The 267,926-nt window shown below is 42.9% G+C and overlaps 2 protein-coding genes, 2 long non-coding RNA genes and 1 other non-coding gene across 9 annotated transcripts; 2 read left to right on the top strand and 3 right to left on the bottom strand.

Moving 5' to 3' along the window:
* Positions 1 to 6,794: 6,794 nt before the first annotated feature.
* Positions 6,795 to 31,655, top strand: FSD2 (fibronectin type III and SPRY domain containing 2). Its single transcript, XM_007066871.3, has 12 exons — positions 6,795 to 7,571; positions 7,661 to 7,756; positions 8,591 to 8,824; positions 10,368 to 10,390; positions 11,560 to 11,681; positions 14,580 to 14,735; positions 15,564 to 15,698; positions 16,901 to 17,054; positions 17,597 to 17,730; positions 20,150 to 20,282; positions 27,635 to 27,811; positions 31,159 to 31,655. Exons 1-12 carry the CDS (start codon positions 6,795 to 6,797, stop codon positions 31,409 to 31,411), a joined length of 2,394 nt encoding a protein of 797 aa, XP_007066933.2. The 3' UTR covers positions 31,412 to 31,655.
* Positions 31,656 to 32,981: 1,326 nt separating this feature from the next.
* On the bottom strand, positions 32,982 to 41,080 carry LOC114021103. Of its 4 annotated transcripts, XR_006284132.1 has the most exons (7): positions 40,884 to 41,080; positions 39,730 to 39,976; positions 38,582 to 39,078; positions 38,208 to 38,371; positions 36,203 to 36,265; positions 35,602 to 35,673; positions 32,982 to 34,465 (listed from the first exon to the last, which is right to left on the bottom strand). It is a non-coding gene; the product is annotated as an uncharacterized LOC114021103 (long non-coding RNA). The 4 variants fall into 4 exon arrangements; XR_005227229.2 differs by lacking the exons at positions 35,602 to 35,673; positions 36,203 to 36,265 and adding an exon at positions 37,458 to 37,505 and having other exon boundaries at positions 40,884 to 41,079; XR_006284131.1 differs by lacking the exon at positions 36,203 to 36,265 and having other exon boundaries at positions 40,884 to 41,079.
* Positions 37,243 to 37,373, bottom strand: LOC114021106. Its single transcript, XR_003565778.2, has one exon.
* A 9,739-nt stretch (positions 41,081 to 50,819) lies between the features above and the next one.
* On the top strand, positions 50,820 to 52,468 carry LOC122461898. The gene is made up of 3 exons (XR_006284146.1): positions 50,820 to 51,046; positions 51,304 to 51,402; positions 52,295 to 52,468. It is a non-coding gene; the product is annotated as an uncharacterized LOC122461898 (long non-coding RNA).
* A 3,248-nt stretch (positions 52,469 to 55,716) lies between these two features.
* On the bottom strand, positions 55,717 to 253,122 carry PDE8A (phosphodiesterase 8A). 2 transcript variants are annotated; one of them, XM_007066870.4, is made up of 22 exons: positions 251,359 to 253,122; positions 111,866 to 111,922; positions 107,199 to 107,389; positions 105,787 to 105,843; positions 102,399 to 102,456; positions 100,373 to 100,461; positions 100,040 to 100,118; positions 97,706 to 97,843; positions 91,097 to 91,185; positions 89,473 to 89,524; positions 89,332 to 89,374; positions 86,840 to 86,917; positions 85,580 to 85,650; positions 84,371 to 84,535; positions 79,852 to 79,900; positions 79,459 to 79,594; positions 73,589 to 73,787; positions 69,413 to 69,630; positions 68,289 to 68,421; positions 59,150 to 59,317; positions 58,169 to 58,298; positions 55,717 to 57,071 (listed from the first exon to the last, which is right to left on the bottom strand). In XM_007066870.4, the coding sequence occupies exons 1-22, from the start codon at positions 251,617 to 251,619 to the stop codon at positions 56,944 to 56,946; spliced, it is 2,589 nt and encodes an 862-aa protein (XP_007066932.1). In that variant the 5' UTR covers positions 251,620 to 253,122; the 3' UTR covers positions 55,717 to 56,943. The 2 variants fall into 2 exon arrangements, with proteins under 2 accessions (XP_007066932.1, XP_037766864.1); XM_037910936.2 differs by lacking the exons at positions 55,717 to 57,071; positions 58,169 to 58,298; positions 59,150 to 59,317 and adding an exon at positions 59,324 to 59,612 and having other exon boundaries at positions 251,359 to 253,118.
* Positions 253,123 to 267,926: the final 14,804 nt, after the last annotated feature.

Raw genomic sequence — 267,926 nt, 5'->3', positions numbered from 1 at the left:
TAAACTTTTATAAAGAAGCTAACAGATATTTAAACTTAATGAGGTCAGTGCATGCATGCATGAGTGTGTGTGTGAGAGAGAGAGAATATATGTTCCCTACATAAGGTATAAGAAATATTACTTACTCTTGACTCACTACCTTGTAAAACATGTCTAGGTTCACCGACAGACACCTCAGACACTTTTAATAATATCAGCAGAGTTCTCTATTTTTAAGGGAGCATTGCATAATTGTTTAAAGTACTTCAAGCCTGGGTACCCCACAAAATTTTTGGAGTCATTTTTTCAGTGTATGACATTCTTCCTGGTGACACTTGAGCAGTGTGCAGCTGAATGACAGCTGGGGCAGACCTATATTTGTCACTTTGCTCATAGCTGACATGTCATTTGAGAAACTGTCTAGAATTACTTTAATATGTCTTCCAGCTGCAGTCACAGGAAGCTGGCAGGGAATTACCTTCATGTGAATAAATTTTTGCTAGGAAAAATAGATGTGCTGTTTGGTTCATCTCGGTTATAAGAAGAATTTATGGATTCTTAAGATAAGAAGGCAAGTTTTTAGGTAGTAAGAGTTCATCTTTTCTTATAAGTTTTGTATTGTTGAACCTCAAGGACTTTAAACATACTGCACTGTAATTGTATCTATGTTTGTAAATTGAGCAAACCACATAATCCAGAAAGTTTTTTGGCAGGAGAGTTCCAGACACTTTTAATTATACTTGTTTTAATTTATGTAATTGAATTACAACATACTAGGCAAAATACTTGATATTTCGGTTTTGGATTTAGTAGCAGATAATTTATAGTTTGTAAAACAGAATGTTTGGTTGTTAAATTATGAAAAACCTTTGCAGGAGTTAGACTTCTTCTCAATATATTTCAAAACTATTGTCCTGTTTAATATTTTAATATTGCATGACTCCCAGGATATAAATGTGATTTATTTTATTGCCTGTGCCATATATAATGTGGTCTGCCTTTTATCAATATTTTTAGGTACCGTAAAATGTGTTAAGTCAAAATACAACTTTCATATCTTTAATGACTGTGTTTGTGTATAAAAGCAGAGGCTAGACTATGTTCTCAGTTACACCAACGTAACTCTGGAGAATGGAATATTTTCCACAAAAATTCTCACCAGTTCACCTCTAAAGTGATAGTAATATTTAATGTCTATTAAGCCAAGATCCCTGTGAACCAATCATCTTGCTGAAAATTGGCTGTTATTCCATGATACATGTTCTAAAAGGGAAAATTTAATCTCTACAAAAGCAGAGAAAAAAAGTCTTAATAAAAAATTGTTAGCCAATTAACTGCCAGGAAATCAATAAAATCTCAGAAAAAAATGTGAAGGGATAGGAGCTAATGGAAACTGTAAGAGCTTTAAATGGCAATTTGGAAACCTCCCAAAGGTTGTAGCTTCTAAAAGAACAGTACTTGTGGCACCTTAGAGACTAACAAATTTATTTGAGCATAAGCTTTCATGAGCTACAGCTCACTTCATCGGATGCATGCAGTGGAAAATACAGGAGGGGGATTTTATATACACAGAGAACATGAAACAATGGGTGTTACTATACACACTGTAATGAGAGTGATCAGGTAAGGTAAGCTATTACCAGCAGGAGAGAAAAAAACCTTTTGTAGTGATAACACTTCAATCTCTCTGGTCACTCGATTACAGACCTAAAAGTCGCAATTCTTCAACAAAAAAAAACTTCAAAAACAGACTCCAACGAGAGACTGCTGAATTGGAATTAATTTGCAAACTGGACACCATTAAATTAGGCTTGAATAAAGACTGGGAGTGGATGTGTCATTACACAAAGTAAAACTATTTCCCCATGTTTATTTCCCCGCGCCCACACTGTTCCTCACACGTTCTTGTCAACTGCTGGAAATAGCCCACCTTGATTATCACTACAAAAGGTTTTTTTTCTCTCCTGCTGGTAATAGCTCACCTTACCTGATCACCCATTGTTTCATGTTCTCTGTGTATATAAAATCTCCCCACTGTATTTTCCACAGTATGCATCTGATGAAGTGAGCTGTTGCTCACGAAAGCTTATGCTCAAATAAATTGGTTAGTCTCTAAGGTGCCACAAGTCCTCCTTTTCTTTTTGCGGATACAGACTAACACGGCTGCTACTCTGAAACCTGTCATTATGCAAGCTTCTAAAATGGCTTCAATAAGCTTGATGATGACTGACAGTTTTGATTCTTTCTGTGAGAGGAAGAAACCCACATTGTCATTTTAGGAGCCTTAAAATGCCTAATTGAGGTGTGACTAGATAGAGAATGTAACTGTGATATATGTTCATTAACATGCAATGGAAATGTTTGAACTAACACTTGAAGTATTTCTATGAGCTCTTTAACCATAGCAATAAACTGCTGGAGACAAAAACAAAAGTATTTATGCTCTCCATGGCCATGATCTTATTAGTGCTGATGAGCTGCATGGTGTTATAGTGAATTTTCAAACCTGACAGAGCACACCAAATGTTCTCTGAATATTAACATAAATTCTTATTATGATATTAATTCCAGGCTTGCTAGAAGACCAGGGGTGGGGACTGTTCAATAAAAGATGAGAGGACTTTTGCAAAACACAGTAGGAGTGTGTGAGGTGGAGTGCATTGCTTCAGTAAAACAGGATGCTTTTATGCCATGATGAACAACATGTACATTCCAGCTTCAGTAACTGGGTGTCTCCATGCCTCTACATGTCTATAGATACAGAAATAGTTAGATACATATGTAGGAATCTATACAAATGTATTTAGAAAATTATACTTAAATTACATTCAATTCCTCCAACCCCCCAAAAAACCCTATGTTAAAAGAACATTATGCAGTGGCTGAACTTTGTGACTTTGTCCTTACCCATAACTATTTTACATTTGGGGACAATGTATACCTTCAGATCAGCGGCACTGCTATGGGTACCCGCATGGCCCCACAGTATGCCAATATTTTTATGGCTGATTTAGAAAAACGCTTCCTCAGCTCTCGTCCCCTAACGCCCCTACTCTACTTGCGCTATATTGATGACATCTTCATCATCTGGACCCATGGAAAAGAAGCCCTTGAGGAATTCCGCCATGATTTCAACAATTTCCATCCCACCATCAACCTCAGCCTGGTCCAGTCCACACAAGAGATCCACTTCCTGGACACTACAGTGCTAATAAACAATGGTCACATAAACACCACCCTATACCGGAAACCTACTGACCGCTATTCCTACCTACATGCCTCCAGCTTTCACCCTGACCACACCACACGATCCATCGTCTACAGCCAAGCTCTGCGATACAATCACATTTGCTCCAACCCCTCAGACAGAGACAAACACCTACAAGATCTCTATCAAGCATTCTTACAACTACAATACCCACCTGCGGAAGTGAAGAAACAGATTATAGAGCCAGAAGAGTTCCCAGAAATCACCTACTACAGGACAGGCCTAACAAAGAAAGTAACAGAACGCCACTAGCCGTCACCTTCAGCCCCCAACTAAAACCCCTCCAACGCATTATTAAGGATCTACAACCTATCCTGAAGGATGACCCAACACTCTCACAAATCTTGGGAGACAGGCCAGTCCTTGCCTACAGACAGCCCCCCAACCTGAAGCAAATACTCACCAGCAACCACACACCACACAACAGAACCACTAACCCAGGAACCTATCCTTGCAACAAAGCCCGTTGCCAACTGTGCCCACATATCTATTCAGGGGACACCATCACAGGGCCTAATAACATCAGCCACACTATCAGAGGCTCGTTCACCTGCACATCCACCAATGTGATATATGCCATCATGTGCCAGCAATGCCCCTCTGCCATGTACATTGGTCAAACTGGGCAGTCTCTACGTAAAAGAATAAATGGACACAAATCAGATGTCAAGAATTATAACATTCATAAACCAGTTGGAGAACACTTCAACCTCTCTGGTCACACAATTACAGACATGAAGGTCGCTATCTTACAACAAAAAAACTTCAAATCCAGACTCCAGCGAGAAACTGCTGAATTGGAATTCATTTGCAAATTGGATACTATTAATTTAGGCTTAAATAGAGACTGGGAGTGGCTAAGTCATTATGCAAGGTAGCCTATTTCCCCTTGTTTTTTCCTACCCCCCCCCCCCACCCTCAGACGTTCTGGTTAAACTCGGATTTATGCTGGAAATGGCCCACCTTGATTATCATACACATTGTAAGGAGAGTGGTCAGTTTGGATGAGCTGTTACCAGCAGGAGAGTGAGTTTGTGTGTGTGTGTTGGGGGGGGGGGGGGGGGAAAACCTGGATTTGTGCTGGAAATGGCCCACCTTGATTATCATGCACATTGTAGGGAAAGTGGTCACTTTGGATGAGCTATTACCAGCAGGAGAGTGAGTTTGTGTGTGTATGGGGGTGGGGGGGTGAGAAAACCTGGATTTGTGCTGGAAATGGCCCACCTTGATTATCATGCACCCCCTGCAGCAAACAAGTGAGCAAGTGGTGGGTTGACCAGAGGCCAGGGTGGTGAAGAGAGACAGACTGTATGAAGAACCAGGAGGGGATCATGCACATTGTAGGGAGAGTGGTCACTTTGGATAAGATATTACCAGCAGGAGAGTGAGTTTGTGTGTGTGTGTTTTGGGGGGGGGGGTGAGAAAACCTGGATTTGTGCTGGAAATGGCCCACCTTGATTTTCGTACACATTGTAAGGAGAGTGGTCACTTTGGATAAGCTATTACCAGCAGGAGAGTGAGTTTGTGTGTGTGGTTTTTTGAAAAAAGGGGGGAGGGGGTGAGAAAACCTGGATTTGTGCTGGAAATGGCCCAACTTGATTATCATACACATTGTAAAGAGAGTGGTCACTTTGGATGGGCTATTACGAGCAGGAGAGTGAGTTGGGGCGGGGGGGGGGGGGGGCGCGGAGGGTGAGAAAACCTGGATTTGTGGATTTGTGCTGGAAATGGCCCAACTTGTTTATCATACACATTGTAAGGAGAGTGATCACTTTAGATAAGCTATTACCAGCAGGAGAGTTTCATGGTGTCTGTGTATATAATGTCTTCTGCAGTTTCCACAGTATGCATCCGATGAAGTGAGCTGTAGCTCACGAAAGCTCATGCTCAAATAAATTGGTTAGTCTCTAAGGTGCCACAAGTACTCCTTTTCTTTTTGTGAATACAGACTAACACGGCTGTTACTCTGAAACCTGTCATTATGCAGGTTGTAAAGTCAAGCACTGCAAAAATCAACCTCTGGGTGGGCCAGCACTAGAGGTGGGCGAGACACTCTTTGCTAGATATTTGCTGATAGCAGAGGGATGCTGAGACTCAGGAATCTTGGGTTCCATTCAAGGCTCTGGTGGGTAGTGTGCTCTGGTTGGCACGGACTCTTCTGCCCATTTCCTCCAAACACAACCTCCTTGTACGCAGTCTTCTTCAGTATGTCTCTGTCCCAGGCCTGTCTTTCCTCCACCCAGACAATTCCATTCCACAGGCTTCTCATCCCAGTTCTCCCCTCCTGGTTCTTCATACAGTCTGTCTCTCTTCACCACCCTGGCCTCTGGTCATCCCACCACTTGCTCACATTCTTTATCTGCACTGGCTCCCAGTTCCAAGATCAATCCCCAGGCTCCTTGTCCAATTTCAGTATGTCCCCTCTAGCTCTTTGTCCCAGTCTCTTTGCCCAGCCAGTCCCAGTTTTCCCATTGCACTCTGGCTCCTTATTAGGTCTGTCTTGCCTTCCCCTTCACTTCTTTCCCCTTTCCCCCATAAATTCTCAGTCCCAGTCTCCTCCAGGCACCTCATCTACCCCTCCCCATCCCACTCCCAACTACTGGCTCGTAGTCCCCCCGTGGCTTCCCTCCATGGCTCCCAGTCCAGTCTCCTTGCCCAGCCAATCCCAGTCTCTTTGTACAAATCTACTCCTTCCTTCATCCTCGCAGGTCCATCTTTTGTCCTCTCTGCATTTGATTCAGGCAGTTTTCTCCTTTGGGCTGCCTGGACCCAGCACAGGGGTCACCGAGAGCAAGGAGAGACAAGTTCCCTCCATGCACTCAGTTCAGGGGCATAGAGCTGGTGCGCTTCACAGCAGCCCACAGCTGCAATTGCAGGGAAATTCCTCTCAGCCCCAGGCTGGAGCATGCCCAGTGCAGATGGGCATTTAGTTGTTAAAATCTAAGAAGTCTACTGAGCATGTCTTACAGTTCTCTGCTTGACACGTTGGTTCATTAGCACAAACTGTGGAGTTACACTTTTAGCTCTGGAGGTCCCCCCGTTTAGTCCCTGGTATTGGCCCCACCTGGCAACTGACACGTTACCATTATCCAATATAATAACAGAAGGATGTGACAAAACTGCTTTTCAAGATGTTCGTATTGTGTCACTCCTGCATGTCACCTTGACTAGGCTGTTCTTCCCCCTGTTCTGCTGGAAACTCTGGTTGCCACTAGCCACTTCTGCAGAACATCTTTCTCCATTTTATCTTTCTGTCCCCATGCAAACAAGAGGCATTAGGTGTGTTTTGGATCAGCCATGGCAGATCCATTGAGAAAAGTGGAGCCCTGCTGGGAAATCCATCTACTAACTCTGGTATTTTCCAGGCAGGGCCTAGGTCCAGATCAACAGCAGTCCTAAACACAACCTCTTCTGTCTGTGCATTTTAAAGCAAACACCTGACTAATTCTTTTCTTTTTATTCTGAAGGACTAAAACACATTTCATCTGGTCATCTGGAAGGCCTTATTGGGGATACAGTACTACTGTCATTCAGCCCTGCCATTGCAATGGAGAATGAAATTGTTTTCAGTAGTGATACAGCAGCTTTAGATCCAGGCACTGATCCATCAGCGTCCATGATGTTTCCAGAATCTAATGAAAATGAGCCTGAAGGCTTAACGTTTTATCACATGGATCTCTATGAATCAAAGGGAAGATTAGAAATCTTTCCTGAAGAGCCAGCTGGAAGTGGAGATGGGGCTCTGGGCGAAACCAGCCAAGAGTCAACAGGGCCAGGGGAAGATTTTCGCAGTTCTGACCAAAGTGCATATGACTTGGAAAAGGAAGTTGATGAACTAACAAAACTATATGGACTTGATGAGGATAAAGAAATAGAGCAGGAGCTTCTTGGTGGGAATATAGCTACGGCTGGGATTTTAGAGAGCAAAGAGACACCAGCTCACAAGGAAGGCGTAGCAGCAGGATCATATGACTCCATATATAATGCACCAAAGAGCAGTTCACCAGTAAATGGCTCTCAGCATAAAAAACATATGGAAAGCACAGAGGAACAGAAATGTCTTGGCCACGATTCTGAAGATGAATCTCAAGACCTACACAATGGGAGAGCGTATGATGAGTTGCATAATCATGAACATTCCGAAGAAGAGCTTAGGAGGGATGGCTGGCAAGATGAGAAAAGTATTCAGCCAAACAGTGAAGAGGAAGCTGCTGATATTTATTGTGCTACCTGCAAGATTCCAATTAGAGCCTTTGACAAATTGTTTGGTGATCATAAGGACCATGAGGTGACCCAGCTTGCCAATGCAGTGGAAAGTGCAAAGGTAAGAATTATCCAAGTGATCTCTTCCATTATTCTGCATATCTGTTAAATAGTATTCAAGCCTATTAATAACGATGCTCGGTTTGGTAGGAGGAGATTCAGAAAAACATGTGTAAATTAGAAGAACAGGTTACTGAAATGGAAAACTTTGCCAGTCACTTGGAGGAAATTTTCATCACTGTAGAGGTAAGCAATTTGCTCTTTGGTTAACTCCACAATGTGGGACCAACTGAGTACACAGCTGCTTTGACAAGACTGCAGTGTTCACTTTTATACAGGAGGAGTAATTACAGCAATAGAGGCCATGGTTACCGAGCACAAAATGTAACATGATACAATGCACTGCAGTATCCTGGCTTATTCCAGCACATCCCAGGGTGCCTGGCCCCGACAGTGGAAAATCTGAGTGAAGGGAGGTTGCAGTAGCACAAGGTAGCTGAGGGTGGCTACAGCCAGGCAGCGCTGCCTAAACAGTAAAAAGCTGCTGGCAAGGAAGCCCAGATTTCCACTTAAATCTTCCCTCCCACTGGACCCCCCACTTCAGGAGGGTAAGGATACAAGCATTAGCTGCTCAGCTCCCCTAGAGTGAATGCATGAATCCCCAATGGGGTGCTACAGTTCCCCCCAGTGCAAATATATAGGTGGAAACACCTACTTATTATAACTGGAATGTGCACCTATTTGTGTTTCTAGTTTTTATTTTAGAGGCTAGTTTTATTATATTTTTTGTATTATTTTTATTATACTTTCCTATGTTTGTATTATATCTGGAATGAATGTCTAACATCCCCAGTGCATTGTCGGGGGTGAGGGAGTTTAATAAATAGCGGTTATAAAATATGGTCATTATTTATAATCTAATGATAATATTACAGTCTAGTAACTATTTACCTGTAACAAAATTGTCTCCATTGTAACAATCACTTTGATTTGACACCAGCAAGATTTTCCTTCTTACTGACCTCAGTGGGCTTTGGCTCGGGCTTTAGATGAATAAAATAAAACCCAAATGACTTCCAGGAGAATTTTGGGCGCCAAGAGCAGAACTTCGAGATGCATTACAATGAAGTGATGCAAACACTAACTCAGAGATATGAAGAAAAGGTAGAAGGCCTTGGGGAAGAGAAGAAACAGAAACTAGAAGCCTTGTATGGGCAACTGGTCAGTTGTGGAGAAAATCTTGACATCTGTAAGGAGCTGATGGAAACAATTCAGGAGCTGTACAAGGACAAGGAGAAAGCTGATTTTATAAAGGTAAAGTAATTAAACTGGCATGACCCCTTAAGGATGGTCTGTTTCCTCACAATTCTGCCTAGTCAAGAGTAGAAGGCTCCAGCACTAAGATCATGAGTGATTGAATTTCCATAGAACATTCAAAGCTGGTCATGCACTCTACTTGCCAGTTTTATGATGATGTGAGTGCTCCAGGTGCTTTGCACATGGTACTAACTTAATCATGATAAATTCAACATTACTAACATGCATCAGCAGAGGTTTGTCACTGGTAAACTCAATGATTCATGAGTATCATTCTGACTTGGGGAAAATACTGTTTGTTCTCCAGGTCTAACCACTTAGGAAACTTTTGAAGTGCTTAGCAGTGTTCATTGCCCCAAGCAGTCTTAGCTTTCTAGCTCTAGTTTGGGCTCACAGAGGCAGATTAATGCTTCAGTAGGATGTTGTTTCCCCTCACTCTGTTTTGCTCATTTTGCCAGGAAGTTCAAATATGCAGTTAAATAGGAGGCCCCAACTGCACACACTAGGGACTCCTGCGAAATGATTTATGAAACCTGCTGTTGAAGCAACTTAGAGAAATATTTTTCTTTGACAGGTGCTCCTCCTCTAACCATATATCACTTGAAGTCCAACCTCATGGATCTCTTCTATTTTGATCATTTTGATCTGGCTTATTGAGCGCTTTTCATGATCTGACATTCCCCTTTTCTGCTGCTTCATTGAGAACAGCCTGAAGCAGTTTTGCGTTGGCCCTAGTAACCATTTTTTCAGTCTCTTCTGAGGTCAGCATGCTCCCCTTATGTAGCGTGGAGGGGAGGAAATCGATGTTGATCACAAGCTCGTGCAGCCAGCAGGTTCAGGCATGCTGCTCAGATTGACATGAGCAGCACATGCTGTGACCTGGAACCTCCCTGGGCTGCATCTCTATATTATAGATAAGAGTGGCCACAGCCTGCCTCACTGAATTCAAATCAGGGTGGCCCTCAGACTCCTGGAAAATCACCAGCCTGCCCTCAGTTAGGCAAAGTTTGGGCAGCTTTGTCTTATATTAATGGGTGGTGCTCAGTCTCCATCAAATAAGTGTCCATCACAGGGAGTGGGGAGCATTGTTATTTCTATGGGAAAAGGAGACAGATCGTTCAACAAATGTATCTTCCCTTCATATCTGCAAAGAACGTCCAGATCTCTCCACAGATTTTCCCTTTCGCCTCCAAGATGCTGCTTGTTCCTGCTTGAGACAATCTGTGGGCATGATAGCAAGTCTTGATTTAGTAGAAGCTGGGTGTGTGGGGACGGAGGTTGGTTGGTGCTGATTTACATCCCATGCAATCCTACTGCAAACTAGCTCAGGATCTGGTCAGCTGAAAATAAGAGTAAGCCTGAACTTCATTCTTGGGATCAGAAGTGTTATGAGAAAACAAGCTCTATAGTTCTATGTGGCAGCATTTAGAACAAAATCAGTCAGACGAATCTGGTGTTGTATAGTCTGCATTTGGGTTAATAAGCTAAATTGGTCCTGCATCCGTGGAAGACTTTCTCTTTTTCTCTCTCTTTTTTATAGGCTGCAGTACCCGTGGTGGACAGGTAATATCAGTAGTATTTTGTTTTGCTTTTCACTCCTTCTCATCCAAAATAATCTTCTGAAAATGCTAATGTTGGGCATCCTGTATTCTTAAGTATTTACTGATTTTGTGACAACGCTCTATCTTTGAATGTTTCTGAATGTTACTAATGCACTGAATGTTACTGAAGCTCGGAGTTAGAGGTCTGCAAATCTTTCATCATTCTAGTTTAAACTGCTGCTGGAAAAGTCTCCAAAACAAGTTTAACAGCTTGAAACTGATTCTGAACTAATTTAATAAAGCACATCTATAAGAGACATAGCGTAACTAAATCAGTGTCACTTTGCTTTAGTGATAGAAAACTGATTGCAGTGACTGAAAAACAGGATTGCTCAAGTCTTACAGAAATGCTCTGGATACAAAATCTGCCTAAACTGGGCTCTCTACATACACAGATTAGTAACAAGCTTATTTATACATTAATAAGGAGGTTTAGTAAATGCAGCCAGGGTGCTCAAAACTGATAGCATGAAATATAGTAATGGTCAGAAAAGAGCCCTGGGATATGCCAAATCAATTGCAAAATGTATGTTTTAATTCATTTCAGTCCATCATAAAAACAAGTAGAAGAAAAAAGGGTCGCTTTCTTCTTTTTAACAATTGTATAGCACCTAGTCCAATGAGGCCCTGACCTGGCTACTGGAATATGAATAATAAGCAAGAATGCAGTTTTTGGAGGCAACAGCTCGCTTCCTTCAGAATTAGAGCTTTAGTGGAAAATGTTCTCTATCACCTACTTACTGGGACCACCCTATCTAGCATGCCAGCCAAACCAATGCAAGACCAAGAATGACAAGGGGATGGATTGTAAGAACTAGCTGCAGGATTTGGCCCAATTTGGATATAACGAAATGTGAGCACTAATCTTATGCAGGTTCGAGAATACATTTCTGAATACATGGTGTGAGCAAGTGACAAATGGAAGCCAAGGTATGTCTTGTGCAACCATCTAGACATTATTTAAGAAAGGACTTTGCTCTCTTTTAAGTGTGTCAGATAAGGCAGCTTCTTTATTGAATGGTAAAATAAAGAGCTCTCTCTTCTTGTTAACACTGATGTTGTAGCCTGAAGGATCTCTCAGAGAGGATGGTACTATCATCTTATAGGAATTAGACTCTTTTACACTTACAGGCTGAGAGAATTTTTAAAAAAAGATATGGATTTAGAGCTTTCAACACTGCCAGACTTTGAAGACACAGTCATAGATTTCTCTGATGTTCAGCAATTAATGGATTCCATTAATACCATCGCAGGTATGCATTCTATTTGATCCTTATTTCAATCCTATTTAAAACTCATTATCAATGTCATGTTGAATGGAAGCCTATTATTTACTCCTGGGGGAATTCTGCATCACTACGCATGGGCAGAATTCATGGCCCCCGCAGATTTCTTTGCTTGCCCGCAGAAGAATGGCTTCTGATGGGGAAGCAAAGGGAAGCCGCAAGAGCAGTCATGCGCCCATTCCCTGGCAGTGCAGACAGGTTGGTTTGGGCACCTAGAGCAGACACATAAATCACTACCTCGGTGCGGGGGGTAGGGCTGGGCAGTCGTGTGGGAGAGAGAGACACACACACTCTGTCCCTCTTACAGCATGCTCGGTGTGGAGGGGCAGGGCTTTGGGGTGTTTCTGACGAGGTATGTATGGGGCAGGCTCTGTTCTCTCAGGCAGAGGAGAATGTAGTAGCCTGTCTGCTTCGTGAATTGTTCCCATTGGTCTTAGTGAATTCCCTCAGGAGTATAAAACAGGTGTAAAAATTTCAAGGCTCCTTTACATTGTCAGACTGGTGTAAAGGAGCTTTATTGTAAAGGACAGTATAGCCTTATGCTGCTTTAGTGATTAGAACTGGTCTAAATTTTTGCACTGAAAAAAATGTGCTCCATGAACTGTTTTCTATTGACCTTTTTGGAGATGGTCAGTTGCCAGTATAAATTGTGAGTTTGATCCCCAGCCCTCACTTGCTCTTCAGTTGCCTATGATGTAACAGTGAGCATATGACTGTATATATTGGTTGACTAATAATTAGAACAGGGGTCTCAAATATGCGGCTCGCGGGGTTATTTTCTGCAGCCCGACAGCTCCCCGTTGCCCCTCCGCCCCCCCCCAGCATTTACCTAGAGCAGCTCTGGCCCAGTGCGCACCAGGGGCAGGGCAGGCTCCCCGCCCTGCCACTGCGCCGCTCTGGGAAGCGGCCAGGACCTGCGGAGGGGACACAAGGGTCTTTGTGTTGCCCTGGCCGCACCTCCAGATACCTCCCCCAAAGCTCCCATTGGCCGTGGTTCCCCGTTCCCAGCCAATGGGAGCTGCGGGGGGCGGTGCCTGGAGGCGCGGCCAGGGCAACACATAGACCCCTGTGCCCCCGCCCTCCGCAAGGTTCCAGCCACTTCCCGGAGTGGCGTGGGAGCAGGGTGGGCAGGCAGGGAGCCTGCCCTGCCCCAGTGTGCACCGGGCTGGACCCGCCCCCTGAACCCCTCCTGCAGCCGAACCCCCTGCCACACCCCTCCTGCACCCCGACCCCCTGCCGCACCCCACATGCCTCCTGCACCCGACCCCCTGCCCTGAGCCCCCTGCTACACCCCACACCCCTCCTGCACCCCAACCCCCTGCCCTGAGCCCCCTGCTGCACCCTGCCCCCCTCCTGCATCCCCTGAGAAGTGGGTTCAGAGTTTTCTCAGCCTTTCCTTGAAGTAGCAGTGGTGCTGACTCTGTAACAAACCTGTCTTTCCTTCTAGCTCATTGCACTAAATGGAGATTAATAAAAAAACAAAAAGCAAAAGTTTAAAACGGTCTGAACCACTTCTCTCAATTAATCAGATATCAGTTGCCTGCTCTCCTGATGTTACCCTGTAGTTCTCCAGTCATCCCTGGAGTTCACAAAGGAAAACAGGGTCCATAAGGTTTGACTTTCTAATGATTAAAAAAAAATCCCCTTTGAAAATAAGATCTTTCAGGCCTTCTTTATATACCATAAAGAGTCAGAAAAGGCATGGCCCTTTTTTTTTCTTTTTGCTGGTCACTTTTAAAAAGTTTTATTGAAATGTTTGTCATGTAACCTGTTTGCCCTTGAGCCTTATGCAAGCCAAGTGTTTGACATGTTCCCTCACATTTGTGCATTCAACATTACCTCCAGAGGCTCCTAAATACCGGAACTAAAAGCTTTATCTGTGCAGATCACTACAGACTTATCTGCTGCAGCATCCTTCATCCTGTTAGCTCTGCATCCTGTGTGGTATGAGACAGCTTCCAGTTTTCCCTCCCTTTTTCACTAAGAGTAAAATTCACCTATATGCACAGGCCCAGCGGCTCTCAGGCTAGTGCCTGAGACAACCAAGTTTAGGGAGCTGCCGTAGGCTGAGGTTTACGTTTTTGTTGATTTAAAGCAAATCCCAGGAAGTGGGCGAGTTTGGACCAAACACTAGGGGCCTGGTTCTCATTCCCACTAGTTTTACACACCGATTTTAATGGTGTTGTGCATGATGCACACCAATGTTAGCCCTGGTCTACATTGGGGGGGGAAATCGATCTAAGTAACGCAACTTCAGCTACGTGAATAATGTACTTAGACTGACGTACCGTGGTGTCTTCACCGCGGTGAGTCGACTGCTACCGCTCCCCCATCGACTCTGCCTGCGCCTCTCGTGGCAGTGGAGTACAGGAGTCGACGGGGGAGCGCTCGGGGGTCGATTTATCACGTCTAGACTAGACGCAATAAATCAATCCCCGCTGGATCGATTGCTGCCCGCCGATCTGGCGGGTAGTGTAGACATACCCTCTGTGAGGGTAGAATCAGGCCCAGTGTATGTAGACTCTAATCAGAGTCAGGGCTCTGTGTTAACATGGGGCTGGCTTATGCTGTGCAGGTGAGTGTGTGTGTGTGTAAACTGTAGCGCGCTCTAAGTGTTGCACTCTAACAGTTCCGTGTAGACCCTGCTGATGTGCTCTGAAATGTTCCCTCATCAATATAGTACTGTTTGAAATGGGACTATGTCAATGCACACTAGGTACCTTTTTGGTTTTTCTCTGTTAGTAACATACCATGCTTCCACGGACGGAAAGTACCCTCATGCCATTTAATGTTAAAGAGGGAAAGATCCTGTTCCTCTCATCACCGTTGTGTGTTCATAAACTGAAATATCTGTCTTCATTTCAGCTCCTTCTGCTCCGGTGATAAATCCCCAAGCTCTCAACTCAGCGACTGGCACCTCTGTGAGAGTATGCTGGGGCCTATTCTCAGATGACACTGTCGAATTCTACCAGCTATATTATAAACAAGTCAGTGACGACACACCTAGTGAGGAGCAAGCTGGTAAGATGGGACACATGTAGATTCCAGTTCAGAAAGCAACTGGCTTCTGAAACTATTTTCTACACCAGTCTCAAAAATGGTTTAAGTCAATACAGCTCTATCTGCTGCTGCTAGTGCTCCGGGGATGGGTAGCTGATCTAACTTGAGGTATTTTAGAGCACAGATCACCAGATTATCTATGTGTCAACTTAAAAACCCACAATCATTTTGCAGTTTAGCTCAATACCAACAATAAGCTGCAACTCTCCCCTCCTGCCCAGCCACGCCAGTTACAAAACTGCTTTAGCTAATACAGTTTGTAAGACCACTTGTTAAAAACTGTTCCAGAGCACTGTCAATTTTCCAGCATAGATGGAGGCCTGAGAGTGTTGAATAGGCCGTTTAGAAAGGAAAGACAAACCCATGTAAACTTTACAAGATCCAAATAACGAAAACAACATTCTTTGAATGGCCTCTGCACATTTCCACTGTTAGGATAAATTGACAGTGCATAGGACTGTGCACAGTCCACTCTGAAGAAGCTCCAGTGACCAGTGAGTGACCTTCATCTTTAGCCATTAATATTTGTTTTGTTTGGGTAGTATTAATACTACAGAAGATGATACTTCATTGCATTAATGTACCCATATATGATAGATGGATGAGGGCACCAACAACTGTACCATGACTGAGTTAGCAACGTGATCTCAGAGCTAGTCGAACGGACAAGACCGAAGGATGGTGTGACACTCAGCTCAGAGGCACAATAAAAAGCAATGTTTTCCAGCAGTCGGGGCGGTGGTTCAGAAGGATTATTATTGCATGAATACCTGGTGTTTTTCATTTCAGAGCTTATGCTAAAAGTGAAAGAAACATACTGCACAGTAACTAACCTGGTGCCAAATACACAATATGAATTTTGGGTCAGTGCTTTAAATACTGCCGGCGTCAGCCCAGTGAGTGAAAGAGCAGTTTACGTGACAGGTAAATGTACTTCATGACTATAATATGAGTAAGTGACTTTAGTATTGAAGTTAATGACAACTCTCTGGACTTTATAATAATAATAATACTTTATTCAAAAGGATGCTGCTGGCTTGGTGCCTTTAGTGCGGTGTAACTTTATTGGCTTCAGTGCCGTTACTCCTGATTTACACTAGAATAATAGAGAATGAGCATGAGGCCCATTATCCTCATTTTAGAGACGGAAAACTGAAGCTCAGAGGTTAAATGACTTATTCAAATACACAAAACAAGGTATTGGCTAAGCTGAGAATGGAACCCAGCTCTGCTGATTCCTACATCTAAGTAATGGACAATGCTACTCTCTCTTTACAGGTTTGTAAAATGTTTGCCATTTTGTCCGTCAAGTCGCACTTTGTAATTGCAGGGCAGTAAGGTAGATTTTGATTAGTGATTAGACAGAGCCACAACGTTCAGATCCAGATCTGAGCATCCCTAAATATTGGTATGTTCAGGTCCAGGGTTTTGGTTCAGCCCATAGTAGAGTGAGGCAGCCAGTCATAATAGCTGGATTTGGCTCCTAACTCCACCAAAATTCAGGAGTGCTCAGGTTTAATTTAAACATTTTTTAAAAAGTAAACGTGAGTGCAAGGAGCACTTTTGAATAGGCAACGCTGTCAGACTAGAGGCAATTTAAGTAGAGTCTGTGTAATGCCTCATAAAATCTGAAATGCATCAGAATCAAGCACAGTCCCTGGTTTGCTGTTCTGTTTCCTAACACATTGGCGTCTAACTCCCCAAGAGCAATTTAGAGCGAGAAGTCCTCTCTCCAGAAGATTTTCTAGGACCTTAGGATAGCTGGCTGATGCTCTGTTGTTTTAAATTAATAATCCATGCAGTGAAGATAAAGGACAATGGCAAGGATAAACCAACATGAAAAAGAACAGGAGTGCTGGACCAGTGAGCATTCACATTTCTTTCTGATCATTTGTTTCGTGGTTGCTATCATAACTTTAACAGGTCAAAGAACGCTTCTGACTAGCACCAGCATTTATCTACCTGAGAGTTTTCTGTACATTGGGGAGGTCATAAATGAGTTTCTTTTATCATTTAATATCAATTCTGTGGAAATTAAACAACAACCTAAGAGTGTTATTTACAAAGCATGTTTATAGAAAATCCCATAACAAAATGGCTTAGAATCTATTTTATCTACATTTTAGCTCCTTCACCTCCTATCATTAAAAGAAAAGAGAGCCGAAGCTGTGAAAATGCAGCACTGGTGTGCTGGGAATCTGGAAACATGAATCCTGTTGACTCCTACACAGTTGAATTGTCCAAACTAACAAATGGAGAGAATGGAGATATCATTACAGAGTGAGTCAGCCATCTATCACACAGTCTGGGGATATGAAACAATCCCTTGTCATATGGCATGCAGTATATTTCAAAGCACTTTTAGGTTGAAAAGATGAGACAATATACCCTGAAATATACGAGTGGATGATGCACAGCACAAGCGTTGGAGAATCATGCGCGTGTTCCCTGACTCGATAAATTCTACACCTATTAGTATTTTGGTGTGAACACATACAGAAAGCAAACTTAAAATTTGCTTTCCATAGAAGAGAGGAGTCACTTTCTGTGACGTTGGTAAACTTGATTGCACAAATGTCTATGCAAAGTGAATTTACAAGGGATTAGAATGTGGGTGAAGTGCAGTAATTTTAAAATCTGAATAAACAGGCATTTTCCCCTCCTATATTCACTTTGGTAGCAGCTACGCTGGAAAGAGTAAAATAAATGGTTCTAGGTTTAAAGAGAAGCTAACCATTTAATTGTATTGTTTGGAAAATAGCTTCAAAAGAATTTACCTTTATTTTGCATCTTATAATTTTCCATTTATTTATTTTCTACAGATCTATTGTTGGAATTCCTAATTGTGAAGCTCTAATTCAACTGGAGCCAGGACAAAGTTATATTATCTCTGTAAGAGCTGTAAACATGGGTGGTCCCAGTGAGAGAAGTGAGCCTGGCTCTATCCACACCACAGGTGCTGTGATAAATCTCTAATTAGCTTTAAGAGCCTGATCCAAAGCCCACTGAAATCAATGGAAAGATTGCCACTGATTTCAACAGGCTATGGATCAGACCCTAAATCTCTTGCGTCTAGTTACACTTCTGGTAATTCTTGTGAACTGAATTTCTTGTAATAGTAAACATAACATTTTAACTCTACATTTCAAAAAGATGTTTGTGGATTATATTTGTTGCTTTAAAATTACAGATGTTTCAAAATGCTGCTGAGAGACTAGATCAACCCAGTGACCATGGGTATTGCCCAACTATCCATGAACCTACACCATGTCAAATGTTGACATGCAGACAAACCAGGAGGGCTAGTTGGTAATTTTACTTCACGCCTAGAGTTACTGCCTCATAAAAATGGCACTTCTGGGAATTACGGAAGAATCAGTCAATCAGCACTTTTCATAATAGTTACGCAAATCCCTCCTGCACAGAATTTCTATTATTGGCCATGAGGATGATTATGTGGTCTGGTTCCCTTTACTCCACAATCGTAATCATGTTATTTTCAAGTGTGTGGCATTTCAACCTCTATAAATCAATCTAGGCTTGACGTCTGTTTGCGCTGCGTGTTTGCTTTCAGTAACACATACCAATAATTGCCATGCTGTTGCTTGTATTGTATATGCATTGAAGTAACTGCATTTTGATTATGCTGATTTCTCTTGGGATTAGTGCCAAGAGATTTATCTTCACAAAGTCTACATTATGCAAACTCCTGATATTACTGGAAACTGGAAACACAAAATTGGAATGCTAGCAATGTCATTAGCAGTGAAAATGGATTCCCAAGGTTATCATCAGAAAATGCTTTTGCTAGGGATGAAACAAACACTTTCATTATTACCCCTGCAACACATGTTGCTCTTCTCCAGCATGCCCTGGACACAAAGCATCCCTGCTGCACCAGTGCCAGGATTAGGGGCTGGCTCATGGGAGACAGGGACAAAGGTTGTTTTATGCTACTTATGCGCTTCCCCTTTGCTGGGCTGGCCAAAAGCTGCTTTGGCCCCTGATCAGGTTAGAGCGGCCTGAGGACTGCTCTAATTTACATCCAGTTGCCTATAAACTAGACATTGTCCTGGAGTCTCCAGGAATTAAAGATTAATCTTTAATTAAAGATTATGTCAAGTGATAAAAATTCCAGGAAAATGTCCAACCAAAATTGGCAACTCTACTATAAACTTTAGGTGCCATGATGGTAGTTAGGAGTAACTGGAGCTCAGCAGCCTTCACCATCCCTCCATACTCCCTAAAATATCCTGGCATACCCCTTGCCCTGAGTGTTCCTGCAGCCAGCTAAGCCTTCTCCGCAATTGCCAGTGAACCTCCTTCCCTCTCCCTCCCCCCGAGGTAGGAGGAGTTCCCCGGGAAGCACCTACCATTGCTGGATAGCCACTTCACACCAGTGGAACCAATGTACAGTAGCTGCACTGCAAAAATGAACTGGGCCCCATGTTTCTCTCTTTCTCTGCTGGTTATAACAGCATTAACATAAATACAAAAAAGCATCCTTTTGCTTCTGCTGGATGGGCAGCTTCAGATTTGCTCAGTTTTGTTAGTGTGTCATCTGTGCAGTGGCAGTGACCCAGCAGGTCTTACCTACTACCTACAGTAAGATTCTAATGCAAAAAGTTCTTGACCCTACTGTGAATTTCTGAGCCCTGTTTGGGCCTCTGTGTGCTGTTTGTGGATCTCCCCAGCAGGAGATTCTCCTTGCATAGGGGAATTCCTAGGTGGTCCAGTGCACCGTCTAGCTCCAGATTCCCAGAAATAGGACAGCAAATGCATTGTGCTCTGGTGATCCCCTGCTGGCACACTGACCCATTGGGGCCATACTCAGTGAGGACTAGTTTGGAGCAATCCTACATTAGGAGCCGAAAAGACCCCTGGATTGGGGAGTTTCAAATGGCTCCACTGCAGTTTCTGCAACCAGCACTTACAGGTAGCAGTTGAGGATTGAGGCCATACTGAGGTGAATAATTTAAACCTCTTTCCCAAGTCAATATTTTTAAAAAATACCTTTTGGATTATGATGGAGATGAGCCAAAACTGGAACTGCAAAACCCACTCCACTGTATTTCTGAGAGAGTGTAACATCTTAATACTCGGTTCTCAACCCAACTCTTGGCTTTTGGTCCTAGGCCAGATGAGGCCTGTTTTCGATATCAGGGTGGCTGTGGACAGAGGTGTGTTGATAAGCTTTTGGCCCGTAATGGAGGAAACTCACAAGATCAGCCTCTGACCCATTTCCAGTTCCCTAATTAACCCTAACCTGGATCCAGACACTGCTCTCTAGCCTGGTGCTAGTTTATGTATATGTTACTTAATGCAATTTCTAGGTGTTGAGACAAATAAATTACAACCATTCTGCTCTCTTGTAGGCACTTACTTTTATCTTAATGAGGACACTGCCCATCCTTTGCTGTCTGTTCTAGAAGATGGATTAACAATTGCTTGCAGTGAGATAGAAAACCTGGAATGTGATTTGCCCTTCCGTGATAACGGTTTTACAAGGTACATGTAGGAATTTAGCACTCACAGCAGATGTACTTTTTTCATAACTGGTTGTTTCTGTTTACTTGCAATCATTTTAAATTCTCTTCAAAGGGCTTACTGACTTGATATCCCTTTTTATGTTCAAATTAGGCACAGATTAACCTCTACCATGCCAAATGAAAGCCTCAGGGCTGCATGTTGCTCTTTTAGTGCTGTGTATATAATGTATAGTGGTCTCATTTTTCAAAAGTGCCAATAGATGCCTCCATTTTTGGGTTCCAAATGCAAGGCACCTTAGAGGGGCCAGATTTTTCAGTGCTGAGCACCTGCTCTTTGAAAATTAGGTCCCTTTATGGCATTTCAAATTGGGCCACCAAAATCACTAGTCACTTTGGAACGCGGTAAATAAGAGCCAGTGGTGAGTGAAACTTATCACACAACTGTTTTTCAAGCATAAAATGCAGATTCAGCAACACTGAAGCATCTAGTAAATTAATGTGGATTGCACAGAATTGTCACAGTAAATACAAATGAAACCATTTAGTTTAGATATTTTCAAAACAAAACACTGATTTTTTTCAGTTAGAAACAACTTTGAGTTTAAAATCTCCTTTAGTTATATTTAAAAAACAATAACAACGGTTACAAATGGTCAAAATTTTAAAAAATCTTTAACAAGATTTTGTCAAAACAAAATATTTCATTCAACCCGAAAGGCAATTTCTTCTGATTTTTTGATTTGCTGAACATTTCAAAAAATGTCATTATTGATTCAACATGAAATAAATGTTTGTTTTGATTTTATGGACTTGCCTGTGAACCACAAAATCTTTTATTTGCTCAGCGCTAATAACAAGCCCTCTGTTAGGGTCAGATCAACACTTGCATTGTAATCCCTTTGATTTCACCTACTTTGAAAAAATTCTCTGGAGGCTGAAACGACCCACGCTCATGCCGTGTCTACACTACAGCTTATGCTGGCATAATTTATGTCACTCAGGGCGTGAATAAACCACCCCCATGATGACATAAATTACACCAACATAAGCACTCGTGTGCACAGCACTAAGTCGGCAGGAGTACGCTCTCCCGTCAGCATTGGTACAGCTGTGCTACTGCAGCATTGTATGTGTAGACATGCCCTCAGTCTCAGCACAAAGGGGATTGCTTTAAACTCACTTCAGTGTTAGCTCTCCAGCACGCCCAGAATAGGGGAGACAGGTAGCGTAAAGCCACCTTTGCCTCTACACCATGCATGGGCTGAGCATAGCTTGGGAACTGAGACTCTGACCCTCAGACATTCCCAGAAAGCCCTGATTTTTGGACTTAGTCCCTTTTCAGAGCAGAACTCCTTTAAACGGCTTCCAGGCTCTGTTTCTCTGCCCCAGCCATTCAGAGGGACGTTGTTATTGAACTTCACATTTTTTTGCTTGCTGTTCATTTTGTAGCATCATTAGAATTTCCTCTGTGATTGCTTCAGCTTGTGTTATATAAATTATATCGTCCTTCTCATTGCATGACACTTGCGCACCGAGATTGATCTCTTGCCTTTGAAACTCATTTGCCTTTTAATCCTGCACAGAGCCCAAAGCCCAAAGATGAATGTCACAGAAACTGCTCAAAACCATACGCTCTTAATCCGGCAGCAGTGGGATTTGAAAATTAGCATAATTACTAGATTTTTTTTGAATACAGTGATCCAACATTTGGACACTTCATAGGCTTCAAGAGGTAGTGGGAGTTCCCTTCCTCCCTCCCCTATTACTAAACACTGCCAAAGTTGCCATGGCAATGCCACCTCTCACGTAATGGAACACAGGGATGTGTCTATGAGTCCTCATTCTTGCTTTTCATGGATAGTGATATTTGGGGCTGTTTTTATATGTTGCTATTGAAAGGAAAACACCTAACCTGCTTCTTACTAATGATTAACTATGGCTAAAATTTTCAAAAATGCCCAATTGACATAGGAGCCTAAATCTCATTTTCAACAGTGACTTAGGTACTAAGGCCCAGATCCTCACAGATATTCAGATGCATTAGGACCAGATTTTTAAAGGTATTAAGTTGCCTAAAGATACAGAGGTGCCCCTAGTAGAATTTTCAAAAGTGCAGAGGTGTCTAACTCCCACTGATTTCAACATCTTTAGGTGCCTAAATATATTTTAAAATCTGGTCCTTAGGAACCTAAGATTCATTGAAAATTTGTGCAATTTAGTAGTCTAAGGGCAAGATTTACAAAGGTATCTAGGCACCTACAGATGAAGATAGGTGCCCAGAGGGACTGACAAATGTGCTTAAGCAGATTAGGAATTTTCAGCTGGAGTTAGGGTTCAGAGTGGTAGCCGTGTTAGTCTGTATCAGCAAAAAACAAAGAGGAGTCCTTGTGGCACCTTAGAGACTAACAAATGTATTTGGGCATAAGCTTTCATGGGCTAAAACCCACTTCATCAGATGTATGGAGTGGAAAATACAGTAGCATGTATATATACACAGTACATGAAAAGATGGGAGTTGCCTTACCAAGTACAGGGTCAGTGCTAATGAGACAATTCAATTAATAGAAGAATACCACGGGAGGAAAAATCATTTTGTAGTGGTAATGAGGGTGGCCCATTTCAAACAGTTGACAAGAAGGTGTGAGTAGCAGTAGAGGGATGAGTCATTACAAAAATTAATTTCCCCATACTGTCCCACAAGGACTCCTCGTTTTTTTTTTCAATAGGAGTTAGGTGCCTGTCTCCCTTGGTTTCAGTCGAGTTGACCACCTAAATACATTTGAAGATCTGGGCCTAAGTACTTCTGAAAATGGGATTCAGGCTCCAATTGTTCCCCTCTTGCTTAAACTACAGCCCAAAATATCTATTTTTATTAATAATTCTGAGATTCGTTTTTAAAAACTGGAATCTAGAGGCATTCATTTAAATGACATTAGTCTTAGCATTTCAACTCGGCCCAATCAGGAGTCCGGAGTGCTAGGCCAAATCTGAAAGATGTGTCACTGGCCACTCTCAGAGGCAGGATATTAGACTATATGGATCACTGATCTGGTCCAGTATGGGAATTCCCATGTGCCTGTGCATATGTGAGGGCCCCCCCATCCTAGCACCCTCCTCCCATGTGCAGAACAGCAGTTAGCCCAGAGAATTTGGACCTCAGTGTTTTGATTTCGAGCCAAAAATTAGGCCTTTTTATATTTAAAAGAACCAACCCACCATTGCCCATGTGAAGCATGCATTTGGTACAGCCATACAGAGTCCATTTCCAGGAACTGTCAGGTAAATATCACAGAAGCAGTTTGGACACTGCATTAGTGCTGGGGGTGGAAGCACAAAACTTAGCCCTTTTATGGAAAATATCAGGTCTTTTTGCCAATAGATGAGTGTGTAACTAGATGGCACAATGGTAAAGGAACTAGGAGCTAGAAAAAAGAACAGGAGTACTTGTGGCACCTTAGCAACTAACAAATTTATTAGAGCATAAGCTTTTGTGGGCTACAGCCCACTTCACTGGATGCATAGAATGGAACATATAGTAAGAAGATTGTATATATATATATATATATATGTATATATATATACACACACACACACACACACACACACACACACACACACATACAGAGAACATGAAAAGGTGGAAGTAGCCATACCAACTGAAAGAGGCTAATTAAGATGAGCTATTATCAGGAGAAAAAAAAACTTTTGTAGTGATAATCAAGATGGCCCATTTAGACAGGAAGGTGTGAGGATACTTAACATGGGGAAATAGATTCAATATGTGTAATGACCCAGCCACTCCCAGTCTCTATTCAAACCCAAGTTAACGGTATCTAGTTTGCATATTAATTCAAGCTCAGCAGTTTCTCGTTGAAGTCTGTTTTTGAAGCTTTTCTGTTGCAAAATTGCCATCTTTAAGTCTGTTACTGAGTGACCAGAGAGGTTGAAGTGTTCTCCAACGGTTTTTGAATGTTATGATTCCTGATGTCAGATTTGTGTCCATTTATTCTTTTGCGTAGAGACTGTCCGGTTTGGCCAATGTACATGGCAGAGGGGCATTGCTGGCTCATAATGGCATATATCACATTGGTAGAGCCCCTGATGGCGTGGCTAATGTGATTAGGCCCTATGATGGTGTCACTTGAATAAATATGTGGACAGAGTTGGCATTGGGCTTTGTTGCAAGGATAGGTTCCTGGGTTAGTGTTTTTGTTGTATTGAGTTTTGTTGAGTATTTGCTTCAGGTTGGGGGGCTGTCTGTAAGCGAGGACTGGTCTGTCTCTCAAGATCTGTGAGAGTGAGGGATCATTTTTCAGGATAGGTTGTAGATCTTTGATGATTCGCTGGAGAGGTTTTAGTTGGGGGCTGAAGGTGACAGCTAGTGGCGTTCTGTTATTTTCTTTGTTGGGCCTGTCCTGTACTAGGTGACTTCTGGCTACTCTTCTGGCTCTGTCAATCTGTTTCTTCACTTCAGCAGGTGGGTATTGTAGTTGTAAGAATGCTTGATAGAGATCTTGTAAGTGTTTGTCTCTGTCTGACGGATTGGAGCATTTGTGGTTGTATCTTAGAGCTTGGCTGTAGACAATGGACCGTGTTGTGTCCTGGATGGAAGCTGGAGGCATGTAGGTAAATATAGCGGTCAGTAGGTTTTTGGTATAGGGTGGTATTTATGTGACCATCGCTTATTAGCACAGTAGTGTCCTGGAAATGGACTGCTTGTGTGGATTGGTCTAGGCTGAGGTTGATGGTGGGATGGAAATTGTTGAAATCATGGTGGAATTCCTCAAGGGCTTCTTTTCCATGGGTCCAGATGATGAAGATGTCATCAACATAGCACAAGTAGAGTAGAGGTGTTAGGGGACGAGAGCTAAGGAAGCATTGTTCTAAGTCAGCCATAAAAATGTTGGCATACTGTGGGACCATATGGGTACCCGTAGCAGTGCCGCTGACTTGAAGGTATATATTGTCTCCAAATGTGAAATAGTTGTGGGGGAGGACAAAGTCACAAAGGTGAGCCACCAGGTTTGCCGTGACTTTATCGGGGATACTGTTCCTGATAGCCTGTAGTCCAATTTTGTGTGGAATGTTGGTGTAGAGGGCTTCTATGTATCCGATGAAGTGGGCTGTAGCCCACGAAAGCTTATGCTCAAATAAATTTGTTAGTCTCTAAGGTGCCACAAGTACCCCTGTTCTTTTTGCGGATACAGACTAACACGGCTGCTACTCTGAAACCTGTCATTATGCTAGGAGCTAGAAGATTCTCTCCATTAAAGTCAATCTGATGATTCTGAATGGGAGTTCAGACATCATCCAAGGGGCTCTTTTATGCTGCACATAAATAGCTGGCACTCGCACATTAATAATTCTGAACTCTGAGACTGAGTTTTTGAAGCTGCTGTGAACTCTCTAAACCCTTTATTATGCTAGGATACTGCAAATGGCGCCTGTGCCAAAATCACTAATACAAATGCTGTAAGGAAATTATGCAGCAAACTTTTTTCTGAAAGTTTATGTAATCTGAAACCAAATAACGCATGTCCTAACCCTCTAAATCAGAGACGGGCTTGCCATGCTGGCTTCTCAACCTGAATTACCATGGTAATATGTTGTTCCCAGGTGCTTGCACATCTTTTTTGGCATGTCCTCCCCTTCTCCCCTCCCCCACCCCCAAACTCATACAAAATGCAGGAGCAAGAATACTTATCTGAAGTCAAATTTCAACAGTCTTTCTCTGGTCTTCAGGCATTTACTTGAGCTTCTAATGAACTAGAGAATTGCTTTAAGTGGTTGCTGCTTAGGTGTTGCATGGCCTAGGAATCTCTCTCACGGCTTATGCCCCTCTTCATTCATTAAGCTCCCAGCATGCTGGGATTTTAATCATGCCTAGAAGCAGCTGAGTTCTGTACTTTTGCCAGCTAAGCCCTTTACCTTTGTAATTTACTTCCATAAAATAAAAACCCAGCCTCCAAATCCGCAATTAAAACTTATTTGTGTGATTTATCACTAGCTCTGCTCTGTGACATTGACATGAAGTGGGCTACAGCATTGATCTTTCCAGGGGAAGACTGAATACAGTTGGCTAGCCCTTCAGGACTCACTGCCCTTGATTAAGTGTAGTTGAGAAGTTTAAGTAAAATACACATTGCTAAAGGCACTAAACAAATTAACGGGGCCTCGGTCTAGAGGCCCCATGGGCCAATGAGATATAAAGACAAGTTTAAGCAGGAACAAATTCATAGGCAGTTTTGACACCCATTCTGCTCTGCATACAAATATGGGGTTAGAGTCTGTGACTCTGACTCTCACTGAGTTTTATCCTATTCATTAAATAGCCCCATTACTTCTAGAGTGAGTGTGTGTGTGTGAGTGAGAGAGAGAACTGGAAGGTAACAGTAAAGCCCTGGCTGCATGGGAAGAAATACACATTTGTAGCTAAGGGTTAGCTTGGCCATGTCCCCTTTTCCCTGCTACACTGACAGCAAGGAGTGTATTGGAAGGGCCCCAATCTTGCTTCCAGACTACAAGCAGATCATGACTGCTCTGGGCCAGGTAAGCAGATGTCGGACTTGATTCTGCTGGCAGTGTGGCACAACGTGGCTGTGCCATACCAGAGGATTAGACCCTGGGTTTCTGTGGATTTTACCTTTACTACAATAACCAGCCTGTGGAATTTTTAGCTAAAAAACACACTGATGGAACTGTGGCTCTTATAAAGCCCGATCCTGCACCACTACAGTCAAAGGGAGCTTTGGTATTGACTTCAATGAGTGCAAGATCAAGACCCCACGAAAGCACATTTGTCTGGCTCGATGCTGCTTGCTGTATGCGCTCCAGGAAATGAATGCACAGTGAACAGAAACTGAAGCTTATTGCTAAAACAGTCTCTCACCCAAGCCTGATTTATCTGGCCTTTTAGCTATGGCATGTTAAACTCCATCATGTTCACTCTGGTAAAACAACGGTGTGTGCAACCTGTATCTTGGGTCTCTGGTTCTAGCAAATTACTATTTGGCCTACAACCAAAAAATATATGCTGCTGTTCTCTCTCTTCCTGTAAGATCTCGGCATACACTTTTATTGTATGCTATAAAACGCATAGACATACATCTAATGAAATGTTAAAGGTTTAATAGGATGAGTAAATACTTCCTTTGTATTCTCTGCGCCAGATCCTCAGCCGGTGTAAACTGGAATAGTTCCACTGACTTCAGGAGAGCTGTATCAGTTTATGCTCGCTGAGGAGCTAACCCACTCTGTTGACAAGTCAGCTGGATCCACTTTTATTTGTAAATGTTTAATATTTGTGCGGAAGAGTTAAGCATTTTAAATGGTATGCATATAAAACCACATGCTCTGATTTTCCTTCCCCAGATGTATCGCTATCCTGGGAAGCATGATACCATTCCAAGGGAAACATTACTGGGAGGTGAAAGTTGATGAAAATATGGAATACAGGGTTGGAGTGGCTTTTGAAAATACTCACAGACACGGATACCTGGGGGCAAACAGCTCCTCCTGGTGCATGAGGCATATTGTTACACCAGCAAGGTAAACACTCTAGGCTGCATCATTCCAGATCCTTCAGGAGCCACAGCAAAGAAAGTTGTATGTGGCATCCAGTGATGGGCAGATTAAAAGAAGCCTAAGCCAGCCCTTGAACAGTGTGGTTGTGAATTTCCATCTTTGGCTCTGTGAACCAGTAATGGAAAGATATTTTGGAAACATTATACAAAGGTCTTTTAAGCTGCTTAATGGTTCTAGTCATCAGCAGCCACCTCTCCACGAAGTGGGCCATCCCACATTTAAATCCAAACAAAACCTGTGTTGTAAAAGTTTGTCACAGACCCCCTTTTAGGTTATTCAAACCCCAACTGGAAACAGCCCAGGTGACAGATCCATTTAAACTGTAAATGATGCAGGTATTTGGCTAAACCCAGAAGTACAAAATTTATTTGATTCCTTTCCCCCGCCTCCCCTCCCGAGGCACTTAATGGACATAACTAGATGCAAGGTGTCTCTCCTGCTCCTCAGCTAAGCCTGCAGATCGGGACTCAGAGAGAACCCAGAGTGCTCCTGAGCACAAGGACCATCGCCTGGGTAGCACTTCCAGTGGTATAACATGGCCCCAAGGAGGCTGTGACAGCTGTAGTCTAGTGTCTCCTTTGGGCCACTCACCAAACTGCTGTAAGGTGATCCAGCCGCTAGCTCCCCATGTATTCAAAGCCTCTGGAGTCTCAGCAGAGCCCAGGCACTGTCCATTTCTTGAGGTCCCTAGGCATGCTCTCAGGGTGGAGATCCTCTATCTAGCATGTCCTCATGAGAGTTGCAACCATGGAATCCACCCCAGACACATCCTCACCCCATAGAGTAAACACAGAGTCTCCCAGAATCCACCTGAAGGTGTGAGCTTTCTGGTTTACCTCTTCTTCAAGGCAGCACATGACAGGCATAGCATATAATAAACAGACACTTTGCACAGGAATCTACGCACTTATGTTCCTTAATAGCATGAGAAACAGGCAGATCTATACAAAAATAATAAAATTTACGCACATTTCCCTGCCTCATTTTACTCACCAGTCCAGAGCATTCTTTGGGCTGGGGCCATCCAGGGTCCTTCTGTTGCAGTGCATGGCTTGGACTCCAAAACAATGAGCTTTCTGCCCCCAGCTTGCCTATTCCGACTGGCCAGTCTGTCCCCTTCCCCTCTCCTGCCCAAAACTTCCTCTGTGTCTCTCTCCGAGTCTTCCCCCAGCAAGTCCTTCTATCATCTCCTGCTTCGTGACCTCTCTCTCTCTCTCTGTGCTGCTTGGGGAATTTCAACTCTCTCTACTCCCCCACTCGCTTCAGACAAGGGGATGAAGCATCTGCCAGCTCCAGGCAACCTCCTTAGCAAATCCAGGGCCCCACGTTGCTTCATCCTGACTGGACAGTAGCTGTGTTCTAATGACCCATCGTTGCCTCAGGTCTGATGGACACGTGACACAACCCTGCCAGCCAGTGGTGGATACACAGCAACATTCATGATACAGCAGTTTTCACAACAACTTTGCCATAGCAACCAGAATTCATAAGTCATAAACAGGTTTCATAAATCATCCCCAAGACCCTTGCTTCCCGATGCGCAGGTGGGAGATGTAGCACACTGCATTGGTCTGCAACAAGCGTAAAGAGCACTCCCTGAGGCATTCCCCCTGCGTGCCTCGCCCAGGGCACCCCTGCTGAGGGAGTCCCCATGCTCACCACCATTCAATGGAACAAGAAGCTTGATTTGGACCCCAGCTAGGCGAGCGCCTCTCACACAGAAAGGGCTGCTGCTCGCTCTTAGGCCAGAACTACCAAATGTATTACCTCTTCTGCCCCTGCAAGGAGGCTAGTTTGATTTCCCTGCTAAATGTGGCTAAGACGTGCAGTTAGTGACTCTGGAGGAATCTCATGAATAAAGACTTTAGGGGGTGGGAAGATAAACTGACATGGGCAAGGCTCTTTCTGAGTCACTTCCAGGCCCTTCTTCTGGGAACACTTAGGGAAAGCAGGCTGCCTTCGAGAACAGGCTGGGAGGAGCGGGTGGTGAGAGAAGAAGCTGTCCCTTCTGAAATGCTGCATCACTTCACTGCTGCTACTGAAAAACAGTTCCCATTTCACTCCAAAGTGCTCCCACAGGAACAAAGGCTGCGTGTTCTCAATCTCGACAGTTAAAAGGCCTGTGTTTCTGGGTGCAGCGCTCTGCACTGGGGGTCTGGTATACAAGTGTCTGAGCAACTGTTAAAGGAAGTCTCCTTTATTTGAATGTGACTTAATGGAGGAGAAAAGGTCTGACTTCATTACAAACACCTGACTCAGTAAGCACTGAAATCAGAACACCGTTTGCTTGTGATTTTTAGTTGTATCTCAGGAGTCATGACTTAAAGAGATCATCATCTAGTAAATGAATATGCATAGCTAGAACTGAGTGGGTTTTCTCAGCAGCACCATTCTGGTTAAATTAGGAGTTCTTCTGGGACAAGTGGCCAGAGATGCAATTTAGAAAATACAGCTTTACAACCAGAGCTAGTTACTTTGGATGCCATCAACTCCTCCACTAAATTAGACAATCTTTGCTCAATGGGCGAAATTCCTCCATCTGCTAACAGGAGCGAGCAGTATCAGTACCCCCAAAGGAGCAGGGAACATAGTTCAGCATCATCTACGTCCCCGGAGCACCTTCTACAGGACTTGGGATCTGGGGATAATAGGGCTGGATCTAGAGGGGGTGGAGTAGCACAACAGTGGTTCTTTAGACCATGCTCCTTGCCAGAGCCTGCAGCTATCCAACTGCAGAGCTGAGCAGGGGATAAAGCTGCTCTAAGCAAGATTAACTTCCAGTGGATTCTACTGTGCAGCTGGAAGGAAAGGTAGCTGGTACAGCATAACTCCTGTATGGAGGGGGTGGCTTCTGAAGTTGTACAGATGCCTATTGCACCTCAGGTCAGCCGCTCATTTGAGGCCAGACCCCTGCACATTTAGTAGGGATAGGGGAAAAACATCAGAGGTCATAGCCCCCACCTTGATTTTTCCCAGATGGGGAGAATCTGGGCCTGTGTAAAGATTGTAAGATTGCAGCGGATAACTATATAGGTCTGCAATTTTAAAGAGACTGTTCATGCTGTGGGTTGGGTGAGACAGTCTGTACATTGTGGGTAGAGCAGGGCTGTACATACACTGTGTGCAAGGAGGGACGGTCCATACATTGTGGGGTGTGGCCGCCCACAGCTATCCTGTGGGCAGAATGGGATGGTGGTGCAGGGCTGTCTGTACATTATGGGTGAGGCAGGGCTGACACTGTGGGAAGCAGCTTCCCTCTACAAGGGGCAGGGTGCAGACAATTGTTCATTTCTTCCTATTTTAATTTGCAGGCACAAGTATGAATTTTTGCACAGTGGGACAACGCCAGACATTAGGATTACAATTCCCCCCAAGAGGATTGGCATCCTGCTGGACTACGACAACTGGAAACTGTCTTTTTTTAATCTGGATATTGCACAGCACCTTTATACATTCAACAGTCAATTCCAGCATTACGTGCACCCCTGTTTTGCTTTAGAAAAGCCTGGGTTCCTAAGGATACGTAATGGCATTGCGATGCCCACATCTATTACTCTTTTATGATCTATGGCTTGAGTGGCAGCTGCTGAGCATGGCACATCTGTGCGTAACAAACTGACAAAAGCCTTATATCACAATCACTTTCACCCTTTTATGTACATACTGTTTATGCTTCAGCGAATAATTAAAGGCCCAATACTGCATGCAAAACTCCTATGGAAGGCACCATCAGCTGAAGGCTTGCAGAATCAAGCCTGCAGACTGCGATATCTGTCCTATGTCATTCAGAGGCTTCATAAGCTCAGAAAGTTTCTCACCCACTGGAGGTGGACAGGCTTCTGCTAGCACACTAAAAATAGCAGTGTGGACACTGTGGCTTGGGCTGGAGCTCCTGCTCTCAGGTCTAGGTAGCAGGAATATTTCTAACTGAGCTGGGAGCTCAGTCCCACCTGTAGTGGAGACATACCCTTATAAGCTTGTGATTGTTCACAGAAAGAGAGGAAATAGCTCCAGGGATTGAGATCCTGGGAAATGGAAGTCTCTTCCTTTTAAAGGCACTGGTTTGAATCCAGCCCAAGCTAATAGTGACAAGCAGTTGGTCAATGGGAAGTTAGTCAGTAGGGTCAGCCCTGTTCTTAGTGGAGAGAAATTCAGATCACAAGAGCCATCACACTTAGCTCCATTGTCAGCAATCTCTAAACAGGCATGGAGATTTACCTTCCTTGACCTTTCTAGAGGTGATCGCATGAGCTGAGCTTTGACCCCCTACTCGTATAGATATACCCATGCTAACTCACTAAAACATAGCAGGATAGCTGGAGGAGCGCGGGCGGTGACTCAGGCTTGACACCCAAGTACACACCCACCCAGACACCCTAGGTATGTCATGAGGTGGCTAGCCTGAGGCACCATCCGTGTTACCCCCGCTACATCTATGCATGCACACCTACCAGCTAAAATGCAGAGGTACCCAGAGCGAGGATGGCAGTCTGCATTGCTTTTATGCACAAGGAACTCCAGTATCTTTTGACGATCGTTTCTTACACAAAAGCAAGTGATTTCTATTCTCGTTTATGTTTAACAAAGAGCTAGGAAAGAGCTGTACAAAGATGACCAGAAAAGCAAAGGGGTTAATCACCACACAGTTGTCAGATGAAGCCAAACATGCTCATAATTTACACAAATACCATAAAGCTAATCTTAAAGTCAAGTATTTTGCAGCTGCATGAAGTCTATGAAACAAGATAATCAAATATGTCTCACTCTCAAGTGAATCGGCAGCTTTTGCCTCTAAGTGAGGCCTTGTGAAATAATCAACCATGCATTATACGCTCAGTCATTAAACATTTTACAAAATGCCCATGCTTCTCATTCAGTTTTTCAGCAAAACTGCAGACTAGCACTTCATGGCACTATGCTGCCTGCAAATAAAAGCCGCAAGCATCATTTTTAGCATGCGCTACCTAGCCACACTCATCCTTAGATGCCAACTGTACTGCCACTCACAAATCTATTCATACTTACACACCTCACAACTGCAGCAAGGGGGAACAGAATCGAGGAGCTTGTCTTTGATGCTGTGCCCTTGGTGTGAGGGCTCCCCAACCCAGGTCTGAAATACTCTGACCCAACATTTGATTTCAGTTGCAATTTATTTGTTTGGACTTCACTTAGGAATAACATCAGGCCTTCCAGTACCTTAAAGTGTGCTTTCTATATTCCAGCTGTCAGACCTGGAGGGATTCCAGCTTTAGGTAGCTTCACAAGTGCATCAAAGCTATTTACATGAAATCAAGAATAATCAGCTGAGATGCAGTAATGCAGATTTATTTAGTATTCATATTACAAAATAATTGGTACAGCTTTACATACCAGAGAATGCTCCAAGAATGAAACAAGTCTGTAAAATACACATTCCATAGGAATAAACACACGCCTTGAAAAACCAGATACCAGCATTACAGGAGTAAGAGAAACAATTCAGATGGGTGCTGACAATTTAAGATGAAGGCAATGACTGCTGCTAGCTCCTTTCTGAAGATGTCTGGTAATACTAATCTATCAAGGCACAGTATCACCTTTTAGCGTTTATCCTAGCAACAACCCACAGATTCTAAGGTCAGAAGGGACCATTTGTGATCATCTGATTTCTTGTATAACACGGCTGGAGAATTTCACCTAGTAATTCTGGCATTAAGCCAAATAACTTTCGGTTGCCCAAGAGCACATATTTTAGAAAGACGTCCAGGTCCAGATTCTTAGCTGGTGCAAACTGTCTTAGTTCCACTGATGTCAGAGCTATGATTAATTTACACCAGCTGAGAATCTGTCCCTTAAATCTTGATTTAAAGACTTCAAGTGATGGGGTCTCCATCACATCCCTTGGAACGTTGTTCCAATAGCTAATTACCCTCACTTAAAAAAGTGCGTCATTTCCAGTTTGAATTTGTCCAGCTTCAACTTCCAGCCATTGGACCTTGTTATGCTCCTATCCGCCAAATTTAAGAGTCCTCTACAATCAGACATCTTCTCCCTTGTTGAAGGAAAAACTAATCAAAATCTGGAAGGAGAAAAACAAAACAAAAGACAACATACGAGACGTATTAAGATGACTGAGTAACCTCCTAAGGCGGCAGCATTAACCATGTCACTTAAGGCAGAAGGAGAAGCTTTCCCAAAATAGGCCTACTAAATGACTGCTGGCTTCCATCCAGACACAGGTGTTCTCCTTGTCCTAGGCTCGAATGATGCCACTCAGCACTAACAGTTTTACATCCTAAGGAGTCTTTCATCCAGATCTACTTTCCTGCACCATCCGTGTATTCTTTAGTCCACAGCAATCAAGAACCTGGCCCAGAACATATTCCAGCTGGTAAGCAGTCATCAGAGTCCATAGCACTTCCCTACCTCCCCAGGATTCATCTTTGTGAGGGGCTCAGATTGCTCTGGCAATGGGGGCCTGGGGAAGTACAGTACCTAGGCCATCGTGTTGCTTGCTTTATGACTCTGCAGGATGGAGCAAGCCTGCTGGTTTACTATTGAATTGGATGCTGAGCACAATAAGATTCTGTGCTATAGGGGATGGCACACGACTGGCAAAGACAGCCACAGAAACATCTAAAAAAGAACAAATACACAACAATTAGCTACCAGGTTACCAACAACAGAGGAGATGAACTTGCTGAGTTTTGCTTAATAAAAACGTCAGCGGGTGGCTGTAGCCCAAGCATCTTTCTCGGGAATCCAAAGCTTGTTGCTTGCTTAAATATTTATAAAGCAGAAGAAGAGGCAGAAGCAACCTGAGTTTTTTAAAACCAGCTGTCACTATGAGTAACCTTTAAACACATCCCTCTGTATTTAAGACACCATTTCCATTACAAGATCTATTGAGCTCAAGGAAGTTTCACCAGCCCAGAGTTTTTGCACATGTGCTCACTGCAGAAGAGACAGTTCAGTGCATCTTTACACAAGATAATGAGGGCCCGCCCCCCTACAGACTGAAACCTGCATTTGAAAATAATGGATGAGGTTCCTAATGGGTTTTTACTTGTTAACCATGGCAGTCCCACAGAAGACTAACAACACTGCCATTCAGGTTTATTTGATAGAAGAATGGTACTGTTAGAACATTTGCTTACGTATTGATTTAAGTGCCCGAACCATTCCTTTGGCCAGGAAGATTATCTGAATAAAGCAAAACCAATTCTCCCCTCTGGACTGGCTAATGAAAGTTTGGCTCACTGTCAGAGTAGCCAATGTAAAAGAACACCAGCAAATTTAAAACAAGCCGTGCTTCTCTCTGAAAATGGCTTGCTCACTTCTCTTACATCACCACCGAGGGCTAATATCTCCTGAGCTGTGTCGGTATTTTCTTTACAGCCTCAATTTACTTTGTGCATTTGACAGCACAAAACCAAATTCATCCTCACACAAGTGCAGCACTGAAGGAAGGTGGTTTGTGCCCTTCCTGTTTCGGAGATGGTGCAGTCCCCTGCATAGGCTAGGCTCAACCCCAAAGGCTACCCTAACTTGCATTCCCGGTAATATAGCAGGAAGGAATTGCCAGTGTGTACAACCACCCCAGCTCTTCCCACCTCTGACCTGCCCCAGATCCACCCCAGAATGTCCCTGGACTGGGAACTTCTTCCAGGGAAGCCCAGAGGCTCCTGTGCTGGTGCTGTTTACCAGGGGCAAGAGGTACAGCCCCTTTGGGCAAGCATAGCAGCTGCAAAAGACTGTAGGACAACACTGACCGTGGCCCTTTATGGCTAGGAAGTGTCACTGTATACTCAGTTAGCTTCCCCTTTTGGTTCATGAGGGGGTCTCTGCAGAGCAAGAGGGGAGGAAAAAACCCATTTTGATAAGCAGGAAAATGACAGTAAGGCCACAAACCCTGGCAGGAGGCTGAGAAACAGGGATAATACCCAAAGCTACTCCTTTATTCTTTAATTGACTAGATTACAAGCTTCCTGTAATTGCTAAAGAGCAGGCTGGATTCATTCTCGCTTTAAATGCAATAAATGCTCTGTTGAGCACATGACTCTCTCTGTGCTGGTGTTTGGGCTAAATTTGTGTTAGGATTTTAGAGAATGTCAAAATAATTTTTACTTTTTAGATTTCTCTTCACTGTTCTTCACAGGGATATTTTACTCTATTGCTCTAGAATGACAAGGATGTGATCAATAATATGGGATTAGGTTACTGAGAAAGCATATTTATAACCAACAGATGGAGGGGGATCTCTTTTCTAAAAATCTATCCCCTGAAGTGGCTCAATTTTTTTTTAATAGCACCTCCTCATCATTGTACTATTTGAGTACTTCACACACATTAACAAATTTACCCCCACACTACCCTCCATGGTAAGGTAAGACCAACACCATTTTGCAGATGGGAAAACCGAGATACACAGAGGTCCTAGGCACTACAATAATACAAATAATAATGATAAATAAGTTACCCAGGGTCATACAGGGAGTCTATGGCAGAGCAGGGGATTAACTCCAGATCTCATGAATCTCAGAATAGTGCCTTAACTGCAAGAGTCTCCTTCCTCCCTGATTGAGCACACTAAGGGTATGTCTTCACTACCCGTCTAGACACGATAAATCAACGCCCCCGAGCGCTCTCCCGTGGACTCCTGTACTCCAGCGCCGCGAGAGGCGCAGGCAGAGTCGACAGGGGAGCGGCTGCAGTCGACTCAGGGTGGTGGAGACACCACGGTAAGTCGATCTAAGTACGTTGACTTCAGCTACGTTATTCACATAGCTGAAGTTGCCTAACTTAGATCAACACCCCCCCCCGGGGTAGACCAGGGTTAAGGCGCTAGGTATTTTTGTTACCAATGGTACCAAATATTTAGTGCCAGTCAATCTACAGTAACTGTTGCTATTTCATCTGAATTGTCCACTGCTAATTCAAAGCACCAGTACACAGTGTCACCTGAGGGCATTAAATGATGCTGTTTTAAAAGACTGCATTTTGTGGACACGCAGCACGAATCTCAAGTCCAAGAGACAGTCACTAAGCAAGGGCTACTAAGGAAACAATTATAGCTTGCAACTGGTTAACAATCTTTTTTCCATCCCATTTCTGTCACCATCCAGTCAGACGAGGAGCCTGGATTAAAGGGCTCTAGAATGCTACAAGCAAACAAATCCAGGTTACACAACATGCAAAAGGCTAATAGTGTAAATTTAACAACGTGCAATGTGACAGGCTTAAAACACAATGCCACTGGTGAAAGGTAAATGAAATTTTAAAATTCCTTCTGTTTTAACAAGATAATTAGTTCTTACAGACACACACAAGGGCACTTTCTTTACAATACTTGATGTTTTACTTGGCAGCATCCCTTTAAATGCCATAAGAATTTCCAAAATAAAGTGAACAGTCACTGTTGGTAGCTTAAGTAGGTCCTGACTCCATCTCCGAGACAGGCCCTGTTCTTCTACCATTTGATTTAGGAGGATAGTATCAGTAGAGTGAACATGACTTCACTGGCTCTACTTTCTTAGTCCTCCCAGTGAACATCAGTAAGAAACTCCTCAGAGCAGATCCAGGAATTGAATCCAGCTCTCCTGCATCAGAGGCCAGCGCCATAACTCACTTGGCTTCCACACTCCCCTTGGGGGCTGCTGCTTAACCCTCCTTTTTTCTATAAAAGAATCAATAGGTTTGAAGCCCATAGGCATTTTTATACTCACTTGATCAATAATATTTACCACTGATAACCATATTACAGTATTATGCTTTGGAGAGAGATATTAAAACAGACATAAAATGTGCAGAAGGCACCACAGTAATGGAACAAACTCTTATTTAATATTCAGATTTAACCCATAGTCTGCATCCCACTAACAGCTGACCACATAAATTTCACTGAACTGGTTTCACGGTCATTGGAAAGGCCCTGTCTACACAGAAGTTTTTGCCCTCTTACAGTTGAATTAACACTAGCGTAGCTCCAGTGGTGCTAGAAGGAGCATATATAGGGCTCAGGTGTTTTCCCTACTGCAGCACCAACACATGCTGTAGGAGTTATAGCCATGGTTATGGTGGTGAAACCACCACTGGCCGGTTTTTACTAGTGCACTGCATTGCTACCACAAGTGCAGCTGGAATGGAGCTAGTCCTATAGCGTGAGAGTTTCACAAAAGCCTGTGTGGACACAAGCGTGAACTTAGTGTGAACTGTAACACCTGAGACGGTGCAGTGATGGCTGCATGGACACCAAGCCAGTCTGAGCTTCCCCTTGACATTGCTTTGGTCTTTATGAGTGCTTTTCTGGACCAATGCACCCCCAACAGCAAGAACCCAATAGACAACATGAAGAATAATTGGCTCCTGCCGCACTTACCTTTCCAATTTGAGAAAACAGTGAGGTCAGAGAAGCTTCTATACTAGCTGGCAAGGGGCCCAGTGCAGCCACTGTTGGAAGCAATGCAGAGACATTGAAGTGACAGAAGGGATTTCTCCAGTGTGTCTACAAGTCATGCGGGCAGATCGCATCAATTGATGCGCCTAGAATGAATGTATACCATACAGACAGACAGTTACAAATAAGAAGGTATTCTAAGTCTTACTATACAGCAAACTTAACAATCACACACAGCCTCTTTACCACACAAGAGGGTGCTAGAGACTGAGCAGCAGTCACCATCTGTCTCAAGATGAATGCAGTTTTATTGCTATTAAAAGGCCAAACCTTTAAGCAAAATTAATTTGACTTACAAAGCATGGTTCTTTTTCAAGCTCTTCTATGGTGGTAGACCGACTTGCAAAACTGCATTTATTTCTGTAGCTCATACAGGGATTAGTTTTGGTAGCAGAGAGCGATGGGTGGATAAGTTCAAAAGAGGCATATTCATCCCTGTGCTGGAAGGGACAGAATGAGATGGTTTGCACCACCCTTATTCTATAGCTGGGGGGCTGGTCCATCTCTCAGTCAAGCTCCTCCTTCAATGGTCCCTCTGTGACTTTGCAAGGTGCAGAACTGCTGAGGTGCAGGCCCCGTCCATGCCTCTTCCTTCCTCTAATCTGCCCATAATTCACTTCTGCCTGGGAAAAATGAAGAGAGCCCACAATTTTTACTGTGTTGCTGTGCGCCTGCCATTACTTTCCTGTGGACCCTCCCCAGGTGACAGAAGTTGCTCGGCAGAAGATTCAAGGCTGCTTCTCGTCATCACTATCTTTAAGGTCATTTTATTTCTGGCCAGTTTCAGTCATGCCTAAGGAAAACATACACATTTTATGTTGGTCTTTGATAGAAAGAAGAGTTTAAAAAAAAAAATCCTGACCAAGTTTATTTTTCCCTGTTCCAGGATAAGACAGTAATTACTGGGATGATCCTCTATGTGCCTTACTGCCCTATTAATTTTCTACTAAAATTAGCACAAAATGTTTCCTATGATCAGTTTATGCCCAGGTTGCTGAGACTACCACCATAATTAAACCCACTCCATGCCTGATAAATCCTACACGTTTTTGTTATGGATACGCCATCACCTGGAACAAGAGGTTACGCCACCTCTGCAGAGTTAAGACAGATGCTGTTGTGACATAAGGTAATATTTTCTGTGACTTAGGAGCATAAGTCTTATTGAAAGTCAGTGGGACTCAGGCTCCCAAGTGACATCTAAAAATACGAATTAGGCACCTAAGTCACTTAAGCACTTCTCAAAATTATACTCTTTGGCTGGAACACACAATTTCCTAAATATGCGCCTTTAATAGGACAAATAGAACTACATATTAGAATACAGATGCACCTATGCATGCTAGATAGCCATACACTGGCATTATCAGACTTGTGGTGAAGCAGAGCCCAGTCTTTTCATTGCTTATTTCAAAATCTAAAAAAAAAAAAAAAAACAACCCACACATTTCTGGACTTTCTGGTTGCGTGCATGACTTCATTCAAACCCTAACTCAAGACAGTGTCTGGCTGCAGATTACAAAGACTGACTCAAACAGGAACACTTATTCACGCTTTCACTCAACACTTTTCAGCTGAGCTTCCACGCTGGTCTCTCCAGGAGCCGCAGTCCAGGGGGCCTCCAGGATTGTGAGCTGCTATATCAGAGCGCCCACCTTCATACTACGTCTAGTGTCCACTGATGGTAAATTCTAGGGAAAAAAAACCCAGTGAAGACAAGGTCTGAGTGTCACTGTGAAACTAAGAGCATGGACAAAAAAAAAATTAAAAATAAGACAAGACCCCGTGAAAGCTACACACAGAACTACCACGATGCAGGTAGATTTCCCGTCTCCCTAGCAACTGTCTACACCTTCAAATTAACCGTTTCAAGGGCCCACATTAAGCAATACTGCCCTGACCTCTGCGAACACAACACAAGCTGGAACCATGCTACTGAACGGCGCGCGCGCAGCCACGGGAGGGCCAGGCTGCCCCAGCCCGCTCACAGGGCCGCCCCCCAAGGCGAGAAGGCTCTCTTACGCCAGGCCGAGCTGGAAGGGCCAGGCGGCTCCTCCAGCCAGCCGGCGGCCTCCGAGCTCCCCCAGCGAAGGGGCAGCTGCTCTCCAGCGGATAAAATACCAGCGACCTAACGCCCAGCACATGCGAGGCCAAAAATACCCCCTGCGCAGAGGTGGGGCCACGCTTTCGGCCCCCGTCGGTGTCGATCTCCGGGGCAGCCCCCCAGCCGGCCCCTCCCGTACCTCGATCCCGCCTGGCCTCGGGTCTGCGGGAGCCTGGGGCCCGAGGCCTCCCCTCGTGGGCAGGGGCAGAGGCGAGGCCTTTGTGCAGCTGCTCAGCCGCCCGCGGGGCTGCGCAGAGCGGGAGGCCCAGGACTTAGCTGCAGCGCGGCCTGGCACCCGGGGAGCGGGGGTCCGGAGCCACCGCCACGGGCCCTCCGCGGGGCTGCCCCGCTCGCGGGGGGGGGCTCCCGTGCCGGAGCGGAGACGCGCAGCCCCACGGATCCAGAGCGCGGCCGCGCCGGGCCGGAGCCCGTCCCTGCTGCCGCCGCCGGCGGCGGGTGAGACACGGGGGCGAGGAGGCCGCGGGGGCACTTACGGGGGCCGGCTCCGCTCGCTCCTGCACGCGCGGCCGGTTCCAAAGGCGCCGCGCGCTGCAGCGACTTCCGGCTTCCTGCCGCCGGGCCTCGCGCGCTCGCCCGGCCCTCGCGTAGCCGCCTGGCAGCCGCCCCCCTCCAGCAGCGGCGGAGCCCAGGCGGGAGCCGCACGCGGCCGCTCCCGGAAGGGGAGGGGGGATGCGACAGAGCCTTGACTCGGGGCGTGACCCATTCCCCACCCCTGCCTGCAACAGCCTGGTCCGCCAAGCCGCGACTGGCCCTCGGGAGAGGGGGGTGGGGAATGTCTTTTGTGAACCCCCCTCCCGCAGCAGCCTGTTGCCTGCCGGAGCGGTAGGGCCCGTGGGAATTTTGTCCCTAAAGCCCCCCAGGGCCGAGGCAGCGTGCGGGGCACTGTTTGGGTTGGCGCGTTAGCCGTGATCCCGGGTGTGGGGGAAGCTGTTTTTGTTTGTTTTAAACACAGTGGTGACTTTAAAAAGTGCAGCTTCTCGGGGTTGTGTTCGGGTTAGTTGTAAATCACTGTAAATGCCGACACCGCCGCCAAGATTTCTAAACTTGAGCGCCGCCGGAAATTTTTCAAAGGTGCTGACCACACACAGCTGTGATTAACTTCCAGGGGAACTGCATACGCAGCCCTTTGAAAAACGGGCCCTTGGTCTAGGTTCCTCAGGCCCGGATGCGACAAACCCCGAAAACACACGTTTAATTTTATGCAAGTGCAAAATAAACAGGCTAGAGGAGACTTCAATACGGATTGAGGGCACATTTTTCAACACGTACCTAGGGATTTAGGATGTTACAATTAGAGGGCACCCAGCTTGAACCACATGGGCCTTGTTAAGGACCCACCCTCTGCAAATCAGGATCTTTTGAGGTGTTTCAGGTTAGACACCCACCAGCACTAGTCACCTTTGAAAATGTTGGCCTAGGAGCCTAATTTTAGGTACCCAGGTTTGACATTTTTGCTTTAAATATATAGAGCTGGGTGGGAAGGGTGCTCAGATGGACAGCAGTAGATGGACCTGGGTAGCTAGATCGTTTTCATTCTCACCTTTGCTGCTGCGGTTTGTCTGGCCAGGTTGCAACACCAGGGCAAAGGTAGAACAAAAAGAAAAGGAGTACTTATGGCACCTTAGAGACTAACCAATTTATTTGAGCATAAGCTTTCGTGAGCTACAGATCACTTCACACGGCTGTTAGTCTGAAAGGTAGAACAGTTTACACTGAGCATTTGATTAAACTTAATACAGGAGCTTAGATTTTGTCAGAAGAGCCTACCTTTTTGGCAGCCACAATTTCCTTGTGTGATTCTTTTGGTGTTTTAGCCCTTTGTCTACAAACCTCACAGGGGCTTAACCGTAGTTAATGAGATCCTGTCGTGGGAAGGAACATTACAACTGCTGCTCACATGTATTTTCAGAGAAAGGCATCCGTACAGCCCCATACCTAAAGTAAAACATTCCCCAAGACAGGATAATTATACATTTCATGCCAATTCTCAATGGTGGCACCGTCACTGGCTTTCTGATAAGCATCTGCTTAGATCTCACTCCTTCCTCCTTTATCACATTCTGTGGGAGGCTGCCAGGGCCCACGTAACAAATTGCTACTGTTCAGACACCACAACCAGTAATTAGAAAAGTTGATTTACAGTGGAGCACAGCGGCAATCTCTGACTGCAAAGGAAGAGGCAGCTAAGTTTAGAATTTGAAGAAAGCCAAAGGGCAGTCACACAGACAGTTCTTCAAGGATAGTGCAGGTTCGAGCAGAGAGGGGACTATGAGTTAGACAAATCCAGACTCTTATTTCTGCACCTACTGGTAGAGTTTCTGATCTTTGTTTCCCTGGCAGGCCAAGCTTTTTGTTGCTTCAAAACCAGTAACTACAGCGTCCAAGACTGCTGACAGTTTCAGGTGGATTGGGTGCTAAAGACCATTTTGATTTTGTTTTTAAACTTTGGGTAACTTTTCTTTTTGTGAATACACCCACAAACCTTTCTTTTCAAGATACTTTTAGATCCCTAGAGAATAATTCCCTTATTATATTTACAGTATTTTGTCATAAAATTGCAGAGAGTCCCTTTAAATCTTTGATGCTGAACTGCAAGTAGATGGCAGCAATAAATCCATTCATATATTGTGCTGGTGCAGAGTCAGAAATATTTCATGATTTCCTATGTAGTAAAACTCTTGTTCAAATAAATATGTCCCATAAGCATTGTGCTTGTCTATTTATAGTCTGGATTTGTAAAACTTTCTTTTAGTGGGGGTCAGTAGCAGAGCTGCTCTTCCTAGTTCTCCTGTGCTGTTTTATTCTGCCACCAGCTCCACTACAAAGAGAAATTCATGAACACAGTAAGTTTCATTTTGAAATCTTCTGGGCAGTGCAGAGCCAACTGAAGCAAACAGTGAAAGGGAGGAGGGTGTAGTGCTTGGATAAATCTGAACAGACTGAGCCTTGTGGGTACGTCTTCACTAGCTGGCCCAGGTGGGAGTATGGGTTAGAACCCCAGTTCTGCTTTCATTTGGGCTAGAAACTTGCCCACCTTGGAATGAGGATGCAGGCTAAATCACTTGAGTGCTGATACTCCTTCAGTGTCTTCCCACAATTTCCTGTGTGCCCAGAGGACAAACAAGTGCTCCCACAGTTCACTGGAAAAGAATCAAAGGGCAGGTCAGCTTTTTGAAGCAGAAAAAACTGGGATATACCCAGTGGTGAGCTGGAGCCGGTTGTTAAATTTAGAAGCCCTTTTAGAACCTGTTGTCCTGCGAGGGACAACCAGTCTAAAAGGGCTTCTAAATTTAACAACCGGCCAAAAGTGACGCCTTAGGCACTACCTCCGTGGGTGCTCCGGGGCTGGAGCACTCACGGGGAGAATTTGGTGGGTGCAGAGCATCCACCGACAGCTCCGCGCCTGGCCCCAGCTCACCTCACCTCAGCTCTGCCTCTGCCTTCTCCCCTGAACGCACCACCCCGCTCTGCTTCTCGGCCCACGCTCCCTCCCCCCCCCCCCCCCCGGCTTCCTGCGAATCAGCTGTTTGTGCGGGAAGTCTGGGAGGGCTGAGAAGCAAGCGGCAGCTTCACACTCAGGCCCAGGGAGGTGGAGGCAGAGCAGAGGGGGGCGGGGGGGCACGAGGAGGGCTGTCTGCGCCGGAGCAGGTAACCCGGGGGGTGCGCCGGGGAACCGCTCCGTGCCCTAGCTCACCTCCGCCTCCCTGGGCCTGAGCACGAAGCCACCACTTGCTTCTCAGCCCTCGCAGACTTCCCGCCGAACAGCTGATTTGCGAGAAACCGGGGGGGCGGGGGGGACGCGTTCAGGGGAGGAGGCGGAGCAGAGGTGAGCTGGGGCCAGGCGCAGGGCGGGGAGCTGCCGGTGGGTGCTCTGTTTAAGCAAATTTTCCCTGTGGGTGCTCCAGCCCTGGAGCACCCACGGAGTCGGTGCCTAAGGCGCCACTTTTGATGTGATCGGTGGGGGGAGCGGCTGCTCCCCCGCCCCTAGGAGCCAGAGGGACCTGCCGGATGTTTCCTGGGAGCTACCCCAGGTAAGCACCGCTGGGACTCCCCACCTTGCCCCCCAACAGGTCCCTCAGGCTCTTAGGGGCAGGGCGTGGTGGGCACCCACTACGGTGGCCCATGAGACCCTCCTGCCTGGTTCTGGGGGCAGTAAGGAGACAGGGGTGGGGGTGGATGGGGCAGTGGTCCCAGGGGGCGGGCCACGACCCCCTCGTGGGGTGAAGAGGGAACCGGTTGTTAAGATTTTGGCAGCTCATCACTGGATATACCCCCTGAAGTCCTACTGACACACACAGGTGAGTGCAGCACCAGTGTGGACAGAGTAACTTCAGTGAGCTAGGCTCACTTAGGTTCTGTGCCGATTGCCCCAGTCCCTGGTATAAGCAAATTGCACCTGCAGAAAAGGAGAGTTGGCCATCAGCCTTCTGGAAAATCACTATTGCTCCAAATGCTGCTGAAACCTGATACAATAAACACTGTGCTTCCCACCCCACATGCTAGGCTATCAAAGAGCAAAGGCTCTTTCAAGCCTGTGCTAACTATTGACTGTTCTATTATTAACTTGCAGCAATTTGAGGGGGGTGTCAGGGGCTTTGACTGCTCTGATATTAAAGCTTTAAAGAAGAGAAAGAGGCCACAGTATTGACTGGTGATGACGCTGCTTGCAGATAAAATCTGTCTGTTTTTTCTGCAGACCCTCAATGTAACTTCAGTGGCCTGACTTCACTGAAGCTTAAGTCTGATTTATGAGCTACAGCTTTTTCCACTCTGATCCCTCAGAGCTTGAACTTTGTTCTTCAGCAACACCCCCTCATGAGCATGGGGGAAAAGGTCACATCTCTCCCATTCCCTTACATGGAAGTGCAGGGCCTACAATGATTTTTATGCCAATTCCACTAAGCCCCAATCTTCTGAGCATGCTCAGAGAGCTCACTCACATCAACACATGAGAAAGGGCTCTCAGATGCAGTCTAACTTCCTTACAGTCCATAAGTCTTAAAAGAAAACATGTTTCTGGCTCACGTCTACCAGAATTTTACAACCACCATTTTCTAGACCTAGCATCGTGATGGCTGCAACCTGCTCTCTTGCTCTGCAGGCATCTCCATATTAACCCTTGATTTGATACATATTCTTAAATATGCCCATCAGGCAAAAGGGGCACCCCCCCATAGAGATCAATCTATTTTATCTAGCAATAGATGTAGACTTTTTAGCTTTTTCCATGTGTGAAAAAGGCATCACACACCCGATTTCTGAGGCTGTTATGTCTCTTTGATTTGTTGCCTTCTTTATGATGCCAGTATGTCTTGAGTGAAACTGTGTAACTGACTTGGGATTCAGATCTTCCCAGTGCCTTTAATCCAGTGTCCAAGGCCAGTGTTTGGATCCCTAACATAATAGCCTTTTCGGTTATGGGTGAAATAATAGCTGTATTTCAAGCTCTGGTAGAAGGCTCTAACTGCTGTCACCTTTATTTGTAGCAAGAGCAAAGAGTTAAACTTGTATATACACATGTACTTTTATAGACAATTTTGGAGAAAAAAGATACCTTATTATTTATATACCATAGTACCTAGAAGCCCTAGTCATAAGCCCTGTTGCTGCCCCTTTGTTTTGTTTGTTGATATTAATTATTGCCACATAACATGCATTTTAAATGGCTCACCAAAGGTAACATGCATTAGACAGAACGGTTCCAGAAGATGGGGGCGGCAGATCGGGGAGCATTTAAACATTAACTGGATGGGAGCCAATAGAAAAATGAAAAGGTCAGATTGTGCATGGTAAAAGGCCTTAGGTGAGAAGAAGGAAGATTAATATTAATTGGAGGACTGGCTTAACCTTTGGACAGTCAAAAGCAAGCATTGCATGGGGGTAATAACAGCATGAAAAGTACATTCCTAGGTAGAAAGTTTCTGGTTCTGAGACAGTCTCTCGAACACTGTGGTCTACCCCTGTTTGGGGTACAAAAACTTGACAACTAGTTTATTGTGGAAAATAGTGTCTTGTTGATGTGAAACCATCTCAGAATTTCCATAGTCTCAGGGATATGTTATAACACACAGGTGATATGATCACAGCGCCCTTTTTGTATGATAAGAAGTGAGGAGCTAATTCTCAAATGAAAAGCAAACACAAAAACCAACCAACAAAATAAGGCACCTTTTGTAAAAGGACCTTATCTGCCATAGGAAAAGTTAGACCAATATTTCACAATTGGTGCAGCTCCACCAGCAATATCAGTGTTGGAAGTGCCAGAGTAGAAAGAGCACAGGTGTTTGTACCATTGTAACTCTGCAGGGTTAGACCAACAGCAGTAAATACACTTCTGGCCGGTCTATGCTTGGTCTCACACCATTGCTATCACCAGAGGAGCTGCACCAATGGTTAAAAAAGGTCCACTAGCTGCTAGTGTAGACATACCACAGAGGCAACTGACAGTCAAGTAAAGCTACACATATCCCAGGTACTTCGTCTTTGAAGGTGAAGCCATTGACTTAGAAAATCTGCATAATTTCAGCTAGACCAGGCTTCATAGTTCCTTTATGGCCTTTCTTCTCTAGAAAGTGTCCCACAGTTCTGAGACCAGGTATGTGCAAGACACACCTAATGAGTTCCCAATAGGACTGATTCGAGAAACACCAATTCTGAAATCTGGGAACACAAACCTTAAGACATAAAAGTTAACTGGAATGTATGGGATGGGTCTGAACTTTACTCAGCCTTGACATTTGCAGGCTCAGGACAGAGCTATGTAAATGTAGAGTCTGTGTGTCAGAGATCCGTCTTATGGCAGATTTACCCTAAGAAGCCAAAAAGATCGAAGAGATGGATCTGTTGGTAAGTAACAATGCCCATTGAATCAGATTCTGAGCTCAGCTAAAATCACTGTAAAAGTGGAAGCCATGTTAGTCTGTATCCGCAAAAAGAAAAGGAGGACTTGTGGCACCTTAGAGACTAACGAATTTATTTGAGCATAAGCTTTCGTGAGTGAAAGGTGCCACAGGTCCTCCTTTTCTTTTTGTAAAAGTGGAGTATCTATGTTAAAATCAGTGGAGTTAACCCCCAAGTGACTGAGCTCAGAATATGGTCTGATATAATTGGAAAGGTATTTTGCTTAGGGAAATTGGGGATTGTATGTGTACTTCTAAGGTTGATCTAACTTTTTCAACCCCTCAGCTAGGAACACGACAGCCTCTGGTTTCAGCAGGGGCAACACAAATATTACCTTGTTAAGATTTACTGAGCCAGCATTAAATATGTCACTGATGTTTAACTAACTAAACACAGTTAGACATATACTCTGATGATACTCTGATGTGGTTCAAAGAACATTTGCTATTAAACAGCTTATTTTAAAATACATACATGGTTTTTTTCCTTTCTGCCTGTGATGATAGAGTGGGGAGAGCTTTCTGAATTTGGCTTGTCAGATTTTTGTCATAACGCAGGACAGTACATTCACACTGGTACTGCCAGTGATTTTGTGGTGAGCAAAATTTCAATCTGTAGTGATATTTCACAGGAAACTTTCTATTCGGACACATGGATTTTTCTTTCTCTGAAAGTAACATCAAAAGCCAGTTCTTCTGATGTACTGTACTTCACAGAAATACTGTCTAGGTTGAGCTGCCTGCTTCTGTTCCTGATATCTGTACTCACAGGTACATTATTACAGTCTCATTTTCTCATAAATTTAAAGCCAGAAGGGAACACTATCATCTCCTGCATCACACAGGCCAGAGAATTTCACCAAATGAATCTTGCAGCATGTCCACATCTGCTGTTTGAGCTACAGCATAACTTAAACAACACAAAAAAAACAACAAAAACCCATTTGTAAACAGAATACTTAAAGGCACTCCCTCCTCAGTTAAGGTTCTCTCCATGCTAAATTTCAGCATTCAATCCCAGCTGTTTTAGCTATTGAACTGTTTAAACATAGTTACAAGAACTTTTTCATTACCAAAGCATTCCTGTCCCCCACCTTAAGGTCAAAAATGGTTAAAACATTTTTTCTCAATATTTCCCTCCAAAAAATCAACAAACAAAGGTAAATAGCTTGTTTGAAAACCTGGAAGGGATATAAAACCTCATGCTTCAGGGCATATACCAGACTCTTTTTGATGGGGTCAGGAAGAAATTTTCCCAAGGGTCAGGCTGATCCATAATTGTAAATTTTGGGCTTTCTTTCATCTCATTCTGAAATAGCTGGTGCTGCCCACTGCTGCAGATGGGATACAGGGCTAGATGGGCCCCTTATGGGTTTTGGGGTGGCAATTCTGATGCTTCCAAAATTCTTGTTGTAGATAATATTGGCTGCAGGAAGGACCGTTTGTTTGTCTGCAGCTTTTACCATAGCTTTGTAATGCTGTTGTGACAAACAATATGAAATTAATGGTCTTATAAAACTCTTCTCCCTCTTTCTTCATGAGGCAACATGGCTTGGTGAAGAGCACACTGTGCTGTCTCTGCCGTTAACTCACTGTGTGAATTCAGGCAAGACACTTCACTTCTCTGTTTCTCCATTTCCCCATCTGTAAAATGGGGATAACACTGCTTACCCACCTGAAGATTGCTATATAATTGCTAACGCTCAGAACAATCTGCAGAAGGCAGAGCCGTGTGTTTCTAGGCATATAATACTTTCCCAGCTGCAGTAGGAGACTGATATTACGAGTGCATTTTATGCTTTTACCAATAAGGAAAGCCAGTCTGACAGATTTTTATGGCTGAAGACACAATATGCCACCTTCTAGGAGCTAGAAAACTGTGTGAGGACTAGGATGACATCATTCCACTTGTACTCCAGGCTGAAACTTGGCATTCAGCGTATTGGACAAGTAGCAGGCTGAGCTGAGAACAGTTTATGTAATGAACGCCATTGAAAGATTTACATGAAATACCACTTTGGAATATTAAAGCGAGACCAGACCAAATTCTCACTTGAGTCATTACTAAGCTCCCTCTTTAGTTTCCAATGGAGGTGGCAAACTTTTTCATTTCTTGTCCTTAACTGTTCAATATCATTGCTGAGAGATGATGCAGTCCATTCCAGAAGAAATGTGTTTGATTGGTGGTCGAATTGATGCCTGTTAATTACTGTGGAATGAAAGCTGAATTATATTATTACTAGCAATAATAGTTACATTGAGCCTTCCCCTTATAAAGCTAGTGGGGAAGAGAGGAAATCAAACTACGACAGAATCAGACTTCAGCAAGTGTCCATGGTTCACAATATTTGTTAATATTCCCCATTATCCCCTCAATTACATTATCATAAAAGATCAGTATACACAACTCACTCAGATTTACCTCCATGAATGCCATACATGAGGATAGTTTAAAAGACTCTCCCACTCTCCACCCCAACATACACACGAACCAATGACAATAAACTGCTCATGAGTTGCCCTTCCCCCCCAGATTCCAGGTTTAGGGGTCCCACCCAGTACGTGGCATTTCTCCATCCTTACTATAGCTTGGACGTAAAAACCAAAAACCCAACACACTTGTGCCAGCCTATATAGTAACCGGCTTCCCCAGACACACAGCAGGGTGTGCCACATACTGGATAGCAGGATTCAGACCCAAGATAATCCCAGGGTATTTGAGCTTTGACTAGCTCCCATTGGAGTTAATGGGAGTCATTCCCCAGAGTTGAATCAGGTCATATAAGCAAAAATAGCAAGCAGAGAAGCTGAGGGAGAAATTTGTTCCTGAGGCACAGGTTGGAAAGTCAGAAGACCTGGGTTCTGTCTCTGGCTCCGCCTGAGTCACTCGGCCCACTCACTCAAAGGTATTTAGGTGCTATCTCCCACTGAAATCCACTTTCTGTATCCCAGATGCTCCATCTGTAAACTAGGGAAATAATACATATCTACCTGATAAGGATGCTGCCAGGCTAAATTCAGTAAGGTTTGCCAGCCGTTTTGAACGTCTCAGATGGAAGATGATAAAAAAGAGCAAAATATTCATATTAATTTGATGGAGATGCTTTGTACTTATAACATTCAGTACAGGTAGCTGCAGATACCAATCAGTGGAGTTACACCAGGGATGTGTTTGGCCCACAGCTTCAGCAAGACAAAACCATCTGAAACCCTCTGAAATCCTTTTTCCAACAGCATAGGCCACACAGAAGCGCAGCACTAACGTAAAAGCTTGTTTTCTGCCCCCAAACGTTGTCAGAATGAAATGCAATAGTTCCTGGGATCGTTTAACAGGAGCCCCTGGGATCGCCATACCTGGGAGGCATGATGTCACACATCAGCAAAGAGATTATTTGTTTTTCAGTTTGTCACTAGCTCTGAGACTTTGTTTCACGGTGCACCTCACAGAATGAATCAAACCCTCTGGCCCTCAAAAGAAGAGCATGACTGGCTGCAGATTCTCTTGCTGATTTCTTTCTCTGCCACCCCCCCCCCCCCCCAAATGCATTGGTGGATTAGTAGATAGAAGAAAATATAATAATTAACTTTTTCTTATAGAAGAGCAGCATCATTTTTGCTTGAATTCCTTCTTGCTCACGTTACGTCTCCCCGAACGTAGTAACACTGATGTCTATTAAGACAAGTAGAACATACACAGAAAGGCAATGGAGCAAAACCAGGCATCCATTCCATTTCAGGTGATTTTTATTTTATGCTCAGCCACTGAAAAATTGTTGCACGAAGGACTGTTTTGTCCATAATGAAGAGTTTGGTTGGACAGCTTCTGCCTTGTTTCTTTTGTTGTAAGAAACAAATTTACTTCTCACCATACTACATCTGTCTACTGATAAGTCTGAGATTTTCCTCTAGGCTGGCTCACTGATGGATCCAATATTTTTGCTACGTAAGATGGGAGATCATAATAGTTTCTCCTGTTCTGCCTTATTATCCTCAGGTATCTTAAGTGGCTCGTCGAAGTTAACACAGGCGTAAGCAGCCGTGTTGTAAGACTGGAAAGCTGCATCCTGCAAGCTGAGCAAATCATTTTTAAGGGGTGAGTTATTCACTGAATTTTTGTGATGCATCCTGTTTAAAAACATGAAACCCTGAAGATATAAAAAGAACCCTTCATTGTTCTGTCTACATTAACATTTAGTTGTGTTTATTAACGTGCTAAACCATGGATAAAAATTCAATGTAGACAGACTCTGCATTATTTAAACTTGCTCAGAGCAGGCCTGGCCACAGTTGGGAATAATTTCAAACAAGTTCTTGAATTTATTCCAATGTAGATACATGCCCGTGGCAGATAAAAACACCAACAGTCAGCTGGAACCTTGCCACACCAGCATCATTCCTGCCACCACTGGAGAAGCATCAGTGCAAGCATCAATGGCAAAGTACTCAGGAAAGAGAATGGTGGCGTCACAGCCTAAAAGGCGTCCAGAAGCCAGGGAGTTTGCAATGACGTTGTATAATCTGGGAAATCCACCAAAGAAAGGGGCAACTGGATGGCTCAGGAACTGGCATTGGGATGCAGAGCTTTTCACCTGTAGGTCACTGGTTCTAGACCAGTTGAGTGTGACTGGAAGTTATCACCCACTGGAGATTTCACATGGAGGACTTCCAACTGCATGTCAGCCTGGAGTCTCCCCAGCACAAAATCCCGTCTTTTTCTTCCAATAAGGAATAAGACACGGACATTTGTCAGAAAGCGCTTTACACAATGTATGTTTCAAACATCCCTCTGAGCCTCTACCTGCTTCCCCAGCAGCAAACACATGATGTAACTCTCAGAAGTCTTTTCTGTGAAAGTTTGTCCCTGGATGCAGAGGCTTATGGGACAGTAGGTTTGTCTTTGGTTTTCTGATAGGAACGTACTGTTTGTTTGCGTGGAACTGAAGTTAAAGTCGTCTGGATTTAATTGTTTTCTCCCTTTGTGAAAGGAGTTTGGCATTACGTGGCTTAAACTGCAGAACCAGAAAGAAATGGAGATAGTGGGAAAAGTGAAGCACTACAAGGAGATGCCAAAAAGACAGAGGCTGAGACTAGGAAGATGCTGATTTTACCCCAACTCTTTTAAAAATTAAAATAAAATTGGCCCCGTGGCCCCTTCTGAATCCAGGTTTTTTTATTAAACAAAAAAAACCAACAACACCTTCCTCCGTGCCCCTCCAGAGCTAACCAATCGCTATCTTCTGCCCTGCATTTACAAAACTGCAATAGAATCAGTTAGGATCATCTATTCTTTTCTAATACAACTAAGGGCCCCATCTCTGGTCTTGGGCTTTCCTGATCACTTAGCTGCAGATAAGGGAGAAAATCCCTGGGTGGAGGTTGAAGAGGGAAGGGGCAGAGAGCTGGCAGCAATGGGCTGAAAGATAGAAATAGTCTCAATTCATAGGCCCCGATTCTTGGGTCTGGCTGAGTTGTGCTTGCCACAAGTTCTGAAAGGAGGTGTGGGACGTGGCGGATAAATGCAGCTTTGTGCTATCTTTGCATCTCTTTGATCCTGGGGCTCCTGGCACAACTTTAGAGCAGCCTCAGGACAGCATTAAGTTTTGCTGAGCTTCATATGGCTCCAAGAGATCATTCCAGAAGCTGGGGATTGCTGGAGTGCAGTAGCACTCTAGCTGCATCCCCCTGCACTGAAGGGAGCTTTTGAAATCTGGTCTTTAGGACTGAGATGGCTGTCAGGCTAGGGAGGAAAGAGGAGTGGGTACTGCAGAAATAGAGAGAGAGAGAGAATCTTGGGGTTGACGGAGAGAAGGCGTGAACTGCCAGGCTGGCGAGGAAAGGAGACTATATTCAGTGGGTGCCTACTGGGGTGGGAAGATGTTTTAGGGGAGGGTCAGACACAGTGGTGGCTGTGGGTCACATTTAGCTGTAACCTACTCCTGGTGACAGTAAGTCTTAGATGGGAAAAGGCGGGAACAGACCTGCATTCAGTGGCTGCAAATTAGGTGATTGTGAAGGATTGTTTTATGTCAGATTAAATTATTGTACATCAGTATGGCTGTAAATCTGTCTGGTGCGGTAGGCTGGTTAGCATGGCTCCATGCACGATGGTAATGGTGTTAATGACTCAGTGTGAATTTCAGGGAATTAAATGTATTGATCAGATCATTTCAGTGATGATGCCTCATACATTTATAACAGGAAAGCAAATTAATCATTTTTACCAAACATTAATACAACTCAGTGCCTTAACTATGCTTATGAAGAAATACTGACCCTTAGATGTTAAGATGCTGTTGACCCAGGTGTTGTTCTTGTTATTACACTGCAATTACTCCCTCCACATCGTATGCTTTCCACTGCAGACGATCTGATGAAGCCATTATCAATCTTTTTGCTCATGTAGTCAGCATGAACCTTTTTGCTGAATCACCCACATGAGCCCCTATGTAATGGGAGGGCGGTGAACAAACCACAACAGAATCAAAAGAAACCTTTATATGAAAAAAAAAGACGCAATATTACCAGGAAAACAAGTCATCTGGCAGCTGAATGGCCGCCTTCTCTTCCAGGCGTTCTATGCAAAAGTAGATGATGAATGGGGTTGCAGATGTCTTGGTTCCTGACAAAAATAAGAGGCACAACTCCTGATCCCTCTGCAGGAAGCATCCCTGTCCCTTAAACTGGAATCATCAGCAAGTTTTACAAGGACCGGAATCACTCAACACTATTATTATTAGCATCTAGGAACCCCCGTCAAGATTCAGGGCCCTCCTGGTACTAGGCACTGTACAAGCATATAACAAAGAAGACAATCCCTGCACCAGACAGCTCACAATCTACACATGCAACGGGTGGAAACACACATAGGCAGGGGTAGGCTGGGAGGAAGACGTGACAATGATGCAGAGCTTAGCAGCAAAGCAGAAGTCACAGCTCTTCCCTGGCCTAGCCAGTGCCCAAGGGTAGTGACCTGTAGGCATCACAGCAAAGGCAGGTTTTAAGGTGGAATTTAACAAAGAACAAGGTGGAGGCGCTATGAATGTTGATGCGAGTTTTCCTCATGCATGTGGAATGGCACAGGAGAATGTGGGCCATCAAGGACAATGGCTCGATAAGTTAATATGTCTTAGGTAGGATGGAGCTAGCTGGCAAAGGGCCTTAAAGGCAAAGACCATGAACTTGTGTTTGATTTGATATCCCACCTCAAAAGCATATGTGAACAGGAGCCTTTCCCAACCTGTTCCAAAATAGAGTGCACCCACACTGTGGGCAGGGTCAAATCTCACCCCCTCCCTGGGCAGTGACTGTAGTAACTAAAACACAAAGTCACCGATAACATAACAAAATTCAGCTCAAACCCCTCCCTCTCAGGGCTGGCTGCTCCCAGGATGCCACCCTCAGGACTGCTCAGCCCACGCTCTCCAGCACCACTCCTGCCTCCATTACCTCGGGCAGGGTAGGAGCTGCCTGAGTCAGCAGAACCTGATTAACTCTCGCCTGCCAAATGAACACCTGCTAACGGAGTGTTCCAGGCCAATTCTACCCACCTGTTACCCTTCCTCACCTGAAATAGGCAACTACAGCATCTTAAACCAACCATCAACAGCAATAGCCAATTAGCAATATATCCTATATCCGGCATCAGGATCAAAAGGCACCCCGCCACCCTCGCCCGCAGACTGAACACGTGTACACCAAGCATTTCTGGTTTGGGCTACGTGCCCACTGCAGACTGTATTGATGTAAGTCACAGCCTCCGGTACCAAAGCTTGGCTGTCTGCCTGGGCATAAATTGCTGCAACTCCTGCTGTCTCCTTTCTCCATGGCATATTCAACACCTCACCCCTGCTTTCACAGATAATATCCACACTATTGCTCATAGCATCCCAACAGACAGCACCTCGTCACCTTCAGCCATTCGAAACAAACCCGAGCAGAATTGAACCTGGGTCTTCTATTGCCCAAGTGAGCACCCAGAAAAGGGGACGATCCGTCCTCTGCAGGGACAGAGCAACTGATGTGCACAACATGTGTTCTCAGAAAGCTGTGATGGGCACAGCTCAGTCACACAGTTCTCGATGGCAAATTCTGACTCTAGATGGCAAGCCAAAAACAAAACAAAAAACAAAACAAAACAACCCCCCCCCCAAACCCAGCAAGTGATACTTTTAAAAGAAATTGTTTAATTTCACATATCTATCTGATAGTGTGCAAATTAAAAAGAAAAGAAAGAAAGAACGAAAGAAAAAATATTTCAAATAAAATTGCTAGAACTTTGACACTTCTTAAAATATACATTTTATTATTTTCTGGTGTTTGCTGTGAATGTTTCATTCAAATGGTGAAGGTATACAACCTTTACAAACTTCTGGACTTAAAGTTTTGGGTTTTTTTTTCACTGCAGAGGAAAATATATTGGCTATAAAAGGTTGAAATTCATTAAATGTTTAGTTTTACCCCCCTCATCTATGCTGTGGAATGCTTTGTAGAAATACTGTATAAAATAAGGCAGACTTTTGATAGGGAATTTAATTAGAAAATTACAGGGAAGAAAAAAAATTAACATCCCAACTTATTATTATTATTATTATTATTATTTTTTTTTTTACCAAGAGTAGCAAGCTTGGGAAGATCTTGTGGTCACCAGTAGGGAGTGAGAGAGAACTGCTGGAGTTCTGGTGCTTATACAGTATGCATTTCTTGTTTATTTTACTACTCTCCAGTGAGACCTTTTAATAAAACTTATTTTAATTAACATAAAATCAGACAATATTTAAACATACACATCTATCCTTACAGTGCAATAAAAATGTGTCATTGTATAGTATTTTGTATTTGAATTATGAAAATAAAAGGTCTGTACATCAATTAAATGTATATTGATGAGTATGAATCATGTAAATTTGTAATGCATCTAAAGTTGGCTTTGGCTTTTAAGTATTTATAAATTCATAGAAAATATTGAACATCTAACAAAATAAATAAAACATATTTCAATAATAGATGCTAACGATCAACTTCAAAAATTCTTGTGTTATTTTTTACATTTGCTACTAAATTTCTTTAAGAGAACTCACTTTCAGTAGTGCTCAGAAGTGAATGATTGCACCTTCTGTGATGTGAAAAAATAGAGTACATCTATTTTTCATAGATCAAAAACTCCTTCATGAAGAGTTGCATTTTAAACGTCCGATTGGTATATGTAACTGTTCTTAAGTGCTTATAAAAAGCATGGAGCTTTCTCATAAAAGCTGTGAGTCACTATTAACAGATATTTCTCCTTCACTTGCAGATTTGAGGACTAAGCAAAATCTTCTATAGGACACCCCTTTTCATGAGGATATCTTCAAGCTTCACGTACTGGTATGAAGATAATGCAAAAATATGTTCACTAGTAGACCCTCTTCAGTACAGGTACTGCAGCAATCCAGTGTAATTCAGCTTGATAAGTTCATTTCATTTGAGTCCATACACGGCAGTTTGCAGGAGTCAGCTGCTGACCTCATGTTCTCTTGAATGCGAAAGGTCCACAAGCACATGGGTTAGCCTTACTGTAATACTGAAGGGATCAAAACTAATTTGAAATCACATGAACAAAAGTGAGCTTGAGTAAATATGCATCTGGACAGGTAAGTTACACTCTGTGGTCTAATTGCTCTTCAGGTGGTGGTCGAACGCTCCGTAGCTTTTTGTCATCTAGACCTTTCCAGTATTTAAAGTTATTGTCCAGATGCTGCATCAAATTTGGTAGGTCTGCAAATGCTAGGAAAGAAAAGACATAATGTAGTCAGCCAGCAGAACTGAAATGGTTCCATGATTCTACTTGCTTAAATATAATTTGAAATATGTGAGGAACTGTATTAAGTGGGATGGTTTAAATCTGTTACATTGATATTGAAATGGTTCTTGTCTTACAACTCTCATCATTACTTCTGCATCTTCCCAGGAGAGTTACAACAATACTATAAGTATATTTAGCAATTGTATTGCAATCAGGAAAGCACCAATTTTCTATCAAGGACATAGTTACTGTGACTGTAACTATTATGCTTAATAAAATTCCAGTTACGTGCACAGCTGATTTGCCATTTATGAGGCCTGATCTACGCTGGGGGAAAAGGGGGAATCGATCTAAGTTACGCAACTTCAGCTACATGAATAACGTAGCTGAAGTCGAAGTACTTAGATCTACTTACCACGGTGTCTTCACTGCGGTAAGTTGACTGCTGACGCTCCCCCGTTGACTCCACCTGCCCCTCTCGCTCCGGTGGGGTACTGGAGTCAACGGGAGAGCGCTCGGCGGTTGATTTATCGTGTCTTCACTAGTCGCGATAAATTGACCCCTGCTGGATGGATCGCTCTGGAGGTAAGTGTAGACATGCCCTGAGTGTGTCACAATTCTGACTACTTTTAATCACTGATGACAGCAATGGAGAAGAAATGGTTGATATACTGTAAGCAGTTCTCAAAAGGAATTCAACCTGTTTTTTCTATAGCATTTTCAAGCATTAGAAAATTGTTAAAAATAATTCAAAAAAATATGTGGGCCAGGTGAATATGCATAGTGTGGTAACAAAGTTAGCTCACTTAACATGCCCTGTTCCTTTATGGAAAGCAAGCTAACCATTTAATAACTGAGAAGAAACTAAATTTTGCCTGAAGTTCACCTATTAAATGAAGTCATAAGAATTATTCATAGCAATGTCAAAATACATGTTAGCATTAATTAAGCTATTGGGTTTACTTGAAATGTAGCAAATTTCCATATTTTTTTTCCATTGGAGTCACAATGCAGCAGTTTTATCTCATAGTACTCTCAAAGGCTTATGATACAAAATATATTGTAGAAGCTTGCTTACCATCCCAAGCATCAAACATATCTGTGATGAAGTAATCAATGAAGGATATTTGGGATTTGGGGATGCTACAAGTATTTCTGTCAAAAACAGGCATCACCACAGGTAAACTCTGTCTTTTTTCTTCATCAGTCTGCAAAGAAAAGATTTTGTGATTATTTGGCTGACACGTTATACCAGTGAACTCCCGCTAGCAGCAGACTGTTGGCCACCAACTAGTGCATGCAGCTGCTTAATAAAAGGAGTGGCATCGTATGAACAGACTCGATCTAACCACGTATATGTTTAGGAGCAACAGAACACTGAACAATGCCCCTATTGGCTCCCACAAAGTGACACATTTACCACCTTCCAGATCTATACACAAAGCTAGTTTTGTGGCACTCAAACTTTTTTTTAAAGCTATGACTGTTTTGGAGCCAAAGATGCTCCATAATTGCCAGTCTCCACCAGAAATGGAGTTTCAAACTTACCATAAGGCAGGAAAATATCTTACAAAACATTTCTTTTACTTCTGAGGAACACAGGCCTAAATTCTGTAATGACAGAAGACCAGACAATCCCCACCTCAGCCTCCTAAGGGCTTGCTCCAACATGACTTTATTCCTTGCTGTCTCCTTATGTGCTCCCTCACTAACACTTGTACTCTATCATAATATACATGAGAGAGAGCCCCGCATAAGGTCCTTTTCCTCCACAAGCCACGAATGGAGTGCATTTTTAGGCAAAACAAATTGCAAATTGAACAATCTAGAAACTTAATTTTTTTCAGATTATACTGCAGTGCAGTCAGCTTCCATATGTTCACAGATACGGGGCCCTGCGTTAATGTATATTGGTGAGCAACTAATATAAAATATAAACAAATTAATAGTGTAGCCTTAAGATCTTGTTTGGATATAAGTAGAGTCAGTTTACTGATTCCTCCCATCCTATCAAAAGAAGTGCTCAGGTAGAATTTCTAGCCTTCTCCAGCTATCTTACCTGTGCAAAGTACTCCTCAGAGATGCGACCAGCCCACTCAATGCACTGCTCTAGAGGTCTGCATGGATTGGAAATGTCAGCGCACTTTATCAACATACGTTTGATAAGTATGCGATTTTCAGGAGACGTGAGAACGTTTTTGACTGAATCTCCATCACCATTATTACTCTGCAACATTTCAAAATTAAAAACAACAAATCAGCATTTTCTGTAAACAGACATTAAAATATTTTCTACTTCGGGAATGTTTCCAGACCCAGTCCTGCATTCCTTTCATGCTTCACTGAAGACAGTTCCGGGTGCTCAAATGCATCAAATCAAGAGGAAGGATGGTTGTGTGGTTAAGGCACTGGACTGGGACTCTGGAGCTCTAGGTTCCATTCCTGGCGCTGTCACAGACCTAGTATGTGAGCTTGGGTAAGTCACTGAGTCTCTCTGTGGCTCCATTCCCATCTCAGGAGTGCTGTGAGGATAAATTCATTAATGTGCAGATAGTACAAAGGCCATGTAACTAAACAGACAGATGTATATAATTTTCCATTGCAGGATTAAGATGATAATTGAAAAAACCCCCACAAAAACACACAGAGTTACATGTTAGCAGTGGAGCAACCAACTGTTTAGGAAAAGGCGGGGATTAGATGCATGCCCGTTCAGTGCTAGCAGGTCTCATTATCATGAGTGCAAACTATGGTGACAGCAGTACTGAGCCCAGGGGCCAGCTCCCACTTCCCATCCCATGCACCTGGTTTTCCATCTTCCACCTCCCTCCAGTCAGCCCTCCAGTCCCTGGCTTGCTTGGCTAATAATGCAAATTATCTGCTTTTTGATTTCATCGCTATCAGATAAATTAATTAAGAAACGCTGCTTTTGATTAGCTTTTTCCTACCCTGCAGTTACGGCGAGAGTGGCTAAGGGACAGTTGCTTGGAATATGTGCACAGCCTGCACTATGTATGTTTCTGTCCTGTGGGACAGTTCACACAATTGACAGCTGCAAGACTGGTTCGGCCTTTTATGAGCTGGGGCTGAAGCTACCTTTACTGTGGAGCTCTGACTAAAATTGTTTCTAGGAGTAGGGTATCAAGGCTGAGATGCCTAAAAATCCACCTAAAAGAGCACAGCATAGCTTGAGCTGTTGCCTGGTGGTAAGTCTACACTGCAAAAAAAAATACTCGCAGCAGTGAATCTCAGAGCCCAGGTCAACTGACTTGGGCTGGCACTGCTGGGCTAAAAATAGCAGTGTAGACCTTCAGGCTTTGTCTGGAGCCCAAACGTCTACATTGCAATGTTTAGCCCGGTAACGCTAGCCCATGTCAGTTAACTCAGGTTCTGAGACTCACCGTTGTGGGTCTTTTTTATTTTTTGCCGTGTAGACGTACCCTTGGTTAGCTGCGGATAATGGATTAAAATGTCGTGCCATCAATAATAATAATAATATTTAGCTATCACTTCCCATGCATAAATCTCCAAGTGCTTCACAAAGGAAGGGACGTCACAGTATTTCCCATTGATAGCTGGGGAAATTAAGGCTCAGAAAGATGAAGTGACTTGCCCAAGGTGACACAGCAGGTCAGTAGCAGAACTGGGAATAGAACCCAGTTATCATAGGTCCTAGGCCAGAGTCAGATTCACTTGTCCATCATATCTCCCAAGAAACAAGCTTTTGTTCTGTTTCCCTAATTTTGTACCTTACCCTCATTTGATCTCCATTGATCTTTAAACACAAAGTGTGGCTGCTGCATATGGAGTAGTCACTTCAGCTGTTCCTTCACTGATCTAACTCTACTTTGGGCCCACTCCAACCCCTGCTGAAGTGAGTGGAAAAACTGCCATTGACTTCAGCTGGAGTTGGATGAGGCCCTTTGTGAGGAATGCAAATGTGAAGCATGGTAGCACATCTTCCTTCACATCCCTCTTTAATTCTCTCCTTTGCTGAGATGCCTACAAAATACTTGACAATGGCTAGGCTGCTAGTGTGCTAAGACGATAGCCTATCATGTTGACCAACATTGTTTCCTTCTACTTCTCTGTCTATCTGCATCCATCTGTTATATCTTACCTTATATTTTGATTGTAAGCTCTCTGGAGCAGGGACCATCTTTTTTTCTATGTTTGCACAGTGCCTAGCACAATGGGGTTCTGGTCCACTCCTGGGGCTTCTAGCATTATGGTAATCGTGACAATTAAACACTAATAATTCAGCCAGCTCCTACATCTATTTGTACAAGAGGTACCAACTAGGCAGAATTCCACACTCCATTGCACAAAAGTAAACACCATGTTGAGGTCAGCCAGGGTGAAATCTGAATTTCCCACTGTTCTGATCTTTTACTAGTGCACATTGTTAATTACAGGGAAGAAAGTTCTTCCTGCAGGGCCACACTGATAAACCACAACAAAACCAAATTAGACACTGGTGCTTTTAAAAAAATGTTAACTGCTGAAAATGATTAGAGATCATTCAGTAAATGACAGCAGAGATCAATAGGTACATCTCCAGGAGCTGAGAAAGGATTTTTGCTTCTATGATCTGGAACCTGTCCAAACCAAAGCTATGGTTCTACTCAGAGGATGCGGCTGTCTTGGGAATAGATTCTGCTAACAGAGCTCAGTTCCAGCGTCCTGCTGAGAGAACAGAGGTGTCTCTGCAGGCCAGATCTAGGCTTCCTGTCACAAGCTTAAGTGACATCATAAAGGGAAATAGGAGGATAAAGGATGCTGGAGCTGAGATGGATTTTGTCAGTTTATGACACAAAAGAAGACAGGGAGCAAACCTAACAAGTTCTCATCATGGCCCATTGAACAAACACATACCGAAAGGACTACAAAAGGGGAACTGTCCCATATGGAACAAACAGTTGGCAGCTCGCCAATAAACATTCCCTTGAGTCACAGCTGTGATCCAAAGCCAAGCTCAGAGAATCACGCTGCCATTGCTACCAAATACAGGACCAAACTCAAGGAAAGATCTGCTGGAGTGTAGTGTCATGCCAATAACAAGCCCTGCAAATGAGTGGTTTTACCCACTCAAACATCGCAAACGTTTTTACAGGAGTCTGCAGGATGGAGAAATGCACAGCTCGAATGAGGGAAACACTTTGATTTGATTATTTAAGTAAAACAGCTGATTAAGCCCTATTTTTCTCCAGAAAATGTGCATGCAGGTCAAACTGCTAGGAATGAGACCAGACCCTTTGGCACAGGTTTTGCCCCTGAAATCAATGGGGCTGCACAGGATGTAAGCCAGGGCAGCATTTAGACTTGGTTTGACTTCAGTCTAACCTGTATGTGTGTAGGGCTTGTCACTGCTGCCATTTGATCTCACAGAGGTGTGTGATATTGTAAGCCCCTTCCCCCTACCCAGACAACTTTCTTCCCGGCTCAGACTGTGACTGTCGCTGCAGAAGCGGTGAGTGAAGTGGAGCCCTAGCTCTGCCCTCCTTGCTGCTGGGCGAGGCTCACAGGAAGGAGTAAGCTGCTCCACGCAGAGGTGTGAAGTACTTTACTCCTCCTCAGAGCAAAGGAGCAGCAGCCTGGGAGGAATTGTTACTGTCGAGTCCGTTCGTACTCTGCTCTGCTCCCGGGACCGTGCAGCTGTGCGCTACACTTCCCTTTCTCAGAGCAGCTTGAAAGCCTCAGACTAGCCCTTAACCACATTACATTTCTGTTGCATTCGTGGATGCTAAGCTAATATAACACCTGGACGTTGTGTAGCCTAACAGATAAAGGGCCTGGCTTATATTTCACAGGTGTTTATTTAACATCCACTTGGGGGTTGTGTTATTATTTTAAAAATTCTTTATCTTTTTATTTGTAGTGTCAAAAGGATCCTATGTTCCAAGCACTACTTATAATTACCTTTATTATCCAAAAATACTCCGCAATGACCCAAAACATGTTGTTAACCCCTTTATTGGAGGAACAAAATAATATTCAGTATCTAGTCTGTGCTGTACAACAATTTGCAGAAGTGTGTTTTGCAGCTTGATGCTTCTTTTATCAAAAGTTTTGACTGTTTTGACTTCTGTAACTCTGCCAGAGGTTCTGGGTCTATTACAGGAGTGGATGGGCGAGTTTCTCTGGCCTGCAATGTGCAAGAACTAAGACTAGATGATCACGATGGTCCCTTCTGGCCATAAAGTCTATGAAAGTTATTTTTTCATGTTCATTAAATTCCTGGAATTGAATAGATTGGGTTTTAGCATAAAAATTCTCTATCGGTTTTACTGGCCATATATGTCTATTAAAGTATCTATCAGCATTTTCCAAATAAAACAATTAAAGAGACTTTGATTATTTCTTACCACAGTTCCTAAGTAAAATATAAGTTCTGATAAAAAACATTGTGCAAAACATAAATTACTAATTAAATTACAAAAAAGGCAAAATGGAAGAGAGACCGTTTGATAGTTTAAAGATATAATTTTAGCCTGGGCTGGTACTGCTGCCCATTATTAAGATTGCCTGACACTATCTATTATAAGACCCCGTGTTTTCAGTTGCTTGTAACTTTGCAAAACTTTAATCGTTTGGTCTGAAATATTTCCTAGCTGGTGTATAGTTCAGGCTGAAATGTTTTGGAAAATTCCAGCCATTTCTAAAAACAAGGTAAAGGAAAAAAATGTTGGTTTTGCCAGTATTCAAAAATTCTGGCAACCTTTTCTTTGAGAAGCTCTAGTGCCCCCATGCTTTGGAGCAGGGATTTGAAATTTGGCAAGAGGTGGCCTTTGAGTCAAGGATATGCCTTTGCCATCCCTGTGAAGATCCGCCCAAATTTGGCCAAGTTGTAAGCATTTGAAAAAAATCACAGTTCACACAAGCTCAGTAGAGACTTGCTAGAGCTTCACGCCTTAATTCCTCACAGACTCCGTCTACACTGATCTTGCTTCAGCCTAGGGCTGAGCAGGTCTTTCCTTGTAATTGAAGTTCCTGGCTGCTCTGGGCCATGCCAGGTCCAAGTCCAGAGCTGACAGCAGGGAGCCTGCCTCTCCCCTGCTATCAATGACACCCCCACTCTTCACCCCTGCTGGGCCGTGCAGAGGAGAAAGCTGCATGATTTAAATGCAGAGTGGACAAGAGCCAGATCTAGGATGGGGTAGGCAGGTTATGCTTGGACAAGATCCAGGGTGTTTGTGCTTGGGACTGCAGGTTGAGGGAGAGGGAAACTGGGACGGGGAGTTTATGGGGGAGACTGGGACCCGCTGAACAAGGCGATTGGACTGGGAGCTACGGTAGGGCAGAGGAGATTGGAACTGGTTGGGCAAGGAAACTGGGACTGAGAACCAGTGACGGAGTGAAAAGAAGTGAGCAGTGAGGGAAGATAAATCTTATGAGGAGACAGGATGCGGGGTGAGGGAAGAATTGAGACTGGCTGGGCAAAGAGGCTAGGACCAGGAGCCAGGTGGTGGAGGAACACTAATTGGATGAAAAAACCCCACCAGTATGTGATTATGTAAATAAAGACCATATCACAGCGTAAAAGGGTCTCATGTGTGAATTCAGGTTGTACATGTCATGGCATTCTGGTAGTTCTTAACTTTTGAATGCTTGACTTTGCAACCTTAATAATGTTCTTCTAATGCAGTTTGTGTGTGTGATATATCTATAGAAGCAGCCATATTACAAAATATTTAGTTACTGAAATGATCAAACTAAATACAAAAAATTACGTGAACTTGGCCCCCTTGAGATACATCTGTGAGCTAGTTTTGTTTTTTTCTTGGGTCTGGTAGCAGGAGACAGGCATCTTGATACACCATGGCTCATGGACAGTCAACTTGTTAAGTACATAAGGCCTGATCCAATGCCCACTGAAATCACTAGGTGTCTTTCTATGACTTCAGTAGGAAATGGATCAAGCCCACCATTGATCAGAGTAAGCTAGCTGGGAATAATACGGATTTACCAACATTTCTCCTGCTTTATTCAGGACAGCAGTATCCTACAGAGACTTTGGCTTCACACTAAAAATTCACCCAGTTCCATTTGCATCATTAGGATGCCAAGAGCAGAGCTAACTCCCACACGACAAAGCTTGCTCTCTTCCCCCTTGCTCCAAATACCTTGAGAGAGAGCATGACTGTACAGACAGCATATGGGTGAATACCAGACCTGTGTCTCCCCTAATCTCTTATGCCACAGAAGCACTGCGCCCACTGTTCAGCACAGAGGTCACAGCTACGGCTTTATAAAAACTGCTCTGACTACATCAGGAAAACATGTTTAAAACCATTTCAGCTACTGTAATGGGGCTTTGCCAGCTGTGCTGTTGGGGTATAAACTTTGATATAAGAGCTTTTGAAACTCTTCTCTTTGCAAAAACCATTCCAACAAAATTGCACTCCGCACACCCTGGCAACAGAACGACTAGCTGCAGCTGTTATCCAGACTGGTTTGTTTGTTTTTGTTTTTTAAAGAATGATTTCCTAACAGGCAATTTTGTAGAGTCCACAGGATTCCAGTTGGCTACTGATTGTGCCTAGATGATACTCAATGCCACAATCGTATCTTCTGCCCACTTTCTTTAAAAAAAAAATCTTTGAAAGACTCACCACTGCTGCCAGACTGACAGCACTGAAAACGGCTGTCTTTTATCTACAGAGCACGTGCCACGTGGTCAGCTCAGCATACACATCCCCACACTGCTCCACAATGGGCCCACATCCTGACCCTGAGCATCCAACTCTAAGAATGTAATTCAGTCTCTGTTCCCACTCAGTCCTTGGCAGGGCCAGATTTACACCTTGGGCGCCCCTAGGTGCAGGGGCTCAGAGCCCCACCCCGCCGCCTGCGGCAGCTCGGAGCAGCAGGGTTACCTTGCTGCCCACAGCAACTTGGAGCTCTGGGGGTCCCTGCTGCCCACAGCGTCTCAGAGCTCCTAACCACTGCGGGCAGCGGTGGTACCCCGACACTTAACTTTTAGGTGCTCTGCTGGTCACAGAACCCCAACTGCCCAGCACCCTCACACAGCCCCATTACAACTTCCCAGTGCCCCACACAGACCCCCCACCGCCCAGCACCCCGCACCCCCTCACTGCCTGGAGCCCCCCCCCCGCCAAGCTCCCCCCGGAGACCCAGTCTCCCAAGTCATGCCCCTGGGCCGCACTCATTGGCCCCACTCTGTCTGCCGGGCTGAGTGAGGAGCACTTCAGCAGGGCTACATGGGGCTGTCTCCCCCTCAGCAGGCCCCACCCACTGCTGGGACCTGGGAGCAGCAAAATTTGAAATTTTAGGTGCCCCTAGAATGCTGGCGCCCCATGGCACATGCCCACTGTGCCTAATGGGAAATCCGGCCCTGGTCCTTGGCCCCTTTGCAGAAAAGGCCAACAGTGATACCAGTCACTGCCAACTGTGATGATGGGACACTTGCCATCTTTCCAGAAGGGACACTTGCCATCTCCTCTGGGTGCTGGAGGGAGACCCACACTATATCTCATAAAGCAGGGGCTCCAGGCCTAGGGGGGTGGGAGGGGATCCTGGGGCATAGGCATAGTTTTACTTCTATTTTGGGCGGGGCAAGGGCTGTCGGGGCTCGAGCCACCTCCGCACAGCAGGGTCCAGGGAAGCAGTGCCATCTACACCCCCTGGCTCACTCAAGAGGCCACCCAGCCTGTCTGGGCTACGGGGGGACACAACCAAAAAATATAACTCAAAGTGGGGACTCAGTTCAAAAAGTTTGAAAATGGCTCAGGGTGCAGGGAGGGGGTAGCTAGGGGCTGTGTACAGGCAGGGGGGCTCCCAGTGTAGCTCCCACCTTCAGCAGCCAGGTGGGGGTGCTGGGGGTCCCGGCTTCAGTCCCCTGCTGCTCCTAGCTTGGGGAAGGGAGGTTTGCCGGCTTCAGCCCCATGTCACTCCTGGGTTTGGGGGCTTGGGGATGGGGGTCTGCCTTCAGCCCCACACCGCTCCCGGTTGGGGAAGGGGGAGGTGCCGGCTTCAGCCCCGTGCCGTTCTTGGCCTCAGAGCACTGGATTTCAGCCGCAGGGCTCCGCGGACCCCCTGAAAGGGCTTGCAGACCCCCAGGGGGCCACAGACCCCTGGTTGAGAACCGCTGTCATAAAGGTTACTACACAATCATCAAATGTTAGTAGCCGAAAGGTGTTTGGATTACCACCCATTTCACTTTTTCTGGAATCATCCCATTTTTAACAAGAAAATCTGTTTCCCATAAGCACTCTGATGCTTTAATGGGTCCCAAACACACTGCTGGCTCTGAGAAAACATCACCATATTGCAGTGTAAGTGATGTCCAAATTAGTCCCATTAACCTGCAAAAATGTGATGACTGGTCTAGACTTTTGTGCATTCAGACCAGTGACTTAGAGGTGAAAGACTCTCTCTGTATTTCCAGTGGGCCAATCACCATACTGTCTAGGTCAGGGGTGGGCAAACTTTTTGGCCCAAGGGCCACATCGGGGTTGCAAATATGTATGTAGGGCTGGGTAGGGAAAGCTGTGCCTCTCCAAACAGCCTGGCCCCCGCCCCCTATCTGCCCCCTGACTGCCCCCCTCAGAACGCCCGACCCATCCAACCCCCCTGCTCCTTGTCCCCTGATTGCCCCCTCCCGGGACCCCCCGCCCCTAACCACTCCCTCGGGACCTCACCCCCTATCCAACCCCCCCTGCTCCCTGTCCCCTGACTGCCCCGACCCCTATCCACACCCTTGCCCCCTGACAGGCCTCCTGGGACTCCCATGCCTATCCAACCCCCCTGCTCCCATCTCCTGACCAACCCCCCCTGCCCGAACCTTTGCCCCATCCAACCACCCCGTCCCCTGACTGCCCCTGGGACCCCCTGCCCCTTATCCAACCCCCCCCACCCCGCTCTCTTACCATGTCGCTCAGAGCAGCAGGAGCTCGCAGCCCCGCTGGAGCCAGCCACGCTGCCGCGCTGCCTGGCAGAAGTGGTGGGCCAGAGTGCTGGTGGCGTGGTGCGGTGAGGCTGCGGGGGAGGGGGGCAGGGGTTAGCCTCCCCGGCCGGGAGCTCAAGGGCCGGGTAGGACGGTCCCGCGGGCCGGATGTGGCCCGCTGGCCGTAGTTTGCCCACCTCTGGTCTAGGTACATCCCATTACCAGTAGCTCGAGTGCCTCAATCCCCTTTTGTCTGCCTGTTAATTAAAGGAGAATTTGTCGTTTTGCTTACCCCATTTTCTTCTAGTGCTGCCAAGGGTTTATTAATGCTGTTGACAAATTTGTTGACATGCTCAAAGTGCTTTGTCATTTCTGTTGCTAGGACCATGTCAATAATGGCTTGACGTAGGGTTCGATATTCATTCCTGTTTAAAGAAGGAAACACTTAGACATGAGGGCTCATTCACTAAGGGCTGCTTGCTTAAACTAACCGAATCCCTCTGAAAAAAATACTATAGAGCGCCAGTATACCAGAGACGGGTAGGGGAAGGGAGAGACAGAGAGAAGGGGCTGGTAAGCTGAATCTGTGCTATACAAATGCATTCCTTTGTACAGTGGTGCGCAGTGAATTATACCATAGGGGCACAGTTTTGTCTCTCTAAGAGCTGCACATGCTGGATGGGAGAGGAGAAGCCAACTCCTCAGCAGTGCTGCCAGGAGACACTATGTCTGCACATGCCTCCCATGGTGTTCTGGCAGCACACTTAGCAGAGGGTCTTGCTCCAGCCAAGCTTCCCCCATCACTTTCTTGCTAACACAGCTGGATGAGTAGGAAGAGTGGAGCTATGGCCATGCTCCCACCCCAAAATGCAGCAGCCTCTCCCTTTAGCCATCAGCCAGCCATATTACACCTGCCAACTAGTCTGGTGTGCTGAGGGGAAGGGGCTCCCCTTTCCACCCAGCTACGAGCACAGGTCAGCCATTGCTTGGCCCTAGACGTAGAATGACATAAAACGGGTTTTTAAAAGGGGCACTGACACCAATTTACAAGCAACCAGATTCGCCCTTATTTTAAGGCTATAAAAACAACGAAAGTGTTCATATTGAGAGTGACATTGTAAGCTCCTTGTTCTGTGTTTGGGCAGTGCCTAGGACAATGAGGTCTTGGCCCATGCCTAGGGCTCCTAGGTTCTGTGGCAATACAAATCATCATCAACAACATTATCATTTAGATTTTGGCATTCTCTGCGGTATGAGAGAGATCGGTATTGTTTCATGAGCAAACCGACCAAGGGGCTAACTCCACCCTCCAGAAGCTGTGATTTTCCTCTGGCATTTTTTTATGTTGCCGTAAGATATGTAGAATAAGAATATTGTGGTTAATGGACTGATAAATGTCCCATATTTTCAACTCACCTCTCCATGTTTTTAAAGATATTGCATTTATCATCCCGTGTGGTGAGCTGGAAAGCCAACGCGGCATGATGGCTCTCTAGCACCGCGGTGTCATTGTACAGGATTGCTAGTTCACTCCCCGCATTGCACAGGAAGGAGTTTGTTCTTCCTGGGTGATCTACGTCATGGACAGTGGCAGCAATGAGAGCAGCAACCTCATCAATTGGATCCAGAGTTTGCTGAAAAGAGAAGCCGGGGACATTTAGGTTTCCTGGAAGAATCACTAGAAATCCTGCACTGGTCCTTAAAGGTTAAACTGAACTGCTTAGAGACAAAAGGCAGGATTCTGCAGATTGCTTAGGGTTAGATGTTCTAAAGAGCCACGGAAAGTTCATTGTATGCTTCATGGAACTTTGCATGACATTTTTGGACATTTTGTGCCCTCCAGATCTTACTTTATTCACAATTTGGACAAAATGCATCAAACTTGGAAAACTGAGATTCCATGTTCTGCCATGGCAGAAACCACCTTCACTAAAAAATGAGTATTCTGACCTGGAAAAAGGTCTGTTGCTGCTCAAAAATAGGTCGGTTTTGACAAAAAACAGGCCCATTTTTGGCAAATAAATAAATAAATAAATAATCATGTACTATAGGCCCATTTTTGCTGAGTTCAGAATCAGTTATGGCAGATGGGTTCTGCAGGATGAGTGAAGATGTACTTTCCTGTCTAAGAGAAGTCTCAGTCCCATGGCCGGACCAGCAGCCTGACTAAGTGGCAGGTTATGCAGTGCAATAGTTATCTCTGTTACATTTTGACTACTGGAGATAATTACTTTCTCAATGATGCTTTGAGCCCATTCCCATGGCCCAGGTGCAAGACATTCCTTATTTTCTGGTGGAGCCTCAATCCTTCTCACTGGCTCTGGGGCTGAATTTTCTGGAGTTAATATGTTCTGATCTTTTTCCTGCCGTAAGGCTGGGGGGTTTGGGCCTCTTTACATCTGCAAGCTTCTTGGGATGCACCATCCACTGTGCTTTATGTCTAAAATTGTGCAGCTTTTGTTTCAGCCTTAGAAGGTCTTTAGTAGCAGAGAGCAGGAAATCTGCATCTTCTCAGCACTGCCCTCTTTCATATGGTACAGCAGTCACTTTGACCCATTTTGGGCATTTATGGGAAGTGTGAATATCTACAATTCACTCAGTTCTCTTACTTCAATGGAAGTTCAGCCTGAATAGAGACTTTAGGATTTGGTCCTAAAAATTAGCCATCAAAGCAATGCCTTGAATTATCCACCAATATACAACAGTCCTCCATAAAAAAGCCACAATTTCCCAAAGAAATATGCACTCCATTAAATGTGGTTCTATTGACAGCTACACAAGCATGTGTTAACTTGGGGCTTGTCTATATGGCCCTGGTGTGCAGACTACAGGAGTGAGAGCTGCAGTGTGCAATAAAGCTTTGTGCTGTAAACTGCCCTGCACTGACACGGCTAGTGTGAATGAAAAGGTACCTAGTTTGTGTTAACATAGTCCTGTTTCAAACAGGACTATGTTAGCATGAACTAGGTGCTAGCAGGGTCTACATGGGGTAGTTACGGCGCAACACTCCAGTGTGAGCTGCAACTTACACTGTAGGGCCGTATAGACAAGCCCTCAGTTGTAGCAGGTCCACTTGCATTGCTAGCGTTAACGGGTCCTTCTACGACTCACACCAATTGTAGAGGTTAATTAGTACTTGCATCAGCAACCTATGGAAACCAACAAACCAACCACACTGGGGCCATCAGGAACAGCTTATAAACTCCAGCTTTATTTGGATTATCAAAATTTCAGATCAACAAACCAGCACCTGCTTGCAATACTTCTTTCATGATACCTGGACATACAGCGAGAAGAAGAACAGTGTAGCCAGGGCTGACACAGTCCAGGTGGAAATCCAGGATGCTTTCTTTATCTATGTGCTGTCCCTTATAGACACTATGGGGCAACAGCAATGTGTCTCAGGCTTATTCCCTTTGTTTGATGAGATCGCTATGCTCTGTCCAGTTTTGGATGAATCTACAGTCCATCATACATTGATGTCACATTGCTAATCTTAGTTCTGTCATGCTAAACCCTACTGCACACCAATGAAAACACAGTTCTACAAACACTGTTTCATTATTTTGGGGCCCAGATATGACTTTTCTTAATGCTCAATCAAGAATCTGGCCCAGAAATACTGCAGTAAAGTGACAACACTTATTCACACTTGACTTGGCATGTAGTCCCAATGATTCAATAGGTCTATTCAAGGAGTAAGATATTACTCAGTGTGAGTACAGGTGTCAGAATCCGGCATTCTTCTACTAGGTTAAGCTTGAATTGGAGTTAACAAAACTGGGCAGGCTGTAACTGCTCAGATACATGCAGTATCTCCTTTGCTTTTGTTTATTACAATTTTTCTTTTCCTGTGCATCCTGCAGATGAATAAAAAACTTTTTCAAAAAGGGAAGGGCAGTCTCACTTCTTTGCCATTGGAATGATTCCAGATCACATCTGTTTGTCACAGATATTCACGGGAAGGCAACCAAACCTTTGGCAACTTGAGGATTGAAAACTTCCAGTGAAATTCTCTCTCCTCCTTGTCATTTATTGCCTGAGAGTTGGCCTCTGGAGAGCAGGTTAATGAGCTGCAGCTCCAGGTTATAATACATGCACCAGTTTTAATGAGAGGTTAGAAACTTGTTTACAATTACAAATGATGTCCCTTTGAGCAAGGTTCCACCACTAGCAATAGGCTCAGGGAGACCAATTCAGGATAGGAAGTTTGGTCCAAAGCTGTGGCAGAGAAGCACCCAATGCCACAGGGCATGTGTGTGTAAGTGTGGCTTTGGTTTACCTTTGCACTCCCCAGATCCCAGGCCAGCTGTATGCCAGTCTGTTCCCCCAGTATATTTTAGAGCAGTTCTAAAATATTGCACTAGCAGCCAATGGTCCTGTAAAGGATTCTCTCACCGCAGGAGCACCTCTGCTGGCTGGACATGGCACAGTGGCTGTCTCCCTGTAAGGTGCACCCTGCTGATAGTTGCTCTGTCGTTGTGGTGGTCTCTCTTCCCGCAACTTGGCCCTCCAGCCAGGTTACACTTTAGTCCACCCCTTCTGGTGTAACAAAGAGTCCAACCCAGCTGCAGTCCAGTGACCTTGCAGCAGGTCTTCCGCCTGTCTCTGGGCTTCACAGTCCTTACACCCATTACTTCAGGAGGTTTCACCTCATCTTATTCAGCGGCTAGTAGGGGAATCCAGGCCCATCCTCTACTCTGGGTTCCAGCCCAGGGACCCTGTAACTGGAAGTCAAGGTCTTCTCCCTCAGACTTCTTGCTGCCTCCTTGTACTGCTGGCTACCTCTTCTGTTCCCCCAGAGAGTGACTGCAGACTCTCTCTCCACAGCCCCTTTCTGCTGCAAACGTCCTGGCTTCATAGTCACCAGCTCCTGCCCAGCTGATCTGCACGTTCAGTTAAGCCTGGCTTTCCCTCCACACGCAGCCAGGCTCGTCTAAGGCCCACACAAACCCTGTCAGACATACCCCATCACAGGTCCCAGTGGACCAATATGGTCACAGGGCATAAAGAAACCCCAGACATGTTTCCTTTTTTGCTGCCACACCACTTATGTTCGCAATAGCAAAGGGCCAGGTTTGGTGTTGGAGCTGCTATGCTTTCTCCATGACACGTGGGTATCCCCTAGATGGGGGTGATCCTCCTGGGAAAGGACAGACAGGGAACAAGGCTGCTTTGTTCTGATGGTGTGGTGCAAAGCAGCCTTAAATGGGCTTTTATTTTGAAGACCTATTGGAGAGTGTATTCCCAATGAGAAAATGTTGCTCACCCATTTGACTTTCACACTGCTGGGGTGACTGTAACGGATGGTTTTCTTTTAAAAGAAGGCTCTCTCTACCTCCTTCCAAGTACAGCCCAGCTCTGTGGTGCTGGAAACTACTACCAGACATAATTTCTTATCTAATATACTACAGGTCAGCTCCTCAGCTGGTGTAAATCAGCATAGCTTCCTTGACTTCACAAGTGCTATGCTGATTTACATCAGCTGAAGACCTGGCCCTGTATATCAGTTATTAGGGTTGATTTCTGCTAATGTTCCCACCACTCATGTATTTTCCACCTCTACTGTATTTCTTATAACCCTACACTTACCTTTACCCTTTCTTTGGATAAGAAATAGGCAGTGGCATGCAGGACATCTGCAGAATGAGTAGAATTATGATAGGAGTTGGAGGAATGGTAGTTGGCTTCAATAACTTGTAACCACGACCTCAGAGTTGATTCTGAACAGTTTAGGAATTCACAGATTCCAAAGCGAGCAAACATTTTGAGACCAAGATAAACCAAAGGCCTGGAGAGAAAAACAAACAGAAAGTTTTAAAACAAATGAGTTAGATAGAAGGAAAACTAGACAGAGCAAATGAGACTAGCAGAGAAAGCATTTTTAAACTGTTGATATGTCAGATTAAGTATAAAAGTTCAACTATTCATAAAAATATACTCAAGATATGTAGAAAGCTTCTGCCTAACCACAATGTTTGGGACTGATACTTCTGGAAGTTCCTGAGAATTATTAAAATACTGAACAGGTTCTATCCTCCTGGTAAATCCAATTGCAATTTTTGTTTCAGGGAGTCTTCTGCCTCTCTCAGGGCTCTGTACCCCCCTGCCAGCCTACCCTCAAGATTCCATGGCTCATCAACCTTCCTGCAGTAGAGAGAGACTAGAGGAGACGCAGTGCTTGCTGCTCAGGGAGAAGAGGCACTACTCACGCCCCTCCAGTCTATATTCACATTGTTCTTCAAATATCCCACCGTTGCTGTATCAGGGTTACAGCTCCACCAGAGGGAGTGCTAGAGCACACCAGTCAGTGGTACCTGGCTTCTATTAGAGCTCCCACTCTTGCTAATGTTGGGGGAGCTGCAGCAGTGGTAGTGCAAAGGTGGGACATTTGGAAGGGAAAAAAACCCATGTCGAGATTAAAACTAACTCCGCAGTGCAGACAAGGTCAGAGTGTCAGCACGCTCTCTCCAGCACTCCTTGCTCATGCCAGCTCAGGAAGCAACAGCTGGAATGCAGGAATCAAGCCCCACATTGTACTAGAGAACAAAAATCACAGGGCAATTAAAGCAGCCTGGAATAACGTCTAATCCCAAAGCAGAGAGCAAGCAGTATTTTCGATCCAAGAGAGAGGAAATATTGGTATAGAGGTGTATAGCCTGTTCAGGAAGGACAGACAGAGAATGAAGGGAGGAGGTGTTGCATTATACATCAAGAATATATATACAGGGCTGTCCCTACCCATACGCAAAGTACGCAGCTGCGTGCTGCTCCAGCCCCTGCTCCGCCTCTTCCCCATGGCCCCCACCCCTGCTCCACCCCCACCCCGCCTCTTCCCACCCCTGCTCCGCCCCAGCCCTGCCCCCACGCCCCTGAGGACTGCAGCAGGGTCAGGCTGCACTCACCGGCTGTGGGAAGTGCAGCGACCCGGACCTGGCCCCAGCCCCCTCTGCGCCACCGGTGAGTGCTGGGGGGCGGTTTACCCTTGCCCCCCAGTCTCAAGGCTGGGAGCCAGGGGAGCAGAGTGGAGCAGGTTGGGGCTGGGTCGCTCCACTTCCCGCCGCCCCATGAGTGCCGGGACCCTGCACTCATGGGGCAGCGGGAAGTGGAGCGACCCGGCCGCAACCCACTCCATCAGCTCATGCTGGGAGGCGGTTTCCCTCTGCTTCCAAAGCCTGCTCCTGCCCCCCGCAGAGGCTGGGGGCTGCGTAGGGCACCAAAATGGCTAGGGATGGCCCTGAATATATACACATGTTCTGAGGTCCAAAAGAAGGTGAGAGGCAAACCAGCTGAAATTCTCTAGATAAAGATAAAAAGGGAAACAAAATAGGGGTGATGTCATGGGTAGGGTCTATTACAGACTACCAAATCAAGAAGAGGAGGAGGATGAAGCCTTTCTAGAACAAAAAGAAAGAGCCAAAACACAAGACCTGATAGTAATGGGGGCCATTATCTATGCAGATATCTGTTGGAAAAATAATATGGCAAAACACGAAATTTCCAATACGTTCTTGGAATGTATCAGGGACAAATTTTTGTTTTGAGAAAATGGAGGAAGTAACCGGGGGGGAGACTTTTGAGACTTGATTCTAACCAACAGAGAGGAATTGGGTCCGAATTTCAAGGTGGAAGGCACTTTGGGTAAAAGTGACCATGAAATGATAGATTTCATGATTCTAAACAAAGGAAGGAATCGGAGAATCAGAATACAAACAATAGCAGACTTCAAAAAACAGACTTCAATAAACTCAGAGAACTGGAAGGTAAGGTCCTCTGGGAAGAAAATCTAAGCGATAAAGAAGTTCAGGAGAACTGGCAATTTCCCAAGGACATAATATTAAAGGCAGAACTACACACTATCATGATCTGAAAGAAAGACAGGAAGAACAGTAAGAGGCCAATATGGCTCCATCAGGCGCTCTTTAATGACCTGAAAATCAAAAAGGAATCCTACAAAAAGGGGAAACATGGACAAATTGCTAAGGAGGCATATAAAAGAATAGCACAAGCATGTAGGGACAAAATCAGAAAGGCTAAGCCACCAAATGGAAAGGGACATAAAAGGCAATAAGAAGAGGTTCTTTAAATACATTAGGAGCAGGAGGAAGATGAAGAAAAGTGCAGGTCCACTGCTTAGCAGGGAAGGAGAGCTAATAACTGATGACATCAAGAAGGCTGAGGTGTTTAATGCCTATTTTGCTTTAGTCTTCACTAAAAAGGTTAATGATGACCAGATACTCAACAGAATTAACATTAACAAGGGGAAGGAACACAAACCAAAATAGAGAAAGAACAAATTAAAGACTATTTAGATAAATTAGATGTATTCCAGTTGGCAGAGCCTTATGAAATTCATCCTAAGATACCTAAGGAACAAGCTGAAGCAATCTTGGAACTATTAGCAACTATATTCAAAAACTTATGGAGGAATGGTGAAGTCCCAGAGGACTGGAGAAGGGCAAGCATTGTACCTGCAGCATTAAAAAGGGGAACAAAGAGGACCTGGAGAATTATAGACCTGTCAGCCTAACTTCAATACCCGGAGAAATACTGGAAACACTCATCTGTGACAGGCTTCAGAGTAGCAGCCGTGTTAGTCTGTATCCACAAAAAGAAAAGGAGGACTTGTGGCACCTTAGAGACTAACAAGTTTATTTGAGCATAAGCTTTCGTGAGCTACAGCTCACTTCCTGTAGCTCACGAAAGCTTATGCTCAAATAAATTGTTAGTCTCTAAGGTGCCACAAGTCCTCCTTTTCTTTTTACTCATTTGTGAGTACCTAGATCAGTGGTTCTCAACCTATTTACCATTGTGGACTGCATATGCAGCTCTCTGTGTGTTATGTGGGCTGCATCCACACAATATATATACTACCTGCACATCTACAAAAAAATCAACATTTAGTATGTGTCATATGACAGTAATATGATTCAAATTGATATAGCACCTTTCATTTCAACACTGGAAAATGTCTACCACAAGCATTTTAAATGAGCAAAATAAGTCAAAACATTACCTGTTAAAATGAATTAGTTTATTGTGAGGGTGGCACGGCATATTGCCACCCTCACTTCTGCGCTGCTGTTGGGCTGAGTACCTGGAGAGCACAGCTTCCGAACCCGCCTGCCAAGAGGGGGTACCCCCCCAGCCAGGGACTGCCTCTGCGCACCCACTCCCCACCATGCATCCAGCTCCCCATGAACCCAGGGACTGTCTCCTCCCCCCTCCCCAGCCAGGGAATTCCCCCAATCATGCAACCCCGCTGGGACTGTCCCCCCGGCATCCAGACCGGCCCCAACACTGGGCTGGCACACGTGCCTTTCCTGCAGAAATAGGGTGCTCTGACCAGGGCAGAATGGCTCCCTCAGGGACCGTCCCCTCCAGCATCCAGTCCGCCACCCAGGAACTGCTCCCCATGCACCCAGCATCCCCCCCAAGGACTGCCCCCCAGCACTCAATGCCCCCATCCAGGGAGTGTGCCCCAGCTTCTAACCCCCTATCCAAATCCCTTGCATTTGCTGTGATGCTGGGAGCATCTTTCCCAGACCTGAAGAAGAGCTCTGTATGGCTCGAAAGCTTGTCTCTCTCACCAACGGTAGGCATGTTTGAAAGTTTTGGTCTACTTAAATACTATCACCATAACATGCTAGAACATCTGGCCTTTAAATCAAACTATCCTCACATGTGTGGAAGCTAGGAGAGTCATTACTATGTAGCATTAGTAGGCAGAGAGCTCACTATGCTTCTGTATCAGGGAACTATCACTCTTACAGCACTGAGTTTAGATTTAATGAGCTTTTTGTCTTGGCACCACTTCCATATGACTACTTGGACTTGAAAAAGAGCACTAATAACTTATTCACAGCTGTGATTCACAGAACTCTCACTTGAATTTTCTTAACAAATGGTTAGCTTTTATTTAAACGTAGAAAGGATATGAAAGAACATGTGAGCAATCTAAATTATAATTCTTTTAATTAGAGAAAGCTGCAACAATCTATTCCTTTTGCCTTTTCCCAGTAGAAACACAGAAACTACCTAAAAAGAAAAGAAGTACTTGCGGCACCTTAGACTAATACATTTGTTAGTCTCTAAGGTGCCACAAGTACTCCTTTTCTTTTTGCGGATACAGACTAACATGGCTGCTACTCTGAAACCAGAAACTACCTAGTTAGCCTATACATATTGAGGATGATATAATTAACTCTTCATTAACTGCAAAGTTCACATTTAACACATTAATTCACATGGACTGACTACCATTTGTTTAAAAGTATTTGTATCTGTAACCTTTTTACTTATGGAAACACGAGGCAAAGGAAAAGGCATAACATTTTGGACATAAGTTTCTCCATTTGCAATAAAATATAAAGTTACAATGTCATTTTAAGGAATAATAAAACATCAGATTTTTTCCAAATGCATATGTTTGTTTTTTGGTGGTTTTTTTTTTTGGGGGGGGGGGGGGAGGGGTATTGTTGTGATGTGTTTTGGGGGATTTTTTTGTGTGTGGCTTATGCAGAAAAGAGCTCAAATAAACCTGGGTAAAGATCAAGGACTTCAAAGTAAGTACTGTATCTGAAAGTAAGATAATCAGTACTTTGCAGGATCTAGCCCCTAAATTATAATCTTTTGGAATCTCAAATGATATCAGAAGAAACATACAACAGATGTAATAGATTCCCAAAAGTATATTTCACCTTTAGGCCAAGACAAAGCATAGAAAATTTCAGCCCCACAGGGAAATTTTAACAGGTATCAACGAGTAAAAACAGGGATTTATAATGAAGTTATAGGGTTAATTATTGCATTTGCTGCTACTGAAGTATATTAGAATCTGTTACAACTCTTACAGCTATGCAATGACAGATAAGGAGTCTGTACGTTGCAGTATGAACAAAAGTATAGTTTGTTGAGTTTATAGAACTGGGGCCCTTCTTCTACTCCCAGTTGAAGTCAACGTTTTTAGAAATAGATACACTCTGGCTACAAGGAGCAGAAATAAGGTGTGATCTATCAACCCTTTCTGTAAGCTCAGTAAACTGACACTGCACGTAGTTTGTAGTTCAAAATGGATATAATTTGGATCCCCAGACTCCAACAGCCAGATTTGTCAAGATTTTTTCTAGTAATGTGAAAAGAAAGGGAAGGCTTGCAAAATGGCGTTGTCTTTTTTCAATGCCTCATCAAAAGATATATGAGGGCTTCAGATGCAGCCAATATTTCTCTGTAGAAATCTTCAGTAAATAAATTTGTGATAATGCAGAAGGTACTTAAAAGTATGGGAAGCAAGTAAGAAGGCAAGAGACATGCGAAAATGAGGAAGTTACACATGTTCTCCTTTTGAAAAAAGGGATCCCAGTTTGAAAAGTAGAGACAGAGAAATTAAAATGCTGAGTATGATGACGAAGCAGCAGCTAATTCTTGGTAGCTTTAACTGACAATTCTTTTGCCTTACTAACCTTTTATGGGTTGCAGCCTCCAGTTCAAAGATATCAAAGTCCCAGTATTCTTCATTTTCCATTGCTTGTGCTATCCGTGGTGGGATGTCATTAAGGGAGATAGGGGAGATCAAACTGCCAGGAACCTGATGAGTTTCTGTTAAGGAATATATTTGGGGAATAAAATTAATTTACTATGATACAACTTTTACTAAACACTGTGGCTTTTGTTCTCTGAAAAACCTTAAACATTCTTAGCAATTCCCCTGCTGCTGTTTGTAATGCAGTAGAAGATTGCGTATAAATAAAAAAATAAAAAGTCCTTGGAACATTTGATCAAAACATTTACTATGTTTCTGAAATCTGTTAGATCACAATTTTTAGCATCCCCAAAACTGCAAAGAGAAAACTTACGTTTTGCTGACAATATGTATTCATTCCCTGATAATCTTCGTAAACCATCCTGTTAAATAAAAATTGATTAATCAAAAAAGTTCTCATGTACTCTCTGTTCCAAATGTAAAGTACTGTGTAAGTTATCTAACATGGCACTAAGTAATAGTGCAACGATTCTACATAAGCTTGACTATGTCCTGTTTCAGCCTTAGAAGCTATCTTATCTGTCTTTGTCTGTCTTTGTTTATATCAAAATGTTTTAGATATGCCTATACAAATACTTCACCACCTTGGTAGATCATAATGGAAGGAAGATAGCAAGATGCAGATCACAAAATTAACTAGGTTCTATCTGAGCAGTAATTTCTTAAGCCCAGTATTGTGATTTCAGACAATATGCCCAAAGCAAGAACTCTGCTTCCATCTTTTTGTGTGTGCTATCTGGACCTTGGGTCTGGATGTGTCCACACACTCCCTGTAGAGCAAGTGGGTGAGCAGCAGTAGGAAATAGGCAGAGGGTTGGCTCCACCCACCTCTCCTGGCAGCCCAGTACAGTGGCTCTTGTGACTTGCTGCTAGTTCAGGCCAGCAACATTTTACGGTGGGCAAGGAGAAAGCAGGAAGGAAATGTGCCTCAGAGATATATACCTGAGTGTCAGTGCCTCCCTAGTTTAATTCTGGGGCGGTACCTAAAGACACAATCTTGCCCTTAGTGGTTAAAATAAACAGAATTATGTATTTGATATTTACCCTTAAACTCATCAGTTTAACAATATTGGATCAATTCCTGCTTGCTTCACAGATGCAAGCAGGATTTAGCCCAACATCTTTTAGATGCAGTGAATTAATGTTGGCCCTGTATGTATAAACTAGTTGTTAAAAAAAAAACCCTTTATAAACACACCTTTCTAACTTATTAATAACATTATATGACTAGTGTACAACAGAGGCAAATCTGGATGCCATATCTGACCTGTGTAATGTCTGCACTTATAAGAATTATTACATCTAGTTTCTATTTTAAGGTTTGTAAGTAAATTAGTCTGGAGTTTTGTGACTTATGGGGAAGGCTGTCCTGCTGTTAAAGCAAGTTAAACATTTCTTCAATAGCACTGCTGTGACACAAATATTCAAGACACCAGACTCAGAGTGTCCTCGAGAATAAAGGACTAGATTTTGTTACAGTTGAGATACCAGATCCGATTACAGCTGGCAAATCTATGTTCTGATTTTGAATGCCATTCCCACATTGAGTTTAATAACATTCAAATAATAATAGCCTAAATGACACACAGAGACAGTCTCTTGTACATGAGATCATCATCATATTCCTATTATGCCTCTGGCATTTAGGGCAGTGACGAAGCTCCTCCACTCCTGTCTGTTTCTGGCAAGTCTTTCAATGGTTCCCCAGCTGTGCCCCGGGTTTTTCAGCTCGGCTTCCACAGCTCTTTGCCATGTTGTTTTCCGGCAGCCTCGTTTTCACTTGCCTTCAGGTGTCCATCTTATTGCTACTCTAGTGATGGAATCAGTTTCCATCCGAAGCACATGACCAATCCATCTCCAATGACTCCTGGCAACGATGGTGCTCAGATCCTCTTGGCTGCACTGTGTCAATAGATCTAGGTTTGAGATTGTTCTGGTCCAAAAGATACGGAGGATTTTTCGGAGGCAGGTTGTATGGAATGAAGACAGTTTGGACATGTCATACTTTCTCCTTCCCCAGCATTCTGCACTATAACGTAGTGTTGAAAGTACTCAGCTCTGATAAATCTTGAGTTTGGTTTTGGTGTTGTATTTTGCTGATTTCCAGACTGTATTTAAACTTCTGAAGGCATTCCTGGCTTTATTGATTTTGTTCCGGATGTCCTGGCTTATTCCACCTTCCTGGCTGATGGTGCTGCCCAAGTATGTGAACGTTTCTACATTGGTGAGAACATAATTCTCTATCCGTATTGGTGATAGTGAGGCAATATTAAAGGTCATGATATCTGTCTTATTGCGATTGATGTTCAGTCCAATTTGCTGGCTGAATGGGTTGAGTCAAGGTGTTTTTTCTTGTATATCATGTTGGGTATGTGATAGAAGAGCGAAGTCCAGGTCTTCAAGGGATGAGAAGAGTGTCCATTTAATGCCTCTTGCCATGTCTTCTGTTGTACACTGCATTACCCAGTCGATGGCAATATTGAAAGGATTGCAGACATGACACACCCCTGACGTACTCCTGTTTTGACTTCAAAACTGAGCTCACTGCGATCAACACTGCATGTAAAGTTGAAATAGAAGCTTTTGATGACATTGATTATACGGAAAGGAATTCCGTATGCCTGCAGAATGCACCATAGGCTGGTCCTGTGAATGCTATCAAAAGCCTTCTCAAAGTCTATGAAATGTATGTAGAGTTGCCGTTGCCATTCTAAGCACTGTTCTATTTATGCTTCGTAGAGTGAAGATCTTGTCTGTGCATCCACGCCCTTTCTGAAAACCAGCTTGCTCTTTTCTGAGAACACTATCAACTGCCTATAATATATGCTGGACTATGATCTTACACCAGGGATCGGCAACCTTTGGCATGCGGCCCATCCAGAAAATCCTTTGGCGGGCCGGGATGGTTTGTTTACCTGCAGCGTCCGCAGGTTCGGCCAATCGCAGCTCCCACTGGCTGTGGTTCACCATTCCAAGCCAATGGGGGCTGCGGGAAATGGCGTGGGCTGAGGGATGTGCTGGCTGCCGCTTCCCGCAGCCCCCATTGGCCTGGAACGGCGAACCATGGCCAGTGGGAGCTGCGATTGGCCGAACCTGCGGACGCTGCAGGTAAACAAACCAGCCCAGCCCGCCAGTGGATTTCCCTGACAGGCTGCGTGCCAAAGGTTGCCGATCCGTCTTACAACCATACTTTGCTTGGCAGAGATAAAAGTGTGATACCACGCTAGTTATTACAATCACTGAGAGTTCATTTCTTTGGCGTCTTCACTATAACCCCATTGGTCCACTCATCTGGCACTTTTTCCCTTTCCCAGACTGATGTAAATAGAGGGACCAGGATAGATGCTGCTAATTTAGGATTTACCTTGAACAATTCTGCATTCAAGTTATCCTTGCCAGGAGCTTTCCTATTTTTTAAGGATCTGATGGCTTGAATAATCTCTTCCTTAGTTGGGGTGTCTGTGTTGATATCAAGATCTTCTTCTGCCTCCTGGATGTTTGCTTCCTCTTTAGGCGACTCCCTGTTCAGCAATTCTTTGAAATGCTCTGTCCAGCACATTTCTTGTTCTTTTTCGGTTATTAGTAGGTGTCCTTGTTTGTTCCTGATGAGAGAATTTGTTGGTGTCTGCCATTTACCACGGATAAGCCGTGTCATTTTGTAGATGGTTCCTTGTTCACCATGAGCAGCTGCGTCCTCTGCTTGTGTTGCCAGATTATCAATATAATGCCGTTTGTACATGAGATGGAATAATTTAATCTTCCATCTTCAACTCCTTTGCTGAACAAATGTTTCTTGTAGATCATTTTCAAAATCAATATATACTATACATTCATCCTCTGAAACATCCCTTCTCCTACTCTCCCTTTGCCTTGTAAAAGTTTTTGTTCTATATCCAGTGAGGATTTTGTATATTATGATACACTAACTTTCTGTGAATCCTTATGCCATATGATCATGGACTGACGTTGAGGGTTGTATGGGATCAGAACACACATTTGCAGAGGTTGGTTCAGATGGAATGAAGTGAGCAATGAGTCAGTGATATGTACCAATTCAAAGAGTAGATGCAAAGGCCACTTAAGCTGTAGGCAAACTAGACAACTGCCTCAGAGTGGCAGATTTCTGGGAGAAGCAATTTTACATGGGGATGCAGATTGGTCTACAGGGGCATGAAATGCAGAGAGCACTAATGCGTGGTGCTCTAATGCCCCATATAGATCCTGCTGGTCCGAGCTACACTGATGTAGCCTGTTCAGGTCAGGCAGGCCGCAGGGCAGCTGGGCTCAGAGAGACCTCTGTGCGTGTGCACTGCAGGAGAGCCAGACTTGACGGTGGGGAGCAGCCTCCTGTCTCACTGGGCTTGGCAGGGAAGATGTGGGGTTGACTGGGCATCTGCCATCTGGCACCGACAGGGAGTGAGAGTGAACTGGGGGCACCCCTGCCTTCCAACCTCCTGCAGGCAGCCAGTACTCCTCCCCAACTTCCCTCACAACCCCCCCCTCGACCTCTGTAGGCACCCGCACCCACCCTATGCCTCCCCCAGAAGCCTGCCTCCTCCACCTCCTGCACAATCTCCCCTGCCTCCCATGCGTGCATCATATGATGCAGTTTGGGCTCCCAACTTACGCACAGAACTTTAATACGTATCCTTGAGTAGTCCCTTAAAAAAAAAAATCAAGGGACCTGATCCTCCTTTCACTTGTAACAGTGTAAATCAGGAGTGATTCCATTCAAATCAATGGAGTTACACTGATGTAAACTGAAGTAAGTGCAAGGAGAATCCAGGCCCCAGCATTTATGTCAGCAATTGTTTGCCATCATATGTACTCACTGTCATTAATCCTCCAACAAGATCACTCGTATGTGGATCTTCATCTTTTGTCCCAAGTTGTGGAGAGTATAACTCAGTGGTTCTTAGAATCTCCAACACTCGATCTAAAGCTTCTGCGACAGGCATGGGACTGCTTTCTTGTGCAGCATTGATAATATTTATTACCTAGGTTAATATAAGAAACTCTTGAAATTTAGAAGTGATTGAAGAAAAGAGAGATTCTCGGTGACTAATATGAGAAGTCATCGCTACTAAACATAGCAGTATTTAATCCAGATCGTGTAGAACTACTGTGAAATCTCTAGGGGATCAATAGTGAAACACTGAGGTTTTTTTATTGACTTTGGGAGCAGGATCAAGGTTTTAAAGAGGCCATTCTTATTAGGCAACTTCCTGTCTTAAGACACTGGCCCAAAGTATCTCCGAACAGACCCAGTACAATCCTCTTCTATCTTTATCAGAAAGTCACTTTATTAAGCAACTGATATTTGTTGGTCTCTTGAGTGGTTTCTTGAGACACATTACAACACAGGCACTGACTCTGTGGGTGCTCCGGGGCTCGAACATCCACAGGAAAAAAATAGTGGGTGCTCAGCGCCAATCAGCTGTTTGGTGGCTGGGGGAGGGCAGAGAGCAGTGAGTGGCAGGCAGGTGAGGGCCTCAGGGGAAGGGTTGGAGTGGAGTGGGAAGAGGCAGAGTGAGAGTGGGGCCTCAGGAGAGGGGGCAGAGTGGGGGCAGGACCTCAGGGCAGAGCACCCCCAGGGAAAAATAAAAGTCAGCCCCTATGCATTACAATGAATATGTATGTAAGGGAAATCCAGTCCCTTCCTTTGCATGGGCAGAGTGCCTCCAGGCAACAGAACCAGTGTGATTGTGCTAAAGTGGGAGCTGAATGTGGAGAGAGAGGCAGAGGGTGCACACCCCTATGTGGCAGGCAGAGGGGACAGGCAGGGGACAGTATGGGCAGGCAAGGGTGGATTGGGAACAGAGCATTTGCCACTTCCTGGATCTTCCCAGTCACTCACTGTGGGAGATGGGAGGAAGGGAAGACATGGTGTAAGGGCCAGCATAAGCTTCTACAGCCATTGCATGTGGCCCAGCTACTCAGGCCAGGTGTTGTGCAGAGGGTTTCTGCCATAGTATTTCAGAAAAAACATCCAAGTAAATTCTGATTGTCTGACTTCATGAACACCAGCAATGGCGGATTACCTTGGTGATGGGTGCTTCAATAGTCATGGAATGTATCCTGGCCATTGAGGAGTGTCGCCTCTGTGAACTGCCTGTGCAGAAAACAAAGCAAAATGAGCACCCTGATTAAAATGACAATGCATGACATCCAGAGTTAGCCAAGAATTCCTTGTTTGCCATGACCTTCAGGACCACCTATAACAGCATGCATATGCACGCATGTCCTGCTATGCTGATAAGGATGCCCACATAGATGCACGCTGAATCACCAACAAAACAGAACAGAGATAAGTAGCCATAATGGCCTGGCAAGATAGTTGCTGTTTTTATATTTTAAATATTTTATAAAATGTTCAGCCACCAGCGCCATATGTACGTTGTTTTTGGGGGGGCGAGGAGGGGCCTGTAATACTACAAGGGTGTAATACACGACAAGACACAATGAGTCAGATCATCAACTGGTGTAAATCAGTGTAGGTTCTTTTAACTTAATCCAGTGATGAGGAGCTATGCCAACTGAGATTCTAGCCCGTAACAACCGATGTTATTAATCAGGGACTGAAAAACATACATCTTTTGTGTCAATTAGCAATTTTTGGCAGCAAAGGCCAAACTAGGCTACTTCCTGTTTTGTAACCGGTAAGATGTGGCTACTTCTCTGCTATTCTTTGTGCTGAGCACATCTTCAGCATCAGAATCCAGGCTATTTTTGTAGCAATGGTCAAGGTCTGGTGAAAATTAGAAGAAAATCTGTTACTTCAAATTTTCACCAGACTTTGACCGTTGCCTAGAATGTACTAATACACGTTTTAACAGAAGCTTTATAAACCCCAGCAAAACCCTGCAGTATGTGAAGGGTGAAATGCCATGACGAAGTGTAACTCCCTGATGTACGACACAACACAGTGCAAATAAAGCAAACAAAAACTAAGAAGAAATTTAACTTTGACTTTCATGGGAAGAGTAAGTAGGGAAACTACAACAAACCCCAATACTTGTGGGGGCCCCAGAATCTGCTACCTTTACTAATGATGAAGAGTAACTTACTTTGTGAGTAGCTCTATGAATTCTATGGGATTACTCATGACAGTAAGTGCTACCCAACGTTAGTAAGGGTGGCGGAATCTGGCCTTTCGTTTCTAAAGGTTTCAAAAAAGTAGTATAAAAATATTGTTCAGAGGCAAAACACATGGGGTAGTTGCATAAATATGAAATATTCATGGCTTGAGGGTTTTTAAAAGCCATGTGAAAAATATACAAACATCCACTTATCTAACATACCATCACTTCCTCTTGAGGTTGTGGATCTGACATCGAGCGATCCTTTCCTCCGATCTTTGTGTCGGCAAGTCTGAATATCTGTGGAGACATCAATGTTATACAATGACGGCAACAAAGGCTCTTCCCAGATTATACGTTAAAGGAAACTAAAGACAGGTAAAAGCTTGGCAGCAGCGGAACAACATGCATAATGCTACAGTTGGTTGGAAAACAGCTTCTTAGAACTGTATTCACACTGGTCTTGCCATGGATGCTCCCACATCATACTCTCTGAATGCTGCTCTTGCCTCAAGCAAAGACACAAAAGTAAATGGCCTTTATGTAGAGGATCTAAGAGCACTGAGAGTCCTCTCTTAACCCACTGCATTGGTGCAGAGTGGTGTTCAGCCACAGCACTGCCAGTAACAGAGCTGTAGAAGTCAGAGGGGCCCTGAAAATCCATTACGGATCTAGAGAGACAAGGTGGGTGAGGTAATACATTCTACCGGACCAACTTCTGTTGGTGAGAGAGACAAGCTTTCGAACTACACAGAGCTCTTCCTTAGGTCCTATGGGTTTACACAGTGGTGAAGCTGATGATCACTTCCCTATCCCACCCCCACCAACCCCTCAAACTCCGGGCGGAGTCTGCATTGTCTTTAAGGCTACCCCCTGCACTAGATGTGTTTAGTACCAGAGGCAGAAAGCATTTGGCTCTAAGGCAAGATAGAAACTTCAGTAGACAAGAGTTCTCTGATGTCTGAATATTCCACATCTTAGAAAATCACCATTAAATGGCTTCATGCAAGAGTTGTTGGACTGTACAAATAATAATACTTAGTAAGCCAACCTTGACATACGTATAGACATTACCTACTTAATCCTCAGAACAGCCTATGGGAGGGAGTCTGTTCTCCCTGTTTTACAGATGGGGGAACTGAAAGGCAGATACAGTGACTTAAGTTAATAGGGCAATTTCTGAGCTCATTTAGGCCCACACAGTCCCATTGCATGTGGGTTAATTAGCACAGTCCCATTGCATGTGGGTTAATTAGCACAGAAAGTGGTTACACAAGGATAACCGAGGACAGGGTTTGGCCCATTGCTTGTTTTTTAGTTTTAATTGACTCATACCAGTTAAATGTTTGTCAGTGAGCTGAGACTGCCTAAGGCAGGGGATGGGGGCATTACTGCTGAGTACAACAAGGAGCAGACAGAGAGTTGCAGTTTAGGACTCTAAGTGTGGGTGGACATACTCCTTCATCCCTTCAAAGGAACTAGTTTAGGCTGGGAAGATCAAACGGGGAGCTGAATTATAAGCAGAGCCCAAGGGCTTGGCAGAGAGGAGAGGAGGCACAAAGGATTTATTTTAAGTCCTCTAAAGTGCCAATACTGGAGGGGCAAATCCCAGCACTGATGGGGTATGTGTGTCTGAAGACCGCCAGGCAGCAGAGAGTAGAGTTAGACAGCAAAATCCCCTGTGGCTGCTTGTACAGAACGCCCTGGAGTGCTAGGGTATTGCTTTCTTCTGATTTACTCCCTAAGCTACCTCATTGTTCCCCCACACCCTCCAACGGAAGATGGCTTCCACCAGAGGCACATGAGGAATGTGGGTTTGATCCCTCTGCTTTTCTGTTTGTAGCAGAAAGTGGAATAGCATAACTTGGTCCCACACACCTCCTGCTTCAGGTGGAAAGGAGGCTAGGGGCACACGGGCTATATGGGTACCTTTGTTAAAATGTACTGCTGTCTCCTGCAGCACTGCCCCAGATCCTGAAGTGGCATTACTGGAAGCTGTAATGTTTGGGGCAAATCCTGCTAGAATACTTCAGTATTTTTTTTAAAGGGGAGGAGGCAGTTATCTGGGTTTTAATTTAAATTAAATAAAAAACCAACTGGGAGTTTCCTAACCATAATTGTTCAGAATATAAACAGATTGATTTGGGGTTGAAACCACCCTGTAAACTCTGGAACTCTAAGGCCCATAGAAGCCCAGGCGAGTTTTGCCATGAACTTCAATGGGAGCAGGACCAAGCCCTAAATGATGTGCATTCATCATCATATCCATCCATGTGCAATATCCCAAAATAGCAAAAGCAACAGATCTCTAATAAAGAAGCAAAAGGTGCATGCCATGAATTATATTAGCCATGACGTAATTCCATCTAGATGGTGTCCTTGACATTTCTAATCTAGTCATAGAGATTGCATCAACTACACTACCTATGATTGGAATGTGAAATAGAGCCAAATGTGGTACCCACTCTTGGTTCTAACACAGACACATTACATTTTCAAGGTTTGTTTGATTTATGTCACTGCTGAAACAAATTTGCCTGCCATAGATAACTCACATTTATTTTGTCTCCCCCAGGAATACATTTTATTGCTATCTAAATATTATTGTTTTCACTGCGCTTTGTAACCCGTGTTTGAGTCTGATCTTAGCGAATCTATCTAATCTTTTCCTGCATACATCCCATGCTTCTTGTGACAAAAATGCAATCACGTACCTGTCTGAGATTCAGCCTGAACACGTTCACATATTCTTTCTGCCTACAAATCAATAAAAGAAAATCCAGTCAATCAATTTCCTGATCACGCTGTGATATTTTCTGCTTAAACTAAAATGGACAAGTCACCTTTTTTCTTACCTTATTGTTGTCATTGCACAGTCTACTAATTGACACATAGTGTCTAATCTTTCTGTAGGCAAAAAACAATGCATTATTGTCGCACCAATTCCCAGCTCTGATTCACATCTAGCAGCATTTTAAATTTACAAGATCCATACTAGCAATAAATCCATCCAGAACAAATCGTACTCTGTGAGGGCATGGAACCAATGCAGTTCAGCTGCACTGGAGGGCAGGAGGGAGGGAGGGTGGGATGTGTGTGCTGTATAGCCATGCTATGTGGGCTCATTCTCTGCTGCTGCTGGGGGAAGTTTAGGTGTATGATGTGGCTGGTGCATCTGCAATGATGTAGGTCCAGACAGACAGATTATAGGGTTTAGGGGTGGAGCAGTCACCTAGGGTAGTACCATCCTAAATGCCTCCAGATTGGCATGACACTCCCTGTGCCAACCACATTTGCTTTGTACTCAGGTAATGTATACATGAGTACGGGTCCATCTCCTTTGCTTTCTATCACAAGCTGCCAGATGCTTTTGCTCCACTGATGGAGAATAGAGAGTATGAATTACTACCGAGGGATGCCAGCAATTTAAAACATCCCACTTCTTCTGCCTATAAACAGTGGAGTTTCCACTGCTCGCTTAATTAACCTATAATGTTTGTTGGATAGGAAAGAAGTTGCATATAACCTTTCCTTCATGGTAAGACAGATCAACCTGAGAAGGAAGGGACATACAAAAGTGGGGGTTTCCGGAGGAACGTGTACTCTTATATCATCAAGCCCATTTTATTTGAATAACTCTGCGTGTTTTCCACTGGCATCACCTAGGAAGAAGCATCACAACTAGCAAGTGATGATAATCAATGGAGGAACTGGACTGCCTGATGCTTCAGTAGAATAGGAGGAACTAAGGCATAAGGTAAGGTGCATGTTTGGAAAATTCCCAGAGAGTTTGGGGATTGCTACAATATGTGCCAGCTGGTCCCCCTTTCTTTACTGAAATTGCATAGGGGGACTTACCACAAATGTTCTAATAATCAAGATTTACCATTCTGCTCTAAACGTCCCAGTCAATGGCCGAATGGAAGTGCTGGAAAACGGGAATTTTGCCTGAGTAAGGAATGTTAGCTCCCTTTGGGTCAAGTTCACCGGGGATGTAAGTGTAAAGGATCTACTCAGATCCAGTTGCTGCACCACAGAACCAGTCTGCACACCAGCCTTGCATAGGCCAGCATGGATGGAGATGACAGGAGGGAACATAGGCTCTAGGTTTATGTGGCCCCTCCAGTGGCCTCAACACAAGGCATAATGGGAGCACTCACCACTCTATCCCGCAGGCTGGAATAATAGCCACAGGGAGCTTGGCCCAAACCCTGGCTCTGCACTGGGGTTTGGATTTCACTTCCCTTGCATACAGTGCAATTAGCCGAGCATTATGTGAGTAAAGTGGATCTTACCCTGAGAACTTAAGTGGTGGATCTGTCCCACTGCAAGCTCCCAGCTCTGCAGGGATGAATTTCACTTAGAAAGCAATAAAGACTGATGCAAGACCCACTGAAGCCAATGGGAGTTTCTGACTTCATTGAGCATCGTATCATACCTCTAATACATATTGACAAGGTACTTAACTTTTGCACTTACCCTCCCTGTCCGATGACAGGTATTATCTTCACATTTTGTTGTATGCTATCTCCATTTTTCTTTTTGGCGTAATACATTCCTTGCCATTCCTGCAAAAGTAGTCCAAGGATAATTACATTCAATTAAGTAATTAACAAACATAAGGCTATTTTTTACAAATTCCTCTTCATTTATTACTGCCAAGAGAGTCAGGAAAAAAATAAAAACAAATCTAAATTTGATACATTTTCATTTAAATCTGCTTTGCAATCCCAGACCTAGACATTCATTCTTAGGGGTCGTAGAGGCAATGCATGTGTCAGAGAAACATGGACGCAGAAAGAAGAAATATGAAAGAAGAGGAACTGAAAATGCAACTGGGGCTGCAGGATCTCACTCCACTTACAAATGACTCATTCTTTTAGCTCATTGGAGAAATTATCCACCTCTCCAGAAAACTCAGACAGCCTCTCCCTTTGCCCAAGTATGTTATTTATAAAAACAAATTTAAGAAAATTAAACTCCAAAATAATTTCACACAATTTTGAAGCTGAATTCCAGAGACAGAAAACATGAGACATTTTTTGTGTATATAATAGCACACTGACCAGCGAATTGGGGAGCATTGGTTGATGGGCTCCAGAGGAGTCCAACTCTGGAGGGGTTGAAACATGCTTACTTCTTGATCTCTGAAGTTAACATTGTAGTTATAATAGATCCACACTCTTGGGTTTCAGGCTAATGGGTGAGTAAAGCTTGTCAGAAAATGCCTGGGGTTTTGTCTGCCAAACATTTCAACTTTTTGTCAAAAATCCAAAAAATGGAAAGCTTTTGGTTTTCAGGATTTGTTGTTGTTTTTTTTAAATAATAGTCAAAAATTTCTATGGAAAACAGAAACTTCTAGTGAAGGTTGCAGTTACTTGAAAACCCAATTTTCTGTCAAAAAATAGCTTAGATGTAAAATTTTTGGTCAGCCCTGGATACGATTTTCAGAAACTGCCTATTTGCCCTCCTGTTTTAAACCTATATTTTTAAAAGGCATCCTGTTAAAAAAATCTTTTTTTATTCATTGATTCTAAAGACAGGAGGGACCATTATCTGACCTCCTGTATAACAAGTGGCAGATTTCACCCAGTTACTCCTATTATTATTATTTTCATATATCTAACTCAGCAACTTCTACTTAAAGCAGAGGCTGTTCTATGTATTGGGGAATAGAAGAAAGTCCACAAGTGAGACTGGCACAAACAGATGTTGTACATCCCATATTTGTCCAGTAGAATTCTTTTTCTTTCTCTGTAGCTTTCGTCAGTCTTCTCCCACAACCCTGTCCCCATTCTGTCCGCTTTCTGTTCCACTGTTCACCTGACCTCTCTCCCACTCCCCTCTTTTTGTTCCTTTTTCCATAGCATAATGAAAAACCAATAACATTCAGTATGAAGCAGTCTGTGGACCCATGATATTTGAGTGGATTCAAAGTCATGCCCACAAGTTTGTCATCCTAGCATAAATTTAAAGAGAAAAAGAGTCTAGAAAATCTGGGTCCAAGAGTGTCCAACAATGAACAACAAATTGACTGCTGACTGTACATGGGCGTCATCCAAAGCCCAGTGAAGTCACAGGGAGTCTTTTAATTGATCTATGCATATGTGTATCCATGTTAGGGTGACCAGATAGCAAATGTGAAAAATTTGGACGGTGGTGGGGGGTAATAGGAGCTATATAAGAAAAAGACCCAAAATTGGGACTGTCCCTATAAAATCGGGACATCTGGTCACCCTAATCCATGTGCACATACACATAGTACAGAATACTGTATACACACACCTACATTTATCCTTATATTGTAGAGAAACCAATAGACAGATGGGCCACGACTGCAAAGGCATAATTGAGGGTAGAATTTGCCCTACATTTTAATGTACTTTGCACTGGGGAAGGAGAACCAACAAGTAACGAATCCAGCATTCATAAGGACTGCATAATGACAAGCAGTGCGGGGAGGAAGTTGAGGAATAAAAAAAAAAAACCTGAAAGGTTTTTCCATGCATCTCTCTGAGAAAAGAACTGTGCACAACAAATTGGGAATCAAGCATAATATCTTCTCCCATATGTTGCATGAGGAATATAAATGAAGACTAAGCAAACATTACACAGTTCTATGCTCTTGGAATTAAAATGATACATAGCAATAGTTCCCTGACAACCAGGATAAGGGAGAGATGAGTAATCAATCTCTAAACCCAGATAATAAGGTCAGAATATGCATAAAGGGATGAAGTCATAATGCACGGATTGAATAATTGTAGAGTTGCAAGTGCCTTCCCCTCATGTCAGAATAGAAGCAGTCACTAATGGATTTTGCTTCATATTCAAGAGGCAAAATTCACAGTTGTAATGTCTGAAAAAAACAAGAACGCCTTGAAAGGTAACATGTGGAGGAGAAGGGTCAGAAGAATTCAGTTCTGGTCTAAGACAAAGACCAGCCATTAGGTAAGGTTCTTATAAGGATATTACATAAACATATTTTAAGAACTCCATATGCTTTCTCCAAGAACCTCTGTCAGCCAGCTAAATAGAGAATATGTACCTCTCGACATATGCCTTCAACTGAGCTCATCCTTATGAATGAATTACTGTCCTAGAAATACGGTGTCACAGTCACTTCAGCGTGGCCTAATGTTCTGGTGTTAAAATAAAGACTAAGAACGTCTGGTGTAAGTAGAAAAGAAAGAATCAATAACATCCTTGATATGATAATCTACTGTTCTACTGATACCTTTGGAAGGCAATGCTTCATTACCCAGTAAGACACCAAAGCTCATTGTAAACCAAAGCTCAATGTCAAGCACAAAATCTTCCACAATGTGATCTGAGTCCAGGAAAGGGCCACTGAGTTTGGTTCATTTTTCATATAAAATTGCACACAGTGTGCACCCTTACAAACTACTCACTTGCTTTAGATAACTAAATAACTCCCTACCTATAGTTTGCAGGATATATATTCCTCTGTGGAGTAACTTCCAAGCAGTGAGAGAAATTGGGTGCCTTGTCTGAATTATCAAAAGGTATCTCATGAGGGCTGGTCTACACTACCGCTTAAGTCAATGTAACTTACATCACTCAGGGGTGTGAAAAAGACATCTCCCTGAGCAACGTAAGTTACATCAATCTAAGCGCTGTCCGCAGGGACACTATGTCGGTGGGAAACACTCTCGCTGTGGTGTAGATTTGTCCTCACTTTATGAAAAGTGAAACTATCTCAAATAAAGATTTTTTTGCCCCAGATCATAGGGATCAGATGCAGCAAAACTTCTAGTCAGATGTGATCAGCTAGTTCAGATTTCACCTCAGTGGATCTAATTTGATTCATTCAACGAGTTAAGAATATGCAAGTGTTGTGTCTTAATTTCTTAAATTCGAACAGAAGGAAAATGCCCATTGATAGCGCTGGTCTCTTGTGAGTACAGCCAGCATACGTTAATCAAAGACATCTTTTTACTTGGCTCTACAATATCCTTCCTGATCACTGTATACTGCATGGATTGTCCAAGTCCATTCGCTAAAACATCCCTTGCTTTACTGTGTAAAATGCCAATCAAATACTGTTTGAAGATGCTAAACTTGGCCACAGATTAATGTTTCTCAACAAAGGAGTTAAAATACTACAGGTGTGGATGAACAGGCATAGATCCATCTTGGATCTCATTGTACAACTAGAAACATTTCCCCCAAATCTCTGGCGCAGCTCTATCAGAAATTCTGGTTTGTTACTGTGTTTGTTATGATACCATGTAGTCTCAAACTGGGAAGGGTTCGCCTCATCATGAGATAAGAACTCCTACTGTGTGCTGGATGATCAGAAAACATCACAGCACAGGTTTTTGTCTGGGCTAGAGAAATTGCTTGGTATATTGTAAGCTAGTGTAATCAAGTTACAGTGCTCACATATTTGGTTGCTAACGGGAAGCAGTCTTTTTTCATATGTACAAAGAAATCACAAACATGGAGGGAGACAGATAAATCAAATGAGATTTATCTTGACACAACCAAAACTTTTTGGAGAATGTTATTCCTTCCGGACACAAGTTTGTTTCAAATTCTCCTGGAACAATTCAGTATAAAACACTTTCAAAGTATTGTGATCTTTCAAACGCTGAACCACACAGTAAAATTGCATCTGCAAATGTTGTCTGGAAGAACTCTTTTTGTGTTAGTAGGTAAAATTCTACATTTTTACAATCTCTGTAGATTACAAACTGTTAAGTGTCCCAATGGCAAAGAAGAAGACATATGTAACAAATACAGATCTACATCGAGGAGAGTTCAAGACCTTCCAGAAATGCAGGCTTTAAAGTTTAATATCTCACTAATATTCACAGAGGGGTGTCCTGAAATCAGAATACTAAAACATGAAAATCTTGACAGCTCCATACTTAGAGGAAAATATTACTCAGTATTAGTTGTTGTTTTTTACCATGAGTAGTCTAAAAATACATTTCTGTTAGAGGCATTTTTGTTATTACATTAAAAATAATTGAAAATGTGATAATTGGATATCTTGAATAGTAGATGCTGTAGTCATGAGGCCCAATAGAACTAACTGATCTGTATTCTTAACTTAATGACCACCACATAATGGTATCAGACCTGTACCACGTGCCTTTATTTGGATGCACCTTCACAGAGGCAACAGAACTGTGAAGTACCATCATTTTAGCCCTTGGATGTCTCTTGGATCCGTTCCAGCACTCCAGTCAATATCCAGACACTTGACAGTTTCATGTTCAGATGCACATTCCATCTGCACAGAGACACATCATTGCTTTTCTAGACGAATACTCATGTTTCTACCTTGATGTACACAGTGTGACTAATCACATCTTTGTGTTGGTGCCTTGATGCATCAATGCCTAGATGTAAATAACACTAGTAATTAATTTTAACATCTCACCACACTGTCAATAATGTGGTGTTTCCCAGCAGACAGCTAGTGTGACCCAATTAGCTACCCTGACTCAGCCTTGTGTATATGCCATGGCACATCTTTGCAAATGCAGCTGATTCAGAAAATTCCTCATGTTACCACCATGAACAGTGTCTCCTTAGACAGGGTACCATGACATATCTTTTCACTGGCCTCAGAAGGCATTTAGGCTTTGCTGTCAAGATGCAAATGTCAGCTCCGAGACATACCAGGATGCACACTCACATAGTGCCACAACAATAATACAGTCAAAGGAACACCATAGTGCTATGAGGCAGTCTGCAAAATCTCTGTTATCAACCTCCATATCCGGACTTTGAAGCCATCTGACTTCCCTGCACTTCCTTGGTGCAACAAATATTTCTAATGGAAATCCACTAGCGAGTTCCTTAGTCATTAGAGAACTACCTCTCTAGTGGAAGAAAAGAGCCTGGCAGTTGGAAGCTGATATGTCCCTTTAGGGTGATAGCAATTACATGCCTCTCTCCCAAGGTTTCTAAATTCTGAGCTTGCTAATCAGCTACAATGTATCATGTTGAAAATGGAGTGTGGTTCTGTTCCAATCTACTGGCCACTGGACAACTTGTTCTTTCATATCAAGTTACCTTATTTTCCTTATTCTCCACCTCCCTTTTAGGTTTTCACACCTTTTGGTGCATGCAGCATATGCCCCACATATGTAAAGCGAGTAATACACATACATGTAACACGCTACATAGAAACAACACAGAAGAGTATTTTACTCTCTTACTTTTCCATGCAACTTAACTGAAAGTAACCTTTACAAAAAGGAAAATGTAATTCTTGATGAGATCCAAACCTCTTTAAACTCAGCTCAGTTCCCATTATAGAAATGCATTACTCCATCTTATCACTTTCTTACACTATACATTACACAGCTTTATGTTTTGACAATGTCAAAAACATTTTTTTACTGCTGATAAGAATTTTCCCACCAACATAGAATATTTATTGTTCTCAGAGATTTCTTTTAATTGTTTTTCACCATTAAGCATATTTAAGCATACCAAATATGGGATACAATGAAGGGGCGCATGGCCACATATGTACTTGCACACACACACCTACACAAATTGGATGAGAAGATTTAAATCATGTGGGATTCATTTCTTTAGCATCAGTAAGATTGTCCACACCCTCAGACCCACAATTTAAAGCATTTGGAGTTACAACAATGAGAGTGAGATAACACACAAGATTGGTTTTCAATGCAAGTAAAATAGAATCTACAGTAAGGAGCAGCGCTCCAAGACCCAGTGCAGCAAAGTACCAATGGGAGTTGAGGAGTATGTGGCTCTCCTCTGTACCTTGCAGGATTGAGGCCATAATTATTGCAGTTGAGAGGACTAGACTAAGCCTGCTCCCACTGAAGTCAATAAGATGAATGCGATTGACTTCAGTGGGAAGAGGATTGGACCCCAGGTTAGTATGTTATGTGCCAAATCCTGCTGGTCACAACTAGTCTCATTGACTTCAACGGGATTACTTGTGTGAGTAAGCAAACAACACAGGTTACATACCTGTAAACTCCTTGTTGTGTTTTATGCATGGACAATTATCACTCATACAGGCAGTGTGTAATAATATCATGGAATGATAAATGATATTATACGGCTACTTACCTTTCCTATCTTTATGCAGGAATTAATAGTATCTAGGAAATCAGCTTTTTTTTCATTTATAGGCACTTCAGTTAATTCCTTTCCTATTAATTCACCTATCTGATAGCCCATCGCTGTTTCAAATGCAGGATTTACGTACTGTGAAATAAAACCAAAGCTCATTAAACACAATACTTAAAGGAAGAAAGTCAAGACAGACCTGCATTTTGACCTACCTTATAAATACCTAGTGGTATGTTTACTAAGCTGAAATAAACGTCTTTGTATGTATTATTCATAAAACATACACTTCAATTTTTTTAGCACAACAAAACAAAAATCCAGTCCAGAAGCCTGGCGCTCTTACAAAACAAGCCTGTGTGCGCACATGAGCAGAGAAAGGGGGAAATATATTTTGTTATGGAAATACAACAGTTTTGCATTTCTAAGAAGTTATTATAGACAACAAATACTCTTGAAAAATGAATCCTTTCAAACGGAGACCAATCTCAGTGTTGTGAAAGACACAAACAGGATGACGAGATTTTGTAGGGCAGAGGAGTATTAACCAGTAATGTTGCTAAATTCTGTCTTTTCTTTATATGAAACAGCTAAGGACTGGGGGGGGGGGTGTCGTCTCTGGGCCCCCCACAAAGCTCAAGAAAATGGGCTGTGTGAAGGGGAATCTAAGAGTGCTGGGAGGCAGGAATCCTTATCCATAAACTGAAGGTGCTTGATGATGGGCGGGGGGCACAATTTAAAGGTTTGGCCCCATCCAACAGCTTGAGTCATGTCTCCCCAAGCACCCACCCCCTCTTACCCTCAGCGGCCCTTCCCTGCAGCTCCCAGATATTATCTCTGCATGGAGAGGCACTGGCAAACAGCTGGGGGCTGCAGGGCAGGGCCGCTGCTTTAGCTCTACAGGGAGAGGCAAAGCAGCGGCTTTCCCTGCAGCTCCCAACTTGCTGGCTCCAGCAGCTGCCATGCAGGGATGGAGCCCGGCAGCACCATGTGACTGAGCGGGGCCAGCAAACCCTAGCAAAAATGGGGGGAAGGGGGCATGTGAGCAATGTTCCCTCTAATTTTTCACAGGCCGTATGCGCAAAAAATTTCTTCTGTGCAAATTTTTGACAGGCCGTGTCCCCCCAAAATTTTTCTGTGCAAATTGTTGTGCTTCTGTGCAAATTTTTGTGCGTGTGGTGTTTCGCTGTGTGCGCGGGGTTTAGGATCTGTGTGCATGCGCACATGCGCACAGCTTGGAGGGAACAGTGCATGTGACCCCCATGTTTCCCCCCCCCACATGTTGCTTTCTGACCAGCAGGCTGGGGGCAGTCTTGGGGCTTCAGGCCTGCAGGGTGTGCCTGCCGGAGCTCACGGCTTCAGCAGGAGTGGGGCTGAAGCCCCAAGCTCCAACAGACTCACCCCGGCTCCTGAAGTCTGAAGACTGTCATATGTGGCTCAGATGGTCAGTAAGTTTAGCATCTCTGATTTATAATAAAGTTCATCCATACAGGCTGGCTTAGTGTATTAGCCTTTCAAGAGGGGAGAGCTAGGTTCTGTCTATGCTGACTTTAGTTTGGGAACTAGCGAACCATATTCAAAAATATAGTTCCAACCAAGTCAGTCTCTAAATCAGTTTAGCAAGTGAGTGTAGATGGAACAAACAACTTCAATACCACATTTTAAAAATGTATTCTAATCTTGTTTAAACAGAGTTCCAATATGATTTGGCTTCATCCACGTTAGCTGGCCATACCATCAAAGAAACCAGGTTAACAGGGTCCGTGTTCAAATTTAGCTCAAATTCAGTTCCTTAAACTGGTTTGAGCCCCATTGTGTATAGAGGGATGGATTCAAGTTTTCAAGGACAATGAGCTTCAAGGAAATGAGTTTTGTGATTTTATTCTAGTCACTTGGGGACATTTGCTAAAACTTGACTAAAACTTACACTCAGGGGCCTTGTCTGCACTTGGAATTAGCTTCGCTTGCAGCTAGGTTTTAAAGAAAAATTAAATTAATTTGCAACACTTTAGGAAAAGAAAGTTTATAAAACCATGGCTGTGTTCACCAGCAGTTATCAGCAACATATGAAATGAGCATCACAAAAAGACTGAGGGCCAGATCTGCAGCATAACCTCAAAGATTACTTATTTTTTAAAATGTACTTGGTTTATACAGGATATTTTAAACTGAGGAAATTGTAAATGAGAGCTGAATTCGTCTCATCTGTTTAGAACTATTAGGTCAGATGCTTGAACCTCTTTTAAAGAAAGAGTACATATCATTGTGGATGAAATAAAATTTAGTGAACCCACAGAACAATATTTTATGCTTATAAAAATAACTAGAACAAACCTGTATCACATGGTCTTCACTTGTGATCTCAATGGCTTCTTGACTTTTCTCGAGTGCTGTAAATATTGAATTACAAGCCCTTGTAGACAGAAAAAAACCCAATGAATTAGATTTAATTTACGTGTCTCTTACAATCTATATAAAATATCATACAAAGAAAAAACACAAATTCTGGCAGGAGTTTGTGCTTTAGGGATTAATAGTGACATACTTCTTTGGCTAACTAACTTTCTATAATGAGCATCCATACAGTAAGAAGAAATATTCTTTTTTGGATGAGAATAAATTTGGCCTTTTTTATTGTTGATGTTTTCTCGAAATTGGTACAATTACCTTAGTTTAAATTGTGCCCGCACTTCTCCAAATTCCAGCTGAATTAGCTCATTGTAACAGGCCATGATATTGGAATTTTCTACATATCTCTGTAAATGAAAAGTTAGAAAGTTGACTTTTCTGTCAATAAAGATATGCTGTTTTAAAGAAAAAAGAAATTATGAATGACAGCAGGGATGCATAAAATTAACACATTCACAAGTAAAGAGCTCTAGAAACTTTTATCAGGCTGGTGCATTTCCTCCAGGTGTTACATTTTGAAAAAAGCAATAGAAAATAAAATGTAACAACAAGATAGAAACAGCATGCTGTGTCAATGTGACTATCAACAAAGTTAATAAACAGGATCAAACTAATTTCTGTTAAAATTATTTGTCTTCATGCTGTTTAGTTTAAATAACAATTAAATCATATCGTTAATAAAAAAAATCAAATTTCAACACTAAGTTTACATGCTGTTTAGCTTTCTAGGTCATAATTTCCTGGATAGAAACAAACAATGTTACAAGCAAACAAACTGTTACATGACAAAATATTAGCCCTTGTCTAGTGTGTATTCATTTTGGGCCTGATGCAAGGCCTAAGGAAGTCAACAGAAAGACTCCCATTGACTTTGGTGGGTTTTGATTCAGACTCTTTATGTGTTTGGCCAAAGGGCTTTTCCACACATGAACCTGTTCCTGATTAACTGTTCCCAGATAACTCCATGGGTGGACACATATTCTGTAATAAAAGTGCCATCTTCCTATTTAATTTAACCAAAGTGGGTTAAACTAAACAGGTACAAGGAACTCTTATTCCAGAATAAGCCTGACCATGCATGGAGTTATTCAGGAACAGCTGTTGCACTTCAAATACATCCCCTACTTTAATCAGAAACAACTTCCAAGTGCATTCATGCTAAAGTGCCACGGACTTCAAGGGGAGTTGACGAGGAGTAAGAATTGCAGGAATGGGTTCTAGAAAGATAATGCCAAGGCTGTCAAGCCCCTAATCCTGAAAATACTTAAGCACTCTGCATAACTTTACTTATCTGAGTAGTCCCTCTGAAGTCACTGGATCTATTCAGATACATAAAATTACTCCGATCCTTTAGCATTTGCAGCATTGAGGTCTAACTACAAATGAGGACAGGGATGCAAATGTGCCATGACAGAGTAGTAAACAAACTAGTGAACATGCACCATGCATCTCACTATAAATCATGCACTTTTTGTTCCATTGTCAGCTTAATGTACTGAAGAATCCACCTAACTTACACACTAATAAGCACCAAGCCTGCGTAATTGGGATAGTTGCCAGGGAACAGATTCAGTGTAATGCATTCCAGATGACTCTAAACCAGTGGTTCCCAAACTTGTTCTGCCGCTTGTGCAGGGAAAGCCCCTGGCGGGCCGGGCCGGTTTGTTTACCTGCCGCATCCATAGGTTCGGCCGATCGCGGCTTCCACTGGCCGCGGTTCGCTGATCCAGGCCAATGGGAGCTGCTGGAAGTGGCGGCCAGTACGTCCCTCAGCCCGCGCTGCTTCCAGCAGCTCCCATTGGCCTGGAGCAGCAAACCACTGCTCTAAACCACTGCTCTAAATAATAGATAAGAGCACCTGATAATGTTTGAACCCCGTTTACAGGTGAGAATTTGTATTTGATAGCATCAATTTCCCATAGGATGTTCTATGTTCACTACAAGTTACTTCCCTGCTCTGCTACCATATGGCTACTAATGGGTCAGTCTGGCCCATATATACTTATGAAATGAAGTGTAATGCTTTTAAATTTCTTTTAAAATCAGCATATAAAGAGTCTCTGATAGTTAGGATGATCTTGGAAGTGGTCATGTTTCTGTTTCCATTGGGATATGCTAGCTCAGGAGGAGACAATACAGAACAATGGACTACAGAAGGTGAGGCTTTGCAGACTGGACTACTGACAAACTGGACCACTGAAAACCAAACCACAACACAGCTTCTCATATTACATCATAGTTCACACACTACAGAATGATCCAGGGGATGACAATACATACGCACCCTTGTGAAGCCTGCTGCAATCAGTGGCAATATTGATGACTCCTCCCGATCACTATGTCTGTCAAAACAGAACGACAAAGTCAGAAATGCTTCTTTTGCTGATTCAGTCTTGGTCCCACAAAAGAATCCTTAGCAGGATTGGGGCCTAAAACACACACTATGTAGCCAAGCATTACAGTTTTGTTATTGTAAATCAAATACACTTCTTGTGCTTTGATAAACATCTTAAATGTTAAGTTTAATTTTCAGTAAATGTTACGTCAAAATTATCATTTCCATTTTCAAGTATGCTCCCTAACTTTTTTGCAACACAAAAATCAATGCTTCATGCCAACAGACTTAAGAAATCGCTTGACTAGTCCATGTTTTTCTATACTCGACTCTTTACTGTTGTTGCTACCCTTGGCTAATGGAAAATATGGGGAAATTGAAAGTTGACATGGCCAACTGGTTTCAAAAGTGACTAGTGATTTTGGGTGCCTCAAATCTTGGATGTCTAACTTGGGACATTCCGTACGGCCTGGTTTTCCAAAGTCAGGTGCTCAGCACTTTCTGAGTATCAGGACTCTTTAAGGTGTGACAAGGTGGACACCCATAAAAAGAGGCACCAAAATCACTCATCATTTTTGAAAATCTTGGCCATATAATCTTTCAATATTTAAAAAAATATGTGCATATCTTGGGATGGGGGAAGTTGGAGGAATGGCAATTGTTTTAGGTTTGGTTAAAAAGTATATCAGAGGTAAGGGAGGCTGGTGAAGCAGATGATGTAATTGCTTGCATTTAAATAGTTCTTTTGATTTGAAAACCTCAGGGCACTCTAAGTGGGTATAATTCCTCTCTTTTACAGATGGGAAAACTGAGGCATAGCAAAATTAAGGGAGTTGCCACAGAGTCAGTGGCAGATTAGAGAATAGATCTAGGTATCTTAGCTCCCAGTGAGACAGCTGCTGGAATAACGTGCTTAGTTCTGGGGCCCAGAATTCAAGAAGGATGCTGATAAATTGGAGGGGGTTCATTGGCACAAAAGTGGTTTTTCTACAGTAAGATAATTGACACATGATCAATAGCTCCCAGTAAAATCCTAAATGGACATAAGGCATTTGCATTTACCGTCAGGTTGCTAGGCGAAGTCAAGCACTATACTCCCTGCCTGTGGCTGGCTCACTTTGTTTATCTTGCGCTAAAAGTCCAGTGCCTTGTCTTGCCACGTTCTTATGGTGGGATAGCTAACACGTGTTAGTTATCCCATGGTAAAAACACATCTTTATCTTTGGTCAGTGAAGACACAGCCGTACAATGTACTATTCAGTAGAAAATCGGTCCCATGGCATGTCTATACTGCAATGGGAGGTGATCTGCAGCTTGGGAAGGCGTATCCACGCTTGCTTTCATCTAGCTAGCATGGCTAAAAATAGCAGTGAAGACGTGGCAGCACAGGCTTCAGCGTGGTCTGTATAAGCCTGCCCCACACCCTGGATATGTATTTGCATTGCTAGCCTGTGCAAGGGTCCATGCTGCTGCATCATCCCTGCTAGTTTTAGCTGGGCTTCCTAGATTAAACCTTGCACAGGTACATAGGCGCCGACTCCATGCATGCTCCGGGGCTGGAGCACCCATGGGGAAAAAATTAGTGGGTGCTCTGCACCCACCGGCACCCAAGCTCCCCTCCTCACCCTGCCCCACCTCACTTCCTCCTCCGCCACCTCCTCCCCTGAGCGCTCCGCATCCCCGCTCCTCCGCCTACCTCCCAGCGCTTGCCGCCGCCAAACAGCTGTAGCAAGCCCCAGGAGGGACGGGGGAGGAGCAGGAAAGAAGCGGGGCTGGGGTGGGGATTTGGGGAAGGAGTCGGAATAGGGGCAGGGAGGGGTCGGAGTTGGGGAGGGGACTTTGGGGAAGGGGTTAGAATGGGGGTGGGAGGAGCCGGGGCAGGGGTGGAGTCGGGGTGGGGCCAGGGGCAGAGAGGGGTCGAGCACCCACCAGCACCAGTAGAAGTTGGCACCTGTGCATGGGTATGCCCACCTGAGTGCAGCCACACCTCCTACTGCATTGTAGACATACCCCCAGGGCAATGCAAATTTATTTCTTAGCTTTTTACACCAGGCTGGGACACTGAGTGGTCTGAAAGGCTAGAGAGCTCAAGTTAATGAGATCTTCTCTTGAAGAGCATTTATCCTTATCACAGCATTCACAGTGTGAGCTTTTTTTTTTTTTTTTTTTTTAAAGAAAAAGTAACTGCAGAAAAACCTCTTGAGTAACTTCCTACCATGGCTGTGATTTAGCAAGCCAGGTTCAGATTGGTCCTACCTTAATAATGAACAGCTGGCCTGCAGTACCAAGGGTGTGCCATATTTTTCTTTTTTTTGGGTGAAGAACAAGAAGCTCTTGAGCTGCCGTTTCCTCTCTCTCTCTCTCTCCCTCCCTTATTTTCTTTTTTCCCCTTTAAATTACTCTCATAAAAGGCAATCCAGCTTTAAGGGCTGCTATGGCTGTGTATGTGACCTAGTTGTCACAGTCATAAGATTTGCCAGCAGCTTCCTTTGCTGTGGCCTAAAGTGCCACCTGCCACCTTATTTTTCTTTTGGCCAATGCTTCTTTCTGCTAAGATTGTACTCCAAACACAGTGCAGCGGAATCAAACAAGAGAAAAAGAGGAGGAGGTAGTCAAGATCAAGACTGGCTAAGTGGGGGGTGACTCATTAGGCCGGGACAGAGGCAGCCATTGGGCCTGACTTCAGCAGAAAGGTAAAGAATACTAACAGAGCTGGATCTGTAGTGGAGAGAGAAGGAGTTGGAGAGACTAGAACAGAGGGTGGGTAAAGGTGGCTGGACAACCCTCCCAGGGGCTTTCACTGAAACAGAAACAAAACTAGTTTCAGGAGAACAAGCAAGACTAGCAGGACAGGACTTCAGTACAGGGGTAATCCTGGCAAACTGGGACAAATGGTCTCCCTAGACAGCAGTGAACAAAGCATCCACTCAAAGAGGTCATGGAGAAGGGATGAGAGGTGACAGGCCTACTGGGCAGTTTAGTATCTAGGGATACTGACAGCTTCAAGGAGGGTCTTCCATGAGTTGTAAAACATTCAGCCTTGAGAAGGCTCCACAGCTTGGCACACAGTGCTATGTTTTTTGGTCAAATCATGTTCTTAAAAGCTTCAGTGATATGGGGGTGGGGGGGAGGGAATATCTTGTGCAATGCAGAAATCAAAAGGCAAGGCTACACCCCTCCTACAGCAGAGGATGGTGAACACAGTACCCAGTAGAAGTATAGTGTCACCAACACAATAAAGTGTTCTAATTTAGAGCTATTGTTCTAGTATTTGCAATGATTAGATTCACATTCATTTGATTGTTTACATTGGAAAATAAAGATATTTGCAATTTACCTTCGTACTACACCAATTATGACTGTATTTTCTGAGGCTTTAGTTGTTCTGATAGACCTTAAAATAAAGAAACAAGGTCACTTAGCATTTCTGTAGTTCATCTTTAATAAATCCTACAGTGTCTTTAGAAAATCCCTTTCTTAAATGCTTAATTCTAAAAAAACAAAACCAAATCAAAACCGATTCCCCAGCTTGTTTGGTAATTACAAAAGAAGGCTATGTTTAGCAGTTTATGAGTATCAGTGGAAAAAACAACATGCAAATTGTAGATTAGTCCAGATTTTGGCCAAGCCCCGGTGAGGAAATAGCAAATATCTTCCCCTCACAAATGACATGAAACCCATATTGACACTACATTCACAATGCTCCATTCCAAAAGAAGCCATGCAGTTATGCATGTTTCAGACTTGTCCTCGATCAGTTATTGAGCATTTTTACTCTGCTCAAGAATTGAGTGATAAAAATTTAACCAGGGGAACATCAGTGCTCTCCTGCCTTCTCCTGACGGATCTTAAACTAATTCCTTTATTTTAACAAGAAGTAAAGCATTTGTCCCAGTGCCCTGACCCCACTACACTCACCCGCAGTCAGAACTCTGACCCCTGCACCCCCATCCCTATCAGATATTTAGTCTAGACATGCTCCCAGGGAGTATTTCACTAGAAAGTCAGTGAAAACAAGACACTGCTGCATTTTCAGTCCTTGAAGAGCTACGAAAGAATATTTCTCCCCCTATTCATGTGCTATAGTAGTTGGTGGGGGTTGTTTTGGAGTAAATTTGTAACACAAGACTTTTGAGAAAGATTATGTATTTCAGGCCAGATTTGCAAACACTGTAGGTGCAATTGTGCACACAAAATATTGCCTCATTTGCACATGTAGTTGCATGGGAAATTTCAAGAAATTGAGCATACAAACAGAGGTGCTGGAACAATTTTTATAGAGGGGATGCAGAGAGCCATTGAATCAAACTGTAAATCCAGTATATAATGGAAATCACTTTAAGCCAAGCGGTGTGGCAGCACCGCCAGTTCCAGCACCTAGGCATATAAATGGCTAATTAAATGAATTTCTGTATGGAATTCCCAGATTTCTGTGTGCAAATTAGGCATGCAACTGTGGATCTAAGTGTTTGAAACTCCAGCACTTCAGCCTCACTTTGGCAATAAAGTCTCAGCAGTTGTTTATTGCTTTGCAAATGACAAAGCAATTGTGTACACCCCTCAGGTATCATTGCTTTTTGCACCTTTCTAAATTTTTATCAAAAAGCGAATATATAAATTACAAATTTGTGGTGACAGATTCACTATAACTTTATACATTCTTCCTGCCTATAATCACATTCTGAGCTTTCCATCTATTCCTTTATAATAAAAACACTATTTTTCAAATTCCATTGTTATGGAACTTACCTGCATAGAGCTTCTGCATCAAAATATCTGGAATGTCTATGGTCGATAATAATAATTTCATGCTGTTTATCCAGAAAACATTCGAGTGCAGATTCAGGTGTCCTGGCAATATTACACCGAAACCCAGCCTTCTCACAGGCCCAACAGAACCCGTTACTCTGATTATCTTCTTTGGCAAACACTAAAAGTACCTGAGTCAAAGAAACAGAGTGAATCACGTTTAAAAGATCTTTAAATATACAGTACAGCTGCTATTTCTACAAGTCCTAAACCACTTTATGAAAACTTTAGTGAAGTCCATTTACAAGATTTACGTACAGTATTTAATAAGATTGTTTTTGATAGAGCCAAGGAATATTTTAATGGGAACACTATTAAAACTAGAATACAGTGTGTGTTATAAGAATAAACATATGGTTTATCATAGAAATAGTCTGTGATATGCCCTTTTACAGATATACAAGTAACTTTCATTCATTTTGCTTGCTTTGACCCCGTTCCAGCAAAGCACTTAAAATGGGTGTCATTGTAAGCATGTGAGCAGTCCCGGGCACATGCTTAAGGGCTTTGCTGGACTGGGCCTTAGTACAGGATGTCCACTTGCTAACACTGCTGGAATCACAGACTAAATAATTTGTGGGGAAATCTGCACAGATGCTGCAGTGGCATGATGGAAAACAAGTTGTGCCCTCCATCTCATCCTGACTCCCCTAAAATATTGTGACTAGCAAGAACTATGGGAGTCCTGGTGAGCTCATGGGGTTCTGAGGTCAAGGGCGGTATTCCTGTGCATGCAGCTTGCCCCAGCTATGACTCTTAGGCAGCATCTGCCTTGCAATTCATTCCAGAGGGAGTGTGCTGTGGTTAAAATAAAAATCTGAGAGTCAGGAATTCTGGGACCTAAGGCTGGCTCGGTCACAAACTCATGCCGTAACGTTTGGCAAGGTTAGTCTCTCTGTGCTTCAGTTTCTTTTTTCTTTGAAATGGGGATAAGAATGCTTACCCACTTCATATGGGTGTGGGGAGGCTTAATTCCTTCATGTTTGTATGGTGTTCGGATAACCACGATGGAAGGTGCTCTAGAAGTTGAAGAGGGCCAGATCCAAAGGTCATTAAAGTCTACAGAAAAATTGCCATTGACTGAAACAGGCTTTGCATCAGGATGACACTGTGTAGGGAGTAAAAAGAAAAGGAGTACTTGTGGCACCTTAGAGACTAACCAATTTATCTGAGCATAAGCTTTCGTGAGCTACAACTCACTTCATCGGATGCATACTGTGTAGCTCACGAAAGCTTATGCTCAAATAAATTGGTTAGTCTCTAAGGTGCCACAAGTACTCCTTTTCTTTTTGCGAATACAGACTAACACGGCTGTTACTCTGAAACCTGTGTAGGGAGTGAGGAAGAGGCTTTATTTGGGCTGTTTGCAGACAGAATACGGGTCTTTAATTAATGCTGCTTTTGCAGATAATACAGTGTGTGTGTCCATTTTTGGAAAGGGGCAATAAAGTCACTTTCAGAATTTGGCTATTGTCACACAACACCAAAACTTTCAGTAATTTAATCAAACTACAGTAAGATATGTATACTCTGGTCAAACAATAATGTATAGCTTCTGTAACTCACACCACATCCTGCTGAACTTTATACTTCTGGGCTATTTTAAGAATTCCAGCGGTAGCTACACTTTGGACCCGGTTGGCGGAATGTCTATCAATAAATCTTAACAGTTACATGTAGCGCATATTTTTGTAAGAGTGAAGGACTTTGTGTTCATTTAACTCAGATTCCTTTTATAGCAACCAATAGTAGTTTATGCTAAACTCTCTGTAAAAACATGTAATAGTTTAGGCTATTTTTAGTGAAGTTAATTTATAACAATCTTAAGAAAGGAAGGATCATTTTGTAGCAAAAACACAGAATAGCAATCAGCAGATCTGGGTTGTATTCCTGGCTCTGCCATAGATTTGAAGTCGTTTAACCTCTCTATACCTCAGTATCCCTATCTGTAAAATGGGGATAATAATATTTCGCTACCTCCCCTGGGTATTATGAGGCTTGATTTATTGAACCATTACTAGATGGAAATGGTAGAATTGTCAACAATAATGCAGAAAAGATGGACGTGTGCAAAAAATATTTCTGCCCTCGTTTGGGGCAAAAGCAGGATGATGTATTCAGTCATATGATGATGAAATACTCTCCAGTCCAACTGTAACTAGAGAGGGTGTTAAACAGCAGCTACTGAACATTAGACATTTTAAAATCTGCACGTCCAGCTAACTTGCATCCAAGCGTTTTAAAAGAGATGGCTGAAGAGCTCTCTGGACCATTAATGCAGATTTGCAACAAGTCTTGGAACAGTGAGGAAGTTGCAGGGGACTGGAAGAAAGCTAATGTAGTGCCAATATTTAAAAGAGATCAATGGGACAACCTGGGCGGTAGTTCTGTCAGCGTGACATTGATCCTGCGCAAAATAATAGGACAGCTGATATAGGATTTGACCAATAAAGAATTAAAGGAGTGTAATATAATTATTGCCTATTAGCATGAGTTTGTGGAAAACAGATCATGTCAAACTAACTTGATATCTTTTTTTGGTGAGATTATTAATTGGATTGATAAAGGTAATAGTGTTGATGTTTCGATTTCTGTAAAGCACTTGACTTCATACCACACAGCATTTTAATTAAGAAACTAGGAAGATACAAAATCAACATGACACACATTAAATTAATTAAAAAGTAGCTAACTGATAGGTCTCAAAATGTTATCGGAAATGAAGAATCATTATCAAGAGTATGTATTTCTAGTGGGATCTCAAAGGAAGCACTTTTTGGCCCCACACGCTAACATATCTATCAATGACTCTGGAAGAAACTAGAACATCATTACTGATAAAAATTGCAGATATACAAAGATTGAGGGAGTGGTGAATAATGAAGAGGACAGGTCACTGATACCGATCGATCTGGATCACTTTGTAAGAGGGACACAAGCAAACACTATGTGTTTTAATAAAGCTAAATGTACATGTATACATCTAAGAACTAAGAATGCAGGTAATACTTACAGGATGGGGGACTCTGTCCTGGAAAATGGTGACCCACAAGTCTTTTTCAGACTCATGATGGCTTGACGGCTAATCAGTTGAACATGAGCTCCCATTGCAATGCCGTGGCCAAAACAGCGATTGTGATCCATTGGATGTATAACAACAGGGGAATATTGACTAGTAGAGAGGTTACATTACCTCTGTATTTGGCACTGATGTGACCAGTACGGGAATAATGTGTCCAGTTCTGGAATCATAGTTCAAGAAATACTGGAGAGTTTTAGAGAAGAGCCATGGCAATGATTAAAGGATGGAAGAACATGACATCCAAGATACGGTTATGGGGAACTTGATCAAAGTCTATAAGTACCTATACGGGAAACAGAAATCTGATAATGGAGGGCTCTTCACTCTAGAAGATAAAACTATAACAGGATCCAATGGCTGTAAATTGAAGCTAAATAAATTCAACCTTGAAACAAGGTGTAAAGTTTTAAAATGAGGGTAATTAACCAAGGCTGTGGTGGATTGCCCATCACTGGAAATTTTTCAGTCAAGATTGGATTTTTTTTTTCTAAAAGAGATGATCTCATTCAAAGAGTAATTAATACAGGGAAGTCCTATAAGAGTCCTGGGTTATGCAAGAGGTCAGATTAGATGATCACAATGGTCCTTTCTGGCCTTATGAGCTATGAATGAATCTGTGCAGCAAGAGAGGTAGTGGACTCCAGGATGACACTAGGTTATAGGCTTGAGTTACAAGGAGAATTATGGTCTTGTCAATGGTGACAGAGAAACTAGGGAGTAGGAAGGACTTGAGAAGATGAGTTCAGCCTTTGCCATATTATTAAGTATAAACTGATACCATCTGAATGGATAATATTACTTAGAGATGGGGTGTAGAGGGAGAAGATGAGTGGAGCATTGATGGATCCCTATGGGATACCCATGGAAAGGGTGAGGGGGTGAAGAGGTGGATTCACCAAGAGAAGTACTGATGGAACAATCAGAGCAGTAGAAGGAGAACCAAGGGAGGATGGAGTTGCACAAGCTGAGAGAGGATGAGGCATCAGGAAGGAGGCTATGCTCAGCAGTGTTAAGTGCAGTTGAAAGCTCAAAGAGGATGAAGGATGGGGCAGAGGGTCTGAGATTTGTCCATTTGGATTATTAAAGAGCAACCTTGTTCAGAGCAGTTTCAGTAGAGTGAAGTGTAGTGGTTGAGAACCAGATTGGACTGGAATACAGGTGGAAGTGGAGAACAGAAACGAGGAGAAATAGTTGTAGATATCATGTTCAGTAAGTTGAGAGATGCCGGGGAGAAGGGAGAGAGGCTGGAAATAGGGTGGGGATTTATTTTAGGATGGGAAAACTTACAGAGTGCTGTATCTGTTAGACAACATGCTCGTTGCCTGGCATGCCAAAATGCCCTGGGGAAGGGTTGTGCGCACAAAATGCATCCAGTCACAAACATTACCCTGCTGAAAATTTGGTCTTTGGTTTGAGCTGTGAAATATTTATTTGAACATCAATGTGCATACTGTAAATTACAGGACAAATGCAGTGTGATGATCATGAAACTTCACCTTAGTTTCAGTATTTCCTAAAGTGTTACCTGAAGTTGATCTTGGTGGAGTCTCATAGGGCCAAACTGCACATCTGTCACTGCTGCCTACAAAAAAGAAGAGAATTTTTTAACACGTACCTGCTCATGGAGGAAGGAAAATCAGCTCTCTAAAAGAAGAGCTCTCTTATTTACCACTGGGTCACAAATATATTGCTATCATTATCAGCCCATCTGTCTATAAGGGTTTTGTGTTGCTTTTAGAAATTCCTATTCAATGTACCAACAACAAGGTTACAAATCAACGAGCAGGTTACAGTCACTTTCTTATTGTCATTTGAAACATAAAGCTGTGTATTAGTCTTGTGAGTATGCTAGACAGCTCATTAATTTTCTGTATTCTCAGTATCACGTAAGCTGTTCCACAACACAGGCAAATGTTTAGAAAGAGCTTTCTTTTAAAAATGTAAATAAGCATTTAATTCACAAAAGAAAAGTAAAAGTATGTAACTGGTGATGGGGTGTCCACCCCACACAGGACTGGAAGGGGTTCAGAAAACCAGGCAGGCTAATTAACTGCACAGACTGCACCTGGAGGGAGAGCTAGAGGGCAGGGAACTGATAGAAAGCAGGCTCAGCTGGGCAGGAACAGGCAGGGCCTATAAAGCCAGGAAGCTGGCAACAGACAAGGGCTGCTGAGAAAGAGCAGTCACTCCTTGGGTAGAGGGAAGAAGGTTTGGAGCGAGTACACCCAGAGAGCATGGGGGGAAATGAGTGGTAGGAAGCAGTCCAGGGAAGGAGCAATGAGGGCTGGGAGAATAAAGCCCAGAACTGCTGGGTTGAGGCAGTGAATGGGAATACTGCATAGGGCTGCTGAAGGAAAGACCTTGATATATCCCAGTAAGGGGGAAAAAATGCTGAGCGCCCTGCCCAGAGGGCTGAGTCATGAAGAGGACGCTGTGCTTCCTGGGACAAGAGAGGAGCTGCAGACCTGAGAGAGTGTGTGACTGTGTACGACCGTGGCGATGGGCATCGACCTGATGAGCTAATCCCCAGAGCACCCAGGAGGAGGTGCCAGACTAGTGGTGAGTGGTGTGGCCCATCACACTCTGCTTTAGAAACCTTATCAGTAATGGATTTCACTACAAAATGAGAAGAGCTTGAAAGCTGTACAAATAAACATGCACACTTCATTTCCCAAAGTATGCTCTGATGCATTATTTCCCAAGGCCATGCTGGTGGAGACCATGAGAGCCTTCAGAAACTGAAGGCTGCAGAACTCAGAGATAAGTATTTAAAGGCATGTATGTTTAAAATTCACTTCTACTCTGAAAAGTGATTGTAAAATGCCACTGCGGTGTGCTATGTACACTGTGTGTCAGTGATTTCCATATTGAGTGTGCGTGGATTACACATGAAAAGAGTATTTTTCTAAGTGCCAGTTTAGCTTGGGATCCGAGAGTCAAGCTAGGATCTTTCCTTCTCTTGCATCATTACAAGTAACGATGATCAGGTGTGTCTGCTGCTCTTACTAGCTCTACCTACTAACTAACTGTCTTTGATACTATAGACTATTAGGCGTTATTGCCTGAAGACGGGAACAGGAGTAAATGGAATGGCTCTTAAGTGGCTTTGGGCTAGATTTTCAAAGGTATTTAGGTGCCTAAAGATGTACATAGGTGCCTAGTGGGATTTTCAGATGTGCTTATGCACCTATCTGCATCTTGAAGGGCCAAAATACCTTTAAAAATCTGGCCTTTTGTATTTTTGGTCTCTGAGGGTGCCTCTACACACCAAAACATAGCAGCAGCAAGTCTCAGAGCCGGGGTGAACTGACTCGGGCTCTCACTGAGGGACTAAAAACAGCAGTGTAGATATTTGGGCTCAGGCTGGAGCCTGGTCTGCAAGACCCATCCTCTCCCCCTCCCGCAGTTTCAGAGCCTGATCTCCAGCCTGAGCCCAAGCGTCTACACAGCCATTTTTAGCTCTGCAGTGCAAGCCCAAGTCAGTTCACCCAGGCTCTGAGACTTACTGTCGCACGGTTATTGTTGGGGTTTTTTTTGGCTGTTGATGATGTACCCTGAGAGAGAGAACACAAACAATTAATAAAGAATTCTCTTGATGTAAAAGGGGAACTAAAATCCAGCTGGTTCTTGCTTAGCTGCCGGGCTAACTGGGGTAAAAAAGCAGAAGAAACTTATTTTTGGCAATGTAGTAAACAAAGAGGACTCGGGATCATATACACCCAAGGAACAGATCTGTTGAGTACAGAGGTGGCATTTTTACATTGTTGTTTTTTTTCAGAGTAAAACCGCACTTTAAGATCAGATTTAATCCTTTGCAGTCTAGAATTTTTCCAATAAGTAATTTTAAAGAACCATCATTACATCCCATATACCACATAAAAACCTTTTAAAATTACATGCTCTTTTCTCTCTATGACCTTATTGCTCCATTGCATAGCCTGTAAGGCTCTTCATGTGAGCTTTTATTTATCAATTTGGAAATCACCAATATAAATGTAAATGAGAAAGAAATATGAGGCGAGGAAAATGCCAGTGCAACACCTGAGAAAACAATACAGGAACAGTTTATGCCTTCGTTATTAAAGTGGGGCTTTAACAGTGACTGTAAAATCGACATAGAGAGGGTTCCAGATTTACTTTCTCAATAACTTCCAGATCAGATTTATTCACTTTAAACACTCCCGAAAGGTGATTCTTCTCAATGCAAACACTGAAAATTCTTCCTGGGATGTGAAGAATCAAGCTGCTTTGTTCTGCTTCTCACCTCATCACCACGTAACGATTTTACACTAAGAAATTAGCTGGTACTGTAGTTGTTAATGCATGAGGCAGATGCAAATCCATCTTTCTCTGCCATCGTTTTATTGGCTTTGTGGTGCTAACAGCCGTAACAACTTGTTTTTAATCAGTAAACTCAGCAGAAATGCCAGGAGGACATACAGGGAGAATATCTATAGAGGAAGAGTTGCCATATTTACAGTCACTTTTCTGAGCATAACCACACTTTACATTACATTTTGAAAGATTTATTTTTGTGCATTCAGGCTGCCAGCAGAAAGTGTTTTCAATTTTAACTAACAATGGCTTTGAGTTGTAAGGTTCAGACCAGAGCTGAACTTTCCCAAAGTTTACAGGTATTTAGAACCCGTGGCAAGTCTAATATTAAACAGTAAGATACAATTACTGCTGCCAGCTATTGCTTTCATTTGCTCCTTTCTTCTATAAGTTTGAGTGAATGTAATGCTCATAGAAGCATTAAAAGACCAACAGTCTGATCCTGCACAGAATCAGGCACACTCAACTTCCGTTGACTTCTGTGGGGGTTAAAGAAGCCCAGCATCTCTCAGGAGGTGCTCTGCACTTAGCAGGATTGGGTCCTAATAGCAATGGTTGGAGCCCGGCACAGTCAGAACTGTGTTGGCAGGCTCTGTGCAGTTTTCCCCATACAGATCTCCCAATCCATCACCTCAATTTCACCTGAAACTCCTGATTATTTCAGGCCAGAACTTCCCTTAAGTAGACACTATCAACCACGATCAGTTATGTCCTATTTCACCGTAGTTTTGAAATGGGCATGCATGGAACCAATTCCTGTTCACTCTGCTCGAACAGATAGTCTCATGAGAACAATGGGACTAGTCACTACAATAAGCCAAGCAGGAGTTGTCCAACAGGGAGTTAGCTGAGTCTACAAAATACCTTTTTTGCCAAACTGATGTTTAAGCTCCACTTACAGACACCACCTGCATGTGATAAACTATCTTGTTACGTGTTAACTTTCTGTCCCAGGTGGAAGAAAAATCCTCTTCTGCATCTCAGCTGGAAAATTTTGGTGCAGCCTGGTTAATTCTTAATCTGGTTGAAATCTGTTCAAATAACTTGATTAATCATTTCAGTTCATTAGAACCAGTGGGAGTCTTTCAATCGACTTTAGTGGGAACTAGACTGAGGGCTCTGTGCCTTACAAAGCACTATGCTTGCTATGGAGGGTTTGCAAAATCTGGACCCTAAATTGCTATGTCACTGAAATTGCTGGTAAAATAATTCAGAAATAAGTGAATGTTCGGTAAACACACAACTGAAATAAGCTTAAAACAGACTGGCCCAAACAACTGTGACTGCTCTGATTAAAGTACAACCAACTAGATGGTGACCTGATGTAACCTATTAAAACATTTCAGATTTCTTCTTACTATGAGTCCTCCTTCACAACTCCGCCAGAGCAGAATCTACAGGGAAGACCTACTCATGTTTTTTCATTCCTACAGAGAGAGAACCCTTATATGAACTTGCTCACGGAATACTGCTCGTAAAGAACAAAGAGCAGAAATGGCAGGGTCACTCTATGTGCTAGTTATGGTGATATACTACTTGGTTAGAATGTGGGACACATCAAAAGTGCCTACATGCCGTAGGGTTCCTACTTACCAGATTTCTCATATCTTGGCTGAGTCTAAAATACCTCTGTTGCCATTCCTAATTGGAGGGCAGAGCTAACCCTCAAAAGAGGCAGAGTCAGCTGGAATAAAAGCCTTTGGCTATTAACTACCGAACAGTATTCATGTTAAAGAGACGCAACTATATTACTTCTGCAGGCTGATTTTTTTAAAAATATTTCCTGAAGTTTTTGTGTGATGCTTTAATCCAGGCCCCTGGCTTGCCCAACGTATCCATGGCCTTCAGAGGCATGGCTGCTGCCTCTGCTACAGACCAACCTGTTCAGGAGAGGGAGTATTGGAGCAGCGGAGTAGTAGGGAGAAAAAGTGCTCATAAAAATGAATCCACCACAATCTGCAACTACTCTATCACTTCCTTTCAGACTCTCCACCAACAACTGGCTGCACAGCCAATGGACGTTACTTTTTGCCCCCACACAGTCCCTGTGGACCACATAGGCCCACCAGTAATCTCTCCTCCCTACTCATCTCTGCAGGAGTCTTCAGACTGCTGCTGATCTCCCTCCTCCTCAGAGATCACAGCTTTCATGAGGACACATGGGAAGCTGCAGGGTTTGGTACTAGATGATTACCATTATTGAGAATTTTGCAGTCTACTTACTTGAATAAAGAAGTGAGACACACTTGCTCGATATTATCAACCGTGCAGCCACTTTTATTAAATGGACTACATATGGGCAGTGCTTACAGGGAACCTAGGGTTTAGGATTCAGCCAATAATAAGGATATTTCTGACAACAGTTTAGCACTAAGTAACTGTCGGTTCATCTAAGCTTTATTACAAGTCTCAAGCCTAACATCTGTTCCCATTAAAATGTCTGATAGTGATACAATAATGAGTGGTATTTTAGTACTAAACCATAATATATTAATTGTATAATATGCCCAACTAACAAGTAGTCTTTCCTAAATACAGCACTATGACAAATTAGAACCATAGAATAACAGAGTTGGAAGGGACCTCTGGAGGCCATCTAGTCCAGCCCCCTGCCCAGAGCAGGACCAATCCCAACTAAATCATCCCAGCCAGGGCTTTGTCAAGCCTGACCTTAAAAACCTCTAAGGAAGGGGATTCCACTACCTCCCTAGGTAATGCATTCCAGTGTTTCATCACCCTCCTAGTGAAAAAGTTTTTCCTAATATCCAACCTAAATCTCCCCCACTGCAACTTGAGACCATTACTCCTTGTCCTGTCATCTGCTATCACTGAGAACAGTCTAGATCCATCCTCTTTGGATCCACCTTTCAGGTAGTTAAAAGCAGCTATCAAATCCCCCCTCATTCTTCTCTTCCGTAGACTAAACCATCCCAGTTCCCTCAGCCTCTCCTCATAAGTCATGTGTTCCAGACCCCTATCATTTTTGTTGTCCTTTGCTGGACTCTCTCCAATTTCTCCATATCCTTCTTGTAGTGTGGGGCCCAAAACTGGACACAGTTATCCAGATGAGGCCTCACCAGTGTCGACCAGAGGGGAACAATCACGTCCCTTGATCTGCTGGCAATGCCCCTACTTATACACCCCAAAATGCCATTGGCCTTCTTGGCAACAAGGGCACACTGTTGACTCATATCCAGCTTCTCGTCCACTGTCACCCCCAGGTCCTTCTCCGCAGAACTGCTGCCTAGCCATTCGGTCCCTAGTCTGTAGCGGTGCATTGGATTCTTCCGTCCTAAGTGCAGGACTCTGCACTTGTCCTTGTTGAACCTCATCAGATTTCTTTTGGCCCAATCCTCCAATTTGTCTAGGTCCCTCTGTATCCTATCCCTACCCTCCAGCGTATCTACCACTCCTCCCAGTTTAGTGTCATCTGCAAACTTGCTGAGGGTGCAATCCACACCATCCTCCATATCATTAAGGAAGAAATTGAACAAAACCGGCCCCAGGACCGACCCTTGGGGCACTCCGCTAGATACCGGCTGCCAACTAGACATGGAGCCATTGATCACTACCCGTTGAGCCCGACAATCTAGCCAACTTTCTACCCACCTTGTAGTGCATCCATCCAGCCCATACCTCTTTAACTTGCTGACAAGAATACCGTGGGAGACCATGTCAAAAGCTTTGCTAAAGTCAAGGAATAACACATCCACTGCTTTCCCCTCATCCACAGAGCCAGTTATCTCGTCATAGAAGGCAATTAGATTAGTCAGGCATGACTTTCCCTCGGTGAATCCATGGTGACTGTTCCTGATCACTTTCCTCTCCTGTAAGTGCTTCAGAATTGATTCCTTGAGGACATGCTCCATGATTTTTCCAGGGACTGAGGTGAGGCTGACTGGCCTGTAGTTCCCAGGATCCTCCTCCTTCCATTTTTTAAAGATTGGCACTACATTAGCCTTTTTCCAGTCTTCCAGGACTTCCCCCGATCACCATGAGTTTTCAAAGATAATGGCCAATGGCTCTGCAATCACATCCGCCAATTCCTTTAGCACTCTCGGATGCAACGCATCTGGCCCCATGGACTTGTGCTCGTCCAGTTTTTCTAAATAGTCCCGAACCACTTCTTCCTTCACAGAGGGCTGGCCACCTCCTCCCCATGCTGTGCTGCCCAGTGCAGTAGTCTGGGAGCTGACCTTGTTCGTGAAGACAGAGGCAAAAAAAGCATTGAGTACATTAGCTTTTTCCACATCCTCTGTCACTAGATTGCCTCCCTCATTCAGTAAGGGGCCCACACTTTCCTTGGCTTTCTTCTTATTGCCAACATACCTGAAGAAACCCTTCTTGTTACTCTTAACATCCCTCGCTAGCTGCAACTCCAGGTGTGATTTAGCCTTCCTGATTTCATTCCTACATGCCCGAGCAATATTTATATACTCATCCCTGGTCATTTGTCCAATCTTCCACTTCTTGTAAGCCTCTTTTTTGTGTTTAAGATCAGCAAGGATTTCACTGTTAAGCCAAGCTGGTCGCCTGCCATATTTACTATTGTTTCTACACATCGGAATGGTTTGTCCCTGTAACCTCAATAAGGATTCTTTAAAATACAGCCAGCTCTCCTGGACTCCTTTCCCCCTCATGTTATTCTCCCAGGGGATCTTGCCCATCAGTTCCCTGAGGGAGTCAAAGTCTGCTTTTCTGAAGTCCAGGGTCCGTATTCTGCTGCTTTCCTTTCTTCCTTGTTCCAATTGTTCCAATGCTTAAAAGCAAGTATGTTCTGAATATAAGTACTGCATCATGCATGTGTTTTACCAGACTTGCTCTAGCAAAATTGAAATATAGTTTATTAACAGAGCACAATAGGCTATACTACCTCATACACAAACATAGCAATGCTGTGAGTAAATTTACCAAACTGGATGTACAGGGTTACTAGTGGAGAGTTTTAAAATGTATCCAAAATGACTGTATATTAAGTCAGTGGGCTTGCAATATCAGAACTTATTCATCATGTCTAACATTTCTTCTTTATAGTCTTAATAGTCTATTGCCAGCAATATTAATCATTTTACTGATATTTTAAAATTGTATAAATATATTTTAATTTGAAATATACTCTTGAATATTGCCTCTGTGTATATGTACATTATTAATCATCACAAATAAGAATTGACTAATTTCATCTAAATTTATACATACTCAATCCCTAAATTAAGATGTAAGCATATGGGCCAGTTCAAATGTTCCAAATTTGGTTTTTCGATTTAAAAACCTGGATTAATTTTTACGTGAACTCTTTACACTTTTTTTAAAACCGGCTTTAGTAAGCTTAAATATACCCATCCCATCAAGCAAAAGCCCAAGTGTACAGACAGACTTCAGGTCACACCCTGACAGTCAACTGATCCAGGATCTATCAAATCAAGAGGGTGAAATGAATTCCAAAGACGAGAGCTGTCCCCCCAAAAATCTCAGCCAACACTTTCAGCATCATGGGTCTGTTCACGAGTAGCCCTCCTGGATCTCAACTGACAAGACAGTATATTAGGGAGCTCTCGAGACAGCTAAGATCCATACTACATAGGACACCAGTATATGGATTTTACCTGCAAGTGGAAAAGGCGTTGTACTGCCTGTGGCTAACACCTCCAGGCAAGCAGTTCTCCATGGTCAATGCCAGCTGTAGCTTCTGACTACTGGATTTTAATCCCTTTTTTTCCTGTATAACATTTCCTTCTCACCTTCTGAAACCTACGTACACTGGTCGTATCCTGAACTCTGCACATTTACACATTCCTTGCAAAATCCCCATTGAACTTGAATGTGTAGGGACTTTAAGATTTGTCCTATTATTTTCTGTACTCATTCTAAGTATTTAACATCAATATTGTGCATAGTACATGATATCTTTTTAATATAACAATACAAAATATTAGTAAAAGTTGCACACCAACTCTGCCAGAGTTGATGTTCTCAAACACCATCATTAGTGCTTAACAACATAAAAGGAGCCTTACAATACATTGGCTGAATTCTGCAGTGTAAATCCAGAATAACTTCATGGACTAAAATGAAATCACTCTAGAGTACAGTGTAAATCTAGATTTACACCACTGTAAAAATGAGGTCAGAATCTGGCCCCCATGCACACATTCTCTTTGTTATTTTGAGGCAACAGTATTCATAAGAGGGAACAAAAAGTCCCAGGTTGTTTTACCTTAGCTCAACAGATTCAAGGACCAAGATAAGAAGAACCCTTGGAGTTAAGATGAATGCTGTCAGTTATTCTTAATAGAATTCCAGAGACACAGCCCTGAGAGGCAATTAGTTTACAGAAAACTTCTGTTCAATGTAGATCAAGTGTGTTAATTTCAGCACTTAATTTAACTTTCTTACATGTATCTTTCACAAAAGACCTAGACAAATGATAAAGAATCTCAAATATTCATACTGTGTATTTTTGACCCAATACAATTTGCTTTGATAAAATCTAGAATTTACATTAGCTTGGTCAGTTCCCTATCTGGTCTATGTTGGTGCTGCTCCATCAAAAGAACAATGACAATTAAAACCAGCTGAATATCTGAGGATCAGCTGAGGATCTGGTCCAATGTCTTTTCACTTTAATATACCATATATTTTTAAATCATTCTTAATTTAACATTCTGATACTACTGTTTAGCAACATAAAAGACAATGTAGGCAGGGTGATGCATGAGCCAACTGAATAATATGGGCCTAGATGAGGACTTATTCCCAATTAACTATTCCTGATTAACTGTGTGTGTGGACGTTCAGCGTGGATTAAGCTAATTTGGAATAAGGCACTCTTATTCTGGAATAAGAGCGTCCACACATGGAGTTAATCAGGAATAGTTAATCCACTTTAAAATAATACATACCTTATTCCAGATTAATTTTCATGTGTAGACAAACCCTTGATTTGATTTTCACTACTGTTCACTTACTCGATTTTTAAAATGTTATGTACAATTCAGAGACCCTTTTAGTTTTGTATAGATGAAGAGGGCCAAAGTCTGGCCTCAGATCAACACACTAGTACATCATTAACAGTAAGTGATATGGCAAACAGAAACAGAGCTTTATTGAATGTCCCAAGAGGGAATACTGAGTGGGAGTCATGTGCATGGATATGAGGCAAGAATTTGGCCCTAAATGATTTAAGAAGCCTATTTAACAGATATTTATTAATAAATTGTGGACAGTCCAATTGAAAGGCTTTAGAAAGTCAATGCTTGTACATCACGTTCCATATGTAAAGCATTTTATGCATTCTAACTATTAAAAGTTTTCTGTTTTGTTTTTAAATATTCTGTGACTGATTCCAGGTTGCACTACTCCAGTTTAACACCAATGTCACTCCAATGAGATCAGCAGTGTTACAGTAGCCCAAAGCTGAAGTCATGCAATGGTAAATCTGGGTCTTGTACACTTTTGGGAAACTGAGAATGATGAATTTGTTCCTTATACATTTCCTCCGTGTGGATTCAGGAACTTTCTCTTTACAGCATTGTAAGCTTGGAGCTAATAGAAATGAATCATTCCATTTTTGTCAGGAAAAGTTAATTATGCTATCCAAACTGACTTACTATTTGTAATGTGATAGCACTTAGGGCCCCAGTCGTGGATCAATGGCCCATTATGCTAGGTGCTGACCAGACACGCTTCATAAAGACAGTCAAAGTTTATTATTTAAAGGTAAGAATTGTTTCACAAAGCAGGCTAGAAGGTTTCTAGAAAGCCAATTACTTGTAAAGTTGTGCAGCAGAATACTTCATAAAATAAAATGCAACAATAGAACACTTAGCACCTCTACAGCACTCTTTATCCATAGATGTCACAGATGATATTTATGTGTCTATACACAGCATCACCAAAATGTTTCTATTGTAACTAGGTATTTGTCCTGTAGCAAGGTGACTAGGTCTCTTTCATGCTAATGTTCCCCATGGATGGAACACTTATTCATAATGTACAAGCCAGAAAAAATCATCCATTCATAAATCTAAGTGAAAATCTGACAGGCACTTGTCTGATCAACTGCACCTCCCTTTCCACCACAAGCCTTTATTTGAGAGATTATTCAAATGGAAACCCCACCTTTGAGTTATTATTCACCTTAGCCATATTCTTAAACTCCACAGAAAGTCTGAGAAGATAGTTGCTGTATCACTGTGCTTTCAAACTCTAAGGGCTACACTGTGCTTTTAGCCTCAGCCTTGCCCAAGGGGGTGGTGCATAGAATGCCCTGGGGAAGCACAGTTCCCTCCCTGTTAGTCTTTAAGATGCCATCAGACTCCCAGTTCCCTCCCGGTTTCCCCCTTGGAATGGTGCTGCTGACCTATACCACAAATTATGACACTCCCTGCACTGACTCAGCTCAGGAGTCTAGTAAATTGAGGGCGTGCAGCCATGGACCTGCTCCTTTCCACATTTCTGCCCCAGTGACGGTTAAGCAGGCACACAGACTGCTTACTCCTGTGCTCCAGGACCCAAGATCCAGGTAGCCCACACAACACTGGTGGGAATTCTGACTCTCCCTTACTATATGTGGGCATGTAGCCAAAGCCACGAGGTAGCCCTAAGGAATAACATTGATTTTCTCTCTATATAACAGCAAGGATGTTGAGCAGCGAATAGCACGCTCGCAAAAAGCAGCGTTCAAATCAAATGTTGGATTTGCTTCAACTTCTGCCCAACCTGGAAGCCCTTTACTGATCTGTATACAACACTCCACTAAACATTAGCACTTTGAATTTAAAGCAAGAGAAACATGAAACAAAAGCTAGATCACACTTCTAGAGATCTGACCATCTTTTGGGCTGCCTTCTTAGGCAAGTTAACATTGTTGCATTTAAACTAGAAACAGGCCTGACATGCAACATTCAGATCTGGATCTGAACAACCCAAAAGTTTGGGGTCTTAATTCAGGTTCCCACTGAGAAGTGTGTGTGTGTGTGTGTGTCTCTCTCTCTCACACACACACACACACACACACACACACACAGGGGTGTGAACTTTGTACATTCTCAATCCCTGGAATTCTTAGTACACTGTGGCCACATATTTCTATGTGGTCAGGCCACGCTGAAAAGCATTTGGAGTTATATCCTGCACTAAAGAGAGAAACAGCAGCTCAATGACCTGGCTTGTATTTTAGAAGAAAATTTAAAACCCTATAATAATGGTTTTCTATACATAGGCTGCAGAAATAGCTGTCACTATCAATGCAAAAACAGCCTTAAGGACACTTTTAGCTCTACAGAGTTCTGCAAAGTCAAGTACACTTCAGGGTATAACTTCTGAAGAAATATCTTTGAAGACTCTAGAAAGCTGTTAGGGCAACATGAACAAACAATGCACGCTACATAGAAATGTAATTATTTTAAATGAGAAAAGTACATTTATGGGAAGGAGTGCCTGCCCCTTATTTAGATCCCATTGACAGAACGCCAGCTAGGAATGCGCTAGATTAGTTCTATTTTATAATCGTGCTCATCTCCATAGCGTCTAGGCATCTTTGGTGGATAGGGGCTGCTTGCAGGAGCAAATCATAGTTGTTGACCGTTATCATGAGGTCATCTTTTACGAGCTGCTTACCAGTGTCTCGCTGGAAAACCTGCCTAGCTCTCTGAGAACTCTATTCTCTTATTTTCCTGGAACTCAGAGCCCTTCTCTGTTTTTTTCTTTGCATGCTGGACCAAGAGCTCTCCAGCTGTCTGAGTGTCACATAATGCTTCAGAGGCAGCTGGATAACAGTGTGTGGCTAGAAATTCCCATAGGCATCTAAGGCCTACTTCCTTCGCTCTTTTTCCTCCTCATCTGACAAGGCTAGAGCTGCTCAAGGCTCCCACTAGGTGAAGACACACATAACTGAGCTCTGGAAGCTAGCAAACCCCTTATATATGGAGGATGACATCACTAAAAAGTTTCAAAATACTGTCCTTCTGTCTCCATCTGCTGGCGAGGAGGAACTATACCCAACTATCTGGACAGGGACAGAAGACTGAAGAGAGATTAGTGTTTAGTTTTGGCTAGTGATGAACCAAGAAACCTTTAAATATAGGGTATTAAAGATGTTTGGGACCATGGCACTCTGAACAGTGGAGAATAAATCCAGTGAGAGCTTTCTCAACTTTTGTCTAACTGAAACAGTACTTTTCATTCACCTTCCACTGCCTTAGGTGTATTAATTTTACAGGCAGATTGAGAACTGCCCTTTCCTCCTTCTTTTGCAGACCCTCAGTACAAACAGTACATTCTTTTGGCCCTGAGGAAAATTCTTGCTGCTTGCATTTTAACAGTTGCACTGCACTGCACTCTGGGAGATTTAAATATGTCACAGTAGTTCTATTGTTTAATAGTATTAAAACTGTTTATCCTCTTGTAATTCTGCAGATGCCTAAAGATCCTGGAGTACAACAACAAGCTCTAATTTGTTTCAGATCCACCTACTATATTTCTTCTTTCTACTGGGGACCACTTGCTAGCTCTGTTTTGAGGGAGATCACAGAGTTGCCCGGATACAAAAGGCCTCTGCTACCATCCTGGTGAGTTTTAAGGTATTCATTTATTAATTTTTATATGCATTTCTATGGCATTCACTGTCATAGCACTTGTACTTGAATGGGCTTCACTGACTACAAAAGACATTTTCAAGTCTATGAGGGAAATTTACAGTTATTTTTCTATGCCAGGTATACTTTTCATGCCTTAATGCATCAATAGTGCAATAATCACAAATGAACCAGGAAAAAGAAAGATAGACATAGCTCCTACGCAGAAATAGCAAATACTGGTCGAAGCTGACTGTGAGTCAGCCAGGCTCTTTTGCTGTTTTTTAGTTTGTCCTAAACTAGGAAGCTTTTCTTATTTAAGGAACAAACCTGATTCCCAAGGTGCTGAGTACCCATTGAAGTAAATGGGTACTTGGCATATCTGAAAAGCAGGTAAACAGTACATTACAAAAAAAACATAGGTATGTCCATATATAGAAAAAACAGGTGCAACACAAACTGCCCCAGGTGGGGGACTATTGGGGCCAGAGCTCTTGTGGGGCTTGCGGGCCTCTGAGCAGATGGCACTGGTGGCCAGGGGATCTGTACACCCCTGACAATACTTCATGGGGAATCACCATGAGGAAATCTTTGAAAATTTCTTCATAAAAAGTCACCTCCTGAGGCTTTGACTGTGGGAGGACACAATCCGGGCCAATGTCTAAACCTGAATGTTTTCTACATGATGGTATATGGCACCATAAGGCCACAGCTTTGGGAACAGAATTCATTTTCTGACCAATTGGTAAAGGCCTGCTGCAAACTGTGATCTGCTAATAGCCAGGCAGGTGGCTTGCTGAGATCGCTGGTCCTGACTGGCTGAGAACACCACAAAACCTATGATTATTGTTACCTCCCTCGCTGGCTCACTTGTTTTGTCTCACCCACCTATATCTTGACTTTTAAACTGTAAGCTCCTTAGGGCAGGGATTGTCAGCTGTGCACGTAAAGCACCTAACCAAACAGAGCCCAGATCTCCTTGGCCTCTTGGTACTATCACAATACAAATGTTAAATAGCTATGATAAACACTTAAAAACTCAGTATTTTTGTTTAATTAAACGCTACCTTTTCCGTCCTAAGCACAACATATAATTGCTTATTTACTTTGGAAAATAAAGAATACTTTAAAGAGTAGATTTATTATCCTCTAGAACTATGACTTTTTAAAGAAGCATATAATAAGTTGAGAATTATTTGTACTTCTGAGTTGTCCTTTCATTCAAAAATAGGCAGATCTTTCCTGTTTGCAGCAGTGTTGTTCTACCACAGGCAAATCCAGATGGGGCATTGTTGTTAGAAAGAAGATAGACAGGGATCTCTTCTTCCCTTGAATGGCTAGAAGCTCATTCTCTAACCAGGGGAAAGAGGTCCGATTTTTAAAGGTATTTAGGCATTGCAACACTCAACATGGCAATACCTAACTGATGTAGCAGTCTACATCAGTTCAGCATTACAATGTTGAGCACAGCAATGCCTAAATACCTTTAAAAATCTGTGTCTGAGTTACTAGCTTCACCTTATGCAGATGCTTGTTCATTTCTGTGGACTACAGGGGAGTTTGAAACAGGACACTGGTCTTGTACTCAAGTCTGATACAGTAGCACACAATGCCTCTGCCAGCCCACAGGGCTGGTTAAATATTACACTCTGAATAAATGGGATCAAAACCTCCAGTAAAGTATAATGATACCATTTTCAGTTATGTCAATCCTCCTGCACTTTAAATGAAGGTTCACTATAATTAGAATTGCAATCAGCATAGTTCAATACATTAAAGCAACTCGGGATTTTCCTTCTACTGCTCTTATAAACAGAATTTTACTCTATTCGAGTGTGTCGTAGGCATGCTCTACTTTTAAACTAAAAAACCCTTTGCTGAAGAAATGCTTTAGCTATGTAGCTTTTGACTCTTAACTAGTTTATGTACACTCTGTATACAAGAGATGTTCCGGTACAAAAAAATTGCTGGCTCCGCAGAAGAAGTGGCTATTCATGTAAGATGATGCATTATGCAGCATGTTTCTTTCTAATAAACAGAAATTCCTACCTGGCCAATATGTTACCATCCTCCTGGTGAAGCCTCACAGAAGGACTTGTATCTATAACAACTCAGCTCTCAGCAGACTTAGTTTCCCTCTAGACCTCTTCTTCTACTAAACAAGTCATCAGCAACTTAAAACACTACATACTGGTACTCCGAAAAACAAGTTCAGCTAATAAGATTGAATAGTACCAAATAAACATCCATAAAGATTATGGGTGAAATACTGGCACCATTGATTAATAGCAAAACTTCCATTGACTGCAATAGGACCAGGATTTCCCCTATACGTGTTACTGCTGTGTTTTCCGTGGTAAATACATGCAATAAGTGTATAAATAATATAGATATGCTGAACGCTACTGATATAACTTACCAGCTACACCATTATATAACATCACATTGAGGCATGAAGGAAAGAGAGGTCAATTTTCCAGCCTGAATAATTTGGAGGTATCTCTACCGACGAGATGCTTATATAACCACCCATTATACCTTCAGGACTGCCTCTAGTGTGGGGCCAGAACCTTCACAAAGACTCTTGGTGCAGGTGGGAAGATCCCATTCAAAAATGTTAAAGGAAATAAAATAAAACAAGAGGGTGCAGAAACCTGCCACAGGCCCTGCACATGAAGAAGTGTAGAGCATCTTCACTGGGATGAACTGATTGTATGGATTATTGAATTTAGAGATTTTTAGTTGCATCCATGTAAACTGCACAGGCATACAGGTGCGCAAAATATCTAGCATGTGTTTGTGTGCAGGGTAGCCAGGTAAATGCAGGATCCGTTTGTGTAATTTACACAGCTACATTTGAAATGGTTCCTTCAGGTACTTTATCAGCTTTTCCAAGCTGTGAGTCCACCTGAACCATCCAGAGGTTCTTTTCAAAACAAACTGGCTGGGTTAAATCCTACACACTGTTCATTTTTATAAAATGGGCCTTTTCTTTTCTGTCCCCGTGGGAGGGCCGTAATATTTGTACTTGTCGTTGCCTAGACTAAACTTGTACAGCAAGGCAGCTTTTTAAAGTTATTACTACCTACTGCTTTCAGCACAATCTTCCACGGCATGCATCCGATGAAGTGAGCTGTAGCTCACGAAAGCCTATGCTCAGATAAATGTGTTAGTCTCTAAGGTGCCACAAATCCGCCTGTTCTTTTTGCGGATACAGACTAACAGGGCTGCTACTCTGAAACCAGCACAATTTTGTCAATCTTGTCCATAAGGTCATTTGCCTGAAAATGACTAATTTGTAGGGCTAGCTGAGAAACAAGAATTCTGTTCTGTGAAAAAGTTCAAGGTTTTGGAATTTGTTTTCATTCCACATCAGAATGAAAGTGAGACCTTTTGAATTTTTTTTTGCAACAAAACAAGAAAGAGAAAGCTATTTGCCCCGGAATAACCAACGGCCCAGTGCTTAGGGCACTCACCTGGGAGGTGGAACCACGTTCATTTCTTTACTCTGCCTGATTCGGAGTGGGGAATACAACCCTCATCCCAAGTGAGTGACCTAAACAACTGGCCATTCTGAGTTCAAGCTCTCTCTCTGACCAGAAACTGCCTCCTGGACCTGAGAAACCTTCCCTACTAACATTTAGTCAAAACCAATGTGTCTGTGAAAAGTTTCGGTTTTGACAAATCAGCATTTTCTGACTAAAACTATAACATTTTGACAAAAAATTCATGACCACTTTTACTAAATTTGCAAAGTTGGGTCTTATGCTGTTTTTACATAATAGGAGACTTTGGAAGCAAGCTCCTGTGCCCATGCAATGGCTAAAAAACCTGAAGAACTCACATACTGCAGAGTTCACACTGCAGATTTAACAAAGTGCTAGGAAAAGTCTATGCAATTCTGTCATGTCCTAAAGAACTCCGTACTACCATGTAGCCTAACAATGAAGTTTTAATTAGCACAAATAATGGTAAATGAGGAGAAGAAGCCATTAGAGAAAGAGAGAGAGAGGCTTCAGCACACAGAGTATCATAAAATGGTGCAAACATAACACATGCAATGCATGTCTAGCTTCGGCGACAGGAGGCCACTGCCCAGCAACCATCTCCTTTGAGGCACATATTCTGATAAGATGGAAGAACTTTGAATCAGTTGTGAGACAATCCAAAATATTTTTCCAAACTGATCATTACTGTCTCACTTTGCTGATTTTTTTCAAAGTCAGGATGCAGTGGGTCTAAGAATACTGCTGGAAGTGGGAAAGAATGACACCAAAGTATGAGAATAAACAAGAGAAAATAGACTTTAAAGTCCCGTCTGATGACACCATTAACAAGTTCACAGGCACCATTTCCTCCTTCCTCCCCTGCACCAAGTGTTTCTTCCCAGACAGTGATCCAGACTGCTGATAGCTTTGGAAGGGAGCTTTTACCAGAAATTTTAGCAGGAAACGTTTCACTGTAAGCCTCAGTGTCTTCCCTTGGGCAAGACAGAAGTTATATCTGCCCAACTGAACATAGGAGACTCAAAGCAGCTCACATCTGCCTGTAACAAAAGGAGAAACTTTCACATCTCTCTCTAGCAATGCTGAGTAAGATAACAGCTGTACTGATTTCTGTCTTTTAAAGCAATGGTATATTACACCAATGTGTAGAGCACGTCCAGCAATTCTGTTCCCAAAATATCCAGGCTATTGGAGTTCTCTTGAGTAATGAAGAATTAGACCTGATTTCACATACTGCTGTTATAACCATACAGCTAAGGGTAGCCTACAATTCCTCCTTACCTGTAAGGGGTTAAGAAGCTCAGATAACCTGGCTGGCACCTGACCAAAACGACCAATGGGGAAAGAAGATACTTTCAAATCTTGGGGGGAGGTTTTGTTGTGTGTGTTCTCTTGGGAAGCAGAGAAGCATCAGGTCAGAAAACTACTTCTCCTATAAACCATCCTAAAAGTCTCTCATATTACAAAAATTGTAAGTAAAAGCCAGGCAAGGCATGTTAGATTATCTTTTGTTCTGCTTGTGAATTTTTTCTCTGCTGGAGGGAGGTTTATTCCTGGTTTTTGTAATTTTGAAACTAAGCCTAGAGGAAGTTCTGCTGTGTTTTTGAATCTTTTGTTACCCTGTAAAGTTATTTTCCATCCTGATTTTACAGAGGTGATTTTTACCTTTCTTTTTTTTTTAATTAAATAAAATTCTTCTTCTAAGAACCTGACTGATTTCTCTATTGTCCTAAGACTCAGGGGTTTGGGTATGTGATCACTTTGTAACCCATTGGTTAGGATATTATTCTCAAGCCTCCCCAGGAAAGGGGGTGTAAAGGCTTGGGGGGATATTTTGGGGGAATAGGAACTCCAAGTGGTCCTTTCCCTGATTCTTTGTTAAATCACTTGGTGGTGGCAGCGTACCCTCCAAGGGCAAAGAATTTGTGCCTTGGGGAAGTTTTAACCTAAGCTGCTAGAAATAAGCTTAGGGGGTCTTTCATGTGGTCCCCACATCTGTACCCTAGAGTTCAGAGTGGGGAGGGAACCCTGACAACTGCAAAACCTAATGTGACATTTCTTCAGCTGGATATAGAAAAGGAGGCCCATTAGTGTACATTAGTTTTAGTAAAAATATTACTGCATTCCTATAAGCCAATTTAATGGGAAAAGAAACCTGCGGGAAACGGTAATTATAACATGAAAGAACTACCCAGATATCAGGGAGAAATAAAGAGTTTTCTTTCTTGAACGAAGTCCAATGTCACAAGTCAAGGAACAGAAAAACTGGGACAGACTAAGGAGTCTATCACCAGTTCCAATAAGGGTTGAGGCTGCCCAGCTCCCGTGCTGTTTTGAAGAATTAAAAGAAAAATGTATATACAAACCTGTTGAGGAATGACCTAGATGAGACTCTTAGAAAGTTATTCTGCTTAGATGGGTCACCAGCTCATCTCTTTTTCTTCCGCTGCTAGGAGTTTTAAACATAAGGCTGTAATAGTTATCACAGCCAGAGGAGAGAAACAGTGTTTTGGTTGTGAAAGTTTTTTTTTTTTTTTCCCAATCACAGGAAATTTCATTTGATATGTTTTATGCACTTGTATGTTTCTTTGAGCCAGGAGAAATGTCCTGACCCCAATGATATTGGCAGTTTTTTTCTTGATCTCTCTGTCCTTCTTACCCAAGACAAAACAGATGGTGGACTGCTGAACGGTTTTGTTTTCCGTTCTGTAGTGCTACATTGCAGTAGTCAGATATTTTGACTAACTATTAGAATCAGTAATGTGTATGGTCTACATAGCTGCCCTGAAACTTTAGGAACAACAGGCATTTGCATTGAGCACAAATTGATTGAGAGTTTGGGATTTGGATGTTCTCTGCACTTTTACTACTTTTTCATTTTTCCTGTTTAATTAGAGCCAATATGTCATACTCTGGGTGACTTCAAAATACATTATGAAATGCATCATTTCATCCAGTTATTCTCTGTAATGTAAATTTGTTAAAAAGCAATGAATGGCTTGTTTAAATACATGACCTCCTGTAAGACTGTAGAAAACATTAGAGGTGGCACCAAATAACCACCCCATTACACACAACTTGCTCACATGGTGTTCTTAACAAAACAAATCAACAAAATCTGCAGGCCATATAATAAGGGTGTCTGCAGAAATACTTTCTGGCTGAAGCAAGTATGGTTTTCTGTGGTTTTGCCACATGTTCAAACATTTCATTCTTTTGCAAGGCTACTTAGCAGCCATAGACCAGAGAGATTATCAAGAGCACTTCGTGCACTAATTCTGTCTCCATGTGTTCATCCTCCTTTTCCTTAGCTTAGTCAAAATAAAAAAATGTTGAAAAAGACCCTAAGCGAATTTGGCCGAACATTTCCTTCCATCACCACTCTGAGTTTATCGTCTCCATTCTGTAAAACTGGTTTTGAATGCTGAATCAACAAGCCATAAATGGGTAATTTTTTCAGGTAACTGGAAGTACTAAAACATGAAATGTATTTTGGATACCAGGTGTGTTAGGTATTTCCATCTCACGGACCCTTCTCATTATGCAATCCTACTACCATGGAATAAGGTATTACGCAATGTGAGGGGGGCAGAGATGGGTCCTAAATTAATATAGTTTATGCCAGTTAAGACTGATTTTTATATTTTAAAAAATCACATCCTAAGTTTGAGAATATTTTTGATACCATAATATAGACATATAGGATCTCTATTCATATACCAAAAAGTTAATTTTACATTTAAACAAAAAGTAAAACATAGCAATGTTTTTATATGTCCACAATGTACAGTGTATGATATTACAATTTCTCATTTTATGATCAATTAATAATTTGAACAATCAAAGATTCTGTTTTTTATTTTCAGCCCATCCTTCTGATAAAATATTGGATTAGTGAGTATAGGATTTATGGCTTCATGATTTTTTAAATTAAGAATTAAAGTAGAATTAGCATTGTAAAAAATAAGCACCATAAAACTAAAAATAAATCGGTCTGAAACTAATGAAAAAATGTGTTTTGTTGCTCAGAATTTGACAACTAAATTCTCATCTAGATTTTTAGATAATTAACACTATTCAAGGTAAAGTACTCCAACTCAGAAGTAGTACAGGAAACCAAACTCTAAAAAGTACAGACTCATTTTTTAAAAGTACATTATTCTACATTTTTCATTATGACACGATCCATTATTTCTAACATAAGATGTGAGTATATTTTTACTCTTTCTAACTTAGTTCTCCCTGTCCCCTCACACTGCAATATGAATGGACTATTTTCTTGACAGATGACTCCCACAGTCTATATTTTACCAGGTTGGGCAAAAACAGGCCTACTCTTTCAACTGTGTTCCTTTGACTGCTGATTACCGTTGGTGGTGGTATTTTTCATTTTACTCTCTACTCTGTCGTCTAGCACCAGATTGAACAACTATAGCCTCAAGTGTTATTTGGCAGCTCCAGTATATAGAGGACAACATCTAGAATGTATTTGTCAGAAATAAAATAAACCACCTCTTTTTAACAATTTTAGTATGCACTTGTGTATATATAAATCTCTTCCATGAGGTCAGGTTGTGAATAAATTTAATTATAAGGGCTAAATTGAGCATTTAGGCAATGGGGTCCCCGTAGGGACTGTATCTCAAAGACACAGTCCAGAGCACCCCTTTTCCAATGGAGGAGGGAAGTATGCTGTCTCAGTCCTTGTGGGGCTCAGCATTTTGTACAGCCAGCTCTGCTGACCAGTGGAGGGTGGGGTAAAATAGCTCTGGCTTAGCTCATTTCCCATCCCCTCACTCATGGGGAGTTGTGGAGACAACTCTTGACCCCCATGTCCATTGTCTGGTGGGGTGAAGAGGGAGCTTTATCCTCCACGCTGACACACAGTGGCAAAATCTAGCCATAAGTTCTTTTTAAAAAAATACAAAAGTGCAATACTCAAATACTCAAGCTACAGCAGAAGAGGTGGAACAAGAACAGAAATGGGGAATCACAGCAGACAAAGGGGAGAGCTGTCCAACACAGGAAAAAAAAATCACCTCCCACCCCACCCTATTATCTGATGGGAGGAGCCACAGGGAAGAAGAAGAAGAAAAATATGCAGAAGGAAAAAAATACCGCAATCTCTCCAAAATGCAAGGCAAAAGGTAAGGTTCTGTGGTACAGACAAATATCCACTAGGAAGTAGGGTTAGATCATCCAGCATATTTTCACTTGTGACCTATGCAAGGTATCCTAGTATAATTTTAATTAATTACACTGTAAGTTGAATTTCTCTGAAGAACCAAGCTTTAGCCAGGCAGCCTATATCAGAGAGCATTCCATGTAGGGATTGATCCAAAGCTTATTGAAATCAGTGGACATACTCCTTGATATCAATGGGCTTTGTATAAGGCCCTTAATGAAGAGCGTCTACTGAATGATAGTTATGAAACAACACCATATTTACTTGTGCATAGAGGCATAGATGAAGATCAAAAGCAACAGAAAATGAGGAGCAATAAAGTTTTCCCATTTTTGTTCTGATTTGACTTGGCCATTTGTTTCTCTGTGGCCTATGGATGCTCTGTGATCACTTGGATATTGTGCCAAGTACATTCTTGTGTGCTTGCCAAATTGGGTGCAAGTAGTCCAGGAAGCCTAAAGGGGAAGGGGGCCAGTTAATTTATTTTCTTCCCTTGGGAGGCGGCTAGTCAAAGGGAATCAACATTTTCTGTCTCTCCCTCATCCAAATGAAAGGGTTAGTCCATCATTACAGTGAGGTGAACACCACAAGATTTTAGAGAGACAGTGTGGGTGAGGTAATATCTTTTATTGGACCATCTTTGGTGGGTGAAAGAGATGACCTTTGAGCTTACACAGCACTCTTCCTCAGATCTGGGAAAGGTACTCAGGGGATTTTAGAACATACTTCAGGCTCAGTCTGTAATTCACTAATGCTGAAAATCCCACTCACTAAAACCACTACTGAGTCAATGCGACATAGTTGTAAGTCTAGAAGAAGTAGGCAGAGAAGAGGAGAAGAAAACCAACATGTTAGTTTTTCATGAGCTGCTCTTTCTATTCCTTAACACAGAATTAAGCAAAACAAGAAAAAACAAACGTGACTAATGTACAGTCTCTAAAATGCTGAGGACGGTTCAACTCCCTCATCCCACTTAAAGTAGCGTTGGCCTAATCCTCATCTGCACTCCAATTACTTTCTTACTGCAACTCAGGGCAACTTCACGTATTTCAAACATTTTTTTGGTCTTTTTTTCTGTTTATAGAAAGGGCTTTAAAATACTCCTCACAAAAACTGCTTTCATGAAGTGATGAGCTGCTCTGAGCAGAATACAGAAGCTGTTTTGGAGGAAGGAGAAAACAGGATATGGGAGGGCAGAGTAACGGTGGGGGAAGAGCTGGCTTGAGCAAAAGACATGTGCAGCAGAGACAGGGACGCATGAACCAGATCTACAGTCGAGCCTACTGGGTGCTTTATTTTTGCAGAGGGGTATTTTTCCAAAAGGAACTGCCTTTCATGGTGGATTTCAGAGGGCTAATATGATGACATTGTTAATATTACTGATGTGGGGTTGCTGCCACGTTCTCTTTTGGAGAACACGTTGAACCAAAGTCTGTTCTGCTCATTCCTGGTTGCTAACCAAAAGAAAGTTAATAATCGCATGGCATTGGCCAAAAAAAAGAGAGGGGTATAAGACCCCAGGCAATGTTCCAGCGTTCCCACTCTCAGTACGACAGGCTCTATTGTTCAAGTCAGTGCGTGAGATATTGATTGCTGGAATGGCTGTTCCACTGTCGACAAAATCCCATTGTCTACAAAACTATAGCACTTCCAGTATTTCTGTAATGCCTTGATATAGGTGGCATTATACAAAACCAAATTGTAACGTATTCCAAATTATATTAGGAAGAAATCTGCTGACAAGATTTAGAGAGAAACTTCATTAATAAAAGAAAAACAGAAGCAGTTTATATTTCTGATTTAAAAAAAAAAATCAATGAAAGAAACGTGGGTTTTTTATGACCCGGTTCAATGTTTAAAGCTGTCAGTTTTATCCTCATGGTAAGCAGACAACTATAGTTCACATCTGAACACCTACTTTATTTACTTAGCTATGCTGCATTTAACCTTACATCCTGTCTGCTGGGTGCATCCGGCTCCATGGATCTCCATGCAGCAAAGCCTTCGCATAAGGTGGGGGAGCTACTTTCCACAGGCCAAAAAACAGGAAATTTGATGACATTGTTCAGTGAGCAGACGTCAGCAGAGAGTGATACAAAGAGTAAACAACTTCCTAGCAGCAGCAGACAAATGGCCCGGAACTACTGGAATCCTGTGATGTCTGGTGTGTTTTGCATGAAAATTTGTGTCTCAGTGATATAAGGCTAGATCCTCAGCCTGTGTAAACTGGAGCAGCTCCACTGAAATCAGTGAAGCTATGCTGATTTACACTGCTGGAGGAGCCAGCCCCAAATATTTAAATTTAAACAAATACATTTTATTTGACTAGAAAGTGATTTAATTGTAAATTCCAATCAGTGCACGTATAGCAATGCCAGGAATGTAGGTTTCATTTCAATATGATCACATCATATAGTGTCAATCTTAAAAAATATGACAGTAAAATATTTTAATATCAAACAAGACCAGCACTTTGACTGTGCGATAGTGCATCACGTCAGAACGATTTCTCTCTGGATTCCAATGTTTGTTTTGTAAAATCTGCTTTAATGTCTTTTCAGCTATGTCTTTGTCTTTCAGGCAAATGACAGATAGGCCCTGAAAAAATAACCTGTTAACTAGACGTTGGGATGACTCAAATCCAGGTTCTGCTAGGCAGGCAGAGGCAATATGTAGCACAGAATTTTTGTTCCAATGGAACGCCAGGCTGCACTTGTCAAAGCAGCTTAGACAACGTGTAACTGTAAAGAGTAAAAATTGAGCATAAAGACAGAGCTTTATTCCCGCTTCCCAAGCGTCATGTTTCAATAAACGGTGCCCCCCTTTGAACAAAGGCAGCATCCTCCTATCTCTTCCTTTGACCTGCAAAACAAGCTAATGGTCGGTAAAGAGGTTGCTGGATCTAGTCCTTTTTCTGCCTTGTTAGCTACCACTGAGCTATATCTGCCCAACAAATATAGAGAATTAGATCTTCTTTTTAAACAGGCAGAAGAAGTGATTGACTATTTGTTATAAGATTTAATCTGTCAAACTGATACAGACCTGGAAGCTATGATCTCTTTGGGAATCTCAGAGCAAACACCTAGGGACCTTTTCCAAAAGGCTAAGGCTTCAGTGAGTACAATTTCAGGCCTCTCCTGTCATCTAGGTATTCCTTTTAGCCAGTGCTGACAAGAATGAGGAAAGGGACCTCCCGCACAAACATCTGTAACTGCGGTGAAATGTAGGGGCAGTGAACATGATATACCAGGGCCTTAAATTTCTCTCGACAGGCCTGCTCATAGCCACAGTCTAAGGAGAACAAACGCTTAATTAAGATGAAAATCAGCAGCTAAATTTGGAACAGTCCAGAAAATCATCTTACTTTTAATAAAAGAAAAGGGAACAACAGGAAAGAGCTCTTCAGATCTCCTGGCCAAACTCTTCCTCCACCGAGAGAGGGAAAATGTAATATAAGATCTAGGGAGAAAAACAGTTCAACAGCCATGTCAACACTGCATTCAAGCGACAAGGCAAACGCATTGGGCCCAAAGCATCTTTGATGTAACTCTAATGACTTCAATTGACTTTGTTCTTCTTAATGCTGGCAAGCAGCTACAGGACAACAAATAGCTAGACAATAAGAACACCCAAAGACCAACATATGCCTGCCCCTTCACGAATAAATAAATACAAATTGCCACTCATCCCTTACCCTCCCCCCCCTTGGAATTATCCTATTTCCATTAATTTGTGGTTTCAATGCAGTTACACCACCAACAAAAATATAGATGTTTTGCCAGATTAAGAGGGAGGGAAGATTATGCCCCCCCCATCCACTTCTACAATCCAACACACCAGCATTGGAAGATATACTATGCGTTCATGGCTCCATCTGAATTTGGAGGCTGGGGCAGGATGTGGGGGAAGCCGTGGAAGATTGCTCTCCTGCAGATCATCTGGATACCTATTTGGCATTCAGATCTAGGGTGACCAGATGTCCTGTTTTTACAGGGTCAATCCAGTTTTTTGGGACTTTTTCTTATATAGGCACCTGTTTCCCCCCCACCCCCTGTCCCGTTTTTTCACAGTTGCTATCTGGTCATCCTATTCAGATCTGGAGTTAACACAATAGTTCAAGCACAATTCAGTCTTGCTAGCTCTCCTCCCTAGATGCTATGTAGCTATTAGGGGAAGCAACCAACAGTAAGGAGAGTGGGGGCATCAGGGAAGCTTCACAGAAGTATTTGGAAATGTGCTGGCTTGTGGGCCAAGTTAGAAGACCTCTGACAATAGGGTATGTTCTAACCAGATCGCAGATATTTAAGCTTCCTCACACCATCCAACCTGCTCTGGAGGCAGTTTAATTTCTATACTCATTTCCATACTCATATACTTAATTTCTATACTCAAGTCTTAGGCCTTGTCTACACTACACAGTTTTGTTGACAAAACAGTAGAGGTGTACACACTAAAATGCTCCTTCTGCCGACAAAACTGTCCTGCTTTGTCAACAAAATAAAACCACCTCGACAAGAGGTGTAGAGTTTTTGCAGCAAAGTTATATCGACAAAGTGTCAGTGTAGGCACCGTGCTTGGTTATGTCCCTGCAAATGGCCTCCAGGAGGTGTCCTCCCACAATGCCCATCCTGAACACTCTGGTCAGCAGTTTGAACTCTGCTGCCCTGCACCCAGGTACACAAGCATCTACCCCTCCACAATTAAAGGCCTGGGAATTTTTGAAATTCCACTTTCTGTTTGCTCGGCATGGACAGCTCACATCGCATCTCCCCAGCTGACCATGGCAGCTCCATGCAGCAAGCACTCTCTGCTTGGAGCACGCCTGAGTTGTTGGATCTGCTGGCGCTGGGGAGAGGAGGCTGTGCAGTCTCCGCTCCGCTCCAGCTGTAGGAACTTAGATACCTACGGTCAGATTTCTCGTGGCACGCTGGAGAAGGGCTACGAATGGGGGACACATCAGTGCTGTGCAAAGATAAAGGAGCTGAGGTAGGCATACCAGAAGGCAGGGGAGGCAAACCGTTGCTCTGGTGCTGCGCCGAAGACGTGCCGCTTCTATAAGGAGCTGGACACTATCCACAGCGGCGACCCCACCTGTACCGCCAAGAACTCCGCGGATACTTCTGCAGGGCTGGAGACGACGGACAGTGGACTCAACCCCGAGGACAAAGTCATGGACGAGGAGGTCAAGTTGGAGGATGATGTGGAGCACACGGCAGGGTCATCCAGTGGCACAGAGAGTCAGGACCTCTTTTCCACTCCAAAGGGATCTAGCCAGTCTCTGGCACACATGATGCAGGAGAGGAGAGCCCTGGTAAGCGAACTTTTTGAGTTGACGCTGCTCGGTTATGAGGCAGAGCTGTCCTTTGCTCTGTATATTGCAGAAGTGGGTGAAGGGATAGAAATGTACAAGACCAGCTGTGTTTGTGTGTGCTCCACATTGCCCTGTGCAGCTAAGCGGTGCAGCGGAACAGTGTGTTACTGCACACCAAGATTTCACAGGAATCCTTCAGAGAGATTTCTAGGAAACTTTCCTGCAGGTACAGTACTCGCAAATCCTCTGCCGAAGGTTCCTTGGAAAAGCTGCTTTGTTCCTTCCCGCATTGTAGGAAACTTTCCTGCACCAGTCGTCCACCGTTTGTCATCCCAGACCTGCAGAACAATGCGATCCTACCACTCAGAGCTCAAAAGCAACGGTCCACCGTGTCCAGCTGCTCTATGAATGCCAAAAGTAATCTGGTGTTGTTTCTTTCCAGGGTGCACAGCAGGTCAGGCAACTCTGATTTCTGTTCAGATTGGGATTTCATGACCCAATTCATGATTTTCATACTGCATGACCAGCTACCACATGCTCATAACAATGGCCACAACAGTAGAGAACAGTGAGGGGCCCACCCTTTCAGACAGAGATGACGGGCACACAGTAAACATGGGCCATAGAAAAATGCCACGAAACACAGTCAGAAGCCCATGGAATGATGGGATAGAAAAAACTGCATCATGGGATGTTGAGCCTGCACCCAGGATGCACTGCGATCCACTCTGCCTTCCCACAACTCCTAGCTGCAGAAGGTAGCGATTAGCACAGTGGGATAACTACCCACAATGCACTGCTCTCACTGTCAATGCTAGAGCAGCGTTTCTCAAATGCGGCCACTGTGCCCGCATGCAGCCACCAGGGGCTTTTCTTGCGGCCACAGCCTCCTAGGCGGTGATGGGGTGGGGGGGCAAAGCAGCAGCCCCTCCCCAGGGGCGACCAGGAGTGGTTGGACCTTGACCCCCTCTGGAGAGAGACAAGCTGGAGGAGCAGGCAGCCAGTGAGTTCCCTACCTTCCCAGGGGCAGTGGGATCGGGCTTCAGCCCTTGGGTGACAGGCTCCAGCCACGGGGCTTTGGGCTCTGTCCCCTGGGTGTGGGGCTTCAAGCTCCATTCCCTGGCTCCATGGTGACGGGCTCCGGCCCCAAGCCCACCCCGCCATCACCTCTGCCCCCCTACTGTCTCCCCCAGTGCCCCATCACCACTGGCCCCTGCTGTCTCTGTATCTACCTCCCCATCCAGGGCTTAATTTGTCTCTGGGGCTTGCCAGGACTGAGTAAGTCTGTGGTGAAAAGTGATACTTGTATGTTTGTTAATATCACTTTTCACAGCAAACTTACTAGCTAGCAAGTCTTTAAAAAAACAACCAGAAACAGCAAAAGAAACAATAAGAAAAATGAAAAGCACTTTATGTGTGTTTCTATTCTGTTTAGGTCCAATAAAGAATAGAGACAACTGTACACTATATATATTACTGAGTCTGCAAAAAATCCCTACATAGATAGATTACAATGTATCTGTGCATATTTATTTGTTTTTCCTAAATTTAACTATTTTAGGAAAAATTGTCAGAGCAGCCACCAGCAAGAGTTGGTGGCCGCACTCTGAGGCCACCAAAAATTTGTTGTGAGAACCCCTGTGCTAGAGCACCAACTGTGGACGTGTTATGTGAACATGCACAAGCGATGAAATTATAACGGTTTTTGATTGTGGGCATAACTTGCATTGACAATACTCTGTAGCGTAGACAAGGCCTTAGCTTCTCTGCCGAGTCTGCTAACAAGGGTGCTATTTCATGCAAACCAAGGTAGAAGTTTGACGGTACAGGGGGGCAATACTTTACTATGAATCAGAACAAGAACCCCCAACGCATTTTATATTGAGCGCTGAATAGTCAAACAGAAAAAAATTTTGGCTACTACTGAGCTGGGTCAGATCTGAAAAGGACCAAGACATGTAAGTGAGAGACGATTCAGGCTCTGTTTTCATATTTTCCCTCAGTCATACCCATGTGTTAGTTTCTAACAGCAATAATAGCATCACTGATTTTTAAAAAATCCCTGAATTTAACACAGGCCTCATATATAAAGCTGGAAATGCCAGGCATGTTGTTCTTGTGTTGATGTTTTTTCCAATTTTATTAAAAATGCAAGAATTCTCCCATATTTGAGGGTGGGTAATAAAGTCTGTGTGGGCTATGTAACAAAAAGCCCATATTAGTTTCATTGGTGGAGCTAAATCTTAAGTATGACATGGACATCTGTATGTATAAACATAACATTCTCAAGGCCAAAATCCTCTGATGGTATAAATCAGTGGTTCTCAAACTGTGGGTCATGACCACATTTTAATGGGGTCGCCAGGGCCAGCATTAGACTTGCTGGGACCCAGGGCTGAGCCTGAGCTTTGCCCCCACCTGGGGTAATGGGGATCGGACTGCAGCACCCTCTCCCCCCTACCCAGGGAAGCAGGGCTCAGGCTATGACACCCCCCTCCCCCTCCCCCCACACACCCCTCAGGGGTCATGTAGTAACTTTATTGTCAGAAGGGGAGTCACAGTGCAATGAAGTTTAAGAACCCCTGGTATAAATTAACATAGCTCCACGAAAGTCTACTGAGTTCTATCAGTTTACATCAAATGTGGAGTTAGCCCTCATTTATCTTTTTGAGTATAACAAAGAAAGAGCACTCTAAATTAAGGGCACGCTCTCATGACATGTTGAGTGCCCTAAACCCTCCTTTCACTTTGGAGACATCATAAAATTCCACAAAATATTGCTAGCTGATCTTCCAATAATAAGCAGATTATCCTAGAGAAACTCCAAAATATTTACCAGAGAATAATATTCATGTGGGTGTGTCAACCAGTCTAATAAATTAATCTGTTTTATCAGAAGTCTGGCTTTTTGCAAAACTTTTGTATCTGCCATCTTATCACCATTCTTTGCTAGCATAGTCCTTTTATTTTCAGGCCTTTAAGCCCTGGTGTTTTAATATATGGATAGTGAAAGAAGTTGTGCTCTGATCTGATGGCTTTATAAAACTACTGGATTTTAGATGACCATAGATCTCTTATCTATGTGTGTGAATTTATTTAGGGCCTTCCATTGTCACTTAGCAACCACCAAACTCTAATTTATTTCAATGGCCGTTGCACATGGTGACTACGGGCAGGCAGTGTATCACCTTAAATATGAGGGAAGCTGCTGAATCCTATTGTTTGACAGCACAAAGGCCAGCATAGCAAAGGAAGGGTGGGTGGCTGGGTTGACCAATCTGTTGATAAGAGTTTACTCTTTTATTTTTAATATTTCTTGTCAGAACTATTATGAGGAACCTTCCTTCCCCCACCTCCCCTCTTTAAATTTCTGCAAACTGAACCCTTATAGAAGCATCTCAGTTGAAGGAGTGGAGATAGCTATAATCGGAGGAAAGTTCCTGGAAAACGGCTTTCAAATTTTCCCTTCCACTTAAGAAAAAAAAAAAGCCATCCTTTTTCTTGAGCGCTGGTATTGCAGATGTTGCGATCCAGTGGTGGGAGAAGAGGAAACTGTGCCAAGGTTCTATTCCTAGCTCTGACAGTTACTTGTTTTGTGACCTTGAGCATGTCACTCAACCATTTTTAGCCTCAGACTAAGATCTGTAAAATGGTGGGAACACACACCTACCCACGTACAGCGGTGTCGTGAGGCTGATTTAACGTTTCTAAGGCACTTTGAAATCCTTGGCTGAAAGATGCGATATAAAATGAAAAGCACATGGTCAAGCATTTTCCAATTTTCTGTACAGTAGCAAAGCAGTGAGATACACGTTGTAAACAAGATTGCTATATCTCCCCACATCTTATTTCCAAATAGGCTATTATGGATTCCTCTTTTCTAATTTATTATATATAGATATTTGTCATTCTCACTTATATTATTTTGAAAATTTTATATACAAATATTTTATTTCATTGATTATTCTGAAATCTTTACAGGTTTCATTGCTTGTCCATGTAATGGATTTAAATAATCAAAGAGAATCTAAGATGAAGTTTCATAAAGCCATCCACCAATCTGGAGGAAAATGAATATTTTGTGTTGTTTTTTTTTTTTAAATTACACATTCTTAGATCATATTACATTAGATTAGCCAACTGGCCAAAACCAAAAATCTCAGCTTTACCATCGTAAAAACAAATTAAAAAGGAAAAGAATGTTTTCTGATGTTAAAAAAAAAAAAAAAAGTACTTGTCTGGAAAAAAATAAATCTAAAGCTCCAAAGATTAGATGCACCTACTACTAGCCCATCTACAAAGGGGAATGTGTTTCTTATGGGATCACTACACAGTAGTAAGCTTTGTTTCCATAGAGATTTTGACATATGGCCGAAGTTAGACCTTAAATTAGAATATTCCTCTTTGAATTGAGAAATGATCTTTTTGTGTAAATGAATAGTGTATTCAATGTGAATAAAGCTTCTGCTATTGCATAGTTCATCTTATCTACTGATGTCATTTCCTCTTTCTTGCTTCTGTAATGATTAATAATCACCGTATAGCCAAAGAGGTCATAAAATAAGAATGTATACTTTGAAATACTTCATTTCAGAAGTGCTTAGAAATGTTGAAAACAATGCAGTGTATTTCTACTGGCTGGGTGGACAGAATTGCCTATTAGGAAATAATTGTAGGTTATCTGAAGGTGGGGATGGAAACATCTAGATAAATGGGAAGAATTACCCCAGATTATGAGAGGAATGCAGAAAACTGAAGAAGGAAAGGAGGGAATGGAAAATCATTAATGAAACAACGAAGCTTACATTTCATAATCAGCAAAGAATCATGAACCAAGTAACAGTGTTAATGTAATCAAAGGATCACACAAAATAATGCACACTCGTTTTTACGGGCATTAAGAAGAGACCCGATGCAATTCTCGATAAGATTCTTCTTGGTCTAAACTGATTCTTAAGAGTGACTACTTTGTTCCTTCCAGTGCAAGAATGCTGCCTAGGTAGCAAAATTTCAAACAGCCAAATATGGAAGGCAAAGACATCTTATAAAGAGAAGCAGAACTTCTGGAATGTTGGGAAGTCTGTCTTGTGATGAGTACTATGAGTGACAGGTCTGCAGCTGTCTCCATTTCCTACGAGGAAAGACCACTGCACACGCGCGTGTGAGAAAATGTATTCCCATTTCTTGAGATGTTTTATACGCAATTCATGGATTTAACAAGCTTTTACTTATTAAATTATTGTTAATGAATCCAAAGAAGATCTTAAGGGCTGGAGAGCAGTTTTAATCCCACAAAACATATAGGCCAAATCTGTCCCAAATTTAGGGCTTGTCTACACTACCACATGGGGTCGATCTAAGATACGCAACTTCAGTTACGTGAATAGCGTAGCTGAAGTCAGCGTACTTAGATCTACTTACCGCAGTGTCTTTACTGCGGTAAGTCAAGAGCTAACGTTCTCCCTTCAACTCCGCTTGCACTCCTCATTCTGGTGGAGTACCAGAGTCGACGGGACAGCAATCCGGGTCAATTTATCGCGTCTACACTACCCCGCGGGATCGATCGCTGCCCGCCAATCCAGTGGGTAGTATAGACAAGCTCTTAGGCACACACATATCCTGATGTGTGTGTCCACATTGGAATTTTTGCATACACATAGCACTGTGTGCACATATAATTCAGTTGCCATGCAGCAGGGTATGGTTATAAACTACTTGCGAGGTGCTTACAGAATACTGCATTTGTGTGATATAAACTCCCAGATAAATGAATGAGAAAATACCAAGATCTGTAAAAAGTTAAAAGTTAAGTATATGCTTAAGTGCTTTTCTCAGTTGGAGCTCATGTGCCACAAGGATGATACTACATATTCATATTTAGTAAAATCAGCTCAGGTTTATAGGAGTACATCTTGCCTTTAAGACAACAGTAGGACTGGCTTTGACAGACAGCCTTTAAAAGAGAATTGAAATATAGGTTTAGTTCTTATTAACTAAGTACTGTATTAGAGGCACCAGAGATCTGAGGACTAGAGGGTTTCTGTATAGTTATATTCCACATGGATAGGAGAGCATGAAACACAAGTCAAAACCAACCCTTAGCGATACCTCTAGAGAATATAAGCTTGTTAAAGAAGTTTGCAAAGATTAGCAAAAGAAAAAAAATGTTTACTTCAGAACTGAAAAGAAAACAATAAACTAGCTGCGCTTATTTTATTTAACTTGAATGAGGCTCTGGCAGACCAAAAAGCAAAAAGGAAATTGTTGTGTAATGCCTAATGATTGCTTAGAATGGAAAACTGCTTCTCCTTTTATCTTGGCTTGTTACAGGGGCATGGCTCATAGTATGACACAGCTTAAATAGCAAATTAGGCCCATAGTCAACTAAACATTTTAAAAGCTTTGTGCACATACTGTACAATATCAGCTAAGCCGTTAACCATTCTGAAAACAGAATTTCCTTTTCTGGTGGAAAGCTGTGGGCTTAACATTGTGGCACAAAAGTAATTAACTGTGTATTAAATCTTGTTTACTTTCAAGTAAGTCAAGGGAATCAGAGTAAGTGTCCTAATGGGACTAGGAAACTAACAGAGCAAAAGCAACTCTGATAACTGCAAATTCATATGCCATCTCCTTTCTCTCTTGCTTTCCCTGCAATAGCAAATCTGTTGCATTAATAAGGAAATGGGGATTATAGTAAACACAATCATGGCAACTTTGTTGTTTTTAAAATTCACACTATAAAATTCCATACAGAAAAAAAAATTATTTTCTTAGTTGTTGTTTCAACAAACCATTTGTTAATTTCACTTTGAACACACAATAAGACCACGAAACAAAAATTCCTACCCAATGGCTCAAGATGCCTTAAGAGATGGGACTGAAATCACAGCCCATAAAAACAATAGCAACAGCAGACCAGAGACCAAACCTCACCAGCAAAACAACTAGTGTCTGGTCTTATAACCAAAACCACCCAATCTCAGATACCACAGAACTACTAAACCCCACTGAGACCCTAAATTGAATTTTAAAATAAATAAATAAAAGCTTCCCATCTCACTTATCACAACCCCATCCCCCTCAACCACTGAAATACATGGGCCTTTTAGCACATCCTGAAGGCCAGCAAACATGGGCTATTTCCTACCAAGTGAAATCTAAAGTTGAGAGACCCTCCTGGGCAATATTTTGCCAGCACCTTCCTCTCTTATAAAGGCAGCTCAAAATTCTGCCCTAACTCAACAAAAGTGTATTGGTTGGAGGAGTGTGGGGAAGATACCATGGTAAGCATCTTTTAAATCACCTCAAGTTTCTGCACATACATGCGCATGAATATATGGAACATGAAAGTCTGTGGAGAAGGGGCTTATTAGCCTCAACCTCACTCAGGAGATTTGGTACATAGATTGTTTCTCTTGGCAGCTTCTTCAGGTGTTCAAATGGATAATCCAAAAACAAAGAGCCACATTCAGTCCTGGCATCAACAGGCACCACTCCCACAGACTTCAGTGAGAGATGCACTCTTTCCAACAATGATGAATTTGCACTATAGTCTATACTGTTAAAAACAGACCATTTATTTGGAAAGACTATGCTAATTTTTCCGTTTTAACATTATACCATGTATTAAGGAACCAGTTATTAAAGGTGGAAGGTAGTGGGTTATGTCCAGGCTCTTAAAATTGTATATTTGCCTCCCAAGAACACCATCTTAAGTGGCTTTTAAGTCTTGTTATCTTGAATTTCTGGATAATTTAATCTCAGTGTCATCTCTTACAGATAGTAAATTGTAGATACACCAGAAGTTACTTTCTGTTATTACCTTAATCCAAATGGCCAGTATCCGGAGCCAGTATCACATTATGGGCCAGATCCTCAGCTGGTGGAAACCAGCGTTGCTCCTCTGGAATGGATCTAAGCCAGTTGACACCAGCTGAAAAGCTGGCCCTTTATGTTCTATTCCATAGAGAGTTACAGTTTTCCCAGCAGTGCTTATTTGAATAAATTCCATTGCCCACATCTCTGTAGGTGTATTAGAGAACCAAATAAATTCCTATCCAATAGTTCAAGGTTCTCATAGAAGGAATTAAAACAACACCCATCTCAATAGATTTCCCCAGCATTTCCCACAAACTACTGACAATGTATGGTGGAACTAGGCAAACAACTTATTCTAGGAATCAGATTCTTAGTGTAGAGGCACTGAAGTCAATCAAGCTGCACTGATTTACACCAGCAGAGGTTCTGCCCTTATGTATTTAGCATCCTTTTCTGTTCATCGAAGATGTCCGTGGGCACATTTTCTTATTTTCACTCCATAAGGTGTTCTTTTTTAAACTCTTATTATTTAACATTTATATTGCAGAGGCCAAACAGGTTGAGGTCCCATTGTGTGAGGCACTGTACAAACATATAAATGAAAGTCCCTGCCCCAAAGTGCTTACTCTGTGGATTGATTGTGAACGCGTGGGTATTAGAGAGTTCACCAGTAGTGTTTGAGCTGTATGGTTTGACTGTGATTAGTCTCATTGCATTGTTTCTGGTCTCGGTTGGAGGAGTGTAACAACCTCAGGATGAGAGCTTGAGAAAGCTGCTGGGGCACTGAATCTCTCAGGGTGGTGGAGCAGCGAGGGAAATTAATCAGGTAAACAGAATTAGGGAGTTAAATTCCAGCAAAAATTTCACAGAAGACAAACAATTCCTAGTGAAAGGCTGCTTGTTGGGCAAAGAAGCTCAGACTACAAAATAGGCTAATTCTGATCACTTCTGGGTCTTTATTCCAAAATTTTGCATAGTTCTTTGCAAGGCCCCAATGCTTTTACACAGGATACATGAGACTAAGGCTGCCACTGAGGTGATCCATCCTCTTGCTCGTGCGGTATATTCTCTTCCTGGACATTGTTCTGTGAAAGAAGGAATCCCTCCCTTTCTTTTGTTTCAACAACAAACTTACAGAGAACACATTTTGACTCTGTGTAACAATTCCTTATCGTTATTGCTCATTTATACTGTTTATATTTTTGTTCCCATAGTAATAATGCAGACAGTTAAAAAGGAACTTGCATGAAATAAATCAATGAAGTCTGTTGACCTGAAAAAGTACTTACTCAATTAAACAATGGTTTGTGTGGAGGGGAGAAGGGTGGAAACCAAACTTGTAACTGCATGATGATTGGACAGTTTTTAATCATTACTAGCTAGCTGGTAACTGATGAGAAAATTGACTGGCCTGGTACAACGTAAAACACATACAGGAAAGATGACCTGAACAAGGTGACTATTATTATTCATTACTCTTGTAACATATTCATTGTTAAGTGCTGATGCTGTGTACAAACTACAGAAAACCCAGTCCCTGTCTCAATGATTCTGCAGTCTACAGTCCTGCAATCCTTATTCACCCGAGTAGTCCCACTGAAACTACAAATACGGATCACAAGATCAAGCCCCAAAGAGACAGTTAACACAGAAAATCCAGAAGAAGATTCTGTCTTAATGGTAATCAGCAAAGGATTTTCCAAGATTGGTATTGTGCTCTTTATTCCTGTTTCCAACATATAAAGAAGACCTGGTAGGTTTTTTCAAATATCAGGAATGTCAAACCTGGTCTTCCCGCATTTTACTAGAAGTTTCAAAGCATATTTAATTGAATGTTTAACCTTAATTGAAAGGATGGGGCAATTAAAATGATAACAAAGAAGTTTGCTCTCCAAACTGTTAATTGGACACTGAAGTTAAATGCGTGTTAACACAAATACAACAAAACCAAGGCGTTTTAAACAATCTACCTAAAAATCCCTCCATTCCTTAGCTGTCCAGCTTTGTCACTTCTCTCTTGTGATGTCATCATTCCACTAGTGCTCCTGTCATCTAATGCCTTGTCCACAGTCGGCTTTACTCTGAAAATATAGCGCAACCACATCATTGGTATCAACACTGGGAACACTAGCTCTCCTAGAGTCAGCAGCCACTGGCTTTCGTATCACCATAGCACGTAGAGTTCCTCTGAGCACCTTGTCCACACCAGCTCACACACCACTGGTATTTATTATTATTATTTATTATTTGTATTGCAGTAGCACCTAACAGCACCTGCCACGGACCAGGACCCGACTGAGGTAGGCGTCGTACAAATAAAAAGATGATTCCTGCCCACAAAGCTTCTAAACTAAGCGTAAGACAAGAGATGGAGAAAGACAGATGGGGATACAAGAAAACAATGGGAAGATACCGGTCAGTATGATAGGCAGGGGTCTCAGCACACTAGCTGCCTAACCACTGTCAAGTTTGTCTAGCATTCCTACCACCAGTGGAACTGCACCAATAATAGCATCACTGGGAAAACAAAATCAGAAAAAGAGATTATCTAGGGTGGATAAAACCACTCCTAGCATGGAGTCCCCAGTGGCAATCCAAATGTGAATCTGTAATTTGAAAAAATAACTCTTGTCTGGGGAGAGAAGGTATTAAAAAAAGAGGGGAAAAACTTTCAGATCTTCTTTATATATCATAAAGAAGCAAAAAAAGCCCATTTTGTTTTTCCTTTGCATGAATGTGTGTCTTCAGCTTGTTCTTTTCTATAATTAGCCAGTGGGGTAGCCTGATAGACTTCATGAAAAAGTATTAGTACATTAAAAAAAGTATTTAAAAAAAAATCTAGAAGTCAGGATATCAAAACTAATGTGCAGTTTAACTTTCTTATTCTACCATTCCTAACTCAGAAGCAAAACAAATGCAAGAGTGATTGAAGAATCACGTCTTCTGGTTTCATGTTTGGCATTAAACAGGTCATAAAAGTTATTGACTTTGGCTCTTTAGGCCTTTAATACGTTAAAAATAATTACAAACATGCCCGGACTGAAAGGCAGTCTCAAAAGTCTACATGTGAGTTTTGGGCCTTGAAAAAAGTGACTACTTTCCCCAGAAAAGGTGCATACCTTGAAGCACAGCATGGTACTGTATTTTCTCTCCTCTTTCACACGTCTGCATTCTGTACAGAAAAGCAAAGAGTTTGCAATCACAAAGTGGGGGGGAGGGGGTTGATTTTCAGTAAAATAGGAGACAAGTGTCAGCTGGCACTATGGTCTCAGAGTTGTATGTGCAAAATGTAGGGAAAGGACAAATCACCTACAGTTTTTACAGAACTGAGTTTTTACAGTTCTGCTTTTTCTAATTCTCTTTCCCTAACAAATGCAGAGTTCAGGGCTATATTGAAAGGTGAGCTTAGAACAGAGGTGGGCAAACTATGGCCCGCGGGCCCCATCCAGCCTGCGGGACCGTCCTGCCTGGCCCCTGAGCTCCCGCCGGGGAGGCTAGCCCCCGTCCCTCCCCCACTGTTCCCCCTCCCCTGCAATCACACCACCAAGCGGGAAGCGCTCTGGCCCACTGCTCCTGTCGGGCAGTGCGGCGGTGTAGCTGGCTCTGGCATGGTAAGGGGGCCCCGAAGGGCAGTCAGGGGACAGGGGGCAGTTGGAATCAGAGAACAGGGGGAGCTGGACAGGGGGTGGGGTCCTGGGTAGCGGTTAGGGGCGGGGGTGTGGATAGGGTTGTGGCAGTCAAGGGACAGGGAGCGCGGGGAGAGGGGGGGTTGGATAGGGGGTGGGATCCTTGGGGGTGGTTAGGGGCCAGGGTCCCGGGAGGGTTGGGCCGGGCCAGGGACAAGGAGCATTGGATGGGTTGGGGTTTCTGAGGGGGGGCGGGAAGTGGGAAGGGGTGTATACGGGGTGGGGGCCAGGCTGTTTGGTGAGGCACAGCCTTCCCTACCTGGACCTCCATACAGTTGTGCAACCCAGATGTGGTCCTTGGCCCAAAAAGTTTGCCCACCAGTGGCTTAGAAGAACGGAAGTGATTAGTTAGGCATTAGGGGACACATTTTTGAAGATGACCTTTAATTCTTGGTCCCTTGGTTTTTGGGTACCCAACGTGCACAATTAAAGCTTGATTTTCAAAGATGTTGTGCACATACAGTTTACTGCTTACCCACACAACAGACTAAAATTGTTGTGATCCTTGTAAATGTCACTGTCTCCGGGGTACTCAACAGCTGCAGTGAAAGTGGACAAGAATCTGGTCGCTTTTCACTGTGCTGCATCATGGGATTTAGATTCTGCAGAAGTTGATGACTTTGGGCCTTTCACTTACCACGGAAAGCTTCCTGTTTATTACTAGCAAGTAAGTATTATATAACATTTCAAACCCAAGTGCCCAAAGTTAGGCTCCAAAATCCATATTTAGGCACCCAGCTAAGAGTGAGCTGATTTTCAAAGGTAATAAGTACCCAGGTTTCCATTGATGTCAGTGGGAATGTGGGTACTCAGTACCTCTGAAAATCAGACCAAATTATTTATGGGTAAAATTTTCAGAAAAGTGCCTTAGTCCCATTTTCAAAAGCACCTAATTCACTCAGCAGCCTAAGTCCCATGCTTAGTGTGCTTTAAAAATGTGTACCTATGCAACTAAATATGCAATTAGGAGCTTTCCTGTGGGCATCCAGTTTTGAAAATTTTGGTCTTTTTTTAAGAAAACACTGTCGTTTATCTAGCAACCCTCTTTGGACGCGTCACATACACAGGGCCATGCAACTCTCTGCTCCGGTTCAGGGATTTGTGATCTCCTCTTGTGCAAGAGAACTTGGACTTTTGGCAGGTAAGGGGAAAAGGAACTGATTTTCAAATACTTTAAAATCCAAATACATTTCTGACCTTCAGCCTACATGTAGTTCCCAGTTTAGTTTGTGATTTGGGATTTTAAAGGTGTTTTCCATTAAATTTAATTTAACTTTAATTATGAAAAAAATCACTCTTTACCTTGAATGTTATTTTCTTGTGTCTTTCTGAGCGTTATTACCCAGACTATAAAATGACTAAGAAAATGAAGCAATACATTTGGCAACGATACCCATCCATGCAATTCTTTCTTTGTAACTGTATAAATATAATTACATTAACCTTATCACAGTGTTACCACATCAAAGGCATTCATTTATTATCAACATAGAAAAGCACTGAAACATTTGGTTTTTACTAAGCACAGATATAAACAAACATTCATATGAATTAATAATCAACATTTTAGTGCAATAAGTTGAAGTAGTGGAACTACTGATAACAGTGCTTTGCTGAGGAGAATATGGACAATTAAGATTGTGGACATTTTTTTTGTCATGCACCCTCACGTTGGGAACATGTGCACGATCATACCACAGCCAAGCAGAGCTCCATCTAGTCTGGTATCCTGTCTCCAGTGGTAGCAAATACCTGACATTTCAGAGAAGGGTGAAAAACGCCTCAGCACATTATGCCTTGCATAGCATATTTAAATTATGGCTAAATGAAGACAAGATATCTTATGCACCCCCCTAATACTACAGCCAGCTCTTAGCACCTCAGGCTAGGAATGAAGGGAGAGGAATCCTTTCTAAATTAAATTATTGGTTCCTCAGAAACTGTACTTCAAGAAAATCTTGAACTGGGACGCACTACACGTGGGTTCAATTCCAGACTCTCACAAACTCCCAGTGTGACTCTGACTGAGGTACTAAATCTCTGTGACTCACTTCTCAACCTTCTTCTTCTTTGTCATATACCCTTCATCTGTCTTGTATATATCTAGGTTGTAAGATCTTCAGGGAAGGAGCTGTTTCTTACTATATAGGCTATGTCTACACTACGAAATTAGATCAAATTTATAGAAGTCGGTTTTGTAGAAAGCATATTTATACTGTCGATTGTGTGTATTCCCACAGAAATGCTCTAAGTGCATTTAGTCGGCAGAGTGCATCCACAGTACCGAGGCAACCGCCGACTTCCGGAGCGTTGCACTGTGGGTAGCTATCCCACAGTTCCCGCAGTCTCCGCCACCCATTTAAATTCTGGGTAGAAATCCCAATGCCTGATGGGGCAAAAACATTATCACGGGTGGTTCTGGGTACATATCATCAGGCACCCCCTTCCCTCCCTCTCTCCGTGAAAGCAATGACAGACAATCGTTTCATACCTTTTTTCCTGGGTTACCCGTGCACACACTATACCACGGCAAGTATGGAGCCCGCTCAGCTCACCGTATGTCTCCTGGGTGCTAGCAGATGCGGTACTGCATTGCCTTTTGGCAGCAGACAGTGCAGTATGACTGGTAGCCATCGTTGACATACTCCAGGGTGCTCTTTTAACCAACCTCGGTGAGGTCGGTCAGGGGCGCCTGGGCAAACATGGGAGTGACTCAACCAGGTCATTTCCCTTTTAAGTTTCGTCTCATGGCGATTCAGTCTTGCCAGCAGTCCTACTGCACCGTCTTCTAATGAGAAGCCAGGAGACGACGATGGCCAGCAGTCATACTGCACCGTCTTCTGCTGAGCACCCTGAAGATGACGATGGTCAGCAGTCGTAATGCACCGTCTGCTGCCAGCAAGATGTATAAAGATAGATGAAGTGGATCAAAACAAGAAATAGACCAGAGTTGTTTTGTATTAATTTTCTCCTCCCTTCCTCCGTGAAATCAATGGCCTGCTAAACCCAGGGTTTTGAGTTCTATCCTTGAGGGGGCCATTCTGTTTCTCCTTGACGCAAAGCCACCCCCTTTCTTGATTTTAATTCACTGTAAGCCAAGCCTGTAAGCCATGTTGTCAGTCACCCCTCCCTCCGTCAGAGCAACGGCAGACAATCGTTTTGTGCCTTTTTTCAGTGCAGACGCCATAGCACTGGGAACATGGAGCCCACTCAGATCACCGCGGCAATTATGAGTATTATAAACACCGTGTGCACTATCCAGCAGGATACGCAGAACCATAACCTGCAAGAAAAGTGAAACCAGGCGAGGAGGAGGCGACTGCAGCGCGGTGACGAGAGTGATGAGGACGTGGACATAGACTTCTCACGAAGTACAGGCCCCTGCAATGTGCACATCATGGTGTCATTTGGGCAGGTTCATGGCGTGGAACGCCGATTCTGGGCCCGGGAAACAAGCACAGACTGGTGGGACCGCATAGTGTTGCGGGTCTGGGACAATTCCTAGTGGCTACGAAACTTTCGCATGCGTAAGGGCACTTTCATGGAACTTTGTGACTTGCTTTCCCCTGCCCTGAAGCACAAGAATACCAAGATGAGAGCAGCCCTCACAGTTCAGAAGCGAGTGGCAATAGCCCTGTGGAAGCTTGCAATGCCAGACAGCTACCGGTCAGTTGGGAATCTATTTGGAGTGGGCAAATCTACTTTGGGGGCTGCTGTGATCCAAGTAGCCAACGCGATCACTGAGCTGCTGATATCAAGGGTAGTGACTCTGGGAAATGTGCAGGTCATAGTGGATGGCTTTGCTGCAATGGGATTCCCTAACTGTGGTGGAGCGATAGACGGAACCCATATCCCTATCTTGGCACTGGAGCACCAAGGCAGCAAGTACATAAACCGCAAGGGGTACTTTTCAATGGTGCTGCAAGCACTGGTGGATCACAAGGGACGTTTCACCAACATCAACGTGGGATGGCCGGGAAAGATACATGACCCTTGCATCTTCAGGATCTCTGGTCTGTTTGAACAGCTGCAGCAAGGGACTTATTTTCCAGACCAGAAAATAACCTGTTGGGGATGTTGAAATGCCTATAGTTATCCTTGGGGACCCAGCCTACCCCTTAATGCCATGGCTCATGAAGCCGTACCCAGGAACCCTGGACAGTAGACAGGAGCTGCTCAACTATACGCTGAGCAAGTGCAGAATGGTGATAGAATGTGCATTTGGGCGTTTAAAAGCGCGCTGGCGCAGTTTACTGATTCGGTTAGACCTCAGTGAAACCAATATTCCCATTGTTATTACTGCTTGCTGTGCACTCCACAATATCTGTGAGAGTAAGGGAAAGACGTTTATGGTGGGGTGGGAGGTTGAGGCAAATCACCTGGCCGCTGATTACGTGCAACCAGACACCAGGGTGGTTAGAAGAGCACAGGAGGGCATGGTGTGCATCAGAGAAGCTTTGAAAACCAGTTTCAGGAATGGCCAGGCTATAGTGTGAAAGTTCTGTTTGTTTCTCCTTGATGGAAACTCCCCTCCCTGCCAGTTTCACTCTACTTTCCTGTTAGCTAAGCACCCTCCCCTCCTCCCTTCAATCACTGCTTGCAGAGGCAATAAAGTCATTGTTGCTTCACATTCATGCATTCTTTATTTATTCATCACACAAATAGGGGGATAACTGCCAAGGTAACCCGGTAGGGGTAGTGGAGGAGGAAAGCACCGGGTGGGGTGGTGGAGGAGGGAAGGACAAGGCCAGACAGCACTTTAAAACTTTAAAACTTATTGAATGCCAGCCTTCTGTTGCTCTGGAGTGGAGTGGCTGGGTGGCCAGAGGCCCCCACACCGTGTTCTTGGGCGTCTGAGTGAGGAGGCTATGGAACTTGGGGAGGAGAGTGGTTGGTTACACAGGGGCTGTAGTGGCGGTCTGTGCTCCTGCTGCCTTTCCTGCAGCTCAACCTTACAGTGGAGCATATGAGTTTGATCCTCCAGCAGCCCGAGCACTGACTCCTGCCTTCTTTCAGCAAGCTGACGCCACCTTCCATCTTCAGCCCGCCACCTCTCCTCACGATCATATTGTGTTTTCCTGCACTCTGAGATTGTCTGCCTCCACGTATTTTACTGTGCTCTGTCAGTGTGGGAGGACGGCATGAGGTCAGAGAACATTTCATCACGAGTGCATTTTTTTCGCCTTCTAATCTCCTTTGCTCTGGGAAGGAGAAACATATGCAGCTGGTGGAGGGAAAAGAAAGGGAGAGTGGTAGTTAAAAAGACACATTTTATAGAACAATGGGTACACTCTTTCACGGTAAACCTTGCTGTTAACATTACATAGCACACGTGCTTTCATTACAAGGTCGCATTTTGCCTCTTATTGAGGGTATGCTGGTTTGGTGTGAGAGATCACTCATGCAGGGCCAGGCAGCAGAATTCGGCTTGCAGGCAGCCATGGTAAACCAGTCTTTTGGCTTCTTTAACCTTCATAACATGTGGGAATGGTTTCAAACAGCAGCGCCATCATTTCCCATACAAAGTAGCCGTTGGGTTGGCCATTAAAAATGGGTTGGCAATTTAAAAGGAGGGGCTGCAGTTTCTGGGTTCACGTGCAGTAGAAACCCAAATACTCCCCCCCACGCACACACACACAATTCTCTGAGATGATGGCTTCACCCCTTCCCCTCCCCCCGCCCCGCGTGGCTAACAGCGGGGAAGATTTCTGTTCAGCCGCAGGCAAACAGCCCAGCAGGAACGGACACCTCTGAATGTCTGCTTATTAAAACCACCCTATTTCAACCAGGGGACCATGAATGATATCACTCTCCTGAGGGTAACACAGAGAGATAAAGAACGGATGTTGTTTGAATGCCAGCAAACACCGGGACCATATGCTGCAATGCTTTGTTCTGCAATGCTTCCCGACTACATGCTCCTGGCCTGGCGTGGTAAAAAGCGTCCTATCATGGAGGACAGAATAAGGCTGCCCTCCCCAGAAACCTTTTGCAAAGGCTTTGGGAGTACATCCAGGAGAGCTTTATGGAGATGTCCCTGGAGGATTTCCGCTCCATCCCCAGACACGTTAACAGACTTTTCCAGTAGCTGTACTGGCCGCAAATGCCAGGGCAAATTAATCATTAAACATGCTTGCTTTTAAACCATGTATAAGATTTACAAAGGTACACTCACCAGAGGTCCCTTCTCCGCCTTCAGGGTCCGGGAGCCCACCTTGGGTGTGTTCGGGGGGTACTGGGTCCAGGTCCAGGGTGATAAACAGATCCTGGCTGTTGGGGAAACCAGTTTCTCCACTTCCTTGCTGTGAGCTATCATCATCTTCCTTGCCCCCAAAACCCGCTTCCGTGTTGCCTCCCACTCCTTGGACGGAGTCAAAGCACAGGGTTGGGGTAGTGGTGGCTGCACCCCCTAGAATGACATGTAGCTCATCATAGAAGCGGCATGTCTGGGGCTCTGAACCGGAGCAGCTGTTTGCCTCTCTGGTTTTTTGGTAGGCTTGCCTGAGCTCCTTCATTTTCATGCGGCACTGCTGCGGGTCCCTGTTATAGCCTCTGTCCTTCATGCCATTGGAGATTTTTTCAAATATTTTGGCATTTCATCTTTTCGAACGGAGTTCTGCCAGCACGGATTCGTCTCCCCATACAGCGATCAGATCCCATACCTCCCGTTCGGTCCATGCTGGAGCTCTTCAGCAATTCTGGGACTGCATGGTCTCCTGTGATGATGAGCTCTGCACGGTGACCTGTGCAGGTGAGCTTGCCACGCTGGCCAAACAGGAAATGAGATTCAAAAGTTTGCGGGCCTTTTCCTGTGTACCTGGCCAGTGCATCTGAGTTGAGAGTGCTGTCCAGAACGGTCACAACTGAACACTCTGGGATAGCTCCCGGAGGCCAATACCGTCGAATTGCGTCCACAGTACCCCAAATTCGACCCGGCAAGGCCGATTTCAGCGCTAATCCCCTCGTCAGTGGTGGAGTAAAGACATCGATTTTAAGAGTCCTTTAAGTCGAAAAAAAGGGCTTTGTCTTGTGGACGGGTGCGGGGTTAAATCGAGAGAATGCTGCTAAATTCGACCTAAACTCGTAGTGTAGACCAGGCCTATGTGTATGTGCAACACCTAACACAACGGGGCTCTGATGTTGGTAGGGGCCCCCAAGTGCTACTGCAACACAAATAATAATAAAAATTAATATTCTCTCTTTTGATTCTCCAAATCCACTAATGTCTCTCATGTAGGCCATTGCACTCTTATGTGTGTATAGTTTGTGTTGCTTTAAACTCCTCTAGTTCTAGCAGCACTCTGACCCCAAGCCATTAAAAACAAGGTCCCCCAGACCCATTGCTTCTTTTCTCCCACTCTAGCTTTGGAGAAGTTTCACTCAGCATCCAATCTACCACAGCGGAACTCTCCCTCTTAGCCCTTTAAATGCTTCCCTCCCCACCCAATCCACCTAGACAGACCCAAAGGGCTTACCTTCCTCTTGATTTTGTCCCACCTGAAAACTGATTTTCTGCTAATTCTGCTAAAGGGTTAAAGATTCCTTGCCAGCAGAGGAGAGATGACTCAGAGGCTTAAGTACAGTTTGTGCTGCTTTTTCACCCTTTCTTGGGTCTGAATAACTCCGTATCTCTATTCACTTTAATCAAGTTGACTCAAAGCTGGTTATCTTTACCCTCTTGCATTATTAATTATTATTAGTAGTATTTAAAACAAGGAACTGTTCCCAAGGTCAGCAGCATACAGTCCAAATACTGTGTCCCTACAGAAAGTGTGTTCCTAGTTTAGTGCTGGAAACTAATTTACAGTGGAGGATGAAATTTCCTTTACTGCAGCATAAGTTAAACACTGAAGTCTCTAGAATCTAAAGAAAACCTGATTGTGTGATACAAACAGCAGGCCATACAGATAACGCCATACAGGACTCTCCTACTTCCTCACTGGTCAGAAACAGACACCCAATTAATAGTCTCTGGCAAAGTATGGACAGAGCGCCACGTCGCAGTTTTACATAGATTATGTTATTGTTTAGCCAAGCTTTTAATGGACTATTAGATTATTTTTAATGAGCAGGAAGCAAGGGGCAGTTTGTTATTGGATTTTATTTTGAAAGACTTTTTTGTTAAACACAGTGGTAGTTTTAATTGGCAAAAGGCACTCAAGTGCCCAGGCACTGAGCGTAGTGGTAGTTACACCTCTTTAACTAACTAACTAACATGAAGGTTTGGTGTTCGAAGGGTCACATTTTCAAGACGTGCACGTGGAGTCCTTTCCCTGGAGGCAGCAGAGCTAATAAGGTATCAGAAATAAGAACAACCGTGTATTCTGAGGTCAAGACAAGCCCATGGGAGACAGAGGCATGTGCTGTGGGGCTACAGAGGCATGTAGCTTTGAAAAGTTAATGATGAAAGGTTGTCAGTCAGAGCCATGGTCCTGCAACCCCACTGACAATGGGAAACCAGTGTGTTGAAATATGGGGGGAGGAGGGGGAATTCTCCAGAGCCAGCCAGGGTAAGGAGAAGAGCCAATAGCAATCCCAGCAAAGTCCATGCTGCCAGAACCTTTCCCAAGGCCAAAAGACAAATGGGAGGAACCTGACATAAGCATACAGGGAGGTTGGGAACTTTCTAATGCCTACGGACTCTAAAACCTCTTGCAAAATCTTTTAAAGCCATGGAAACCAGTTTCAATATTTGAAAAACAAGTTCTTTGGATCCAATTCACACCTAACTCCAGTGCACTCAAGGGGGTCACAGCGGGGATGAGAGTGGCCTTTTGTATGTATGTGCTTGTTTACTGAGCGAAATACTCTACAGACTATATATTTGACACATATATTGTCCCCCGGATTATTTTTCAGCAACCTAAGCCACACCTATCATTTCCATTTTATGAAAAAACAAACAACCTAAGCTTTAATCCAAAGGATTTGACCATTTTTAAATTGTAGAACACAGGAAACTGACACACGAGAAATCCTAAAGCACTGTCACGATGTGAGAGGTTGGTTCTTTAAGAAAGAAAAAGGAAGTATGCGGCCATGGAATGCTGACTGCCTCGGCAGCCCTCACACCCCTGCACATACTGAGACAGAGGGAGTGGAATAGTCAAAGTGAGAAGGCAGATATCTTGTGCTCATTTTTGTCCTCGGTTCATTGGGAGCAGATCATTGGGAGCTGTTTTGATGGGGGTCAGAGAAGACTTTTTTAGCAGATCCAAGGAGTGAAATCAGAATGATTACTCCTCCCTCTCATTGTGGTCTATACTTAAGTTTCCTCTTTTCCTCACTGCCTCTGACCTTTTCTCCCTTTTCCTGTCTTGTGCTTCAATCTTCTTCCTCCTTTCATCTTCCCTCCCTTGCTCTCACCTTCTTATCTCCCCCTGAGGCTCTCTGCCTCACTTATTCATTCCTCATAGTTCTTCATTTCCACTCTTTGCTCCCTTTTGTTCCCATACTCCCTCTCTGCCCTACTGCAGTCAGCACCCACCTGGGGCAGATGAGAGCTGGACAGAAGGATGGATGAAAGTCCACGCTGGACCAGTAGCTAGTAGTGGTCCAGCTGAGTAGCCTGCAGGCTTTCCGCTCACAGGACTGCCAAGAGTTTCTGACTACCCACGAGGGTGGTCCTTAAAGTTATTCTGTAACATCGATAGTCACCTTTGCCCCCAATCCCTGATGGCTGTGGAGCTCACCAGCGCATATTGAGGAGGCTGTAGTCAGCTTCAAGAATCAGGAAGAGCTGGCCTTCACGGCATGCTCCCTTCAAAGCCTGTTGTGACTTAGAATGCATTTTAGTTATCCTTCCACAGAGACTTATAAGACTTCCATTATTTAGCATGGTACATTACATTACCACAACTTAGGAGCAGTCCTGACTCCTGCTCCGTGCATGTCCCCATGCCCCCACCCCCCATATTGCAGAGGGAATGCCTGCAAGCAGGGGAGTTCAGATGAGACAAGAGAAGTTCCACAGGGCAGGGCAGAGGTTAGACGTGCACAGGTGGGGTCTGACTGTTTGCAAAGCCAGACAGAGATCACCGGGGATTCCCCCTGTCTGATCTGCAGCAGACTGCCACTGACACGATAGCTACACAACTGCCCCCACTTTCTGTTCCTTTCAACATGATTTGGCCCTCTATTTATAATCCCTCTGCCTGAGAGCAAAACAACATCTCTGCCTCTGGGAATAACAAACAATACCATTTCGCGTATATACCCAAACTGGTGTAAAGCTTACATCTCTACCTCAAAACTTTTAATACATTATAAATCATTTTTAACAGCCTATACATTATTATTGATATTTGTACAGTCCCCAGGCTCCACAATCACAGAAATGTTTCATAGCTCTTCAATTGACTCTTCAGTCTTTTTCTTTAACAGGAATGAACACAGGATAATGTGAACGAAACATTGCTCCTATCATTATAACTAAATTTTCAATAAAAAATATTTTCTGCAACCTACCAAAGCAATGGGTTGTGTTTTTTCCTCCTTGAAAGATATGAATGCTGGGATCTGTTATGGAAGAATTAAACACAAGCAACAACATTTTCACCTTGTATCTTGGATGCTGTGGACTACACTAAAATCCTAAAAGATTTGAGGTTAATAATAGAAAATGAATCTAGATTGAGAACTCTCTCTGTTTAGGTTAAACATGAAATTCCAGTCTGGCTGAATGCTACAGCTTTCCAGTTTTCTCCAAATCTAGATCACATTTGTTCTGGGGGCCCTCAATTCAAGTCACTGAGACAAAGGGAGCTTTGCTCTGGTGGCACAAAGTACTTGTGGTGTCACAGTGGTAAATAACCACTATGAAGTCAGACTAAGCTGTGACTTAGCACACTGGGTCTTTTTTCACTGCCTAGCACTTTCACAAATTGCCACGTGCTAACCTGATTTCACTTAGCTAACTTTGCCTCACTGTTTATGGGATTTATTTAGAAAATCATAAACAGCAATAATTATCTATAAACCCTGGGTATCTGAAGAAAGCTGCATCAGAAATGCATGGCCTATTTTCACACATTCAGACTGTCTCTGCTCCCTAGCATATGGATTCTGAAAACCTCTGCCATTCTGTTTAATTTGTCCAGCAGAACCTGTTTCGTTGACCGTCAGGGCAAGTTGCAGGGCCTGTTTTCTCAGACTCTCTGAGGGGTAGGGTAGGCAAGGTGGAGTGGAGAATATCTTATTTTCTGTGCCTTGGGAAGGAGGAGGGGAGGGGGTTACTTATTGCAGACATGAGGTCAACTTGATATCTATAATAAATGCAGTTTTGCGAACAGCATTATTCATGTTTTTTGTCTGGAGTGGTCACAATGTAGCAGCTGGGCAAAAGAGAGAGAGAGCAGACTGTGAGGTCACATAAAACTGGATTATGACAGTGAATCAACTGGCATTAGGAATAAGCTAATTAGAAAGGAAGAAGCTGCTTGTACACGCGTCTTGCTAATCAGTGATTATGGGAATGAAAATGTGGAGAAAATACATGACAGCTAAATGGGGTTTTAATAAAATATTAAAGAGACTAATCATCCCTTCCGCCAAGGAGCACAGGATCAAATGAGTACAAATACTGGCCAGATATAGCTAGTGAGCACAGTCCCCATGCCTGCAGAGGGTCCTTTGTGAGAACATAGCACGGTGGGCTCCTGTGGGGTCTGAGCGGGACTGATGGGCTAGACCGTCAAAGCCAGGGAACAGCCACCTAACGTGTCACTGCTCCCTGGGAAATCTGCACTATTCTGGGTGCAGTTCCCATCAGAGGCCATTGACAGAAAGAGCAGCAATGACTTCCAGTCCATAACTGATGTCCCTGGGGAGGGCTAGCGATCCACCAGCAAATTCCAGAGAGCCAATCGGAGCCCAGCCCAAGAGAGCCATCCTGTCAAATTTAAGGAGAGGAGCAGGGGGATTAGTTCTCTGCACAGATGTCCCAACTACAGGGAGGATGGATCCAGATTTCCCTGAGTCTTGGGACATCTATGCAATTGTTATTTTGGCCTCTATCCTTTCAATATGGCTACAAACCTCTCCCCTAAGGGAATGATGCCTTAGAAACAGCATGCAGTAAATTGTAAAAATGTCCCCTTCGTGAGTGTGTTTTTCAGTGGAAGGGCGTGGGAGGGTCATACATATTCTAAAGTGAGGTCCTGTTTCTTTAAAGATTTCTCCCAAGCTGTAATACAAAGGATAGATCTAATGCCATGTCCGTGGATATGACAGTATTTGACCACTTAACAAGAGCAGAATTCAAACCTCTCTATCAAATATAATCCAGTAATAACATGTTGTTGGCATCAGCAAAGGTAGTAAAATTTACAGTGAAAATTAAATGGTTCAAGTTAATTTTAAAGTTGAGCATTCAAAGCTAGATGTCTGAGAGTTCAGTTGCGTACCCTGTCTCACCAATAACAAGCACTGGCCACGGAGAGAACTCATGCCGGCAGTTCTGATGCTGTTCACAAACCACTTTAGCCACACTCATGGTTTACAACGTCAGCCCAGGCCCATGAGTGTATCCACTCCAGGGGACATCTGTTATCCTTTGTGTAACAGCCATTGTTAACTCATTGTCACTGGGAAATCATTTACTTAATAACATCTTTAGCTGGCTATCATCATTGGGCAAAAAGAAAATTGGTCCTTAAACATAAGAGTGTTTCCAAAGCTTGATTACTCTACCACTTGCCTTCCAATCTATTCTATTTGTGATTTAAAAAGAAGATTTTTATGGGGTGAAATCTGTTTCTAGTTCTCAATAGGCTTGTTTATGGCTTTTTGATAGTCTTAGCAAAAACAAAATACTCTGGATTGGTAAAAGTATAAAATCAGTCTTTCCTGAACTCTGATCACAGTGGCCAGGAAAGTTAAAAAAACAGCCACACTATATACATATTTGGAATAAGTGCTCTCTTATTTACTGTACATCTTCATTACCCCACTGAAAAACATTCAAGATTATTGTAACCAGTCTGATCTTGGCATACTTGATTATATTTGATGGCCCTGATCCTGCAAACACTTACATATGTGAGCAGCCCTATTTGTTTTAGTACAACTACCTCACACGCAGGACCAGAGACATAGATATAAGATGCCTTTGGAATGTATAAGTTGCGAAAATGAGAAGTCACAGTGTCAACAAAAGCTCAAGTTCGATTGACTCCTGTCAGTTATTGGTTGAACTATATGTCACTAAAGGAGTATGAGATGATGCACAAACTACATTTCCACTAACATACAGAAGTGTTTGTAAATAAAAAGGTACAAAAGCAATATCTGGTTAAAATGTAACTGAGATTCCCCAGCACCCATCAAAAACAAACAAACAAACAGACAAAACAAAGCAAAATATTAATTTAAGCTGACCTTGCAGTATTCGACTTGCTTTCAAAACCATTTTGTGTTTTTAGAAAATACTGCGGGTTCTGTACTTTCTGTGGTATTTCCAGCGGACACAGTTCTTCCTGTGGTATTAGACCTGGCACTGCCACAAGAACATTGCCCCTGATTGTCTCAAGGAAAACACCACAAAAAGGAACACTTTCCACAACTGATTGAAAACATCTAAAAGAAAAAAAGGATCAGAACGAAAAGGAGAGAAAGAAAGCCTAGAAAAACTGGAAATAAAGAAAGGGATGGTTAAAAAAAAATAAAAAGAATTTTGGGAAGGATTTTTGTTTGTTTGTTTTTTTAAGAGAGATTCCAGTCAGACTCAAAAGCTTTGCTCATTTTTAGCTAGTGGATTCAAGCCAGAGCCTGGCCTTGGCTCTGGCTCAATTCTTCTCTATAGCTTTGATTCATTAAAATCTCATTCGAAACGGGGAGGAGTGAAATGTTGACATTGCTGCTGGAGGGGTGATGAGGAGAAGAGGGGTTGGTCATGCCCACCTCTTCCCTCTCATCCATTTTTTGGGTGGAGGGTCTCTTGTTCTTGGAATCCATTCAGATTTCTTTCTTCCCAGAGAGAGTTATCAGCTCCTGCAGCCTTTTCAGTTTTGGGGTTGTTTTTTTTTTTGATGTACAAATGTAGAGTCAAGGGGGAAAAACTAGATCATATATAGATTATGTATACTACAAATAATACACAGACATCATAAATGTGCATAGATAACGTTCCATCAGAATCTAATGTTCAGACATGGATATATTCTGTTCATTTAAAGGAAATTAAGTACTCATTTACATTTCCAGTTTGACAGAAGAGAGACTGACATTTTCTATCGATCCACACAGCCAGTACAGTATGAGTGTTGGCAGTGCACGCTTCCCAGCACTGCTCTGGCAATGTGCCACAACCCAGCCCCATAGGGGCCACCTCTAGAGATGAGAGGGTTGCTCAGTTCCCAGACAGTCAACCATGGACCTCTATGCAGAGACTCAACAGAGCTAATGCTGATGGTGGATGACCTGCCTTATAGGAACTGGTCTGATTTATTGCACATATGCTATACCAATCAGGCGATAATGTGCTCCTAAACTGAGCTGGATCTAAAGCAATGATCTAAAGACAGCACCTTCCATTAATCAAATTAATTACCTGAGTTCCCCAACCCCTCTGACTAGGAATTTAAAAAAAAAAAAAGATAAAGAGGCAGAATTTTTCCACACAAAAAGGGTGGGTCTCAAGAAGACAACATTCAGAGTGGCAGGGGAAATGAGACAGCTAGGAAAGATGGATAACGTGAGCTGCTGTGATCATTTTACTAATACAAAATAAGTGTTCTCAAGCAACATGCTTCTGGGAAACCTATATTGATTTCCCGAACAATGCTAGAAGGTCTTGTGGCTAAAAGTTGTCAGTATAGTACTGGCAGGGTGGAGTGGAACTTGCCATAATCCACTAGCTGCACCCAGTGACAAGAATATTGCTGCGCCAGTTAAGTTAGAGACTGTGGGTTAGAGCCCCAGACAGGCTCATATCTGCTTGGCAGGCCTGAAAGAGGGAACAGTTCCCAACTTTCCACCCCTTCGATCAAGAAGCAATGGGGAGTCAGTTTGGCCAGTGCAACCATAGGGCTGCTCTAACTTGCACTACCCTGAGCATTGGCCCAAGATTACCACAATGTAGCATGCTCTGGCTATATCTCTCCCCCCACCTCTGGCACATTACTTCCACAGGAAGCCAGAGGTGGGAATGGATGTCACACGATCATCTATACTGACCATATACATCTGGGGATTTCCCCATGCAAGGAAATTCCCTGTTAAAGCAGCTTTCCTTCTGCCTTTATGCTGTGGGTGCAGTGCAAAACAGGTAGAGCTAGGAGCCACACACATGGAGGATGTCTTCTCTTCCCTTAAGACAAATGATTTATAAATCTTTTCAGCCTCATTCCTCACCACATGAACAAATAAGCTGACCTGTATTTTGCTGCTCTCTGGAGTAAGCATCATTGCTCCAAAATTGATTCAAAATCTGGTAAAGCTCCTTCCACTCATGTCAGTCTTGGGCTTCCCAAACTAAATGTCTTGCAGAGGACTGGTGTTTGGCATTTGCTTTTCCTCCTCTTTATACTGGTTCAAAGGAGTTGACTTCTGACACCATGTTGCAGGACAATGGCAAAGAACCACAGAAAACGACTTTCACACTGAGCAAGGGATTTTATCAGAATAATACCATTATCCCTAAACCTATGGCAACCCATTGCTCTGCTTCACTGTACAGCTTCTATTTAAAACTTTCCACAGCCCCTCTCTTACCTGCCTTCCTACTATATTTTTAAAGAAACAGTACTCATATTCCCCACTCCTGGAGAGTAAAATATTCCAAGAGTGTCTGTATAAAAGACTAGTGAGTAAAAGTAACAAATGCGACAATCAGATTACAGAGTAGCAAAATGGTGAGAGACTACCACACTGAAGAGGTAACTAAGCGACAACCTTTTTGTTTTGAAATCTATGAGGAATAAAAATATCACAAACCAATAAATGAGTATAAAGTCAACCGAGACAAAAATTAATTATCTAGTTTGAAGGAGAGCTGGGGCACACTCAACCCGGAAAGAAGTTTTCAAACACCATTTAGACAAAAGTTGATTCACACTTCAAACTTATATTACAAGTAGCAGCCCTTTGTAAAGATGTGTTAGGAACCCCATATTATTACCCTGCTAATCTCCTGAATGAAAAAAAAAGGTCTGAGGCTGGCAACAGATGCCAGCATACCACTGTATGTTACACCGATAGTGTGTGCATTAGTATGACTTTGAAGCTGCAGTCCTGCACCAATAGAGAAACACTGAGAAAGGTATTCAGCCAGCCATTTAAACAGCTTCTTTGGAGATACAGTAGCTCAACCTACCAGGGTCAAAAGAAACAAAGCTAGATGCACCTCCAGAGCCGGTGTTAGCCCATTGGAGGCCCTAAGCAGGAATATTTGCCCTCTCCCCATCTAAAATAGGCAAGTGCTGATAATAAAAAGCGAATAGGGAGCCCCCCTTGAGCTGCTTGGGGACCTAAGCAATTGCTTAGTTGGTTTATGCCTAGCACCGGCTTCAGGGTAGATAAAAATCAATGATTTAAAAAAAATTGATTTTTTTAATTTAAATTGGATTTTTTTGATAAAATGCTTTTTGAGGAAAAAACCTATCTAAAGATAGTTTTAATTAAGATACTTTATAGCTCAAAGATATCTCATCATGGAATAGGGATTATAAATTCTAATTCTATAGTATGAGACAATATATTCATGTAATGTTTAAAAAAAGTTTTGTAAATAAGTTGCAATAGTTCATGGATTAGGGACCCAGTTTTATAGCGTTCCAGGGGCTTCTGTATAGATTATTTAGGTCAATCTTTCTATCTACCCAATGGGACTCAGTGCTCAGTCTAGAAGATACCATCAGAGATGCTTAGTTTTGCAGTTCTCAAACTGTGGATTTGTGTCTCCAGAGGTAACATGCTTGTTAACAGCAAAAATGTTTTAAATAAACAATTATATAGAGGTGAGAAACAACAGACCTCAACTCTATTGTCCCTCTGCAAATTTGTGTACACAGAGTCAATACCTTACCTCTCTCTAAAAGTTCAAAGTTTCAAAAAGTTTAATGAATAGGAGATTGTTGGGGGCGGAACAGATCTGGACAAGGAGAAGAAGTCTGGAGATAAATGTAAGAAGCGAAGGACATATGCTTGTTTTGTTAAAATATTATATGTTTGCCGTTGAAGAAAAAAATCCAAAATACTTAACGTTGTTGTTTTAATTAAATAAAACAATTTAAATGTCTGTCTGGTGATGTTCTCCTCCTAATACAGCATGGCAAGAAAATCCTCCAAATACTAATTATTAACCTGTTGAATTGGAGATAGTTCACCTCCCAATGACTTCATAAGTATTTGCTTCAATTACCTTTGGTAAATGAAATAACCAATCATTCATTTTCTGATATGGCTGTAAAACTAATCTGAAAAGTTTTCAAAATAAATCACTGTTTAAAAATATATAGTGTGTACCTTCTAAAAATGAAACCTACATCTATCTCTGAGTTGAGAAGAACATGTATTAAGGTTATAACAACCAACAAGAATGTACTTTTATGTGGAAAACCATGATTAAATCGAGTCTCCCTGACTAGTGATTTAAAAACTAGCTCTGCACCTCCTAAGGAGAACTGTACAAATAATAAGTTTTTCGGTTTAGTGGCCCAACCAATATAATCAGGGGAAAAACCGACAATTCATTTGAGGGTTTTTATTTATTTATTTTTTAAAAAAAACAACATTTAAGAAAATTTCTAAACAAAAACCTCTTTCTGAAATTAAGTGTAAATGTTTCATTTCAGTAATGCCCAAGCAAACAATTTCAACATTAGCAATTTAAAAAAATTATTATTTGACCAAAGTCGCAAACTGTTTCAGTCAACCCAAATCTGCATTTTTCAGTTAAAAAGTTATTTGCATGAAAATTTTGCATAGTTCTATTCTTAAGATCCTCCAACTGCTGTGTCAAAAAGCCAAAGGATCAAAAATATACAAGATGATTAATTAAATAAAGCGGAATTCAGAAAGCATGTTTATGCAGAATAGGAAGTTTTCTTAGGTAGGGTGACCACCCCACCCTCAAAAAACCTCAATGTAGGGTTAATTAACCTTAGAGCCTTGAGCTCATTCACTCCCAGAAACACCTTCCATGGAAGAAATCTGAGATTAACAGGACTTTTTTATCAACTTCATTAGTTCTACATTAACATCCTATTAAACTAGGGGCTTCTTCATGAACAGGAAAGGGATCACTTTCTTTAACCTGATTTTCAGGGTTGAGCAGAAGCCAGTCTACCTTCATGTTCATGAGAAGCCAAGATAAATTAGCAGCCAAATGAATTCTGAAGGATGACATTAGTAAGACAGACAGAGATAGGAGAAGAAGGTAGTTATGATGTTTGTGTATGGAACAAGTGAAAGGAGCTACTTGGGCAACAGACAACAAACCTTTAACATTTACAGTTACATATCTTTCCTGAACATCTAGGAAGACTCGGAACACTTCTACATACTTCTGTGGTGCAGAATGTCACAGCTACCATCACCACCACCACCTCTTGATCATTACTTGACTTTGAAAAAGGTTTCAGGAGATTGTTCATAATTATTTTTCTTATATTCATTGAAATTTCATTTGGATGGAAATGTTCTGACCAGATCTGCTATTGCAGAAGCCATTCTGAAAGCAAACAATCCCCAAGATCTGGGCCTAAAGGTGCTCCGGAGCTGTATGATGCAAATGCAATGAGACCCTCAGTGTTGGATTTAGCCACTGCCATCTCCAACAAGAGTCAGATATGCCTCAGGCAATAAGAGACTCTTAGGATCAAGGATAGCAGAGGGAATGAGGGAAAGGTGTGCACAAAAGTCCTTCCTTGGGGAAATGCAGAAGGCATCAGTCATCACCACAGCTCGAGTGCAGTTTATTATGAACTTTGTATTCAGAGGTGTGTCAAAGACGGCCATATGGAACATGTCTCCATTCAAAACATTAGTGACTCTGCATCACCATCTGCTTCCTACTCTGCTCCAGGGACAACACACCACCACAATACCCTTGCTCAGGGCTCATTGTAAAACCACGGAGGGTAAATTAAGGCTTCATGAATCACTGAATCCAACCTGTATTATGTGACAGCAGATTACTGCTTCAAAAACAAACAAACAAAACCCCAAACACACACACCCACCCACACACACCCACCCACAGCCTGACACGGCTGAAGGTAGAAAAGGTAAAAGAGGAAAAGCTTGAGAAAACCAGCCAGTAGCTGGATATGGACTTTGAGTGACATACAGGAGTGCTAGGCAGAGACGAGCTCCACCTAACGAAGAGGGGGAAGAGCATCTTCGCAAGCAGGCTGGCTAACCTAGTGAGGAGGGCTTTAAACTAGGTTCACCGGGGGAAGGAGACCAAAGCCCTGAGGTAAGTGGGGAAGTGGGATACCGGGAGGAGACACAAGCAGGAGCGCGTGAGAGGGGAGGGCTCCTGCCTCATACTGAGAAAGAGGGGCGATCAGCAGGTTACCTCAAGTGCCTATATACAAATGCACGAAGCCTGGGAAACAAGCAGGGAGAACTGGAAGTCCTGGCACAGTCAAGGAATTATGATGTGATTGGAATAACAGAGACTTGGTGGGATAACTCACATGACTGGAGTACTGTCATGGATGGATATAAACTGTTCAGGAAGGACAGGCAGGGCAGAAAAGGTGGGGGAGTTGCACTGTATGTAAGAGAGCAGTATGACTGCTCAGAGCTCAAGTATGAAACTGCAGAAAAACCTGAGAGTCTCTGGATTAAGTTTAGAAGTGTGAGCAACAAGGGTGATGTTGTGGTGGGAGTCTACTATAGACCACCAGACCAGGGGGATGAGGTGGACGAGGCTTTCTTCCGGCAACTCGCAGAAGTTACTAGATCGCAGGCCCTGGTTCTCATGGGAGACTTCAATCACCCTGATATCTGCTGGGAAAGCAATACAGCGGTGCAAAGGCAATCCAGGAAGTGTTTGGAAAATGTAGGGGACAATTTCCTGGTGCAAGTGCTGGAAGAACCAACTAGGGGCAGACCTGCTGCTTGACCTGCTGCTCACAAACCGGGAAGAATTAGTAGGAGAAGCAAAAGTGGATGGGAACCTGGGAGGCAGTGACCATGAAATGGTCGAGTTCAGGATCCTAACACAAGGAAGAAAGGAGAGCAGCAGAATACAGACCCTGGACTTCAGAAAAGCAGACTTTGACTCCCTCAGGGAACTGATGGGCAAGATCCCCTGGGAGAATAACATGAGGGGGAACGGAGTCCAGGAGAGCTGGCTGTATTTTAAAGAATCCTTATTGAGGTTACAGGGACAAACCATCCCGATGTGTAGAAAGAATAGTAAATATGGCAGGCGACCAGCTTGGCTTAACTGTGACATCCCTGCTGCTCTTAAATACAAAAAAAGAAGCTTACAAGAAGTGGAAGATTGGACAAATGACCAGGGATGAGTATAAAAATATTGCTCGGACTTGCAGGAGTGAAATCAGGAAGGCCAAATCAAACCTGGCGTTGCAGCTAGCAAGAGATGTTAAGAGTAACAAGAAGGGTTTCTTCAGGTATGTTAGCAACAAGAAGAAAGTCAAGGAAAGTGTGGACCCCTTACTGAATGAGGGAGGCAACATAGTGACAGAGGATGTGGAAAAAGCTAATGTACTCAATGCTTTTTTTGCCTCTGTCTTCACGAACAAGGTCAGCTCCCAGACTACTGCACTGGGCAGCACAGCATGGGGAGGAGGTGACCAGCCCCCTGTGGAGAAAGAAGTGGTTCGGGACTATTTAGAAAAGCTGGACGTGCACAAGTCCATGGGGCCGGATGCGTTGCATCCGAGAGTGCTAAAGGAGTTGGCGGATGTGATTGCAGAGCCATTGGCCATTATCTTTGAAAACTCAGGGCGATCAGGGGAGGTCCCAGATGACTGGAAAAAGGCTAATGTAGTGCCCATCTTTAAAAAAGGTAAGGAGGAGGGTCCTGGGAACTACAGGCCAGTCAGCCTCACCTCAGTCCCTGGAAAAATCATGGAGCATGTCCTCAAGGAATCAATTCTGAAGCACTTAGAGGAGAGGAAAGTGATCAGGAACAGTCAGCCTGGATTCACCAAGGGCAAGTCATGCCTGACTAATCTAATTGCCTTCTATGACGAGATAACTGGCTCTGTGGATGAGGGGAAAGCAGTGGACTTGTTCCTTGACTTTAGCAAAGCTTTTGACACGGTCTCCCACAGTATTCTTGTCAGCAAGTTAAAGAAGTATGGGCTGGATGAATGGACTATAAGGTGGATAGAAAGCTGGCTAGATTATCGGGCTCAACGGGTAGTGATCAATGGCTCCATGTCTACTTGGCAGCCGGTATCAAGTGGAGTGCCCCAGGGGTCGGTCCTGGGGCCGGTTTTGTTCAATATCTTCATAAATGATCTGGAGGATGGTGTGGATTGCACCCTCAGCAAGTTTGCAGATGACACTAAACTGGAAGGAGTGGTAGATACGGTGGCAGGTAGGGATAGGATACAGAAGGACCTAGACAAATTGGAGGATTGGGCCAAAAGAAATCCGATGAGGTTCAACAAGGACAAGTGCAGAGTCCTGCACTTAGGACGGAAGAATCCAATGCACCGCTACAGACTAGGGACTGAATGGCTAGGCAGCAGTTCTGCAGAAAAGGACCTAGGGGTTACAGTGGACGAGAAGTTAGATATGAGTCAACAGTGTGCCCTTGTTGCCAAGAAGGCCAATGGCATTTTGGGATGTATAAGTAGGGGCATTGCCAGCGGATCGAGGGTCGTGATCATTCCCCTATATTTGGCATTGGTGAGGCCTCATCTGGAATACTGTGTCCAGTTTTGGGCCCCACACTACCAGAACGATGTGGAAAAATTGGAAAGAGTCCAGAGGAGGCCAACAAAAATGATTAGGGGACTGGAACACATGACTTATGAGGAGAGGCTGAGGGAACTGGGGATGTTTAGTCTTCAGAAGAGAAGAATGAGGGGGGATTTCATAGCTGCTTTCAACTACCTGAAAGGGGGGTTCCAAAGAGGATGGCTCTAGACTGTTCTCAGAGGTACCAGATGACAGAACAAGGAGTAATGGTCTCAAGTTGCAGTGGGAGAGATTTAGGTTGGATATTAGGAAAAACTTTTTCACTAGGAGGGTGGTGAAACACTGGAATGCGTTACCTAGGGAGGTGGTGGAATCTCCTTCCCTAGAAGTTTTTAAGGTCAGGCTTGACAAAGCCCTGGCTGGGATGATTTAGCTGGGGATCGGTCCTGCTTTGAGCAGGGGGTTGGACTAGATGACCTCCTAAGGTCCCTTCCAACCCTGATATTCTATGATTCTATGATTCACAGGCAGTGATGAACTGGAAATCCTCCCTGATATTTGGAGTGAAAAAGTGACATGACAAAACAGATGGTAAAGGCTGCTATACTCAATTTGACGGTGAAGTGCTTGGAACCTCTGAAGCCATGAAAATTCCTTCCAGACACACAACAAAAACCCAGCAGCTGGAGCTCTTTTATAATGAGAAGAATGATTTTAACCTGGCCACAACAAATCCCAAGCTCTTACCACTATTAACTAGCATCTAAACTTGGTGAAGAGACTCCTCTTACTGTTTTTCAGAAGCTTGTTCTCCAGCCATTGAACTACCTGTACCTCTTGACATCTTAAATTTGCAGTGACTGTGGCTATATATTCTGTACAAGCACCAATTGTATACAATCCTACCAATCCCCTTTGTGGATGAAGTGGAGTTATTTAATGATTAATATCCTTGATAGCGTATAAGAAATAATAAGTGATTGTTACAGTTATTAAAAACACCACAAACTATTGCAAAAAAAAAAATCATAGTTGAAATTCCTATGTACCATGTATGACAATACAGAAGATGACTCAGTAAAACATAACACTTAAGAGAAAGAACTGTTTTTGTCCTACCAACGCCTGAATTGTCTTTGTTGTTTACTCAGAATTTGTACTGATGTTAGCTTAGGATATGTCTATACTGCAGCTGGGAGCGTGCTCCCAGCCTGTGTAGACACACACACATTAGCATGCTAAAAAAATAGCAGTGGGGACCTCAGCAAGGGCAGGCCAGCTGCCAGAGCATGGGCACCAGGGGTTGGGTGGGCTTGTATTCAGGCAGCTAGTCTGTACCATCCACACTGCTATTTTTAGCACACTAGCTTGATCAGAGCTACCATGTGTATACACGGGCTGGGAGGCTTGCTCCCAGCTGCAGTACAGACATGACATTAGATTCAAGGCTTAGGTGAATTTAGGGCTGATTCAAAAGTGAATAACATCTAAGCCATATAACTGGAATGACCTAACTGAACATATATAGGGCCAGACTTTTAAAGGCATTTAAGCGTAGAAAGACATTTTTAAAAGTGCCTAAGCACCTAAATCCCATGGGCGGTGCCTATATACCAGATAGGCACTTTTGAAAATCCTATTAGGTCTCCACCTGCATTTTAGGCACCTAAATACCTTTCAATATCTGGACCTTAGTGCGTCCAAGCATTAAAATGTAATTGGAGAAAGGATGTTTGATTTCTGTGTTTCAATTGACTGAAATCCTTTTCTTGTTCTCTGATGATGAAAATCCTAATTGAAACTTATACATTAAAAAACCCAAAGAAGGAATTCTATTGACATCAGTCAAACGAGAGGCGAATAAGGCCTGGTATCTAGAGATAGAATTCTCTGCCTGTCATAAGAACAGCAATATCTTATGGCACACTTTGGTTAACATTTCTGAAATATGTTTAGTTCTATTTTAAAATCTATCAGAGAGTCCTTCCCATCAGCTCAAGAACACAAGAACGGCCATACTGGGTAAGACCAAAGGTCCATCTAGCCCAGTATCCTGTCTTCCAACAGGTGGCCAATGCCAGTATCCTGTCTTCCAACAAAGTGGCCAATGCCAGGTGCCCCAGAGGGAATGAACAGAACAGGTAATCATCAAGTGATCCATCCCATGTCGCCCATTCCCAGCTTCTGGGAAATAGGGACACCATCATCACCCATCCTGGCTAATAGCCATCGATGGACCTATCCTCCATGAATTTATCTAGTTCTTTTTTGAATCCTGTTATAGTCTTGGCCTTCATAACATCCTCTGGCAAAGAGTTCCACAGGTTGACTGTGCATTGTGTGAAAAAAATACTTCCTTTTGTTTGTTTTAAACCTGCTGCCTATTAATTTCATTTGGTGACCCCCTAGTTCTTGTGTTATGAGAAGGAGTAAATAACACTTCCTTATTTACTTTCTCCAAACCAGTCATGATTTTATAGACCTCTATCATATCCCCCCTTAGTTGTCTTTTTTCCAAGCTGAAAAGTCCCAATCTTATTAATCTCTCCTCATATGGGAGACACTACATGCCCCTAATCATTTTTGTTGCCCTTTTCTGAACCTTTTTCAATTCCAACAATCTTTTTTGAGATGGGGTGACCACATCTGAACGCAGTATTCAAGATGTGGGCATACCATGGATTTATACAGAGGAAACATGATATTTTCTTATTATCTATCCCTTTCTTAATGATTCCCAACATTCTCTTAACTTTTTTGACTGCTGCTACACATTGAGTAGATGTTTTCAGAGAACTATCCACAATGACGCCAAGATCTCTTTCTTGGGTAGTAACAGCTAATTTAGACCCCATCATTTCACATGTATAGTTGGGACTGTGTTTTCCAACGTGCATTACTTTGCATTTATCAACACTGAATTTCATCTGCCATTTTGTTGCCCAGTCACCCAGTTTTGAGAGAGCCTTTTGTAGCTCTTTGCAGTCTCCCTGGGACTTAACTATCTTGAGTAGTTTTGTATCATCTGCAAATTTTGCCACCTCACTGTTTACCCCTTTTTCCAGATCATTAATGAATATGTTGAATAGGACTGGTCCCAGTACAGACCCCTGAGGACACAACTATTTACCTCTCTCCATTCTGAAAACTGACCATTTATTCCCTCCCTTTGTTTCCTATATTTTAACCAGTTACCAATCCATGAAAGAACCTTCCCTCTTATCCCATGACTGCTTACTTTGCTTAAGAGCCTTTGGTGAAGGACCTTGTCAAAGGATTTCTGAAAATCTAAATACACTATATCCACTGGATCCCCCTTGTCCACCTGCTTGTTGACCCTCCTAAAAGAACTCCATTGTACAAAGCAGGAGTTGTCAGATGGGCTGCGTGCCAAAGTTTGCCAATCCCTGCTGTACAGTGTGCTGGGGTTTTTCTCTTGACCAGCCCCAACAGTGAATATTAGAATCCTGCAGTGGTGCTGCCCAGTTCCTGATGACTCATTGCAACTGTCAAGACCCTTCAGAGTAGAATAGAAAAATATTAAGTTAATGAGGAGAAGCCATAGCCCTGGCTAATGTTCTAAAAGCATAATTCTTAGACCTGAGATCTAGGGTAGAAAACTGGAGGCAATGAGTAAAGATATATTTTTAAAAAAGAAGTCTATTTCTTTGTTTTGAATTCTCAGACAGCAGCCATTTCGGCTCTTTGGGTTACGACCTCCTCATTCCAACAGATGACATCACCTCTCAGTCTCAAAATCTGAGAGTTGAGAGTTCCCCCCACTTTATTAAATGGAGTCCAAAAAACACACGCATTCTCAAGCAACTTGCTAGCAGAGAGAAGGATCATAAGGAAGGCAATTAGTTCAAAGTACACGAGTAGTTCTAGAACGGAAATTTACAGATAAATTACAGATATATATTTCTGCCCTCATGTACACTAGAATATTTCTAAACTAAGAAACAGTCTTGAGTGAGAAGCAATGGGCTAAGCAATCTGTCTACTTAACTTGTATCCAATTAATTTGAGTTTTACTTGTAACAATGGCCTGATGGCTGATACAAGAAAAAGTATGGATACCAGTTTTCAAAGGGGTCCACTGTTTGGGGTGCCTTTATTTTTGGAAGGTCTGGAGCCTGACTTTCGGAAGTGCTGAGTGCCCCTGACTCCAAAAGAAGTCAAAGTGGGTGCTCAGCACCTTTGAAAAACACGCTTAGGTTGGACTTAGGTTGGACTTCCAAAATTGGCAGACACTTTTGAAAATTTGAGCCTCTCTAGTTTGGCAAATAATGGCAATTTTTTGTCTGACCTGCTTACTTTGGTTTTCTAGTGAGCTCTAAAGGAGAAGGCACGTCTCTCAGTAGTGCAAAGCTCAGAAGACAAGGTCTGGTTGGATCGAGTGGATTATTGAACATAATGTCTATATTTTGAAATAACTGATCTTGGTTAATTTTTTTAAAACTGTATTTATTTATTTAGAGGTGCTGAGATGTGTGTACAATCACTGGCATTTGGAGCAATTTGTGTCCCCCTATCCATGTCCATTCCAGGAAAGGCTAACCTAAATGTGTTCTGACTAGGGCCTCCATTCCAACAAGCTGCCATTTTTTACCCTCTCATAATGTCCTTTTTCTAGCAGGTGGTACCCTTTCCTCCCTCTGAACACAAGTGTTTCTACAGGATGAGAAACTTGAGTTGGTTCCTGTACTCAGCTTTACTGAGTCAACAAACATTACATTGTTGCCTAGTTGCTGGGCTGGCCATTTGAATCTTTAAATCTAGTACTATAGTGTTGCTTCTCTTCAGTCACTTGCACACAATTACATAACTGGAGGGAAATCTATAGAAACCATATGTGACTTTAGCTTACAATGTGAGAAGTGGTTTCTTATAACTCTGAATATTTGCACAAATTTCCTGAAGACTTGTGTGCAGGACTGAAGTCTTTTGCATGATCTAGCTGGATTTCATTCAGCAATGTCCTAGACCATGACAGAAAATGAGCAAAGTTTCTTTTAAAACATATTGATTTTAACTATTAAACCAGGCTTAACTTGGTCAGGCTGGGAATTTAGGGCTTCTTCAGAAGAAGTGAGATTTTACAATTTTGACACTAAAACCAAACAAGCTTTTTATTATGATTAGAAGATGAAAGTACAACCTTTGTGGTGTTTACCTTCTCTGTATTAAAAAGAATAATAGCGAAATTTACAGCTGACTGTTAATGACCTACTGTTCTACTGTCATCTAGCACATGAATCAGTAACCTCTAAAAATTGCCCCAAATAAAAAGATTTTGCAAGCAATTCCTTTGCTCTGTGTATACCTCTGACCATCCTAGATTCATGAAATTGCTATTATATCTAAGATATGATCAGTTCAAAGAGTTTGATCCACTTTTGACACTATCACACATGTAAGCTACTTTAATTTTACGCATCTAGGAAAAGAGACATTAGTATTTTACACAGTACTAAATTATGTGTATTTTAACTTGTTTTTTGTAAAACTGTAACCTCTCACTTCTGATCAATTCTAAATAGCAATGTAAGGCTATTGCAGGGATTTGCTAATATAAGTGAATTTTCAAAAGCATATGACTAATTTCTCATACTACCCCTTTTCCTCCATTCTTTCAGGCCTCCTATCATCTCTGGGTACTTAATCACCCCCTCTTCTGAATTTCATTTCCCTGAGCCTTCAAACACATTTATGTATTTCCCCCTTCGCTTGAAGCCGCTTCTGTCTTTAACTCTTGTCCCCTTTTCCCTCCTCCCATTTGCCTCCAGCATACCAAGTAGTATAGTTTATTCACACTGTATCACTTCTTACCAGTGATGGCCTCCATCCTCTCTACTCCATCAGAAACACCCTGACCTTCTCCAAGACAAATCAAAGGGACTTTTCTCTCTCCTTACTCTTCTTGATCAGTCCTCTGCCTTTGGTACTCTTGTGCACTCTCCCTCTCTCTTATCTTGGCTTCTGTAACTGTGCTCACTTGCGACCTGATCCACTCCCATTGAAGTCAATAGCTAAAGTTCCACTGACTTCATTGTTGCAATTAGGGTTTTCAGCTGCCTTCCTGACTGCTTCTTCGATTTCTGCTTTTGTTGTGACTCATCCTTCAATCTGTTGATACTGCTCAGGATTCTCTCCTCTGTACTCTCCCTCTTGGCAACCTCATCTGCTCCCATGGTTCAGCTACTTCCTCTAAGCAGATAATCCCCTAATCTGTTTCTCTCCCTACTCTACCATCTCTACCTCTGTCCAATTGCCTCGCTGACATTTTCTTTTAGACATCCCACTGCCATTTCTCACACAGTCCTTCCAAAATTCAATTTCTTGTCTCTTCTCCACCTCCTTTCTATATCTCCATGAACAGCAACAGAATCCTTAAAGCCTCTTTAAGTTGCAATCTTTCCCTCCTTTCTTCTTTCCCCATATCCAATCTCCAACTGTGTCCTGTCACTTCTTCCTCTTTAATGTCACTTCTACACTTTCCTCACAGCTAAAACCCTTCTCCATTAGCCCACTGTCTCTCATCTCGATTACTTTAAACCTTTGTGGTCTGATTTCCCTGTTTCTCAACTGTTTCTCCTTCATTCAGTTCAAAAAGCAGCTGCTAAAATCATCTTCTTCTCCCCCATATTACTTCAGTCCCTGAATCCCTCAACTGGTTTCCAGTCACTTACCACTTCACATTCTGGTCCCTCTCCTACAGTTATAAATCCTGCAATCTCTTGGCCTCACCTACATCTCTGTACCCCCTTCACTCTTCCCAGTCCTCTCTGCTTACTGCCACGTTCTCAGCTTTGTGCTTCCCATCATGCTGTGGCCTGCTCTTGGAAACAGTCTCTTGAGTTCTTCTTCATCAAGCATCCTCTCTCTCAAACTCATCTTAAGTCCATTCCCTGCAGGAAACCTTACTTCCTTCACCTCCTCACTCACAAGCTGCTCCAGCTCCCTTTCCTTAACTATTTTCTCTTGTCTTGTCTTGGTTCTGTTTGTCTTGTCTATATTAAGTTTTAACTCTTCAAAGAAAGGGACAGATCTTACTTGATTCTTCTAGAGTGCCATGTTAGTGTAGTCTTTTAATAATACATACAGTTTGAAAGATCTTTGGGGTGTATTCTCCGACTGAGGCATGGAAAATTTACCAGCATAAGTCTAATTATACATACAAGAGAGAAAGACTAGTCCTGGGGTTAGGGCACTAGCCTAGACTTGGGAGACCTGGGTTTAAGTCCCTGCTCTGACACAGACTTGCTACGTGAGCTTGGGCAAGATTCTTGGCGCCTCAGATCCCCATCTGTAAAATGGGGACTACAGTACTTCCCTGCTTCACAGGGGTGTCACAAAGACAAATACATTAAAGATTCTGAGGCCCAGGCCCTCAGATCCTAAAGCGATGGAGTCCATATAAGTACCTTAGACAGAGTCAGTTACTTGTGTAGAGGCAAGACTCACTCAGTTTGGGAAGAAGGGGAATTGCATGTGGATGTATTTTTATTAGGGCTGTCGATTAATCACAGTTAACTCATGTGATTAAATAAAAAAAATCAATCACAATTAATCACCATTTTAATCACACTGTTAAACAATAAAATACCAATTGAAATTTATTACATATTTTGGATGATTTTCTTCATTTTCATATATATACTGTATTCTGTGTTGTAACTGAAATCAAAGTGTATATTTTTATTACAAATATTTGCACTGTAAAAATGATGAACAAGAAAAACAGTATTTGTCAATTCATCTCATACAATTACGGTAGTGCAATCTCTTTGTCATGAAAGTGCAACTTACAAATGTAGATTTTTTTGTTATATAACTGCACTCAAAAACAAAACAATGTAAAACTTCAGAGCCTACAAGTCCACTCAGTCCTACTACTTGTTCAGCCAATCGCTAAGACAAACAAGTTTGTTTACATTTACAGGGGATAATGCTGCCCTCTTCTTATTTACGTCACCAGAAAGTGGGAACAGGCATCTGCATGGCACTTTTGTAGCCAGCATTGAAAGGTGTTTATGTGCCAGATATGCTAAACATTCACATGCCCCTTCATGCCTTCCAAAATCTGAGAGGGACGAGGTGTGGAGAATGCTTTCAGAAGTCCTAAAAGAGCAACACTCTGATGTGGAAACTACAGAACCCGAACCACCAAAAAAAGAAAATCAACCTTCTGCTGGTGGCATCTGACTCAGATGATGAAAATCAACATGCATCAGTCCGCTCTGCTTTGGATTGTTATCGAACAGAACCAGCAATCAGAATGGACGCATGTCCCCTGGAATGATGGCTGAAGCATGAAGGGACATATGAATCTTTAGCACATCTGGCACGTAAATATCTTGCAACACCGGCTACAACAGTGCCAAGAGAATGCTTGTTCTCACTTTCAGGTGACATCGTAAACAAGAAGCAGGCAGCATTATCTCCTGCAAATGTAAAAAAACTTGTTTGTCTGAGTGATTGGCTGAATGGACTTGCAGGCTCTAAAATTTTACATTGTTTTATTTTTGAATGCAGTTTTTTGGTACGTAATTCTACATTTGTAAGTTTGACTTTCATGATAAAGATTGCATCACATTGCTGCTCCAGGCCAATGGGGTCTGTGGGAAGTGGTGCAGGTCGAGGGATGTGCTGGCCGCCCTTCCCGCAGCCCCCATTGGCCTGGGAAGGCGAACCGCGGCCAGTGGGAGCTGCGATTGGCCGAACCTGCAGACATTGCAGGTAAACAAACCGGCCCAGCCCACCAGGGGCTTTCCCTGGCAGGCCATGTGCCAAAGGTTGCCAATCCCTGCATTATACAATCTCATTGTGAACGAGAGATGCTATAAGTTCTGATATTCCTAGTTTCAAATTAGCTCTTCAGTGTCAATCTACAATACTCAAGGGTCTTTCACTGGACAAATTATACCAACTTTGATGCTCCATTGTTTGAAGTGATCAAAATTACCATACAGGCCCAAAGCAAAGCAGAAGATTCCAAAAATGTTTCATCAGTCATATGAAGAAATCAGAATAGTCTGGAAACACAACAGACTATGTTACATTCCTTATTTGGTCCCAAGAAAGTGGAGGAGGTGGTTATTTTTTTAAGTACGTGAACAGTACAGGACTTTAGGCCTTAGAATTTATTATAGCACTATATCCTAACTGTAGAACAGCAGGGAAGAACAGTTTATCTGTAGGTGGGTTTTGCCACACTGTGGCTACCTCATAAAATATCTTGTTCTCATCATCTGCTTTTCTGTTTTTAACAAGACTATTATTTCATTAGAAAATCTTACCTCCTTCTAAAGAGCTAGACAAAAATTCAAGCTGCAAAGGTTAGTAGAAGAGGAGCATTCTGCTCTGTCTTCCGAAAGGAGCAGATCTGCAGCTGGTGTAAACTGTTACAGTCCTATTAAAGTCAATGGAGCTGTGACAATTTACCACAGCTGAGAATTTCTAAGAGTATTTCTAGGGTTTTTCTGCAGCCTCCTCTGACATCAAAAACACACTGTGAATAAAGTAGAGTTGCTTGATGCTAAGTTGCCCTATTTTAAATCTAAAGTAAATCACTAAAGGGAAAAAACAACCAGAAAAAACAATATAAAACAAACAGTAAAACCATACAATCAATCCACTGGCAAGGAGAGCCAATAAAGATTATCCACAACAAGGTTGTAAAATGACTGTAAAATAATAAGAACGATGCAGCATTTTGAACAACTGGCAGCTCATAAATAGGGAGGTTGTAATAAGCTAACATTAAAAAACCCTAGAAGAATTAATCATAATAGGCTTCATTTGATCATCCATGTATATAGAGACTAGAGAATATTTTAAGATTTTAAAAAACCTTTCAAAATATTTAAAAACTAACCTGGACAACAACAAGGCTGTAATGAAACTATTGAATCACTAAGAATACCATGCTGTCACTTGCAAATGTATATTAAATCCACTGAAAACATTGACAGCATTCTAAAAAGGGATCCAGGAGATCAGAAACAGTACTTTGATTTTTACTCAATCTAAGAATAAACAGCCATCATTTCTTACATGTTAGAAACACACATTTCCAAAATTACCTTTGTTTTCTACATTTGTGAAATATCACATTGTTTTTGCAAAGGAAAGAATTCAAACCCAGAGAGAAACAACATTACAAGTGGTGAGAGGTCAAGTGAAATATTTTAGTGTCAAAAGGATGAAAGAGAGACCTCCATCTACGTATCAGTCACTCAACGTATCAGAAGTCCTTGGTTTCATGACATGATGCAGAGTGGTAGTAAATGCATTTTAATACAATAATGTCAAGTTTATATATAAAACATTCCCTGTCAACAACACAGAATATTATGCAAATTTCTTCACATCATCCATTATAAAATTCAAGATCAAATTAGAGTGAGGATCAATTACTGGATGCCTTTCCAGAAGAGATTAGCAGTGGTTCAAACAAGATCTTTTCTAACTGAAACAATTTAAATAAAGAAAGAATGTATATAAAATTATGTCATATAACTGCAGTAAAACCAGAGTAATAATCTTTGACTGAAGTCAAAGGAACTATGACAATCTATATCAGCTGAGGAACTGCCCTTCAGAGTATTGCTAAATTCTCTCTTCAGCCTAGTGTACTGAATCTTACATCTCAGAAATCATTTACTCCAAACTGCACCTCACCCATTCTCTTGAAATGGAAGGGGTAGAAAAGGTGACTGGTAATGGCAATGGATATGAAGCCAATCACTGGCTCATATTGAGCTCAAGCTGGTAGTGACTGAAGCTGACTGTTCACAGTAACTTTTCTAATTAAGTTGATGGTCATAGCTGAGCTCTTAGTAGATGCATGCTCCCATTATGAAATCTCCCAACATCACTGGAACCTTGTTGGCAATCTCAGCTGAGAGGCCAAGGACTGAACAGTCTCTGAGGCCGAAAGACCCTCTCATGCCTGGGTGTGGTCCCTTCTGGCCAGAGTTGAGGCACATTGTCCTGACAATGAGAGGAAGTTTGCGACGCTGCCAGCCATGTTGTGCCTGTTACAGGGATAAAGGACTTCAGTTTCCAGTGCTTCGTAAGCCAGTACAACTCTCCAGCACTCAGAAAATGTCCTGTGACAGTCTTCGAATGGGTAAGAAGGGATACCAATGAGAACAGCAACTTTATTATGAGTGTTTCAGAGTACCAGCCATGTTAGTCTGTATTCGCAAAAAGAAAAGGAGTACTAGTGGCACCTTAGAGACTAACAAATTTATCTGAGCATAAGTTTTCGTGAGCTACAGCTCACTTCATCGGATGCATTCAGTGGAAAATATAGTGGGGAGATTTATATACATAGAGAACATGAAACAATGGGTGTTACCATACACACTGTAACCAGAGTTATCACTTAAGGTGAGCTATTACCAGCAGGAGAGCCGGGAAGGGGGGGGTGGGGGGGGGCTTTTGTAGTGATAATCAAGGTGGGCCATTTCCAGTAGTTGACAAGAACGTCTGAGGAACAGTGTGGGGTGGAGGAAGAGGGCAAAGCACAAGAACAAATCAGCACAGACACACCCCTGGAACCCCGACCTGGGGTATTCTATCTGCTACCCAAGATCCACAAACCTGGAAATCCTGGGCACCCCATCATCTCAGGCACCCTGACAGCAGGATTGTCTGGCTATGTAGACTCCCTCCTCAGGCCCTATGCTACCAGCACTCCCAGCTATCTTTGAGACACCACTGACTTCCTGAGGAAACTACAATCCATCGGTGATCTTCTGAAAACACCATTCTGGCACTATGGATTTAGAAGCCCTCTACACCAACATTCCACACAAAGATGGACTACAAGCCATCAGGAACCGTATCCCCAATAATGTCACAGCAAACCTGGTGGCTGAACTTTGTCCTCACCCATAACTATTTCACATTTGGGGACAATGTATACCTTCAAACCAGCGGCACTGCTATGGGTACCCGCATGGCCCCACAGTATGCCAACATTTTTATGGCTGACTTAGAACAACGCTTCCTCAGCTCTCGTCCCCTAATGCCCCTACTCTACTTGCGCTATATTGATGACATCTTCATCATCTGGACCCATGGAAAAGAAGCCCTTGAGGAATTCCACCATGATTTCAACAATTTCCATCCCACATCAACCTCAGCCTGGACCAGTCCACACAAGAGATCCACTTCCTCGACACTACGGTGCTAATAAGCGATGGTCACATAAACACCACCCTATACTGGAAACCTACTGACTGCTATTCCTACCTACATGCCTCCAGCTTTCATCCAGGACACACCACACGGTCCATTGTCTACAGCCAAGCTCTAAGATACAACCACAAATGCTCCAATCCCTCAGACAGAGACAAACACCTACAGGATCTCTATCAAGCATTCTTACAACTACAATACCCACCTGCTGAAGTGAAGAAACAGATTGACAGAGCCAGAAGAGTACCCAGAAGTCACCTACTACAGGACGGGCCCAACAAAGAAAATAACAGAACGCCACTAGCCATCACCTTCAGCCCCCTCTCCAACGCATCATCAAGGATCTACAACCTATCCTGAAGGACGACCCATCACTCTCACAGATCTTGGGAGACAGGCCAGTCCTTGCTTACAGACAGCCTGCCAACCTGAAGCAAATACTCACCAGCAACCACACAACAGAACCACTAACCCAGGAACCTATCCTTGCAACAAAGCCCGTTGCCAGCTGTGTCCACATATCTATGCAGGGGACATCATCACAGGGCCTAATCACATCAGCCACACTATCTGAGGCTCGTTCACCTGCACATCTACCAATGTGATATGTGCCATCATGCGCCAACAATGCCCCTCTGCCATGTACATTGGTCAAACTGGACAGTCTCTATGTAAAAGAATAAATGGACACAAATCAGATGTCAAGAATTATAACATTCAAAAACCAGTCAGAGAACACTTCAATCTGTTTGGTCACTCGATTACAGACCTAAACGTTGCAATTCTTCAACAAAAAAACTTCAAAAAGAGATTCCAAGGAGAGACTGCTGAATTGGAATTAATTTGCAAACTGGATACAATTAACTTAGGCTTGAATAAAGACTGGGAGTGGATGGGTCATTACACAAAGTAAAACTATTTCCCCATGTTTATTCCCCCCCTCCCCCACCCCACACTGTTCCTCAGATGTTCTTCTCAACTTCTGGAAATGGCCCACCTTGATTATCACTACAAAAGTTTCCCCCCTCCCCCTGCTCTCCTGCTGGTAATAGCTCACCTTAAGTGATCACTCTGGTTACAGTGTGTATGGTAACACCCATTGTTTCATGCTCTCTATGTATATAAATTTCCCCACTGTATTCTCCACTGAATGCATCCGATGAAGTGAGCTGTAGTACACAAAAGCTTATGCTCAAATAAATTTTAGTCTCTAAGGTGCCACTAGTACTCCTTTTCTTTTTATTATGAGTGTATTTTTAACAGAGAAAATTAGCAGAACAAAAAGGAAGTCAGGAAAGAATATTAAAATGCTCCAAAATTCAATTTCCTGATTGTGTGACAAGGAAGGCTGGGTTTGCCAGTTAGCTCTTCATCCATTAACCAAAGTGATATGGAAATGATGAGGATTATGAGGTCTGCCTGAGGTACTCACACCACCTAGTGAAGAGTTAAATACATGATATGTAGGCTCCAGTGCTATGGAAATCCAGCCAGAATATATCCTAAATATTCATTTTTATAAAACAAATTCCTTCCCAATAACACAACATGCATTTAGTGACACTCACGTGATCTGATACGTAGCAGTAATTAGAGGACGGTTGGCCCACCCAGTGATTAGGGTACTAGCCTAGGAGTTGGAAAACCCGGGATCAAGTCCTGCTCGATCCCAGACTTCCAGTGTAACTCTTGGCCAGTCACTTACTCTCTCAATTCCCCATCTGAAGAATGGAGATTATAGCACTTCCCTACATCACAGGGGTGTTGTGAGGATAAGTACCTTTAAGATTATGAGGTGCTCAGGTTCTATGGTAATGGGAGATGTAGAAGTAGCTAAAATATCTAGAACTAGCAAATTTATCAGATGCAGAAATAATTAAAAGGCAACAAATAAAACTGCAATAATGGCAAGATTAATACATTTATCTTAAGAGCAAAGGACAATGAACATTTAAGCAATGACAAAAATTAAGAAACATAAGGAGCTGTGGTGGAGCCAAGTATCTAGCCCTAGAACTTAAAATGGAATGTTCTTACAAATGTAAACCCCACTGCTTTATGGGAAATTTGGCTGTTTTTATGCCAATGGCACAAATGTACTTAAATATATAAGGCATTGCATACAAGACCTGTAACAACTGGATGCTGCTGCAGAATAATCTAGTAGTCTTGTGTGGATACTGATCACATTAACAGATACATCCAAACTTATATATATATATATGAGTGAGTGAGTGAGAGTGTGTGTGTGTGTTTTGGTTTTATTAAATTCTTTTATCTTACCAGTACAACTCCTCCTCCTTAAATACTCCCCATCAGTCAAATCCGATACATAAGATCACATTCACATTGGAATACTGTGAAAATTACCATTATGCTGAACACAGTTGAAATGAATAGGGGATAAATGTAGATTATCAAATATTGTTGTGAAACTAAATAGTACAAATCTAACTTGCTTGCTAATGGAAGTATGAGGAGACTTGTATGACCTTATACCCAGCAATTTAACAAGAAACAGTAATTAGCTTGGGGACAAGCTTAATTCACATTGCAGAACTTTACCTTAATAGCTCATCATGGGTCATTTGAGCTGAAAAAACAAGAATCTTATATTTTATCAATACATATTAATGACTGCAACCATCTACAGCTTTCATTAAAAACAATGAAATAATGATTTCAGTTTAAATATCCAATAATTTAAAACGAGAAAAAGATTTTCCAGTTTAAATATTATAACTTTCCACAGTATAACTCACTTGCAAATATCTTTTTGCTTAAATAATTAATTTTAGCTGAAGAATGGAAAGTTTTTAAACTTGAAGAGCATTTCCCTCAATTCCTTTTATCTGTGTGATGTGCATGAGTAAGGGAAAGTCAGTACAGAGAAAAATGGTGTGAAAGTAGCTAGCATATTATAAAAATAGCTCTTTTGGGGAGGTATAATTTATGCTACAGTTCTAAAACACAGGGAAGTTTAATGAAAGGTTTCAGAGTAGCAGCCGTGTTAGTCTGTTTCCTTGATATCTTCATCTTTGGTCGTAAGCCAAAAGAACACGGTGTTAAATTCCACGCAAATATCACACAAACCACAGTCTCTCGTGGTGTTCTTGAACTGTTTCAATAAGCCTTAGAGCTATCACACATTATCCCATGATTCAAAGCTTTAACCTTGAGGAAAAATAAACAAAACAGCTTCTGATTTTATCCTACTGAATACAGCATTGTAAATACTAGAACACTTATTTGATAAACATGATAGAACGGCCCTTTAAAGTGAGTACGCCTCATTTGCCATATTTATAGTATAGTAAATGGCCTCAGTGAAAACTATTTTAAGATGCAAAACACCACTAACTACGCTAATATTTTTATGGAATCTACCTGTAAGGGTTTTTTTTTTTTTTTTTTTTTTTTTTTAAGACAATACAGGGATGGTAGTAGTTTTATGGAAAGGAATAACTTGTTTACTATGCAGGAGGTATAGAGTTTTTAAAACTAAAATATTTGTTTTGGGTCATCTATTGATATTAAGATTTTTTTTTAAATCAAAGAAACTTGCTAGGACTTAAAAATAACACAAAGAGTTTATAAAGTTCAGAAGGCGTGAAGTCTCCTCCTATTTCACAAAGAAAACTTAGGTGTGTGTACAAAAGCCCTCCCATCAACACTAAATGTAACCAGTACCGGATGGCATAGATTTACAGTATGTAGCAAACATTCCATAGGACACAAACTCTTTTCACAGCATTGAGCAAAAGATCTGGTTCATTGACAAAGATTCCAGTGTGTGAATATGCGGAGATACCTGCAAACTTCAGAATATTTTTAGCCAGAGTCCTCTGCCTCCTTTTTATAGGGAAAAGACTAGGGCAGTGGGGAGGGGGAAAAAATCTCACCATTTTTCTCCTCCTATTATTTTGCTTTTCAATAAATTTCATTTTAGGACAAAATACACCATAAGCTACAGGAATCAAAACCTCAGCTTTCCACCATGCCAGAAAGTACAAAATAGCAAATATCCCGAAACATGACCTACAATAGTTATGATCAAGAAACATACATGTTTAAAGCATACAGGGATGAACATATTGTTAATCTGATAGCATCACTGTCAGGACAGTTCTATGGAACACAGAACTACTGACAAAGAAGAAAAGGAGTACTTGTGGCACCTTAGAGACTAACCAATTTATCTGAGCATAAGCTTTCGTGAGCTACAGCTCACTTCATCGGATGCATACTATGGCGATGAAGAGAATCACATTCTATTGTAGATATCTATTCTTCCTGAAAATCTTTAACCATTAGCCAAATCTTGAAGTCCTGACTCAGTCCATTGGGAAACTGTGGAGTCAAAACTGGCCGACAAGCCAACAGGACATAAGAGACACCCAGCTCTACACTTACTTTACATCAAATGTTATCAGCACCATCTCCCAGCTCTCTCCATGCCTAGCTGACATGAGCACCTAAATGAAAAACAGCTGGCTAAAGCTGAACCCAGGCAAAGCAGTGGTGATATTGGTTGGAAATTGTAAACATTTCAGAGAACTTGCCTCTTCTATAACACCCCTCACTACCACGGGCTTCTGTCTTCTGATGAAGTCAGACTGCAGCCTTGGAGTCCTTTGGATTCCTCAGTGCTACTAGACTGCCAGATACTCACAGGCAGCAGAACACACCCAGTTCATCCCAACTAGTCAGAGGAGTGAGCCCCCAACCTATCAGAGCCCGAAATGGCCCTGCTGATCCACACATTCATGACTTCCAGAGCTGGTTACTGCAATGCACAGACACAGCTAGGAATGAATCTACACACTCCAAACGGCTCCAGCCACCACAAAAGGCAACAGCCAGTCTGCTTAGCAACACAGTCTCCATGACCACATCACCTCAGTGCTCCATTGACACGCAACCTGTCTATTAAATAAAGTCCCATACACGATCTCTGTCCTGATACCCAACTCCTTCCATGAGATTTGCCCTAACTATCTCAAAAATCACCTCTGCATCCACGACCTACCAGATCAGCTACATTCCATTAGAATCTTAAATGTGAGAACCCATATATGAGGTGGCTTGGGAGTGCAAGAGAAGGAACTGTCACAGGAGGAGAGACACCTGGGACCAGGAGGCTGGCTGCAAGAAAAGCCCCCAGTGGTCACATTTGAGAAGCGATGACTACACTATGGCTATCACTCCTACAAGAAATAGAAATCACCCCAGCTCTCCCACTGTTAGAGCTAAATGACATACTCATGTCTTTCCTCAATAAACTCTTTACATGGACACACAGCCATTAAACTATTTCTCCTGCCGGCTGGGAAAAGAGAAAGTATCTTTAAATATTTGGGAGCTGCTAATGTTATGGTGATGGGCTGAGATAAGTGCCTAGAAGATGTGTAGATAGATAGGACTTGATTATCCCTCCTAGCAATGCAGGAGGGTGGTAAGGAGGAAGGAAAAATTCACAAGGTTCCCCCTCCTGGAAATTCCCCAACATTGTTCTGTTGATGGGCAGGGATTGGAAGCACACAGTGGTGGGTCCCAGTCCCCAAAATTCCCAAAGGTGCCCCAAAGGAAGCCCGTGCTTCCGAACCAGCTCTGGGCCCTTCCTCCCCACACACACCCTGACACAGGCTCTACCATGGCCTCTGCTGGACATAGCAATCTCTAAAGACCCCCTCTGATGGGGGAAGGGATAACTCATTCAAATCCAGCCTTTACTACCTTTCCAGTGAATTTCTGCAGAGCTAGTGGGGGATGATGTGCTTGACCCACCCCCACCCTTCTCTGCCCCATCATGTGGATTCCAACCCAGCAGAAAACACTTCAGGCGGCTTTGGAAGGGAAGGAAAGGGATGCTAACAGGGTTGTGGAGGCATCTCAGAATCACTCTCTGCGTGGGAGGCATGGGACCTGCATATAATTCAGTATAAGTTATCAGGCTTAGTCCACAACTTCTGGGGAAAGGATTAAGGAAGAAACTTGCATACATGCATTCCATTTCCTAGTAACCAAGACATTGGAGATCCATTACCACATCAGCCTCCTCCTCATAATATTAATAATGTCCTGTTTTATTTTAAAAAGTACCACTGGAGCTGCATGTCCATCCACTGCATTCCAAGTAGATTATAAGTATTCACACAGGTGTGTATTTTCCTTTGTAGCTTAGTTTAATCAACATTTCAGTGCCACTGCGTCTTCTATATATCCCTGAAGAAAGCCACTGGGAATGAAACCCAAGATCATACTAAGCTACAAAGGAAAATCAACAATATTAAACCCTTGTGTGAACATTTAGAAACTTTTTGAAGAGAGAAGAGAAATGTGCAGCTCTAGTGATGTGTTACAGGGTTAGGGTTCAGAAAGAGCATTCCAAAAGTGATGCAAAAAGTGAAACAGTGAATCTCAGGGCTTAGATAATCCACTTGCCCACTCACTGGGGACAAGTAGGAGCTTTCCTAGAGAGTGCCATCAACTACTGCAGAAACTAAGGTCTCTCTCTCTCTCTCTCTCGGGTCTAGCCCTTACGGTTATAAAGATAACCTTCCAAATGTAAACTGAGCATAGTCTGATGCCGTGCTGGCTTCCTAAATTTGTGAACAAAAATCTCCAGAGCCTCTGCTGCTTCTCATAGCTTTCCTCCCCACAAGTTGCAACAGAGTAAACAATGACCAGGATCTTGTCAGTTATCACTAGTAACACTGGTCACAGTGGTGAAACTCACAACCACCACTACGGATTTAATTTCATTGCTGGCTGGGAAAAGTTCTGAAGATCAGTAGCAGAAACAGGTATTGAAATCTATTCATTGGAGAGGAAAGCCCAACATGGAGCCCAGAAGGGGGTATGGTAATTAAAACATAATGCCACCATCTTCACAGCAGACAGATGGGAAGCAGGGGCAGGAGAATACTCCTACTCCATCTAGCAGCCAAGAAACAATGGAGGCTTCAAGTTTATCAGACACCTAACAGCCAGACTAAAAAAAAAAAATGGAGCCCTCCACAGGGTTCAGCATCAGCACTTTGGTGATGGTCCAAACATCCTCTCTTTCCCCCACACCTGCCAAAAGTAAAAGGTGGTGGTGGTTTGGGAGGAAAGGGGGGACTTGTATACAACCTGATCTATTATAAGGAATGAAAAAACGGAAGAAAAAGGAGTGAAATGAAAAAATATAGCACAGGAACGGTTGCAAAAGTTACAATTTGACAGTGTTACAATGGAGTACACAATAAACACTGTACAACTGTTTAATTCCTTTAAACTGCAGGGCATGTGGCAGTACCGCAACCTTAGAACCTGGCTACTAGGCTTAGTCCTCAGGATAGGTGGTGTTGAATGACCTTATCAAGTCCTGATGGTTATGATAAAAAGAAAAATAATCTGAATATTTATGCTAGTTTAAAATGTTTTAGGTAGTGAATTACTATTTCATTTTTTCACACTCTAGGAAGCATGTAAAGTAAGAGGAAATGGTTGGTGCTGCACATATTTTGCTAATGAATCTTACAAAGAAAGACTGTTAAAAGAGGAAATCATTTCCGATTCTGCACATTTTTATTTGTATCCATCATAGTCCAGTACTGAATTTAAATGACGCACATTTTGTACAGAAGTTGGTGCAACAGTTAGTATCAATAGCATAGTATTTGTGGGGGGGGGGGGGGAACTAAGGCTATTAGTATGTAATACTTTTTGGTATGAAATTTCATTAGCAACACTGGGTGGGAGCTCTAGTGTGAAGAGGCAGCTGATTTGTAATTGTAACCTTCAAGGTGAAATCCTGACCTCATTGAAGTCAATCACAGAACTCCTACTTGACTTCAATGGGGCCAGAATTTTGCCCTTACTCCTGCTCTGAACAGAATCTCAAGATAGTGTTAACACCTGTGACAGTGGATGCCCCTTCTAAACCAGTGCCCAACCCTGCCAACACCAATGGAAATGGTATTAGCAATACTGGTAACATTTTAGAAAGTTACCCTATTGTAGACAGTGTAGGAAAGTTTACTAGTGTAGGGAAGATTTTTTTCCATTTGTGGGGGAGATTTTTCCTGAACTGACATCAGAATTGTCTCATTTGCAAATATATGCAGAAGTCTCTAGAAGGAAACTTAAACTTATCCTTAAATTCATGAAAGCTCATTATTTTCTCATGAAAAAAAATATGGACGTGTTGGGATCCTTCTTGTTCCCATCTTCTAAAGTTGGAGTCATATTGACCCACAGAAAATCCTGGGAGTTCTCTAAAATGGGAGGTAAGGGAAAGTTTTGAAGCTGCTTCAGATTTTTGGCCAGGATTTTAGAGGTGTTTATCATAATCAGGTGATTCCGGACTTCTTGGGATAAAAAGGTGTCATGTCCACAAATTAGGTGGGAAAGCTTGAGGGGGTGGGAATAGATGCTCCCATGTTTTTCCAAGTGAAGATGGTACAGTACCTCATATTTCTTTCAAGTGTACTGCACTGTGGTTGACCAGTTACAAAAAGCTCAGTTAGGGAGGTGAACTCTCAGACTGCTTTTATTTCTTTGGAGTCTTAATAGTCTTAACATTGGGGGAGGGGTTTTTTTGAGGGTGTAGGCCTTGCCAGAAAAATTAAGTATAGTTTTTCTATGCTTTGTAAAGTGTCTTGTATATTTAGGGCTTTATCTAAAGCTCATTAAAGTCAAATCAATGACAGGCTTTCCAGGTATAGGATCAGACCCATACATCACAATATATATATTTCATATCATTAATTACAGTTACATTCATGCAACCCCACTACAGTCTTCAGATGGGTGGAACCATAGGAATCTAGGTGTAGTGGGGCAGTTACCCCGCTCCTGTTAAAAGCTAGGCTGATTGGGGAAACAGCCACAGCTGGGGCCATGCCCCAATCAGGCCACAGCTGGCCCTATAAAAGGGCTGTGAGCCAGAAGCTGAGTCAGTCTCTCTCTAGTAGTGGAGAGAGAAGGACCTAGCTGCCTGGGAGCAGGGTACCAGGGGTAGAGAAGTGCTGGGGAAAGACAAGAGGAGCCGGGGAACTCCAGCCTGGCAACTCCCCAGGCTGCAGGCCTTGTTCAAGGTCTAAAGAGAGGTACTTGGCTGCAGGGAAAAGCAGCAGGTCCAAAACCCCCCTTGCCAGTGATGAGTGGTTTACAGACTGCAGTCTGCCCCACTGAGCAGGGGCTAGATGATGACTGGCAGTAGCTACTGAGGCAAAGTGGGGATAGAGGGTTGGCGGTTCCTCTGGGAGGGGAGACCCAGATTGTGTGGGGTCACTACCAGGGGGCAGCACCCCAAGGTAAAGGGGCACCAGGTCTGGGAGGGACATGGGGGCCAGTGGCAGGCAAGATACCGGCCTGCAGAGGGTGCTCTGTATGCTGGAAAAGAGCTAATTCCCAAGATAACCAGCAGGAGGTGCCGCGCTGGTGTGTCATCGCTTTGCTACACTAGCCCAATACATACAACATACCCAAGATAATGCTGCTGTAGGACTCTTAAGTGTTCGTTTTCCTGACAGCTGCATGGTTGTTTTCTCAACCGGAATATTGCATTTAAATGTCTCTCAAGATGAGCTGGGAAGGAAATGCAGAGAAAGTGACTGAATTATAAGGGTTTCGATTAACCACTAAATCTGGTCATTGCAAAAGTTTTCTGCACTTTGGCCTGAACTACAAATGATATGCTAAGGAGTTAATAAGTGGCCACTTTTATTAACTCCTTAATCAGCTCTGGCATCATCACTCTATTAGCATTCCACTGGTGTCCGTGGAATGTCCACACAAAACTATACATCCACCTGCAGAGAAGGTGTGTTCTCCCTGGGGTACATGTGGAATGTTTGGCATCTTTCAAAGGTCAGTTCAAAATAAAGATTCTCCCAGAAAACTGGAGGCCAGGATTGAGAACACAGGTAATTGTTAAAAAGAAAAGGAGTACTTGTGGCACCTTAGAGACTAACCAGTTTATTTGAGCATGAGCTTTCGTGAGCTACAGCTCACTTCATCGGATGCATAGCATATCGTGGAAACTGCAGAAGACCGGTCTTCTGCAGTTTCCACGATATGCTATGCATCCGATGAAGTGAGCTGTAGCTCACGAAAGCTCATGCTCAAATAAACTGGTTAGTCTCTAAGGTGCCACAAGTACTCCTTTTCTTTTTACGAATACAGACTAACACGGCTGTTACTCTGAAACAGGTAATTGTTGTACCTCATCAGCAGACAGATGTGTGCCACCTAGTCTTGAGACAATTTAATTAGTTTTTAATGCTACATGCAGGAGCTTCAAGCCAATAACATGGCCCTACCCAAGCATTTATATTAAGAAAATGTGAGAAATTTGTATGGTAGCAAACATACTGAAAAATTATTTGTATATCATTGCATAGCAACAGTCTTTTTGTAATGTGTTTGTACAACTCCTGGCACACTGGGGTTCTGATCTATGACTGGGACTCCTAGGCATTGCTGCAATACAAATGATTTATGATAATATCAACATATAGACTACTGCCACATCTGGAAAATCAGCTGCAGCTTTTTTTTCGATTCACTTTCATTACAAGAGAGGTCCATTTAGATTGAGACACAGCATTAGAATGAGCAGGAGCAGTTTACGTAGGTGAGGAGATCTTACCTTAGTGATATTACAATTCATGGAAAATATGTAAATATATCAATTTACCATGTGCATACAAAACCAGTTCATGATTACATTAGATAATTATACACCCAATCTCTCGTACAACAAATACAAATGATATAAGCTCGGAAAATTGCATGAAACAAGGCACTGCTTTTTTGCCAAATCAGTTGGTAAACTGACTCAACAAGCCTTATCTCACTCTTATCAGACCACCTGTCTTTGCCCCTTGAATGTAAGGCTTAAAAGAGGAAATGAGCACTTAACTGATCGTGCTTCTTCAAAGAAAAGATTTGCTTCAGTTACCTTTGCGTTTTTTTAATAAGATTGTTTAGTCAAAGCAATTCACGGTGTGCATGACGTCAGAGCTTCCAGGTTTTCAAAACACAAAGGCCAGGCCCTCAGTAGTTTGAGCCAGAACCAGTGAGACTGTTCCTGTTGGCATATAATTTGGGGGAAGACATTTACCCTGATTAGTTTGTCTGGGAAGAGAGGGAGTTAATTGGAACGAGTTAAGTAACTGCTTTTACAATGTAGGAAAGAACTCGCAGTGGTCGTGGCTGTTTAAAATGTACAGCAACCAAGAGTGCTCTGTAATTAGATATATTTTCCCACATTTATGTTCCATCCAAAATACTCCTTTCTTACTGTTTTTTCCCTCTACATTCTGATTGCTGTGACATCTTGTGAGGGCTGTTTGCAGGCAATTCTTTGCTATTCCGCCAAAACTAAAGTGATGAGGAGCAGAGTAGACTGCAAATACACTAGCATTTTAAACATGAATAGGGTGTCTTTGAAGTGGCCTTTGGGCACAGACGCTCCATAATTTATCATTATATCGTTGGACTGAAGAGATCAGCGAGACACTGTACTATGTGGCAATGCAGCTTGTTTGGCTTTTGTTTGTTTAAAGAGTATTTCAAATATTTTTATTGGTATTTTCTATTCGTCTCTAGCTCTTAGATTGTTTTTATTACCTTGTCTCTGTGTTCAGCATACTCTTTTTTGACAATCAGAACATCTATCAAGTACAGCGTAAATAAAATTCCAACAGAACTGGCAACATTTTCTAACTTAAAACAATTTTCTGACTTAAAGCTGCTTCCTCCACCACATGCTAATCTCCAGCTACAACTTAAAAAAAAAAAAAAAGTTATGAGCCTAGACGCTATTATTTTTGAGTCCATATCTATGATCTTGTGATTGATTGCCTAAAAACACACTACTCAAGTGTTTTAGACCTTTAATCAAAACCTTGGTTCTTCCAAGTTCTCCCTTAAGGGCCAGCCTGTTCCCATTTAAATCAATGGCAAAACTCCCACTCATTTACGAGGCCAGGATTATAACATGAAATAAGCAGTACTGACATTACCTTGTTGCAGGATGTAGAAGATATGCCAGTGCTGGTGTTTGGGTGGGAAAAGATGACAATAAATCCCACCGCCCTCCCCGAATGGGATCATATTATATGATCCTCTTTGCCCATACCCATCCGATCCCCACTCCCTTCTTTCCCCAGAATTAGTGAGAACTTGGTGTCTGGAACAGCACCTATAGTCTCTCTTTTGTAACCTGGTGAAGATGAAACATAATCCTGTCTTCCAAAGCTATGGCACAAAATGAACAAAAAGACATTTTCTCACTTATAAATTAACTACTCCAGGCAGGCAGTCCTAGCACCATTGCGGGTTTAATCCCTCTGGAAGAGATCTCAAAAGCAGAAAAAATTCAAACACTGAAGGGCACCCTTCACATATTTTCTTCCCATTCAAGAAAGGAAAAAGTGTGAAGTAGAGCTCAGAGAAAATCAGTTTGAAGGAAGCAACACTTCCCTTTTGCTCTTATCAGTACATCAATCAGGGTGTTATCGTCCTACAAGTACAGCAGGCAGGAGAAAACAAAACAAGAATCACAGACTACAGAATGAAAGAGGAAACAGTTCCTGCAACAGACACAGGAGTGACCCATCAGGATGCTGAGTGCCTCTCTAAGAGGTGCTAGAGATGAGGTTACTTGGCACACCACAGGAGGCATTCAGCACTCTGCAGGATCCAGCACTTAAAGAGAAGAGATTTCTCAGACTCAAAATAGATTTGACCTTAGGATTCTCTTCCGAAAGTCCAGAACAAATGAAGTCATCATATATAAATTCTTCTGCCTCATGAATGTCTCTCTTGAACTCTGCACTGGGGCTAGGCGGCCTAACTATCCAGAGCAAACACTTATCCTTCCCTAACCTAAAATGTTGATTACAGATCAGACAAAGACTCCTAGTACAAAACCTAGAGCATTTCAGACACTGACATTTTACAACTCCTTGTTGAGTAAGAAGTGCTGTACTTGTGAAAGTCTCTAATTTTCTTGGAATAGAACGCAAATGGCCATTTTGATTAGGAACAATACCCTCTCTAATTATCTAGTTTAATTCTCAGCGAGGGACTATGATGTCCAGATTATAATGGAATTTAGAGTTCACATTCAGCATGAATTTAGTGCCTATTTCTGTCAAAATGCATTCCGCATTTAGGAGTGAATAGCATAATGTACCAACTTGGAAATTAATTATTTCAATGATCACAGGCTGCATTGGAACGGGGAAAAGGTTGCAACAGCATTCAGATACCACCAATGGCTTGTATTAATGCAGTCAGAAAGATCCCTAAGAAACATAACAATGTGTACAGGTTTCAGAGTTAACAGCCGTGTTAGTCTGTATTTGCAAAAAGAAAAGGAATACTTGTGGCACCTTAGAGACTAACCAATTTATTTGAGCATAAGCTTTCGTGAGCTACAGCTCACTTCATCGGATGCATACTGTGGAAAGTACAGAAGACGTTTTTATACACACAAACCATGAAAAAATGGGTGATTATCACTACAAAAGGTTTTCTCTCCCCCCACCCCACTCTCCTGCTGGTAATAGCTTATGTAAAGTGATCACTCTCCTTACAATGTGTACGAAGCTCAGAACAACACAGCAGCATTGCTTCCAAAGCGTTACATGTTGTTGGCCCCACCATGCTTTTCAGTCTCTACTCCCTGGCATTCCATTCTGGCAGCGTTTTCCCCACATTTACCTAATCCTGCAATAATTCCAAAACAAGTAACTTGGAGGCCTTTTGTCTTTTAACTGTCCAAACGTCTCTTAATTTTTAAGACCCTAGACTTGCCCTTTTTCCTTTCCCAAAGCTTGGGGCAAACTCTGCACTTAGTGTAAAAGCCTATCCTTAAGAAATACAGTTAAGTTTCCCCATACACAACCTGGGCATTAGTCTTATTATGTTTTTACACCAGTGTCCTAGTCTGGGAAGGGAGGGAGAAGATATTGTTCGTAAAAAAGAAAAAAATCCATCTAGCAGTAGAACTTATTCTGAAATACTCTCAGATACGTGGGCCAAAAATTTCCTCCCTGATTTAACTCCACTGGAGCAATATCCAGTAACCTAGAAAGCAGTATCAATTAACCTCGGGATTAAGGGCCTGATCCATAAACCACCGAAGTGAATAGAAATACTCCCGTTTACTTCAGCAGGTTATAGATCAGGCAATAAATAAGAGGGAAATTAGATGGGCTAAAATAGATCTCAAATAGCTAAAAGTGTAAAAATAAACAAGAGATTCCCCAAATCATCATAAAGGCACATGGGGGAGAAAAAATAAATTATTCATATGCCTTACCAAGGGTCTAAAATAACTGTACTGATTCAAAAACGGGATCCTGGCAGATAGCTTGGTGAAGACCTCTGCTTGATGTGCAGCTGCCTCCAAAAAAAGTTAAAAAAAAGAAAAAGAAAAAGTGTTAGGGTTGCATACAAATGGAATGACAAGTAATATGCGGACTGTTGTGCATTTATTTAAGTCAATGGCTTGGCCATCACCTGGAATAGGGAATGCAATACTTGTCATCTCATCTCAAAAAAGAAATGTGTGTGTGCGGGAAGGGGGTTTCAAAGAAGGGCAGCGAGAATGATCAAGGGCCTGGAAAAAAAACTGTCATATGAAGAGAGATTGAAAAGTTTGGCATTGTTCACCTTAGAAAGGTGATTAATATGAGGGGACATGATAAAAGCATATCAAATCATGTGTGGTCTATAGAGAAAGAAGACTTGAGAATTTCTATTCTCCTTGTCTCATAACAAAAGAACTAGGGCAATGAAATTAAAAACTAATAAAAGGAAATACTTGTGCAGAAACTGTGTGATTAGACTGTAGAACTCATTGCCACATGAAGCTGCTGAGGCCAAAAACAACCTGCTCCAAGAAGGGATTCAAATGACTATCAAGAATATCCAGAGGTATAATTAATGATGGATTTTATGGCAGGCATATTAAACCTCATGCTTCAGAGCATAATACAATCTCTAACTATTAAATATAAGAATAAAACCTAATGTGGGGGGCAGATTATTCCATATCTTCCTATTGCATGGTTCTTACAACCTCCCTCTGCAGCGTCTGGTGCTGGCCACTGTCAGGGTACTGGACTAGATGGACCTTGGGTCTGACCCAGTATGGCAACTCCTATATTCCCATGTAGAATATGGAGTTTATGTCAAGTTACTTTCACCTGATCATCAATGCTTCATTACCACAGAACTCCTAAATCTCTTTCATTTTGTATAACATGTATTGAGAGATTTAGTAAACTGCGGGGAACATAAAATCAGAGAGCTTTGCAGTTAAATAAGTTAGCACTGACCATGCAAACACTTAGTAGGTGCTTAACTTTAAGCACACGATTAACTACAAAGGACTACACATGTGCTACACAAATTAAGCATCTATTAAGTGTTTGCAGGCTCAGAGCATTCACCTGTAATAACAGGAATGCAAAATTGTTTTCCCTTGTACAAGCCCGGTTTGGGGGGTATTTTGCACAGCTGAGCAAAATATGTCCTCATTTTTCATTCTTACCAGGCAGCATGTGCTTGGGTTAACATATGTTAAGTAGAGTTGTTCAAAAATACTGTAATAAAAGGTAGGTATAACCTTACAGGTGCCAGAAAAAGAAATAGTCAAAACCACGCAGATATACAGTATAGAAAAAGTTTTAAACCTGATGTCAGTCAGCAGTGGATCTTTATTTAGGTTAGTGACAACCATGTCAATATTAACTTACGGGCACAGAGCCTGTAAACACCCACACTTGTGCTTAGCTTTTGTAGGTTCAAGACCTTAGATACTATAAGCAACTGAAGTGGAATCCCTCAAGGAAAACAAAGGTATTTCATTTAGAAGCTTATGTCAAGGAAATTCCAACACTGAGGTCCACAAAAGAGGAGTTGAGATCTCACAGGGCAACCAACCCACTCCATCACCACTTTATTAACTAGTCATTTGTTCTGTGGCAATGCCTATGGACTTCAACCATAGCCCAGATGCTATTGTGCTAGGCACTGCACAAACACGGAACAGACAGTCTTTCCCCTGAGAAGCTTACAATCTAATCTTTGTTTAGTCAAAATATTCAGCCCACGACACTTGCTTCAACATTCCTGGCAACACATTACTTATTTGTATCTCCTCCTAGGAGGATAGTGCTACCATGGAAATCATGAGCTCCTGGATTCTGATTTAGAAAAACAAAAGAAATTAAATGCTGCCTCCACCACCTGTAACTACAATAAAAACCTTCCTAAAAAATCTCACCCAGAATTGTGCACATACTGCAGCCTGGCAAAATCCTAATTTCCCACTCGCCTTGGGCGAGTTACTTTTTTTGACATGAAAGGAAGTCATCGACAGATTTTTTTCACCATTATCAATCACCACGGTAAAGAGCAGGAGTGTAGAATTTTTGCTCAGACCATACATTTTTATGAGACTTTTGAAGGCTGATATACCACTTGGTTGTAATTCTTCTCAAGACTATTCACATTAATCACTGATGCTTCATTTGGGCAGTTTATGATGTGATTAGAAACTTGCAATGTAATTGCACTTTTATTCTGTACTTGATTTGACTTTACTGAATCTGTTTCATTCCATCCACCTCTTAAACAGATTCCTTACTCCTACCCAGAAATATTTCTTGAACTTTTTTCCAACTGCTCTTATTAGATAACTCGGTTCTTCAACTTAGAATAACTTTCAGCCTTGGCAAAACAGAACAATATATCTCTGAATCAAGAAGTCTGTTTTAGTATTATTCCACTCAAGCAGATTTAGAAGAATTAAAATAAATATCATCCATGTTTATAGGCATGTTTCCTAAGGTCTCAATCCATCTTAAAATGAATGTCCATAGCTGCCAACATGGAGGAAAGGGGCTGACCATGGCAAATCTTCAGAGAGAATGAGTGTGATCTGTAGCATTCAAAGGAAACAGGTTCTGAGGTCTCCTCCCTGACCAAAAGCCAGGAACACTCAGATTTATTTCTAGAAACAGACAAATCCCCATCTAGTTATGTATGTTTTAGAAGTCACAGTCTATAAAATATTAGTGTGTATATAATATTTACTCTCTCTCTCTCACACACACACACATACACACACAGATTTTCCCCTACCTTCCTTTTTCTCTTACCAGTCCTCACTTTTCCTGCAGTATCCTAATTTTTTTTAAATCATTCTTGTCCAGTGTCCTGATTTATCCACTTTGACACTAATCTTTTCATTTTTCTTCTCTTTAAAACACTTTCTGGCTTTCCTGCAAGGCATTTTGCCTTTTTTGATTTTTTTTGCCCTGTTTATATCCACAACATTTCCCCCTCCCTCCTCCTTTCCTGTGTCTATCCCAGGCTCTCTTCCCTCCATTTCTATCCACCACTTTATCTGGTAAACCCAAGTAACTTTCAAATGCAAGTGATAAGGGAATTTTGGCAAGCGTTTTGTTGACGGAATGAATTTGAGGGGGTCACTATCCAAATGTGAGCGAGCTGACAGTCTGATGGATTAGGGCTTCTGGGCTTCTACAACTGGACAGTTTTCCCTACATAAATCAGCCTCCTATGGCACTAAGATCTGCAACCTTCCAGGGCTTCAACAGCCTGAAAGACCTCAAATATTTTCTGGTGGATAGAGCCCTCAGCAAGGGCTCTATTCACCTGAAATCTGATGCTGTGGGCTTCCACAATCCAGCGTCTGAGCAGACTACTCTTGATAAATGCCTGTTTATCGTAGCTGCAAAAGTCAGCTCTGCTTTTCCAACCTCCCTCTCCCTAGAGATTAAGAAGGTAAAGGTCAATAGTAAAAAAAGACTGGCCTTTGAAACTATTTTTTTTTAAATGTTAGGGACTAATCTGTGTGAAAATATCCCATCCCCAGCTACACTAAATCCAAATAATTTAGTCTAAAACGCTGACACAATCCTGTCAATTACTTAATAACTATACAAGTATGGCAACTATCAGAAAAAAGCAACCCGTTTTTAAATAGAAAGACTGAAAAATACAGATGTGATAATTCCACCCCTGGATCCAGCTCAAACACTCACAATAATGCAAGTGATTTTTATAGTTTAAAATCTTTCATTAATTATATTTTAATTTTCAGAACTATTATGGTAGTCAGAATAGAGGGATTTTTAGTCTTTAGAGAACGTGTTAGTCTTTTCAACTGAGTACTCAGACATCATTCCCATTAAACTGAAACAATCATTGTCAACATTTCCCCCTCCCCCCTGCTCGCCAGCAGTTTTTGCATTCACCTTTAAAGAGATACAACAGTCCTATCTGTGCCATCACAACTGGCACCCTCGCTCGACATCTCCTCAGAGAGGTCAGGTATGGAATGAGAAAGGAGGTGGAACTATTTTCTGGCCCTTAGAGATTAGTCACCAGAACAGAACTGAGGAAGACTGATGGGCAGTAGAAGGGAAGCTTGCATTGCTGCCAGCGTAATGTCAATTCTGTGCATAAGAAGAGGACTTCAGTCTCCTTTACCATCTCACTCGCATCTTCCATTAACACCACATTTTAAAAAAAATTAAAAAGTTCTTGTGGACTTTCTTTGCTCTCAGTTCTTTCCCAAAAACTCTGATAATAAAAATATTGTATTCATAGGTAAGAGGCAAATTAATAGTTTGTTAAAAAGTAAGGGTGAATTTAAGAACTGTAATAATGCCATATTATGATGCTCTCGCTCTCTTCCCCCCCTCCCCTTTCATTAAATTGCATCGCTTCAGATTTTCTAGATGAAAATGTATTATCTGAAACTATCACTCTCCTCCCCGTGCCTTGGGCTCTGGCAAGGAGTAATTGATAGGAGATGAAATTCCGCATATTTATGCTGAAAAGACAACCATGCAGAATGATGTCAGCTCTTATGCTGACCAATCCACGGAGCAACTATTACTCCATTTTTCAATGGAGTTGCTGTCCCGCCCAGACTGTAAGGTCTTCACTAAAATGTTCAAGTGATCTGAAGAAAGGTATTAACAAGGAGGAGGGAAATGTGAAAGAACCACCCTTCCCCACCTCACCACTCAGTCTGTTCTTTGAGTTCACTATGGCCCCAATCTTACATGCGATCCACTAGCATGAACTCCTGCGCTCGCTCAGAGCCCCACTGATTTGACTACCGCGAATGGACTACCTTACAGGGTTGGGGCCTATGAGCTGAATCCTGGAGCGCGGCCTGCTACATGTGCCATAAAGTTATAAGGGCCAAATGCTGTTCCTATTTAAGTATATGGCAAAACTGCAATGAGAGCAGGAATGCACCCAAATTCTTTTCAGCCTAACAGGTCTTAGAAATGTTACTGCTCTTTTCTCTTGGAGCACAAGCTCAGAAAACTTCTGAATTTGACTTTTTAAAAAGAAAGACACTGTAGTTAGTTCACAAGTTCATGGCAAACAGTGGATCCAGCCAAAAACAAGATACTACTCATTGTGACATGCTAGTCAGTTTATCCCCTCTAAATAAACTAACTATGATGTAAGGTATTTCATTTATCCTGGGCTGCAATGCTCTCTGTTACTGTTCCATAGTTCAATGCTCCACATATTGTAGCTTTCAGCAGAGGGGATGGGAGAGACACATTCCTGAAAATACTGTATATATGAAGAATAACTGATTATCTGGCTGAGTCATGGCTCAGTTTTCCATAATATAGTTAGCCAATTTAAGTTGAATGATATCTGGAATAGAGTCATAATATTTTTAATAAATCCAGTTGGTATTTTCTTAACCAGATGGGCATACTTTTGATACAAGCAGTCCACAGATCCATGATGGTATCATGTATTATTATTATCAGCCTACATTTAAAATGACTGTCAGCCTTTCTATTACAAACTCAGGATTTTAAAAATTTATAACTCTTGGAAAAAAATCTCAGAGTTTACCCTGAGTAAGGACTGAAGGGTCAGATCCTACACCAGCATTTTTAATTCTTCCAATTAAAAAAAACTGGAAGCTTTAGACAGCAAAATGTATAAGCCATTAGCGTGGAGTGCAAAGCCAACTTCTTTTGGTAATTTTAAGCAATGAAAACGTGGGACTTAGTAATGTTTAAAGATCATTTTCTGTTGAAAGGCAATTTTTAACGTACTTTGAAAATACAGTAGCACTAAATATCTCTAAATGCACATTTATATAATGCAACATGTAGTAGTACAGATTGCTTTATTAACTGCAATGCAAAGCTGAGCAAAATCATGGAAATTAGGTTAGACACTTATTATTTAAAATATTACCCTTTTGTAATTATATGGTGCACACCAGCTGCAGAGCCTAGTGAAAACTGACATGAACTTGGTTTCTTTAAATTATTTTTTCCTTTTCTTCTTTCTACCCACGTACCGTTTGGGATTTCCTGAAATGTATAGTATGTAGCAACTTCCTCTTTAACAAAATAATCTAATTTAGCATTTCTCCTACTACTGCAGTACTTAACATTGCTTCCCCACCTTCCCTGCCCCCCATTTTCCAAGACACTTGTTAACATGAAGAGATGTGGAAAGATTTACATTTTTTAAAACTCTAACAAAGAGAACTACTCATCAAGATAAAATTATTCCTTAATATAACGTTAAATTGGACACTTACCATGGTCTTACTTCAATATGAGTTTTAAAAGGACACAGTCAATCAACGGCAACACAGCAAAGTAGAAAACGTGTATGCATTTTGCAGGCTAGTCGAATCCTTCTTGACTTGTACCCAACTCTTTTGTACCGTTCCCATAAAAATATCTATGATAGTAAATAGATGTCCTATCGAAGCAGATACTGTTACACGTATACAAGAAGTTATGTTAAAAGAACATTAAGTTTGCAAAGTAAAGTGCCTTTTAAAAGTTAGGACATGCCAGAATTTAAGTTGCCTGTGCAGCCTTAATTTGGCCCCCTTGTGCCTATGCATTTTGATACAGCCTTTAATTACATGTTCACATTTTTTCCCCACAGGACCCCCAGCCTCATTCAACACACAGAACAGACAGTATTCTGGGGATGAATCAAGGTTGTACAGTGAAGGAGACTGTTCTTTAGGTCCCCTGCTTCATTTGCTGCAGAACTCAGAAGGTACATAGTGAATGAGGCAGGGGACTGCAGGAAAAGAACAGATGGTCTCAGCCCAAGGCAGCGGAATGCTGCCCCGGAGAACTAGATTCTGTCGCTGCCTCTGCAACAAGAGTTCTTACGTGATGGTGGGCAAATCATTTAAACCAACATTTCGCAAGAGTCACTAGCTGTGTGTTCCTCATTTTTTGGGTGCCTGACTTGATACCATGGATTCAGATTTGCAGAAGTGCTGGGCATTCACAGCTGAAGTCAATGGGAGCTCTGTTTTGAACATATAAGGTGTGATACATTGCTCAGTACTCTGAAAAATCAGGTCCGAAGCTGCTTAAGTGGGACACCCAAAATTAGTGGATACTTTTTACTTTAGTCACTCTGTACTTCAGTTTCCCATAATAATACCATTTCACCTCACAGGGGTGTTGTTAAAATAAATTAATTAATGCTTGTGAAGCACTCAGATACTATAGTGATGAGCACCACAGAAAAGCCTGTGAGGAAATTAATAATTCTACATTCAGAGCAGGGTGTGACTAAAGTGCAGAAAATAAGGTCGGGGGGGCACACATTGAACAAGAAAAAAGGAAAATATTGAAGAGCTGCTAATTAAGTGAGCACCGTGCACCCTATGCACTGTAGGAGACAGTGGTCCTGTGGGGAAAAAAATAATGTAACAAATGGCTATGATAATGCACATGCACAAGGGGGCCAAATGAAGGTTGCACAGGCAATCTTAATTCTGGCACTTCCTAACTTTTGAGTGCTTGAATTTGCAATCTTTAATGTTCTCTTAATGTAATTTTTGTGTGCGAGATTTCATAGGTTTTTTAAAAAGCAAACTGAAAAAAAACCAAATTCCATCTTGTGGTATGATCTTGTCACCTATATTGTTCATCAGCAAGATTGAAACTTTTAGATCCACTGCACTCCGCCACTTGAGCTAACGGAGTAACTGATAGCACTAGTAGGTTGTCACCCTCTATGTGGACTAGCATTAGAGAGGGGATGGGACACTTCGCCAGTGGGGTTTCACAGATGTCTGCTAACAGCAAAGCAATGGTGAAACTCAGGAGTGTTGCATTCCGTTCCAGACTCTGGAAAGGAGCGTGCACTATTGGCCACAGACTCTTCTGCCCATCTCTTCCTACCTTCCCTCTCCCACTCCTGCCTCTTTTCCACCCCTGGGCTGCTCACTCCCAGCTGCAATCTTCTCACCTCGACAGTCCTATGCTCCACTTCTCATCCCAGTTCCAATCTCCTTACCCAACTAATTGCCCTCACCCTGGCCTCCTGTCACCCCCCCTTCCCAAGTTCTCCATCCCCACTGACTCCCAGCTCCAATCTTCCTCCCCCAGCTCCTCACCCAATTGCTGTGTTGTGCCTCAGGCTCCTTGTGAGTATCTTTGCCCAGCCAGTCCCAGTTCTCCTCCCACACCCCAACCCCTGTCAGATCTATCTCCCCTCCCCCGCACATCTCCTTCCCTTCACCCTACTGGCTCTCAGTGCCAGTCCTTTTGTCCTCCCAGTCTCCACCCTCATATCTTTATCCTATCTCAGTTCATCTCCGCTTCCCCTCCCTCAGCCCCAGCTCCCAGTCCCCTGGCCCAGCCAGTCGCAATCTCTCCCTCAGCTCCCACTCTGAGCATCCTTCTCCGGCTTCCAGTCCCCATGCCCAGCCAGTCCCCGTCTCCCACCCTCTCCTCTGGGATCCTATAATCCCAGATTCTCTTCCTCTCCCCAACTCATTGTGGAGACTGGTTCAAAATATTGGGAGGGGGAAAAAAAGAGGATTCTTCATATTAGTGATATTGCAAACTGGGTATTTTAAAAAATAAAATTATATTTTTAGTTCATATGTAACAACTATAGTTCTGGCACCTCCGTGAGATTCTTAGGTCAGAGTTAGAATATCATCAAGTGTCTACAAGTCAAACAGCACACTATGTTGACTCAACTTTGATATTTGCAATTTCAAAAATGTTTTGTTGTTGTTAAAAGGAAAAAGGGAGTTTGTGGGTTTGCTATGAAGCACCCAAAAGCCCTATATTACAGAACCAACTGGATAAAAAAAAGAGAGAGAACAAGACAGAGTTAAATCCAGCCACTTAAACCCTCATTGAAAGCCCTTACACCTTTTTTGGTGATAGTTCAGAAGATGAGTAAGAATCTATTTGTGCCACATTCCAGTGCCTTAAGAAACCAAAGAGTTCAACCTATCTGATCTTTTTGTTAAAAAGGTGTTGAGATTGTATAGGAATATGTAAGAGTATAAAATAGAAAAAAAATGGAACAAAAGAAAAAAAAACAAATCTTTAGATAGAAACAACAGGAAAACAAACTACAATTTAAAAATGTAATTTGCATGCAGGTAGCATTAGCTTCTGTTTCTAGTTTAATCTTTAAACTAACATTGCTATTTCACAATAAGAAGGGGAAAAATCAATTTTAAAAGGTCTGATTTATGGATATACCTACAAGATAACTAGATGAAAGCTCCTCAGGGTAAAATTGTCACAAATACTCAGTAACCTGTATAAAAATAAATTATTTGTACTCTCCCTAATTATTTAATCTTCATAAGATTTAAAGGTAATTGCTGCTGGAAACACTTAGAATGATCTCCAAGACCATACTGCTTCACCCTGTAGATAGACATTGATTCCCATGACTTGGTTATTAGTTATAAAATTAAGGGTGCATATTTGCTAAGTGACAGCCTGATCCTGAAAGGTGCTGATCGCCTCATAAGAAAGGTCATACTGGGTCAAACCAATGGTCCACCTAGCTCAGTATCCTGTCTCCAACAGTGGCCAATCCCAGGTGCTTCAGAAGGAATGAACAGAACAGGCAATCCTTTGAGGCATTGAGCACTTTCAGCTCCCACTGATTTCAAATTAGTTAAGCCAATCAGCACCTCACAAGCACCTCTTGCTGCACTGAGCTCCTACTCTGCAGAGTAAAAGCTCCACTCCAGTGGGCCCACTCCTGTTCTCTGAAATCAAAGTCAAAACTCCTACTGATTTCACTGAGAGCAGGAAAGGGCCAAGAGTCAATTATTACATCGCAGTACTGCTGCATCATATTGCTCTAGCTAGACTATAGTTAAGACCAAGAAAGGATTATTGTTCAAAACTCCATTTTCAACCAGTTATTTTTCGCAAACGTACTGGTAGTCCTCTCCAGTGAAGCTTTCCATTCTTTTTTTACAACAGAAAAAAATATTTCATCAAGATTAGATTGGTTTATCCACTTTACAACTTGAAGGGCTGTGAAAAACCCGATACTTTTTTTTAGCGTAAGATGCTTGTGTTATTCCAAACTCAGAAAATTTAAGAATGGCTTTGTTTCAAACGCCAGGGTTGGCATATTATGATGCCTTACTTCGCTTATTATTAGAAATATAATTTTGAAATGGATGGAGATTGTCATTTTTGAGGACAACTTACTGATTTTTCCAGGAGTTTATCATTTTAACATCTATAGTGTTATTTAGATCTAACTGCAACAAATAAAATGAATCCCCATCAATTTGGCCATGTTGAAATTTACGTTTTATATGTTTTAAAAGTCAATGACTAGGAAACATGTTTCTTATCTTGGAACAACTGAGCTTGGCTTTTCCAACTTTGCCTGTTTTCATACAAGTTAAATGTTTTCAATCAATCCTTGCTAAACCATATGTTCTGACATTTCTCATCTCCTTTGTGTGTACACAAATACTTAACCAGACTGGAGTTACCTAAAGATTCCTTAATTTTTCTCAGTGACGTTTCTTTAAAAGTAGAATCCTTTTTCTTCAGGGCCCATTTTTGAAAAGCAAATTCACTTTTCTAGAAAACATACCACTCTTGCAAACCCTCTTAAATTGTTCCACTCCCTGTACATAAAGGAAAAGGGCCCTACTTGCCACAAAAGGGCTGTGGTTTTCATATAGCTGAAGGGTACATATCTTGGCTCCACACCCAGCCAAGTGACTCATCAGAAGCTGGACTTGGCTGCAGAATGTCATTTTTCTTTAGATCCACATGTGCTTGACACAGACCGGCAATCATGGGTAGAGGGATCATGCTAATCAGCTCCATACACAAACCACAGAAGTTTGTCCACTTTAAAAGGGTCAGAAATTAGTTTTTCCATGTCCGGAATGTTGACTTTTTTAAAATGTAATCAGAAACCATGTTTATGTCCGTGACTAGAAACATTTAGGAAACTTTCATTTACAAAAAACAGCTTATTTTTATGCCCAGCATCCATCTCTGTTTGATCAAGAAAAACTGGTTCTATAGTACAACTCACTCTATACTTCAGGTTTTAAGCAACTTTGAAGTCACCATGACTTCAGATCCTGAAGATGGCAGTCATCAGTTAGCTTTCTGTCAGTCAGCTGTAGAGGGCCTTAACTCCCCCAAGACACTTAAAACCATTTTAAGGACAACCTCTGTACCCCTGGAAAGGCAGCTCTAAAGTATCCACACAAGCATATACATAAACTGGTATGAAACACCAGACTGGCAGTTTGCTGCAGCTTTACACAGACAATTTTATCTCCTGAATCAGCATTAGGAGCTGCACATTTAACTCAATAAAAGTCAAATGACCTTGAGTGGACTGGTCCAAATCATGGTACACCCTATAAATTAGGATTTTGTTCTATTTCATAAGATGTGGGAGCCTGTGAAGCTTCAACAAGCATAAGCACTTTGTAATGATTTAGGGAGGGGGTAACGGGTGGCTGTTTCTTTAACCACCGAAGAGTCTTACAGACAATGTCCCTTTCCTTTCAGGGGAGGGGCAATCAGTCCAAGTGAGAGTCATGGAATGATTGCGCACACAACAGTACAACACAGCCTGAGCCAGAGAGTTTCACTGAACTCCAGGCTTTAACTGAACTATGCCAGAAATATATGGGAATAAACAAACATATCAGAAGACTAAGAGTAACAGCCTTTACTGCGAAGCATGGAACAAATGTAAACTGAAAACGACTGTGTGTAACAAACAGAGTCTCTAAAAGGAAGACTGTCCAGGGCAGAATCTGCTTTGTGCGGGCTTAAGAAAAAAGTCACATTATCCATCCAGAAATATCATACTTGGTGCCTGCACGAATTTGGTCCAAGGGGAAATAAAAATCTCCCTCAGAACTCTAAAAATGGAGACTTTTCAACTGATATCTTAAAGAGAAGAAACTAGCAATGTTAGATCAGTGCAAATAATTTTCTTTCACCAAACTTGCAAAAATTGCCACGTTGAGTCGAAGAAATTACACACTTCTGACTGGTTAGGAGATCGCTGTGGTAACAAAATCCCCTTGATTCACCGCTTGAGCCTATAAACCACAAGGGGAAAAACCACAAACTGCCAGCATCTCACTTGGTTTTTGTTTATGCTTCTGCATTCTCTATTGATCCAGACAGGGTTCAGGATCAACAGCAAACATTGATACACCGTCTCTAATAAAGACTTCATGGGCAAAATAATCTCAGGGTGATGCTTCTTCTTCCAAATTAAAAGAGACAGTTGGATCCAAGAGAGAGGGCAGTTGGGAAGTGGTTTCAAAGTCAGCTCAGAGCAAGTTCCTGTCACAGATAAGTGTCTATTGTAATTTATTTTCCTCACATAAGCAGTTGGACAGAGTAGTTATGATAGTCAAGCGGAATGTGCAGTGTTAGTAGATGTCACACATAAGCCTCGTAAAGAGGTGACGGGTTCTTAATGGAACAAACAGACTGTGGGGAGGAGGGTCAGGAAAAAGACACATTTGAAATAATCCTTCAGGAGTTGCTTATCCCTCAATTGACTGTTACCATATCTCACTAATGAATTGATATGCTGCCTCCAAAACAATACACTGGTGCCTACTCTCCAGTAAAGATGTAGAAGAGGTAGCTCAGATATGACAGATGCTTGGGGGCCAAACCAAAGGCCAGTTGGGGGGGGGGGGGGGAGGTACTGTATCCCCCACCAAAAGAAGAGATCTAGAATCCCTCATTCTTAGACTCAGGGAGACTACAAAAGAATAGCATGGAGGTACTAATGGCTCTAGCAGGAACCTCAAATGGAGAACAAAACCCTGTTCTTGAAACTTCTACCCTTGCACCAAATTAACAACCAACTCCTTCATCACACACTTAATTTCGGTTACCTAGTGGATCCCCATGTACTCCGTTATAGACAGAAGTTATTGAGAGACACTATAAGCAGATGTTAGAAGACAACCCTTAAGCTAGGGCCATCAAAGGAGAAATAAGTTATGAAATGTAACCAATGAATGATACCTCACAATAGGCCTAATCAAGAGCCTTGACTCTTCCCTTCATAGATGGTGATCTTTCTTTCATATGTAGAGCAAGCCTTTAAGGTAGAGGCCACATCATCAAACCATGTCCAGACACCGGTGCCATGGAGCATGACATGCACAAAAAGTAATCATAAAACAATTGTTCGCACAATATATTGTACATCTTTTTTTTGTTAATGTGGCTACAACAGATTTCAACTTTGCACACAGACTTTCCATTACCTACAGATACCCTTCCTCTAAAAGTGAGATATTGTTATACCCAGGGACTCAACAATCAGCAAGTCAGAAGGTCTCAGAACTTTCTCATGCTCTTGAGACAAATCAAAGACACTAGATTAGACTTTTACTGAGATCCAAGAATAATGGTAGATCTTCATGTTTTCAGTCTAGAGATTTTGTCTGGTCCTAAAAGCAGTTGATCTTGAACTAACAATACACTGAATAAAGACTGACTAGAGACACAGTAAAAACTGTGGAGATCTACTGTAATCCTACTCCAACTCTTCCACACTGCAAGCTCAGAGATACACAATTCAGAGTCATTGAGAAATAAAACAATGGCCTAGCCTTCTTCTCCAAAATGTATTACCATTGTTACTACCAATGTGTCAGGCTCTGGGTTCTAGACAGTCAGGCCTGGTGGTTGGAGTGGTCATCAGGAAGGAGTAGGTAGGGGGATCAAGGTTTGCTATGGGGGACCATCATATGGCAATATACTTTGCATGAGTTGATGTATGATCTCATGGAGGTGTGCAACTTGGGGCACAAGAAATGTCACATGATCAGTTTTATGGCCTTCAAATATCCCAACTGGCCAGCTAGAGGTGAATCATGGTACAGTTGGGGGTGGGGATTTGGGGGCATAAACACAGTCTTTGAACAGAAGAAATGAGAAAGACTTCTCATTCTCTTGAATGAGAAGTCTTTCTAATTTCTGACAGAGAATCCTGGGTCACGTTCAGCATTAACTGACATCTGTTGAATCACAAATTGGTCGCTCGGTACAGAGGATTTCATGAGGATTAACAGGTCTGTTGTTCACTAGCCCATGGGCTTCGGGATAGTGGAGGGTTCCAATGCTCCTTCCGGGCTATCAAAGCACCCCCTCTGGTGGAAGAGCATGTCAGGCCTGCTGTTGCAGCTTCCAGGCCGACAATGTAGCATTAACTCGAGAAAAACACAGACCATGGGATCTGGCGCTGGTTGAGGGCCCTTGCAGATAGCAGGTGATCTAAATTTTTATGGTCAGTAAATACCTAGACAGGGAAACGCACGCCTTCCAAGTGGTGACACCATATGGGCAGCCAGGCGCTGGAATGGGGCTGCATCGGTGGAGATAGATTGTGAAGCCTCAGTGAGAAACTGTAGGGTTGCTTTGGCAGTGCTGATTCTGCTGAGGTCATCAAATGTTAACGAGAAGGAGTGGATGAAGTCCTCAAAGCAGCCAAGCACTGAGTCAGCCTGTTCCAGGATTGGTGATGCTCCATCTAGGACTTCTCCAGATAACTAGTCCCACCTTCGTCTGACCATCTGGGTACAAGGATGGCTGCATCAGGAACAGTAAGCAGCATTGGTTAATAAACCCTCAAAACTTGGGGTGGTCACCATCAAACCACTCTGGCAAGGGGATTTTTGGACCATGCTGCAATGCTGCAGCTATAGGTGAGTCCAAGGGTCCCAGAGCGGACCACACCTGCATTTGGAGGGAGGCATTCTCTAACTGCAGCTGGGCAATTTGGTTCTGGAGTAGAGATGCTGTCTCCAGGGCACACCTGCTACGCATCATACTGGTTAAAATGCAAAGGGCTGGTCTGCACTAGCACTCCCACACACCATTGCTATCAATGGACTAGTAATATAAAGTGCCAAACTCACTACTGAAGCAAATGCAACTCTGTCAACTTATTGCAGTTGCATCCCCTTACACTACTGATGAACTTTGTACTGAATCTTCAAATAACCAAGGTCTCAAATACTAAATGATTGTATTTGATAGCAATCAATGACTGACTGCGTTTTATAGGAAAACACTTGCCTTGTTAATATTCACATTTGAAAGATAATGGTGAAAAGAGAGAAGAAAACATGTTAATGTTAACAGGAGTGTTATAGAGTGGCTTTTTAAATGATTTTCCCAGTTCAAAGGGCATTTGATACAACCTCCATAAAGGCCAGAAAATAAACAACAGGGGATTGGGAAGACAGAAGGTTAATTCTGATGATAGAATGCAAAGTAACAAACATAGAAATACACAGATGCATTTTTCCTCCTTTAAAAGAAAGCCTTCGCTTTAATAAATAAACTACAACAGAAAACGTACAAGGTCCTCATAGTAAGGAAATAATGACAAAGAATGGACTATATCAGGCCATCTGTTTTAAACAAAAACTTTGCTGGCTACAATGGTGAATTCTGCTTAAAAATTGACTGAGAAAAATTCCTGCTGATACTAAACTGGTTAACTGCAAAAAGACAGGTTTCAAAGTAACAGCCGTGTTAGTCTGTATTCGCAAAAAGAAAAGGAGTACTTGTGGCACCTTAGAGACTAACCAATTTATTTGAGCATAAGCTTTCGTGAGCTACAGCTCACTTCATCGGATGCATACTGTGGAAACTGCAGAAGACATTATATACACAGAGACCATGAAACAATACCTCCTCCCACCCCACTCTCCTGCTGGTAATAGCTTATCTAAAGTGATCACTCTCCTTACAATGTGTATGATAATCAAGTTGGGCCATTTCCAGCACAAATCCAGGTTTTCTCACCCCCCTCCCTTTTCCAAAAACCACACACACAAACTCACTCTCCTGCTGGTAATAGCTTATCCAAAGTGACCACTCTCCTTACAATGTGCATGATAATCAAGGTGGGCCATTTCCAGCACAAATCCAGGTTTTCTCACACCCCCACCCCCATACACACACAAACTCACTCTCCTGCTGGTAATAGCTCATCCAAACTGACCACTCTCCCTACAATGTGCATGATAATCAAGGTGGGCCATTGCCAGCACAAATCCAGGTTTTCTCACCCCCCTCCCCCCCACAAACTCACTCTCCTGCTGGTAATAGCTCATCTAAACTGACCACTCTCCTTACAATGTGTATGATAATCAAGGTGGGCCATTTCCAGCATAAATCCAAGTTTAACCAGAACGTCTGAGGGGGGGAGGGGGGGAGGAAAGAACAAGAGGAAATAGGCTTCAAATCCAGACTCCAGCGAGAAACTGCTGAATTGGAATTCATTTGCAAATTGGATACTATTAATTTAGGCTTAAATAGAGACTGGGAGTGGCTAAGTCATTATGCAAGGTAGCCTATTTCCCCTTGTTCTTTCCTACCCCCCACCCCCCCCCAGACGTTCTGGTTAAACTTGGATTTATGCTGGAAATGGCCCACCTTGATTATCATACACATTGTAAGGAGAGTGGTCAGTTTGGATGAGCTATTACCAGCAGGAGAGTGAGTTTGTGGGGGGGAGAGGGGGTGAGAAAACCTGGATTTGTGCTGGAAATGGCCCACCTTGATTATCATGCACATTGTAGGGAGAGTGGTCACTTTGGATAAGCTATTACCAGCAGGAGAGTGAGTTTGTGTGTGTGGTTTTTGGAAAAGGGAGAGGGGTGAGAAAACCTGGATTTGTGCTGGAAATGGCCCAACTTGATTATCATACACATTGTAAGGAGAGTGATCACTTTAGATAAGCTATTACCAGCAGGAGAGTGGGGTGGGAGGAGGTATTGTTTCATGGTCTCTGTGTATATAATGTCTTCTGCAGTTTCCACAGTATGCATCCGATGAAGTGAGCTGTAGCTCACGAAAGCTTATGCTCAGATAAATTGGTTAGTCTCTAAGGTGCCACAAGTACTCCTTTTCTAACTGCAAAAAGGTTCAAGTTATGCTCCTGAAGCTAAGGAAGAAGAGGAAAGCCGTTTTAGTAATGACAGTAGGTTCACCAACAGTAAGAGTCGCCAACAGACCACAAAGGTAATGATTAGAATAAAGCAGGGGTGGGCAAACTATGGCCCGAAAGCCATTTTAAGCTGCTCTGTGAGCTCCCGCTGGGGAGCCAGGTCAGGGGCCACACCACACGGCTTGGCCTGCTCCAGCCAGGGCGCATTACGCGACTCGGCCCAGCTCCGGCGCTCCAGCCAGGGCACCGGGTTGGGGGCCATACCACGCGGCTCAGCCCTGCTTCGGCGCTCCAGCTGGGGCGCTGGGTCGGGGGCCACACCACGCAGCTCCTGGAAGCCGCAGCATGGCCCCACTACGAGGGCTGCTCCATGCCTAGAAGCCGGAGAAGGGACTTGCCATTGCTTCCGGTAGCTGCTTGAGGTAAGTGCCGCTCAGAGCCTGCACCCCTGAGCCTCTACCCATGCCCCAACCCCTGCCCCAGCCCGATCCCCCTCCTGCTCTCTAAACCCCTCAAACCCAGCCTGGAGCACCCTCCTGCACCCCAAACCCCTCATGCCCGAGCTGGAACCTGCAGCCCTTCCCGCATCCCTTCCAATGCCCCGCCCCAGCCCTGATCCCCCTTGGTCCCAACCCAGAACACCCTCTTACACCCCAAACTCCTCGTGCCCAGCCCCACCCCAGAGCCCACACCCCCAACCAGAGCCCTCACCCCCTCCTACACCCAAACCCCAATTTTGTGAGCATTCATGGCCCGGCATACAATTTCTATTCCCCGATATGGCCCTCAGACCAAAAAGTTTGCCCACCCCTGGAATAAAGCCTCACAAGTCTTCCCAAAGATGGGCTATACCCTTTAGCCAGGGAAGGGAATGCAGAGTGATGGAAGGTACAGCAGATGCTTGTTTGTTTCAACAGTGTGATATCAGCTGGGGGCCTCACTAGAAAAAAAGCATTCCCATACATCTGCTGTCTGTGCTGTCTCTTTGAGACCTGTTTGCCAAATGTAGTGACAAAAACCAGCTTTTACTATGGTTAGCCCTGCAACACCAATACAGCTATGGTTGCATGAGCTGGAATTTTTATTACTGGAAATGAAGTAAGATGCAGGCAGAAAGCAGCTTGATTCTGGTCCTGATGTGAAAGACAGCAGTATTGGCTGTTAGGGGGAAAAAATCACCTTTTGACTTGTAAACTAAGCAAGTTTGACCTGAAAGTAGTTGAGAGAGAACAAATATGGAACCCCACGTTGTCATTTTTACAGAGTTACTTTTGGAAACTTCTCCACCATTAGGGGTAATGACTACCTGCTTTCGTTACAGAAGCAGGCAGTCCATGTGTAACAGATGCATGCATAACTGTGAGTGACAGGCAGACTAAGTTAAAAAGCTCTACAGAACTCCAGGCCTTAAATAAGATACAACAGAATCATATGGGAACAACCAAAGAGATCAGAAGATACAGGGCTCTGTCCAGAAGAAAAGGAAAGAAAAGGTATAAAGCTTTCTAGAATGCACAAACCTTGCATGGTCATGTACTCTGGATGTGCTGCTACCCTATTAATGATACATTGTGTACCCACCGTGCAAGACCAAAAATTTGCACATATACAGAGACTCCATCACAAAAAGTTGCTGAGCTCCTCAGTGTGTTCCCACCCCAAACCTAGATGATTCCAAGGGATCTATATGTATCTAGGGGAATATATGGGAGCGCTGTGCTCCCACACTAGCTCTGGCCTCTGGTGACCTACCTGCACTACCAGGGACTCCCCTAAACTGCAGCTGCCCCCAGGACACTTTATTTTGTTCAGGTACTTATACTACACTCATAATCATGGTCTCTTTTCTAGCTAAGATACATGGAGCATGAAGGGGAAAGGTGTGCATCCTCACCAGCTTTGGTGCTCGTTTGCCTACTCTTTCCCCAACTAACCAGTCTCTGCCTCCCAACACACACATGGACTTCAGATCCATGAGGAGACTTCTACAGGTCCCTGAGAAGATGGATGGTACTATAAATGCAACTTCTATTATGGAGAAGACCCAGTGTGTCCAAATCCAAGACAAAAATCTCTCCCACAGCCAATGGTTCCCTGGTGGCAATGCCATTTGGTTCAACGATTTGTTTCATGTGCAGCATTTGACTGCGTTGAGTAGAGAACATTCAATTCACCACAGCCACTTACAAATCCAACTTAATCCCTGTGGATCAATCATTGCAAAAGTTTTTATCATACCAGGACATTAGGGCATCTTAAGGTCAGCTTTTACAAAGGAAATTGCCCAACATCTTTGGGGGCTACATTCTTTAGAACAGATGTTGACTTCGTCCACTCAGCTGGGAAGGGAAAGATTCTTAAGAGAAGTTAAACATCTACTTTGTAAGTGTGGCAGCCATATTATTGGCTGCTATACCATCAGGATCTACTACCTTCTCCTTTATCTCCTTCTTGAACTTCTGATTTTAGAATCAGACCCTAGATCCAGAATCTTATCTAGGAAGTTGCAGGGAATTTAAAAAGTGGTTTATTCCCTAACTGCTAAAGCTGCCTCAGAAGCATTCAGATTTCTATAAAAATGTAAGAACTTCAATTATGAGAGTTCAGTTCTATGCTTCCAACTCTTGCTATCATCAGAATTACTAGAATAGAGGTTCTCTTAATCTTACCAGTGCTTCATACGTATTGCTTCCCTTTTTAAATAAAAATAATAGTTTAGCAACATAGAGAGTTTTTTGTTTCATTCATTGCTATCAAATTCCCCTTGCTCCTGAATTTTAAGATTCTTGTCACTTCAATCTTCTCCCCAGAAAAAATGTAAATGTTCTTTTACATTCCTTCTGGCTCAGAAGATTTTTGAGAAGTAGGTAGCTCTTAGACCAGCCTATCTTGCTTGTTATATAGTTGGTAACAGTTAGCTCAAAATTGACCAAAGCATGGTCAAGTAAGATTAGGATTACTAAATCACAGTTTTAGTTATGGAAGTAAGACTTTCATCTACCCCAAAAAAACACACACACAAACGCCCAACAATTGATTCATAAGGGTATGTCTACACTACGAAATTAGGTCGATATTATAGAAGTCGATTTTTAGAACAGTCAATTGCATATGTCCACACTAAGTGCATTAAGTCAATTGCATATGTCCACACTAAGCACATTAAGTCGGCGGAGTGCGTCCTCACTAGTGGCTAGCATCGATTTAAGGAGCGGTGCACTGTGGGTAGTTATCCCACAGTTCTCGCAGTCTCCACCGCCCGTTGGAATTCTGGGTTAAGCTCCCAATGCCTGATGGGGCAAAAACGTTGTCGTGGGTGGTTTTGGGTACATGTTGTCAGTTGCCCCTCCCTCCGTGAAAGCAACGGCAGACAATCGTTTCGTGCTTTTTTCCCTCACAGAGGCCATACCACGGCAAGTGTGCAGCCCGCTCAGCTCAGCTCACCGACACCACCGCTGTTGTGTCCTGGGTGCTGCTGGCAGCAGACAGTGCAGTAGGTCTGCTAACCATCATCATCCACCGCTTCCGCTTCAACTCTGCTCTCCTGCAGCTCGGGGGATCTGTTCTGGTCCTCCTGGGTGCTGCTAACCGTCATCATCCACCGCTTCCACTGCAGCTCTGCTCTGCTGCTATTGTCTCAATAGCGAATTTCTCCATGTTGTCTGTCATGGGATCCCGGGTATGTGTGTTCTTCCTCAGGAAACGTGCATGGTGCTAATTGTCGTCCTCCACGGCTTCCGCTGCAACTCTGCTCTCCTGCTCTCATGAATCCACCTCACACGTCCTCTCGTCATTCTGTATAAATATCTATTCTCGTGGCATCCATCTTTAGCCACCGCTTCCGCTGCAAATCTGCTGTCCTGCAGTCGCCATACCACAGCAAGCATGGAGCCCGCTCAGATCACCACGGCAGTTACGAGCATTCTAAACATCTCGCACATTATCCTGCAGTATGTGCAGAACCAGAAACTGCAAAATCAGGCAAGGAGGCGACAGCAGCGTGGTGACAAGAGTGATGAGGACATGGAAACAGACTTCTCTCAAACCACGGGCAATTTGGACATCCTGGTGGCAATGGGGCAGGCTCATGCCATGGAACGCAGATTCTGAGCCCAGGAAACAAGCACAGACTGGTGGGACCGCATAGTGTTGCAGGTCTGGGATGATTCCCAGTGGCTGCAAAACCTTTGCATGCGTAAGGGCACTTTCATGGAACTTTGTGACTTGCTTTCCCCTGCCCTGAAGCGCAAGAATACCAAGATGAGAGCAGCCCTCACAGTTCACAAGTGAATGGCGACAGCCCTCTGGAAACGTGCAACGCCAGACAGCTACCGGTCAGTCGGGATTCAATTTGGAGTGGGCAAATCTACTGTGGGGGCTGTTGTGATCCAAGCAGCCAACGTAATCACTGAGCTGCTGCTATCAAGGGTAGTGAATTTGGGAAATGTGCAGGTCATAGTGGATGGCTTCGCTGCAATGGCACTCCCTAACTGTGGTGGGGTGATAGACGGAACGCATATCCCTATCTTGGGACCGGACCACCTTGGTAGCCAGTACATAAACAGCAAGGGGTACTTTTCAGTGGTGCTGCAAGCACTGGTGGATCACAAGGGTTGTTTCACCGACATCAACATGGGATGGCTGGGAAAGGTACATGATGCTCGCATCTTCAGGATCTCTGGTCTGTTTGAACAGCTGCAGCAAGGGACTTACTTTCCAGACCAGAAAATAACTGTTGGGGATATTGAAATGCCTATAGCTATCCTTGGGGACCCAGCCTACCTCTTAATGCCATGGCTCATGAAGCCGTACACAGGCAGCCTGGACAGTAGTCAGGAGCTGTTCAACTATAGGCTGAGCAAGTGCAGAATGGTGGTAGAATGTGCATTTGGACGTTTAAAAGCACGCTGGCGCAGTTTACTGACTCGGTTAGACCTCAGCAAAACCAATATTCCCATTGTTATTGCTGCTTGCTGTGTGCTCCACAATATCTGTGAGAGTAACGGGGAGACGTTTATGGTGGGATGGGAGGTTGAGGCAAATCACCCGGCTGCTGATTACGTGCAGCCAGACACCAGGGCAATGAGAAGAGCACAGCAGGGCGCGCTGTGCATCAGAGAAGCTTTGAAAACCAGTTTCATGACTTGCCAGGCTACGGTGTGACAGTTCTGTTCATTTCTCCTTGATGAAAACCGCCCCCTTGGTTCACTCTACTTCCCTGTAAGCCAAGCGCCCTCCCCCCTTCGTTCACCGCTTGGGCTGTCCTCTGGGGTGGACTGCTTGGGTGCCCGGAGCCTCCCCCCAAGCTGTGTTCTTGGGCATCTGGGTGAGGAGGCTATGGAACTTGGGAAGGAGGGTGGGTGGTTACACAGAAGCTGCAGCGGCAGTCTGTGCTCCTGCTGCCTTTCCTGCGGCTCCACCAGACACCAGAGCATATCAGTTTGATCCCCCAGTAGCCTCAGCATTGCATCCTGCCTCCTCTCATCGCGCTGCCACCACCTCTCATCTTGCTTGTCCCTCCTGTCCTCACATTCATTTTCTGCTTTCCTGGACTCTGACATTGTTTGCCTCCACACATTCTGCTGAGCTCTTTCAGTGCAGGAGGATTGCATGAGCTCAGAGAACATTTCATTACCAGTGCGTTTTTTTCACCTTCTTATCTGCGCTAGCCTCTGGGACGGAGATGATAGGGGGAGCATTGAAACATTTTCAGCTGCGGGAGGAAAAAAAGGGAGAGTAGTATTTAAAAAGACACATTTTAGAGATCAATGGGTAGACTCTTTCACGGTGAACCAAGCTGTTAACATTACATAGCACATGTGCTTTCAGTACAAGGTTGGATTTTGCCTCTTATACTGAGGGCCTGCTGGTTTGGTATGAGAGATCAAACACGCAGGGCTGGGCAACAGAATTCGGCTTGCAGGCAGCCACGGTAAGCCACAGTCTTTCGGCTTCTTCAACCTTCATAACATGTGGAAATGGTTTCAAACAGCAGCGCTCTCCTTTCCCATACCAAGCATCCATTGGGTTGGCCATTTAAAAGGAGGAGCTGTACTGGCCGCTAATGTATCCCAAGTCTTCAGGGCAAATAAATCATTAAACATGCTTGCTTTTAAACCATGTATTATATTTACAAAGGTACACTCACCAGAGGTGCCTTCTCTGGCTTCACGGTCCGGGAGCCCGACTTGGGAGGGTTGGGAGGGCATTGGCTCCAGGGTGATAAACAGTTCCTGGCTGTCGGGGAGAATGGTTTTTCCGCTTGTCTGCTGTGCACTATCCTCATCATCATCTTCCTCGTCCCCAAAATTCTCATGCTGGTTGCATGAGACTCCCCCCTTGCAGGTGTCCACGGACAGGGGTGGGGTAGTTGTAGAGGCACCCCCTAGAACTGCATGCAGCTCATTACAGAAGCAGCATGTCTGGGGCTCTGACCCAGAGCAGCCGTTTGCCTCTTTGGTTTTTTGGTAGGCTTGCCTGAGCGCCTTAATTTTCACACGGCACTGCTGCGGGTCCCTGTTGTAGCCTCTGTCCATCGTGCCCTTGGAGATTTTAGCAAATATATTGGCATTTCGTCTTTTGGAATGGAGTTCTGATAGCACAGATTCATCTCCCTATACAGCGATCAGATCCAGTACCTCCTATTCAGTCCATGCTGGAGCTCTTTTGCGATTCTGGGACTGCATGATCACCTGTGCTAATGAGCTTGCCATGCTGGCCAAACAGGAAATGAAATTCAAAAGTTCCCAGGGCTTTTCCTGTATACCTGGCTAGTGCATCTGAGTTTAAAGTGCTGTCCAGAGTACTCTGGGATAGCTTCCAGAGGCCAATACCATCGAATTGCATCTACACTACTCCGAATTCGACCCAGCAAGGTCGATTTCAGCACTAATCCCCTTGTCGGGGAGGAGTACAGAAATTGATTTAAGAGCCCTTTAAGTCGACAAAAATGGCTTGTCATATGGACAGGTGCAGGGTTAAATCGATCTAATGCTACTAAATTCCACCTAAACTTGTAGCGTAGACCAGGGATTAGACTTGTGTCTCTACAACAAGAAATATTTTTGCCACATTGTGGGGTAAAACATTCTCCCTAGATCCACCAGCCTTGCCTTGTTGCATTCTGTGAATCTGGCGTCCACTGGGGGAGTACTTCCTGAACTACATACCCTAACGGAGGAAGTGTATACTGAAATCTCCTACGACGAATTGAGCAGAAATCAAAGTAGAAAATATAAATAAGGGGAGGTTGCAATTTTGTTACAAACTTCAATATTAAGGGCTAGACTATGGCTAGGAACCATAGCCATAATGTGGACTAACAAAGCCTCTGCAGTTGCATTAGACCTTCCCAGATTGTGGTTCCAGGCATGGGGCAAAGAAAGCAGGAGCTGTATGCCCGATACACCCCAATGGACAGAGAATCAGCAAAGCAATGGCTCCCCCCACATGTACTAACCAGCAGAGCTGGCTGATTGCATGAGGAAGGGGGAGGATTAGGCTGTGCCCCACAAAGGGATGTAGCTGATTATGGGAAAGCTGCTTCAGAAGCTGTGTCAAAAGAGCACAGTCTTACACTTTTTTCACTGTTTTGTTCCCCAGGTTTTGGTTTTTCAGGAAAATTAGTCAGCTTCTTCAACCCAGCCTTTGTTTAGCTTTTCATGCTGCCGCAGGAGACGTATGGGCCTCCTAAAGGAGCAAAAAAATCCAAAGCACCCCAGCTTTAGGACACGTCTACACTTACCGGGGATCAACACTGCAGTGATGGATGCAGAGGGGGTCGATTTAGTGAGTCTAGTGAAGACCCACTATATTGACCGCAGATCACTATCCCGTTGACTCCACCAGAACAAGAAGAGTAAGATAAGTAGACAGGAGAGTGTCTTCCTTTGACCCAGCGTGGTGTGGACACCGCAGTAAGTCTACCTAAACTACATCGACACCAGCTACATTATTCACATAGCTGGAGTTGCATAACTTAGGTAGACTTACCAACATAGTGTAAACAAGGCCTTAGTTTCAGATGTCAGAATGTTTGTTTTAGTAGAGCTTTTCATTCCCCTGTGATTTAATGCCACAACGTCACAAATTCCCAACGATACAATAATAAAGGGATAAACTCATCTACCTAGAAGACCTTTGAGCTATCAGTTCTCTGTTAATAGAGTGGTTTATGTACAGGGTCCTACCAAATTCACGGTCATGAAAAAAGCGTCATGGGCAGTGAAATCTGGTCTCCCACTGTGAAATCTGGTCTTTTGCATGCTTTTACCCTATACTATATAGATTTCATGGGGGAGGCCAGTGTTTCTCAAATTGGGGGTTCTGACCCAAAAGGGAGTTGCTGGGGGGGGGTCACAAGGTTATTTTAGGGGGGCTCCGGTATGGCCACCCTTACTTCTGCACTGCTGCCTTCAGAGCTGGGTGGCCAGAGAGCGGCAGCTGATAGCCGGGCACCCAGCTCTGAAGGCGGCGCCTCGCCAGCAGCAGCACAGAAGTAAGGGTGGCAATACCATACCGTGCCACCCTTACTTCTGCACTGCTGCCTTCAGAGCTGGCCGGCCAGAAACTGCTGACTGAGGACCCGACTCTGCATCCAGCAGCACAGAAATAAGGGTGGCAAGAGTATGCCATGGCATCCTTACTTCTGCGCTGTTGCTGGTGGCGGCTCTGCCTTCCGAGCTGGAATCCCAGCCAGCAGCCGCTGCGCTCCAGCTGCCCACTCTGAAGGCAGAGCCGCCGCCAGCAGCAGCGCAAAAATAAGGGCAGCAGCACTGCAACATCCCCTACAATAAACGTTTATGACCCCTTTCCCCGCTCCCTCAACTCCTTTTTTGGGTCAGGACCCCTACAATTACAATACCCTTAAATTTCAGATTTAAATAGCTGAAATCGTGATATTTACGATTTTTAAAATCCTATGCCCATGAAATTGACCAAAATGGACCGTGAATTTGTTAAGGCCCATTTATGTATCCTCAATCGCAACTGTGTCAGCCTTACTCGCATTAAGTAATACACATTGATTTCAGATGGGACTGCTCACAGAGAAAAAGTACCACTTAGGTTTGAGAATCAGGTCCTCAAAATATAATACTCTTCAGTACATTTGGGGTGTCTTAATAATCTGGACTCTCACTTTAAGGCACCAGAAATTAAAAATTCATCAGTCAATCCAAACAAAGTCAAAAACACACACACACACACACACACACACACACACGATCAGTGAGAAAAGCATACTTTTGCAGCAAGCTGTCACCCTTCTCTTCTTTTTCCCTTCCCGTGTTGAATCTGGTGATTTTAATTTTAAATTCTCTTTTACCATCAGTAAATGGGAAACTACTAATTAAATAATTAATTATGCCAATGGATGAGCAAGTCATCTTCCACTGACCTAAATGACTTCTAACCGCACATACAACTGTTAATTCTTATTTATCCATAAAGAGAATGTGTTTTATAATATAGCTTAAAAGAAACAGAGGACATTAATTTCTTGGGTAACATTATTGGGACTGGGTTTTGGGCTTTTTTACATTGTGTGTGTTCTGGTAGTTCCAACCTGTGCTAGACACAATACAAACATAGAGGAAAATATAGTCCCTGGCCCAATGAGGTGACAATCTAAAATGGTGTGGAGATTTCTTGTTAGCACTTTAGTGAAACAATATCTATTTACATCTTAGCACCATTAACTGGTCACTTCTGATCAAAGCAGGAAAGAAATAAGAGGGACAATCATATTTTTAAGATCCGCACAAGCTATTGCAAGTGTACTCCTTTTCTTTTTGCGGATACAGACTAACATGGCTGCTACTCTGAAAAAAGATACTGTGACAATATTTTTCTCAGTCTGATCCCAGCTCAGGGATCCTCCACCAACCAGTCGCCACTGTCCTCCGTCCCCTCCAACAATGCTTTATACATGTATAACAACAACATTTTGCACTAAATGTACAGTTAGTTCATTCTTGAACATTTCTACAGACATCTGAAATTCTCAAGCTACTGGAATGTGAAATGGTTTCCAGAACTTTTTTCCTAGTACATAGTCCTCATTTCTTTTAAATACTACATTAATTATGCTTTGAGTAGTACTTGTCGGAAACAAGATTGAAAATCCCCTGTACTCAGAATAAAAGGTAAAACAAAAAACAAAAAAAAACCCTGAGTAACTGTCTAGTCAAAGAAAAAAAGTTCATTTAATTTAGACAAAGCTAGACATGAATTTGCAAACTAACAAATGGAAGTAGTCCTTGCACTATAACTTATCTTTCACTGAGCAGACAAGCTATAGGATGGCCTTGACTAACCATTATACATCACTCAACAGTTAACATTGTTGTATTTTACATCTTATCTTTATGCCTGAACAATGTGAAATCACAAAGCACTAACAAAAAATACCACTTTATAGCAGTAACATTTCTATAGATGCAAAATGCAATCAATTTCAAGTTGTTTTAAGAGGAATTGGATGGTTGTAAAGGAATAACTAAGAGCACTAAAGACATTTTCTGTACTTCATATAATAGGCCGGTCTCCTGGTTTATCTGTGCAATGTTTGCTGTTGTAACATAAATTTCTTTCTGCTGTGCAATTTCTAATCCTAGTGTGCTAGTTTCGCCCAGCAGAGGAACAGAAAAGTTTAGAAATAGCTAACCACGGCCCACATCGACAAAGCTGTGATTTTAATCAGGGCAGCTAGAATCAAGCAATTGCTTTTTCTTAGAAGAGAAGTATTTTTTTTAAAAACAAGGAAGTGCTGAGCCACTGACTTACCCTGAGTGTAAGGCAACATCATGTGAGTGGCATGAAAACAGACTCTTGCTAGGATACTTGCATCATGTGAGTGGCATGAAAGCAGACTAGGGCATATGAGGACTGAGTGCACCACAGGGAGCAACCAGTTTCTAGTTGGAAGGTGTTTGCCCTGCAATTCACAGAAAGTAACAGATTTTTTAGATAAAGGAAACGCAGTGGATCTAATTTACTTAGATTTTAGTAAGGCGTTTGATACGGTGCCACATGGGGAATTATTAGTTAAATTGGATAAGATGGGCATCAATAGGAAAATTGAAAGGTGGATAGGGAATTGGTTAAAGGGGAGACTACAACGGGTCCTACTGAAAGGTGAACTGTCAAGTTGGAGGGAGGTTACCAGTGGAGTTCCTCAGGGATCGGTTTTGGGACCAATCTTATTTAATCTTTTTATTACTGACCTGGGCACAAAAAGTGGGAGTGTGCTAATAAAGTTTGCAGATGATACAAAGCTGGGAGGTATTGCTAATTTAGAGAAGGATAGGGATACCATACAGGAGGATCTGGATGACCTTGTAAACTGGAGTAATAGGAATAGGATGAAATTTAATAGTGAGAAGTGTAAGGTCATGCATTTAGGGATTAATAACAAGAATTTTAGTTATAAGCTAGGGACGCAGCAACTAGAAGTAACGGAGGAGGAAAAGGACCTTGGAGTATTGGTTGATCATAGGATGACTATGAGCTGCCAATGTGATATGGCTGTGAAAAAAGCTAATGTCGTCTTGGGATGCATCAGGAGAGGTATTTCCAGTAGGGATAAGGAGGTCTTAGTACCGTTATATAAGGCACTGGTGAGACCTCACCTGGAGTACTGTGTGCAGTTCTGGTCTCCCATGTTTAAGAAGGATGAATTCAAACTGGAACAGGTACAGAGAAGGGCTACTAGGATGATCCGAGGAATGGAAAACTTGTCTTATGAAAGGAGACTCAGGGAGCTTGGCTTGTTTAGCCTAACTAAAAGAAGGTTGAGGGGAGATATGATTGCTCTCTATAAATATATCAGAGGGATAAATACCAGAGAGGGAGAGGAATTATTTAAACTCAGTACCAATGTGGACACAAGAACAAATGGATATAAACTGGCCACTAGGAAATTTAGATTAGAAATTAGACGAAGGTTTCTAACCATCAGAGGAGTGAAGTTTTGGAATAGCCTTCCGAGGGAAGTAGTGGGGGCAAAAGATCTATCTTGCTTTAAGATTAAACTCGATAAGTTTATGGAGGAGATGGTATGATGGGATAACATGGCTTTGGTAATTAAATATTCATGGTAAATAGGCCCAATGGCCTGTGATGGGTTTTAGATGGGATAAGATCCAAGTTACCCGGGAAAGAATTTTCTGTAGTATCTGGCTGATGAATCTTGCCCATATGCTCAGGGTTTAGCTGATCGCCATATTTGGGGTCGGGAAGGAATTTTCCTCCTGGGCAGATTGGAAGGCCCTGGAGGTTTTTCGCCTTCCTCTGTAGCATGGGGCACGGATCACTTGCTGGAGGATTCTCTGCTCCTTGAGGTCTTTAAACTACAATTTGAGGACTTCAATAGCACAGATATAGGTGCGAGGTTTTTTTTTTGTGGGAGTGGTGGGTGAAATTCTGTGGCCTGCGTTGTGCAGGAGGTCAGACTAGATGATCATAATGGTCCCTTCTGACCTAAATATCTATGAATCTATGAATCCCCCTGCCAGCTAATCTGTGGGAAAACACTGATATTGGTGTCAGAGAGAACTGAACAATCTAACGCTCAAGGAAAATACTGCGACTAGATAAACGAAGAAGAAGGGGGCTTGAAGGAAGGTGTACAAATGTCATGGGAAACAAAAAGTAAATGGCCAATAATTTAGATTTACTTTATTTGGGATGAACAGGAAGATCTCAAAATCGGAGTAGAATGTAAGCAGAGAACATAATATAGCAATAAAAATATTTAACAAAAAGAATAAGACAGGTGGATCAACAAAAGTCTCATCCACAAAACAAGTGACCGGATAAAAGGATTTCCAGTCTAAAGAGACAGATATTTTGTCAATACGTTGAAACATGTTCTTCTGTGCTAGTTTAGTATAGAGTTAACAGCTTTTACCAATCCATGCTCTAGTATGACTACAGGCTGAGCTGCAAAAGGCCAAGAGCTACTACAGTTGTAAACATTTTGTACTTCAACACATACACAGTATGGCACCAAAGCCCTGATTTACTCTAGCATTCCTGAAAGGCCCAGTAAAAAAGATCCCCACATGCATTCTTCTCAGAAACCAAAGGGAGATGGTTGATGACACAACATACAATAAAAACAACAAGGAGTCCGGTGGCAACTTAAAGACTAGCAGACATATGATACATACTGTGGGGCAGCGCCTAGAAGCTCCCTGTGAATAAGTGGAAGCTTGTAAACTGTTTTTCAATAATTGAATACATTACAACTCTGTACAAGTGCATCAAAGAGGAGGAAGCCAGAGAGGTAATTTAAAGAGGCAGAGAAACGATTACATTGATGAAAAAGGGCCTTGATGAGCATGGCCCTTTTCAAAAAAGAGAAGAGATTGAGAAGAGTGTTTGGGAAGAGGTGGTGGTGAGAGAGGTGTTTTAATCTTAGATTCTATTCTCTACCTTTATATATTTTATCCCATTTCTACCTTTTGGTCCCTGTAATAGATATAATTGCCAAAAAAATCCATCACACATACGAAGTGAGGCTTTAGGTATTTTCCGGCAATGTCTGCAAGAACCATAACATTCTGCAGAGAAAGGAAATTCTAAATTCTATAAAACAAAGATCGATATGGGAGGAGTGTATGAGCTATTATCATTTTGCCATGAAGAATTCAAAGCCATGCGCATATAATGGGCATTTGCCATTTCCCATCAATATTAAGAATTTTGATCAAAAATATATACACAATTATACTGGTTAGTGCAACAGGTATCCAGGGCTGAAAGACAGATGAATGTTACAAATTAATACTCTAAGCTTTCTTTACGAAATCTGTCAGCATCAGTTGTCTAATACAACACCAAGAGTCATGTTTAATGTCACTGATGACACATTTAAATCAAGTAAATGCCACATACACAAATGGTAATTAAGGAACACAAGGTTTACACACCATCTGAGTATTTTTGTTTTACCCTATGCAAAAGATTTTCCTCAAAATATAGGTTCTTATTTTATTCTGGTAAAACAACACAAAAACAAATTACAGTCTGAAGGGTCAATAAGGAAAACTTAAAAAAAAAAAAAACTCCAGAAGTAAGGAAAAAACACTACAATTATGAAAACCAATGGAAAAATGTGTTCTAAAATGACAACACAGATAGAGCCTTGCACGGACACAAAATTTCTATCCACAGCCAATCCGCAATCAGCAAAAACTATTTGCGGATATCCTCAGATTTGCAGGGCTTTAGATATAAAATCTGGATCCACATCCATCCGCAATCCACAAAAATGGTCGACAGATATAAAGCGGATATCCGTGGATTTGCGGGGCTCTAAACCTAGAAATAGATTTACTGTATTTAGCAGCCATTAGAGTGAAATGGACTTTTGGCTTCTATGATTTTGTTTATATTTTTTACCAAAATAGTTTATTTTTTACTATTAGATTGATCTGTAACAACAGTGTTTTGAAGGCTATTGACCTTGGCATCAAATGCACTGTGTGCGCTAAATAAAGAATTAAAATGTAAGATATGTTTACCAGCTATGACTCTTCAGAAACAAAACATGGCATGTTAAGGATATATTGTTTTAAGCAGGTTGCTTTGGAGGAAGCTAGAGTTGATGGAATTCTGTTTGAAGATGTTCCCTTTGCCCAAGAGAGGCACTTCCATTTAAAACAAAAAACAAAAACAAAAAATACAAAGATTTTAGTTGAGGGAAGGTGAGATGAAGGTTATCAAGACAGGCTGAGTGAAAGAGCAGGAAGAAACTATTTACCATGTTGAAAAATATGTAACGGAGGAGAAAAATGGTTGTTAAGGGTAATAGATATTGGAAACAGGACAAGGGAGGTACCATAGACAAAAACGAGCAGTGGCCTGATATTTTAATTGTAAAGGCTACATCTCAGAGGAGCGGGTTCAGAAAGGAAATGCAAAAGCAGAACCAAATACCAGAAGAATGGCTGCCAATGAAGTCTAACCAAGTACCAAGGTCAAGGAGAAGGAACCAGCACCAGCCAAAAGGCCAATAGTTACAGAGGAGAGCAGTAACGCCACCATAATCAGTGTATAATTTTAAAATGTGAACAAAGTATTCCAACTCCGTGTTACCTGCACAGTGTCACAAAACCATATCTACTAGTATCTGTATTAACCATAGCCCCTACGAGCCCTAGGCGATGATTTTCTCACAACTGGTAATTTGCTCTAGATTGAAATAAAGATTTAGACAAGTTTCATCTGATTATGAATTTTATATTGGATATTTAAAATGATGCAGCTCATCAACTGAGATGTCAACTTTGCTCTAATATTTTAAGTTATTTCACAGAACAATGAGTCAGGTTAGCACGGAAAAGTCTGAAAAGCAACATTTCCTAAAGTGAAAGGCACAATAACACTTCAAGGGGGATTGAGAACAAAACCCTTTGTTTCTCCTAATTCAAGAACTATACAGTTGTGCCTAGCCTGCACTAGAAAAGATATCCTCGTATAACTGTACTGGCAAAACTTCCTGGTGTAGAGACAGCTTATAATGAACAAAATAAGCTATACCAGTAAAGTGCTCTTCTGCTATTATAACTGCATCTACACCAGGATTTTCGTTGGTATTAAAAAAAGTTGTAAAAACCCACCTGTAACTGACATTACTTTCCCAGCACAGGTGTCTAGTGCAGACTTGGCCTTGATTTAGTACGGCCTTGTCTACACTAGGAGGGTTTTGCAGAGATAGTTACACCCTTCTAGCTAAACTGGCATAGCCTTTTAGTGTAGTTATCGCCATATGAAAGTGCTTATACCAGTTCTTGAGGCCAGCATAAGCTATACCAATAGAAACGCAGTTATTCCAGTAAGACTGCATCTACATGAGGGCTTTTACCAGCATAGCCACATCCATAAGAAATCGAACCCCTAACTGACACAGCTACGGTTGCAAAACTGTAACATGTAGACCCAGGCCTTAATTATTCAGATGTTGGCATACATGACAACAGTTGGGTGCCTGATCCTATGAGGTGCTGAGTCTCTTCTGAGAGATACTGAGCACCTGGGACCTCTGAGGACCGGGCTATTGAGCAGCACAGACTATCAAGCACAGTAAAAGTCTCATGTGTCTTTTGAAGTATTTGCTATTTCATCAAGCCTTGTAGAACCATAGAGCCAAATACAGCTTGCAAGCGCAGCTCCTACTGACTTCAGTGGGACTTGTACCAACAGTTGCCAAGGCTTAATTTGCACCACAGAGAATAAAAGTGGGGAGAGGGAATGGACCAACATACAGGAGCATAAAAGGAGGATAGGGTAAGAAGGATATGTTTCAGAAACAAGTTGATACACTGGAGAAAGGGAGGAAGACTAAAAAAGGATTAATTCATTTATAAGGGGAATAAAAGGAACTAGACTATGTTGTATTTTTTAAAAACCTGAATAACGAGAAAGTGCACTTATAGGATCATTAAAACTAAAAAAAAAAAAAAAAAAAAGCCATGCACACACCCACACAGTGGACTCCCTATCAACGGCAGCAGCCACAGTCCATAAAATCAGGCTTGCAATTATCTCAGCCATTGTGATCAGATCTTTCAAACACCCCCTTTGATTTAGCAGCATAATAGCAAAATGGCCACATCCTTAATCTGTGAAGCGGTGTGTACATTTCTCCACAGCTGGAAAAATCCACCGACTTTCCAAAGGCAAAGAAATTCTCACTGAGTTAAAGACCAAGATATTTTCAAGATCTGTGATGGAGAGGAGGAGGACTAAGCTGGAGGAAATATTTAGGTTTCAGTAACAATACGACTTCAGTAATGAAAAGCAACAATCCTGATCTCCCGAAGCCCAAGGTGGAACTTGCATCTGGCCATCAGTGGATTTCCTATACTGCATTGAGGGGCCTTGGCAGCAAAGAAGCTGTAGCCCACAATTAATGAATTGTTCAAATCAGCTGTGAAACTTGTCAACTTAATTAACCAAAGTTCGTTAACAGTCATAGTTTGATAATTTTGTGCAAAGAAGCAGGCTCAGGACATGCACAGCTTTATTTCATGAACAAATCTGCTAGCTGCCATATAGCAGAGTGCACTGTGTATCTGTGAACACAGAAATTAAATGCCCGTGCAATGAAAGATAGCGACAAAATGTGGCGACAAAGTGTCTTATGAAATCTTGCTGGATATTCTGACATGTCTCGTGGCCTCACACTTTGTCTCTTTGTTATTAAATGGTTAAGTAGTATGTGCATTTCAAAATAATCAACATTGTGAAGGGCTACATATAAAATATCTGGACATCTGGAATGATCCAACTAACCTGGAGAGAGCTTGGGTAGCCTGCGTAGGGAACTCTCCTATGAACCTACAAACTTGGGGCCAAATGGGGGCATTTGAGTAGCCAAGTAGAAGTGTTTTGAGGCATCACACACAGCAGATGCAGAAAGAAGACTTCACGGAGCAAGATGAGGAAATCTATGCTCCTTAAAATTGCTTCAGATAGAACAGCAACGTACCATCCCAGCCCTACGCTTCCTGCCAAGCATTCATGTATGACAGAGTGCAAATTACTTAGCCTCCCTTTCCCCCCACCATTTTTAATTCCACCATTTTAGCACATGTTAAAGACTGTGTGCCTTGCCTAGACTTTAAAACATGTCCATTCCTTAGTACATATTAGCTAGCATGTGCTATCATCAAACCTAAGAGTTTAGCCTGGATAAAGCCTGCGGGTATATGGATGGGTTTTTAAACTAAAAGTAATTGCTAGCTAATTCACCCTAACTGGCAAACATTTGTACTTGCTATACTGGACACTCTACAAACATTTGGTCCAGGACACAAGTACTTACAACAGTCAAACTGAGTTGCGGCAAACAATGAACCTGAGTTTAAGAACTCTAAAATAAGCAAACCCTTAACACTGGGACCAATTCATCCCTACACTAGAGCGGACCTCAGTGCAAATGCTTCCCTAACTTGACCCAGGCTGCCACAGCCCCTAGCAGCTGTTGAATCAGCCCACAATAGCAGACATGGTGCTCCAGCCACGCCTTCTAGGCTGAAAATACCCCCTAGCCTCCGCCGTGCAAGATAGCTTAGAGACTTTATATTAGCTCTGGACTTGCTGGAGGCAGCCCGTACTTGGGGACTTTCTGAGGGCTGGATCTGCTGGCTTTATGGCCCCTTTATTCTGGTAGAGCCAATGCAAAAAGCCAAGAGGGCTGGGCTGAATTGGGCCTTCGGTGCCTCTGTAAAACGTGAGTAATAATACAGAGCTACCTTGCAGACTGCTGGAACTCTTACAAAGAGATGCAAGGCTAAATGAATGTAGTCAAACACTTAGAGATCCTCAGATAATATTTCACATGTGTACATGGCATGGTTTGTTTGCAATGAAAAAAAGCTTGGGTCTTGAGCCAGTCAGGCTGAACCTTTGCAGCCAAAGAGGCTGTTCTCTTTTGAGAAGGGCACATATCCCCTTTTTGGTGAGATTTGATAAACAGACCATAACTTCTTAATGCATTTGTATTGATAGGGATGTCACCGGCACAGCGAGTCCTAACATGGCTGCTTCAAGGGTACTTCTCAGACCCTGTCAGCTGTAATGTAAGTCAGCTGGGGAAGAATTTTTAAGGGATCACATCCTGAAAGGATCGTGGAGAGGCAGCAAGAGGCCAGATGGCCTGATCATTAAACACACAGACTTCCAAAAACAACTGACTGAGATAGTCTCCATCTCCATATCAGTCAAGGGAGATTTGAGGAGGTTTCTCAACATTTTAGGACAAATTAGGGCCACTCTTTCCTGGCTGAAAAGGAGCCCTGTAGCAAAGCTGGTGTGGTTCTGCTGCGTAAAGGGGACTGAATGCAATGGAGCAACACCGCTGGTGTTCTTGGGGCACGGGTGGGCCCAGGAAAAGGGTAAGACTGAGGGTACACTGCTATGCAGATCTTCCTGGTGTCTCCCTTGCCTGGGGGCAATAGAGACTACTCTGGAAAATCATTCCCTATGTCAACACAGGGCCAGACTGCATGTGACCCTTCTGCATTACTTGAGCCCTGCACTGGTCTCCAATGTTTGATCCACACAGGTTGGCTTAGAGAACAATGACGGAGCACTTCAGTAGATCAGAGGAGAGATCCACCTATATGTTGATCTATTAGTCCTAATATTCTATGCAAGGGGAGCAGAGGATTGAATTTACCTACCTTCCAGCACTGTAGTATCTGAAAGCCTATGGGCTGGAGTTGCAGCTGAAAGGCTGTAATAGTAGTAAATGAGGGAGAGAGCTGCACTGCAATCCCAGGCCTTGGCCCCACGTTGTGGTAATGTTGATTTTCTTTCCATAGTCATGGCAACTGTACCTGTTGCCTCAGGTTTATGCGGGTGAAATGAACTTCATCACCTGAGCACAGGGGACTGTGCCCCAGAACTCCAGTGAGGCATAGCAGCTGGCTGGCAGTGTACCATGACCCTAAAGAGGCAGGGACAGAACCTTGCAACAGCTCCTAGAAGTCACAACAGCCAAGACCAAGTTAGGACTAGCCTTCAGGCTCCCCTAACCTTCAGTCAGGGCTAAACGGTCATTTGGCTGGCCCAGGATAGGGAGGTGTACAAAGATTCCACTTCCCACAACACTTCTCAGTCTTGTGCAAAAGATCTCTTTTCCAACGGCTCACAGATCAGGGCCACATGTTGAAAAGTGTATGCTCCATGCCAGTCACTGAAATACATGGCCAGATATCAGCATATGGGGTGTTGAGTTTTTTGATAATCCAGCTGCAGATGTCACAGTGGGTGCTGCTGGTCTGGCCTCAATCATGAGCACTCGAAAGTCTGGCCCTGAGCGCCTTTGAAAATTTGGCATCATGTGACTGCAAATCCAGTGAGTGGCAAATCCAGGATTAGGACTCAAGCCTTCCATACTTCCTCATACCTTATTCTAACCACTAGACAATGCTTCTTCCCTTCAGCTTTCAGTCTGTAACATCTAAATTTTGTGCTTTTATAAAGCAAAGGTAAAAAACCCATTACTTTCAACTATTGTAAACATGAACTGTGATAGCAGATTTATGGTGCTCAGTAAAAATCATGAGCTAATACATAAACATTTAGTCTTATGAACCAACATTAAAAAAACACAGACTCTTTTAAAATGAAAAAGCCTATTTTACATTTGCTAGCTAGAGAATATGTTGTAGCTCATGACTGCCCTTCGGAGCAGTCACTGCCCTTCCTCTCCCACCCAAGCCAGGTGTGAGAAGGATGTGTCAACTTCAAAACAGAGAAGAGAGTTTCAGTTAATGCCAAAAGTCATTTGAAACTTCTTCTGCATGGAGAGAGTGACGTTCTCTTGACACTCAGCCAGTTTTTAAAAAGTTCGTTCTTTCTTTTTTATTATTATTAACAAGGTCCATAAAAACTAAATCCCTTCTTATCCCTTGAGAAGCTGGTCGTCGCTGGTCAATGCCAAGGCCAGCAGCAGTATACTGTGAGAAGGCTGCAGCACGCTCTTTTCTGGCTTATGAACGGAAAGCTCAGTTCCCAGCAAGCTAATCCTTTAGCATTCATTAGTACACATACACTGGTTTCAAAAATCTGTAACAAACCATGATATTTATGAAAATGAAAATCGCTCATACAAAAGTAAATAATCTCTCCAAAATAAAGTGTTCCATTCTTTGATGAAGGCCAAATGCTAATAATTCATCAGGAAAGGGGGGAGAAACAGGACTGATCCTATGGGGTTGGGGGCTCTGATTCACACTCCTTGCACTACTGATCAGCACTGAATTTGACCGGACTGTTTTAGTGACAGGTTTCAGATTCACAGCATAAAGAGGCAAAGAATTGTCTCATCATTTCTAGTACAGCTAGAGGGTGAAGAGGTACGATAACAAAACTAAGGAGGCTAGATAAGCAGGGCCGCCTATTATCTGCAACTCTGCAGAAAGAGTATCATTTCCACAGAGAAAATGAGATTGTGTGAAAACAGTGACCGGGAGATTGGGGAAGGGGGTGATGCGCTAATTAAATTAAAAGTTACAGAGTCATAAGAAATAGATAGCAGGATCCGAGTTCATACTGTGACAGGGTCGGGCCGGATGGCTACAGGAGAGTAATAGAAGGCAGATATATTAGCCCCAGGTTAAGTAGGTCCCTTTTCTCTGGGTAAGGTAACAGGGAAGGTTCCAGAACAATCAGGAACCTTCTGGAGACAATTAAGACAGACAGGCTGATTAGAACACCTGCAGCCAATCAAGAAGCTGCTAGAATCAATTAACGCAGGCTAATCAGGGCACTTCGGTTTGTGGTGCGCATGTAAGGAGCTGAGAGCAAGAGGCACTCGGAGCTGACAGTGAGAACGCGGACTGTTGGAAGACTGAGGAGTACAAGCATTATCAGACACCAGGAGGAAGGTCCTATGGTGAGGATAAAGAAGGTGTTGGGAGGAGGCCATGGGGAAGTAGCCCAGGGAGTTGTAGCTGTCGCCCAGCTGTTCCAGGAGGCACTCTAGACAGCTGCATTCCACAGGGCCCTGGGCTGGAACCCGGAGTAGAGGGCGGGCCCGGGTTCCCCCCAAACCTCCCAACTCCTGGTCAGACACAGGAGGAGTTGACCTGGACTGTGGGTTCACGAAAATGGCCAAACTGAGGGCTGCCGTGAAGCTCCAAGGTAAGCAAATCCGCCAATAAGCGCAAGACCCACCAAGATAGAGGAGGAACTTTGTCACAATACATAGTCACTTACAAAATTCTCATTGACTTCAGTGGGGCCTGATGCTGCACCACTAAAGTGAATGGGAGTTTTGAAAATGATTTATGTGGGAGCCAGACTATGCCCATACACTGTAAGATGAAAGCAGCTTGTCTTACTCTATTTTACACATTACTAGTTTGTCTTGGACCCAAACAGACATATGGGAGATCAACAGCAGCATTTTAATAGCAGCTCTTTGAATTTGCAAAGCCTACATTGACAGGTTCACCAATTTTTTTTTTTTTTTTTACTCCCTGACTATCAATGTTACCCTCAGCTTCTTTATACATAGTATATATTTCTTATACATAAAGTAAGTGTCTAGCCCTTTGGGTCATAAAGATCCTCTTTAACTGTAAACTGATTACTAGGATAGCAAATTTGTTCCACTAATTTTCTTTTTAAAACTATCACAGGTTATTCTCGGCCACTGCCAACAGTGTTTGCAGAATTGGGGCCATCTACACATCCCCAATGCCTCCCCCAGCAGTAGATATTACTGCAAGCAATAACACCACTATTTGTAAACAATTTCTCCATTAAAAAAATTCCATTCAGTGTTGTCTTATTCTTGTATGGCATATATCTGTTCAGCACCCCCACTGTGTCTTGACAGAGATAGAGCTTTATTAATAAAATGCTATTATATGCCAAAATTGTTAGACAAAGTTACCTTCAACTCTGTGATAAAGAAGAATTAAATGGATATGCCCACATTAAATCAATTAGACAAGCAATTAAGGAATAACAAACCTTTAACCTATACAATTTCCTGCACCTTCCTCTAAAACAGGCAGTACTGGCCAATGTGGGGACACAATACTGGACTAGGTGGACCCTGGGTCTGATCCAGCCTGGCATTTCCTCAGTTCCTAAACAGATTAATGCCCTTATCCTGTATTTACAGCCACAATTAATATTAAGCATTGAGTAGAGCAATGCAGTGACTTGTCCAAGGTGACACAGCAGGTCAGTGGCAGAACCAGGAACAAAACCCAGCTTTCCTGACATTAACCCTGTAAACTAGATTACGCTGCCTCCTACAATGACAGAGTTACAATATGGTCTTTTAAATGATCACAAACCACTGGGCAATGTAACACACTGTTTGACAAATAATAAAAACAGGTATAGCTTGAGGATTATGAATATCTGAACATCCAGAGGTAAAATTCCTCTGGTCTATTAGGAAGTAATAGTTTGCCTTTTAAAGGCAATTTTCTCTGGATTTGCAATAAATTCTTGGATGTAACCTATGACGTGAAGTCACAACAATGTATCCATTCTTATATACCTACTGCTCAGATTAATACCTCTGCTAGCATTAATATAATAGTATGAAAATACACATTCCCCCTCAATTCTACTCCTCCTGTAAGACTAATATTTTTTGTCTTCAGATTCATCTTTATCAACGTAAGTACACAAATGTAGCATTTTGCACTATTAACAACATGTAATTCCTACAACATATATAACATCAAAATACAAACGCAGACCAAGTTCTGCCCTCAGCTACACCCAGACAGCTCAGTGACTTCCATGGGCTTCTACTGTAAACTGGGGGGTTGTAACTAGAGAGAGAATGTGGCACAGCAACAAAACTCTTCAGTATTTTAAAAGTATTATTTGTTTTGCAAAATCAAATAAAAACACAGGCATTGTTCAGAACCCAGGTCCAATCTGCTATCACAGAAGTGAGTGGTAGACCTTTGATGGACTTCAGTGACTTCAGAATTGGGCCCTCATGTTTATTCTAAGTACTGTGCTCATTTATGGTGAACTTCTTGTTTGTGACAAAGGGCAATTTTATCAGCCAGTTAAACTATACTAGTGTAAAAGGGAATGTATTTCTGCTTCAAGTTACCAAAGTATCATGGGTGATGTTCCTCAGCCAGCTGTGCACTTTCTAACAACTTTTTTGGGGGGAAAAAATACTGAATACTGAAAGGAAACTGCATACAAGCCTAGATGGACAGTTGTCTAGAAAAAAAAAGACTCACACATGAATACAAACTCAAAGTTCCTGAGGGGGATGCATATATATCAAGCACCAGTTAAACTATGCATTTAGAACAGGGGTGGGCAAACTATGGCTTGTGGGCCACATCTGGTTCACCAGGTGATTTAATCTGGCCCTTGGGCTCCCGCTAGGGAGCGGGGTCTGAGGCTTGCCCTGCTCCCATGCTCCAGCCAGGAAGCGGGGCCAGGCAGGGGTGGCAGGTTTGTAGAAATTTTGGTGGTGCCCAGAACCCGCCCCCCCAAACTCCACTCCCCACCTGCCTAAGGCTTTGGGTGGGGGGAGGAGGTCTGGGATGCAGGCCCTGGGCTGGGGCAGGGGATTGGGGTACAGGAGGGGTGCAGGCTCTGGGAGGGAGTTTGGGTGCAAAAGGGGTGAGAGGTTGGGCTCTGGGAGGGAGTTTGGGTGAGAGGGGGTCTGGGGTGCAGGCTCCGGGCTGGGGTAGGGGGTGGGGAGTGCAGGAGAGGGTGAGGGGTGCAGGCTCTGGGAGGGAGTTTGGAGGCAAGAGAGGGTGTGTGGGAAGGGAGTGGGGTGCAGGCTCTGGGACAGAGTTTGGGTGCAGGCTCTGGGCTGGGGGTGTGGGTGTAGGAGCGGGTGAGGGGTGCAGGCTCTGGGAGGGAGTCTGGGGTTGGGAGGGAGTGCGGAGGGAGGGGGTGAACAGTTTGGAGTGTTGGAGAGGCTCAGGGCTAGGGCAGAAGGTTGGGGTGCGGGGGGTGAGGCTCTGGTTGGGAGTGCGGGCTCTGGAGTGGGGCAGGGTTGGGGATGAGTTTGGGGTGCAGGCAGGCTGACCCAGGGCTGGGGCCAGAGAGGAGGACTCCCCTCAGCCCTCTCCCCGCCAGCAGCAGTGAGCTCTGGGGGAAGGGGCCCCCTCTTCCCCCCAGAAGCACACTCACCCCGCACCGTTGTCACTGCACATGCTCCCAGGGCCCCTCTCAGGTCCAGGAAGGCCCCTCACCTCCCCTGTGGTGGGTGCCGGGCGGGAGGGGGGCTGCCATCACATGTATGCCTCCTCCCCTGCTGCTGCCCCTCACAGTAGCCTCACAGGGGGGTGAGGCTGCCCCTTGTCCAGCATGGGGCAGGAGCGGTGACTGCGGGCAAGGGGGCCCCCTGTGCTGGTGGAGGGTCCTGCCAGAAAATGAAAGGGTCTGAGGGGGAAGGGCAGAGTAAGGGCAGCCTGCCCTGCCACTAGTGTATGGGGAGCGCTAGGACCTTGTGGCGGCAGTTGATGCTGGGAGCCAGTAGAGCGGAGTGGAGCTGCAGGGGAGAGGCAGGGATACGCCGGGGGCCAGGGAAGGTGCGCGGGGGGCAGCAAGTGGAGGCTGGGGGACACTCAGGAGAGGTGCGTGGGGGTGGCAGGTAGGGCTGGCTGAGAGACCCGGCCCCAAACATTGGTGGAGCCGGGCCCCAGGGCCCTGAATATTGCTGGAGCTCGGGCACTACAGTCCCATACAACTCGTCACCCCTGAGGTCGGGGGCCACTCTGCGTGGCTCTGCGCAGCTCCTGGAAGCAGTGGCATGTCCCACCTCCGGCTTCTACGTTTAGAGGCAGCCAGAGGGCTCCGCGCGCTGCCCCCACAGCTCCCATTGGCTGGGAACTGCAGCCAATGGGAGCTGCAGTGGTGGCACATGCAGACAGGGCAGTGTGGAGAGCCACCTGGCCATGCCTCTGCGTAGGAGCCGGAGGAAGGACATGCTGCTGCTTCTGGGAGCTGCTTGAGGTAAGTGCCACCTGGAGCCTACACTGCTTAGCTCCTCCTGTGCCCCAACCCCCTGCCCCAGCCCTGATCTCCGTCCCGCCCTCCGAACCCCTCATCCCCAGCCCCACCCCAGAGCCTGCACCCCCAGCCAGAGTCCCCAACTCTCCCACCGCACCCCAACCCCATGCCCCATCCTGGAGGCCCCTCCCACACCCTGAACTCCTCATTTCTGGCCCCACCCCAGAGCCCACACCCCCAGTCCGAGCCCTCACCTCCCCCCGTGCCCCAACCCTCTGCCACAGCCCTGATTCCCCTCCCGCCCTCTGAACTGCTCGGTCCCAGCCAGGAGCACCCTCTTCTACCCCAAATCCCCAGCCGCACCCCAGAGACCTCACCCCCCCCCACCGCACTCCAACCCCCTGCCCCCTCCCATACCCTGGACTCCTCATTTTTGGCCCCACCCCAGAGCCTGCACCCCCAGCCAGAGCCCTCACCCCCTCCTGTATCCCAACCCCAATTTTGTGAGCATTCATGGCCTGCCATACAATTTCCATACCCAGGTGCGGCCCTCAGGCCAAAAAGTTTGCCCACCCCGATTTAGAAACTTGAAACTAAAGCCATGCATTTGGAAATTCTGTGCTACTGCTGAGAAGTGTCTGGAGAGTATCTGGTACTTGGTACACGTAAAAACTGTGTTCTCAATGATGAGGCAACTCTCCTATCTGCTTCTTAATATAGGAAAGATGATATCCAAGGCAAATTGGAGTTCTTTTGTTTTGCTTTTTAAAAACAAAGCATAAGCATAGCTTTTCCCAAATAAAATTCTTATAAACTAGGTTTATGTTGCAATGTCCTTTTTAAGTCTATTTCTCTGATGGAATTTTATTAAGCATGATACAGCCCAAAGTTAAAGATAGAAAGTTATGGCAAATATGCAACATTAAAAATACATTGTCTTCTAGTGGCAAGTAAAATAGGGCCTCAAAGTTTCCACTGCCCCAGTAGGGAGTTAAAGGTCACTGCTAACTCAAAGTTAAAAACAATGGGAAGTAGAGGATGTCATTCTTTTATATTTGCCCAGTGATTCTGTGTTTTCTTTGTATGAATTTATTTAGGAAACTGGGAACTCTAACAAACAATGAAGTGATTTCAAGGCTGCCTTGTTCCTCCTCCCCACGACCCCCTCATCAGAAATCAGTTCATTCCATTTTATAAAATGTTTTAATGTATAAAGAAAAATATTTGTTACTTCAAAAGGTTTGAACTTTCCAAGTACGTAAAAAGCAAACATTTTCCAGAAAATTGTCACTTTCATTTTAAAAGTTATTTTGTTTGTACTAAAAGAGTGAATTCCCCTCCTTATTAACCAAAGAACAGACAATAAAACTCAACTTAAATCAAAGCAGCTTAAAGTTATCCATTTATATATAGCTCAAAATACCAACAAACAAAAAACTTATTTGAAATGTACAACTGATAAATTCATACAGGAATGAAATATACATCTGAACAATTGGATGATTGTTATTAAGCCAGCAAAAATATGTCACTCTCATTTTTAGGGGTCAAATTAAGCTGCCTCTGATGCACAAGTACACATGGGAAGAGGCGCACCCAGGCAGGGTGTAGGCTTGCAGACTGTTCCCCATACCTCCATAAACTCTGAAGTTTACACTTCTCCAGGTAGGGAGGGCAGGGCCTGGGACCAGAAGGCTTATTAACTCATATGCTGCCACACTACCCTAGCAGATTTTTTGCCCCATGTGCTGGGGCGGTGTGGGGACACTATAGTCTGGCTCCTCATGTAAGAGCTAATATTAACACTGCTTTTGTCCTCACTTCCCACTATGTGAACAGGAGTTGAGAATGCTCTGCAGCTAACAGGAAATGCTTAGCACCTCAAAGTATCAGGTCCTGCAGCAATACAGGTGATCTGCAAAAGCAAAAATAGGCCCTTTCAACAGCTGAAAGTGAAAGTTGGAATGGGGAAAAGACTTTTACTCAGAGGGTTTAAATAATAACTTCATTTATTTTTGTTAACACCTATTTAATTTTGATCACTGACATTTTGAAGAAAAAAAATTTGTTAGAGATTCAGTACCCTCTACCCTTCCACTAAAATATGAAAGGAAACAAGCCATGGCCCAAAACACCCAGGAGTTCCTTCAATAAAAGTAGGGGAAAAGAAAGCAAATTTTATCTTCCTGATATTGCTAAAGAACAAACCAAGCAAATTCTCACACATGAAAAAGGGCACAAATCCAATTTAGGGGACAAGAATCATTTGCCGTTCATCTTTAAGGTGTTCTCTCACATGTACTCAAGAAACCAAAATCCAAATTCAGGGTCTAATAGCCAAATGACATCCATTAAAATTAATGGGCCCTATCCTGATTCTACTGACATCAGTTACAGAACTCTCATTGGTTTTGATGGGATCAGGCCAAATAGGAGCTGAGTAGCTAAAACTCCACAAAGGGTCTTTAAGATGTAGCAGCTAATGAATAAAAATTGGCCACAATGTAATTAAAACAAATACATATTTCCTCTGGGCCCAGTCCAACACTGAGATCCTCCAGTGCATCTCTTGGGTCCATACATGGAAGATCAGGGGTTCTGTTATTGTTTTTTAAATTGGCAACATCATTTTATCCCAAATACTGCCTTTAAATCTTGATAATCCTACAACAATTTGTTCCAAAATATTTTGCTTTGTTAAGGGCAGCTCATCACATTGTCAGTCTTTAGATGTTGAAAAGGTGCCAATACACAGACATACAATATTCAAAACATTATTTAAAAAGAAGAATTTCAAATTAATTTGTAAACCACACTGAAACAGGAGAGTAGTGAGCATGATGTAATTTCAATTAATTAAAAAAGTCACTTTCTAACACTTTTCCTTTCTCTGGAAAGGCATACATACATGTGGAAGCTGCAACTACTGGTTTATAAAACACTAAACTTTTATGGAATGTTGAGTGACATATTTACAGATTTTACAAGGAAAAGGAGAAAAGGGCCTGGGAGTTTGATTCAGGGTCAACAGTTCAGCCCACAGCAGAAGGGGATGAGCTGGAAGAATGCAGACATCAGAGACTTCACTGTTTAATTTCGTCCCCTTCTGTAATGACCCTATCAACATTATTTACTGTGCTTTCAGGCGGGCATTTTCAAAAGGATCCCAAGGCAGTTAGGTGCCCAGATCTCACTGAAAGTCAAGGGGATTTGAGTGTATAACCTCCTTGGGTGCCTTTAGAAAAAAAAAAAAATCACAGCCTTTCTTGTTGAGTGGTCAGATTATTTAGAATACATATTTAAAAATTCAGTATGCATCTTGTCACCCTTACCAGTTTCAGTTATGGTTAAACCATGATATCTAATTATTTTACACCAGAGATAGTTACATACAGAATGTCATAGAGGCAAATTAATCCTTGGTCAAATTCCATTAAAGTTATGGATGAATTTGGCCTATAAAGCACTGGATGCAATTCATACAGAAAATTCAAAATTGGACAGATAACAAGAAACCACATTTAATGAAGACTCTTCTAAACTTTACTATCAACATTTTAACTCCACTTATATTTAATAAATATGTTTACAATTTGACTCTATAGGTACATAGGACTAGATCATCTTCAAAAAATGGGGGCTGGGGTGGGAGGGACAGACGACAAACTGATGCCTTATGAAAAATTTCTGTTGAAATAATTCTGTTTAGAACTCAATCTGCTCATCTATCATATTTGCTTTAGGTTTCTTCCATTATTCTTTGGATGCAAACAAGGGCTTTGTGTTTCTCTATCCATTATGTTTATTTCCTACCCGAGGGCCAATTTTGAAGTCAATGGGATTTTTGAGCCCACGAAAAGTACCAATCCAGGCACTTAATTATTATTGTTAATGGGGCCAATTATACAGCCCTTACTCTGGTAAACAGTCCTTAGCACTGAAGACTAACATGGCCCCTTCTCCTCCCTGCCCTGGGCTGCACAATACTTTAGAAGTGTAAAGTATTATTATACTCCTGTTCAGAATATTATAAAAATTGCAGTCGGTAATGCTGTAAGGTTCTGACTTGGTTTTCTGAATATGGATAATTACTTGAACAAGAATGGCTATTAAAAACATAAGCAACGTATGAAAGTAAAATGGTTTCTAAATGGAATAGCTTCAAATAAGCTATGAGCAACGTTTAAAAAAATATTTGGTTACATAAAAAGCTGGAAACAATATGCCCTTCATAGTCATATTGTTTGTAAGCTTTTTCTTATTTAGAGTGTGAAATAATGTTGTCATTGAACATGATCCAGGGGCAAGTATCTACATCTGGTGGGACTGTTTCACAGCAATGATCATTATTTACTACTTGTGCTTATCACTTCAAATTTTAAAAACTGAACTGTTGACACCTTAAATACTAAGAAGACCGGTGCCTTGAACTATAATTTCATACCATACAATACTGGAGAGGGAGGGCGGGCGAGGGAAAGATACTATATTATGAACTTACTGATGAATTGGGGGTTTGGGGGAAGGTTAAAAAAAATGTGAGCAAGTGTATTGTATCACTAGCATGTTTCTTACTGTAGTTTTATCCAAATATGTTTACACATCCCTCTGTTAACTAAGATTTTAAGAAAACAACAGGCACCGTGTGTTAAGCGAAATGACATACTGCAAAGAGAATGGAAATAAATGTTTATTTTCAACACTTTCCACATCAACACACACAGGTGTAAGGAGAGAAAGAGCTAAGAAACTTGCCACAAAGCCTGAAACCGGCAGGAGACGGACACACAGGAAGTTCCAGCCAGAGAGGATGAGGGACATGGCTGCAGGAGGCACAGAGAAAAAAGAGTGTTTCACTTCTGTCAGTAAGGTATAAGCTGAAAAGAATCATTATGGAGTTAACATTATCCACTCCAAACATTCGGGGCCAAATCCTGCTTGCCTCCGCCACACAAGAAGCTACACTGAAGTTCAGAGATACAATTTTTGTATGTTCCTATTCTATGTCAAACTCCTCTGGCTAGTCTGAATGATTTAAAAAAAAAAAAAAAAAAAAAAAAACCACACAACAACCTCATGATATGCTCCCAGCAGAGCAATTTATACATTGTGAGTGGCCTCAGGACTGCTCTTTGAATTGGTGCTCTTCCACCTTCTATTCAAACCAAAATCAAATCAAATCATATCAATCAAAAAAAAAAAAAAAAAAAAAACCAAAAAACCCCACTTCGATGCCAGCATGCAAGGCTGAAGTAAAATTGAACATACCTCTCATCGCATCAAAGGCCTAGTTATTTAAGTTTGCTTCGTATCAACTCAAAAGGAATCCACAGTCCACGGGCAAAGAAAGGGTTTGTCCTTTGCAACAACAGAATCAAAAGGCAGCCTGGGAGTCTGGCAGCCACAGGGAGTGAGAAAGGTTAGAGTGTCTCAGCGTGGGAAGGATCATCTCAGTGGGAGCAAGGATCTCTATACAGGAGGGCTGATGTCAGTAAAGTGGGAGGGAAATGACAGTGGGGAGGGTTGTCATGGGAATGATTGAGAACTGGCTTTGGAAGGAGCAGAGAGGAATCAGAAGAGAGTTGGATGGACTCAGTGGGAGTGGGGACACTACATGTGGGAGTTTCAAAGAGAGGGAGAGCCCGCCGTGTGTTCCCAGGGGAGGGAATGCCCAGCCCAAGTAGGGCAGGAACAGGAGAGCATGGTAGCCTCAATCATGTGTGATTAAATACGTATAGATTATATCTGATTAAATGAGAAAGTCAGTGTATATTGTAGTATTACAGAGCCATTAATTAATGTACTATTATAGATGTTATTTCATGTTTGTTAAACTACCCAGGAAAGGACAGTTCAACAGGTTTTGAACTAAGAATGCTTAGTGTTTTTAAATGCCTTCGATTTCATCTGCTGTTCCCCAACCAGCAGATAAATCAAACAGCCTTTTACAAAGTGATCTGCTTCTATCTTAAAATGCCAGAACCTTTGGTTTACTGGCCGTTCCACAAACACACCCCTTGGCATGTGTATATTGTTGAAAATACATCTTGTCAAGAGCCATACAAGAAAAAGAAAATATTACACAAGTAAATTAACTGCGGCATGAAATACAGAGTGAATGCATGAGAGCATGGTGAAGTACAAGGGTTCGTTGACATGATGTTTGGACAGCATACTGCTCACAAACAGCAATGCCATGAGCAAGCTCTGCAAGTCATTCTTCACAAGTGCAAGTAAACATTTACACCATATCAACATTTGCTCTGCTTATGCCACATTTTTAACTGAGCAAATATATTAACAATGTTTTAGAGAGAGTTTTTTTAAACTTATGGATTTTTTAAAAATCCTCCTTTCTGTAAAGCCAGGTATTTTAGTACCATGAGTCCAATTATATAAACTTCTGAGGGAGAGAAAAAATATAGTTGGTACATTTAAAATGTACGTATAAGTATCACATCCTTAAAGTCTAAGATCTTGGGACCTTTTGGGGCTAAAAAGCAAGTGCTATCCCATTCGTACCCTGTGAATCTGTGCTTTCCAATAGTACTCTATAAAGCTCCATTTGCTAGTTTGGATGGGTTGTGTGATAATCAGACCTTAAACTTGTCACTGTTCTAGGGCTAAATATTGCAGAGCCTGCCCACAGACCAATATAATTTTGGACTGAAAATTCTATATTTGGCGGGCAAAAAGGCAGGTTTTTTGTGGCAGGTTCTTAAGATGTGACACTTATTTGAAGCTGCTCAGAGATTAGCAGTGTTAAATGGGGACAGGTGAAGCCACCAAATTCTATTTATGATATGATTTCTTGGCTTATTACATGGATATCACCACAACCATATATGCCAGATACAGATATTGCTACATACATGTGTGCCTACACATGCAGAGTAGTTTGTGTAGTAAGATTACTTTGGAAAAGGTTTGATTTTTTTCCTTATTAAGAAAAATGTTAATCTTTGTAGCCATATTTCATGGATGATGGGAGTCACAAAATACGGTGGGAAGACACTTTACATTTAGTGATTCCCTGCCATCTGATCATAATGGATATCTGACAACACTCTAGAATAGATATAGAGTAAATCTCAGTATCAGCTAGCAGGAGAGAGAGTCTTCTTTTACAGCTTGGATTTGGTTGGTTTTTTGTATGATGCTTTTTGACTTGAAAATCTTATGTATTATAACCAACATATTGGTCCAAGGAAAGGGATTACATCATCATAAACGTTTTTACAAATGCTAGTGAAAACAGATGATGCACACACTGTGGGCCAAATTTTGTTCTTATGTATAACTGTGATTTTCCTGAATTCCATATGTAACAGAGGAGAGTTTGGCCCAGGTGTGAATATTGCTGTGAGACAGAGAAAAAATGTCACTCAGGCAGGTAACTTTGCTATACACACAAATGAGAGGTGTTCCAACTACAGTACCACATGATAATCATTGGCTCAAGCTCATGAGAAGCTGACAATCTTCTGCACAGTGCTGAGTGCCACTGAAGGTGTCCAAGCACTTCAGAGAAAGTTCTCAGCCCTTAGCAACTGTTTAATGGTTTGTGGTACCATGCTCATTCCCACAGTTCCTCCTCAAGTCAGAGTCCTACTAACTTCAAAGCTGTACAATTGTATGACCTTGCAGCAAACCCTACTCCCAAACAAAAGCAGGACTGGGCCCCTTAGTCTCAATTTTCCTGTACTTCGTTTCTTTGTAAAATAACTTTACTGTATCACTGAGAGTAGGTGACACAGCAATAGTACAATTCAGTTTCATACACAATACAATTTCAGTGACAATATAGTTGTAAGCTAACATAGCAAGGGTAGTAAATGTGATAACATACAGGCTAATAATAAACAGCAGAGAAAGTACAGTTCTATGCTGTTTTACATATGTGAAGGATAGCACAGGATTTTAAACAAAAAAAGCCATGGAGGTGAAATCACATTTAGTATTAAATTGATCTTGCAAAAAACCCACTCCCATTTAGGAAAAACAATCATTTTGCTGCAGTGTTGTCAGAGGGAACCTACCATCACAGCTATGAAATACGACTTTTTGTGAGAAAAGCCTATACAATTATCAACAAGATTAGAGGATGAATGTGAACTAAGATCAACTGAATGTCTAGCTGAGTTACCTCTGATGTCCCAGTCCCACTAATGAGCAATGTATTCACAAAAATAAATCTGTTTTCTTCTTCCCTGCATTCTCTAACAATAGGTATTATTTAACATAGTAAACACATAGAAGACTAAGGCATCTTTAATGTGAATATTATAGTATTTCCTTGTTTAAAATGCTGTGAGATCCTTCAAGCATATACTTAAAAATCGGAAAGAAAAAAAAAGCTACACAAACAAATCTCAGAGTTCTGATGACAACATAAATAACCTGTATTTCTTTATTGTGGTTACCATGATTTCACCAGCATGCCTTGGTGTGTATGCAGCCTTATAGCTCAGTTTCTTGTGTCTTATTTAAAACACAAATAAAAATGTTAATTTGACATATAATTGCTTTAGTTATTCATCCTATTACCTATATAGTTTCTTCTTGCATCCCACATTTTTTCAACTCTATGAAGTGACATTGCTATATTTGGGGGAAAGTAATTTAAGAGAATCACCCACATCACAGAAACAATTTGCTGGAGTTCACAATCAATAACCTAGACACATTCTTAATATAGATTGTAAAAGGTTCAGAAAACTGTACAAATGATTATAGGTATTGCAAGCTGCAAAATGTTGTGACCTTTTGTTAGTTCCTTCCTGTATGTCATACCTATATCTTAGATTTACAGCATGTGTATCTCTTAACCGATATCACGGTAAGCCAGGGATCAGCCATGTTATATAATAGCTTCTGTGCATCCCATAACTTGTCTTTCCATTTGTAATTATTTATTTCTACAAAATGCAGAATGCTGCAAAAAAACAGAGAAAACACTCTACCACAAAAACTATATTAGCAACTTAAGAAATATAAGCCACTCACAGAAAGTAAATACAAATGCAATTCTTCAGTTCTCCTAACTTATTTTACCTTTTTTAAAAATCACAATTTTTTTTATTTTTTCAGTATGTGTCTTTCTGTGAGGCATACTGGCATTATGCCATATGTAAGTATACACACACTAATACTCTACAAAATACCTTGTCTAGAAAAGCAAGCAAAGTCAACAAGTGGTTAATGTAAATCAGAACCATATCCAAAAATTCCTGTCACTCTTGTTCCAGCTTTCTGATGGGAAGAAAGGGTTTAAAGTGACTAGCCCATCTACCAGATAGTTTTATATGGCATTGGTATTTTGCGCCCAAAAAGACAAGCACAAATAGCAATATCTGATAAGTCAATAACAACAGATGTAAATAAATACATGTTAGTTGCAGTGCAGGCTCACACAAGCCTATCCCACCATCGATATCTCTCTGCTGCTGAATGCACAGGGCCTATCTGCTTGCCTTGCTCTAATGATTGACAAGGACATTTAAACAGCTCTCCTTTTCCACTACACCAAAAACTCTTCCTGTAGAATGAAGAAACAGGTTTGGGAACATCGACAAAGTAGTTTCATGAGACTGATTAGTTTATAAACTAATTGCTCAAGCCATTAAAGCTTTTTCCAACAATCTATTACTCAGATAGCCTCCTTGGGTCAAATCACTGGAGACAACTTCTGTTCTGAGAGAAATAGTGCTAATATGTTTAGCACTCTTTTTACCTTCAAGCTGGATCTGCTGGTCTGGGTGTCTGGCTCCATGCTCTGGCTGTTCTCCCTCTTGTCTTTCTTAGAGGAATTAGTCCTCACCTTATAAGTGGATGTGTTGGAGGATTTAATGAATAATCCCGGGACGGAGTTGCCTTGCTGTTGCTGAGACATGGTTGTGTTGGTCTGGTGAGGGGAATTGGACTCCTCGGACTCTTTACTACTGTGATAAACCACCCTGCTGTCAGAGATGTGGATGCTTGGAGCACAGCCCATGCTTTGTGACCACTTTAGGACGTTTTCTAATTTTTTTTTCCTTCCAGTGGGTCTCTTCCCTTTGATTATTATTATTATAATTTTGTTTGTTTGTTTGTTTAACAGGTTGAATCTCCTTCCTGCTTCTCTGCCACGCTCGGGAGCATTGTCATCGGTCCTTTCTACCCCCCCAGAACCGTGTGTTCTCTTCCTCCTCCTCCAGGAAACAGGGCTCCTTGGAGCTCAAGCTCAGCAGCGGGGCGGGGAGGGGGTTCAAGAACTGGTCGAGTTCATGCTTTCACCGGTTCTCTCTTTCAGACGAAGCCATCTCAAAATCGCGGTAGGATTTTCTGTCAGCCCGGGGAAAGGGACCGGGGTGGATGGGGGAGGGGGGAGGGCAGCCACACCAGCGTCTCCTTGGACTAAGCGCTCAGAGCCCTGAACATTGGAACAGTTCCCTCTCAGCACTAGCCCACAGAACCGACTATTTTCCACTCGGGTTTGCAGAGTGTTACAAATTAACCTTGGGGGCCGGGAAGCGGGGGGGGGGAGGAATTCTCCCCCCACACACCTTGTCTCCCACAGCCCCCACCGGGCGCTGCGTATCGATTTATCCCGCTCACCAAGATCAAGAACCGATCCTGTTAGTTGCCTGGCCTCTCTCCCTCTCTTTTTTTTTTTTTGTTGGGGGGGGGAAATCAAACCCCCCCCTCCCCTCCGGAGCTAGAGTGTGTTCCTCGATCACGCTCCCGTCCGATTCATGTTCCTCTCCGTCCTCCTCCTTCCCAGCAGCCGCCGCCGCCGCCGCCGCCGCGCAGGCTGGCTATTGACATTCACAGGCTAGCCTCCTCTTGGCAAGGGCTTCGGAAGGAAGATTCCCCCCTTCGGAAACAGGGGGGCTCTATCCAGCAGAACATTCCATGCCGCGGGCACCGCTCCCGCCGCGGGGCGAGCCAGCCCGAGCTGCCGGCTGCACTGCACCAGCCCAGCAGCCGCCGCCGCCGCCGCCGCCTGGCAAGGGGCGGCTGGGTGGGAGGCACGGGGGAAGCAAGCTCAGAGGTTGAGTCGGGCCAGGTGGGGGTGGGCAAGAAGAGCCACCCTAACAAAAATACTGCATAACTCGGAGGGGGGCTGCTGAGACCCAGAGGAGGAGCCGGCTCAGCTGGCGGAGGCATCAAAGGGCCTCCTCCATGTTTTGTGGTCACAGAAAAGATGCAAAACGTTGCACACACATAAAAAAAAAAATTATCCTAGAGTCCCATCTCCATGGTATGCATTAAAATGGCGAGAGGTTTAATTCCGAGGCATTTGCTCTCCCTGCAGCTGAGGCTGGGCAGGAGGAATGCCTCTCCTCGGCGTCTCTTTTCCTTGCTCCGTGCCTGGGGATGCTGTTCTTACTGATGCTTCGCAGCAGCAGCAATCCCCCTCTTCCCCGCCCTCCAAAGCTGCCCGCTTGCCAGGCTTCCCCTTGCAATTCTGCCCCGGCGTTTGACAGCGGCGGCGGCGCGGCGGAGCCAATACAAGCACCCGCGAGCGGTGACCTCCAGCCTTTATTGGCGTCAATGCAAATGAGCCGGCGAGGGCCAATCTGCTGCGGCAGGGCCGGAGCCAGGCGGCCCCGCGCGAGGGAGCGAATTTCAAACTCGTCCCGCCGCCGCCGAGCCCCTGCGCACCCACCGCGGGCTGGTCCCGCTAGCGCACGCAGCGCGCTCGCGGCTGGCTCCCGGCTGTGCACGCCAGGGCCACTGCACCGAGCAGGGGTGGCTCCACGGGGGGAACCTGGTGCGAGCCCCTTTGAGGGCTAGAGTAAGGGGACCCTGGCATTTTCCCATTGGTTGCACCTGTAGCGGCTGGGAGCTACGACTGGCTCCATTTCCAGCTCTGCAGCTGTCTGCCCATACCTGGGCTTCACCTAGCTGGGCCTCAATCTCCTCATCTGTAAACTGGAGATGATGATGCTCACCTACCCCAAATGGGGGGTTGTTTGGTTCAAGGTCCTAACCCAAGGCAGGGCTTTGCAACCTTTTTTCATTTGCAGACCCTTACAAAATTTCAAATGGTGGCATGGACCGCTTTAGAGATCTTAGACATAGCCTGTGGACCCACCGGGGTGTGTGGATCACAGGTTGAAAACCACTGTCCTAAGGCATTTTGAAAAGGGCAGGAGCTAGGTAAATGGCAAGTACCGTTGTGGATGACACACCACCACCCCTATGGAAGCTGCTCTGTTATATACATTATTCTCTGCACCTGCTCTAATGTGTAGTTTTATTTTGTCAAGCTGAGAGTCCTTGATTTAAAAACAGTTTTGTTTGTTAATTGAGATTTCAGATGTCTCATTAAAACACACTAAAATCCTTAAGTAGCAACAAGGGGGATTCTTTAAACTAATCTGCCAAATAAGACAGACCTGGCCCAGGTCTGCTCCCTTCATTATGGAGTGCTGGTAAATTGAGGTTTTGCACTTAAAGAAGGGATTCCGCCTCCATATTGTATATGAAGAATATGGCATATCCTCCCCCAAATTGCAGCACTTATGCTGCATACAGAATTTTCTGAGAATTTACATCTAAATCTAGTTGAGTTAGTTTAAAAATGGGTCTTTTTGAAATGTAGCACTCTGTGTCATATCTTTTTATGTCTTGAATAATCTCAATAAAGGAACTAAGACTCTTCAAACTTTCCAGATAATTAACTCACTGAAATCTCATGCATAGGGCACATTTGAAGAAATTCACTTGAAATAAAGCTCATGTTATTAGTGACTATTGTAACTAGTAGCTATGATCATGGAGAGGTCCAAGAGCTTAGGTCATTGATTTGACATAACTGAAGCCCTGGTGACAGTTGAAATAACTCTTTTCCTCTACAGTAATTTGTATGTTTCAATTCTATTGGTTATAATGAGTCAGTGCCTGAGGATGGACTCATGTCAAAGGTTCTCATTGTTACATTGCTTAGCCCAGTTGACTGTCACTGCTCATCAAAGGTTTTGTGGCCACAAGCTCTCTTGGGAATCAGTGTTTGAAAGGCTCCACTGCGCACCAAAAGCAGCACAGCCATGGGAGCTGAGACAGGAGCATACAAGGAGCCCTTAAAGCATAAGTGTTAACTCAGGGACTAAACTCTCTATCCCAGTTCTTCAATTTCTGTAGTATTTGTCTTCCTAAGAGCTCTCTTCCCCCAAGACTTCCTCTGTCTGAGGACCACCACAAACTTGCTTCCCTCTGCCCCTTCCACTCCTTCCCTGCCTTGTAGTGGTAATGAGTTGGTGGAGGGGAGGGGAAAGAGGAATAGTGTCTTTAAAGAACAATAATCTAATGTAGAACCTAGATACTAGTATGCACTAATCATAATTGTGTAATTATCACATGGCATCACTATAGAGCAGAGTTAAGCTTGTTTGGATGTCTTAACTATGAATTTCCATACCCTTGAAAGGTTTGGATTTTTTTTTAACCTTAATTCTGAATTTCTTGGATTTGTAATGCTTGGTTTAGGGATTATTACAAAATCCCTGTAATGTTTTATACTTTTAACTATACTATATTTACAATATATACTTTCAGCCTTACTTTATCTTAATGTTAGTTTCTGTCTGTGAGTGGTGGGAGGGCTCTATGAAGTAGGTAATGAATCTGTTAGTGGTGGGAGGGCTCTATGAAGTAGGTAATGAATCCAAGAGCACCAATGTCATGCATTTAAGCATTTTAAAAAATGTTGCAGTAACTTTAGATGTTTGTACTATTCTATGTTATAGACAATGTTAACTGCTTAAACGCTCTTTATCAAGTAATAGATGTAACTAAATACAAAAAAAAGGAAGTGTTATTTGAGTGTAATGCAAACTTCTAAGAATTCTCTTAAGGTCACAGATGTTCAACTAATCTGGTACCAATGTGTGAATTATGACAGTACAAATGCTAGACAGTTTCAGAACACACTACAAATGCTTGAAAGCAACTGTCTCTAATGGAGAGTATTAAGTGTCAGCACAGCCAATACCCACTACCTAAAAATTATGTAACCAACAATGAACACTTCAGCCACAGAAAATAGAACCTACAACTACCTCCAAAACTTTGTCAGTGCAGCGTTAAGGGCACTGAGTTCAGCTACTCTCAAACCTCTGTAGACAAGAAACTGAGAAGGCGGGTAATACAAACAAACTTCTGAAAACCAGGAAATCTGGAGTTGAAAGACGCATCACCCCCACAACACAACCTTAACTCTGACCTCTTCAAGTGATACCCCAACGCACCCATAATACACAGACGAGCACTCTGCCCTTACAGATATTACAGAACACTCTGCGAACAAAGCAGATTAGCACTGTCAGACAAAGATTAACACCTTCACCTTATAAGGCAAAATGTAGGTTTAGGTCAGGTATAGCAAACAGGAGCAACTGAACCTACTCCACACAAGTCATCCCAGACCTGTAAAATGTTACCATCTCTTCACCCATGCCTTGAGGAGTCCTACAGATTGCTTTTACTTCCCCAGCACCAAGCCCTAGAAATCAGTCATGTATGCCACCAGACTGCTGACAATCCCCATGGAAAGAAAACCCATTGTGTCCATTACTGACACAATGACAGAACTCAGCACTGACATGAAGCATTCTCTGAAAACTGCCACGGGCAGGGCTTCACCTCACAGTGCACGGGTGCAGCTCAGGTCCGATGACCACAGCATGTCCCCTTCAGCCCTGCACTTATAGTGACAACAGATTGCAAGCTGTTAACTTGCTGCATATGAACATTTCACCCTCTTAGGCACGTCAGGTTAGCTCTTGCCAACCCTCAATTTTTTCAGCATTGGTTCCCCAAAGTGCTGTGCACTAGCTGAGATGAATCCCAAGGGTCGATATTAGTTTGGGGAGGACCAGCGCCATAGTTCGAGCCCCAGATCGGCACAAAAAAAGTTAGAAGAATCAGGCGATTTTGTCAATGGGTGGGGGTTTTATAGGGAGGTAGTATCTGAGGAACCCTTTACTCAGATGACCCAAAATTTGGACCGCTAACCCTATCCTGCACCCCCAAGAAGCACAGCAAACTTCAAGACAATCCAAATCAGCATGTGTATTTCAGCACACTTAGAACAGCCATCTTTAAAAAGTAGGAGATTTAATGAGTATAGTGGAGCGGTAGCTCTTCTATAATGAAAAACAAAATGCGTGTGCATATGGCGAACATAACAGCAAATATATTAATTCAATCAAAAGCTCTTGATATATTTATGTAAGTAACAACATACAATTGCATGTATGTGTTTATAACAGAGACAGATGGGTTATGAGGCACAAAGCTGATGGCCAACACTTTCAAGAAGTGTGGCTTTCCAGTATAACTACATTACTTGCATTGTTAAATAGCTGTTATTTATTTATTGGTGCCGGACTTACATCTATGGAGAATGAAGTTCTCTCTTTTTTCCTTACAGATCAGGTTCAAGCACTGGCAGTGGTAGCATAAGCTTCTTCCACACCATTGATCTATGACATCTTAGGGCCAGATGATCTGTCTTCATGCTCATTCAGACTTTTAGCATCTCTACAAACAAAGATGCCAGATAGCGATACTGAGGATCAGGCAAAAAGTACTCGTTTCAAAAACTATCTATGGGCTTTAGCAAATGATCATTTTAGATAAGCTATTACCAGCAGGAGAGTTGGGTGGGAGGAGGTATTGTTTCATGGTGTCTGTGTATATAATGTCTTCTGCGATTTCCACAGTATGCATCCGATGAAGTGAGCTGTAGCTCACGAAAGCTCATGCTCAAATAAATTGGTTAGTCTCTAAGGTGCCACAAGTCCTCCTTTTCTTTTTGCGAATACAGACTAACACGGCTGTTACTCTGAAACCTATGGGTTTTAGAAATATCTTGTCCTCATTGTTCTTCCACCTCCAACTTAGCACATACTGTGTCCCATTGGTTAAAATGTACTGAAGTCTTGTTGTAAGAGGGACTTGAAGAAGATGACGATGTAATTGCTAGCTCTACTAACAAGTTATTACTGCCCTTAGCACTGCAGAACAACCATAGTCATGGCAGAGCGAGAGAGACTCTATTCTCATGTATCACCAAAAACCTTCAGCTAAATTCCTACTGTATCTTTATTACTGGAGGTTGTAGAGACAAGGAGCACAACAATTTTCAGATATCCAAGTTCAGTTTGCAGTGGTGACATCTAGAGTGAAACTTTCTTACTAATAAATTGACCAGGTTTGATCTGGAAGTTACAGATAGAATAAGTGCAGAAATCCATGGTGTCATTTTTCTGACTATATCGACTTTAAAGTTCAAAATCTTAGATTTTTTAACATGAAAAATAGACCTTTGCTCGCCCTTTTTTAGTTGCCAGCAGAAAAATGCTACTGAATTGATGGCTCGGCCTGTCCAAATCAGACAAATATAGGTAGGACCCTACCAAATTCACGGCCATGAAAAAAGCGTCACGGACTATGAAATCTGGTCTCCCCCTGTGAAATCTGGTCTTTTGTGTGCCTTTACCCTATACTACACAAATATAATGGGGGAGACCAGCGTTTCTCAAATTGGGGGTCCTGACCCAAAAGGGGTTTGTGGCGGGGGGGGGTCACAAGGTTATTTTAGGAGGGTTATGATATTGCCATCCTTATTTCTGCACTGTCTTCAGAGCTGGACAGCCAGAGAGCGGAGGCTGTTGCCTGGGCGCCCAGCTCAAAGGCAGTCCCACACCAGCAGCAGCACAGAAGTATAGGTGGCAATACCATACCGTGCCATCCCTACTTCTGCACTGCTGCTGATGGCGGTTCTCCCTTCAGAGCTGGGCTCCTGGCCAGCAGCCACCACTCTCCAGCTGCCCAGCTCTGAAGGCAGTGCCACCGCCATCTGTAGCGCAGAAGTAAGGGGAGTAGTACCACAACCCCCGCCCCCGACAATAACCTCGCAATCCCCACAAAACTGCTTTTTGGGTCAGGACCCCTACAGTTACAACATCATGAAATTTCAGATTTAAATAGCTGAAATCATGAAATTAATGATTTTTTTAAAATCCTATGATCACGAAATTGATCAAAATGGACCATGAATTTGGTAGGGTCCTAAACACGGGGGGGGAGAGGAGAATCATTTATACAGATAACGATAGAATATCAAACTTTATATACACAGACACAAATGGACACACACACAAGCACAGCAGTATCCCACTTTCTCCAAAGCTTTTCCCACCATGGCACTACATAAAAAAAAAAAAAATCCAGGTATTTTTAAGATAAGTCTCCCACATTAGTGCCCAACCCTAAAAGCCCTTCATAGAAGAATTCTCTTTGCTTTCAGTAGGAGTTTGGGATGCACATGGAACGCATGACTAAGACCTTAATATTTTAAAAGTGAGTGGAAAAACCCTACTGAGGCAGCGCTGCACCAATGAAAATCCAACTAAGAGGGGAAATATTTTTTTAAACAAAAGACATTGGCATGGACATTGGTTTTCAGGCACTTGTTACCTGTGGCCATGCCATGTTTCCCATTTTTATTTAAAAAACTGCTGCTGATATATCAGAAATAGCATTCCCTGCTGTTCCCAGAGTGTTATGATATTGTACTAGACCCAGCAATGACAGTTGTCAGCTGTTCTTGCATAAATTAAGAATTTCTCTGTTGTGAATTGCAAAGCTTTTTAAAATACAAAACTATTCAAGATCTAGAATCTGCAACAATATGGGTAAAAGTTTCAAAATTGTCTGACCTAGCCTATTACAGCACAGCAATTTCACCTTGTGTCATGATGATTTTGTTTTGGAAGGGGAGGGGCTTGTTTTCGTTTACTTGCTGCAGTGCAGTTGAGGAAACTGTGGACCTTGCTATTTAAGAGAGAATGAAAGAGTGCAAAAGAGCAGAGGAAAATATAGTGTAGGCACTGACAAATGGACTGGGGGAAAGTGTAAGGTCCATATAGACTCGGTAAATGAGGAGTCAGGAGAGATTGTTCTGTTGATAGAACTCAGAGGTTCACTAGTTTTAAGGGATGACAGGCGAACAAGGCAGGTTGTTTACAGAGCACAAAGTTGAATTTCACGAGGGAGGGAGCGATCATGGATTGCCGGGTACAAGAGAGGGCAATGAAGGAACTTGAAATGATTAAGTGAACAGTTTGACCCCTGGATGGGTGGGAGCTGTAACACATTCCAAATCATTTACAGACTATACATGTAGGTTTAAAATTTTAAAGTGCAATTACATTTCAAAACATTAAAATCAGGTTTTTTTGTTACCTATGTGTCTAGTCTTGTTTTTTCTTGCCTGTCCTCTGTCAGCTTCCAAGCCATCTCAAAATCTACTTTAGAATGACATCCCCTCCCCGCATGATCTTTGCAAAAGATTACACTACCTTATACCACCCTACTCTGATCTACCTCTGTTCCTCAAGCTGCATTCCTGCATACTTCAGGGTAGAAGTATTCTAGAATAGGGAACTGGGAGGTGACCTGAAACAGTGGTGGAAACAGCCTTCTCTGGCAGGGATTTGCCCTCCGCTCAGAGAATGATCTCCTAAAAACACCCCTTCCCCAACCCCCAATAAAAGAAACTGTAGATCTTTGTACCTCATAACTCCTCTGTGGCCTTAAAAATTGAAAGCACCCTGATTTGAAAGTCTGGCCTGTAGGCTCACTAGTAGCTGCTGCAAGAGTCAGACAATTATCTCTACTGCTAGAGAATCCAAGAGGGCTACAGAAGAGAGAGTAGATCAGCAATTTTCAAACTTTAGTACCTAAAGTCCTATATCGAAAACATAAAAATACTTGGTGTATGCACCACCTTCATCAGTTTAATTGGTGCAGTTAGAATAGATTCTTGATGCAATATAGTTTACACAGTACACTCACCAAACCACAAAATGATCATTGGGATGGAGACACCTGATTCTATGAGCACAGCTAGACAATGTCACCCCTTCTCTACCCTCACCTCCTCCTCCACTCCCCACCAAATTTATCAGTCTCTCCTACCTCTCTTCTCTAGCATCCTCACTCACCCCAGTCTCCACTCAGTGCCATCTCTTCTCCTCTTTCCCTCCTTCAAAACCCCTTCACTCTCCATAGTTCTCTGCCTTCTTTTCTCTCCTGCCTCCAGATTTTCTGAGTCACTCTTCTCCCAAACCCTCCCTTTCCTCAAACATTTCTCCCTCTCTTTCCAGAGTTCAGTGTCTCCTGCTTCTCCCCAAACCCTTTCCTCAGAATTCCTCTCTCCCCACTCACTCCTCCAACACTTGTTTTCCCTCCCCCACGCTCCTGACTCACTCCTCCAGCTGTACCAACCCCATTCTCTTCTCTTTTGTCCCCTAGGAACCCTCCAGTCATCCCTCTTCTCTGTGCTCTTCCAAGGCCCCTCCCCCATTAATCCCTTTCTGCATCCTCCACTATTCCTCTGTCCCAGGGCCTCTCTAAAGCTTACATCCACGTCCCCCTCGTCCATCCCTGACCAGGTCCCCATTCCTCCTCTCTGCCTTTTGTGGAACCCCTCATGCCACAGGCCAGCACCAGTGGTGTGAAAGCCAATCCTGCCCTGGAGCCCTGATGGGTTAGGGGATGGGAAGGGGAGGAGAAGCAGGTCTCTCCACTCTGCAGCCTTTGTTGGCTCTGGAAACCACTTAACCTGGGATGCAGAGGTAGGGTTGCCAACCCTCCAGGATTGGCCCGGAGTCTCACAGGATCAGAATCAATCTCCCGATGACTATTGAAAGCAATCCAGGAAATTTTAATAGGATATTTTAAGAAAATGACATTAGGTCACGTTGGGGGTGGGGGGAATCTCCCAGAATAGCTTCAGTCAGAGTTGGCAACCCTAGGTGCAGGCTGCAGTTGCTGAGACACAGCAGGCCTCAGTGGAACTAATATTCAGGGGAGGGAGATAGGCCCAGGGAGCAGTGTGAAGGTGTGGTCGCTGTGAGCTTTCACCACATGTAAGGACTGTCCACCACCCAAAGGGAAGGAGGTGGCTGAAGCTAGAGTTGAGAGACAGAGTCTGGAGGGGCAGTCGAGACCATGTCACCAATGGAGCTACGGTTCCTTTTCACCATCCTGAGATTGTGTTTTACTCCCATTAACTCTCTTTCCAGTGAGTGCATAGAATAGCTCTGTGCACTGACCTGATTCTGGTGTGAATTCCTGCCTCCCCGGGGTCTGGAACAACCTAGCAAAGAGGAACCCCCACCACATTCAAGGTCCTGCTGTCTTCCCTCTGTCTCCCAGATCCCCTCCCCTCCCAGGAGATCAGCTACGGGAGGCCAGCAACTAGACCTCCACATACCTATCCCTGCCAGTTCAATTGGTTAGTCTCTAAGGTGCCACAAGTCCTCCTTTTCTTTTTGCGAATACAGACTAACACGGCTGTTACTCTGAAACCTGAGTTCCAGACAGAAGATCCAGGTACAGCCTCCTACCTGCCCAGCTGCGGGCCAGAGCATTCTCTAGAGACAGGAAACTACACTGCAGCTGCCTCCTCTCTACCTAACTACTCAGCTCAACTGCTGATCAGCCACACCAAGGAGGCCCAAAGCAGCCTCCGACTGCTCTCTTTGCCCAGCCCAGTGGTTCTCAACCTATTTACCATTGTGGGCACAATGGTATGTGTTATGTGGGCCGCATCCACACAATATATATACACTACGGGTATGGTCCTGAGGATGTCACATGGGCCACAGCTGGGTTCTGATTGGGCAGCAAGAGAGCCAAGGGTTGAGAGCCACTGGCCTAGCCCTCTCCTTCAGCCAGCCAAACGTTTGTGGGGAGGGGAAAGACCAAAATCAATGTTGTCTCCCACCGCCAACTCCTACAATTACAACAGCGTTTCAAAGGCAGCTTTGTCTATATTGCTCCATGATTCCATGCAGCCACTTATGATCACGGAGGATTAATTCTCTGTTAATGTTGGTGAGTTTCCCCTGCTCTCCTCCTATTGACTCAATACCAACCTATCCTTAATTCAGTATGTGGAGCACCTCACGGGCCTGTCCTTTCTGCATGACTGGACATGTTTGATTTATGAAGCCAATTATCAAAGATTCCCCTCCCATCCCTCCCAAGTAAACCAGCCTCGCTACTCTGACTGCGGCTACATGCACCGCAATTTGAGACCCTCTGTCCGAGAAAGCTGGGGTTACATTTTATATGTTTTTCAGCTGCTTTTGATTTATCCATTTTTTGGCCACATTAGTTCTCTTCCTTTAATGTTTATAAAAGGGAATTTTAGATATACACACCATTATGTTGGGTTACCCTGATTATTGTAAATCAGTTTATACAAACAGGGCCCCACGGCTAACTTGTGCCAGCTTGGAGCGATGCAAAATTAAAGTGGAACAGAACAGAATCAGACACACACTCAGCTCGGTGGCAATAGAAATGGATGTAGGTAACATGTCAGCATTAAGAAACTCAAAAGCTCTCCAAAACTACTTTTAAGGACAGGGTTGGTCCCTGTGGGACAGTGGGCCCTCATCAGTTGCTGAAGTTAATGATTAAGGGCCAGATCCTTCCAACCTTACTTCTGCTGAGTAGTAACTTACTATGAACATAGGAGCACTAATCCCATTTACTTTCAATGGGACTTGTGCACCTATGTCATAGAATCATAGAATATCAGGGTTGGAAGGGACCTCAGGAGGTCATCTAGTCCAACCCCCTGCTCAAAGCAGGACCAATCCCCAACTAAATCATCCCAGCCAGGGCTTTGTCAAGCCTGACCTTAAAAACCTCTAAGGAAGGAGATTCTACCACCTCCCTAGGTAACCCAGTCCAGTGCTTCACCACCCTCCTAGTGAAAAAGGGTTTCCTAATATCCAACCTAAACCTCCCCCACTGCAACTTGAGACCACTACTCTTTGTTCTGTCATCTGCTACCACTAAGAACAACCTAGCTCCATCCTATTTGGAACCCCCCTTCAGGTAGTTGAAAGCAGCTATCAAATCCCGCCTCATTCTTCTCTTCTGCAGAGTAAATAATCCCAGTTCCCTCCACCTCTCCCCACAAGTCATGTGCTCCAGCCCCCTAATCATTTTTATTGCCCTCCGCTGGACTCTTTCCAATTTTTCCACATCCTTCTTGTAGTGTGGGGCCCAAAACTGGACACAGTACTCCAGATGAGGCCTCACCAATGCTGAATATAGGGGAAGGATCACGTCCCTCGATCTGCTGGCAATGCTCCTACTTATACAGCCCCAAATGCCTACTTATATACCCAAAATGTCACTTAGACACTTTGAAAATCCCACCCTACATGCATATGTGAAAGTAAAGATGGCAGGATTAGGCCATATACTTATTAACCAATGACCAGATTCTGAGGTGAATTGCCTAACTTTGGGCCAGATTCTTATATGCTTACTCACAGTTCACAGCTTCTTGCTCAGATAGTCCCATTGATTTTAGGACTTCTTGTGGAATAAGGCACTACCCTTAATAATGTTGAATATCAGAAGCTGTGCCATTTAATTAAATGGGTATTGTCCCAGAGAGGTGTATCCTACCATCAACCAGATAAGCCAGAGACAATTGAGCTAGCATTGTTCTTATTAAAAAAAAAAAAAAATCCAAGTAACGTTTCAGGTCCAGGTATTTCTTTCAGTGGAGTCACGCTTTGCTAGTAAAGTCCATTTGTGATTCACATGATTATTCACATTTTATTTCAGATACAATAGCGGCCGCCAGAGAAGTTACTCTCTCTGCCACTGGACTGCACTTTGCTCCATGTGCTGACAGCTGTAAAGAGAAATTTACAAGAATCCTGACCTCTCAAGTGCCATGGCAGAGCACTCACAGATCATGATTCTTGTTAATTTCCTCTCTCAGCTGTCAGCACATGGAGCCGAGCAGCAGGAAGAGCAATACAAGAACTGCAAAAGAAGAGGACAGCTTGGGCGAGGGATAAGGAGAGAACACGTTCAGATTAGGTGGAGGTGCAAGATCATATAAAATGTGTGATGGGGAGAATCTCCATTTTTATAGCTATCTCAGGATGTGTGTGAAGTCAGTCTTCTGATTATAGATGATGTGCAGGAGCTAACCCACATCTCTGTCCACATTGGCACCACTCCTCTAAACCATGCTAGCTATACTGCAAACTGGTTCTCAAGTAAGTGTTTATGATATTAAGCAGAATAGCGTGTGTAGTATTTTTAAATATAGTTGTATTTAGCACAGTTTGATGCTCCAGCAGTTTTCAGGGCTTTGTAATATGCAGTCAGGTTAGCCAAAATTATCGTCAAGAATTCCCCATCAGTGTGGTTTGGGAAGAACAGAATTCAAAAGTGGTTTTCATCCTTAGTGTGGACAGACTTAAAAATAAGTTTGGGTGTTTCTTAAAAAACCCAGCCAGTGTTGGCTAGGAAGGCTCATCCCAACTCCACCCCAATATTTACACATGCTTGCAATTCCCATCTCCTTCCAGGGTCATGGAGCAAGCACATTCACTCCTTCATCCCCAGGAGGTTATGCAGAGGTTCAGGGGGAGCATAGATCCCGCTCCTTTGCTCACAGCAGAGGGGACCTTCCTTTTCTCTCCCTGGCTGACGTAAGCCGTGCTTCTGCACACATCCCTCTCCTGTTTGGTTGGCATGAGGACAGCTCCCTCTCCTGTTTCAGCATACTTTAGCCACTGAGGCTAGGGCAACTCCAACCGCAGCAATGCCTCACCGGGCTGGGCACAGAAAGCAGCAAACTATGCCTCAATCCAGGTTTAGGCAGAAACAGGCGCCTGCAGAAACTGGCTGCAGCGTGACCAAGAAGTGAGAGGGGCTGAGCTGTGTGAGGCACTGAAAAGAAGCAGCTACTCCTACCAGAGATTTCCTCTAGCCTCAAATACTCCTCCTAGGGTGGGGCCCAAAGAGAGGACCCAATATAGTGAGGTGCTGGGCTCCCAAGGGTGCCAATTAGAGTTGGGTACCTAGCACCTCCCAAAGCTGGGCTCTTGGTGCTCTGATATTGCTTTATAGTGAGGCTTGGCAGAATCAGAGTTTTATTTCTTTATCATGTCAACATATAACATCAAATGTTTATTTTTAAGCATTTTTTCCCAATTTTTATCTCTAGGTTTTCACACTTGAGAGATTATGGGGGGATGTCACCCAATAATTATTTAATGATGTTCAGATTCAAGACCTAACCATTAAAACACAAATTGTCAAAATATATGAAGTAAATATCCTTAAATCAAACTCTAACGTTCTCAAGCAGCATTTTTCTTTCTTTGCCTATCTGTAAGTTTCAGTTATCAATGGAAACATTCTTTCATAGGTTTGTGGATGTAAATAGAAAAATAGATATTTACTGATAAAAGTCTGATTCTTTCAAGCCTATTTATAGTTCAGACTTGACAGTCCTAGTTCTCAGTGAGGAATTCCTTGTGCTGCATCTGTGTCAGTAGTTCTTGTTATAAACACAGGGAAAGTCACAGTAGACACAGGACATTACCCATATGCTGGCAACAAGGTTAAAACCCTGGGCTGTTCAAGGTTTTAGACCAGATACAACTTTTAACGGTCTTGTAAGCAGATGAGGGGAATAGAGGTACTGGGACCCCTGAATCATTTATTTACGGCTCATGGGGCACATATGAAAGATGCTATGGAATTTAGCCAGTGAAATTAACATACTGTGCATGCACATTAAGGAATATCATATTCCTTGCTGATTTCTGGGCACTTATCTCGCCTTCCCACAGAAGCTCACATAAGTGGCAATTTGCTTTTTAATTGCATGACATGGTTTTAAAAAAGTAAATTCAGAATAATGTATATGATGGGTCAACCTGTAATGATAGGATTATAAAACTAAACTAAATACCATCGCCAGCTCTTTGAAGGATACCTTTAGAACAGAAAAGTGATTGCCGGGAACAGTTATAGAAAGTGATACGTACGCACAAAGGGGCAATTTATGGTGGTTGTGGGAAACATAAATGCGAGCTTCCTGACTTTTGAGAATGTCAAATTTCAAAAAATTATTCCATTACAAAGTATTTTTACACTTAACATCCTCATAGCACAGTTACCTGCTTAATTCACACACACATGCACACGCGCTCTCTCTCTCTCTCTCTCATTTTAAGAGATTATTGGCAGAGAGGGGTACACTGCCAGGAGGAAGCAAAATTAAGTGAACACAACTTTTATGTGACTACAGTTCTTATTTAACAAGCTTTGCTGCCAGGGGATGGCAGTGACCTCACAGGCCTGGGTGCTCTGAAACCTCCCTGCATCCCCTGATCCTTTTGAATCAGGAGGCTACATCTGCCCCTGTGGCTAGCCCCTAGGGTTACCAGCACTGTAATTCAAAACTACGGGAGAAACCCAGAGGTTCAGGGGCCACTTCGGCATGATGGAGGGGTGGCTGGGCCAAAACTGAGTGGCAGTGCAACCCTGTGCAACAGGTCAAGTTGCCAACCAGTGGTACTACCGTGGTTGAAATATGGGATGAAAGGTGTCCTGCACTGATTTAGTATGGGACAGATAATATTTTACTTAAATAAGGGACATCCATTATAATGCAGGACCATTGGCAACCCTACTAGCCCCCTTTAAGGAGAGTCAGAGCAGGGAACTAGTACTGCATAAGTGCTTCCTGGCTACGCCCCCTGTGCTGGCAGAAGGGAGGGTGGCGGCACAGGAACCTGGCACTACACCGTCAGAGAAACATGAACATTCTATAGCCAGCACCTGCAGGTGGCATGGTGAAAAATAGTAACCCTGCACCCAATAGTAGATCTGGTCCAACACAATTTCTAGGTCCCATCTCTTGCCAGGATAAAGAAACACCATGATGGTAGTTCTGCTGGCATGTGGGGAGGGAAGCCAAGAGATGGAGATTTAAATATTCCTCTGATGTACTGGGAGTTCAAAGACCAGCACGTGGCACTCATGTGCTAAGTCAGTAGAAGCAGAAAAAGTAAAGCTCTTTATAATACCAGTGAAACTAGAAAGTAAACAGCATAAATGGGGGTGAAATATACTTGTTAAGGTTTATTTAATCATCACACATAAAGACTATAATCATGGCAATGGTGCCCTCTGCATTCTGAAATTCCACATTAGAATTGGCATCATTTCTGTGGTACAGGACCTCCTGCCGTACAGGAAGGGGCAGATTTTCAAAAAAAGCTCAGCTTCCATTTGGACACCAAGTGGCCAGATTTTCCAAAGAGCTCAAGGCATTGGGTGCTGAGCACCTAAGAATCTGGCCATAAAAAGGAGTTGCTGGGCGCTGAGCGCTTGGAATCTGGCCCTAAGGGACTAGCCAATTTTTAAAAAGGGATGGCTATATATTGCTACAGATTTCTATTG

The sequence above is a fragment of the Chelonia mydas genome, chromosome 10 (assembly GCF_015237465.2).
Source record: "Chelonia mydas isolate rCheMyd1 chromosome 10, rCheMyd1.pri.v2, whole genome shotgun sequence".
NCBI classification, from domain to species: domain Eukaryota; kingdom Metazoa; phylum Chordata; order Testudines; family Cheloniidae; genus Chelonia; species Chelonia mydas.
Note: the sequence above shows the minus strand (reverse complement) of the source record. Positions and strands in the feature narration are given on the sequence as shown.

What these genes read in the sequence shown, in the direction of transcription:
- FSD2 (XM_007066871.3), top strand. Translation starts at nt 6,795, where the DNA reads ATGGAGAATGAAATTGTTTTCAGTAGTGATACAGCAGCTTTAGATCCA. An exon ending in AATGGAGATATCATTACAGA is followed by an intron (nt 17,055 to 17,596) that starts GTGAGTCAGCCA and finishes TATTTTCTACAG; the next exon opens with ATCTATTGTTGGAATTCCTA. An exon ending in CATATTGTTACACCAGCAAG is followed by an intron (nt 27,812 to 31,158) that starts GTAAACACTCTA and finishes TTTAATTTGCAG; the next exon opens with GCACAAGTATGAATTTTTGC.
- PDE8A (XM_007066870.4), bottom strand. Translation starts at nt 251,619, where the DNA reads ATGGGCTGTGCTCCAAGCATCCACATCTCTGACAGCAGGGTGGTTTAT. An exon ending in TGTGCAATGACAACAATAAG is followed by an intron (nt 89,375 to 89,472) that starts GTAAGAAAAAAG and finishes ATTGATTTGTAG; the next exon opens with GCAGAAAGAATATGTGAACG. An exon ending in TTGAAGCACCCATCACCAAG is followed by an intron (nt 84,536 to 85,579) that starts GTAATCCGCCAT and finishes ATATTAACCTAG; the next exon opens with GTAATAAATATTATCAATGC.